This window comes from Neolamprologus multifasciatus, chromosome 18 (genome assembly GCF_963576455.1).
Source record: "Neolamprologus multifasciatus chromosome 18, fNeoMul1.2, whole genome shotgun sequence".
NCBI classification, from domain to species: domain Eukaryota; kingdom Metazoa; phylum Chordata; class Actinopteri; order Cichliformes; family Cichlidae; genus Neolamprologus; species Neolamprologus multifasciatus.
In genome coordinates this window covers 34,914,761-35,156,751 of record NC_140456.1, presented here as the reverse complement: position 1 = coordinate 35,156,751, position 241,991 = coordinate 34,914,761, and the positions used below count along the sequence as shown (strand labels likewise).

The following is a 241,991-nucleotide window of genomic DNA, read 5'->3' as shown; positions in this document are numbered from 1 at the left end:
CTTTTGTCTTCATTTGGGTCACAAAATAAAATCTATTAATTCATGTCTGAAAAGACTCCACTATAATAGAGGTGGTGACGATGAGTCGAGGCTTTAATTATCCAGTCTGTTCTGTCATCATTACACATTAGGATTAAAAAAGTACTTTGAAGAAGGACGATTACATGAACCTCAACAGGGTAAAAGAACGAGGCGGTGTACAGGGTGCATTTAGGTCATTATGCCAATATTTCATGGACATACTGGCCTCAAATGTTTCATTTTTTACTAAACTGATGTGTTTTTAGTGGAGCTTCTTGATTTATCGGGCAACTTCTATGGAAATACCCTCCTGCTATAAACCATCAACGCATCGACTCCTGATTAGTGCAAATATCCAGTTAATTATATGGCAGCATGGCAGGAACTGCGAGCATTTAGACATGCAGGCATGAAGGAGAAGGGTGACTTTGAACCCTGCACCAACTGCTCATATATTAGGATTTTCCTAACAACCATGTAGCTGTAACAACTTATAGGGAAAGGTCAGAAAAAAAGAGAAAATATGTAGTGAGCTATATTTCTGTGGCCAAAAATACCTTGCTAAGAAATCAGATGAAAAAGGACCAGATAAGCAGATCAATGAGGTTACCAAAGCTTCTGTAACTAAATAAGGTTTTTTTGAGCTGTCATGTGGCGAAATGAAATAAACATGTCATTGTTATTGCCTGACTGCTTTGAGGTGATAGGAAGGCAACAGCAAGCCAAATAACTTCACTTCAGTAGCAGCCTTAGCAACAGAAGATCCCTCCGAGCGTTACCACTCACAGCTAAGACCAGGAAACTGAGGCTCAACAAACCTGGGAAACATACGATTGGAAAGACGCTTCTGGTCTAATGAGTTTTGATTTCTGCTGCAACTTTCAGATGTTCTGATCAGAATTTGGTGTGAACAACATGAAAGCATGAATCCATCCTGTCTCGTGTCAACAGCTCAGGCTGCTGGTTGTGGTGGTATAATGGGTTGGTGGACATTATCTTCTCACACTTCGGTCCCCAGCTGACTGTTCATCATGTAAACACCGAGGCCTGCTGAGTGCTGCTGACCACAGTAATGGCTGCTTCCAGCAGGGTACCATGGCACCAAGCTCAGATCACCTGTTGGTTTTTTACAGTTTTTCTCAGATCAAAATGAAAATTCTCAAAACCATTAGTGCAACCACCACAGATTTTTCACTTAATACAAGATATTTTGACTTGAAACAAGTGAAAATTATCTAGTTTTTCTGTAGCTTACTGGAACGCTGCTTTGTAGCTGCTTTTGTCTTATTTTAAGTGTAATGAGATATTCGACTAGAAATAAGAGAAATATATTTGGTAAGATTTTGAGTTTTTGCAGTGAACCGTGCCACTATCGAGAGCGTGCACGCCATCCCTGTGTGGTACCCTGGTTGCACAACAGATTAAAGTCAGAATTCTGACTTTCTGACTCCAACAGTCATTCTGTGACCCACACAAACATGTGGTCACAACTATAATTCAGTGTTGTTACATATGGAGGTAATTGCGCATGTTTCACTTTGCTGCTGTAATGAGGTTCACAAAGTTTTGTGTCGCAAGGGAGTGCCATATCACTTTGGACAGTAGAGGGCAGCAGAGTGCTTTGGGACAGAGTTGTGTGCACAGCTGAACACTGTGATGTTTACTCTTTCATAATTTAAGATGTTTATGATGTGAAGTGTATTACACTGTATTTACATGAGCTATTCCAGCTCTGCCAAACTCAATCGCTATGCTACATGCCTGAGTAATGGTGGATGCTCTTGTCTTTTAGCAATAACACCCGCCTCCACATGAAGCTCTGATCCAGTTGTGTTTACAGTTCCTGTACACTTGTGTAACTTTGTCTTCATTGCAAGTGTTTTTTTTTGGGTAGCATGTGTGTAAAATGTTCCGAGGTTACATCGTTCATGACGCATAATTTGAAATTATTTATCTTTATTAAAGCAATCAGGGGAAAACTTTTTCTTTTTCTTCGTTTACTTCAAGATGTGGTGTGTGTATTTTTTATGGGGTTAACCTTCTTCTAAAATCGGTTGTTATTTCAATATATCTGTCCAACTATTTCACGTTGTGTTTGAGCACAACTCGTTGGAAATACCGTTTACTCCTTTTGTTTTATTTTAATTTGTAGGAAACTAGCACAACTTCCGCTTTGTTCCGCGTACGCACAGATGGGCCTTGATGAAGCACAATTTCACCTCAGCGCTTCCTTATTGGGAAAATCTGCACAAGGGCTCCCACTACAGCAAGTCTGCCCTGCTATAGAGTCTCTGCCCTGATGTGGGAAAATGAGAACTTGAGCACAGAGATAAGGCTGTTGAAACACAACACCATCACCGTCCCTAAAACACACTGTTCTCTTTCATTTTAACGATCTGTTTAACAGAATAAAACAACCATTTCTGATGGTAAATAAAAGTCACAAAACATCGTAATTTCAACTGGGCAAAGTTGAGTGTTATAGGTTGGTTAATTCGCCCTTATTTCCACTGAAAAGGTCCCCAGCAGTTTGTTCTGAGGGAAGAATTAAGTTCAAATAAATGGAAGATATTTAATAGGGTGGAGGAGCTGTGTGTCCATATGAAATAAACTGAAAGACCAGAAAACTGGACAAAGGTATGTAATACAATACAAAATATACAAGTGATGTACTAAAACTAGATCCAAACTGTATGACTGACATGTAAAAATAAATAACTAATTATGTGTGTGTGTGTGTGTGTGTGTGTGTCTGTGTGTGTGTGTGTGTCTGTGTGTGGGCAGGGGGTTATCCTGAGAACTGAGTATTAAAACTGCCAAACATCTGACTGTGAAAGGAAGACTGTAAAGTCCTCAGGTGGCCGTTCGCTGCAGGAAGGAGCGCTTTTGCAAATCATTCATCAGAACAGCAGTTAGACTCTAAAACTCCTCAATCACTGTGTCATGAGTTACTGGACATTGTGGACATCCATGGTCACACTTCATGCATAATCCACCTTTTATATGTATGGACGTGTGCAGGTATATGTGCATGTATATGTATACATATGCAGTGTTGGGGAGTAACGGAATACATGTACCGCCGTTACGTATTTAAAATACAAAATAAGAGTAACTGTATTCCGTTACAGTTACAGTTTAAAAAGGTGGTAATCAAAATAATTCAATTCAATTCAATTCAATTTTATTTATATAGCGCCAAATCACAACAAATGTCGCCTCAAGGCGCTTCATAGATACAGAGAAAAGCCCAACAATCATATGACCCCCTATGAGCAGCACTTTGGCGACAGTGGAAAGGAAAAACTCCCTTTTAACAGGAAGAAACCTCCGGCAGAACCAGGCTCAGGGAGGGGCGGGGCCATCTGCTGTGATTGGTTGGGGTGAGAGAAGGAAGACAGGATAAAGACATGCTGTGGAAGAGAGACAGAGATTAATAACAGATATGATTCAATGCAGAGAGGTCTGTTAATACATAGTGAGTGAGAAAGGTGACTGGAAAGGAAAAACTCAATGCATCATGGGAATCCCCGGCAGCCTACATCTATTGCAGCACAACTAAGGGAGGATTCAGGGTCACCAGGGTCAAAATACAGTTACTTTGTTGAAATGAAGGGATTACACAGCGGTCTTTTTTCTTTTCATATGTTAGACTGTGCTCTCTCTATGTTTGGTAATTCCACGTCGGAACAAAACAGGCATTAAGAGGCTCTAAGTCCTGTGTCTCAATCTCGCGGCCCGTGTCACCTCTACTTGCAGCCTGCATAATGATGTGACAAAATAGTTTTCAGAATTATTGTTTGAAAAATTATTTAATAAGAAGGCAATAGGCAGAGTGTTACAGGCATCGCCCTAAAGAATGTAGCCTCGTGGGCAGTGTAGCCCAGCTGTAAGTAAGCTATTAAGACTCGACTGTACACCGTGTTCGTGTTTTCCTCCGAAACAATAAGTTCTGTTGGAGCAGCCTTTCAACGCCTCTCTCTGTCTCTCACTAGCAAAGTTGACCCAGACAACAAAGTAAAGCTAGTTTTCAGCTACGAGCCCAACACAGAACCCACCGTATTAGTCAGAGGTCCCTTTACTACGGTTCGGAGCCGCAGACCTGTTTTATATACGCGCGGAATAGTTTTCTATACGAGATCGCTGCAAAAAGTGCCGCCTTACCTAATGTCCACCTACTGTTACTCATTTATATTAAGATTTTAACATCTAGTTGGTGTTGGTGTGGAGAGTAACCTTCAGTAACAGTAATAAATCACAGCAATAGTACATTCATGTAGTTGTAAACAGCATGATAATATATAAAGTAATCCAAAGTATTCAGAATATGTTACTCTTATTGAGTAATGTAACGAAATACATTACAAAATACATTTTGGGGCATGTAATCTGTAATCTGTAGTGGAATACACTTTAAAAGTAACCTTCCCAACACTGCCAACCACCTACAGTGAAGTTGGGAGAGGACTCAAATGACTTGGGGGGTTAAACGCCATCCAGTCCTGGTGTTTACATCAGAATCTACCACTCATCTCTGGAGACTGCGTTTTTCCAAATGATCAGCGCTGGTATTTGCTGCTGCTGTTGCTTCAAATAGTGAATATTGTGTTTTCACCAGAGTTATCAAAAGGTATCACTATTTTCTTGAAACACCTGATCGCCGAACACCACAGGTTTGTTTCCACACAAGCAGCTGCTACCAAAGCATCACTTCATGGTGCATTATCCTACATGTATACTCAAAACAGGACCATGTTTGCATAGCTGATTCATGCGCTATGAAGCGAAACACAACTTCTTTAAGAAACAATTGAAAAGTTTAAAAAATGTAACTAAAACTATAAAACAATCAATAAAACATCAAAGTGATTTTGCTTTCAGGTGGAGACATTTGACCCCAGGAGACTGACCACTGGACCAGGTAACATGCTTTCTTGAAATACATTGGCCTGGGGCTGTGAGATAGCAGAGACTCTTCAGCCAATCAACACCAAGGTGTTAAACATCAGATGGGCAAAACACCATAGAAATATTTATCTTGCAGATTGAGTTGTTTGTATAAAAGTCCGATGCCAGTTTTTCACACGTTCAACCATGCTGTTGTGAAGGATGGGAAGTTATTTATGATTACTTTTGCACTGCAAACAGCACGTCTCAATGAGCATTTCAGTGCTTTTCTGAAAGTTTAACTCTGCTCTACGAGTAAATTTAACTCCATTTAAACTGGGTCCAAATACTGTCTTTTTTAGAGTAACATTTTATTCAGGTTAAGTAAAATTTACTCAGTGAATTTTACTGTGTACTGATTTAAAAAAAAAACCCACAAACACACATATTGTGGAGGTCAACACGAGAGCTTATACATTTTACTCGAACTTCAAATCTTGAAGGAGCCTTTACTCAAAATCTCAGCTTCACTCAGCTTTCACATCTCTTAGAACCCAGAAACATGACTCCTCCCACTTCCCCTGGTGGTCGCCACAATATATATACATATCCTTTTAACTGTAATGCTAATTGCCTTTATTTATGTAATTCATATTTTTTTTAGAGTTCCTGTGATTGCTCTGTATGACTTTAACTTGTTGGAAATTTTGCGTCCACCTTTGGGAACAAACTACTTTTGGATATGTATTTTAATTTCCCCTTTAAATTTGTATTGGTTCAGTCCAGAGCCTATTTGGGTTCTGGTTCAACCAGTCATCCAGTACTGTTTATGTGTGAACGTGTGATTGGTTCATTTGAATTGTTTTCTGCACAATACTTTTGTATTTAAACACAAACTTTTTGATATTTGTTAATGATCTTGATGAAGGCCACGAGCTGAAATGGGCTGCTCTGCTAACAAAGTTGTTCCCAAGTGTTGCTGAGTCTTCACCTCACCTGGATTTAAGGCAGCTGGAAAGCTGTACAAGCTGAGAGTGAAGAAGCACTGTCAATAAACATTCACCTGTCTTGCAACACAGTGTGCGTCGAGACTTTCAGTCACAATACTCAATACAGGACTTAAACCAAAAATACAGCTTTATCTGCTGGATGAAGGTGATACAAAAAATGCAAAACTAAGCTGGAAAATTGTATTACTAACTCATTCGGGGAAACAGGGAGTGACACACAGCCATGAGGAAGGACAAAGGACTGAGGGAGACGCTGACCTGAATACACAGAGGGATAACAAGGAAGTGAGAACACACGAGGAACACAGCTGACACGAACTACCATAACGAGACAGGGAAAGCTAGACTGAAACGAATGAACATGGAAACATGGGACCTTCACAACAAAACAGGAAACATGATACACGAGTGGAGGAGAGGCAGACGAGAGGGAGCGAGGGGACGCGAGGAGAGAGAGCACCAAAACTCAAAACACTGGGTCACAGTCCCAGGACCATGATGGTCATGAGATGGTCACATATCGTTTTAGTCATCATGCGTTTCACATCTTGGATGGACATGAAGAACCGATCACGGTAAACATTTGTATTAGGATGCAGCGTTTGAGACAGATGATCAATGACCAAGCCCCACAAACCCAGATCTCTTGGTTCTTCAGCCTGCTGAAGGAGTGCAGGTGCCCCTTGATCAATGCCCAGCACAATACCATCTGCTGCTGTGCAAACAAAGTTTCTTATGCCAACTGGGTTTGGCTTCATTGGCAGACATTGTCAACACGGACAAGCTCCTGTGAATTTAATCATCTGCCCATCAATAGAAACGCATTCTGGGTGAGCCTGAGATTTGCAGCCTTTCAGAAAAGGCCTCAGAATTGATCACACTCTCTCTGATCCTCTGGAGCATCATCATCAATGAGCACTTTGACTGGTTGCTTCAGTCTGAAGAATCTGTCACGTGAACTTTTCAGTGATGGCAAGGAATCTCAAGGCTTTGGACCAGTACATCCTGATTGGAGGATACATCAAAATACAGGCACCAAAAAATGATAAATTTCATCAGTTGAAGTGTTGCGTGGGTTCCCACTTCTAGCCAGTGATGTAGCATTAGAGCAATCTGCAATTATTTTCATCAAATCTTTATCAATATACTGCTCTATATTGAGCAGTATATTGATAAAGGGGTCCAGCCCTCTCTGTCCTGCACAGTTTCTTCCTCCTGCTTAAACTGGGCTTGATTTGGTGTTAGCGGAAAAGCCTTCGATCACATCCCATAAACTTTCTTGGACTGTTCTTGATGGCTTGGTCCTGGGGTTGCCTGAGACATCAGCCTCATCCTGTTGTGTTCAAGAGTGATGCCTGGGAGTGTGTGATCTGGCAATTTCACAATCTGAACAATGTCCTTCATATTAATCACGGAGACGTTTACGTCCCCTGATAAGCTGAGAGGGCAGTGGAATGGGGTCCTCACACCCACTACTGTCCTCCTCACTGCTGATTAGCTCATGTCATGGACAGGGGCGGATCTAGAGAAATCTTCTTAGGGTGGCATGAGGGGGACAAAGAAATCAAATGGGGTGGCAAAACCAAAGCCTTTTTTTCCAAACACATACGCAGGTGGTTACATGTGGTTAAAATGATTCAAATGCAGTAAGTATACACAAATTTCATATAAATATAGTCTATAGCTTGATTATTGTCTGTAGCCCACATGATTAAACACTTTAGTTACATAAAACATGTGAGTTTTGATGTTATGTACTGTATATATATATATATATATATATATATATATATATATATATACACTCGGTGGGCAGCGTGAACAACTCAAGAACAAAGTGACCTAGAGATTAAACAAACAAAAGAGAATCAACGCAGAACATTCAAATAGACCCTAGAAATGTCATGTAATAAAAGTTATTGACACGAAGGAGATTTATTGGTTTGATCATCTTCCTTTGAGATTTGGAAGTAGGCTGGAATCACATCCAGCACAGTCGACATTCCCAGTTTCAGCAGTGAAGTGTAGGTGTGCACCAAATACAGATCTTTGCTTTTTTTTAATGAAAGGAAATATAAAACATTTGATCACCTTGGTACATTCATGGTTTGAAAAAAGTCTGCTATGTCAGCGCTCTCTGTTCACTTTGGCACTCCGTTTTTTTGTACAAGGATGATCTTGTTAGCTCTTTTGCTGCTTTTAGTGTTTCTACCCTTAAATGAACCTTGAAAGATCCCCCAGGAGACAACTGGGCACAGATGGATGTGGTGGAAGCCTGCTGCTTCCTCCTTACCCGATAAACAAGACATTTTGATTGTTTAGACCAAGAGAAGTTGTATTGCTATCATCACTGGTGTCTGACAACAGAGCCATTCATAGTTTTCAATAGCACGGCCTCTTGGAAATATTGCTTTCATCAGATTTGTGGGTTTTTTTAAAAAAAGTTTTTTTTCTGTGAACACTGACCAAGTGTCATGGAAAGCTTCTGCTGACACCGATTTCCTCTGGTTTGTGCCCTTATTCAAGGTTCAAGGTTCAAGGTTCTTTATATGTCACATGCATAGTTATACAAGTATAACACACAGTGAAATGTAACCTGACACGCTCCTCAACATGTGCAAAAATTGGGGGGGGGGGGGGGGGGGGGGGTAGAGGAAGAACATTATATATATATAGTATATACGTTGGGTGAATGTGCAGTAGTAGCAGCAAGCAGGTGAATTCTGTACATTAATATGAATAGACATCTATTTTACAGAATAGACAATATAAACATATTTAAAATTAAAGGAATTTGGAATGTACATTGTGCTGATGGGTTTAGAGTGTGTGGAAGAGAGTCCTGTCTCAGTCAATTATAGATGATGTGAGAGGGCGGGTGAGTGTGTTTAGGGCCCGGATGGCTTGGGGATAGAAGCTCCTTCCCAGTGTATTTATCAGTCCAAATATCAAAGAAAATGAAAGATCAAATATAAAGTATGAAAATGGTCCAAGTACCACATTTAGACATTTTTTCTATTAGTTTATTCGACTCATACTGGTACATGTAGGACAACTGTGGCTACACAAGCAAAGTGGACGCAGCAACAGCTTGTTTTTTTTATTAGATTCTGTCAAGGCTGACTGAACGGACTCAAGCACAGACTCTGGGATTAAATTAAACCGTCCTTTATTTACAACACAAAGGGAGCTATATACAAAGTGAGGGGAATGGTCAGGGGCTCCAGGGATCCACGGGCAGGAAGGGGAATGGTGCTCCACACTCACTTGCTGATCCACATGCCACTCGTTCCAGTCTCTGCACACACGCTCTGCTCTTGTGATCCAGTTCGCTCCACACTCCACTCCATGCTCCACTCCACACTGCAACACTCACTCTCAGCAATCAGGGAAAAGGGTTACAGGAAGGGTCCAGGAAATCTATGGAGAAAAAAACGAAGGATGATCAGAACCAGGAAACCACTAGGAAAAACATGAGGCATGATGAGGGCCGGGTTACACCAATGTGTGAAAAACAACAGTTCAGCGACGAGAAGCTTTGAGCCACTGCTTTGGCCAGGGAAGGCAGGATAATGAGCCACGGGTGCAGCCCGGCCCAGTGAGGCTATGAAGTTCAGAATGAAGTACGTGGTCAAAAGTTACTTAATTTATTTAAAAACTGTCAATGCATAAATGAGATGAAAGACAAGCAATGCAATTTAAAACAGGTTAAAACTGTTAAAAGAGTTAATAACTTTGTTCAAGAATGACTCTGACTACAACCTGTTTGAAATGTAATCAATGATCTACAGGGTGGGCCATTTCTATGGATACACCGTAATAACATGGGAATGGTTGGTGATATTAAAGTCCTGTTTGTGGCACATTAGTATATGTGAGGGGGCAAACTCCTCAAGATGGGTGGTGACCATGGTGGCCATTTAGAAGTCGGCCATCTTGGATACAACTTTTTTCATTAGGAAGAGGGTCATGTGACACATCAAACTTATTGGTAATGTCACAAGAAAAACAATGGTGTGCTTGGTTTCTACGTAACTTTATTCTTTCATGAGTTATTTACAAATTTCTCTTTGTTCACAGCCATTGACATGTCGAAGAGGTTAACACGTGAGGAGCGGATCGAAATTGTGTTGATATCTGGTGAACACAGTAACCGGGTCATTACGGCAGATTTCAATGCAAGACACCCTACGAGACCACCCATCTCCCATGCTACAGTTAGCAAACTGCTTGCTAAGTTTCGTGAAACTGGTTCAGTGTTGGATTTGCCAAAATGTGGACGCAAGAAAACTGTCACTAATGAAGAAACATCAGTGGCTGTCCTAGCTTCATTCAGCAAGAGCCCACAGTGTAGCACTCGCCGCATGTCACTGGAGAGTGGCATTAGTCGAGCATCCCTTCGGCGGATATTAGCTACTCACAAATGGCACCCTTACAAACTCCAGCTACTGCAGCATCTCAACGAGGATGACCCAGATCGGCACAGAATTTGCAGAATGGGCAAAACAAAAATTGGAACAGGACCCTCAGTTCATGCAGAAGATTTTGTTCAGTGATGAGGCAAACTTTTATGTGAATGGTGTTAACAAACAAAACCACCGCTATTGGTCTGACACTAACCCACATTGGATGGATCCCTCCAAGACTGTTGGACCAACAAAAGTGATGGTTTGGTGTGGTATATGGGGTACAACGATAGTGGGTCCATTCTTCATCAATGGAAACCTCAAGGCCACTGGATATTTGAAATTGCTACATGATGATGTGTTTCCCTCTTTATGCACTGAAGCTGGCACGTTCCCTGAGTTTTTCCAGCAAGATGGTGCACCACCACATTGTGGGTGCCAGGTCCGAGCATTCCTAGATGAACAGTTTCCTGGAAAGTGGATTGGTCGTCGTGGGCCAGTTGAATGGCCCCCAAGGTCTCCCGATCTGACCCCCTTAGACTTTTATCTTTGGGGTCATCTGAAGGCAATTGTCTATGGTGTGAAGATACGAGATGTGCAGCACCTGAAACTATGGATACTGGATGCCTGTGCTGGCATTTCTCCTGCGGTGTTGCTATCAGTGTGTGAAGAGTGGGAGAAGAGGGTTGCATTGACAATCCAACACAATGGGCAGCACATTGAACACATTTTATAAGTGGTCAGAAACTTGTAAATAACTCATGAAAGAATAAAGTTACGTTGAAACCAAGCACACCATTGTTTTTCTTGTGGCATTACCAATAAGTTTGGGCTCTGGTCATGATTTCAGCAGGTTCATCATTCGCGATGAACCTGCTGAAAGAGAAGCATCATGGCTGAGCATCTTTGATGATTTATCCCCTTTTTAGGACTTTTTAGGACACAAGGACAGCATCCTCTGTATGCTGGAAACTTTGGTATGCTTAAAATGAGTTATGGTAGATAAGTTTGTAAAAATCTTCATGTTTGAAACTGATGAGACCAATGTGATGTTAGAGTGAGAAATCTCATAGCTTTGAAGCTGAACTGAGTCTGAAAGGTATTCCCCATCACACAAACTCCTCTGGTGAGGTGATTTTGATGCACTTTCAATTTTTTTGCTATATGTTCCTCAAGGCGTTTCCTTTAAGCTCAGTCTCTAAGTGAAAGAATAAATAATCTCATCTGACTTTCATTACACAGAATCAGGTTTCACCAAAGTTGAAGTATTTTTTAACTTCTCATCATACAGAGTAAATTTGCATTATTTCATATCTTTGCATATATAAAATGTGCTCATGCTCCCCAAAACACAACGTTATGCTTTCCACATATTAACCATCAGTTTAATTGCTGATATATCAGCATATGTATCACTATATAAATAGTGTACAATCACACAATTAAAAAATAAATAAATAATTTTACATGTCAAACCATCTTGTCTTATTCCACGTTTGTCTGTGTGAGAAATGATAGCCGTTGTCGTTTCTAGCAAATAAGCTTGACAACAATAGACGATTGTTGCAGTTGTGCTTTAGTGAGTATTTGTGTATTTGTAGTAAACAGCAGGTTTGTTTACAACAAAGGAACATGGCTTGTTTTGAAGGAATAACATCACGTCTCAATATACACAAAATACAGAGTATTAAGAAACATGTAATGTAGCATCGCATCCTATCAGCTACACAAATATACACAAATATATGATAGACACCACTCCTAGCTGTCATTTAATAGGACTCTGCTATTTGACTGTTATTGTCCACATTTTGACACTCATGGCAGAAAGCATCACTGCAACTCGCTCAACACTGGTGAGCTGAGAACAAGTACGAATAGATAGCCACACACACTCAATACACACACACACACACACACACACACACACACACACACACACACACACACACACACACACACACACAGTCAGACTGAGTGTCAGAGGGAAACTGAAAAACAGAATCAGGTGGGGATTTGGGGATTATCGGGGATTGAACTCTTTTAGGAGGAATGGAAAACTCTAAATGTGTGACCCCTGCACACACTAGAAACGAGTAAAGCATACCTCGAGATTCAGCGTGATTGGCAGGAGTTCCCACGATAGCTACAGAACAGTAATTGTTGAGGGGGCGTGTGTCTATGTTTGACTGACTGTGATATTAACTGACAGTGTGCTGTGTGTAGTCATTATGAAACTCCACTGTGACCTTAATCCACCATTGCTAAAGGCACTTTGAAGCTTTTAGACGAACATTTGGCCCTCTCTGCTTACTCTGTTAAGGTTTCTGTCTCCCTCTCTTCCCGTCCATCTGTTGCCCACTTTTCAGTGGGCAGTTTCATGGCCTGCTCAGCAATTCAGAGGCTTTAAACAACTGTATTGTAACTTTGAAAGCTAGATTTAGACACAAAGCAAAAAAGAAAGTAAGGGGGAGCAAGAACAGTTGAAAGTGTATGAGAGACGGAGTGAGACACATCATCCGCATAATGCTTAATCACTATTATGGGGGGAAAAAAGCCTCTACAGCTTTCCAGGGTATTAAAATGACACAAAATGACACAAAATGAAACAGATTAAGATAAAGGAAAATGCTTTAAACTTTTAAATGACATACTCAGATGGAGAAAACAAGTGAAATGGCAGAAAGATCAGCCATTCTGCAAATTAAAATCTCTCCAGGTGGGATTAAATTTTGAAGTGCCTTGTTTTGTTAATGCATTGCTGCCTGGACTGCCATGTAGGACGATGTCACTAATTCCACAAGCCTGCTTTGTCTTTCTCAGTAGAACTTGGAGAACTATGCAGTTTAATGCCAATCCAATGCATTTCATCTGTCTTCACAGAGGGACACCAAAATATCTGGAGCTTTGCCCATAAACTTGAGAGTTCAACAGTATATAAACTACAATGCAAACCAAATGTATTTGTAACCTGGAAGACACACCAGTGATTCATGTGGGATATGGGGGAAAATTCCCTCTCATCAATCCAAAAACCCTAATCACCTCTTCCATGAGCAAAGGAAAGTAACACTGCTGTAGGATAGTGAGTCCAAACCCACCTCAGAGAAACTTGAATAACTCCTTGGGTTCCCTCTTATTTATCTGTTTATATGTGTTAAAGCCACAACCAATACAGCCTTCATTCTCACAATATCAACAACTGATTGTCCCAAATATCAGAACAGAATTAGGGAAAAGTCTTTTAAATAGCCCCTGCTTCCTGGAATAATTAAATTAAATTAAATTTTATTTATATACTTCCAAATCACAACAAGAGTCGCCTCAAGGTGCTTTAATATATAATCTACAGAAGAACTGAAATGATCTGAACTGGTTACCTGGGGGGAGTTTAAGTCCATCTTAAAGGAACGAGGGAAAAACTCTTTTACTCAGTGTGATTGTTTTTATTGTCTCTCTTAATTAGGGATGGGTATCTGACATAAACGGTAGTAACCAGACCGAAAAGCAGCGCACATTTCGGTGCTTTATTTCAGTGCTTTTTCTTGCTGAGATGTCACACACTTTGGATTCTAGCCAATCATTTTACCTTTCCAAGGATAGACGTTCTTTTAGAGCAGAGCTACAGATTAAAAATGCCCAAGGCGAAGCGGTCAAAAGTCTGGCTGTACTTCACAGCAAAAGATGCAAACTCAGCAGCTGCAACAAGTGCTTTAAGCTGATACTGTGATACTGTCAAAGGAGGTAACACCGCGAATCCAATGAAACACCTGGCAATGTATAGCGTTTTGTTAAAAGCCGAGAAATACGCCGTATTTGATAGCTTGCTGCGAGACCTCACACCGGGCACATCTACTGCGGGTGTGGTGCCTGTTATCGGACCCGGAGTTAGCAACATCCCCCAAGAACCCGAAGAGGAGAGTCCTGGCCCCTAGCCCTGCCAGTGTAGCAGAAATGATGACGGATGATGATGCAGCAGCAGCCGTTCTTCTCTGCGTGAGTAGCTTAATGTTGTTCGTGTGTAATTTACGTTGAGTAGGCTAACCACGTTATTACATTAATGTATGTAAGGTGAACTAGCAAACACCGTCGTAGCTACATGCGGCTGTCTTCTTGTTTGATGACAGATACTCCCTTCACCCTGGCCAAAAAGGCTAAAATGACCAAAGAAAAAGTGGAAAACAGCTAAACATGAGAGGTTTTTGTGTTTTTTCCATTGTTTAAGCTGCTTCCAGCCAAGAGTGATGCCATAAATCCCCCATAGCTGCAGAAAAGGCTAACATTGTTATCTTTTTACAAAAAAAACAGCTGAACATGAGAGGTTTTTGGACCAATTTTGTGTTCTCCATTCTTTAAGCACCGGTTCGAGCACTGGTTTGAGCACCGTTTAAGCACCGGCACAGTTTCAAAAGTACCGGTTTGGTACTGGTATCGGATAAAACCTAAACGATACCCATCCCTACTCTTAATGATCTGTTGTTGTATTTCTTTTTTTAAAATGTTATATACTTATGTGGTACATCTATTTTTGACATTTGTTGCCATGTTTCTCTTGAAAATGAGATTTTTAATCTCAATTAGATTTTTACCTGGATAAATAAAGGACACACAGCCTTGCTGGTTCTCCTTTGATTCACAGAAAACAGAAAAACACAGAAAAAATTTGTGAAATTTTGTGAAATATTTATTTCAACAATAACAGATTATCATTTTTAAAATGCTTTCATATGTTCCACAGTTTGATCATTTTTGATTTTTTCATTCTGTGGACAACAATGTGCATAAATGCAGATTCATTGCTAAATAAATCAACTTTTGTAAAGTTAATTTATTGAATACACAAATCCTTTGCAGTGTCTGAGGCAGCATCCCATGTTTTTTGGAATTAGCTTTAGCCCTTCGACACACTGGTGACCTGTCCAGGTTCCAGGTTGTACCCCGTCTCTTGGCCTGTGGCAGCTGGGATACGCTCCAGCTCCCTCTGACCCTGATTAGGATGGATGGGTCTTTGTCATGGTCTGGGTGAACTACCTGTGTTTTTCCACTGCCTCCCTGTGCATCTTTCCCTGGGCGGAGTCCACATCAGTTCACCTGCTCTACTCACCTGATCGAGATCCAGGACAATCAGCAAGGCAGTATTTAAGACCAGCGTCGATATCCCGTCTTCGCCAGTCCATCTGTTAAGCTCTTGTTAGTAACAAGCAGTGTTGGTCAAGTTACATGAAAAAAGTAATCAGTAGCTAATTACTGATTACGTCCCCAAGAAAGTAATCCCGTTACTTTACTGATTACTTATCTTCAAAGGTAATTAATTACTTAATTCCTTAGTTACTTTTTAAAAACACGATTTACAACCTGAATAGGTGATAAAGTGATAGATCTTTCAGCCCAATTCTACTTTTTCTACATAATCATCATACAAAATGTAATCAAATGGAAAAGTCTCTTTTTAAAACTTGTTTTATTAGTTTTAATCTTTTAACTTTAACTTAACTGACCCCACCAAAGAGAAAACTGCACCCACCCCATCATCCACTCATCTTCCAAACTACACAAGACAATAGACGCCCAGGCTGAGATCTTCCTCCACCTCTCCTGTATCTCCCCCTCCTGCAGAGTGAGTTCCTGAAGAGAGGAGAGCTCCTGCAAGATGTAACACCCCCCCCCCCCCCCCAACAGTTGAAGAGCCCCCCAGGTGGCTCGATGCACTGGCGGAACCCTGCGCCAGGGCTGGGCCCCCATACACCCGCCAACACACCGACCAGGACCCAAGCCTCCAAGGCCCAGCCAGGGCCCCAGCCCAGAGACGGAGCACCCACAGAACCTCACGCCCGTCCCGGACCCACCCAGGGGCAGCCAGGCTACCAGGTCAGTAACCCACGTCCATCAGCACAGACCCTCCCCTAGCCCCACTGCACGCAGCCACAAGGAAACCATCACCTAAGAGCCAACAGAGCCCCTAATAGGCCATGACCGCTATCCCGAGTTGAGCCCTCCAAGGAAGATGCTCCTGGGGAACCCCCCGACGCCCTAAGCCTGTCCCTACCCCCACACCAATCACAACAGCGAAGGTGGTACTAAACAAAAGGAATTACTAATGTAAAAAAAAAAAAGTGATTTTATTTATATATGTTTATATATAAATATATGCGGTGGCTCCTAGAGACAAAACACGTACAAACTCCAAAAAGCACATACAAACTCCAAAATTCAATTCAATTCAATTCAATTCAATTTTATTTATATAGCGCCAAATCACAACAAATGTCGCCTCAAGGCGCTTCATAGATACAGAGAAAAACCCAACAATCATATGACCCCCTATGAGCAGCACTTTGGCGACAGTGGGAAGGAAAAACTCCCTTTTAACAGGAAGAAACCTCCGGCAGAACCAGGCTCAGGGAGGGGCGGCCATCTGCTGCGACCGGTTGGGGTGAGAGAAGGAAGACAGGATAAAGACATGCTGTGGAAGAGAGACAGAGATTAATAACAGATATGATTCAATGCAGAGAGGTCTGTTAATACATAGTGAGTGAGAAAGGTGACTGGAAAGGAAAAACTCAATGCATCATGGGAATCCCCCGGCAGCCTACATCTATTGCAGCATAACTAAGGGAGGATTCAGGGTCACCTGGTCCAGCCCTAACTATATGCTTTAGCAAAAAGGAAGGTTTTAAGCCTAATCTTAAAAAAAACACATTTCTAGTATGAACTGAACTTCCAAAACAGAGCTACCTAGATCACTTAAATTACACAATTAAAAGCATGAAAGCATATGTGTATTGTTTGTGTATTTATACACAAGCATTCATGTATAGTCAAATAATAAAAAAGAAAAATATGTTCATTTACCTGTTATTACCACACGCCAAATCCGGTCATTGGTACTTGCTGGCTTGTGTAGCCACGAGGTAACAAAAGTTCAACACTTCCCCCTAGCATCCTGGAGCACTTCTGTTGTGTTTTGTACATGTTTTGAGTTTTTATGTGCTTCTGAGTTTTTACGTGTTTTGGAGTTTTCACGTGTTTTGGAGTTTGTACATGTTTTGGAGTTTGTACGTGCTTCAGGGTTCGTACGTGATTTGAATTTTGTATGTGCTTTGTCTGTAGGGGCCACTGTAAATATACTTTTATTTATTCACTCCACATAAAATGTAATAAATAAATCATATAATACCAAAATCAACTATTCACATTTCAACTTTTAACTATTTAAATTTTCAGCTTTTTCCTTTTACAAATTTAAAGTGAAACAACACAAAACACTGCAAACCACAACACAATTAAATATAAATTATAATATAAAACAAAAAGAAGATGCATATTCTCTGTCATATGGACCTGCATGAATAAACTTTCTCTTTTCTCTCTACTTTGATAAATAATGTGTTCCCGAGGAATCTCTCCGAGGCCATTGTGACATGCTTCCTCTTGTCTCAGTCTCTTGTCTCAGTCCTCTGTTGTTCCTCTGGTGTTAATTATATGTGCATTTGGGTCCTCCACATCAGCGGTCCCCAACCTTTTTTGCGCCACGGTCACAGTACCAGCCCGTGGCACGGGGGTTGGGGACCGCTGCTCTAAATTACAATTGGTGTGCTCATCTCACAGACCTTGATAGGTTATAGATTTTCAGCCTAAGCTAAGGAAAGCCAATGAAAAAAACCCACAAAGACTACCAGAGGTACAGAAAAACCAAGAGACCTTGAAAGGGTTAAGGCCATTGTAATACTGTCACTGAGTGTACAATAGATTCAAAGGTGTGTGTGTGTGTGTGTGTGTGTTCACAAATGAGAAAATCTGTTCCACAGTAAATCTGTTATCCCCACAGATGGTTCCTGATGAGCTACAGACAACAGCCAAAAAAAGCCAAGGACGGTACACATCACTCTGAACTTCATGACACACACACACACAAACACACACACACACATTGTTTTTATTAGCATTATTAGAGCTGTAACACTGTTAAATGTGACAAATGTTTAACTTAAATTATTAGTTTATGTTTATTTTGACAATATTTGGGCCAGAGAATTGCAGAAAATATACACTCAACATCATCCTAGAAAGGATCAGAGTTACATGGTTCAAAAAACTGTCCATCACCACTGACGACACTGCTGTTGTACACCCTGGAGACAACCCTTGACAGCTGATGTTATTAGTAGTTTTCTATTGAAAGATTTCTCAATTCTTCTTGGGTGTCAGCCAGCTACTCTACTGCAAATCTCTCCTCTCTGGAGTCTCACTGCCTACTACTTTAAGGTTAGTCCAGACTTCTGGTGTTTGTCCAGTCACCTGGTATCATGAAATTTTCCATTAAAGGCATGACAGTTTATTTGTTTGAACATAGAAGAACAAAGTTTTTGCATGGCATTTTGCACCCTGAACAATGCCCTAACCTCTACCTTCACCTTATCCTTAACCTAAGGAGCTTGCATTTGAAATATGTAGTGGTAAGTGGTAAAATACAATGAGGGTTTCTACAGACAAAAAGATGGCTGTGCTATGGGCTCCCCAGTCTCAGCAATTGTAGCCAACCTTTACATGGAGGAAGTGGAAAGAAAGGCTCTTGGCTCTTTTAAAGGGAGAGTACCCAGCCACTGGTACAGATATGTGGACGACACCTGGGTCAAAACTAAAACACAAGAAGTGGAATCCTTCACTGTTCACATTAATGCTGTGGATAAAAACATCAAGTTCACCAGGAAAGACACAAAGGATAACAGTTTGCCTTTCCTGGACTGCGCTGTGCACATCGAAGAGAATGGAAACCTCAACATTGAAGTTTACTGGAAGCCCACACACACAGACCAGTACCTCCTGTTTGACTCCCATCACCCTCTGGAACACAAACTTGGAGTAATCATGTTCTACAACACCGGGCAGAACATGTTCACTCTAAGCCTGAAGGGGAAAAGAAGAAACACACACATGTAAAGGAAGCACTCAAAATATGCAGTTATCCTAATTGGGCATTTATATAGTCAGCAAAGATGCACAGAAAAGGAGATCAGACACCAGCGAGGGAGAATAAGAAAGACAAACGCAACAACATTGTCATCCCCTATGTAGCCGGTGTATCAGAGAAACTCAGGAGAGTTTTCTCTAAGCACGACATCCCGGTGTACTTCAGACCCAGCAACACACTCAGACAAAAACTGGTTCACCCGAAAGACAAAACTCCAAAACACAAACTTAACAATGTAGTGTATGCTGTACAGTGTAGCGAGGAATGCCCGGACCTTGCTGCACGTCTTGATTTGCGGCTGCTTTACAACAGTCGACTGTGGTAGTACACTCTAGTGGGAGGGGCTACGAGCTCACATGGCTTGTAGCTGTGCCGGAGAGCAATCTCAGGTGAGCTATTTACATTTGCAGTAGCCTTAAAGGACTATTGTTTGTTCTCCTGCCAGTGGACTACTTTTCTTCCGGTTGCAGAAGAACTCACACGCGTCCGCATTCAGTGCCATACACTTTCTTTATTTTGCTGGCCAGCTATCACGATTGTTTTCTCCCAGAATTCCTAGCGCGGCCCAGCCAATTCCAGTTTCCAACAATGGTGGCTGGTTTTTAATAACACTCTTATTGCTCTTTCTTTCTTTCTTTCTGGGTCACAAAATAAACTTTTAACATATTTTCGGTCGAGAATGTATCTGTGTAAACCTCAAATATCTGCACGGTTTATCAAGACATCACATATCTGTAAGAGTTCTCCGACGTTGTCGGAGATGACTGTTACCCACCGGCTCGATAGCTGCTCTGAAGCTCGAGGGTCACTAGAGCCGCAGAGAAAAGCAAACTCCCGGTACATAATTTTTTAGATGACTACGGTCTTTCGCTACTCAGGTTAAATATATAAATACTCAGCTAATATATAAGTCACTTACATAACCTAAAAATGTTGCTGATTGGCTTTTTCTATGTTTTATTTGTTCCTGAGTAAATCAGTTTGGCTGAGATTAGAATAGATTAGATAGATAAAGTAAAACTTTATTAAGCATAGGCTTCCTGTGGCTCGTTGGTCTAGGCGTATGATTCTCGCTTATGGTGCGAGAGGTCCTGGCTTCAAATCCCGGACGAGCCCCCTTCACATCTCAAGCTCTTAGCTTCATGAAATTCTTTGGCAAGTCACATTGCTTCTGGGGCATTGTAAATGTGTTGTGTGCCAAACCTTTCAATGTGATCTGTGACACCAATTTGTCTTTCTAAAGTAACGTTTTTGATTTTGTGAAGGAGTCACTCTCATGACTCATTGAGTGATGCCATTGACTGCCCAGTCACTGCCACGCAATCTGTATATGTCACATTTTGAGATTGCCTTGGAAACCTTACTGGGCAGGTACTAAAATATACCTGTTACCAGGTACTAAAAAATACCTGTTACCAGGTACTATCACCTAATGGAAACTCTAAAGATCGAACTGAGTCAAGTTAAGCCAAGCTAGGTAGGTGCAAGTGGAAAAGGGCTATTAGAGATCACAAAGTCTGATCGAAATTGAGGCCATTCAATTTCGGTGTAAAGACATTAAACTACATATGTCAAGGTCTCATAATGGTTTCACCCGAAACCTCTGCTGATAATTACCCACGCCTTTTTTCACATCTTGGCTCATGTGATGTGTTTCATAGTTGGTCAACGACCCTGGTAAAAACAACCCCCTCTGGGGTTTAAATACCTGGGACTCTCCAACATTTAGTTTTAGATCTAACGAATGTTCTCAGAGGAGAGGTGAAAGGTCTTCAAGGAACTTAAAGAATTCCAGCTGCTTTCTTTCAAAGCTCATCAGACTACCATGACCTGGATGACTGGGAACCCTTTTTTTCTCATTCACTGTGTGCAGTCCCTCTGGAGTCCTCCCTGTTGGAGCTTGTCAGTAGCAAAGGCCTGAAAGTACAAAAATGAATACTGAAGAGGGCTTAAAAACATTCCTTCTTGAATTTGAAGGGCGATTTAAGTATATCATTTCAGAGTTCCAGACTTAAGCGCAGGCTTCCTGTGGCTCGTTGGTCTAGGCGTATGATTCTCGCTTTGGGTGCGAGAAGTCCCGCGTTCAAATCCCGGACGAGCCCCCTTCACATCTCAAGCTCTTAGCTTCATGAAGTTCTTTGGCAAGTCACATTGCTTCTGGGGCATTGTAAATGTGTTGTGTGCCAAAGCTTTCAATGTGATCTGTGACACCAATTTGTCTTTCTAAATTAATGTTTTTGATTTTTTGAAGGAGTCACTCTCATGACTCATTGAGTGATGCCATTGACTGCACAGTCCCTGCCAATCAAACTGTATATGTCACATTTTGAGATTGCCTTGGAAACCTTACTGGGCAGGTACTAAAAAATACCTGTTACCAGGTACTATCACCTAATGGAAACTCTAAAGATCGAACTGAGTCAAGTTAAGCCAAGCTAGGTAGGTGCAAGTAGAAAAGGGCTATTAGAGATCACAAAGTCTGATCGAAATTGAGGCCATTCAATTTCGGTGTAAAGACATTAAACTACATATGTCAAGGTCTCATAATGGTTTCACCCGAAACCTCTGCTGATAATTACCCACGCCTTTTTTCACATCTTGGCTCATGTGATGTGTTTCATAGTTGGTCAACGACCCTGGTAAAGACAACCCTCTCTGGGGTTTAAATACCTGGGACTCTCCAACATTTAGTTTTAGATCTAACGAAGGTTCTCAGAGGAGAGGTGAAAGGTCTTCAAGGAACTTAAAGAATTCCAGCTGCTTTCTTTCAAAGCTCATCAGACTACCATGACCTGGATGACTGGGAACCCTTTTTTCTCATTCACTGTGTGCAGTCCCTCTGGAGTCCTCCCTGTTGGAGCTTGTCAATAGCAAAGGCCTGAAAGTACAAAAATGAATACTGAAGAGGGCTTAAAAACATTCCTGCTTGAATTTGAAGGCAGATTTAAGTCTATCATTTCAGAGTTCCAGACTTAAGCGCAGGCTTCCTGTGGCTCGTTGGTCTAGGCGTATGATTCTCGCTTTGGGTGCGAGAGGTCCCGGGTTCAAATCCCGGACGAGCCCCCTTCCCATCTCAAGCCCTTAGCTTCATGGAATTCTTTGGCAAGTCACATTGCTTCTGGGGCTTTGTAAATGTGTTGTGTGCCAAACCTTTCAATGTAATCTGTGACACCAATTTGTCTTTCTAAATTAACGTTTTTGATTTTTTGAAGGAGTCACTCTCATGACTCATTGAGTGATGCCATTGACTGCACAGTCCCTTTCATGCAATCTGTATATGTCACATTTTGAGATTGCCTTGGAAACCTTACTGGGCAGGTACTAAAATATACCTGTTACCAGGTACTAAAAAATACCTGTTACCAGGTACTATCACCTAATGGAAACTCTAAAGATCGAACTGAGTCAAGTTAAGCCAAGCTAGGCGGTGCAAGTGGAAAAGGGCTATTAGAGATCACAAAGTCTGATCGAAATTGAGGCCATTCAATTTCGGTGTAAAGACATTAAACTACATATGTCAAGGTCTCATAATGGTTTCACCCGAAACCTCTGCTGATAATTACCCACGCCTTTTTTCACATCTTGGCTCATGTGATGTGTTTCATAGTTGGTCAACCACCCTGGTAAAGACAACCCCCTCTGGGGTTTAAATACCTGGGACTCTCCAACATTTAGTTTTAGATCTAACGAAGGTTCTCAGAGGAGAGGTGAAAGGTCTTCAAGGAACTTAAAGAATTCCAGCTGCTTTCTTTCAAAGCTCATCAGACTACCATGACCTGGATGACTGGGAACCCTTTTTTCTCATTCACTGTGTGCAGTCCCTCTGGAGTCCTCCCTGTTGGAGCTTGTCAGTAGCAAAGGCCTGAAAGTACAAAAATGAATACTGAAGAGAGCTTAAAAACATTCCTGCTTGAATTTGAAGGCAGATTTAAGTCTATAATTTCAGAGTTCCAGATTTAAGCCCAGGCTTCCTGTGGCTCGTTGGTCTAGGCGTATGATTCTCGCTTTGGGTGCGAGAGGTCCTGGGTTCAAATCCCGGACGAGCCCCATTCACATCCCAAGCTCTTAGCTTCATGAAATTCTTTGGCAAGTCACATTGCTTCTGGGGCATTGTAAATGTGTTGTGTGTCAAACCTTTCAATGTGATCTGTAACACGAATTTGTCTTTCTAAAATGTTTTTGATTTGGTGAAGGAGTCACTCTCATGACTCATTGAGTGATGCCATTGACTGCACAGTCCCTTTCATGCAATCTGTATATGTCACATTTTGAGATTGCCTTGGAAACCTTACTGGGCAGGTACTAAAAAATACCTGTTACCAGGTACTATCACCTAATGGAAACTCTAAAGATCGAACTGAGTCAAGTTAAGCCAAGCTAGGTAGGTGCAAGTGGAAAAGGGCTATTAGAGATCACAAAGTCTGATCGAAATTGAGGCCATTCAATTTCGGTGTAAAGACATTAAACTACATATGTCAAGGTCTCATAATGGTTTCACCCGAAACCTCTGCTGATAATTACCCACGCCTTTTTTCACATCTTGGCTCATGTGATGTGTTTCATAGTTGGTCAACCACCCTGGTAAAGACAACCCCCTCTGGGGTTTAAATACCTGGGACTCTCCAACATTTAGTTTTAGATCTAACGAAGGTTCTCAGAGGAGAGGTGAAAGGTCTTCAAGGAACTTAAAGAATTCCAGCTGCTTTCTTTCAAAGCTCATCAGACTACCATGACCTGGATGACTGGGAACCCTTTTTTCTCATTCACTGTGTGCAGTCCCTCTGGAGTCCTCCCTGTTGGAGCTTGTCAATAGCAAAGGCCTGAAAGTACAAAAATGAATACTGAAGAGGGCTTAAAAACATTCCTGCTTGAATTTGAAGGCAGATTTAAGTCTATCATTTCAGAGTTCCAGACTTAAGCACAGGCTTCCTGTGGCTCGTTGGTCTAGGCGTATGATTCTCGCTTTGGGTGCGAGAGGTCCCGGGTTCAAATCCCGGACGAGCCCCCTTCCCATCTCAAGCCCTTAGCTTCATGGAATTCTTTGGCAAGTCACATTGCTTCTGGGGCTTTGTAAATGTGTTGTGTGCCAAACCTTTCAATGTAATCTGTGACACCAATTTGTCTTTCTAAATTAACGTTTTTGATTTTTTGAAGGAGTCACTCTCATGACTCATTGAGTGATGCCATTGACTGCACAGTCCCTTTCATGCAATCTGTATATGTCACATTTTGAGATTGCCTTGGAAACCTTACTGGGCAGGTACTAAAATATACCTGTTACCAGGTACTAAAAAATACCTGTTACCAGGTACTATCACCTAATGGAAACTCTAAAGATCGAACTGAGTCAAGTTAAGCCAAGCTAGGTAGGTGCAAGTGGAAAAGGGATATTAGAGATCACAAAGTCTGATCGAAATTGAGGCCATTCAATTTCGGTGTAAAGACATTAAACTACATATGTCAAGGTCTCATAATGGTTTCACCCGAAACCTCTGCTGATAATTATCCACGCCTTTTTTTACATCTTGGCTCATGTGATGTGTTTCATAGTTGGTCAACGACCCTGGTAAAAACAACCCCCTCTGGGGTTTAAATACCTGGGACTCTCCAACATTTAGTTTTAGATCTAACGAATGTTCTCAGAGGAGAGGTGAAAGGTCTTCAAGGAACTTAAAGAATTCCAGCTGCTTTCTTTCGAAGCTCATCAGACTACCATGACCTGGATGACTGGGAACCCTTTTTTTGTCATTCACTGTGTGCAGTCCCTCTGTAGTCCTCCCTGTTGGAGCTTGTCAGTAGCAAAGGCCTGAAAATACAAAAATGAATACTGAAGAGAGCTTAAAAACATTCCTGCTTGAATTTGAAGGGCGATTTAAGTATATCATTTCAGAGTTCCAGACTTAAGCGCAGGCTTCCTGTGGCTCGTTGGTCTAGGCGTATGATTCTCACTTTGGGTGCGAGAGGTCCCGGGTTCAAATCCCGGACGAGCCCCATTCACATCTCAAGCTCTTAGCTTCATGAAATTCTTTGGCAAGTCACATTTCTTCTGGGGCATTGTAAATGTGTTGTGTGCCAAAGCTTACAATGTGATCTGTGACACCAATTTGTCTTTCTAAATTAACGTTTTTGATTTTTTGAAGGAGTCACTCTCATGACTCATTGAGTGATGCCATTGACTGCACAGTCCCTGCCAATCAAACTGTATATGTCACATTTTGAGATTGCCTTGGAAACCTTACTGGGCAGGTACTAAAAAATACCTGTTACCAGGTACTATCACCTAATGGAAACTCTAAAGATCGAACTGAGTCAAGTTAAGCCAAGCTAGGTAGGTGCAAGTGGAAAAGGGCTATTAGAGATCACAAAGTCTGATCGAAATTGAGGCCATTCAATTTCGGTGTAAAGACATTAAACCACATATGTCAAGGTCTCATAATGGTTTCACCCGAAACCTCTGCTGATAATTACCCACGCCTTTTTTCACATCTTGGCTCATGTGATGTGTTTCATAGTTGGTCAACGACCCTGGTAAAGACAACCCCCTCTGGGGTTTAAATACCTGGGACTCTCCAACATTTAGTTTTAGATCTAACGAATGTTCTCAGAGGAGAGGTGAAAGGTCTTCAAGGAACTTAAAGAATTCCAGCTGCTTTCTTTCAAAGCTCATCAGACTACCATGACCTGGATGACTGGGAACCCTTTTTTCTCATTCACTGTGTGCAGTCCCTCTGGAGTCCTCCCTGTTGGAGCTTGTCAGTAGCAAAGGCCTGAAAGTACAAAAATGAATACTGAAGAGGGCTTAAAAACATTCCTGCTTGAATTTGAAGGCAGATTTAAGTCTATCATTTCAGAGTTCCAGACTTAAGCACAGGCTTCCTGTGGCTCGTTGGTCTAGGCGTATGATTCTCGCTTTGGGTGCGAGAGGTCCCGGGTTCAAATCCCGGACGAGCCCCCTTCGCATCTCAAGCTCTTAGCTTCATGAAATTCTTTGGCAAGTCACATTGCTTCTAGGGCATTGTAAATGTGTTGTGTGCCAAACCTTTTAATGTGATCTGTGACACGAATTTGTCTTTCTAAAATTTTTTTGATTTTGTGAAGGAGTCACTCTCATGACTCATTGAGTGATACCATTGACTGCACAGTCCCTGCCACGCAATCTGTATATGTCACATTTTGAGATTGCCCTGGAAACCTTACTGGGCAGGTACTAAAATATACCTGTTACCAGGTACTAAAAAATACCTGTTACCAGGTACTATCACCTAATGGAAACTCTAAAGATCGAACTGAGTCAAGTTAAGCCAAGCTAGGTAGGTGCAAGTGGAAAAGGGCTATTAGAGATCACAAAGTCTGATCGAAATTGAGGCCATTCAATTTCGGTGTAAAGACATTAAACTACATATGTCAAGGTCTCATAATGGTTTCACCCGAAACCTCTGCTGATAATTACTCACGCCTTTTTTCACATCTTGGCTCATGTGATGTGTTTCATAGTTGGTCAACCACCCTGGTAAAGACAACCCCCTCTGGGGTTTAAATACCTGGGACTCTCCAACATTTAGTTTTAGATCTAACGAAGGTTCTCAGAGGAGAGGTGAAAGGTCTTCAAGGAACTTAAAGAATTCCAGCTGCTTTCTTTCAAAGCTCATCAGACTACCATGACCTGGATGACTGGGAACCCTTTTTTCTCATTCACTGTGTGCAGTCCCTCTGGAGTCCTCCCTGTTGGAGCTTGTCAGTAGCAAAGGCCTGAAAGTACAAAAATGAATACTGAAGAGGGCTTAAAAACATTCCTGCTTGAATTTGAAGGCAGATTTAAGTCTATCATTTCAGAGTTCCAGGCACAGAAGCGCAGGCTTCCTGTGGCTCATTGGTCTAGGCGTATGATTCTCGCTTTGTGTGCGAGAGGTCCCGGGTTCAAATCCCGGACGAGCCCCATTCACATCTCAAGCTCTTAACTTCATGAAATTCTTTGGGAAGTCACATTGCTTTTGGGGCATTGTAAATGTGTTGTGTGCCAAACCTTTCAATGTGATCTGTGACACCCATTTGTCTTTCTAAATTAATGTTTTTGATTTTGTGAAGGAGTCACTCTCATGACTCATTGTGTTCTGCCTTTTATAAATTAAATGGGATATTAGAGTTGTAAACTGCCCTAGAGCTCCCTCTAGTGGCTGCTTTGTGATATGGGTTCGGTTACTTTGGGAAAGGAAAAATGAGAACGTGAAGAAGAAATAAAAGATGGCGGAAAGTGATACCGTAAGGTTATTGTTTTAAGCTAATACGGACCTTAAAATGTTGTTGCCTTGGACAAGATATGTCTGTAAGTATGAGTGTCGATAAAATAATTATTATCTTTTGTTTTGTGTAAAAATGGTTCGATAATTTGTACATTTGAAAGTTTTATCTTGTTAGCTTGTTGTAAGAGTGTAACAAGCTAGTTTTCAATGTTAGTTAGCTAATACAGTATTTTGTACTTTCAGTTTTATGATGGTCAAAGAGAAGGCAATGGTCAGAGGCCATTCTTCAATAAATCAGCGCAAAAAGGAAATAAGTCTGGTTATTGGAGCATCGTTATCTCGCTGTCTAGCTGGTGAAACTAAGAGACTCAGGGCGAGGACAGCATAGTAAAAAGACATTAGCGCAGCGGGCACAACCACGAGGAGCTATTTTCAGCACATCAGTTATGAGTCTACGGTCAGGAAAGCAATATCAACTGGATCTTCCAGAAGAGGAAGAAACAGCAGACCAAAGAGAAACAGAACAAGTGCGCAACGCAGAGAATATGGAGAACAAGGATAATGCTAGCAACGCAGACACACAGGGGGAGTCTAGACGCTCGCGTACATCCAAGCGTTCATCCACAAGTTCTGCAGCACTTAAAGCACGAGCAAAAGCAGAGGCTGCACGTGCACAGCTGGCGTATTCAGAAAGAGAAGCAGCTATAATGAAACAAAAAACTGAACTTGAGGCTAATTTACATGTTTTGAGTTGTCAAAAGGCTGTTGCAGTTGCAGAAGCAGAGGTTGCAGTTTATGAAGAAGAAGAGGAGGGACTCTCAAAAAGTGAACTGCGCTATCCATTGGTGGGACCACCCGCCAGTCCAAAACAACGCACAGCAGAGTATGTACAAAAACACTCAGATATTTGCCTTGAAGGATTCAAATTAAAAGTAGGTCCACTTGCCTGTCACAAAGCTGCACGTGAACAATGCGAAATGGCTATGAATGCAGATATAGACAATGACGGCTCACACAGTGCTCAAAAGGCTAATGTTAAAGTGGAACTCCAAACACAACAGAGAGAGAGACTGGATTCCCCCAAACCTTATCCGTTCAACACTCTTCAAACATCAACAGAGACACAGGGTGTCCAGGATATTACAAGGTACCTGACACGGAGGGAAATGTTAAGTACTGGACTTTTGCAGTTTGATGACCACCCAGAAAACTACTGGGCGTGGAAGGCGTCATTTCAAAGTGCTATTAAAGACTTGCATGTTACAGCTCAAGAGGAGCTAGATTTAATGGTCAAATGGCTTGGAGTTGAGTCTGGTCACCAGGCCAAAAGAATTCGATCAGTCCATGTCTTTAATCCAGCTGCAGCTCTCAACCTTGTGTGGCAAAGACTCGAGGAATGTTATGGATCTCCAGAAGTGGTAGAAAATGCACTGTTAAAAAAGATTGAACAGTTTCCCAAACTAAACAACAGAGACAACACAAAGTTAAGAGAGCTGGGTGACGTTCTGCAGGAAATAGAATGTGCAAAAGATGGAGGATACCTACCAGGCCTCTCATATTTGGACACAGCTCGCGGAGTCAACCCCATTGTGGAAAAGTTACCATATGGACTGCAGGAAAAATGGATTGCAACAGGAGCAAAGTACAAAGAAGAACATAAAGTTGTTTTCCCCCCTTTCAGTGTCTTTTCAAAGTTTGTAAGACAACAAGCCAAAATAAGAAATGACCCAAGCTTTGTCATCACACCTCCTGCCGACACAAGCTTCAAGAAGGAGAAAAGCTTCAGAGGCAGTAACAGGCAAGTGATTAGTGTACACAAAACGGACATTCCTACAGACACTAGTTCACCTCAAAATAGTTACAGCAAGCCTATAGAAAGCCCTGACAAGGTATGCCCAATACATAAGAAGCCTCACCCTCTTAAAAGGTGCAAGAGTTTTAGAGCAAAGCCCATAGATGAGCGCAAGTCATTTTTAAAAGAGAACAGAATCTGTTTTAAATGCTGTGGCTCTACTCAACATCTAGCAAGGGACTGCAGGGCTCAAATAAAATGCATGGACTGTGATAGCGACAGGCATTTAGCAGTGCTACATCCAGGTCCACCCCCTGCTCCAGCTGAGAGCTCTGGAGCTGATAAAGATGATGGCGGGGAGACACAGGATAGTGCAAATGCCTCAGTTGTTTCCAAATGCACAGAAGTCTGTGGTGATGAAGATAGCCCACATTCATGCTCAAAAATAAGTCCTGTGTTAGTCTATCCAGAAGGCGAAAAAGAACAGGCTAGAAAGATGTATGCAGTGCTTGATGAGCAAAGTAACAAGTCACTAGCTAAGTCTCAGTTTTTTGAGTTCTTTAATATTAAGACACGCTCAGAGACTTACAAGCTCAGAACATGCTCAGGACTGTCAGATAATGTCGGCAGAACAGCAGTAAACTTCATGATTGAGTCAATGGATGGTAAAGTAAAGCTCCCACTCCCAAACCTGATTGAATGTGACATGATTCCAGACGACAGGAGAGAGATTCCCTCTCCACAAGTGGCCATGAAGTTCCCACACTTACAGAAGATAGCTGAAAAAGTACCTCCTGTAGAAGAACAAGTACCTATTCTGTTGCTTTTGGGAAGAGACATTATACAGGTACACAAAGTCAGAGAGAGAATCAATGGGCCACACAATACACCTTATGCGCAGCGTTTGGATTTAGGCTGGGTTATAGTTGGGGAAGCCTGCATGGGGAAGACGCATAAGCCCCCTAGTGTGAGTGTTCTCAAAACACATATTCTTCAGAATGGCCGTGCTTCTTACCTCTGCCCATGTCCTAACACGTTTCAAATCAAAGACCAGTTAAACACCACACACAACCCCAAAAAGGACAGGGGAAACGCAAACACCAATCAACTGGGAGAAACTGTTTTTGACAGGACAAAAGATGATGACAAACCAGCACTGTCAGTAGAGGACAAAGACTTCATTGACATCATGGAGAAGGAGGTGTATCAAAATGAATGTAACAGCTGGGTGGCGCCTTTGCCATTCCGCTCTCCAAGACCAGAGCTTCCGAGTAACAGAGAGCAAGCATTCAAGCGCCTCCAATCTCTCAGAAAGACACTGGACCGGAACCCTGAAATGAAAAGACAATATATCGAATTCATTCAAAACATGCTGGACAATGACCATGCAGAAGTCGCTCCACCTTTGGACTCAAACCAAGAACACTGGTACTTGCCATCCTTCGGTGTGTACCACCCACAAAAACCTAATCAGCTGAGAGTAGTCTTTGACTCAAGTGCAGAATTTGAAGGACAGTCCCTTAACAAAGTCTTATTAAGTGGACCCGACCTAAATAACACACTACTGGGTGTCCTTATGCGTTTTAGGAAAGAACCTGTAGCATTTTCAGCTGATGTGCAACAAATGTTTTATTGTTTTGAAGTGAGAGAGGATCATAGGGATTATCTGAGATTCCTTTGGTATGAAGATAATGATCCCGACCAAGGTATTTGTGACTATAGAATGAGGGTTCATGTTTTTGGGAATAGCCCTTCCCCAGCTGTGGCTATTTATTGTATGAGGCGTGCCGCAGTCAAGGGAGAAGAAGAGCACGGACATGATGCAAAGCAGTTTGTAATGAGACATTTTTATGTTGATGATGGTCTCGCATCCACAGCAACAGTGGAAGAAGCTGTTGAGACACTCACAAGCGCTCAAAAGATGCTGGCACAGTCAAACTTAAGGTTACATAAAATAGCCTCTAATGACCACAAAGTAGTGGAAGCGTTTCCTGCTGCCGAGAGAGCCAAGGATCTAAAAGACTTGGATTTAGAGTTGGACGACATACCCCTGCAAAGGAGCTTGGGGGTACTGTGGAATCTTAAGAAGGACTGTTTTACCTTTCACGTCACCACTGAACAAAAGCCGTTCACCAGGAGAGGTGTCTTAGCCACTGTTAACAGTCTGTATGACCCGCTGGGTTTCGTGTCACCCATCACAATGCAGGGAAAAGCTCTTCTCCGTGAATTGACCTCAGAGCAAAAGGACTGGGATGAATCACTTCCTGCAGAAAGAGAAGATGAATGGAGCAGATGGAGAAGCTCATTGAAGGATCTTGAGCGGCTACAGGTACCGAGGTGCTACTTCCCGTTCTCCCAGGCCATTGCTTTGAAAAAAGAACTGTGCATATTTTCAGATGCCTCCACCATGGCTATAGGAGCAGTGGCATATCTGAGAGCTATTGATAGTGAAGGTCAGTGGCACACAGGTTTCATCATGGGCAAGTCCAAAGTAGCCCCAAGACCCGCCCACACTGTTCCTAGATTGGAGTTATGTGCAGCAGTGTTAGCTGTAGAGATGTACGAACTCATTAGAGATGAGATTGACATTGAAGTAGACACTGTCAGATTTTTCACAGACAGTAAAATCGTTCTTGGTTACATACACAACAACACAAAGAGGTTCTACACTTACGTGGCTAACCGAGTGATTAGAATCAGAAAGACTACACATCCAGCACAGTGGTTTTACATAGCCACTAGTGACAATCCAGCAGACACAGCCACTAGACCGATTGCAGCTTCTGCATTGGCTTCTACAAGCTGGTTTAGTGGTCCTTCCTTTTTGACACAACACGACATAGAGAAGTCTCACTGTGATAGTTTCACACTGATCGATCCTGACACAGATGCAGAGATCAGACCTGATATAACAAGTTTTGTTACCAAAGCCTCAGTAACACAGCTAGAGCCATGCCGTTTTGAAAGATTCTCTCATTGGATGAGATTGTGTCGCACTATTGCATCACTGAAGTGTGTGGCAGCATCATTCAAGAAAACAAACACAGAAGGTAAAGGCTGGAAGTGTTTCAGTGAAACTAACACCGCAGATGAAGCGTCTAAAGCAGCAAAGTTCATAATTCACACAGTACAAAGTGAAATGTTCAAAGAAGAGTACAGATGCATAAAAGAAAATCAGCCACTTCCAAAACAAAGCTGTCTTCAAAGATTAAATCCAGTTATTGATGAAGATGGGCTCCTCAGACTAGGAGGTCGATTGGCACCTGCTAACCTAACAAAAGAGGAGAAACATCCACTCATAATCCCAAATGCTCATCATATAGCCATCCTTCTTATTAGATACTATCATGAGAAGGTAGCACATCAGGGGCGTCACCTAACAGACGGAGCGCTCAGAGGTGCTGGATTTTGGATTATTGGCAGTAAACGGCTCGTCTCTTCTGTTATTTACAAGTGTGTTCTTTGTCGAAAGCTTCGAGGACGACTTCAGACCCAAAAAATGGCAGATTTACCCGTGGACAGGCTGACACCAATGCCACCGTTCACTAGTGTAGGACTGGATGTCTTTGGACCCTGGACGGTCACCACACGTCGCACCAGAGGAGGGAGTGCAGACAGTAAACGCTGGGCTGTGCTTTTCACCTGCATGTCCACGAGAGCTGTGCACATTGAGCTCATTGAAACAATGTCAACATCCAGCTTCATCAATGCGCTGAGGAGATTTTTCTGCATCCGTGGACCTGCTCAAATACTCAGATCTGATAGAGGTACAAATTTTGTTGGAGCATGCAATGAGTTGCAAATTGATCACAAGGACACAGAACTAAACTCATACCTGCAAGAGAAAGGATGCACATGGCTGTTTAATCCCCCACACTCGTCACACATGGGTGGATCGTGGGAGAGACTTATTGGAGTAGCAAGACGCATCCTAGATGGTATTCTGTTGAAAGCCGTACATGTCCAACTAACGCATGAAGTGTTAAGTACATTCATGGCAGAAGTAATGGCAATAATGAATGCAAGACCACTTGTACCAGTCACAACAGATCCAGACAAACCAAACCTTCTCACTCCAGCAATGCTTCTTACACAAAAGGTCAATGCATTATCTGCACCAACAGGAAGCTTTGGACCGCCAGACCTCTACTCAAAGCAATGGAAGCAAGTACAGTGTTTGGCAGACTCTTTTTGGAAACAGTGGAAAAGTGAATATCTTTCAACACTACAGCAAAGGAGAAAATGGACTGATGATAAAACAAACATAAAAGTTGGTGATGTTGTGTTATTGAAAGATGCTCTCGCACACAGAAATGACTGGTCCATGGGAAAAGTTGTAAGAACATTTGAGAGCAAGGACAATAAGGTTCGAAAAGCAGAAATAAAGACTGTGAAGGATGGAAATGAAAAAGTGTTTTTGAGACCCATCGCTGATATGGTTTTGCTTTTATCAAGTGATAAATAAGTGTTTGAAATAGCCCTAAACTGTTCAAAAGGTTTATTAGAAAAGTTTGTTGTAGTGGCACAATTATATTGTACCAGGCGGGGAGTGTTCTGCCTTTTATAACTTAAATGGGATATTAGAGTTGTAAACTGCCCTAGAGCTCCCTCTAGTGGCTGCTTTGTGATATGGGTTCGGTTACTTTGGGAAAGGAAAAATGAGAACGTGAAGAAGAAATAAAAGATGGCGGAAAGTGATACCGTAAGGTTATTGTTTTAAGCTAATACGGACCTTAAAATGTTGTTGCCTTGGACAAGATATGTCTGTAAGTATGAGTGTCGATAAAATAATTATTATCTTTTGTTTTGTGTAAAAATGGTTCGATAATTTGTACATTTGAAAGTTTTATCTTGTTAGCTTGTTGTAAGAGTGTAACAAGCTAGTTTTCAATGTTAGTTAGCTAATACAGTATTTTGTACTTTCAGTTTTATGATGGTCAAAGAGAAGGCAATGGTCAGAGGCCATTCTTCAATAAATCAGCGCAAAAAGGAAATAAGTCTGGTTATTGGAGCATCGTTATCTCGCTGTCTAGCTGGTGAAACTAAGAGACTCAGGGCGAGGACAGCATACATTGAGTGATGCCATTGACTGCACAGTCCCTGCCACGCAATCTGTATATGTCACATTTTGAGATTGCCTTGGAAACCTTACTCCCTCTGGAGTCCTCCCTGTTGGAGCTTGTCAGTAGCAAAGGCCTGAAAGTACAAAAATGAATACTGAAGAGAGCTTAAAAACATTCCTGCTTGAATTTGAAGGGCGATTTAAGTCTATCATTTCAGAGTTCCAGACTTAAGCGCAGGTTTTCTGTGGCTCGTTGGTCTAGGCGTATGATTCTCGCTTCGGGTGCGAGAGGTCCCGGGTTCAAATCCCGGACGAGCCCCCTTCACATCTCAAGCTCTTAGCTTCATGGAATTCTTTGGCAAGTCACATTGCTTCTGGGTCATTGTAAATGTGTTGTGTGCCAAACCTTTCAATGTGATCTGTGACACGAATTTGTCTTTGTAAAATGTTTTTGATTTTGTGAAGGAGTCACTCTCATGACTCATTGAGTGATGCCATTGACTGCACAGTCCCTGCCACGCAATCTGTATATGTCACATTTTGAGATTGCCTTGGAAACCTTACTGGGCAGGTACTAAAATATACCTGTTACCAGGTACTAAAAAATACCTGTTACCAGGTACTATCACCTAATGGAAACTCTAAAGATCGAACTGAGGCAAGTTAAGCCAAGCTAGGTAGGTGCAAGTGGAAAAGGGCTATTAGAGATCACAAAGTCTGATCGAAATTGAGGCCATTCAATTTCGGTGTAAAGACATTAAACCACATATGTCAAGGTCTCATAATGGTTTCACCCAAAACCTCTGCTGATAATTACCCACGCCTTTTTTCACATCTTGGCTCATGTGATGTGTTTCATAGTTGGTCAACCACCCTGGTAAAGACAACCCCCTCTGGGGTTTAAATACCTGGGACTCTCCAACATTTAGTTTTAGATCTAACGAAGGTTCTCAGAGGAGAGGTGAAAGGTCTTCAAGGAACTTAAAGAATTCCAGCTGCTTTCTTTCAAAGCTCATCAGACTACCATGACCTGGATGACTGGGAACCCTTTTTTCTCATTCACTGTGTGCAGTCCCTCTGGAGTCCTCCCTGTTGGAGCTTGTCAGTGGCAAAGGCCTGAAAGTACAAAAATGAATACTGAAGAGAGCTTAAAAACATTCCTGCTTGAATTTGAAGGCAGATTTAAGTCTATCATTTCAGAGTTCCAGATTTAAGCACAGGCTTCCTGTGGCTCGTTGGTCTAGGCGTATGATTCTCGCTTTGGGTGCTAGAGGTCCCGGGTTCAAATCCCGGACCAGCCCCCTTCACATCTCAAGCTCTTAGCTTCATGAAATTCTTTGGCAAGTCACATTGCTTCTGGGTCATTGTAAATGTGTTGTGTGCCAAACCTTTCAATGTGATCTGTGACACCAATTTGTCTTTCTAAAATGTTTTTGATTTTGTGAAGGAGTCACTCTCATGACTCATTGAGTGATGCCATTGACTGCACAGTCCCTGCCACGCAATCTGTATATGTCACATTTTGAGATTGCCTTGGAAACCTTACTGGGCAGGTATTAAAATATACCTGTTACCAGGTACTAAAAAATACCTGTTACCAGGTACTATCACCTAATGGAAACTCTAAAGATCGAACTGAGTCAAGTTAAGCCAAGCTAGGTAGGTGCAAGTGGAAAAGGGCTATTAGAGATCACAAAGTCTGATCGAAATTGAGGCCATTCAATTTCGGTGTAAAGACATTAAACTACATATGTCAAGGTCTCATAATGGTTTCACCCGAAACCTCTGCTGATAATTACCCACGCCTTTTTTCACATCTTGGCTCATGTGATGTGTTTCATAGTTGGTCAACCACCCTGGTAAAGACAACCCCCTCTGGGGTTTAAATACCTGGGACTCTCCAACATTTAGTTTTAGATCTAACGAAGGTTCTCAGAGGAGAGGTGAAAGGTCTTCAAGGAACTTAAAGAATTCCAGCTGCTTTCTTTCAAAGCTCATCAGACTACCATGACCTGGATGACTGGGAACCCTTTTTTCTCATTCACTGTATGCAGTCCCTCTGGAGTCCTCCCTGTTGGAGCTTGTCAGTAGCAAAGGCCTGAAAGTACAAAAATGAATACTGAAGAGAGCTTAAAAACATTCCTGCTTGAATTTGAAGGGCGATTTAAGTATATCATTTCAGAGTTCCATACTTAAGCACAGGCTTCCTGTGGCTCGTTGGTCTAGGCGTATGATTCTCGCTTTGGGTGCGAGATGTCCCGAGTTCAAATCCCGGACGAGCCCCCTTCACATCTCAAGCCCTTAGCTTCATGAAGTTCTTTGGCAAATCACATTGCTTCTGGGGCGTTGTAAATGTGTTGTGTGCCAAACCTTTCAATGTGATCTGTGACACCAATTTGTCTTTCTAAATTAACGTTTTTGATTTTTTGAAGGAGTCACTCTCATGACTCATTGAGTGATGCCATTGACTGCACAGTCCCTGCCAATCAAACTGTATATGTCACATTTTGAGATTGCCTTGGAAACCTTACTGGGCAGGTACTAAAAAATACCTGTTACCAGGTACTATCACCTAATGGAAACTCTAAAGATCGAACTGAGTCAAGTTAAGCCAAGCTAGGTAGGTGCAAGTGGAAAAGGGCTATTAGAGATCACAAAGTCTGATCGAAATTGAGGCCATTCAATTTCGGTGTAAAGACATTAAACCACATATGTCAAGGTCTCATAATGGTTTCACCCGAAACCTCTGCTGATAATTACCCACGCCTTTTTTCACATCTTGGCTCATGTGATGTGTTTCATAGTTGGTCAACCACCCTGGTAAAGACAACCCCCTCTGGGGTTTAAATACCTGGGACTCTCCAACATTTAGTTTTAGATCTAACGAAGGTTCTCAGAGGAGAGGTGAAAGGTCTTCAAGGAACTTAAAGAATTCCAGCTGCTTTCTTTCAAAGCTCATCAGACTACCATGACCTGGATGACTGGGAACCCTTTTTTCTCATTCACTGTGTGCAGTCCCTCTGGAGTCCTCCCTGTTGGAGCTTGTCAATTCAATTCAATTCAATTCAATTCAATTCAATTTTATTTATATAGCGCCAAATCACAACAAATGTCGCCTTAAGGCGCTTCATAGATACAGAGAAAAGCCCAACAATCATATGACCCCCTATGAGCAAGCACTTTGGCGACAGTGGGAAGGAAAAACTCCCTTTTAACAGAAAGAAACCTCCGGCAGAACCAGGCTCAGGGAGGGGCGGCCATCTGCTGCGACCGGTTGGGGTGAGAGAAGGAAGACAGGATAAAGACATGCTGTGGAAGAGAGACAGAGATTAATAACAGATACGATTCAATACAGAGAGGTCTGTTAATACATAGTGAGTGAGAAAGGTGACTGGAAAGGAAAAACTCAATGCATCATGGGAATCCCCCGGCAGCCTACATCTATTGCAGCATAACTAAGGGAGGATTCAGGGTCACCTGGTCCAGCCCTAACTATATGCTTTAGCAAAAAGGAAGGTTTTAAGCCTAATCTTAAAAGTAGAGATAGTGTCTCTCTCCTGAATCCAAACTGGAAGCTGGTTCCACAGAAGAGGGGCCTGAAAACTGAAGGCTCTCCCTCCCATTCTACTTTTAAATACTCTAGGAACAACAAGTAGGCCTGCAGAGCGAGAGCGAAGTGCTCTAATAGGGTGATATGGTACTACAAGGTCATTAAGATAAGATGGGGCCTGATTATTTAAGACCTTGTATGTGAGGAGCAGGATTTTGAATTCAATTCTGGATTTAACAGGAAGCCAATGAAGGGAAGCCAAAACAGGAGAAATATGCTCTCTCTTTCTAGTCCCTGTCAGTACTCTTGCTGCAGCATTTTGGATCAACTGAAGGCTTTTCAGTGAGTTTTTTGGACATCCTGATAATAATGAATTGCAGTAGTCTAGCCTGGAAGTAATAAATGCATGAACTAGTTTTTCAGCGTCACTCTGAGACAGGATATTTCTAATTTTAGAGATGTTGCACAAATGGAAGAACGCAGTCTTACATATTTGTTTAATATGTGCGTTGAAGGACATATCCTGGTCAAAAATGACTCCAAGGTTCCTCACAGTGTTACTGGAGGCCAAGGTAACGCCATCCAGAGTAAGAATCTGGTTAGATACCATATTTCTAAGCTTTTCAGCGCCGAGTACAATGACCTCAGTTTTATCTGAGTTAAGAAGCAGAAAGTTAGTGGCCATCCAAGTCTTTATGTCTTTAAGACATTCCTGCAGTTTAACTAATTGGTGTGTGTTATCTGGCTTCATGGACAGATAGAGCTGGGTGTCATCTGCATAGCAGTGAAAATGTATGCTATGTCTTCTAATGATGCTGCCTAGGGGAAGCATGTATAATGTAAACAGAATTGGTCCTAGCACCGAACCCTGTGGAACTCCATAATTAACCTCAGTGTGTGAAGAGGACTCTCCATTTACATGCACAAATTGGAGTCTATTAGATAGATATGATACAAACCACTGCAGTGCAATACCTGTAATACCTACAGCATGTTCTAATCGCTCTAATAGAATATTATGGTCAACAGTATCGAATGCTGCACTAAGGTCAAGAAGGACAAGCACAGAGATGAGTCCACTGTCAGAGGCCATAAGAAGATCATTTGTAACCTTCAATAAAGCTGTTTCTGTGCTGTGATGAACTCTGAAACCTGACTGAAACTCTTCAAATAAACCATTCCTCTGCAGATGATCTGTTAGCTGTTTGACAACTACTCTTTCAAGGATTTTTGATATGAAAGGAAGGTTGGAGATTGGCCTATAATTAGCTAAGACTGCTGGGTCTAGAGATGGCTTTTTGAGTAAAGGTTTAACTGCAGCCACCTTGAAGGCCTGTGGTACATAGCCGATTATTAGAGATAGGTTGATCATATATAAGATCGAAGAATTAATCAATGGCAGGACTTCTTTGAGCAGTTTTGTAGGAATGGGGTCTAAAAGACACGTTGATGGTTTGGAGGAAGTAATTATTGAAGTTAACTCAGAAAGATCGATTGGAGAAAAAGAGTCTAACTTAACATCAATGGTACTAAGAGTAGCTGTAGATAATATTACATCTGTGGGATGATTATTGGTAATTTTTTCTCTAATGATAAAAATTTTATTTGTGAAGAAGTTCATGAAGTCATCACTAGTTAACGTTAAAGGGATGGTTGGCTCAACAGAGCTCTGACTTTTTGTCAGCCTGGCTACAGTGCTGAAGAGAAACCTGGGGTTGTTCTTATTTTCTTCAATCAGTGATGAGTAGTAAGCTGTTCTGGCTTTGCGGAGGGCTTTCTTATAAAGCAACAAACTATTTCTCCAGGCTAAATGATGATCCTCTAAATTTGTGACACGCCATTTCCTCTCCAGATTACGAGTCATCTGCTTTAGGGTACGTGTTTGAGAATTATACCACGGGGTCAGGTACTTCTGATTAGAGACCTTAGTTTTCACTGGAGCTACAGTATCCAGAGTCGTACGTAGTGAGGAGGTGAAATTATTAACAAGATAATCGACCTCTGTTGGGGTAGCGTTCAGATAGCTGCTCTGCTCTGTGTTGGTACAGGGCATTGACGATGATAACAGTGGCTGGATTATATTCTTAAACTTAGTTACAGCGCTTTCAGAAAGACATCTACTTTGATAAAGTCCACTCTCCACTGCTGCGTAATCAATTATTGTAAATGTAAATGTTATCAAGAAATGATCAGACAGGAGAGGGTTTTCAGGAAACACTGTTAAATGTTCAGTTTCTATGCCATATGTTAAAACAAGATCTAGAGTGTGATTAAAGTGGTGGGTGGGTTCTTTTACATTTTGAGAGAAACCAATTGAGTCTAATAACAGATTAAATGCCATGTTGAGGCTGTCATTTTTAGCATCTACATTTATGTTAAAATCACCCACAATAATTATTTTATCTGAGCTCAGAACTAAATCAGATATAAAGTCTGAGAAATCAGACAGAAACTCTGTGTAAGGCCCAGGTGGACGATAGATGATAACAAGTAAGACTGGTTTCTGAGTTTCACAGCTGGGGTGGACAATGTTAAGCATCAGGCTTTCAAATGAATTAAAAGTCTGTCTTGGTCTTTCATTAATTAATAGACTGGTGTGAAAAATTGCTGCCACACCGCCCCCTCGACCTGTGCTTCGAGATTTCTGGTAGTTAGAATGACTCGGGGGTGTTGATTCATTTAAACTAACATAATCATCCTGCTGCAACCAGGTTTCTGTAAGGCAGAGTAAATCAATTTGTTGATCAATTATTAAGTCATGTACTAACAGAGACTTGGAGGAGAGAGACCTAATATTTAATAATCCACATTTCACTGTTTTACTCTTTGGTTCAGATGTGGATACTGTATTGTTCTTTCTTTGTGATTGTTTAAGTTGTTTGTTGCTGGTTTTTAGTTTGTTTTTTGTCTTTTTGGAAGCAGACACAGTCTCTATGGAGATGGGTTTTTGGGGGGGTAGCAGGAGGAGAGAAGCTGCAGAGAGGCGTGTAAGACTGCAACTCTGCTTCCTGGTCCCAACTCTGGATAGTCATGTTTTGAGGGGTTTAATAAATTTGTCGATATTTCTAGAAATGAGAGCTGCTCCATCCAAAGTGGGATGGATGCCATCTCTCCTAACAAGACCAGGTTTCCTCCAGAAGGTTTGCCAATTATCTATGAAGCCCACATCGTTTCTGGGACACCACTCAGACAGACAGCAATTTAAGGAGAACATGCGGCTAAACATGTCACTCCTGGTCTGATTGGGGAGGGGACCAGAGAAAACTACAGAGTCCGACATTGTTTTGGCAAAGTTACACACCGATTCAATATTGATTTTAGTGACCTCCGATTGGCGTAACCGGGTGTCATTACTGCCGACGTGAATTATGATTTTATTGAATTTACGTTTACCCTTAGCCAGCAGTTTTAAATTTCCTTCAATGTCGCCTGCTCTGGTCCCTGGAAGACAATTGACTATGGTTGCCGGTGTCTCTAGCTTCACATGTCTGAGAACAGAATCACCAATTACCAGAGTTTGACCCCCGGCGGGTGTGTCACCGAGTGGGGAAAAACGGTTAGACACATGAACGGGTTGGTGGTGTACCTTGGGCTTCTGTTTAGGACTACGCTTCCTCCTCACCGTTACCCAGCCTTTCCCCACCTGCTTGGGGTCTGCCGGGGAACAGCTAGCGGGGCCTACGCTATCTTCGGCTGCACCAGCTACAGGGGCCTGGCTAGCTAAGGGTGAGAGCAGGGTGCAAAGCCGAGTCTCCAATTCAGTAATCCTGGCCTCCAGAGCTGCAAATATGCTACATTTGTTATAGATATCATTACTGCTAAAGGAGGCCGAGGAGTAACTAAACATCTGACACAATGAGCAAGAAAGTGCAGAAGGGACAGGTGAAGTAGCCATGGTGCTAACGGGTCGGCTACGAGCTAAGCTAGCGAAACAGTACAGAGACAGTGAGTGAATACTATAAATTAGGTAGTGAGTACACAGAAAGTGTGCTTCGGATGAAGCACGTGAAGATTATACTGTGAAAAAAGAATGTATTTAAAAGTTGTTAATTAAACTGCTAAGCAAATAAGCTACTCAGAAACACCACTGTGTTTGAGCAGGAACAGGAAGCAATACTATACCACAGAGCGAGCGAGCGAACACCAAGTGACAGCGCCACCGACAGGAGACAGGAGATGCGATGAAAGAGATGCGATGCAAACAGTGGAACCAACTTTCAGGCCTTTGCTACTTGTCAGTAGCAAAGGCCTGAAAGTACAAAAATGAATACTGAAGAGAGCTTAAAAACATTCCTGCTTGAATTTGAAGGGCGATTTAAGTCTATAATTTCAGAGTTCCAGATTTAAGCGCAGGTTTCTTGTGGCTCGTTGGTCTAGGTGTATGATTCTCGCTTAGGGTGTGAGAGGTCCCGGGTTCAAATCCCGGACGAGCCCCCTTCACACTTCAAGCTCTTAGCTTCATGGAATCCTTTGGCAAGTCACATTGCTTCTGCGGCATTGTAAATGTGTTGTGTGCTAAACCTTTCAATGTGATCTGCGACACCAATTTCTCTTTCTAAAATCATGTTTTTGATTTTGTGAAAGAGTCACTCTCATGACTCATTGAGTGATGCCATTGACTGCACAGTCCCTGCCACGCAATCTGTATATGTCACATTTTGAGATTGCCTTGGAAACCTTACTGGGCAGGTACTAAAAAATACCTGTTACCAGGTACTATCACCTAATGGAAACTCTAAAGATCGAACTGAGTCAAGTTAAGCCAAGCTAGGTAGGTGCAAGTGGAAAAGGGCTATTAGAGATCACAAAGTCTGATCGAAATTGAGGCCATTCAATTTCGGTGTAAAGACATTAAACTACATATGTCAAGGTCTCATAATGGTTTCACCCGAAACCTCTGCTGATAATTACCCACGCCTTTTTTCACATCTTGGCTCATGTGATGTGTTTCATAGTTGGTCAACGACCCTGGTAAAGACAACCCCCTCTGGGGTTTAAATACCTGGGACTCTCCAACATTTAGTTTGAGATCTAACGAAGGTTCTCAGAGGAGAGGTGAAAGGTCTTCAAGGAACTTAAAGAATTCCAGCTGCTTTCTTTCAAAGCTCATCAGACTACCATGACCTGGATGACTGGGAACCCTTTTGTTAGGTTTTGTAATGTTGATTGTCATTTATGCTTAGAAATATTTAAACATATATGCTTAGAGGTGTATAATTAATCGTGTAGTGATAGGATGTGTGATCTTTAGCAGGCTGCAAAGGCTTGGTGTGCATTCAGAGTGTTCTGGAATCCACACCTACATCCTGGGAGCATGGGAAGAGGTCGTACCTTGTTTTATTGTTTTATGGTAGGATAAACGTGGCTATATCTGTTTTAGGCTAAGTGCCTTTTGTTTAGATGAACTGCTGGACTTTCCAGACCAGTAGGTTTAGGGAAGTCATTTATGGGGTCATACTCTGACCACACACACACACACACACACACACACACACACACACACACACACACACACACACACACACACACACACACACACACACACACACCGCACAGGCAAGGTACTCTTTGTTTGTATGTAGACGTCGTATGTTAATGAACCTATGCATATTCATGTAACCTCAATAAAAGAGCAGTGTTACGGGGGAGCGGACGAGAGCAACTGGGGTCAAGCGAAGGAACGGCGTTTGTCCGGTTCTCTCCCGTGCACGAGAAACATGAAGAACTTTGCCTACTCGTGTCTTGTTTGGCTGTGTAGTAAATTGTCCTTAACGTTCCAGCGAATAGGTTTACGCTACAAACCTATCACCTTTTTTCTCATTCACCGTGTGCAGTCCCTCTGGAGTCCTCCCTGTTGGAGCTTGTCAGTAGCAAAGGCCTGAAAGTACAAAAATGAATACTGAAGAGGGCTTAAAAACATTCCTGCTTGAATTTGAAGGCAGATTTAAGTCTATCATTTCAGAGTTCCAGATTTAAGACCAGGCTTCCTGTGGCTCGTTGGTCTAGGCGTATGATTCTCGCTTAGGGTGTGAGAGGTCCCGGGTTCAAATCCCGGACGAGCCCCCTTCACATCTCAAGCTCTTAGCTTCATGAAATTCTTTGACAAGTCACATTGCTTCTGGGGCATTGTAAATGTGTTGTGTGCCAAACCTTTCAATGTGATCTGTGACACCAATTTATCTTTCAAAAATGTTTTTGATTTTGTGAAGGAGTCACTCTCATGACTCATTGAGTGATGCCATTGACTGCACAGTCCCTGCCACGCAATCTGTATATGTCACATTTTGAGATTGCCTTGGAAACCTTACTGGGCAGGTACTAAAAAATTCAATTCAATTCAATTCAATTCAATCTTTATTGGCAGACTTTATGTCCATAAAAACAAGACAGAAACACAACCCCCCCCCCCCCCCCCCCAACACAAGGTATAGACCATTAAATATATATAAGTATATAAATAAGTATATAAAACATTTGTAAAAAATATAAAACCATAATATACATAAAACACAATTACTTAATATAAATCAATAAATACACAAACACTTTAACCAGTGCTTTCTCAGACTGGATGAGTAACGGGAACCACTCACTGTCGGATCTGTAAGTGCTAAAATTATACTGTTTCTCGAACCATCCAGTCGTTCTCTAAAATTGACCATTAACTTTCTTAAAAGTGCTTTAAAAGTCCAAACACCCACAGCTACAAACATCTGGCTGGCACTACCACTTCTAGGTATCCTGCAAAGGATTCTCATTGCATCATTATATGCAACATGCAGCTTCAGCATGCTACACTGTTTGTAGGATGACCACAAGGGGGCAGTATATAGCGGTGTGCAATACGCTTTACAGTTTTTTCTGATTGCTTAAGCACATTTTTTGTAACTATTGGCTATTTTTGCAAAACTCTACACACAAATAAGAAAACCTGTCACCCAATTATCAAAACATTGTAGTTCTCTTGCAAAAGCGAACACAACTAGATTAACTCTTCACACCTTCGTAAAAATGTTGTTTTCGTATCAAACAGTACACACAAGCCATCATCTACTAAGCACACAATGCGCCAACTGCACACTGATGGTATGAATACAAAACACATCTGGCTTTTGCTTTCTCTGTGTACAGATGTCAATTGAACATTCTGCCTCTGCCCCCAACATCTGGACGTCTAGCAATTCTGTAAAGTAACAATTTCAGTATTTTTGCATGTATGGTACTGTTGTGTTTCTCATTAGAGTATGGCAGTGCTACAAAGTACTTACCGATTCTCATTTCGAAATGTCCTAATGATGCTTGCCACAGTGTAGCGGCTCAGTTTAGGCTGAACCCGTTGGCCAGCTTCCCTCAGGGTCATCCCATGGTTGATGACATGGTCCACTATTGTAGCCCTGATGTCATCAGTTATTCTGTTTCTTACTCTTCTTACCCTTCCTCTTTCCCCTCCTCGTCCTCTTCTTGCTCCTCTTTGTCCTCTTCCTCTAACTTCCTCTAACCCTCTTGCTTCTTCACCTCCACATCCTCTTCCTCCAACTTCTTCACCTCCACGTCCTCTTCCTCCAACTTCTTCACCTCCACGTCCTCTCCCTCGGCCTCCTCTGATTCTCACTCTTCTCACTCTTACTGCTCCTTCCATTGTACTCCACATAGACAGCTTACCTGTGGCCTGTTTATAGTGCTTAGGCTGATTGCAAAGTGGACTAATTATCTAAAACAGTTTTCACATCTGAAAGTGTGCCAGACAGTTGGCAAAATAGTGTTAATGATAGCCATACATGTGTATAATTTTGCTAGGAGTGTGTTGGAAATTTGGTAATTGAGTGTAAGCAGTGAGTTGTGCCTACAGTTTTGCAAAGTGTGTGTTACAAAATTGCAAACTGAGTGCAAAGCAGTGTTTGTGCTTTTAGTTTTGCAAACTCAGTGAGTGGTTTTGCTATAAGTGTTAATAGTTTTAGGAATTGTGCTATAAGAATCACAGTTAGGGTTTAAGCATTCAGAAAAAACTGTAAACAAAGCCACTTTACAGTTTTTTCTGATTGCTTACAGTTTTTTCTGATTGCTTAAGCACATTTTTTGTAACCATTGGCTATTTTTGCAAAACTCTACACACAAATAAGAAAACCTGTCACCCAATTATCAAAACATTGTAGTTCTCTTGCAAAAGCGAACACAGCTAGATTAACTCTTCACACCTTCGTAAAAATGGTGTTTTCATATCAAACAGTACACACAAGCCATCATCTACTAAGCACACAATGCGCCAACTGCACACTGATGGTATGAATACAAAACACATCTGGCTTTTGCTTTCTCTGTGTACAGATGTCAATTGAACATTCTGCCTCTGCCCCCAACATCTGGACGTCTAGCAATTCTGTAAAGTAACAATTTCAGTATTTTTGCATGTATGGTACTGTTGTGTTTCTCATTAGAGTATGGCAGTGCTACAAAGTACTTACCGATTCTCATTTCGAAATGCCCTAATGATGCTTGCCACAGTGTAGCGGCTCAGTTTAGGCTGAACCCGTTGGCCAGCTTCCCTCAGGGTCATCCCATGGTTGATGACATGGTCCACTATTGTAGCCCTGATGTCATCAGTTATTCTGTTTCTTACTCTTCTTACCCTTCCTCTTTCCCCTCCTCGTCCTCTTCTTGCTCCTCTTTGTCCTCTTCCTCTAACTTCCTCTAACCCTCTTGCTTCTTCACCTCCACGTCCTCTTCCTCCAACTTCTTCACCTCCACGTCCTCTTCCTCCAACTTCTTCACCTCCACGTCCTCTCCCTCGGCCTCCTCTGATTCTCACTCTTCTCACTCTTACTGCTCCTTCCATTGTACTCCACATAGACAGCTTACCTGTGGCCTGTTTATAGTGCTTAGGCTGATTGCAAAGTGGACTAATTATCTAAAACAGTTTTCACAAGTGAAAGTGTGCCAGACAGTTGACAAAATAGTGTTAATGATAGCCATACATGTGTATAATTTTGCTAGGAGTGTGTTGGAAATTTGGTAATTGAGTGTAAGCAGTGAGTTGTGCCTACAGTTTTGCAAAGTGTGTGTTACAAAATTGCAAACTGAGTGCAAAGCAGTGTTTGTGCTTTTAGTTTTGCAAACTCAGTGAGTGATTTTGCCATAAGTGTTAATAGTTTTAGGAATTGTGCTGTAAGAATCACAGTTAGGGTTTAAGCATTCAGAAAAAACTGTAAGCACATTTTTTGTAACTATTGGCTATTTTTGCAAAACTCTACACACAAATAAGAAAACCTGTCAATCAATTATCAAAACATTGTAGTTCTCTTGCAAAAGCGAACACAGCTAGATTAACTCTTCACACCTTCGTAAAAATGGTGTTTTCGTATCAAACAGTACACACAAGCCATCATCTACTAAGCACACAATGCGCCAACTGCACACTGATGGTATGAATACAAAACACATCTGGCTTTTGCTTTCTCTGTGCACAAGCTAGGCCATGTCAGTTTGAGCTCATACTTTTGTCATAGGTCTGTAAACATGGAGGGATCCAAACTTCAAGTACTGGTGTTTATTTACACACATCAAAACAAACACAAGTGTTTATTTCCAAGAATAGGATTATTTGCAATCGCCATATTGACTATATGGGTTTCTTGGTCTGCAGTGAACAGGGTTCCTCTGCCCCCAGCATCTGGTCATCTAGCAATTCTGTAAAGTAACAATTTCAGTATTTTTACATCTATGGTATTGCTGTGTTTCTCATTAGCATACGGCAGTGCTACAAATCTTAGTGCAAAGTGACTGTACTAACCGATTCTCATTTCAAAATGTCCTTATGATGCTTGCTACAGTGTAGCGGCTCGAGTTAGGCTGAACCCGTCGGCCAGCTTCCCTCAGGGTCATTCCACGGTTGATTACATGGTCCACTATTGTAGCTCTGATGTCATCAGCAATTCTATTTCTTACTCTTCTTACCCTTCTTCTGCCCCCTCCTCGTCCTCCCCTTGTTCCTCCTTGTCCTTGTCGTCCTCTTCATCCTACTTCTTCACCTCCACGTCCTCTTCCTCGGCCTCCTCTACTTCTCACTCTTCCTGCTCCCTCCATTGTACTCCACACACAGAGCTTACCTGTATTACAGTTTTTTCTGATTGCTTAAGCACATTTTTTGTAACTATTGGCTATTTTTGCAAAACTCTACACACAAATAAGAAAACCTGTCACCCAATTATCAAAACATTGTAGTTCTCTTGCAAAAGCGAACACAGCTAGATTAACTCTTCACACCTTCGTAAAAATGGTGTTTTCGTATCAAACAGTACACACAAGCCATCATCTACTAAGCACACAATGCGCCAACTGCACACTGATGGTATGAATACAAAACACATCTGGCTTTTGCTTTCTCTGTGTACAGATGTCAATTGAACATTCTGCCTCTGCCCCCAACATCTGGACGTCTAGCAATTCTGTAAAGTAACAATTTCAGTATTTTTGCATGTATGGTACTGTTGTGTTTCTCATTAGAGTATGGCAGTGCTACAAAGTACTTACCGATTCTCATTTCAAAATGTCCTAATGATGCTTGCCACAGTGTAGCGGCTCAGTTTAGGCTGAACCCGTTGGCCAGCTTCCCTCAGGGTCATCCCATGGTTGATGACATGGTCCACTATTGTAGCCCTGATGTCATCAGTTATTCTGTTTCTTACTCTTCTTACCCTTCTTCTTTCCCCTCCTCGTCCTCTTCTTGCTCCTCTTTGTCCTCTTCCTCTAACTTCCTCTAACCCTCTTGCTTCTTCACCTCCACGTCCTCTTCCTCCAACTTCTTCACCTCCACGTCCTCTCCCTCGGCCTCCTCTGATTCTCACTCTTCTCACTCTTACTGCTCCTTCCATTGTACTCCACATAGACAGCTTACCTGTGGCCTGTTTATAGTGCTTAGGCTGATTGCAAAGTGGACTAATTATCTAAAACAGTTTTCACATGTGAAAGTGTGCCAGACAGTTGACAAAATAGTGTTAATGATAGCCATACATGTGTATAATTTTGCTAGGAGTGTGTTGGAAATTTGGTAATTGAGTGTAAGCAGTGAGTTGTGCCTACAGTTTTGCAAAGTGTGTGTTACAAAATTGCAAACTGAGTGCAAAGCAGTGTTTGTGCTTTTAGTTTTGCAAACTCAGTGAGTGGTTTTGCTATAAGTGTTAATAGTTTTAGGAATTGTGCTGTAAGAATCACAGTTAGGGTTTAAGCATTCAGAAAAAACTGTATAGTGCTTGGGCTGATTGCAAAGTGAACTAATTATCTAAAAAAGTTTTTACATGTGACAGTGTGCCAGACAGTTGGCAAAATAGTGTAAATAATAGCCATAAATGTGTATAGTTTTGCTAGGAGTGTGTTGATCATTTGGAAATTGAGTGTAAAGCAGTGAGTTGTGTTTACAGTTCTGCAAAAGGAGTGCTGTGCAGTGGATTGTAGCTACAGGTTTGCAAAGTGTGTGTTACAAAATGGCAAACTGAGTGCAAAGCAGTGTTTGTGCTTTTAGTTTTGCAAACTCAGAGAGTGGTTTTGCTATAAGTATTAATAGTTTTAGAAATTGTGCTATAAGAATCACAGTTAGGGTTTAAGCATTCAGAAAAAACTGTAAACAAAGGGAAATTTAGCTGTTTATCCTGCTTGGTTCTACATATCAAAACAGCACTTTTAGCAGCATTGTACTCAATGTCATATTGCACACCATATTCAGTACAGACATTAAGAAGATCCTGTAATCCAGCACTGCTTGGACTAAAAACAACCAGGTCATCTGCATACATAAGATGATTTATCAATGTTTTACCTAATATACACCCAGTGTTACAGGCTCTCAGCTGTATGGACAAATCATCAACATATAAATTAAATAAAATTGGAGACAAAATCCCACCCTGTCTGACACCATTGCTGACACCAAAGGGGGCAGAAATACTGCTTCCCCATTTAACCTGCATATTCTGATGAGCGTACCAGTAAGAGAGAATCCTCACGATGTATTGAGGAACCCCCCGTGTCTTCAATTTATCATAAAGTTTTTTGTGGTTCACTCGATCAAAAGCCTTAGAGGCATCAATGAAACACATGAGGACAGATGAATTTTTAGCCCTATACAAACTGACTATTTCCTTGAGTGCATATATGCACATGTCAGTGCCGTGCTTTGGTTTGAAGCCAAACTGATTATCCAGAGAAGAGATGAACACACTAACTCTGTCAAACAAGATTCTTTCTAACACCTTAGATAAAATACTGGCTAGTGCAATTGGCCTGTAATTATCCAAACAGCTCACTTTTGCAGCTTTGTCCTTCATAACTGGTACCAGTAAAATACACAGCATTGAGTCTGGTAATATGCCATGAATCATAAACCCAGTGAAACAGAGTGCTAAAAGAGGAGCTAGCCTTAAACTAGCATGTTTTAAATGTTCTGCAGTGATGTGATCCAAACCAGAAGCTTTATTATCAGACAACCTATGAATGGCTTCATATACTTCATGTGTCCCTACATTTATTGTGTCATTACTCATGTCAAGATTGTCCTCATATGGATCACTTTTTATACAGTTAAACAACGCACTGTAATGCTGTCTCCATAACGCTGCAATGTTATCTGCCCCAGAAACACCTTCAACAGTTGATGGTAGAGATGGTTTACAGTTATTAAGAGCTTTCACCTCTTTCCAAAAATCTGCCATATTATTACACAGCATTTTCCTGGCCAAAGAATCTGCTCTCAGCATTTGCTCATTTTTAGTTATAAAGCGAACAGCGTACTTATATCTGGCATTCGCACATTTTTTCTGTTCAAATTCTGGGTCTTGTTTAGGTCTTCCAGCCATGGCCCAACATTTATAAGCTATGCGAGCTTCATCATGATACATGGATACATGTTCTTTCCAGCCAGGTCTGATGTTAAGTTTCTTATGCTTATATTGTTTATCAAGCAGTGTGCCACTTTCATACAGAGCAGTCACTATATCATCATACATTGAGCAGAGTAAATGTTTATGCACAGTATTCTTACAGTTTACATCCTTGCACAAAAGAGCTTCTTTGGGCAAAGAAATATTGTTCAGATGTATATCGGTATTACTATGATAAGCTAAGAAATCATCTTCACTACATGCTGACCAGTCTAATTTTACACTGGTAGCAATATTAGTAATATTATTCCCAGTTGTTGCTGGCATTTGTTCCACATTCACAGTAAAACCAAAAGGTATATGATCTGACACAGTTACCTCATACCTAATAATCATGTTTGCTAAAGCTGCATGCCCATCAGCTGTACAGATACAGTGGTCCAGCCATGAGGTACTATGCCAGGCTTCACTTATGTATGTATAGCTATCTGCAGGCAGTAACACTTTGGTAGACAAGATAAGATTATTAACTTGACAAAAGTGAGTTAAGTGGTTAGCAAACCGAGAACTGCTGTCTGTGAGATCGGCATTAAAATCACCCAAAACATATATGCTGTAAGTATCGTTGTCTTGAATAAATGCATTAATAAAAGCCAGCCTACTGAGGTATTCTTGCTCATTTTGACAAGATTCATAGGGAGTATAAATATTAAGAATGATAAAACTACTATTGTTCTGTGTATATTGTATACCAATACACCAGTCTACATCCAGTCTAATGGGCTTTATCACAGGGTCTATTTTTTTATCCCAGAGCACAGCAACCCCTCCAGGTATTCTGCCTCTGACTATAGCTGTGCTGAGATCAGTTGTTGATTCCCCCACTCCCAAAAAACTTGCATTTAGACAGTTAAGTTTTCCCAGGTCCTGTTTGGACAACCATGTCTCCTGCAAGCATAAAATGTCACATTCTGCAAGCAGACTGTCCACAACAATCCGTCGAGCTTTGTCCCCTGCACTCTGTCCCAAACGTAGACCACGACAAATGTAAGATAATATCCTAATAGACATCATCATGTTGATACATTGGTACCAAAAGGCGCAGTTATCTCCCCTGCTGGATCCCCTGAGCTTGGCACCACCGTATCGGTCTTACGAGGTTCATAAAAACGCCGGACCAGAGCCCCTTCAGGCCAGAGTTCAGGATTGTACATTTCACCCACATCATTACATTCAGCAGTAACCTTGAAAGAGCCGAACCTGCTACGTTTACCAGCAATTTTTTGACAGGTCACATCTCTTTTGAGTTTCTCTCTCAAATACAGAGCAAGAGTTTCTGCATCTACATCCAGGGCAAATTTAGTGGCAAACACGCTCACCAATTTAGTTTTCACAGTTCTGATTGTACTCACAGCTCCAGTGCCAATAATCGATACAGGTCCAGGCCTCTTATTGTGTCCAGTGGTAACAGCATGCATTCCTGAACCCGAATTAACCTTCTCCAGCTTGTGACGAGGCTTGCCATTTTTCACAACTTTACTCCATTGTGGGGAGCATGTAGAAAGCACTGTCTCAACGGGATCCTCCGTCGTTGCAGTAGTTTCCATATTACGACCTGAGGCTGTCGTCGGAGCCCGATCTTGACCACTTAGCAACATCTCCGGACAAAACGCTGACACTGTGCTTGTCCCAGACCTTGAAGCAGCCAAAGCTCCGGCTTCCTGCCTTCCTTTACTTCGACTCCCCCACCGCTCCTCTGCGTGTTTCCCCAGGGGAAAGTGGGAAGCGGTCCCCGACCCCTGAGCATTCAGCGTAACAGGCTCAGCCGGTACCTCAGGCCGACACTCAAGAGCAGTCACATGGTGGTCGACCTCCACAGCATTGGTCATGACTTGCTTGCAGACATCCGCCTGTAGTTTAACTACATGTTTTAAAGCACCCACCTCAGCACACAGCTGGTCCATTCGCCGTAGTAGACAACACACATCCATGCTGGAGTATGTAACAGGCGGCAAATCATCCAGGTGATGAGATACAAATCTTGGGATATTCTCCCCACACTCATTCAGCACTTTAAGACAGAGTTTAATATTGTTGGCGTCTTTATGCTGTCCTTTATATCCGACGCACCGCTGTGAGGTAGTGGGGCAGAGTTCAAACAAAACTTTCTTGGAGGCTTCAATCCCCTCGGATTCAAATGTGTTCGTGGCCAACAACACAATTTCATCCTGACTTAAAGTTTTGATTTTTAAAGCAAGGAAATTAAGTAGTTCATCCTCTACAATTACCCTTCCATCAGTTGTTTTATATATCTCTGGTTTTAATCTTGACCGTTTGAAAGTCGGAGCTACGTCTGCACCACCACCTGCTACATCCGCCATATTTACCAGGTGATAGTACCTGGTAAATACCTGTTACCAGGTACTATCACCTAATGGAAACTCTAAAGATCGAACTGAGTCAAGTTAAGCCAAGCTAGGTAGGTGCAAGTGGAAAAGGGCTATTAGAGATCACAAAGTCTGATCGAAATTGAGGCCATTCAATTTCAGTGTAAAGACATTAAACTACATATGTCAAGGTCTCATAATGGTTTCACCCGAAACCTCTGCTGATAATTACCCACGCCTTTTTTCACATCTTGGCTCATGTGATGTGTTTCATAGTTGGTCAACGACCCTGGTAAAGACAACCCCCTCTGGGGTTTAAATACCTGGGACTCTCCAACATTTAGTTTTAGATCTAACGAAGGTTCTCAGAGGAGAGGTGAAAGGTCTTCAAGGAACTTAAAGAATTCCAGCTGCTTTCTTTCAAAGCTCATCAGACTACCATGACCTGGATGACTGGGAACCCTTTTTTCTCATTCACTGTGTGCAGTCCCTCTGGAGTCCTCCCTGTTGGAGCTTGTCAGTAGCAAAGGCCTGAAAGTACAAAAATGAATACTGAAGAGAGCTTAAAAACATTCCTGCTTGAATTTGAAGGCAGATTTAAGTCTATAATTTCAGAGTTCCAGTTTTAAGCACAGGCTTCCTGTGGCTCGTTGGTCTAGGCGTATGATTGTCGCTTAGGGTGCGAGAGGTCCCGGGTTCAAATCCCGGACGAGCCCCCTTCACATCTCAAGCCCTTAGCTTCATGGAATTCTTTGGCAAGTCACATTGCTTCTGGGGCATTGTAAATGTGTTGTGTGCCAAACCTTTCAATGTGATCTGTGACACCAATTTGTCTTTCTAAATTAATGTTTTTGATTTTTTGAAGGAGTCACTCTCATGACTCATTGAGTGATGCCATTGACTGCACAGTCCCTGCCAATCAAACTGTATATGTCACATTTTGAGATTGCCTTGGAAACCTTACTGGGCAGGTACTAAAAAATACCTGTTACCAGGTACTATCACCTAATGGAAACTCTAAAGATCGAACTGAGTCAAGTTAAGCCAAGCTAGGTAGGTGCAAGTGGAAAAGGGCTATTAGAGATCACAAAGTCTGATCGAAATTGAGGCCATTCAATTTCGGTGTGAAGACATTAAACTACATATGTCAAGGTCTCATAATGGTTTCACCCGAAACCTCTGCTGATAATTACCCACGCCTTTTTTCACATCTTGGCTCATGTGATGTGTTTCATAGTTGGTCAACCACCCTGGTAAAGACAACCCCCTCTGGGGTTTAAATACCTGGGACTCTCCAACATTTAGTTTTAGATCTAACGAAGGTTCTCAGAGGAGAGGTGAAAGGTCTTCAAGGAACTTAAAGAATTCCAGCTGCTTTCTTTCAAAGCTCATCAGACTACCATGACCTGGATGACTGGGAACCCTTTTTTCTCATTCACTGTGTGCAGTCCCTCTGGAGTCCTCCCTGTTGGAGCTTGTCAGTAGCAAAGGCCTGAAAGTACAAAAATGAATACTGAAGAGAGCTTAAAAACATTCCTGCTTGAATTTGAAGGGCGGTTTAAGTCTATAATTTCAGAGTTCCAGATTTAAGCACAGGCTTCCTGTGGCTCGTTGGTCTAGGCGTATGATTCTCGCTTTGGGTGCGAGAGGTCCCAGGTTCAAATCCCGGACGAGCCCCCTTCACATCTCAAGCCCTTAGCTTCAAGGAATTCTTTGGCAAGTCACATTGCTTCTGGGGCATTGTAAATGTGTTGTGTGCCAAACCTTTCAATGTGATCTGTGACACCAATTTGTCTTTCTAAATTAATGTTTTTGATTTTGTGAAGGAGTCACTCTCATGACTCATTGAGTGATGCCATTGACTGCACAGTCCCTGCCACGCAATCTGTATATGTCACATTTTGAGATTGCCTTGGAAACCTTACTGGGCAGGTACTAAAAAATACCTGTTACCAGGTACTATCACCTAATGGAAACTCTAAAGATCGAACTGAGTCAAGTTAAGCCAAGCTAGGTATGTGCAAGTGGAAAAGGGCTATTAGAGATCACAAAGTCTGATCGAAATTGAGGCCATTCAATTTCGGTGTAAAGACATTAAACTACATATGTCAAGGTCTCATAATGGTTTCACCCGAAACCTCTGCTGATAATTACCCACGCCTTTTTTCACAACTTGGCTCATGTGATGTGTTTCATAGTTGGTCAACGACCCTAGTAAAGACAACCCCCTCTGGGGTTTAAATACCTGGGACTCTCCAACATTTAGTTTTAGATCTAACGAAGGTTCTCAGAGGAGAGGTGAAAGGTCTTCAAGGAACTTAAAGAATTCCAGCTGCTTTCTTTCAAAGCTCATCAGACTACCATGACCTGGATGACTGGGAACCCTTTTGTTAGGTTTTGTAATGTTGATTGTCATTTATGCTTAGAAATATTTAAACATATATGCTTAGAGGTGTATAATTAATCGTGTAGTGATAGGATGTGTGATCTTTAGCAGGCTGCAAAGATTTGGTGTGCATTCAGAGTGTTCTGGAATCCACACCTACATCCTGGGAGCATGGGAAGAGGTCGTACCTTGTTTTATTGTTTAATGGTAGGATAAACGTGGCTATATCTGTTTTAGGCTAAGTGCCTTTTGTTTAGATGAACTGCTGGACTTTCCAGACCAGTAGGTTTAGGGAAGTCATTTATGGGGTCATACTCTGACCACACACACACACACACACACCGCACAGGCAAGGTACTCTTTGTTTGTATGTAGACGTCGTATGTTAATGAACCTATGCATATTCATGTAACCTCAATAAAAGAGCAGTGTTACGGGGGAGCGGACGAGAGCAACTGGGGTCAAGCGAAGGAACGGCGTTTGTCCGGTTCTCTCCCGTGCACGAGAAACATGAAGAACTTTGCCTACTCGTGTCTTGTTTGGCTGTGTAGTAAATTGTCCTTAACGTTCCAGCGAATAGGTTTACGCTACAAACCTATCATTAATTGGTCCTTCGAGAGCCGGAGCCCTGGATTCGACATTCACCGAGGGGAGAAGAGACACGCTGAAAGACTGACGTCAGCCAGGAAGTTCTTGTAGTAAAGTCCCGAGACGTGAGAATTTGTCATCGGCAGGTGGATTAGCTGTCTGTCTTTTCTCCTCGATGAATGACGATCGGCGGGATTCGAGGCTATATTACATGCTAAGCAACGCCGAGTAAGTTGAGAGAGCGACTCTATAACCGCAGAACTGGGTTAGGGTCCCGAAAAAAGAGGTTTTGGTAAAATCGCCCAAGGGTCCAAGCGTCCGGTGAGTGTCCGGTTTTGAAATCGCCCTGGGTTTGTGTCCCGAGCGTCCCTTCATTGGGTTTTGTCACGCGACTGGGTTAGTGTCCCACAACTGGGTTAGGGTCCCGAAAGACTGGGTTAGTGTCCCGAGCGGTCCAGTGCGAGTCCGGAGTAGGCCTATTTTGTGTTGTTGTTGTTGTGTTTGAGTGTGTTTGTGTGAGTGAGTGTGGAGCAGAACACGTGGTCTGTGACACCGGCTGTTGTTGTTATCATGGGTTCCTAAGCAACCAAGAGTGCGTCAGAGGGTGACAGACGTTTATGCTGGACTTTGGCAGCGCAAAGTATTTAAATAAAAGAGAGCGACAGCTCCTTAGCTGCGCGGGTTCACGCGAGCACGGTCGCGCGGGTTTCACGCGGACCTGAGCCGTGCGGTTAATCGCAGGCTTATAAATGGAAGAGATTCAAATGTTAGAAGTTTTCAGAAAACATACCAGCCTTGAAGAGCGTGTGGAGAAGGCCAGCCCACATCAGCAGCACTTAAGATATGCTCTGGTGAATGGCTTTCCCCCACCCCTTGCTGACACAAAATGTTTATTCTTTAGCTTGCCCTGATCGACAACAGCCTGTGCTCCAGACCATAGATTTAATTAAGGTGGATAATTGTTAAAAGAATCTGCATTAAGGTTAGGGTTGTTCAAATTAAGTACAATGACATATGAGATGAAGTGATATAGGCAAATATTTTAACTAATGACGTGCATAGAGGCACTTGACCTGTTTGGTAAAACTGTCATCTTAATATGAGCCATTGTTGAGATATAGAGCACACCTGTGAAAACAACTAATATGCTGAACCCTGTATGAAGCAGCTGAAAACTACATGATGGAGAAGCTGAATTGAATATGAAAGTGCAAGTCTTTGCCACTGTGGGGCAAAGCACGCAACCACTGTGTGAGGTTGCGTTGTGGTCTCTTCTGAGCTGATGAGCAAGCTACACATTATCAGATCAGGAGCTGGCTGAGAACTCTTCAAAGAGAGGGAAACAGAACTATGATAACTGTGATAACTGGAGTGTGCAGCGTTTCCGTGAGCAGTTTTCCTGCATCTTGACTCATGTGTGTAGAGAGTTCATAGCATCAGCATTATGTTTTTGTTTATTTGTTTTGTTGGGTTGAAAATAATTAAATAAACTTGTGATCTTATTTATGGATCACCATGGCACATGCCATTGGTCAAATGATTTATTTACACAGATGAAAAAAGTGAGTGTGAATGTGTCTGACGTCACAGTGTCTTTGTGCGCTGTGTAAAAGTAATTGCCTCTGATTGTGAGAGCGGTGATTCTGCAGGTCACCAGCTATTGTAAAGAAGAAAAAAAAAAAAGAGTACAAAAGAGACAAAATTTACATTGTAGATGAAAAATAATCATAGAAAAAAGGTTTTGTGTTGATCAGCCAAGAACAACTATAATCTCATTTTCTGCTTTTAAGAAAGGACAGTTCACAAAAACAGAGAGAGAGAGAGAGAGAGAGAGAGAGAGAGAGATGTGTGTTGATTAAGCAGTGATAATAATAATGAAAATGTCTTAGTTTGTCACTTTTAGGTGACAAGCAGACCTGAATCAATTTTCCACATGCAGCGGTCGGAAGAAAGTTATAGTTTAACATCATTAGAAACATTCAGGCCAAGTTACTGGCTGACTTATTTACAGCACCATGTGTCTCTCAAACTCACAAGCGAGCTCTCACTCCTCCCTGAAGACGAGGAATGCAGCTCCAAAGAGCAATAACATGGCAGATAAAGAGACAGCAGCAAAGTCCTGGGCAAAGATTCCCAGCAAGCAGCAGCAGTGTGGACAAACAGCATCAGAGAAGAAGAGCAAACCCATCATCCTGCCTGATTGGATGAATGGCACTGTGTTTCCAACAAGCTGCAAATTCACTGTGCATGTGAAAAGAACTTTTGAGGAGAACTGAGGAGACTGTTGGAGTTTGACATTTGCCACCTTTGGAGAAAATGGCAAGAAGAGACAGTGAAACACAGGACAAAGCTGAAAGAGAACTGCCTGCTATTGGACTGTTGAAGTGGGAGAGGACAACAGAGTGAGAGGAGTGGTGAGAACACATAGGAATTTTGTTTTTAATATGGGAAATCAAAATTGGGGTTAGCAAACCTGGGGAAAAGAAAACTGACTGCTTAAGTTGGAAAATTGAGAAGGAGTCTAAAACACTGCAAAAAAGAAACATACAAAATCACACACACAAGCAGAACATGCATTAACCCTACTAACACAAAAACAAGAGAGCTCATGAAGATTAGACAACATCTTAAGCATGTGAGTTTGTTTATCATCTTGTCCAAGTCACTTAGTGTGACGAGAAGTGATGCAAAGATCAATGGACTCATAGCACATTAGTTAAGAAATGATTAAATAATAGCAGAGAAATGTGTAGGAAAGGCAGCTTTAAGAACATGCCCTGCTGGAGATGCAGCTCCACAGACATTGATTAAACCTGCCTAATAACACAAACACACATGCAATGAAAGTCAGCTTGTTATCTTTCATCAGTGTTAAAATAGTGTTAATTTAACAGACACTTGTTATCCAATGCTGACAACTAACTCTCTAGGTTGCAGGACAACAGTTTAACTTTTGTGGGAAAAAAAGATTCTGGTTTGACCACCCAGTGATCAGACAATAAATTTAGTTGTTAATACAGTAAATTGGGAGATGCTTCCTGCTTGATTGATGCAGCACAAGTAATTTACTGTATGAGGGAAATTCTATTTTTGTGATAACATTTTGAACATGAATTTCTGTTGTCCTGTCATCTTAGTGGGTTAATAGCTGATATGCAAATTAGTTGATCGTTCTTAGATTAAGGAAAGGTGACTGAATTCTAGCACGAGTGAATGAGATGTGTTGGAGCTTGTTGTGTGTTGAGTGGAGACTCTAAAACACTGAGTTTCCTGTTTTGATGTGCGAGTGAATCCTGTACCTAAATACACAATTCTGAATACGTCAGAACAAACTTCTTTTGTGAAGTGCATGACAACATGTCACATGTTTTATGATGAAGGGAAAAAGGAAAACTGAATAAAATGGGTGTGTGGCCTAAATGAGTGAGAAGCATAGACCTGGGGATTAAACTCATAGCTAATAAGACATTAGGGTTATGTTGTGTGTTGTGCAGCTGATGGTTGGTTCGGAGTGAATCTAGCTGATGATTTTTCTTTTGTTGTGAAGTTGAGCCTGCCAATTAGTATGATGGTATGATAAACCATGCTAATGGTATGATTTACCCTCCTGAGATGAGGAGCTTGTGTCATGACTTAACAAGGCCTTTTTATTTTGATACTTTCACAGCGCACTGAAAGTTTTGTTCGATAATCTCTGTTGAGCAGATCTGCACGATTAGAACAGTGCACTGATTTCTTTTTGTGAATTTCTTTTCTTTAAGCAGATCTGCACGTCGGGAATTAAAAGTGCTACACGTCGTCGAGAAAATTGTTACAAGTGAGTTTCTCCACATTAAAATGGGCTCAGGAGAAAGTCACTTATCTGGGACAATTAGAGAGTAAGTTCCTGCCCAAAAAGGATTCAGCGATGTAATCCGATCTAAAGTTCTTCTTTTTCTTTTTGAAATGACGTCATTTTGCTGAGAGTGGAAACTAAATGCGACGATAGGTTCCACTATCAGCAAAGAAAGAATGAATGAATGAGTGAAAGAGGAAAAAAAAAACTGACTGACTGGTAAAAGCTGACAAAAGCTGACAAGGCTTGACCACTACTCAAGGTTAACCTCCACCTAGACAGGACAAAGGGGTGGATGAATCTATGTGTGTTTCTTTTTACAGGAGCAGAAAGATGCCAGCAACATTCGAGGTTGCGTGATGATTTAACCTTTTAGGTGCCACTTTCTGTGTCTGTGCATCTACCAGGGGTGTTATTCACTACCTTGTGTTGCTCACAGAGGAAACTGTGAGAAAGAGTGTATACATCTGCGCAGCGCTAACATTTGCATTTTCTTTTCTACAGCATTACAGTTCTTCATGTGAATTGATCATGTGATTTATACCAGGACAGCTGGTTGATGCTTTTCTACTACAGGATTTCTGGGTTCATGTATGAAGAAAACTGTGTTTACAGGTTATGAGTGGTGATGCTGTTACACTGTGTTTTGGGGAAAATGTGAAGGTTACTTTGATGATGTGAATAACATTCTTTCCACAGCTATGGATGGCTAACTTTATGGTCTTTTTATAGCACCTCTGGAACCTGTCGACCTGCGCCTGGTCACCATCTATGTGTGTTGCTAATGTTTGTTTTTCTAAGAGTACATGTAGAGGATTCGGCAGAAGCGGACAAGTGACATGAGAAAAACAAATAAGAGATGCAGTGTTTATGGAATAGTTGAATATGGGGCTCATTAGCTGGCCACTTTTGAACTCCTAGTGATACATGAGTGGAGTGACTTTGCTTAAGGGAAGTCACCGATTACATTAATGTTAACTGAGCACATGGGATGATCCATGTCTGAGGCGAATTATGGAAATAATTGTAGTTTACTGATTTGAGAAAACCTGCACATGACACTTGTCTTGCTGATGTTGAATGCTTTATTACTCTTATGATACAATTATTTATAGGTGTGAAGTTTGATTTCACTTCCAGATCTTGTTTTCCAGGCCATGATGGTGTGTATGCAGGCTCCTGGCGGAGCCAGTTTTTAAGCAAACTTAATATGCAAAACACACTAACATCTTTTATTGCAGGGTTACGGAGCTACTCCGGAGGAGACACCCTGATGTTGCCTGGGACATGATCTAGCTAACCTTTTTTCTTTAAGACAGGAATCTAGGTTTGATGAGTTGACTCATGGGAGTGTCCATGCGTCAAGAGGAGGGGTCCAGGATTAACATGAAACAATGTTTTTTATGATTGTTGCAGTGATTTGTGTGATTAACAGTTCATTTATGGGTATTAAACCTATGCAAGTGGTGCATCCATGCTCAGATGAGGCTTTGATGGCCTATAAGTGAAGTTCACTGAACTAAAGAATGTGGTTTGATGATTGTTGACATGCTCTCCAAATAGAAGTTTTTCCTCCTAGCAAGGAAATACAGGTGCAGCAGTCAGAATATTGCTGAAAGGAATCTCCTGAGAAATCTTCAGAGGCCCGGTGAGAAGCAAGAACCATTCCAGGCATAGCTGACAGCCCAGGCAGTGGTTGAGGTCAAAGGTCGAGCTGTTTGGGCCCATCATGAGATCAGACTTTGAAGCCACAGCAAGGAACTGAAGCTGCGTTGGAATGAGAGCTGTGCCAAGGGGGCTTTCCAGAGGCCAACAGAGGAGATTGTGGACAACAGACGGGCACCTGAAGGATGAGGGGAGCGTGCCAAGCTCCATCGACAGCGCAGAGGGAGTCTAAGGATGACATCATGATTCTGTGAAAAGCACATGAACCAGAAGCTATGGTGGTGATGGCAGCAGTTTCCTATGAACATCACCTAATGCTGTTCCACTGTACTGTGCATACGATGACACTCTGAAGACTGCTGGGATCATAACAGCAGTAAGATAACTGGACCCAGCACCCTTTCCACAGAGGGGTTTTTCTGCAGAGGATGGACAATGGAGGAGTCATAAGTATCCCCCTCGCAGGACGAAGGCCTGAAGTGAGGTGATGGGGGTTGAAAGAGGCCATAAAACTGGAGTGCTGACAAGGCCTGCAGCTTTCAAGATAACTGAGACCCATGTTGACAAACAACAAAACCAACTGGTATGTTTGAATGTCTATTCTACATACATTTGGACTCTGGTCCTATGGACAGTGATGGAAACAACTGGAAGAGACATTCATGACGCCCTGCCGAACTAAAACCACTCTGCACCGATGATGGGTGATCACCGCAGAGCTGGGATGTTTTTGAAAATGTTAATTTCTCTTTTGACCATTAACAATTCATTTGTTTGCTCGTAGGATGCAGTTTACCATTGAATGAGAAATATGATAACTGCTAATACATTTGTTAAACTGTGTGTGTTTACAGTAATTTAGGGTGATTGACATATGCTGAGTATGAAAATGTTTGCATTGAAACTGTCAGACATGAGGTGATCATAACTGGGAACTTTTCTAGCATAAAGGTCAAAAAGGGGGGAATGTTAGGTTTTGTAATGTTGATTGTCATTTATGCTTAGAAATATTTAAACATATATGCTTAGAGGTGTATAATTAATCGTGTAGTGATAGGATGTGTGATCTTTAGCAGGCTGCAAAGGCTTGGTGTGCATTCAGAGTGTTCTGGAATCCACACCTACATCCTGGGAGCATGGGAAGAGGTCGTACCTTGTTTTATTGTTTTATGGTAGGATAAACGTGGCTATATCTGTTTTAGGCTAAGTGCCTTTTGTTTAGATGAACTGCTGGACTTTCCAGACCAGTAGGTTTAGGGAAGTCATTTATGGGGTCATACTCTGACCACACACACACACACACCGCACAGGCAAGGTACTCTTTGTTTGTATGTAGACGTCGTATGTTAATGAACCTATGCATATTCATGTAACCTCAATAAAAGAGCAGTGTTACGGGGGAGCGGACGAGAGCAACTGGGGTCAAGCGAAGGAACGGCTGTTGGGTCTAAATCAGACCCCGCTGATCCCAGAACTTATTCCCATGAAAGAAAGACAAGGCAACAGCGATCGATCTTTTTACTTGCAAGGGGGGCCTTGTCCGTACCTCAGCACATCACAAAATGACCTCCCCAACTGCCCCCTCTCGCTCCCTTTTATTGGCAACGTTCACACAATAAACAATAGTTTACAACACGTACCTTCCCCACGTAACCCCCTTGGTTACAAATGACAAGGCACTGTGTGTGTGTTATGTGAGAGTGTGTGTGTGTGTGTGTGTGTGGCACGCTGCTGATCAAAGGGTCATATAACATAAAAGCACAGGAACATCCTTGGTCATGAAGAGGGCAATCTCCCCTCACCCTAGATAACACAATGAAGCCCTACAAAGGGGAGGAAGTTTACCACATCAAACAGACCTTCACAGAGGGTGTTCTTGTGATCAGAAACACTACTGCCCCCCTCCCAGAATCTTAAGGATCTGGGGAGGGGAGGACAGAAAGGATTCTTTAAACCTATGTACAAATGGCAAACATAAAAATGACAATATTTAACAATTCACCCTGACATAACCCTCCTGTTTGTCATTTTATGCCTCAAATTATTCCTATGTAGTACATTCCAGCCATGCACCTCATGCTTGACATTTTCAGCACAGGCATCATTTATACACAGGCTTCTGTCATGTCAGTAATTTCAGTCATGTCATATTGTTGCAAAAGTACATAATTAACAAATGTATTGGAAATCATCTTAGTCAGCATTGATCTTATACAAGGTAAAATGCATCCTATACATAAGCAAATCAGCATCAACAATACATAAACAGGAATTAATTTTTTCAAAAGAGGATGCCACCAAGGACCAGACATTAACCAACCTATCCAGCCTTATGGTGCATCTACTCCTGTCGTGCGATTCATTATGTATTTCTGCAAGTAAACAACTGAATGTCAAAAGTCAAACAAGAAGAATCATCATTCTCAAAAATCATATGTCACTACAATCCAACTGTATACAGACATATGCATTCAAACACATCAGTTGACTTCATTGTTTGTCCATGTGGCTCTCAGCTAACTTCAAAGCTGTAGCCTGGTCAACACTCCTTTTTATGACTCCTATCAACCCCCCAAATCTCACTGTAGGCATCCTGTGGGGGTTAGAGTCAACTGGTGAGTTATCTGCATTTACAACTCTTCTCCTGTCCTGTTGTCACCACAGAAAAAAGCTTTGTAAAGGAAATTGGATCAAGCTGTTTTGATCTTCTTGGCTCAAAACCTCAAGTGTTCATGATGTAGATGTAGACAAAAGGCTTCTCTGTTTACATCCTTCTTGCAGAAGACAAAAGAATAGGTGATGTTGCACAAATTCCATGGTAAATCTTCAACTTGGACTAATCCATTGTCCTTTATGCACATAGGCAATCGGCCTGTTCCCAGTTCGTTTAGCTGTTCAATGTCCTGCAACGAGTCATATTCTTTGAGTCAGACTAGCAGGTCTGTCGTACCAGAGCAGTTCACCTTCCCAGCTACTGGTGAATCAGCCGTCCATTCAGGTTCAGAGCAGTTGAAAAGTTGGCAGTGTTCCAAGTACGTTTACTCCTGGATGTGTTGCTAAGGCAACCAAACAAACTGTCTCGCTCTCAGTGATGCTATATGGCCACAGTCCAGAAGAATGTGTAGCCAGTGGCATCACAAGCATAACCATTGGTCTCGTTCTTTATGTGAGCGGTTGTGTTCTTAAACTGCCACCAGTAGTTGTTGAAAACCCATGTGGGTACTGGTTTTGGTTTGCTCTGTCCCAGTGCGCTCCCTGTCATCCCACTCTGGGTCCACAGGCTCAAGAAGACGAACAGCACAGTCCCAGCCATCCTAAGTTGGGTTCAGGATCCGTTGGTTTCTTCACCAGGATTGAGACGAGAGGTCCTAGAGATATACTCCCCCCTTTGTACCGCTGGTCTTTTCACCATCACCCAGTGTCGGCTAGGAAGTGTGTCACCTTCTTGCAGTGCGCTTGATGTATCCAAGTGTTTCTCTCAGCAATCTTCACTGCTGTGGTCGTTGTCAGCAGCACCCGATAGAAACCTTCCACCGTGGACTGGACCAGCACTTCCTCTCCATGGCCTTATCAACATCCAATCTCCAGACTTCAGACTCTGCTCCTGCGGAGAAACAGAATCATCTGGCAGATCATTTGTTCTCATGACTACTTTACTTTTAAACATTTCAAGCATCTAATCTGCTAATATGCTCTCTCTTCTGTTTTTCTATCATCACTACAGAAGACTAGAACTCTAAATGCTCTAACATATATAATCTCAAAGAGTCAGACCATTCTCTGTTGGAGGAATCCTCATGTATATCTTAACTAATTCTATACAGTCTAACCCATGTCCTGCCTGTCTTCCTAAGTCTTAACTTTACTGTTCTATTAGTTCTCTCTGCCTGCAAATGCAATTTTTTTTAAAGTATTTAATAATCCTAGAGTGAGTATAACCTACTGCTGCCATTATCCCCCCTGTGGAGACATTGCAAAGCCCATGGCTCAAAATAGCAGCAGTCTTGTACAACTTATTAGGCAGTATTGGTTTATCACACAGATGATAAACACCAACCTGCAAACTCTTCTGTAAGTCACAACTGTTTTCCTGCTGTAGGTGAGTGGCCCTACGTGTCTACTGATGTTGTACTGCTAAAATGTTAACACCATGTTCTACTAAAGCTGCCTCTTTTACGATGTTATCTGCAAAAACTTTCCCTAATGCAACTGGATCTTTCCCTCACATGTGTGCTGCACATTTACAAACGGCAATTCCACTGGTTAATAACACTGCCTCCAGCAGATTTTGCAAGAGTTTGGTATGTTCTACAGGTTTCCCTGTAGAGGTTGTCACACCTCGTCTCACTCACTGCACTACAAGGAAATGTAATGTAGCAAATGCACACTGGCTATCAGGGTATATTGTCTCTCTGCAGCTTTACACGTTTCCGTTAAAGCTAGCGTCTCTGCTGCTCGAGCAAATATGAAACATGCTAGTTGTCCTGCATAGATAACTTTCTCACTGTCTACTACAGTAAAACCTGTTCTAGCCTGTCCCTCTGCTGTTGTAAAACTCAAACCATCAACAAACCAAACCTTTCCCTCAACAAGTGGCACAGCTATTAAGTCATCCCTCGGCTTACACTTCTTCTCCACGTGCTCTCTACACTCATGAGAAGTGCCCTCTTCTTTCGTTGGCAAAAAGGGTTTGACAAATTCAGAATTGTGCACCACTTTATGGTTATGTGTGGTATTGAGAGTAATAGTAACATTAAAGGCAAGTGTCTTGTAGGTGACAGAAATGTAAGTTTAGTCTGCAGTAGTAGACATCTACCTCGTGTGGAACTAACAATGTCAAAAGGTGAAATAAACTATTTCCTGAAACATTGTACAGCTTAAGCTGCTGCACATACTGATCTCACGCATGGAGGTAAGGCACAAGCAACTAGAGCTAATCTTTTAGGATAGTAAGTTACTGGCTTCACTTGTGGAACAAGTGCTGTTAGTTATTTTACAGTCACCTGGCATTCGTGCTGTTCACAGAACCACAAGTCCATCGCTGGACCTCCTCTGCGCTGTCACTCTTTGGAGCTTGGCACGCTCCCTCAGGTTCTCATGTTCCAACGCTCCTGGAAGCCCAGTAGCACAGCTCTCTGCGCGATGCTGCTGTGCTGAAGGTGATCTCTGATCCTCCTGAAGACTCTCTCCAGGCCTCAGCTTCCATCTTGTGGGCGATCCTCTCAATCACTCCTTCTCGTTATGGCACCTCACGACATCTACAAATTAAAAAATGACACTCCTCTCTCCACACGGCTTTTGCCATGTGTCAACTCCCCAATGAGACATGTACAAGAATGTTGCACAGTCTCCCTAAAACAATCTCCAGGGTTTGTCCCTTGGAGCAGCTTCACTCCAAGCTGTAACCCTGTGTAAAAACATTAGTCAGCAATTAAATGTTTTGCTTGTTTAACTCCCAGCTTCAACCTGTATCCTAGAAGACAAAGTTTTAAAGTTAAAACAACCTCACATTTGCAACCAACTATAGATCATAAGAGTAATAAAGTATTCAGCATCACAGAGACAAGTATCATTGCAGGTTTATTCTAAACTCATTAAACTCCTACTTTTTCCCATAATTTGTCCCAAATCATTGAACATCTCAATGTCATTCCACATTGTAATCAGTGACTTCCCTTAAGTTTGTCACTCACCATGAGCCCAATAGTGGTCAGATAATGAGCCCCATGTAACTATTCTGTAACCATTGCCCATCTGTTCAATTGTCACTTGTCTGTCTGCTGAATCCTTTAAAAACACTCTTAAGGAAAAACAAACATTAGCCAAACACACGGTTCATCCTGGTCAGGTGTCGGCCATCCAGATTCCAGAGGAGCTGTGAAAAGTCATAAAGTTAACACTCGCTGTGGAAAAGTAACAATGGTCTCATCACAGTATGTCTCAAACTGTATTAATTTCTCCCCTGTAATTTTCACATTTTCTCCAACATTCTCTCAACAACACAGTGTAATTCCATCATCAACATATAGCCTGTAACTACAGTTTCCTTCACACAAAATCTCAGTAATCCTGTGGTAGAAAAACATCATTGAGTTGTGTCCTGCTATAAATCACATGATCAAATCACATGATTAACCATCTGCTGTAAAAAGAAATGTAAATGTTAGCGCTGCGCAGGTGTATACACTCTTTCTCACAGTAATCTCTGTGAGCAACATAAGGTAGTGAACAACACTCCCATGGTAAATTCACAGACACAAGAAATTTTAAACTAAAAAGGTTAAATTTGCAGAGTTCACATAGTCATGTGACCCAAGTTTCCTCCTCTGGTCTCCTTCTGCTCCTGCAACAGAGACACACACAGAGATACATCCACACCTTTGTCAGGTGGGGGTTAACTTCACACAATGGTGTTAAGTCAGTCAGTCTTGTCAGCTTCCCCATTTATTTTAAAATTCTCACTCAGTGATTCTTTGCAGATTGTGGAAATTATCGTCGCATTCGTTTCCACACTCAGCAAATTGACGTCATTTCAAAAAGAAAAATAATTTAGACTGGATTTCCTCGTTGAATCCTTTTGGACAGGAACTTGTTTCCTAATTGTCCCAAATAAGTGGCTTTCTCCTGAGCCCATTTTAATTTTGGAGAAGCTCACTTTGCAACAGTTTTCTCGACGACGAGTCGTATAGCGCTTCTGTTCTAATCGTGCAGATCTGCTCAAACAGAGATCATCAAACAAAACTTCAGTGCACCATGAAAGTAACAAAATAAAAGGAAATAAAGAAAATAAAGGAAAGGAAAGGAAAGAAAGGCCTTGTTTAAGTCATGACCCGTGTTCTTCATGCCAGGGGGATAAATCGTAACAACCCAATTGGCAGGCTCAGCTTAGTAACAAAAGACAAATCAACAGCCAGTTTAATCTCAAACATTCATCCAATCAGCCATACACACAACATACAGCATAACCCTGTTGTCTTAGCACATAAGTTTCTTCTCATGTAACTAAATGTGTGCCATGTTAAAACTTCTTCACACACCAGAAACTCACAATCAGCTCACTCATCTAAAACCTCTCATCAGCATTCTGTTTTTCTCCTCTATGATGTAACCATCTGTCCTCCTATAATATTCAGTCCACTAGTCTATGTATCACTTTCATCTTACTAGTGACTTGGACAAGATGACAAACAGAATCTCATGCTTAAGGTGCTGTCTAGTCTTCATGAGTTTCATTTATGTGTATATGTATGTAGGGTTAGTATAGTTAATGCATTTTCTGTATGTTTTCGTGTTCCTCTCTCATCACACTTTCATTAATCTCATCACTGCTTAAAACATCACACATCTCTCTCTGTTTTTTTTTTTTGTTTTTTTTTGTTTTTTAAACTGTACTTTTCTCCGAACAGAAAATAGCATTACAGCTGTTTCAGACTGAGAAACACCAAACACTCTTCATGCTGTCATTCATCCACACAACTATTTTATTTCTTTTTGTCCACTGGGCAGGTGATCTGCAGAATCATGTCTGCCCCAGCTGGATACCTTTTCACACACACCGTGACGTCAAACACTCACTTCTGCTTAGATCACAATTATACTTCATTAATTTCGACAACGAGATCTGCATCTCCATAGGGCAGGGTGTTATCACCTGGCCCTTTACCTGTGTATTGTGTCAGGGATGGATATGTGGTTGTAACGTTTGTGTTCACTAACTTTACTTTCTGTTTCCTGCCCTGCCTAGTCTGTCTTAGACTCGATGCTGCTCCTAATGCCTCTCCATACTCAGCCTTTAATTTCTCCTCCTCTGCCTCTGCTCTCTCACACTCTTCTCTGCCTTTCTTTCTGCTAACATTCTTGCTTCTCTTCTCTTTTGAGCCTGCTCCAGCCACAACTTAGCAACTGCTAACTGCAATTCCTTCCTCTGCTTCACTTTCCCTGTTTTATCTGCTAACTATTCTTTCTACAAGCACTTTACACTTAACTTCCACTAATGTCCCTTCAAATCCATATTTTTTCCGCCAACAATCTACATACTGCGTGCTGCCCGGTAAAAATTTCTCCATAAATTTTACATCCCCTTCTAAGGCAGACTTACACATTTTATTCCCCATTATGACAATTCTTTTAAGTTTGCGGCAGGTAACACCTTACCTTAAAAATCCAGGCTATGTGTACACAACAGGTCACAAAATTACGTTAACACCGCTTTAGGTTTCCTTCTGTGTGGCTGCGTACACCTACTGGCAATCACACACGCATATGTTCATTCACACACTTTTTAAGGCCTATAATCCTAAACTCTATATACCGCGGCGAGCTCTTTCCTCCTTATATATTGGTGGAGAAACCATACACTCAACGCACTTATCTGCGGAGTCCCTTTTATTTTATAGAGCTCTTTCCTCCTTATATATTGGTGGAGAAACCGTACACTCGACGCGCTTATCTGCGGAGTCCTTTTTATAGAGCTCTATCCTCCTTTCGGCGGAGAAACCAGGCAGCTTGCGTCTACACGCACAGCTCTCATGGACCTGCGTCCGAAACGCACAGTCCAACGCACTCCCGTGCCCGCGTGAAACCGCGCAGCTACGGAGCCGTTTATTTCTTTAATAGCCTGCGACCTTCTCGCACGGCTGGCGCACTCACGTACCGGTCACGTAGCCGCTCTCTATTGTTTTAGGTTCGCGTGAAACCGCGCAACCAGCGCTCCCCTGGACTCGCGTGAAACCCGCGCAGTCTCAGTGACGCATTCCTATCTAAAATTCCACATTCATTCACACGGTTACAGAGACGCTCTCTGTTTGCTTACTGTTGTGTTGCGTTTCGTTCACGGGAGAGTCCAGGATCCCGTCAGTCGCCGTCCACGAGGGGAGTTAAAACGCTATCTCGCCGGCCTGGTCGCGACTTTAACACTTCAGGCTTTATCAGGCGTCCTACGGCCTGGCTGTCGACAGTCTGCGGCGTGTCCTCTCTCTCCTCAGTGAACGGCAAAAATTCTTGGGCTCCGGCTCCGAAGGACCAAATAATGTTGGGTCTAAATCAGACCCCGCTGATCCCAGAACTTATTCCCATGAAAGAAAGACAAGGCAACAGCGATCGATCTTTTTACTTGCAAGGGGGGCCTTGTCCGTACCTCAGCACATCACAAAATGACCTCCCCGACTGGTCCCTCTCGCTCCCTTTTATTGGCAACGTTCACACAATAAACAATAGTTTACAACACGTACCTTCCCCACGTAACCCCCTTGGTTACAAATGACAAGGCACTGTGTGTGTGTTATGTGAGAGTGTGTGTGTGTGTGTGTGTGTGGCACGCTGCTGATCAAAGGGTCATATAACATAAAAGCACAGGAACATCCTTGGTCATGAAGAGGGCAATCTCCCCTCACCCTAGATAACACAATGAAGCCCTACAAAGGGGAGGAAGTTTACCACATCAAACAGACCTTCACAGAGGGTGTTCTTGTGATCAGAAACACTACTGCCCCCCTCCCAGAATCTTAAGGATCTGGGGAGGGGAGGACAGAAAGGATTCTTTAAACCTATGTACAAATGGCAAACATAAGAATGACAATATTTAACAATTCACCCTGACAACGGCGTTTGTCCGGTTCTCTCCCGTGCACGAGAAACATGAAGAACTTTGCCTACTCGTGTCTTGTTTGGCTGTGTAGTAAATTGTCCTTAACGTTCCAGCGAATAGGTTTACGCTACAAACCTATCACCTTTTTTCTCATTCACTGTGTGCAGTCCCTCTGGAGTCCTCCCTGTTGGAGCTTGTCAGTAGCAAAGGCCTGAAAGTACAAAAATGAATACTGAAGAGAGCTTAAAAACATTCCTGCTTGAATTTGAAGGCAGATTTAAGTCTATCATTTCAGAGTTCCAGACTTAAGCACAGGCTCCGTGTGGCTCGTTGGTCTAGGCGTATGATTCTCGCTTTGGGTGCGAGAGGTCCCGGGTTCAAATCCCGGACGAGCCCCCTTCGGATCTCAAACTCTTAGCTTCATGGAATTCTTTGGCAAGTCACATTGCTTCTGGGGCATTGTAAATGTGTTGTGTGCCAAACCTTTCAATGTGATTTGTGACACGAATTTGTCTTTCTAAAATCTTTTTGATTTTGTGAAGGAGTCACTCTCATGACTCATTGAGTGATGCCATTGACTGCACAGTCCCTGCCACGCAATCTGTATATGTCACATTTTGAGATTGCCTTGGAAACCTTACTGGGCACGTACTAAAAAATTCAATTCAATTCAATTCAATTCAATCTTTATTGGCAGACTTTATGTCCATAAAAACAAGACAGAAACACAACCCCCCCCCCCCCCCCAACACAAGGTATAGACCATTAAATATATATAAGTATATAAATAAGTATATAAAACATTTGTAAAAAATATAAAACCATAATATACATAAAACACAATTACTTAAAATAAATCAATAAATACACAAACACTTTAACCAGTGCTTTCTCAGACTGGATGAGTAACGGGAACCACTCACTGTCGGATTTGTAAGTGCTAAAATTATACTGTTTCTCGAACCATCCAGTCGTTCTCTAAAATTGAACATTAACTTTCTTAAAAGTGCTTTAAAAGTCCAAACACCCACAGCTACAAACATCTGGCTGGCACTACCACTTCTAGGTATCCTGCAAAGGATTCTCATTGCATCATTATATGCAACATGCAGCTTCAGCATGCTACACTGTTTGTAGGATGACCACAAGGGGGCAGTATATAGCGGTGTGCAATACGCTTTAAACAAAGCCACTTTAACTGGAAGTGAACAAAAGCTGAATTTGCGTGCAATCGTATTTGCCTGCACATAGAGCTTGCATCGTTGTCTGTACATGTCATCATCATCATTCATTTGCTCAGTAATAAAGTGACCAAGGTATTTCACCTTTTTATGAACTTCAAGAGTTTTTTATGCCAGTTTAAACAAAGGGAAATTTAGCTGTTTATCCTGCTTGGTTCTACATATCAAAACAGCACTTTTAGCAGCATTGTACTCAATGTCATATTGCACACCATATTCAGTACAGACATTAAGAAGATCCTGTAATCCAGCACTGCTTGGACTAAAAACAACCAGGTCATCTGCATACATAAGATGATTTATCAATGTTTTACCTAATATACACCCAGTGTTACAGGCTCTCAGCTGTATGGACAAATCATCAACATATAAATTAAATAAAATTGGAGACAAAATCCCACCCTGTCTGACACCATTGCTGACACCAAAGGGGGCAGAAATACTGCTTCCCCATTTAACCTGCATGTTCTGATGAACGTACCAGTAAGAGAGAATCCTCACGATGTATTGAGGAACCCCCCGTGTCTTCAATTTATCAAAAAGTTTTCTGTGGTTCACTCGATCAAAAGCCTTAGAGGCATCAATGAAACACATGAGGACAGATGAATTTTTAGCCCTATACAAACTGACTATTTCCTTGAGTGCATATATGCACATGTCAGTGCCGTGCTTTGGTTTGAAGCCAAACTGATTATCCAGAGAAGAGATGAACACACTAACTCTGTCAAACAAGATTCTTTCTAACACCTTAGATAAAATACTGGCTAGTGCAATTGGCCTGTAATTATCCAAACAGCTCACTTTTGCAGCTTTGTCCTTCATAACTGGTACCAGTAAAATACACAGCATTGAGTCTGGTAATATGCCATGAATCATAAACCCAGTGAAACAGAGTGCTAAAAGAGGAGCTAGCCTTAAACTAGCATGTTTTAAATGTTCTGCAGTGATGTGATCCAAACCAGAAGCTTTATTATCAGACAACCTATGAATGGCTTCATATACTTCATGTGTCCTTACACTTATTGTGTCATTACTCATGTCAAGATTGTCCTCATATGGATCACTTTTTATACAGTTAAACAACGCACTGTAATGCTGTCTCCATAACGCTGCAATGTTATCTGCCCCAGAAACACCTTCAACAGTTGATGGTAGAGATGGTTTACAGTTATTAAGAGCTTTCACCTCTTTCCAAAAATCTGCCATATTATTACACAGCATTTTCCTGGCCAAAGAATCTGCTCTCAGCATTTGCTCATTTTTAGTTATAAAGCGAACAGCGTACTTATATCTGGCATTCGCACATTTTTTCTGTTCAAATTCTGGGCCTTGTTTAGGTCTTCCAGCCATGGCCCAACATTTATAAGCTATGCGAGCTTCATCATGATACATGGATACATGTTCTTTCCAGCCAGGTCTGATGTTAAGTTTCTTATGCTTATATTGTTTATCAAGCAGTGTGCCACTTTCATACAGAGCAGTCACTATATCATCATACATTGAGCAGAGTAAATGTTTATGCACAGTATTCTTACAGTTGACATCCTTGCACAAAAGAGCTTCTTTGGGCAAAGAAATATTGTTCAGATGTATATCGGTATTACTATGATAAGCTAAGAAATCATCTTCACTACATGCTGACCAGTCTAATTTTACACTGGTAGCAATATTAGCAATATTATTTACAGTTGTTGCTGGCATTAGTTCCACATTCACAGTAAAACCAAAAGGTATATGATCTGACACAGTTACCTCATACCTAATAGTCATGTTTGCTAAAGCTGCATGCCCATCAGCTGTACAGATACAGTGGTCCAGCCATGAGGTACTATGCCAGGCTTCACTTATGTATGTATAGCTATCTGCAGGCAGTAACACTTTGGTAGACAAGATAAGATTATTAACTTGACAAAAGTGAGTTAAGTGGTTAGCAAACCGAGAACTGCTGTCTGTGAGATCGGCATTAAAATCACCCAAAACATATATGCTGTAAGTATCGTTGTCTTGAATAAATGCATTAATAAAAGCCAGCCTACTGAGGTATTCTTGCTCATTTTGACAAGATTCATAGGGAGTATAAATATTAAGAATGATAAAACTACTATTGTTCTGTGTATATTGTATACCAATACACCAGTCTACATCCAGTCTAATGGGCTTTATCACAGGGTCTATTTTTTTTATCCCAGAGCACAGCAACCCCTCCAGGTATTCTGCCTCTGACTATAGCTGTGCTGAGATCAGTTGTTGATTCCCCCACTCCCAAAAAACTTGCATTTAGACAGTTAAGTTTTCCCAGGTCCTGTTTGGACAACCATGTCTCCTGCAAGCATAAAATGTCACATTCTGCAAGCAGACTGTCCACAACAATCCGTCGAGCTTTGTCCCCTGCACTCTGTCCCAAACGTAGACCACGACAGTTGTAAGATAATATCCTAATAGACATCATCATGTTGATACATTGGTACCAAAAGGCGCAGTTATCTCCCCTGCTGGATCCCCTGAGCTTGGCACCACCGTACCGGTCTTACGAGGTTCATAAAAACGCCGGACCAGAGCCCCTTCAGGCCAGAGTTCAGGATTGTACATTTCACCCACATCATTACATTCAGCAGTAACCTTGAAAGAGCCGAACCTGCTACGTTTACCAGCAATTTTTTGACAGGTCACATCTCTTTTGAGTTTCTCTCTCAAATACAGAGCAAGAGTTTCTGCATCTACATCCAGGGCAAATTTAGTGGCAAACACGCTCACCAATTTAGTTTTCACAGTTCTGATTGTACTCACAGCTCCAGTGCCAATAATCGATACAGGTCCAGGCCTCTTATTGTGTCCAGTGGTAACAGCATGCATTCCTGAACCCGAATTAACCTTCTCCAGCTTGTGACGAGGCTTGCCATTTTTCACAACTTTACTCCATTGTGGGGAGCATGTAGAAAGCACTGTCTCAACGGGATCCTCCGTCGTTGCAGTAGTTTCCATATTACGACCTGAGGCTGTCGTCGGAGCCCGATCTTGACCACTTAGCAACATCTCCGGACAAAACGCTGACACTGTGCTTGTCCCAGTCCTTGAAGCAGCCAAAGCTCCGGCTTCCTGCCTTCCGCGCGGGCCGCCTTTACTTCGACTCCCCAACCGCTCCTCTGCGTGTTTCCCCAGGGGAAAGTGGGAAGCGGTCTCCGACCCCTGAGCATTCAGCGTAACAGGCTCAGCCGGTACCTCAGGCCGACACTCAAGAGCAGTCACACGGTGGTCGACCTCCACAGCATTGGTCATGACTTGCTCGCAGACATCCGCCTGTAGTTTAACTACATGTTTTAAAGCACCCACCTCAGCACACAGCTGGTCCATTCGCAGTAGTAGACAACACACATCCATGCTGGAGTATGTAACAGGCGGCAAATCATCCAGGTGATGAGATACAAATCTTGGGATATTCTCCCCACACTCATTCAGCACTTTAAGACAGAGTTTAATATTGTTGGCGTCTTTATGCTGTCCTTTATATCCGACGCACCGCTGTGAGGTAGTGGGGCAGAGTTCAAACAAAACTTTCTTGGAGGCTTCAATCCCCTCGGATTCAAATGTGTTCGTGGCCAACAACACAATTTCATCCTGACTTAAAGTTTTGATTTTTACAGCAAGGAAATTAAGTAGTTCATCCTCTACAATTACCCTTCCATCAGTTGTTTTATATATCTCTGGTTTTAATCGTGACCGTTTGAAAGTCGGAGCTACGTCTGCACCACCACCTGCTACATCCGCCATATTTACCAGGTGATAGTACCTGGTAAATACCTGTTACCAGGTACTATCACCTAATGGAAACTCTAAAGATCGAACTGAGTCAAGTTAAGCCAAGCTAGGTAGGTGCAAGTGGAAAAGGGCTATTAGAGATCACAAAGTCTGATCGAAATTGAGGCCATTCAATTTCGGTGTAAAGACATTAAACTACATATGTCAAGGTCTCATAATGGTTTCACCCGAAACCTCTGCTGATAATTACCCACGCCTTTTTTCACATCTTGGCTCATGTGATGTGTTTCATAGTTGGTCAACCACCCTGGTAAAGACAACCCCCTCTGGGGTTTAAATACCTGGGACTCTCCAACATTTAGTTTTAGATCTAACGAAGGTTCTCAGAGGAGAGGTGAAAGGTCTTCAAGGAACTTAAAGAATTCCAGCTGCTTTCTTTCAAAGCTCATCAGACTACCATGACCTGGATGACTGGGAACCCTTTTTTCTCATTCACTGTGTGCAGTCCCTCTGGAGTCCTCCCTGTTGGAGCTTGTCAGTAGCAAAGGCCTGAAAGTACAAAAATGAATACTGAAGAGAGCTTAAAAACATTCCTGCTTGAATTTGAAGGCAGATTTAAGTCTATAATTTCAGAGTTCCAGATTTAAGCACAGGCTTCCTGTGGCTCGTTGGTCTAGGCGTATGATTCTCGCTTAGGGTGCGAGAGGTCCCGGGTTCAAATCCCGGACGAGCCCCCTTCACATCTCAAGCTCTTAGCTTCATGAAATTCTTTGGCAAGTCACATTGCTTCTGGGGCATTGTAAATGTGTTGTGTGCCAGACCTTTCAATGTGATCTGTGACACCAATTTGTCTTTCTAAAATGTTTTTGATTTTGTGAAGGAGTCACTCTCATGACTCATTGAGTGATGCCATTGACTGCACAGTCCCTGCCACGCAATCTGTATATGTCACATTTTGAGATTGTCTTGGAAATCTTACTGGGCAGGTACTAAAAAATACCTGTTACCAGGTACTATCACCTAATGGAAACTCTAAAGATCGAACTGAGTCAAGTTAAGCCAAGCTAGGTAGGTGCAAGTGGAAAAGGGCTATTAGAGATCACAAAGTCTGATCGAAATTGAGGCCATTCAATTTCGGTGTAAAGACATTAAACTACATATGTCAAGGTCTCATAATGGTTTCACCCGAAACCTCTGCTGATAATTACCCACGCCTTTTTCACATCTTGGCTCATGTGATGTGTTTCATAGTTGGTCAACGACCCTGGTAAAGACAACCCCCTCTGGGGTTTAAATACCTGGGACTCTCCAACATTTAGTTTTAGATCTAACGAAGGTTCTCAGAGGAGAGGTGAAAGGTCTTCAAGGAACTTAAAGAATTCCAGCTGCTTTCTTTCAAAGCTCATCAGACTACCATGACCTGGATGACTGGGAACCCTTTTTTCTCATTCACTGTGTGCAGTCCCTCTGGAGTCCTCCCTGTTGGAGCTTGTCAGTAGCAAAGGCCTGAAAGTACAAAAATGAATACTGAAGAGAGCTTAAAAACATTCCTGCTTGAATTTGAAGGCAGATTTAAGTCTATAATTTCAGAGTTCCAGATTTAAGCACAGGCTTCCTGTGGCTCGTTGGTCTAGGCGTATGATTCTCGCTTTGGGTGCGAGAGGTCCCGGGTTCAAATCCCGGACGAGCCCCCTTCACATCTCAAGCTCTTAGCTTCATGAAATTCTTTGGCAAGTCACATTGCTTCTGGGACATTGTAAATGTGTTGTGTGCCAAACCTTTCAATGTGATCTGTGACACCAATTTGTCTTTCTAAATTACGTTTTTGATTTTTTGAAGGAGTCACTCTCATGACTCATTGAGTGATGCCATTGACTGCACAGTCCCTGCCAATCAAATCTGTATATGTCACATTTTGAGATTGCCTTGGAAACCTTACTGGGCAGGTACTAAAAAATACCTGTTACCAGGTACTATCACCTAATGGAAACTCTAAAGATCGAACTGAGTCAAGTTAAGCCAAGCTAGGTAGGTGCAAGTGGAAAAGGGCTATTAGAGATCACAAAGTCTGATCGAAATTGAGGCCATTCAATTTCGGTGTAAAGACATTAAACTACATATGTCAAGGTCTCATAATGGTTTCACCCGAAACCTCTGCTGATAATGACCCACGCCCTTTTTCACATCTTGGCTCATGTGATGTGTTTCATAGTTGGTCAACCACCCTGGTAAAGACAACCCCCTCTGGGGTTTAAATACCTGGGACTCTCCAACATTTAGTTTTAGATCTAACGAAGGTTCTCAGAGGAGAGGTGAAAGGTCTTCAAGGAACTTAAAGAATTCCAGCTGCTTTCTTTCAAAGCTCATCAGACTACCATGACCTGGATGACTGGGAACCCTTTTTTCTCATTCACTGTGTGCAGTCCCTCTGGAGTCCTCCCTGTTGGAGCTTGTCAGTAGCAAAGGCCTGAAAGTACAAAAATGAATACTGAAGAGAGCTTAAAAACATTCCTGCTTGAATTTGAAGGCAGATTTAAGTCTATAATTTCAGAGTTCCAGATTTAAGCGCAGGCTTCCTGTGGCTCGTTGGTCTAGGCATATGATTCTCGCTTTGGGTGCGAGAGGTCCCGGGTTCAAATCCCGGACGAGCCCCCTTCACATCTCAAGCTCTTAGCTTCATGAAATTCTTTGGCAAGTCACATTGCTTCTGGGGCATTGTAAATGTGTTGTGTGCCAAACCTTTCAATGTGATCTGTGACACCAATTTGTCTTTCTAAATAACGTTTTTGATTTTGTGAAGGAGTCACTCTCATGACTCATTGAGTGATGCCATTGACTGCACAGTCCCTGCCACGCAATCTGTATATGTCACATTTTGAGATTGCCTTGGAAACCTTACTGGGCAGGTACTAAAAAATACCTGTTACCAGGTACTATCACCTAATGGAAACTCTAAAGATCGAACTGAGTCAAGTTAAGCCAAGCTAGGTAGGTGCAAGTGGAAAAGGGCTATTAGAGATCACAAAGTCTGATCGAAATTGAGGCCATTCAATTTCGGTGTAAAGACATTAAACTACATATGTCAAGGTCTCATAATGGTTTCACCCGAAACCTCTGCTGATAATTACCCACGCCCTTTTTCACATCTTGGCTCATGTGATGTGTTTCATAGTTGGTCAACCACCCTGGTAAAGACAACCCCCTCTGGGGTTTAAATACCTGGGACTCTCCAACATTTAGTTTTAGATCTAACGAAGGTTCTCAGAGGAGAGGTGAAAGGTCTTCAAGGAACTTAAAGAATTCCAGCTGCTTTCTTTCAAAGCTCATCAGACTACCATGACCTGGATGACTGGGAACCCTTTTTTCTCATTCACTGTGTGCAGTCCCTCTGGAGTCCTCCCTGTTGGAGCTTGTCAGTAGCAAAGGCCTGAAAGTACAAAAATGAATACTGAAGAGAGCTTAAAAACATTCCTGCTTGAATTTGAAGGCAGATTTAAGTCTATAATTTCAGAGTTCCAGATTTAAGCACAGGCTTCCTGTGGCTCGTTGGTCTAGGCGTATGATTCTCGCTTTGGGTGCGAGAGGTCCCGGGTTCAAATCCCGGACGAGCCCCCTTCACATCTCAAGCTCTTAGCTTCATGAAATTCTTTGGCAAGTCACATTGCTTCTGGGGCATTGTAAATGTGTTGTGTGCCAAACCTTTCAATGTGATCTGTGACACCAATTTGTCTTTCTAAAATGTTTTTGATTTTGTGAAGGAGTCACTCTCATGACTCATTGAGTGATGCCATTGACTGCACAGTCCCTGCCAATCAAACTGTATATGTCACATTTTGAGATTGCCTTGGAAACCTTACTGGGCAGGTACTAAAAAATACCTGTTACCAGGTACTATCACCTAATGGAAACTCTAAAGATCGAACTGAGTCAAGTTAAGCCAAGCTAGGTAGGTGCAAGTGGAAAAGGGCTATTAGAGATCACAAAGTCTGATCGAAATTGAGGCCATTCAATTTCGGTGTAAAGACATTAAACTACATATGTCAAGGTCTCATAATGGTTTCACCCGAAACCTCTGCTGATAATTACCCACGCCTTTTTTCACATCTTGGCTCATGTGATGTGTTTCATAGTTGGTCAACCACCCTGGTAAAGACAACCCCCTCTGGGGTTTAAATACCTGGGACTCTCCAACATTTAGTTTTAGATCTAACGAAGGTTCTCAGAGGAGAGGTGAAAGGTCTTCAAGGAACTTAAAGAATTCCAGCTGCTTTCTTTCAAAGCTCATCAGACTACCATGACCTGGATGACTGGGAACCCTTTTTTCTCATTCACTGTGTGCAGTCCCTCTGGAGTCCTCCCTGTTGGAGCTTGTCAGTAGCAAAGGCCTGAAAGTACAAAAATGAATACTGAAGAGAGCTTAAAAACATTCCTGCTTGAATTTGAAGGGCGATTTAAGTCTATCATTTCAGAGTTCCAGACTTAAGCACAGGCTTCCTGTGGCTCGTTGGTCTAGGCGTATGATTCTCGCTTTGGGTGCGAGAGGTCCCGGGTTCAAATCCCGGACGAGCCCCCTTCACATCTCAAGCTCTTAGCTTCATGAAATTCTTTGGCAAGTCACATTGCTTCTGGGGCATTGTAAATGTGTTGTGTGCCAAACCTTTCAATGTGATCTGTGACACCAATTTGTCTTTCTAAATTAACGTTTTTGATTTTGTGAAGGAGTCACTCTCATGACTCATTGAGTGATGCCATTGACTGCACAGTCCCTGCCAATCAAACTGTATATGTCACATTTTGAGATTGCCTTGGAAACCTTACTGGGCAGGTACTAAAATATACCTGTTACCAGGTACTAAAAAATACCTGTTACCAGGTACTATCACCTAATGGAAACTCTAAAGATCGAACTGAGTCAAGTTAAGCCAAGCTAGGTAGGTGCAAGTGGAAAAGGGCTATTAGAGATCACAAAGTCTGATCGAAATTGAGGCCATTCAATTTCGGTGTAAAGACATTAAACTACATATGTCAAGGTCTCATAATGGTTTCACCCGAAACCTCTGCTGATAATTACCCACGCCTTTTTTCACATCTTGGCTCATGTGATGTGTTTCATAGTTGGTCAACCACCCTGGTAAAGACAACCCCCTCTGGGGTTTAAATACCTGGGACTCTCCAACATTTAGTTTTAGATCGAACGAAGGTTCTCAGAGGAGAGGTGAAAGGTCTTCAAGGAACTTAAAGAATTCCAGCTGCTTTCTTTCAAAGCTCATCAGACTACCATGACCTGGATGACTGGGAACCCTTTTTTCTCATTCACTGTGTGCAGTCCCTCTGGAGTCCTCCCTGTTGGAGCTTGTCAGTAGCAAAGGCCTGAAAGTACAAAAATGAATACTGAAGAGAGCTTAAAAACATTCCTGCTTGAATTTGAAGGCAGATTTAAGTCTATCATTTCAGAGTTCCAGATTTAAGCGCAGGCTTCCTGTGGCTCGTTGGTCTAGGCGTATGATTCTCGCTTTGGGTGCGAGAGGTCCCGGGTTCAAATCCCGGACGAGCCCCCTTCGCATCTCAAGCTCTTAGCTTCATGAAATTCTTTGGCAAGTCACATTGCTTCTGGGGCATTGTAAATGTGTTGTGTGCCAAACCTTTCAATGTGATCTGTGACACCAATTTGTCTTTCTAAAATGATTTTGTGAAGGAGTCACTCTCATGACTCATTGAGTGATGCCATTGACTGCACAGTCCCTGCCAATCAAACTGTATATGTCACATTTTGAGATTGCCTTGGAAACCTTACTGGGCAGGTACTAAAAAATACCTGTTACCAGGTACTATCACCTAATGGAAACTCTAAAGATCGAACTGAGTCAAGTTAAGCCAAGCTAGGTAGGTGCAAGTGGAAAAGGGCTATTAGAGATCACAAAGTCTGATCGAAATTGAGGCCATTCAATTTCGGTGTAAAGACATTAAACTACATATGTCAAGGTCTCATAATGGTTTCACCCGAAACCTCTGCTGATAATTACCCACGCCCTTTTTCACATCTTGGCTCATGTGATGTGTTTCATAGTTGGTCAACCACCCTGGTAAAGACAACCCCCTCTGGGGTTTAAATACCTGGGACTCTCCAACATTTAGTTTTAGATCTAACGAAGGTTCTCAGAGGAGAGGTGAAAGGTCTTCAAGGAACTTAAAGAATTCCAGCTGCTTTCTTTCAAAGCTCATCAGACTACCATGACCTGGATGACTGGGAACCCTTTTTTCTCATTCACTGTGTGCAGTCCCTCTGGAGTCCTCCCTGTTGGAGCTTGTCAGTAGCAAAGGCCTGAAAGTACAAAAATGAATACTGAAGAGAGCTTAAAAACATTCCTGCTTGAATTTGAAGGCAGATTTAAGTCTATAATTTCAGAGTTCCAGATTTAAGCGCAGGCTTCCTGTGGCTCGTTGGTCTAGGCGTATGATTCTCGCTTTGGGTGCGAGAGGTCCCGGGTTCAAATCCCGGACGAGCCCCCTTCCCATCTCAAGCTCTTAGCTTCATGAAATTCTTTGGCAAGTCACATTGCTTCTGGGGCATTGTAAATGTGTTGTGTGCCAAACCTTTCAATGTGATCTGTGACACCTATTTGTCTTTCTAAAATGTTTTTGATTTTGTGAAGGAGTCACTCTCATGACTCATTGAGTGATGCCATTGACTGCACAGTCCCTGCCACGCAATCTGTATATGTCACATTTTGAGATTGCCTTGGAAACCTTACTGGGCAGGTACTAAAAAATACCTGTTACCAGGTACTATCACCTAATGGAAACTCTAAAGATCGAACTGAGTCAAGTTAAGCCAAGCTAGGTAGGTGCAAGTGGAAAAGGGCTATTAGAGATCACAAAGTCTGATCGAAATTGAGGCCATTCAATTTCGGTGTAAAGACATTAAACTACATATGTCAAGGTCTCATAATGGTTTCACCCGAAACCTCTGCTGATAATGACCCACGCCCTTTTTCACATCTTGGCTCATGTGATGTGTTTCATAGTTGGTCAACCACCCTGGTAAAGACAACCCCCTCTGGGGTTTAAATACCTGGGACTCTCCAACATTTAGTTTTAGATCTAACGAAGGTTCTCAGAGGAGAGGTGAAAGGTCTTCAAGGAACTTAAAGAATTCCAGCTGCTTTCTTTCAAAGCTCATCAGACTACCATGACCTGGATGACTGGGAACCCTTTTTTCTCATTCACTGTGTGCAGTCCCTCTGGAGTCCTCCCTGTTGGAGCTTGTCAGTAGCAAAGGCCTGAAAGTACAAAAATGAATACTGAAGAGAGCTTAAAAACATTCCTGCTTGAATTTGAAGGCAGATTTAAGTCTATAATTTCAGAGTTCCAGATTTAAGCGTAGGCTTCCTGTGGCTCGTTGGTCTAGGCGTATGATTCTCGCTTTGGGTGCGAGAGGTCCCGGCTTCAAATCCCGGACGAGCCCCCTTCACATCTCAAGCTCTTAGCTTCATGAAATTCTTTGGCAAGTCACATTGCTTCTGGGACGTTGTAAATGTGTTGTGTGCCAAACCTTTCAATGTGATCTGTGACACCAATTTGTCTTTCTAAATTAACGTTTTTGATTTTTTGAAGGAGTCACTCTCATGACTCATTGAGTGATGCCATTGACTGCACAGTCCCTGCCAATCAAACTGTATATGTCACATTTTGAGATTGCCTTGGAAACCTTACTGGGCAGGTACTAAAAAATACCTGTTACCAGGTACTATCACCTAATGGAAACTCTAAAGATCGAACTGAGTCAAGTTAAGCCAAGCTAGGTAGGTGCAAGTGGAAAAGGGCTATTAGAGATCACAAAGTCTGATCGAAATTGAGGCCATTCAATTTCGGTGTAAAGACATTAAACTACATATGTCAAGGTCTCATAATGGTTTCACCCGAAACCTCTGCTGATAATTACCCACGCCCTTTTTCACATCTTGGCTCATGTGATGTGTTTCATAGTTGGTCAACCACCCTGGTAAAGACAACCCCCTCTGGGGTTTAAATACCTGGGACTCTCCAACATTTAGTTTTAGATCTAACGAAGGTTCTCAGAGGAGAGGTGAAAGGTCTTCAAGGAACTTAAAGAATTCCAGCTGCTTTCTTTCAAAGCTCATCAGACTACCATGACCTGGATGACTGGGAACCCTTTTTTCTCATTCACTGTGTGCAGTCCCTCTGGAGTCCTCCCTGTTGGAGCTTGTCAGTAGCAAAGGCCTGAAAGTACAAAAATGAATACTGAAGAGAGCTTAAAAACATTCCTGCTTGAATTTGAAGGCAGATTTAAGTCTATAATTTCAGAGTTCCAGATTTAAGCGCAGGCTTCCTGTGGCTTGTTGGTCTAGGCGTATGATTCTCGCTTTGGGTGCGAGAGGTCCCGGGTTCAAATCCCGGACGAGCCCCCTTCCCATCTCAAGCTCTTAGCTTCATGAAATTCTTTGGCAAGTCACATTACTTCTGGGGCATTGTAAATGTGTTGTGTGCCAAACCTTTCAATGTGATCTGTGACACCTATTTGTCTTTCTAAAATGTTTTTGATTTTGTGAAGGAGTCACTCTCATGACTCATTGAGTGATGCCATTGACTGCACAGTCCCTGCCACGCAATCTGTATATGTCACATTTTGAGATTGCCTTGGAAACCTTACTGGGCAGGTACTAAAATATACCTGTTACCAGGTACTAAAAAATACCTGTTACCAGGTACTATCACCTAATGGAAACTCTAAAGATCGAACTGAGTCAAGTTAAGCCAAGCTAGGTAGGTGCAAGTGGAAAAGGGCTATTAGAGATCACAAAGTCTGATCGAAATTGAGGCCATTCAATTTCGGTGTAAAGACATTAAACCACATATGTCAAGGTCTCATAATGGTTTCACCCGAAACCTCTGCTGATAATTACCCACGCCTTTTTTCACATCTTGGCTCATGTGATGTGTTTCATAGTTGGTCAACGACCCTGGTAAAGACAACCCCCTCTGGGGTTTAAATACCTGGGACTCTCCAACATTTAGTTTTAGATCTAACGAAGGTTCTCAGAGGAGAGGTGAAAGGTCTTCAAGGAACTTAAAGAATTCCAGCTGCTTTCTTTCAAAGCTCATCAGACTACCATGACCTGGATGACTGGGAACCCTTTTTTCTCATTCACTGTGTGCAGTCCCTCTGGAGTCCTCCCTGTTGGAGCTTGTCAGTAGCAAAGGCCTGAAAGTACAAAAATGAATACTGAAGAGAGCTTAAAAACATTCCTGCTTGAATTTGAAGGCAGATTTAAGTCTATCATTTCAGAGTTCCAGACTTAAGCACAGGCTTCCTGTGGCTCGTTGGTCTAGGCGTATGATTCTCGCTTTGGGTGCGAGAGGTCCCGGGTTCAAATCCCGGACGAGCCCCCTTCACATCTCAAGCTCTTAGCTTCATGAAATTCTTTGGCAAGTCACATTGCTTCTGGGGCATTGTAAATGTGTTGTGTGCCAAACCTTTCAATGTGATCTGTGACACCAATTTGTCTTTCTAAAATAATGTTTTTGATTTTGTGAAGGAGTCACTCTCATGACTCATTGAGTGATGCCATTGACTGCACAGTCCCTGCCACGCAATCTGTATATGTCACATTTTGAGATTGCCTTGGAAACCTTACTGGGCAGGTACTAAAAAATACCTGTTACCAGGTACTATCACCTAATGGAAACTCTAAAGATCGAACTGAGTCAAGTTAAGCCAAGCTAGGTAGGTGCAAGTGGAAAAGGGCTATTAGAGATCACAAAGTCTGATCGAAATTGAGGCCATTCAATTTCGGTGTAAAGACATTAAACTACATATGTCAAGGTCTCATAATGGTTTCACCCGAAACCTCTGCTGATAATTACCCACGCCTTTTTTCACATCTTGGCTCATGTGATGTGTTTCATAGTTGGTCAACCACCCTGGTAAAGACAACCCCCTCTGGGGTTTAAATACCTGGGACTCTCCAACATTTAGTTTTAGATCTAACGAAGGTTCTCAGAGGAGAGGTGAAAGGTCTTCAAGGAACTTAAAGAATTCCAGCTGCTTTCTTTCAAAGCTCATCAGACTAGCATGACCTGGATGACTGGGAACCCTTTTTTCTCATTCACTGTGTGCAGTCCCTCTGGAGTCCTCCCTGTTGGAGCTTGTCAGTAGCAAAGGCCTGAAAGTACAAAAATGAATACTGAAGAGAGCTTAAAAACATTCCTGCTTGAATTTGAAGGCAGATTTAAGTCTATAATTTCAGAGTTCCAGATTTAAGCACAGGCTTCCTGTGGCTCGTTGGTCTAGGCGTATGATTCTCGCTTTGGGTGCGAGAGGTCCCGGGTTCAAATCCCGGACGAGCCCCCTTCACATCTCAAGCTCTTAGCTTCATGAAATTCTTTGGCAAGTCACATTACTTCTGGGGCATTGTAAATGTGTTGTGTGCCAAACCTTTCAATGTGATCTGTGACACCAATTTGTCTTTCTAAATAACTGTTTTGATTTTGTGAAGGAGTCACTCTCATGACTCATTGAGTGATGCCATTGACTGCACAGTCCCTGCCACGCAATCTGTATATGTCACATTTTGAGATTGCCTTGGAAACCTTACTGGGCAGGTACTAAAATATACCTGTTACCAGGTACTAAAAATACCTGTTACCAGGTACTATCACCTAATGGAAACTCTAAAGATCGAACTGAGTCAAGTTAAGCCAAGCTAGGTAGGTGCAAGTGGAAAAGGGCTATTAGAGATCACAAAGTCTGATCGAAATTGAGGCCATTCAATTTCGGTGTAAAGACATTAAACTACATATGTCAAGGTCTCATAATGGTTTCACCCGAAACCTCTGCTGATAATTACCCACGCCTTTTTTCACATCTTGGCTCATGTGATGTGTTTCATAGTTGGTCAACCACCCTGGTAAAGACAACCCCCTCTGGGGTTTAAATACCTGGGACTCTCCAACATTTAGTTTTAGATCTAACGAAGGTTCTCAGAGGAGAGGTGAAAGGTCTTCAAGGAACTTAAAGAATTCCAGCTGCTTTCTTTCAAAGCTCATCAGACTACCATGACCTGGATGACTGGGAACCCTTTTTTCTCATTCACTGTGTGCAGTCCCTCTGGAGTCCTCCCTGTTGGAGCTTGTCAGTAGCAAAGGCCTGAAAGTACAAAAATGAATACTGAAGAGAGCTTAAAAACATTCCTGCTTGAATTTGAAGGGTGATTTAAGTCTATCATTTCAGAGTTCCAGATTTAAGCACAGCCGTCCTGTGGCTCGTTGGTCTAGGCGTATGATTCTCGCTTAGGGTGCGAGAGGTCCCGGGTTCAAATCCCGGACGAGCCCTCTTCACATTTCAAGCTCTTAGCTTCATGAAATTTGTTGGCAAGTCACATTGCTTATGGGGCATTGTAAATGTGTTGTGTGCCAAGCCTTTCAATGTGATCTGTGACACCAATTTGTCTTTCTAAAATAACTTTTTTGATTTTTTGAAGGAGTCACTCTCATGACTCATTGAGTGATGCCACTGACTGCACAGTCCCTGCCAATCAAACTGTATATGTCACATTTTGAGATTGCCTTGGAAACCTTACTGGGCAGGTACTAAAAAAATACCTGTTACCAGGTACTATCACCTAATGGAAACTCTAAAGATCGAACTGAGTCAAGTTAAGCCAAGCTAGGTAGGTGCAAGTGGAAAAGGGCTATTAGAGATCACAAAGTCTGATCGAAATTGAGGCCATTCAATTTCGGTGTAAAGACATTGAAATACATATGTCAAGGTCTCATAATGGTTTCACCCGAAACCTCTGCTGATAATGACCCACGCCCTTTTTCACATCTTGGCTCATGTGATGTGTTTCATAGTTGGTCAACCACCCTGGTAAAGACAACCCCCTCTGGGGTTTAAATACCTGGGACTCTCCAACATTTAGTTTTATATCGAACGAAGGTTCTCAGAGGAGAGGTGAAAGGTCTTCAAGGAACTTAAAGAATTCCAGCTGCTTTCTTTCAAAGCTCATCAGACTACCATGACCTGGATGACTGGGAACCCTTCTTTTCTCATTCACTGTGTGCAGTCCCTCTGGAGTCCTCCCTGTTGGAGCTTGTCAGTAGCAAAGGCCTGAAAGTACAAAAATGAATACTGAAGAGAGCTTAAAAACATTCCTGCTTGAATTTGAAGGGCGATTTAAGTCTATAATTTCAGAGTTCCAGATTTAAGCGCAGGCTTCCTGTGGCTCGTTGGTCTAGGCGTATGATTCTCGCTTCGGGTGCGAGAGGTCCCGGGTTCAAATCCCGGACGAGCCCCCTTCGCATCTCAAGCTCTAAGCTTCATGAAATTCTTTGGCAAGTCACATTGCTTCTGGGGCATTGTAAATGTGTTGTGTGCCAAACCTTTCAATGTGATCTGTGACACCAATTTGTCTTTCTAAATTAATGTTTTTGATTTTGTGAAGGAGTCACTCTCATGACTCATTGAGTGATGCCATTGACTGCACAGTCCCTGCCAATCAAACTGTATATGTCACATTTTGAGATTGCCTTGGAAACCTTACTGGGCAGGTACTAAAAAATACCTGTTACCAGGTACTATCACCTAATGGAAACTCTAAAGATCGAACTGAGTCAAGTTAAGCCAAGCTAGGTAGGTGCAAGTGGAAAAGGGCTATTAGAGATCACAAAGTCTGATCGAAATTGAGGCCATTCAATTTCGGTGTAAAGACATTAAACTACATATGTCAAGGTCTCATAATGGTTTCACCCGAAACCTCTGCTGATAATTACCCACGCCTTTTTTCACATCTTGGCTCATGTTATGTGTTTCATAGTTGGTCAACGACCCTGGTAAAGACAACCCCCTCTGGGGTTTAAATACCTGGGACTCTCCAACATTTAGTTTTAGATCGAACGAAGGTTCTCAGAGGAGAGGTGAAAGGTCTTCAAGGAACTTAAAGAATTCCAGCTGCTTTCTTTCAAAGCTCATCAGACTACCATGACCTGGATGACTGGGAACCCTTTTTTCTCATTCACTGTGTGCAGTCCCTCTGGAGTCCTCCCTGTTGGAGCTTGTCAGTAGCAAAGGCCTGAAAGTACAAAAATGAATACTGAAGAGAGCTTAAAAACATTCCTGCTTGAATTTGAAGGGCAGATTTAAGTCTATAATTTCAGAGTTCCAGATTTAAGCGCAGGCTTCCTGTGGCTCGTTGGTCTAGGCGTATGATTCTCGCTTTGGGTGCGAGAGGTCCCGGGTTCAAATCCCGGACGAGCCCCCTTCACATCTCAAGCTCTTAGCTTCATGAAATTCTTTGGCAAGTCACATTGCTTCTGGGGCGTTGTAAATGTGTTGTGTGCCAAACCTTTCAATGTGATCTGTGACACCAATTTGTCTTTCTAAATTAACATTTTTGATTTTTTGAAGGAGTCACTCTCATGACTCATTGAGTGATGCCATTGACTGCACAGTCCCTGCCAATCAAACTGTATATGTCACATTTTGAGATTGCCTTGGAAACCTTACTGGGCAGGTACTAAAATATACCTGTTACCAGGTACTAAAAAATACCTGTTACCAGGTACTATCACCTAATGGAAACTCTAAAGATCGAACTGAGTCAAGTTAAGCCAAGCTAGGTAGGTGCAAGTGGAAAAGGGCTATGAGAGATCACAAAGTCTGATCGAAATTGAGGCCATTCAATTTCGGTGTAAAGACATTAAACTACATATGTCAAGGTCTCATAATGGTTTCACCCGAAACCTCTGCTGATAATTACCCACGCCTTTTTTCACATCTTGGCTCATGTGATGTGTTTCATAGTTGGTCAACGACCCTGGTAAAGACAACCCCCTCTGGGGTTTAAATACCTGGGACTCTCCAACATTTAGTTTTAGATCGAACGAAGGTTCTCAGAGGAGAGGTGAAAGGTCTTCAAGGAACTTAAAGAATTCCAGCTGCTTTCTTTCAAAGCTCATCAGACTACCATTACCTGGATGACTGGGAACCCTTTTGTTAGGTTTTGTAATGTTGATTGTCATTTATGCTTAGAAATATTTAAACATATATGCTTAGAGGTGTATAATTAATCGTGTAGTGATAGGATGTGTGATCTTTAGCAGGCTGCAAAGGCTTGGTGTGCATTCAGAGTGTTCTGGAATCCACACCTACATCCTGGGAGCATGGGAAGAGGTCGTACCTTGTTTTATTGTTTTATGGTAGGATAAACGTGGCTATATCTGTTTTAGGCTAAGTGCCTTTTGTTTAGATGAACTGCTGGACTTTCCAGACCAGTAGGTTTAGGGAAGTCATTTATGGGGTCATACTCTGACCACACACACACACACACACACACACACACACACACACACACACACACACACACACACACACACACACACACACCGCACAGGCAAGGTACTCTTTGTTTGTATGTAGACGTCGTATGTTAATGAACCTATGCATATTCATGTAACCTCAATACATGAAACATGAAGAACTTTGCCTACTCGTGTCTTGTTTGGCTGTGTAGTAAATTGTCCTTAACGTTCCAGCGAATAGGTTTACGCTACAAACCTATCATTAATTGGTCCTTCGAGAGCCGGAGCCCTGGATTCGACATTCACCGAGGGGAGAAGAGACACGCTGAAAGACTGACGTCAGCCAGGAAGTTCTTGTAGTAAAGTCCCGAGATGTGAGAATTTGTCATCGGGCAGGTGGATTAGCTGTCTGTCTTTTCTCCTCGATGAATGACGATCGGCGGGATTCGAGGCTATATTACACGCTAAGCAACGCCGAGTAAGTTGAGAGAGCGACTCTATAACCGCAGAACTGGGTTAGGGTCCCGAAAAAAGAGGTTTTGGTAAAATCGCCCAAGGGCCCAAGCGTCCGGTGAGTGTCCGGTTTTGAAATCGCCCTGGGTTTGTGTCCCGAGCGTCCCTTCATTGGGTTTTGTCGCGCAACTGGGTTAGTGTCCCACAACTGGGTTAGGGTCCCGAAAGACTGGGTTAGTGTCCCGAGCGGTCCGGTGCGAGTCCGGAGTAGGCCTATTTTGTGTTGTTGTTGTTGTGTTTGAGTGTGTTTGTGTGAGTGAGTGTGGAGCAGAACACGTGGTCTGTGACACTGGCCGTTGTTGTTATCATGGGTTCCTAAGCAACCAAGAGTGCGTCAGAGGGTGACAGACGTTTATGCTGGACTTTGCTCCTGGCAGCGCAAAGTATTTAAATAAAAGAGAGCGACAGGCTCCTTAGCTGCGCGGGTTCACGCGAGCACGGTCGCGCGGGTTTCACGCGGACCTGAGCCGTGCGGTTAATCGCAGGCTTATAAATGGAAGAGATTCAAATGTTAGAAGTTTTCAGAAAACACACCAGCCTTGAAGAGCGTGTGGAGAAGGCCAGCCCACATCAGCAGCACTTAAGATATGCTCTGGTGAATGGCTTTCCCCCACCCCTTGCTGACACAAAATGTTTATTCTTTAGCTTGCCCTGATCGACAACAGCCTGTGCTCCAGACCATAGATTTAATTAAGGTGGATAATTGTTAAAAGAATCTGCATTAAGGTTAGGGTTGTTCAAATTCAGTACAATGACATATGAGATGAAGTGATATAGGCAAATATTTTAACTAATGACGTGCATAGAGGCACTTGACCTGTTTGGTAAAACTGTCATCTTAATATGAGCCATTGTTGAGATATAGAGCACACCTGTGAAAACAACTAATATGCTGAACCCTGTATGAAGCAGCTGAAAACTACATGATGGAGAAGCTGAATTGAATATGAAAGTGCAAGTCTTTGCCACTGTGGGGCAAAGCACGCAACCACTGTGTGAGGTTGCGTTGTGGTCTCTTCTGAGCTGATGAGCAAGCTACACATTATCAGATCAGGAGCTGGCTGAGAACTCTTCAAAGAGAGGGAAACAGAACTATGATAACTGTGATAACTGGAGTGTGCAGCGTTTCCGTGAGCAGTTTTCCTGCATCTTGACTCATGTGTGTAGAGAGTTCATAGCATCAGCATCATGTTTTTGTTTATTTGTTTTGTTGGGTTGAAAATAATTAAATAAACTTGTGATCATATTTATGGATCACCATGGCACATGCCATTGGCCAAATGATTTATTTACGCAGATGAAAAAAGTGAGTGTGAATGTGTCTGACGTCACAGTGTCTTTGTGCGCTGTGTAAAAGTAATTGCCTCTGATTGTGAGAGCGGTGATTCTGCAGGTCACCAGCTATTGTAAAGAAGAAAAAAAAAAAAGAGTACAAAAGAGACAAAATTTACATTGTAGATGAAAAATAATCATAGAAAAAAGGTTTTGTGTTGATCAGCCAAGAGCAACTACAATCTCATTTTCTGCTTTTAAGAAAGGACAGTTCACAAAAACAGAGAGAGAGAGAGAGAGAGAGAGATGTGTGTTGATTAAGCAGTGATAATAATAATGAAAATGTCTTAGTTTGTCACTTTTAGGTGACAAGCAGACCTGAATCAATTTTCCACATGCAGCGGTCGGAAGAAAGTTATAGTTTAACATCATTAGAAACATTCAGGCCAAGTTACTGGCTGACTTATTTACAGCACCATGTGTCTCTCAAACTCACAAGCGAGCTCTCACTCCTCCCTGAAGACGAGGAATGCAGCTCCAAAGAGCAATAACATGGCAGATAAAGAGACAGCAGCAAAGTCCTGGGCAAAGATTCCCAGCAAGCAGCAGCAGTGTGGACAAACAGCATCAGAGAAGAAGAGCAAACCCATCATCCTGCCTGATTGGATGAATGGCACTGTGTTTCCAACAAGCTGCAAATTCACTGTGCATGTGAAAAGAACTTTTGAGGAGAACTGAGGAGACTGTTGGAGTTTGACATTTGCCACCTTTGGAGAAAATGGCAAGAAGAGACAGTGAAACACAGGACAAAGCTGAAAGAGAACTGCCTGCTATTGGACTGTTGAAGTGGGAGAGGACAACAGAGTGAGAGGAGTGGTGAGAACACATAGGAATTTTGTTTTTAATATGGGAAATCAAAATTGGGGTTAGCAAACCTGGGGAAAAGAAAACTGACTGCTTAAGTTGGAAAATTGAGAAGGAGTCTAAAACACTGCAAAAAAGAAACATACAAAATCACACACACAAGCAAAACATGCATTAACCCTACTAACACAAACACAAGAGAGCTCATGAAGATTAGACAACATCTTAAGCATGTGAGTCTGTTTATCATCTTGTCCAAGTCACTTAGTGTGATGAGAAGTGATGCAAAGATCAATGGACTCATAGCACATTAGTTACAAATGATTAAATAATAGCAGAGAAATGTGTAGGAAAGGCAGCTTTAAGAACATGCCCTGCTGGATATGCAGCTCCACAGACATTGATTAAACCTGCCTAATAACACAAACACACATGCAATGAAGATCAGCTTGTTATCTCTCATCAGTGTTAAAATAGTGTTAATTTAACAGACACTTGTTATCCAATGCTGACAACTAACTCTCTAGGTTGCAGGACAACAGTTTAACTTTTGTGGGAAAAAAAGATTCTGGTTTGACCACCCAGTGATCAGACAATAAATTTAGTTGTTAATATAGTAAATTGGGAGATGCTTCCTGCTTGATTGATGCAGCACAAGTAATTTACTGTATGAGGGAAATTCTATTTTTGTGATAACATTTTGGACATGAATTTCTGTTGTCCTGTCATCTTAGTGGGTTAATAGCTGATATGCAAATTAGTTGATCGTTCTTAGATTAAGGAAAGGTGACTGAATTCTAGCACGAGTGAATGGGATGTGTTGGAGTTTGTTGTGTGTTGAGTGGAGACTCTAAAACACTAAGTTTCCTGTTTTGATGTGCGAGTGAATCCTGTACCTAAATACACAATTCTGAATACGTCAGAACAAACTTCTTTTGTGAAGTACATGACAACATGTCACATGTTTTATGATGAAGGGAAAAAGGAAAACTGAATAAAATGGGTGTGTGTGGCCTAAATGAGTGAGAAGCATAGACCTGGGGATTAAACTCATAGCTAATAAGACATTAGGGTTATGTTGTGTGTTGTGCAGCTGATGGTTGGTTTGGAGTGAATCTAGCTGATGATTTTTCTTTTGTTGTGAAGTTGAGCCTGCCAATTAGTATGATGGTATGATAAACCATGCTAATGGTATGATTTACCCTCCTGAGATGAGGAGCTTGTGTCATGACTTAACAAGGCCTTTTTATTTTGATACTTTCACAGTGCACTGAAAGTTTTGTTCGATAATCTCTGTTGAGCAGATCTGCACGATTAGAACAGTGCACTGATTTCTGTTTGTGAATTTCTTTTCTTTAAGCAGATCTGCACGTCGGGAATTAAAAGTGCTACACGTCGTCGAGAAAATTGTTACAAGTGAGTTTCTCCACATTAAAATGGGCTCAGGAGAAAGTCACTTATCTGGGACAATTAGAGAGTAAGTTCCTGCCCAAAAAGGATTCAGCGATGTAATCCGATCTAAAGTTCTTCTTTTTCTTTTTGAAATAACGTCATTTTGCTGAGAGTGGAAACTAAATGCGACGATAGGTTCCACTATCAGCAAAGAAAGAATGAATGAATGAGTGAAAGAGGAAAAAAAAAACTGACTGACTGGTAAAAGCTGACAAAAGCTGACAAGGCTTGACCACTACTCAAGGTTAACCTCCACCTAGACAGGACAAAGGGGTGGATGAATCTATGTGTGTTTCTTTTTACAGGAGCAGAAAGATGCCAGCAACATTCGAGGTTGCGTGATGATTTAACCTTTTAGGTGCCACTTTCTGTGTCTGTGCATCTACCAGGGGTGTTATTCACTACCTTGTGTTGCTCACAGAGGAAACTGTGAGAAAGAGTGTATACATCTGCGCAGCGCTAACATTTGCATTTTCTTTTCTACAGCATTACAGTTCTTCATGTGAATTGATCATGTGATTTATACCAGGACAGCTGGTTGATGCTTTTCTACTACAGGATTTCTGGGTTCATGTATGAAGAAAACTGTGTTTACAGGTTATGAGTGGTGATGCTGTTACACTGTGTTTTGGGGAAAATGTGAAGGTTACTTTGATGATGTGAATAACATTCTTTCCACAGCTATGGATGGCTAACTTTATGGTCTTTTTATAGCACCTCTGGAACCTGTCGACCTGCGCCTGGTCACCATATATGTGTGTTGCTAATGTTTGTTTTTCTAAGAGTACATGTAGAGGATTCGGCAGAAGCGGACAAGTGACATGAGAAAAACAAATAAGAGATGCAGTGTTTATGGAATAGCTGAATATGGGGCTCATTAGCTGGCCACTTTTGAACTCCTAGTGATACATGAGTGGAGTGACTTTGCTTAAGGGAAGTCACCGATTACATTAATGTTAACTGAGCACATGGGATGATCCATGTCTGAGGCGAATTATGGAAATAATTGTAGTTTACTGATTTGAGAAAACCTGCACATGACACTTGTCTTGCTGATGTTGAATGCTTTATTTCTCTTATGATACAATTATTTATAGGTGTGAAGTTTGATTTCACTTCCAGATCTTGTTTTCCAGGCCATGATGGTGTGTATGCAGGCTCCTGGCGGAGCCAGTTTTTAAGCAAACTTAATATGCAAAACACACTAACATCTTTTATTGCAGGGTTACGGAGCTACTCCGGAGGAGACACCCTGATGTTGCCTGGGACATGATCTAGCTAACCTTTTTTCTTTAAGACAGGAATCTAGGTTTGATGAGTTGACTCATGGGAGTGTCCATGCGTCAAGAGGAGGGGTCCAGGATTAACATGAAACAATGTTTTTTATGATTGTTGCAGTGATTTGTGTGATTAACAGTTCATTTATGGGTATTAAACCTATGCAAGAGGTGCATCCATGTTCAGATGAGGCTTTGATGGCCTATAAGTGAAGTTCACTGAACTAAAGAATGTGGTTTGATGATTGTTGACATGCTCTCCAAATAGAAGCTTTTCCTCCTAGCAAGGAAATATAGGTGCAGCAGTCAGAATGTTGCTGAAAGGAATCTCCTGAGAAATCTTCAGAGGCCCAGTGAGAAGCAAGAACCATTCCAGGCATAGCTGACAGCCCAGGCAGTGGTTGAGGTCAAAGGTCGAGCTGTTTGGGCCCATCATGAGATCAGACTTTGAAGCCACAGCAAGGAACTGAAGCTACGTTGGAATGAGAGCTGTGCCAAGGGGGATTTCCAGAGGCCAACAGAGGAGATTGTGGACAACAGACGGGCACCTGAAGGATGAGGGGAGCGTGCCAAGCTCCATCGACAGCGCAGAGGGAGTCTAAGGATGGCATCATGATTCTGTGAAAAGCACATGAACCAGAAGCTATGGTGGTGATGACAGCAGTTTCCTATGAACATCACCTAATGCTGTTCCACTGTACTGTGCATACGATGACACTCTGAAGACTGCTGGGATCATAACAGCAGTAAGATAACTGGACCCAGCACCCTTTCTACAGAGGGGTTTTTCTGCAGAGGATGGACAGTAGAAGAGTCATAAGTATCCCCCTCGCAGGACGAAGGCCTGAAGTGAGGTGATGGGGGTTGGTAGAGGCCATAAAACTAGAGTGCTGACAAGGTCTGCAGCTTTCAAGATAACTGAGACCCATGTTGACAAACAACAAAACCAACTGGTATGTTTGAATGTCTATTCTACATACATTTGGACTCTGGTCCTATGGACAGTGATGGAAACAACTGGAAGAGACATTCATGACGCCCTGCCGAACTAAAACCACTCTGCACCGATGATGGGTGATCACCGCAGAGCTGGGATGTTTTTGAAAATGTTAATTTCTCTTTTGACCATTAACAATTCATTTGTTTGCTCGTAGGATGCAGTTTACCATTGAATGAGAAATATGATAACTGCTAATACATTTGTTAAACTGTGTGTGTTTACAGTAATTTAGGGTGATTGACATATGCTGAGTATGAAAATGTTTGCATTGAAACTGTCAGACATGAGGTGATCATAACTGGGAACTTTTCTAGCATAAAGGTCAAAAAGGGGGGAATGTTAGGTTTTGTAATGTTGATTGTCATTTATGCTTAGAAATATTTAAACATATATGCTTAGAGGTGTATAATTAATCGTGTAGTGATAGGATGTGTGATCTTTAGCAGGCTGCAAAGGCTTGGTGTGCATTCAGAGTGTTCTGGAATCCACACCTACATCCTGGGAGCATGGGAAGAGGTCGTACCTTGTTTTATTGTTTTATGGTAGGATAAACGTGGCTATATCTGTTTTAGGCTAAGTGCCTTTTGTTTGGATGAACTGCTGGACTTTCCAGACCAGTAGGTTTAGGGAAGTCATTTATGGGGTCATACTCTGACCACACACACACACACACACACACACACCGCACAGGCAAGGTACTCTTTGTTTGTATGTAGACGTCGTATGTTAATGAACCTATGCATATTCATGTAACCTCAATAAAAGAGCAGTGTTACGGGGGAGCGGACGAGAGCAACTGGGGTCAAGCGAAGGAACGGCGTTTGTCCGGTTCTCTCCCGTGCACGAGAAACATGAAGAACTTTGCCTACTCGTGTCTTGTTTGGCTGTGTAGTAAATTGTCCTTAACGTTCCAGTGAATAGGTTTACGCTACAAACCTATCACCTTTTTTCTCATTGACTGTGTGCAGTCCCTCTGGAGTCCTCCCTGTTGGAGCTTGTCAGTGGCAAAGGCCTGAAAGTACAAAAATGAATACTGAAGAGAGCTTAAAAACATTCCTGCTTGAATTTGAAGGCAGATTTAAGTCTATAATTTCAGAGTTCCAGACTTAAGCGCAGGATTCCTGTGGCTCGTTGGTATAGGCGTATGATTCTTGCTTCGGGTGCGAGAGGTCCCGGGTTCAAATCCCAGACGAGCCCCTTTTGCATCTCAAGCTCTTAGCTTCATGAAATTCTTTGGCAAGTCACATTGCTTCTGGGGCATTGTAAATGTGTTGTGTGCCAAACCTTTCAATGTGATCTGTGACACGAATTTGTCTTTCTAAATTAATGTTTTTGATTTTGTGAAGGAGTCACTCTCATGACTCATTGAGTGATGCCATTGACTGCACAGTCCCTGCCACGCAATCTGTATATGTCACATTTTGAGATTGCCTTGGAAACCTTACTGGGCACGTACTAAAAAATACCTGTTACCAGGTACTATCACCTAATGGAAACTCTAAAGATCGAACTGAGTCAAGTTAAGCCAAGCTAGGTAGGTGCAAGTGGAAAAGGGCTATTAGAGATCACAAAGTCTGATTGAAATTGAGGCCATTCAATTTCGGTGTAAAGACATTAAACTACATATGTCAAGGTCTCATAATGGTTTCACCCGAAACCTCTGCTGATAATTACCCATGCCTTTTTTCACATCTTGGCTCATGTGATGTGTTTCATAGTTGGCCAACGACCCTGGTAAAGATAACCCCCTCTGGGGTTTAAATACCTGGGACTCTCCAACATTTAGTTTTAGATCCAACGAAGGTTCTCAGAGGAGAGGTGAAAGGTCTTCAAGGAACTTAAAGAATTCCAGCTGCTTTCTTTCAAAGCTCATCAGACTACCATGACCTGGATGACTGGGAACCCTTTTTTCTCATTCACTGTGTGCAGTCCCTCTGGAGTCCTCCCTGTTGGAGCTTGTCAGTAGCAAAGGCCTGAAAGTACCAAAATGAATACTGAAGAGAGCTTAAAAACATTCCTGCTTGAATTTGAAGGCAGATTTAAGTCTATAATTTCAGAGTTCCAGATTTAAGCACAGGCTTCCTGTGGCTCGTTGGTCTAGGCGTATGATTCTCGCTTAGGGTGCGAGAGGTCCCGGGTTCAAATCCCGGATGAGCCCCCTTCACATCTCAAGCTGTTAGCTTCATGAAATTCTTTGGCAAGTCACATTGCTTCTGGGGCATTGTAAATGTGTTGTGTGCCAGACCTTTCAATGTGATCTGTGACACCAATTTGTCTTTCTAAAATGTTTTTGATTTTGTGAAGGAGTCACTCTCATGACTCATTGAGTGATGCCATTGACTGCACAGTCCCTGCCACGCAATCTGTATATGTCACATTTTGAGATTGCATTGGAAACCTTACTGGGCAGGTACTAAAATATACTTGTTACCAGGTACTAAAAAACACCTGTTACCAGGTACTATCACCTAATGGAAATTCTAAAGATCGAACTGAGTCAAGTTAAGCCAAGCTAGGTAGTTGCAAGTAGAAAAGGGCTATTAGAGATCACAAAGTCTGATCGAAATTGAGGCCATTCAATTTCGGTGTAAAGACATTAAACTACATATGTCAAGGTCTCATAATGGTTTCACCCGAAACCTCTGCTGATAATTACCCACGCCTTTTTTCACATCTTGGCTCATGTGATGTGTTTCATAGTTGGTCAACGACCCTGGTAAAGACAACCCCCTCTGGGGTTTAAGTACCTGGGACTCTCCAACATTTAGTTTTAGATCTAACGAAGGTTCTCAGAGGAGAGGTGAAAGGTCTTCAAGGAACTTAAAGAATTCCAGCTGCTTTCTTTCAAAGCTCATCAGACTACCATGACCTGGATGACTGGGAACCCTTTTTTCTCATTCACTGTGTGCAGTCCCTCTGGAGTCCTCCCTGTTGGAGCTTGTCAGTAGCAAAGGCCTGAAAGTACCAAAATGAATACTGAAGAGGGCTTAAAAACATTCCTGCTTGAATTTGAAGGCAGATTTAAGTATATCATTTCAGAGTTCCAGACTTAAGCACAGGCTTGCTGTGGCTCGTTGGTCTAGGCGTATGATTCTCGCTTTGGGTGCGAGAGGTCCCGGGTTCAAATCCCGGACGAGCCCCCTTCACATCTCAAGCTCTTAGCTTCCTGGAATTCCTTGGCAAGTCACATTGCTTCTGGGGCATTGTAAATGTGTTGTGTGCCAAACCTTTCAATATGATCTGTGAAACCAATTTGTCTTTCTAAATTAACGTTTTTGATTTTTTGAAGGAGTCACTCTCATGACTCATTGAGTGATGCCATTGACTGCACAGTCCCTGCAATGCATTCTGTATATGTCACATTTTGAGATTGCCTTGGAAACCTTACTGGGCAGGTACTAAAAAATACCTGTTACCAGGTACTATCACCTAATGGAAACTCTAAAGATCGAACTGAGTCAAGTTAAGCCAAGCTAGGTAGGTGCAAGTGGAAAAGGGCTATTAGAGATCACAAAGTCTGATCGAAATTGAGGCCATTCAATTTCGGTGTAAAGACATTAAACCACATATGTCAAGGTCTCATAATGGTTTCACCCGAAACCTCTGCTGATAATTACCCACGCCCTTTTTCACATCTTGGCTCATGTGATGTGTTTCATAGTTGGTCAACCGACCCTGGTAAAGACAACCCCCTCTGGGGTTTAAATACCTGGGACTCTCCAACATTTAGTTTTAGATCTAACGAAGGTTCTCAGAGGAGAGGTGAAAGGTCTTCAAGGAACTTAAAGAATTCCAGCTGCTTTCTTTCAAAGCTCATCAGACTACCATGACCTGGATGACTGGGAACCCTTTTTTCTCATTCACTGTGTGCAGTCCCTCTGGAGTGCTCCCTGTTGGAGCTTGTCAATTCAATTCAATTCAATTCAATTCAATTCAATTCAATTTTTTTTATATAGCGCCAAATCACAACAAATGTCGCCTCAAGGCGCTTCATAGATAAAGAGAAAAGCCCAACAATCATATGACCCCCTATGAGCAAGCACTTTGGCGACAGTGGGAAGGAAAAACTCCCTTTTAACAGAAAGAAACCTCCGGCAGAACCAGGCTCAGGGAGGGGCGGCCATCTGCTGCGACCGGTTGGGGTGAGAGAAGGAAGACAGGATAAAGACATGCTGTGGAAGAGAGACAGAGGTTAATAACAGATACGATTCAATACAGAGAGGTCTGTTAATACATAGTGAGTGAGAAAGGTGACTGGAAAGGAAAAACTCAATGCATCATGGGAATCCCCCGGCAGCCTACATCTATTGCAGCATAACTAAGGGAGGATTCAGGGTCACCTGGTCCAGCCCTAACTATATGCTTTAGCAAAAAGGAAGGTTTTAAGCCTAATCTTAAAAGTAGAGATAGTGTCTGTCTCCTGAATCCAAACTGGAAGCTGGTTCCACAGAAGAGGGGCCTGAAAACTGAAGGCTCTCCCTCCCATTCTACTTTTAAATACTCTAGGAACAACAAGTAGGCCTGCAGAGCGAGAGCGAAGTGCTCTAATAGGGTGATATGGTACTACAAGGTCATTAAGATAAGATGGGGCCTGATTATTTAAGACCTTGTATGTGAGGAGCAGGATTTTGAATTCAATTCTGGATTTAACAGGAAGCCAATGAAGGGAAGCCAAAACAGGAGAAATATGCTCTCTCTTTCTAGTCCCTGTCAGTACTCTTGCTGCAGCATTTTGGATTAACTGAAGGCTTTTCAGTGAGTTTTTTGGACATCCTGATAATAATGAATTGCAGTAGTCTAGCCTGGAAGTAATAAATGCATGAACTAGTTTTTCAGCGTCACTCTGAGACAGGATATTTCTAATTTTAGAGATGTTGCACAAATGGAAGAACGCAGTCTTACATATTTGTTTAATATGTGCGTTGAAGGACATATCCTGGTCAAAAATGACTCCAAGGTTCCTCACAGTGTTACTGGAGGCCAAGGTAACGCCATCCAGAGTAAGAATCTGGTTAGATACCATATTTCTAAGCTTTTCAGCGCCGAGTACAATGACCTCAGTTTTATCTGAGTTAAGAAGCAGAAAGTTAGTGGCCATCCAAGTCTTTATGTCTTTAAGACATTCCTGCAGTTTAACTAATTGGTGTGTGTTATCTGGCTTCATGGACAGATAGAGCTGGGTGTCATCTGCATAGCAGTGAAAATGTATGCTATGTCTTCTAATGATGCTGCCTAGGGGAAGCATGTATAATGTAAACAGAATTGGTCCTAGCACCGAACCCTGTGGAACTCCATAATTAACCTCAGTGTGTGAAGAGGACTCTCCATTTACATGCACAAATTGGAGTCTATTAGATAGATATGATACAAACCACTGCAGTGCAATACCTGTAATACCTACAGCATGTTCTAATCGCTCTAATAGAATGTTATGGTCAACAGTATCGAATGCTGCACTAAGGTCAAGAAGGACAAGCACAGAGATGAGTCCACTGTCAGAGGCCATAAGAAGATCATTTGTAACCTTCAATAAAGCTGTTTCTGTGCTGTGATGAACTCTGAAACCTGACTGAAACTCTTCAAATAAACCATTCCTCTGCAGATGATCTGTTAGCTGTTTGACAACTACTCTTTCAAGGATTTTTGATATGAAAGGAAGGTTGGAGATTGGCCTATAATTAGCTAAGACTGCTGGGTCTAGAGATGGCTTTTTGAGTAAAGGTTTAACTGCAGCCACCTTGAAGGCCTGTGGTACATAGCCGATTATTAGAGATAGGTTGATCATATATAAGATCGAAGAATTAATCAATGGCAGGACTTCTTTGAGCAGTTTTGTAGGAATGGGGTCTAAAAGACACGTTGATGGTTTGGAGGAAGTAATTATTGAAGTTAACTCAGAAAGATCGATTGGAAAAAAAGAGTCTAACTTAACATTAATGGAACTAAGAGTAGCTGTAGATAATATTACATCTGTGGGATGATTATTGGTAATTTTTTCTCTAATGATAAAAATTTTATTTGTGAAGAAGTTCATGAAGTCATCACTAGTTAACGTTAAAGGGATGGTTGGCTCAACAGAGCTCTGACTTTTTGTCAGCCTGGCTACAGTGCTGAAGAGAAACCTGGGGTTGTTCTTATTTTCTTCAATCAGTGATGAGTAGTAAGCTGTTCTGGCTTTGCGGAGGGCTTTCTTATAAAGCAACAAACTATTTCTCCAGGCTAAATGATGATCCTCTAAATTTGTGACACGCCATTTCCTCTCCAGATTACGAGTCATCTGCTTTAGGGTACGTGTTTGAGAATTATACCACGGGGTCAGGTACTTCTGATTAGAGACCTTAGTTTTCACTGGAGCTACAGTATCCAGAGTCGTACGTAGTGAGGAGGTGAAATTATTAACAAGATAATCGACCTCTGTTGGGGTAGCGTTCAGATAGCTTCTCTGCTCTGTGTTGGTACAGGGCATTGACGATGATAACAGTGGCTGGATTATATTCTTAAACTTAGTTACAGCGCTTTCAGAAAGACATCTACTTTGATAAAGTCCACTCTCCACTGCTGTGTAATCAATTATTGTAAATGTAAATGTTATCAAGAAATGATCAGACAGGAGAGGGTTTTCAGGAAACACTGTTAAATGTTCAGTTTCTATGCCATATGTTAAAACAAGATCTAGAGTGTGATTAAAGTGGTGGGTGGGTTCTTTTACATTTTGAGAGAAACCAATTGAGTCTAACAACAGATTAAATGCCATGTTGAGGCTGTCATTTTTAGCATCTACATTTATGTTTAAATCACCCACAATAATTATTTTATCTGAGCTCAGAACTAAATTAGATATAAAGTCTGAGAAATCAGACAGAAACTCTGTGTAAGGCCCAGGTGGACGATAGATGATAACAAGTAAGACTGGTTTCTGAGTTTCACAGCTGGGGTGGACAATGTTAAGCATCAGGCTTTCAAATGAATTAAAAGTCTGTCTTGGTCTTTCATTAATTAATAGACTGGTGTGAAAAATTGCTGCCACACCGCCCCCTCGACCTGTGCTTCGAGATTTCTGGTAGTTAGAATGACTCGGGGGTGTTGATTCATTTAAACTAACATAATCATCCTGCTGCAACCAGGTTTCTGTAAGGCAGAGTAAATCAATTTGTTGATCAATTATTAAGTCATGTACTAACAGAGACTTGGAGGAGAGAGACCTAATATTTAATAATCCACATTTCACTGTTTTACTCTTTGGTTCAGATGTGGATACTGTATTGTTCTTTCTTTGTGATTGTTTAAGTTGTTTGTTGCTGGTTTTTAGTTTGTTTTTTGTCTTTTTGGAAGCAGACACAGTCTCTATGGAGATGGGTTTTTGGGGGGGTAGCAGGAGGAGAGAAGCTGCAGAGAGGCGTGTAAGACTGCAACTCTGCTTCCTGGTCCCAACTCTGGATAGTCATGTTTTGAGGGGTTTAATAAATTTGTCGATATTTCTAGAAATGAGAGCTGCTCCATCCAAAGTGGGATGGATGCCGTCTCTCCTAACAAGACCAGGTTTCCTCCAGAAGGTTTGCCAATTATCTATGAAGCCCACATCGTTTCTGGGACACCACTCAGACAGCCAGCAATTTAAGGAGAACATGCGGCTAAACATGTCACTCCTGGTCTGATTGGGGAGGGGACCAGAGAAAACTACAGAGTCCGACATTGTTTTGGCAAAGTTACACACCGATTCAATATTGATTTTAGTGACCTCCGATTGGCGTAACCGGGTGTCATTACTGCCGACGTGAATTATGATTTTATTGAATTTACGTTTACCCTTAGCCAGCAGTTTTAAATTTCCTTCAATGTCGCCTGCTCTGGTCCCTGGAAGACAATTGACTATGGTTGCCGGTGTCTCTAGCTTCACATGTCTGAGAACAGAATCACCAATTACCAGAGTTTGACCCCCGGCGGGTGTGTCACCGAGTGGGGAAAAACGGTTAGACACATGAACGGGTTGGTGGTGTACCTGGGGCTTCTGTTTAGGACTACGCTTCCTCCTCACCGTTACCCAGCCTTTCCCCAGCTGCTTGGGGTCTGCCGGGGAACAGCTAGCGGGGCCTACGCTATCTTCGGCTGCACCAGCTACAGGGGCCTGGCTAGCTAAGGGTGAGAGCAGGGTGCAAAGCCGAGTCTCCAATTCAGTAATCCTGGCCTCCAGAGCTGCAAATATGCTACATTTGTTACAGATATCATTACTGCTAAAGGAGGCCGAGGAGTAACTAAACATCTGACACAATGAGCAAGAAAGTGCAGAAGGGACAGGTGAAGTAGCCATGGTGCTAACGGGTCGGCTACGAGCTAAGCTAGCGAAACAGTACAGAGACAGTGAGTGAATACTATAAATTAGGTAGTGAGTACACAGAAAGTGTGCTTCGGATGAAGCACGTGAAGATTATACTGTGAAAAAGAATGTATTTAAAAGTTGTTAATTAAACTGCTAAGCAAATAAGCTACTCAGAAACACCACTGTGTTTGAGCAGGAACAGGAAGCGATACTATTCCACAGAGCGAGCGAGCGAACACCAAGTGACAGCGCCACCGACAGGAGACAGGAGATGCGATGAAAGAGATGCGATGCAAATAGTGGAACCAACTTTCAGGCCTTTGCTACTTGTCAGTAGCAAAGGCCTGAAAGTACAAAAATGAATACTGAAGAGAGCTTAAAAACATTCCTGCTTGAATTTGAAGGGCGATTTAAGTCTATCATTTCAGATTTCCAGATTTAAGCACAGGCTTCCTGTGGCTCGTTGGTCTAGGCGTATGATTCTCGCTTCGCGTGCGAGAGGTCCCGGGTTCAAATCCCGGACCAGCCCCCTTCGCATCTCAAGCTCTTAGCTTCATGAAATTCTTTGGCAAGTCACATTGCTTCTGGGGCATTGTAAATGTGTTGTGTGCCAAACCTTTCAATGTGATCTGTGACACCAATTTGTCTTTCTAAAATGTTTTTGATTTTGTGAAGGAGTCACTCTCATGACTCATTGAGTGATGCCATTGACTGCACAGTCCCTGCCACGCAATCTGTATATGTCACATTTTGAGATTGCCTTGGAAACCTTACTGGGCAGGTACTAAAAAATTCAATTCAATTCAATTCAATTCAATCTTTATTGGCAGACTTTATGTCCATAAAAACAAGACAGAAACACAACCCCCCCCCCCCCCAACACAAGGTATAGACCATTAAATATATATAAGTATATAAATAAGTATATAAAATATTTGTAAAAAATATAAAACCATAATATACATAAAACACAATTACTTAAAATAAATCAATAAATACACAAACACTTTAACCAGTGCTTTCTCAGACTGGATGAGTAACGGGAACCACTCACTGTCGGATCTGTAAGTGCTAAAATTATACTGTTTCTCGAACCATCCAGTCGTTCTCTAAAATTGAACATTAACTTTCTTAAAAGTGCTTTAAAAGTCCAAACACCCACAGCTACAAACATCTGGCTGGCACTACCACTTCTAGGTATCCTGCAAAGGATTCTCATTGCATCATTATATGCAACATGCAGCTTCAGCATGCTACACTGTTTGTAGGATGACCACAAGGGGGCAGTATATAGCGGTGTGCAATACGCTTTAAACAAAGCCACTTTAACTGGAAGTGAACAAAAGCTGAATTTGCGTGCAATCGTATTTGCCTGCACATAGAGCTTGCATCGTTGTCTGTACATGTCATCATCATCATTCATTTGCTCAGTAATAAAGTGACCAAGGTATTTCACCTTTTTATGAACTTCAAGAGTTTTTTGTGCCAGTTTAAACAAAGGGAAATTTAGCTGTTTATCCTGCTTGGTTCTACATATCAAAACAGCACTTTTAGCAGCATTGTACTCAATGTCATATTGCACACCATATTCAGTACAGACATTAAGAAGATCCTGTAATCCAGCACTGCTTGGACTAAAAACAACCAGGTCATCTGCATACATAAGATGATTTAGAGATGATAGATGATTGAGACTTGGTGTTCGCTCCCTCGCTCTGTGGTATAGTATCGCTTCCTGTTCCTGCTCAAACACAGTGGTGTTTCTGAGTAGCTTATTTGCTTAGCAGTTTAATTAACAACTTTTAAATACATTCTTTTTTCACAGTATAATCTTCACGTGCTTCATCCGAAGCACACTTTCTGTGTACTCACTACCTAATTTATAGTATTCACTCACTGTCTCTGTACTGTTTCGCTAGCTTAGCTCGTAGCCGACCCGTTAGCACCATGGCTACTTCACCTGTCCCTTCTGCACTTTCTTGCTCATTGTGTCAGATGTTTAGTTACTCCTCGGCCTCCTTTAGCAGTAATGATATCTGTAACAAATGTAGCATATTTGCAGCTCTGGAGGCCAGGATTACTGAATTGGAGACTCGGCTTTGCACCCTGCTCTCACCCTTAGCTAGCCAGGCCCCTGTAGCTGGTGCAGCCGAAGATAGCGTAGGCCCCGCTAGCTGTTCCCCGGCAGACCCCAAGCAGCTGGGGAAATGCTGGGTAACGGTGAGGAGGAAGCGTAGTCCTAAACAGAAGCCCCAGGTACACCACCAACCCGTTCATGTGTCTAACCGTTTTTCCCCACTCGGTGACACACCCGCCGGGGGTCAAACTCTGGTAATTGGTGATTCTGTTCTCAGACATGTGAAGCTAGAGACACCGGCAACCATAGTCAATTGTCTTCCAGGGGCCAGAGCAGGCGACATTGAAGGAAATTTAAAACTGCTGGCTAAGGGTAAACGTAAATTCAATAAAATCATAATTCACGTCGGCAGTAATGACACCCGGTTACGCCAATCGGAGGTCACTAAAATCAATATTGAATCGGTGTGTAACTTTGCCAAAACAATGTCGGACTCTGTAGTTTTCTCTGGTCCCCTCCCCAATCAGACCAGGAGTGACATGTTTAGCCGCATGTTCTCCTTAAATTGCTGGCTGTCTGAGTGGTGTCCCAGAAACGATGTGGGCTTCATAGATAATTGGCAAACCTTCTGGAGGAAACCTGGTCTTGTTAGGAGAGATGGCATCCATCCCACTTTGGATGGAGCAGCTCTCATTTCTAGAAATATCGACAAATTTATTAAACCCCTCAAAACATGACTATCCAGAGTTGGGACCAGGAAGCAGAGTTGCAGTCTTACACGCCTCTCTGCAGCTTCTCTCCTCCTGCTACCCCCCCAAAAACCCATCTCCATAGAGACTGTGTCTGCTTCCAAAAAGACAAAAAACAAACTAAAAACCAGCAACAAACAACTTAAACAATCACAAAGAAAGAACAATACAGTATCCACATCTGAACCAAAGAGTAAAACAGTGAAATGTGGATTATTAAATATTAGGTCTCTCTCCTCCAAGTCTCTGTTAGTACATGACTTAATAATTGATCAACAAATTGATTTACTCTGCCTTACAGAAACCTGGTTGCAGCAGGATGATTATGTTAGTTTAAATGAATCAACACCCCCGAGTCATTCTAACTACCAGAAATCTCGAAGCACAGGTCGAGGGGGCGGTGTGGCAGCAATTTTTCACACCAGTCTATTAATTAATGAAAGACCAAGACAGACTTTTAATTCATTTGAAAGCCTGATGCTTAACATTGTCCACCCCAGCTGTGAAACTCAGAAACCAGTCTTACTTGTTATCATCTATCGTCCACCTGGGCCTTACACAGAGTTTCTGTCTGATTTCTCAGACTTTATATCTAATTTAGTTCTGAGCTCAGATAAAATAATTATTGTGGGTGATTTTAACATCCATGTAGATGCTAAAAATGACAGCCTCAACATGGCATTTAATCTGTTGTTAGACTCAATTGGTTTCTCTCAAAATGTAAAAGAACCCACCCACCACTTTAATCACACTCTAGATCTTGTTTTAACATATGGCATAGAAACTGAACATTTACAGTGTTTCCTGAAAACCCTCTCCTGTCTGATCATTTCTTGATAACATTTACATTTACAATAATTGATTACGCAGCAGTGGAGAGTGGACTTTATCAAAGTAGATGTCTTTCTGAAAGCGCTGTAACTAAGTTTAAGAATATAATCCAGCCACTGTTATCATCGTCAATGCCCTGTACCAACAAAGAGCAGAGCAGCTATCTGAACGCTACCCCAACAGAGGTCGATTATCTTGTTAATAATTTCACCTCCTCACTACGTACGACTCTGGATACTGTAGCTCCAGTGAAAACTAAGGTCTCTAATCAGAAGTACCTGACCCCGTGGTATAATTCTCAAACACGTACCCTAAAGCAGATGACTCGTAATCTGGAGAGGAAATGGCGTGTCACAAATTTAGAGGATCATCATTTAGCCTGGAGAAATAGTTTGTTGCTTTATAAGAAAGCCCTCCGCAAAGCCAGAACAGCTTACTACTCATCACTGATTGAAGAAAATAAGAACAACCCCAGGTTTCTCTTCAGCACTGTAGCCAGGCTGACAAAAAGTCAGAGCTCTGTTGAGCCAACCATCCCTTTAACGTTAACTAGTGATGACTTCATGAACTTCTTCACAAATAAAATTTTTATCATTAGAGAAAAAATTACCAATAATCATCCCACAGATCTAATATTATCTACAGCTACTCTTAGTTCCATTGATGTTAAGTTAGACTCTTTTTTTCCAATCGATCTTTCTGAGTTAACTTCAATAATTACTTCCTCCAAACCATCAACGTGTCTTTTAGACCCCATTCCTACAAAACTGCTCAAAGAAGTCCTGCCATTGATTAATTCTTCGATCTTATATATGATCAACCTATCTCTAATAATCGGCTATGTACCACAGGCCTTCAAGGTGGCTGCAGTTAAACCTTTACTCAAAAAGCCATCTCTAGACCCAGCAGTCTTAGCTAATTATAGGCCAATCTCCAACCTTCCTTTCATATCAAAAATCCTTGAAAGAGTAGTTGTCAAACAGCTAACAGATCATCTGCAGAGGAATGGTTTATTTGAAGAGTTTCAGTCAGGTTTCAGAGTTCATCACAGCACAGAAACAGCTTTATTGAAGGTTACAAATGATCTTCTTATGGCCTCTGACAGTGGACTCATCTCTGTGCTTGTCCTTCTTGACCTTAGTGCAGCATTCGATACTGTTGACCATAATATTCTATTAGAGCGATTAGAACATGCTGTAGGTATTACAGGTATTGCACTGCAGTGGTTTGTATCATATCTATCTAATAGACTCCAATTTGTGCATGTAAATGGAGAGTCCTCTTCACACACTGAGGTTAATTATGGAGTTCCACAGGGTTCAGTGCTAGGACCAATTCTGTTTACATTATACATGCTTCCCCTAGGCAGCATCATTAGAAGACATAGCATACAGTTTCACTGCTATGCAGATGACACCCAGCTCTATCTGTCCATGAAGCCAGATAACACACACCAATTAGTTAAACTGCAGGAATGTCTTAAAGACATAAAGACTTGGATGGCCACTAACCTTCTGCTTCTTAACTCAGATAAAACTGAGGTCATTGTACTCGGCGCTGAAAAGCTTAGAAATATGGTATCTAACCAGATTCTTACTCTGGATGGCATTACCTTGGCCTCCAGTAACACTGTGAGGAACCTTGGAGTCATTTTTGACCAGGATATGTCCTTCAACGCACATATTAAACAAATATGTAAGACTGCGTTCTTCCATTTGCGCAACATCTCTAAAATTAGAAATATCCTGTCTCAGAGTGACGCTGAAAAACTAGTTCATGCATTTATTACTTCCAGGCTAGACTACTGCAATTCATTATTATCAGGATGTCCAAAAAACTCACTGAAAAGCCTTCAGTTAATCCAAAATGCTGCAGCAAGAGTACTGACAGGGACTAGAAAGAGAGAGCATATTTCTCCTGTTTTGGCTTCCCTTCATTGGCTTCCTGTTAAATCCAGAATTGAATTCAAAATCCTGCTCCTCACATACAAGGTCTTAAATAATCAGGCCCCATCTTATCTTAATGACCTTGTAGTACCATATTACCCTATTAGAGCACTTCGCTCTCGCTCTGCAGGCCTACTTGTTGTTCCTAGAGTATTTAAAAGTAGAATGGGAGGGAGAGCCTTCAGTTTTCAGGCCCCTCTTCTGTGGAACCAGCTTCCAGTTTGGATTCAGGAGACAGACACTATCTCTACTTTTAAGATTAGGCTTAAAACCTTCCTTTTTGCTAAAGCATATAGTTAGGGCTGGACCAGGTGACCCTGAATCCTCCCTTAGTTATGCTGCAATAGATGTAGGCTGCCGGGGGATTCCCATGATGCATTGAGTTTTTCCTTTCCAGTCACCTTTCTCACTCACTATGTATTAACAGACCTCTCTGTATTGAATCGTATCTGTTATTAACCTCTGTCTCTCTTCCACAGCATGTCTTTATCCTGTCTTCCTTCTCTCACCCCAACCGGTCGCAGCAGATGGCCGCCCCTCCCTGAGCCTGGTTCTGCCGGAGGTTTCTTCCTGTTAAAAGGGAGTTTTTCCTTCCCACTGTCGCCAAAGTGCTTGCTCATAGGGGGTCATATGATTGTTGGGCTTTTCTCTGTATCTATGAAGCGCCTTGAGGCGACATTTGTTGTGATTTGGCGCTATATAAATAAAATTGAATTGAATTGAATTGAATTTATCAATGTTTTACCTAATATACACCCAGTGTTACAGGCTCTCAGCTGTATGGACAAATCATCAACATATAAATTAAATAAAATTGGAGACAAAATCCCACCCTGTCTGACACCATTGCTGACACCAAAGGGTTCAGAAATACTGCTTCCCCATTTAACCTGCATGTTCTGATGAGCGTACCAGTAAGAGAGAATCCTCACGATGTATTGAGGAACCCCCCGTGTCTTCAATTTATCAAAAAGTTTTCTGTGGTTCACTCGATCAAAAGCCTTAGAGGCATCAATGAAACACATGAGGACAGATGAATTTTTAGCCCTATACAAACTGACTATTTCCTTGAGTGCATATATGCACATGTCAGTGCCGTGCTTTGGTTTGAAGCCAAACTGATTATCCAGAGAAGAGATGAACACACTAACTCTGTCAAACAAGATTCTTTCTAACACCTTAGATAAAATACTGGCTAGTGCAATTGGCCTGTAATTATCCAAACAGCTCACTTTTGCAGCTTTGTCCTTCATAACTGGTACCAGTAAAATACACAGCATTGAGTCTGGTAATATGCCATGAATCATAAACCCAGTGAAACAGAGTGCTAAAAGAGGAGCTAGCCTTAAACTAGCATGTTTTAAATGTTCTGCAGTGATGTGATCCAAACCAGAAGCTTTATTATCAGACAACCTATGAATGGCTTCATATACTTCATGTGTCCCTACATTTATTGTGTCATTACTCATGTCAAGATTGTCCTCATATGGATCACTTTTTATACAGTTAAACAACGCACTGTAATGCTGTCTCCATAACGCTGCAATGTTATCTGCCCCAGAAACACCTTCAACAGTTGATGGTAGAGATGGTTTACAGTTATTAAGAGCTTTCACCTCTTTCCAAAAATCTGCCATATTATTACACAGCATTTTCCTGGCCAAAGAATCTGCTCTCAGCATTTGCTCATTTTTAGTTATAAAGCGAACAGCGTACTTGTATCTGGCATTCGCACATTTTTTCTGTTCAAATTCTGGGCCTTGTTTAGGTCTTCCAGCCATGGCCCAACATTTATAAGCTATGCGAGCTTCATCATGATACATGGATACATGTTCTTTCCAGCCAGGTCTGATGTTAAGTTTCTTATGCTTATATTGTTTATCAAGCAGTGTGCCACTTTCATACAGAGCAGTCACTATATCATCATACATTGAGCAGAGTAAATGTTTATGCACAGTATTCTTACAGTTGACATCCTTGCACAAAAGAGCTTCTTTGGGCAAAGAAATATTGTTCAGATGTATATCGGTATTACTATGATAAGCTAAGAAATCATCTTCACTACATGCTGACCAGTCTAATTTTACACTGGTAGCAATATTAGTAATATTATTCCCAGTTGTTGCTGGCATTTGTTCCACATTCACAGTAAAACCAAAAGGTATATGATCTGACACAGTTACCTCATACCTAATAGTCATGTTTGCTAAAGCTGCATGCCCATCAGCTGTACAGATACAGTGGTCCAGCCATGATGTACTATGCCAGGCTTCACTTATGCATGTATAGCTATCTGCAGGCAGTAACACTTTGGTAGACAAGATAAGATTATTAACTTGACAAAAGTGAGTTAAGTGGTTAGCAAACCGAGAACTGCTGTCTGTGAGATCAGCATTAAAATCACCCAAAACATATATGCTGTAAGTATCGTTGTCTTGAATAAATGCATTAATAAAAGCCAGCCTACTGAGGTATTCTTGCTCATTTTGACAAGATTCATAGGGAGTATAAATATTAAGAATGATAAAACTACTATTGTTCTGTGTATATTGTATACCAATACACCAGTCTACATCCAGTCTAATGGGCTTTATCACAGGGTCTATTTTTTTATCCCAGAGCACAGCAACCCCTCCAGGTATTCTGCCTCTGACTATAGCTGTGCTGAGATCAGTTGTTGATTCCCCCACTCCCAAAAAACTTGCATTTAGACAGTTAAGTTTTCCCAGGTCCTGTTTGGACAACCATGTCTCCTGCAAGCATAAAATGTCACATTCTGCAAGCAGACTGTCCACAACAATCCGTCGAGCTTTGTCCCCTGCACTCTGTCCCAAACGTAGACCACGACAGTTGTAAGATAATATCCTAATAGACATCATCATGTTGATACATTGGTACCAAAAGGCACAGTTATCTCCCCTGCTGGATCCCCTGAGCTTGGCACCACCGTACCGGTCTTACGAGGTTCATAAAAACGCCGGACCAGAGCCCCTTCAGGCCAGAGTTCAGGATTGTACATTTCACCCACATCATTACATTCAGCAGTAACCTTGAAAGAGCCGAACCTGCTACGTTTACCAGCAACTTTTTGACAGGTCACATCTCTTTTGAGTTTCTCTCTCAAATACAGAGCAAGAGTTTCTGCATCTACATCCAGAGCAAATTTAGTGGCAAACACGCTCACCAATTTAGTTTTCACAGTTCTGATTGTACTCACAGCTCCAGTGCCAATAATCGATACAGGTCCAGGCCTCTTATTGTGTCCAGTGGTAACAGCATGCATTCCTGAACCCGAATTAACCTTCTCCAGCTTGTGACGAGGCTTGCCATTTTTCACAACTTTACTCCATTGTGGGGAGCATGTAGAAAGCACTGTCTCAACGGGATCCTCCGTCGTTGCAGTAGTTTCCATATTACGACCTGAGGCTGTCGTCGGAGCCCGATCTTGACCACTTAGCAACATCTCCGGACAAAACGCTGACACTGTGCTTGTCCCAGACCTTGAAGCAGCCAAAGCTCCGGCTTCCTGCCTTCCGCGCGGGCCGCCTTTACTTCGACTCCCCCACCGCTCCTCTGCGTGTTTCCCCAGGGGAAAGTGGGAAGCGGTCCCAGACCCCTGAGCATTCAGCGCAACAGGCTCAGCCGGTACCTCAGGCCGACACTCAAGAGCAGTCACACGGTGGTCGACCTCCACAGCATTGGTCATGACTTGCTCGCAGACATCCGCCTGTAGTTTAACTACATGTTTTAAAGCACCCACCTCAGCACACAGCTGGTCCATTCGCCGTAGTAGACAACACACATCCATGCTGGAGTATGTAACAGGCGGCAAATCATCCAGGTGATGAGATACAAATCTTGGGATATTCTCCCCACACTCATTCAGCACTTTAAGACAGAGTTTAATATTGTTGGCGTCTTTATGCTGTCCTTTATATCCGACGCACCGCTGTGAGGTAGTGGGGCAGAGTTCAAACAAAACTTTCTTGGAGGCTTCAATCCCCTCGGATTCAAATGTGTTCGTGGCCAACAACACAATTTCATCCTGACTTAAAGTTTTGATTTTTACAGCAAGGAAATTAAGTAGTTCATCCTCTACAATTACCCTTCCATCAGTTGTTTTATATATCTCTGGTTTTAATCGTGACCGTTTGAAAGTCGGAGCTACGTCTGCACCACCACCTGCTACATCCGCCATATTTACCAGGTGATAGTACCTGATAAATACCTGTTACCAGGTACTATCACCTAATGGAAACTCTAAAGATCGAACTGAGTCAAGTTAAGCCAAGCTAGGTAGGTGCAAGTGGAAAAGGGCTATTAGAGATCACAAAGTCTGATCGAAATTGAGGCCATTCAATTTCAGTGTAAAGACATTAAACTACATATGTCAAGGTCTCATAATGGTTTCACCCGAAACCTCTGCTGATAATTACCCACGCCTTTTTTCACATCTTGGCTCATGTGATGTGTTTCATAGTTGGTCAACGACCCTGGTAAAGACAACCCTCTCTGGGGTTTAAATACCTGGGACTCTCCAACATTTAGTTTTAGATCTAACGAAGGTTCTCAGAGGAGAGGTGAAAGGTCTTCAAGGAACTTAAAGAATTCCAGCTGCTTTCTTTCAAAGCTCATCAGACTACCATGACCTGGATGACTGGGAACCCTTTTTTCTCATTCACTGTGTGCAGTCCCTCTGGAGTCCTCCCTGTTGGAGCTTGTCAGTAGCAAAGGCCTGAAAGTACAAAAATGAATACTGAAGAGAGCTTAAAAACATTCCTGCTTGAATTTGAAGGCAGATTTAAGTCTATAATTTCAGAGTTCCAGATTTAAGCACAGGCTTCCTGTGGCTCGTTGGTCTAGGCGTATGATTCTCGCTTAGGGTGCGAGAGGTCCCGGGTTCAAATCCCGGACGAGCCCCCTTCACATCTCAAGCCCTTAGCTTCATGGAATTCTTTGGCAAGTCACATTGCTTCTGGGGCATTGTAAATGTGTTGTGTGCCAAAGCTTTCAATGTGATCTGTGACACCAATTTGTCTTTCTAAATTAACATTTTTGATTTTTTGAAGGAGTCACTCTCATGACTCATTGAGTGATGCCATTGACTGCACAGTCCCTGCCAATCAAAGTGTATATGTCACATTTTGAGATTGCCTTGGAAACCTTACTGGGCAGGTACTAAAAAATACCTGTTACCAGGTACTATCACCTAATGGAAACTCTAAAGATCGAACTGAGTCAAGTTAAGCCAAGCTAGGTAGGTGCAAGTGGAAAAGGGCTATTAGAGATCACAAAGTCTGATCGAAATTGAGGCCATTCAATTTCGGTGTAAAGACATTAAACTACATATGTCAAGGTCTCATAATGGTTTCACCCGAAACCTCTGCTGATAATTACCCACGCCTTTTTTCACATCTTGGCTCATGTGATGTGTTTCATAGTTGGTCAACGACCCTGGTAAAGACAACCCCCTCTGGGGTTTAAATACCTGGGACTCTCCAACATTTAGTTTTAGATCTAACGAAGGTTCTCAGAGGAGAGGTGAAAGGTCTTCAAGGAACTTAAAGAATTCCAGCTGCTTTCTTTCAAAGCTCATCAGACTACCATGACCTGGATGACTGGGAACCCTTTTGTTAGGTTTTGTAATGTTGATTGTCATTTATGCTTAGAAATATTTAAACATATATGCTTAGAGGTGTATAATTAATCGTGTAGTGATAGGATGTGTGATCTTTAGCAGGCTGCAAAGGCTTGGTGTGCATTCAGAGTGTTCTGGAATCCACACCTACATCCTGGGAGCATGGGAAGAGGTCGTACCTTGTTTTATTGTTTTATGGTAGGATAAACGTGGCTATATCTGTTTTAGGCTAAGTGCCTTTTGTTTAGATGAACTGCTGGACTTTCCAGACCAGTAGGTTTAGGGAAGTCATTTATGGGGTCATACTCTGACCACACACACACACACACACCGCACAGGCAAGGTACTCTTTGTTTGTATGTAGACGTCGTATGTTAATGAACCTATGCATATTCATGTAACCTCAATAAAAGAGCAGTGTTACGGGGGAGCGGACGAGAGAAACTGGGGTCAAGCGAAGGAACGGCGTTTGTCCGGTTCTCTCCCGTGCACGAGAAACATGAAGAACTTTGCCTACTCGTGTCTTGTTTGGCTGTGTAGTAAATTGTCCTTAATGTTCCAGCGAATAGGTTTACGCTACAAACCTATCAACTTTTTTCTCATTGACTGTGTGCAGTCCCTCTGGAGTCCTCCCTGTTGGAGCTTGTCAGTGGCAAAGGCCTGAAAGTACAAAAATGAATACTGAAGAGAGCTTAAAAACATTCCTGCTTGAATTTGAAGGCAGATTTAAGTCTATAATTTCAGAGTTCCAGACTTAAGCACAGGCTTGCTGTGGCTCGTTGGTCTAGGCGTATGATTCTCGCTTTGGGTGCGAGAGGTCCCGGGTTCAAATCCCGGACAAGCCCCCTTCACATCTCAAGCTCTTAGCTTCATGAAATTCTTTGGCAAGTCACATTGCTTCTGGGGCATTGTAAATGTGTTGTGTACCAAACCTTTCAATGTGATCTGTGACACCAATTTGTCTTTCTAAAATGTTTTTGATTTTGTGAAGGAGTCACTCTCATGACTCATTGAGTGATGCCATTGACTGCACAGTCCCTGCCACGCAATCTGTATATGTCACATTTTGAGATTGCCTTGGAAACCTTACTGGGCAGGTACTAAAAAATACCTGTTACCAGGTACTATCACCTAATGGAAACTCTAAAGATCGAACTGAGTCAAGTTAAGCCAAGCTAGGTAGGTGCAAGTGGAAAAGGGCTATTAGAGATCACAAAGTCTGATCGAAATTGAGGCCATTCAATTTCGGTGTAAAGACATTAAACTACATATGTCAAGGTCTCATAATGGTTTCACCCGAAACCTCTGCTGATAATTACCCACGCCTTTTTTCACATCTTGGCTCATGTGATGTGTTTCATAGTTGGTCAACGACCCTGGTAAAGACAACCCCCTCTGGGGTTTAAATACCTGGGACTCTCCAACATTTAGTTTTAGATCTAACGAAGGTTCTCAGAGGAGAGGTGAAAGGTCTTCAAGGAACTTAAAGAATTCCAGCTGCTTTCTTTCAAAGCTCATCAGACTACCATGACCTGGATGACTGGGAACCCTTTTTTCTCATTCACTGTGTGCAGTCCCTCTGGAGTCCTCCCTGTTGGAGCTTGTCAGTAGCAAAGGCCTGAAAGTACCAAAATGAATACTGAAGAGGGCTTAAAAACATTCCTGCTTGAATTTGAAGGCAGATTTAAGTCTATAATTTCAGAGTTCCAGACTTAAGCACAGGCTTGCTGTGGCTCGTTGGTCTAGGCGTATGATTCTCGCTTAGGGTGCGAGAGGTCCCGGGTTCAAATCCCGGACGAGCCCCCTTCACATCTCAAGCTCTTAGCTTCATGAAATTCGTTGGCAAGTCACATTGCTTCTGGGGCATTGTAAATGTGTTGTGTGCCAAACCTTTCAATATGATCTGTAACACCAATTTGTCTTTCTAAATTAATGTTTTTGATTTTGTGAAGGAGTCACTCTCATGACTCATTGAGTGATGCCATTGACTGCACAGTCCCTGCAATGCAATCTGTATATGTCACATTTTGAGATTGCCTTGGAAACCTTACTGGGCAGGTACTAAAAAATACCTGTTACCAGGTACTATCACCTAATGGAAACTCTAAAGATCGAACTGAGTCAAGTTAAGCCAAGCTAGGTAGGTGCAAGTGGAAAAGGGCTATTAGAGATCACAAAGTCTGATCGAAATTGAGGCCATTCAATTTCGGTGTAAAGACATTAAACTACATATGTCAAGGTCTCATAATGGTTTCACCCGAAACCTCTGCTGATAATTACCCACTGCCTTTTTTCACATCTTGGCTCATGTGATGTGTTTCATAGTTGGTCAACGACCCTGGTAAAGACAACCCCCTCTGGGGTTTAAATACCTGGGACTCTCCAACATTTAGTTTTAGATCTAACGAAGGTTCTCAGAGGAGAGGTGAAAGGTCTTCAAGGAACTTAAAGAATTCCAGCTGCTTTCTTTCAAAGCTCATCAGACTACCATGACCTGGATGACTGGGAACCCTTTTTTCTCATTCACTGTGTGCAGTCCCTCTGGAGTCCTCCCTGTTGGAGCTTGTCAGTAGCAAAGGCCTGAAAGTACAAAAATGAATACTGAAGAGAGCTTAAAAACATTCCTGCTTGAATTTGAAGGCAGATTTAAGTCTATAATTTCAGAGTTCCAGATTTAAGCACAGGCTTCCTGTGGCTCGTTGGTCTAGGCGTATGATTCTCGCTTCGGGTGCGAGAGGTCCCGGGTTCAAATCCCGGACGAGCCCCCTTCACATCTCAAGCTGTTAGCTTCATGAAATTCTTTGGCAAGTCACATTGCTTCTGGGGCATTGTAAATGTGTTGTGTGCCAGACCTTTCAATGTGATCTGTGACACCAATTTGTCTTTCTAAAATGTTTTTGATTTTGTGAAGGAGTCACTCTCATGACTCATTGAGTGATGCCATTGACTGCACAGTCCCTGCCACGCAATCTGTATATGTCACATTTTGAGATTGCATTGGAAACCTTACTGGGCAGGTACTAAAATATACCTGTTACCAGGTACTAAAAAATACCTGTTACCAGGTACTATCACCTAATGGAAATTCTAAAGATCGAACTGAGTCAAGTTAAGCCAAGCTAGGTAGGTGCAAGTAGAAAAGGGCTATTAGAGATCACAAAGTCTGATCGAAATTGAGGCCATTCAATTTCGGTGTAAAGACATTAAACTACATATGTCAAGGTCTCATAATGGTTTCACCCGAAACCTCTGCTGATAATTACCCACGCCTTTTTTCACATCTTGGCTCATGTGATGTGTTTCATAGTTGGTCAACGACCCTGGTAAAGACAACCCCCTCTGGGGTTTAAATACCTGGGACTCTCCAACATTTAGTTTTAGATCTAACGAAGGTTCTCAGAGGAGAGGTGAAAGGTCTTCAAGGAACTTAAAGAATTCCAGCTGCTTTCTTTCAAAGCTCATCAGACTACCATGACCTGGATGACTGGGAACCCTTTTTTCTCATTCACTGTGTGCAGTCCCTCTGGAGTCCTCCCTGTTGGAGCTTGTCAGTAGCAAAGGCCTGAAAGTACAAAAATGAATACTGAAGAGAGCTTAAAAACATTCCTGCTTGAATTTGAAGGCAGATTTAAGTCTATAATTTCAGAGTTCCAGATTTAAGCACAGGCTTCCTGTGGCTCGTTGGTCTAGGCGTATGATTCTCGCTTAGGGTGCGAGAGGTCCCGGGTTCAAATCCCGGACGAGCCCCCTTCACATTTCAAGCTCTTAGCTTCATGAAATTTGTTGGCAAGTCACATTGCTTATGGGGCATTGTAAATGTGTTGTGTGCCAAGCCTTTCAATGTGATCTGTGACACCAATTTGTCTTTCTAAAATAACTTTTTTGATTTTTTGAAGGAGTCACTCTCATGACTCATTGAGTGATGCCATTGCTCAAACACAGTGGTGTTTCTGAGTAGCTTATTTGCTTAGCAGTTTAATTAACAACTTTTAAATACATTCTTTTTTCACAGTATAATCTTCACGTGCTTCATCCGAAGCACACTTTCTCTGTACTCACTACCTAATTTATAGCCAAAGTATTCACTCACTGTCTCTGTACTGTTTCGCTAGCTTAGCTCGTAGCCGACCCGTTAGCACCATGGCTACTTCACCTGTCCCTTCTGCACTTTCTTGCTCATTGTGTCAGATGTTTAGTTACTCCTCGGCCTCCTTTAGCAGTAATGATATCTGTAACAAATGTAGCATATTTGCAGCTCTGGAGGCCAGGATTACTGATCTGGAGACTCGGCTTTGCACCCTGCTCTCACCCTTAGCTAGCCAGGCCCCTGTAGCTGGTGCAGCCGAAGATAGCGTAGGCCCCGCTAGCTGTTCCCCGGCAGACCCCAAGCAGCTGGGGAAAGATGGCTGGGTAACGGTGAGGAGGAAGCATAGTCCTAAACAGAAGCCCCAGGTACACCACCAACCCATTCATGTGTCTAACCGTTTTTCCCCACTCGGTGACACACCCGCTGGGGGTCAAACTCTGGTAATTGGTGATTCTGTTCTCAGACATGTGAAGCTAGAGACACCGGCAACCATAGTCAATTGTCTTCCAGGGGCCAGAGCAGGCGACATTGAAGGAAATTTAAAACTGCTGGCTAAGGGTAAACGTAAATTCAATAAAATCATAATTCACGTCGGCAGTAATGACACCCGGTTACGCCAATCGGAGGTCACTAAAATCAATATTGAATCGGTGTGCAACTTTGCCAAAACAATGTCGGACTCTGTAGTTTTCTCTGGTCCCCTCCCCAATCAGACCAGGAGTGACATGTTTAGCCGCATGTTCTCCTTAAATTGCTGGCTGTCTGAGTGGTGTCCCAGAAATGATGTGGGCTTCATAGATAATTGGCAAATCTTCTGGAGGAAACCTGGTCTTGTTAGGAGAGACGGCATCCATCCCACTTTGGATGGAGCAGCTCTCATTTCTAGAAATATGGACAAATTTATTAAACCCCTCAAAACATGACTATCCAGAGTTGGGACCAGGAAGCAGAGTTGCAGTCTTACACGCCTCTCTGCAGCTTCTCTCCTCCTGCTACCCCCCCAAAAACCCATCTCCATAGAGACTGTGTCTGCTTCCAAAAAGACAAAAAACAAACTAAAAACCAGCAACAAACAACTTAAACATTTACAAAGAAAGAACAATACAGTATCCACATCTGAACCAAAGAGTAAAACAGTGAAATGTGGATTATTAAATATTAGGTCTCTCTCCTCCAAGTCTCTGTTAGTACATGACTTAATAATTGATCAACAAATTGATTTACTCTGCCTTACAGAAACCTGGTTGCAGCAGGATGATTATGTTAGTTTAAATGAATCAACACCCCCGAGTCATTCTAACTACCAGAAATCTCGAAGCACAGGTCGAGGGGGCGGTGTGGCAGCAATTTTTCACACCAGTCTATTAATTAATGAAAGACCAAGACAGACTTTTAATTCATTTGAAAGCCTGATGCTTAGCCTCGTCCACCCCAGCTGTGAAACTCAGAAACCAGTCTTACTTGTTATCATCTATCGTCCACCTGGGCCTTACACAGAGTTTCTGTCTGATTTCTCAGACTTTATATCTAATTTAGTTCTGAGCTCAGATAAAATAATTATTGTGGGTGATTTTAACATCCATGTAGATGCTAAAAATGACAGCCTCAACATGGCATTTAATCTGTTGTTAGACTCAATTGGTTTCTCTCAAAATGTAAAAGAACCCACCCACCACTTTAATCACACTCTAGATCTTGTTTTAACATATGGCATAGAAACTGAACATTTAACAGTGTTTCCTGAAAACCCTCTCCTGTCTGATCATTTCTTGATAACATTTACATTTACAATAATTGATTACACAGCAGTGGAGAGTAGACTTTATCAAAGTAGATGTCTTTCTGAAAGCGCTGTAACTAAGTTTAAGAATATAATCCAGCCACTGTTATCATCGTCAATGCCCTGTACCAACACAGAGCAGAGCAGCTATCTGAACGCTACCCCAACAGAGGTCGATTATCTTGTTAATAATTTCACCTCCTCACTACGTACGACTCTGGATACTGTAGCTCCTGTGAAAACTAAGGTCTCTAATCAGAAGTACCTGACCCCGTGGTATAATTCTCAAACACGTACCCTAAAGCAGATGACTCGTAATCTGGAGAGGAAATGGCGTGTCACAAATTTAGAGGATCATCATTTAGCCTGGAGAAATAGTTTGTTGCTTTATAAGAAAGCCCTCCGCAAAGCCAGAACAGCTTACTACTCATCACTGATTGAAGAAAATAAGAACAACCCCAGGTTTCTCTTCAGCACTGTAGCCAGGCTGACAAAAAGTCAGAGCTCTTTTGAGCCAACCATCCCTTTAACGTTAACTAGTGATGACTTCATGAACTTCTTCACAAATAAAATTTTTATCATTAGAGAAAAAATTACCAATAATCATCCCACAGATGTAATATTATCTACAGCTACTCTTAGTTTCATTGATGTTAAGTTAGACTCTTTTTCTCCAATTGATCTTTCTGAGTTAACTTCAATAATTACTTCCTCCAAACCATCAACGTGTCTTTTAGACCCCATTCCTACAAAACTGCTCAAAGAAGTCCTGCCATTGATTAATTCTTCGATCTTATATATGATCAACCTATCTCTAATAATCGGCTATGTACCACAGGCCTTCAAGGTGGCTGCAGTTAAACCTTTACTCAAAAAGTCATCTCTAGACCCAGCAGTCTTAGCTAATTATAGGCCAATCTCCAACCTTCCTTTCATATCAAAAATCCTTGAAAGAGTAGTTGTCAAACAGCTAACAGATCATCTGCAGAGGAATGGTTTATTTGAAGAGTTTCAGTCAGGTTTCAGAGTTCATCACAGCACAGAAACAGCTTTAGTGAAGGTTACAAATGATCTTCTTATGGCCTCTGACAGTGGACTCATCTCTGTGCTTGTCCTTCTTGACCTTAGTGCAGCATTCGATACTGTTGACCATAATATCCTATTAGAGCGATTAGAACATGCTGTAGGTATTACAGGTATTGCACTGCAGTGGTTTGTATCATATCTATCTAATAGACTCCAATTTGTGCATGTAAATGGAGAGTCCTCTTCACACACTGAGGTTAATTATGGAGTTCCACAGGGTTCAGTGCTAGGACCAATTCTGTTTACATTATACATGCTTCCCCTAGGCAGCATCATTAGAAGACATAGCATACATTTTCACTGCTATGCAGATGACACCCAGCTCTATCTGTCCATGAAGCCAGATAACACACACCAATTAGTTAAACTGCAGGAATGTCTTAAAGACATAAAGACTTGGATGGCCACTAACTTTCTGCTTCTTAACTCAGATAAAACTGAGGTCATTGTACTCGGCGCTGAAAAGCTTAGAAATATGGTATCTAACCAGATTCTTACTCTGGATGGCATTACCTTGGCCTCCAGTAACACTGTGAGGAACCTTGGAGTCATTTTTGACCAGGATATGTCCTTCAACGCACATATTAAACAAATATGTAAGACTGCGTTCTTCCATTTGCGCAACATCTCTAAAATTAGAAATATCCTGTCTCAGAGTGACGCTGAAAAACTAGTTCATGCATTTATTACTTCCAGGCTGGACTACTGCAATTCATTATTATCAGGATGTCCAAAAAACTCACTGAAAAGCCTTCAGTTAATCCAAAATGCTGCAGCAAGAGTACTGACAGGGACTAGAAAGAGAGAGCATATTTCTCCTGTTTTGGCTTCCCTTCATTGGCTTCCTGTTAAATCCAGAATTGAATTCAAAATCCTGCTCCTCACATACAAGGTCTTAAATAATCAGGCCCCATCTTATCTTAATGACCTTGTAGTACCATATTACCCTATTAGAGCACTTCGCTCTCGCTCTGCAGGCCTACTTGTTGTTCCTAGAGTATTTAAAAGTAGAATGGGAGGGAGAGCCTTCAGTTTTCAGGCCCCTCTTCTGTGGAACCAGCTTCCAGTTTGGATTCAGGAGACAGACACTATCTCTACTTTTAAGATTAGGCTTAAAACTTTCCTTTTTGCTAAAGCATATAGTTAGGGCTGGACCAGGTGACCCTGAATCCTCCCTTAGTTATGCTGCAATAGATGTAGGCTGCCGGGGGATTCCCATGATGCATTGAGTTTTTCCTTTCCAGTCACCTTTCTCACTCACTATGTGTTAACAGACCTCTCTGTATTGAATCGTATCTGTTATTAATCTCTGTCTCTCTTCCACAGCATGTCTTTTATCCTGTCTTCCTTCTCTCACCCCAACCGGTCGCAGCAGATGGCCGCCCCTCCCTGAGCCTGGTTCTGCCGGAGGTTTCTTCCTGTTAAAAGGGAGTTTTTCCTTCCCACTGTCGCCAAAGTGCTTGCTCATAGGGGGTCATATGATTGTTGGGCTTTTCTCTGTATCTATGAAGCGCCTTGAGGCGACATTTGTTGTGATTTGGCGCTATATAAATAAAATTGAATTGAATTGAATTGAATTGAATTGACTGCACAGTCCCTGCCAATCAAACTGTATATGTCACATTTTGAGATTGCCTTGGAAACCTTACTGGGCAGGTACTAAAAAATACCTGTTACCAGGTACTATCACCTAATGGAAACTCTAAAGATCGAACTGAGTCAAGTTAAGCCAAGCTAGGTAGGTGCAAGTGGAAAAGGGCTATTAGAGATCACAAAGTCTGATCGAAATTGAGGCCATTCAATTTCGGTGTAAAGACATTAAACTACATATGTCAAGGTCTCATAATGGTTTCACCCGAAACCTCTGCTGATAATGACCCACGCCTTTTTCACATCTTGGCTCATGTGATGTGTTTCATAGTTGGTCAACCACCCTGGTAAAGACAACCCCCTCTGGGGTTTAAATACCTGGGACTCTCCAACATTTAGTTTTAGATCTAACGAAGGTTCTCAGAGGAGAGGTGAAAGGTCTTCAAGGAACTTAAAGAATTCCAGCTGCTTTCTTTCAAAGCTCATCAGACTACCATGACCTGGATGACTGGGAACCCTTTTTTCTCATTCACTGTGTGCAGTCCCTCTGGAGTCCTCCCTGTTGGAGCTTGTCAGTAGCAAAGGCCTGAAAGTACAAAAATGAATACTGAAGAGAGCTTAAAAACATTCCTGCTTGAATTTGAAGGGCGATTTAAGTCTATAATTTCAGAGTTCCAGATTTAAGCACAGGCTTCCTGTGGCTCGTTGGTCTAGGCGTATGATTCTCGCTTTGGGTGCGAGAGGTCCCGGGTTCAAATCCCGGACGAGCCCCCTTCACATCTCAAGCTCTTAGCTTCATGAAATTCTTTGGCAAGTCACATTGCTTCTGGGGCATTGTAAATGTGTTGTGTGTCAAACCTTTCAATGTGATCTGTGACACCAATTTGTCTTTCTAAAATGATTTTGTGAAGGAGTCACTCTCATGACTCATTGAGTGATGCCATTGACTGCACAGTCCCTGCCAATCAAATCTGTATATGTCACATTTTGAGATTGCCTTGGAAACCTTACTGGGCAGGTACTAAAAAAAAAAATACCTGTTACCAGGTACTATCACCTAATGGAAACTCTAAAGATCGAACTGAGTCAAGTTAAGCCAAGCTAGGTAGGTGCAAGTGGAAAAGGGCTATTAGAGATCACAAAGTCTGATCGAAATTGAGGCCATTCAATTTCGGTGTAAAGACATTAAACTACATATGTCAAGGTCTCATAATGGTTTCACCCGAAACCTCTGCTGATAATTACCCACGCCTTTTTTCACATCTTGGCTCATGTGATGTGTTTCATAGTTGGTCAACCACCCTGGTAAAGACAACCCCCTCTGGGGTTTAAATACCTGGGACTCTCCAACATTTAGTTTTAGATCTAACGAAGGTTCTCAGAGGAGAGGTGAAAGGTCTTCAAGGAACTTAAAGAATTCCAGCTGCTTTCTTTCAAAGCTCATCAGACTACCATGACCTGGATGACTGGGAACCCTTTTTTCTCATTCACTGTGTGCAGTCCCTCTGGAGTCCTCCCTGTTGGAGCTTGTCAGTAGCAAAGGCCTGAAAGTACAAAAATGAATACTGAAGAGAGCTTAAAAACATTCCTGCTTGAATTTGAAGGCAGATTTAAGTCTATCATTTCAGAGTTCCAGACTTAAGCACAGGCTTCCTGTGGCTCGTTGGTCTAGGCGTATGATTCTCGCTTTGGGTGCGAGAGGTCCCGGGTTCAAATCCCGGACGAGCCCCCTTCACATCTCAAGCCCTTAGCTTCATGAAATTCTTTGGCAAGTCACATTGCTTCTGGGGCATTGTAAATGTGTTGTGTGCCAAACCTTTCAATGTGATCTGTGACACCAATTTGTCTTTCTAAATTAACGTTTTTGATTTTTGAAGGAGTCACTCTCATGACTCATTGAGTGATGCCATTGACTGCACAGTCCCTGCCAATGCAATCTGTATATGTCACATTTTGAGATTGCCTTGGAAACCTTACTGGGCAGGTACTAAAAAATACCTGTTACCAGGTACTATCACCTAATGGAAACTCTAAAGATCGAACTGAGTCAAGTTAAGCCAAGCTAGGTAGGTGCAAGTGGAAAAGGGCTATTAGAGATCACAAAGTCTGATCGAAATTGAGGCCATTCAATTTCGGTGTAAAGACATTAAACTACATATGTCAAGGTCTCATAATGGTTTCACCCGAAACCTCTGCTGATAATTACCCACGCCTTTTTTCACATCTTGGCTCATGTGATGTGTTTCATAGTTGGTCAACCACCCTGGTAAAGACAACCCCCTCTGGGGTTTAAATACCTGGGACTCTCCAACATTTAGTTTTAGATCTAACGAAGGTTCTCAGAGGAGAGGTGAAAGGTCTTCAAGGAACTTAAAGAATTCCAGCTGCTTTCTTTCAAAGCTCATCAGACTACCATGACCTGGATGACTGGGAACCCTTTTTTCTCATTCACTGTGTGCAGTCCCTCTGGAGTCCTCCCTGTTGGAGCTTGTCAGTAGCAAAGGCCTGAAAGTACAAAAATGAATACTGAAGAGGGCTTAAAAACATTCCTGCTTGAATTTGAAGGCAGATTTAAGTCTATCATTTCAGAGTTCCAGACTTAAGCACAGGCTTCCTGTGGCTCGTTGGTCTAGGCGTATGATTCTCGCTTTGGGTGCGAGAGGTCCCGGGTTCAAATCCCGGACGAGCCCCCTTCACATCTCAAGCCCTTAGCTTCATGAAATTCTTTGGCAAGTCACATTGCTTCTGGGGCATTGTAAATGTGTTGTGTGCCAAAGCTTTCAATGTGATCTGTGACACCAATTTGTCTTTCTAAATAAATGTTTTTGATTTTGTGAAGGAGTCACTCTCATGACTCACTGAGTGATGCCATTGACTGCACAGTCCCTGCCACGCAATCTGTATATGTCACATTTTGAGATTGCCTTGGAAACCTTACTGGGCAGGTACAAAAAATACCTGTTACCAGGTACTATCACCTAATGGAAACTCTAAAGATCGAACTGAGTCAAGTTAAGCCAAGCTAGGTAGGTGCAAGTGGAAAAGGGCTATTAGAGATCACAAAGTCTGATCGAAATTGAGGCCATTCAATTTCGGTGTAAAGACATTAAACTACATATGTCAAGGTCTCATAATGGTTTCACCCGAAACCTCTGCTGATAATTACCCACGCCTTTTTTCAAATCTTGGCTCATGTGATGTGTTTCATAGTTGGTCAACCACCCTGGTAATGACAACCCCCTCTGGGGTTTAAATACCTGGGACTCTCCAACATTTAGTTTTAGATCTAACGAAGGTTCTCAGAGGAGAGGTGAAAGGTCTTCAAGGAACTTAAAGAATTCCAGCTGCTTTCTTTCAAAGCTCATCAGACTACCATGACCTGGATGACTGGGAACCCTTTTTTCTCATTCACTGTGTGCAGTCCCTCTGGAGTCCTCCCTGTTGGAGCTTGTCAGTAGCAAAGGCCTGAAAGTACAAAAATGAATACTGAAGAGAGCTTAAAAACATTCCTGCTTGAATTTGAAGGGCGATTTAAGTCTATAATTTCAGAGTTCCAGACTTAAGCACAGGCTTCCTGTGGCTCGTTGGTCTAGGCGTATGATTCTCGCTTTGGGTGCGAGAGGTCCCGGGTTCAAATCCTGGACGAGCCCCATTCACATCTCAAGCTCTTAGCTTCATGAAATTCTTTGGCAAGTCACATTGCTTCTGGGGCATTGTAAATGTGTTGTGTGCCAAAGCTTTCAATGTGATCTGTGACACCAATTTGTCTTTCTAAATTAACGTTTTTGATTTTGTGAAGGAGTCACTCTCATGACTCATTGAGTGATGCCATTGACTGCACAGTCCCTGCCACGCAATCTGTATATGTCACATTTTGAGATTGCCTTGGAAACCTTACTGGGCAGGTACTAAAAAATACCTGTTACCAGGTACTATCACCTAATGGAAACTCTAAAGATCGAACTGAGTCAAGTTAAGCCAAGCTAGGTAGGTGCAAGTGGAAAAGGGCTATTAGAGATCACAAAGTCTGATCGAAATTGAGGCCATTCAATTTCGGTGTAAAGACATTAAACTACATATGTCAAGGTCTCATAATGGTTTCACCCGAAACCTCTGCTGATAATTACCCACGCCTTTTTTCACATCTTGGCTCATGTGATGTGTTTCATAGTTGGTCAACCACCCTGGTAAAGACAACCCCCTCTGGGGTTTAAATACCTGGGACTCTCCAACATTTAGTTTTAGATCTAACGAAGGTTCTCAGAGGAGAGGTGAAAGGTCTTCAAGGAACTTAAAGAATTCCAGCTGCTTTCTTTCAAAGCTCATCAGACTACCATGACCTGGATGACTGGGAACCCTTTTTTCTCATTCACTGTGTGCAGTCCCTCTGGAGTCCTCCCTGTTGGAGCTTGTCAGTAGCAAAGGCCTGAAAGTACAAAAATGAATACTGAAGAGAGCTTAAAAACATTCCTGCTTGAATTTGAAGGGCAGATTTAAGTCTATAATTTCAGAGTTCCAGACTTTAAGCACAGGCTTCCTGTGGCTCGTTGGTCTAGGCGTATGATTCTCGCTTTGGGTGCGAGAGGTCCCGGGTTCAAATCCCGGACGAGCCCCCTTCACATCTCAAGCTCTTAGCTTCATGAAATTCTTTGGCAAGTCACATTGCTTCTGGGGCATTGTAAATGTGTTGTGTGCCAGACCTTTCAATGTGATCTGTGACACCAAATTGTCTTTCTAAAATAATGTTTTTGATTTTGTGAAGGAGTCACTCTCATGACTCATTGAGTGATGCCATTGACTGCACAGTCCCTGCCACGCAATCTGTATATGTCACATTTTGAGATTGCCTTGGAAACCTTACTGGGCAGGTACTAAAAAATTCAATTCAATTCAATTCAATTCAATCTTTATTGGCAGACTTTATGTCCATAAAAACAAGACAGAAACACAACCCCCCCCCCCCCCCCCAACACAAGGTATAGACCATTAAATATATATAAGTATATAAATAAGTATATAAAACATTTGTAAAAAATATAAAACCATAATATACATAAAACACAATTACTTAAAATAAATCAATAAATACACAAACACTTTAACCAGTGCTTTCTCAGACTGGATGAGTAACGGGAACCACTCACTGTCGGATCTGTAAGTGCTAAAATTATACTGTTTCTCGAACCATCCAGTCGTTCTCTAAAATTGAACATTAACTTTCTTAAAAGTGCTTAAAAGTCCAAACACCCACAGCTACAAACATCTGGCTGGCACTACCACTTCTAGGTATCCTGCAAAGGATTCTCATTGCATCATTATATGCAACATGCAGCTTCAGCATGCTACACTGTTTGTAGGATGACCACAAGGGGGCAGTATATAGCGGTGTGCAATACGCTTTACAGTTTTTTCTGATTGCTTACAGTTTTTTCTGATTGCTTAAGCACATTTTTTGTAACTATTGGCTATTTTTGCAAAACTCTACACACAAATAAGAAAACCTGTCACCCAATTATCAAAACATTGTAGTTCTCTTCCAAAAGCGAACACAGCTAGATTAACTCTTCACACCTTCGTAAAAATGGTGTTTTCGTATCAAACAGTACACACAAGCCATCATCTACTAAGCACACAATGCGCCAACTGCACACTGATGGTATGAATACAAAACACATCTGGCTTTTGCTTTCTCTGTGTACAGATGTCAATTGAACATTCTGCCTCTGCCCCCAACATCTGGACGTCTAGCAATTCTGTAAAGTAACAATTTCAGTATTTTTGCATGTATGGTACTGTTGTGTTTCTCATTAGAGTATGGCAGTGCTACAAAGTACTTACCGATTCTCATTTCGAAATGTCCTAATGATGCTTGCCACAGTGTAGCGGCTCAGTTTAGGCTGAACCCGTTGGCCAGCTTCCCTCAGGGTCATCCCATGGTTGATGACATGGTCCACTATTGTAGCCCTGATGTCATCAGTTATTCTGTTTCTTACTCTTCTTACCCTTCCTCTTTCCCCTCCTCGTCCTCTTCTTGCTCCTCTTTGTCCTCATCCTCTAACTTCCTCTAACCCTCTTGCTTCTTCACCTCCACGTCCTCTTCCTCCAACTTCTTCACCTCCACGTCCTCTCCCTCGGCCTCCTCTGATTCTCACTCTTCTCACTCTTACTGCTCCTTCCATTGTACTCCACATAGACAGCTTACCTGTGGCCTGTTTATAGTGCTTAGGCTGATTGCAAAGTGGACTAATTATCTAAAACAGTTTTCACATCTGAAAGTGTGCCAGACAGTTGGCAAAATAGTGTTAACGATAGCCATACATGTGTATAATTTTGCTAGGAGTGTGTTGGAAATTTGGTAATTGAGTGTAAGCAGTGAGTTGTGCCTACAGTTTTGCAAAGTGTGTGTTACAAAATTGCAAACTGAGTGCAAAGCAGTGTTTGTGCTTTTAGTTTTGCAAACTCAGTGAGTGGTTTTGCTATAAGTGTTAATAGTTTTAGGAATTGTGCTATAAGAATCACAGTTAGGGTTTAAGCATTCAGAAAAAACTGTAAGAAGATCCTGTAATCCAGCACTGCTTGGACTAAAAACAACCAGGTCATCTGCATACATAAGATGATTTATCAATGTTTTACCTAATATACACCCAGTGTTACAGGCTCTCAGCTGTATGGACAAATCATCAACATATAAATTAAATAAAATTGGAGACAAAATCCCACCCTGTCTGACACCATTGCTGACACCAAAGGGGGCAGAAATACTGCTTCCCCATTTAACCTGCATGTTCTGATGAGCGTACCAGTAAGAGAGAATCCTCACGATGTATTGAGGAACCCCCCGTGTCTTCAATTTATCAAAAAGTTTTCTGTGGTTCACTCGATCAAAAGCCTTAGAGGCATCAATGAAACACATGAGGACAGATGAATTTTTAGCCCTATACAAACTGACTATTTCCTTGAGTGCATATATGCACATGTCAGTGCCGTGCTTTGGTTTGAAGCCAAACTGATTATCCAGAGAAGAGATGAACACACTAACTCTGTCAAACAAGATTCTTTCTAACACCTTAGATAAAATACTGGCTAGTGCAATTGGCCTGTAATTATCCAAACAGCTCACTTTTGCAGCTTTGTCCTTCATAACTGGTACCAGTAAAATACACAGCATTGAGTCTGGTAATATGCCATGAATCATAAACCCAGTGAAACAGAGTGCTAAAAGAGGAGCTAGCCTTAAACTAGCATGTTTTAAATGTTCTGCAGTGATGTGATCCAAACCAGAAGCTTTATTATCAGACAACCTATGAATGGCTTCATATACTTCATGTGTCCCTACATTTATTGTGTCATTACTCATGTCAAGATTGTCCTCATATGGATCACTTTTTATACAGTTAAACAACGCACTGTAATGCTGTCTCCATAACGCTGCAATGTTATCTGCCCCAGAAACACCTTCAACAGTTGATGGTAGAGATGGTTTACAGTTATTAAGAGCTTTCACCTCTTTCCAAAAATCTGCCATATTATTACACAGCATTTTCCTGGCCAAAGAATCTGCTCTCAGCATTTGCTCATTTTTAGTTATAAAGCGAACAGCGTACTTATATCTGGCATTCGCACATTTTTTCTGTTCAAATTCTGGGTCTTGTTTAGGTCTTCCAGCCATGGCCCAACATTTATAAGCTATGCGAGCTTCATCATGATACATGGATACATGTTCTTTCCAGCCAGGTCTGATGTTAGGTTTCTTATGCTTATATTGTTTATCAAGCAGTGTGCCACTTTCATACAGAGCAGTCACTATATCATCATACATTGAGCAGAGTAAATGTTTATGCACAGTATTCTTACAGTTGACATCCTTGCACAAAAGAGCTTCTTTGGGCAAAGAAATATTGTTCAGATGTATATCGGTATTACTATGATAAGCTAAGAAATCATCTTCACTACATGCTGACCAGTCTAATTTTACACTGGTAGCAATATTAGTAATATTATTCCCAGTTGTTGCTGGCATTTGTTCCACATTCACAGTAAAACCAAAAGGTATATGATCTGACACAGTTACCTCATACCTAATAGTCATGTTTGCTAAAGCTGCATGCCCATCAGCTGTACAGATACAGTGGTCCAGCCATGATGTACTATGCCAGGCTTCACTTATGTATGTATAGCTATCTGCAGGCAGTAACACTTTGGTAGACAAGATAAGATTATTAACTTGACAAAAGTGAGTTAAGTGGTTAGCAAACCGAGAACTGCTGTCTGTGAGATCAGCATTAAAATCACCCAAAACATATATGCTGTAAGTATCGTTGTCTTGAATAAATGCATTAATAAAAGCCAGCCTACTGAGGTATTCTTGCTCATTTTGACAAGATTCATAGGGAGTATAAATATTAAGAATGATAAAACCACTATTGTTCTGTGTATATTGTATACCAATACACCAGTCTACATCCAGTCTAATGGGCTTTATCACAGGGTCTATTTTTTTATCCCAGAGCACAGCAACCCCTCCAGGTATTCTGCCTCTGACTATAGCTGTGCTGAGATCAGTTGTTGATTCCCCCACTCCCAAAAAACTTGCATTTAGACAGTTAAGTTTTCCCAGGTCCTGTTTGGACAACCATGTCTCCTGCAAGCATAAAATGTCACATTCTGCAAGCAGACTGTCCACAACAATCCGTCGAGCTTTGTCCCCTGCACTCTGTCCCAAACGTAGACCACGACAGTTGTAAGATAATATCCTAATAGACATCATCATGTTGATACATTGGTACCAAAAGGCGCAGTTATCTCCCCTGCTGGATCCCCTGAGCTTGGCACCACCGTACCGGTCTTACGAGGTTCATAAAAACGCCGGACCAGAGCCCCTTCAGGCCAGAGTTCAGGATTGTACATTTCACCCACATCATTACATTCAGCAGTAACCTTGAAAGAGCCGAACCTGCTACGTTTACCAGCAACTTTTTGACAGGTCACATCTCTTTTGAGTTTCTCTCTCAAATACAGAGCAAGAGTTTCTGCATCTACATCCAGGGCAAATTTAGTGGCAAACACGCTCAGCAATTTAGTTTTCACAGTTCTGATTGTACTCACAGCTCCAGTGCCAATAATCGATACAGGTCCAGGCCTCTTATTGTGTCCAGTGGTAACAGCATGCATTCCTGAACCCGAATTAACCTTCTCCAGCTTGTGACGAGGCTTGCCATTTTTCACAACTTTACTCCATTGTGGGGAGCATGTAGAAAGCACTGTCTCAACGGGATCCTCCGTCGTTGCAGTAGTTTCCATATTACGACCTGAGGCTGTCGTCGGAGCCCGATCTTGACCACTTAGCAACATCTCCGGACAAAACGCTGACACTGTGCTTGTCCCAGACCTTGAAGCAGCCAAAGCTCCGGCTTCCTGCCTTCCGCGCGGGCCGCCTTTACTTCGACTCCCCCACCGCTCCTCTGCGTGTTTCCCCAGGGGAAAGTGGGAAGCGGTCCCCGACCCCTGAGCATTCAGCGTAACAGGCTCAGCCGGTACCTCAGGCCGACACTCAAGAGCAGTCACACGGTGGTCGACCTCCACAGCATTGGTCATGACTTGCTCGCAGACATCCGCCTGTAGTTTAACTACATGTTTTAAAGCACCCACCTCAGCAAACAGCTGGTCCATTCGCCGTAGTAGACAACACACATCCATGCTGGAGTATGTAACAGGCGGCAAATCATCCAGGTGATGAGATACAAATCTTGGGATATTCTCCCCACACTCATTCAGCACTTTAAGACAGAGTTTAATATTGTTGGCGTCTTTATGCTGTCCTTTATATCCGACGCACCGCTGTGAGGTAGTGGGGCAGAGTTCAAACAAAACTTTCTTGGAGGCTTCAATCCCCTCGGATTCAAATGTGTTCGTGGCCAAAAACACAATTTCATCCTGACTTAAAGTTTTGATTTTTACAGCAAGGAAATTAAGTAGTTCATCCTCTACAATTACCCTTCCATCAGTTGTTTTATATATCTCTGGTTTTAATCGTGACCGTTTGAAAGTCGGAGCTACGTCTGCACCACCACCTGCTACATCCGCCATATTTACCAGGTGATAGTACCTGATAAATACCTGTTACCAGGTACTATCACCTAATGGAAACTCTAAAGATCGAACTGAGTCAAGTTAAGCCAAGCTAGGTAGGTGCAAGTGGAAAAGGGCTATTAGAGATCACAAAGTCTGATCGAAATTGAGGCCATTCAATTTCGGTGTAAAGACATTAAACTACATATGTCAAGGTCTCATAATGGTTTCACCCGAAACCTCTGCTGATAATTACCCATGCCTTTTTTCACATCTTGGCTCATGTGATGTGTTTCATAGTTGGCCAACGACCCTGGTAAAGATAACCCCCTCTGGGGTTTAAATACCTAGGACTCTCCAACATTTAGTTTTAGATCTAACGAAGGTAATCAGAGGAGAGGTGAAAGGTCTTCAAGGAACTTAAAGAATTCCAGCTGCTTTCTTTCAAAGCTCATCAGACTACCATGACCTGGATGACTGGGAACCCTTTTTTCTCATTCACTGTGTGCAGTCCCTCTGGAGTCCTCCCTGTTGGAGCTTGTCAGTAGCAAAGGCCTGAAAGTACCAAAATGAATACTGAAGAGGGCTTAAAAACATTCCTGCTTGAATTTGAAGGCAGATTTAAGTCTATCATTTCAGAGTTCCAGACTTAAGCACAGGCTTGCTGTGGCTCGTTGGTCTAGGCGTATGATTCTCGCTTTGGGTGCGAGAGGTCCCGGGTTCAAATCCCGGACGAGCCCCCTTCACATCTCAAGCCCTTAGCTTCATGGAATTCTTTGGCAAGTCACATTGCTTCTGGGGCATTGTAAATGTGTTGTGTGCCAAACCTTTCAATGTGATCTGTGAAACCAATTTGTCTTTCTAAATTAACGTTTTTGATTTTTTGAAGGAGTCACTCTCATGACTCATTGAGTGATGCCATTGACTGCACAGTCCCTGCAATGCAATCTGTATATGTCACATTTTGAGATTGCCTTGGAAACCTTACTGGGCAGGTACTAAAAAATACCTGTCACCAGGTACTATCACCTAATGGAAACTCTAAAGATCGAACTGAGTCAAGTTAAGCCAAGCTAGGTAGGTGCAAGTGGAAAAGGGCTATTAGAGATCACAAAGTCTGATCGAAATTGAGGCCATTCAATTTCGGTGTAAAGACATTAAACTACATATGTCAAGGTCTCATAATGGTTTCACCCGAAACCTCTGCTGATAATTACCCACGCCTTTTTTCACATCTTGGCTCATGTGATGTGTTTCATAGTTGGTCAACGACCCTGGTAAAGACAACCCCCTCTGGGGTTTAAATACCTGGGACTCTCCAACATTTAGTTTTAGATCTAACGAATGTTCTCAGAGGAGGGGTGAAAGGTCTTCAAGGAACTTAAAGAATTCCAGCTGCTTTCTTTCAAAGCTCATCAGACTACCATGACCTGGATGACTGGGAACCCTTTTTTCTCATTCACTGTGTGCAGTCCCTCTGGAGTCCTCCCTGTTGGAGCTTGTCAGTAGCAAAGGCCTGAAAGTACAAAAATGAATACTGAAGAGAGCTTAAAAACATTCCTGCTTGAATTTGAAGGCAGATTTAAGTCTATAATTTCAGAGTTCCAGATTTAAGCACAGGCTTCCTGTGGCTCGTTGGTCTAGGCGTATGATTCTCGCTTCGGGTGCGAGAGGTCCCGGGTTCAAATCCCGGACGAGCCCCCTTCACATCTCAAGCTGTTAGCTTCATGAAATTCTTTGGCAAGTCACATTGCTTCTGGGGCATTGTAAATGTGTTGTGTGCCAGACCTTTCAATGTGATCTGTGACACCAATTTGTCTTTCTAAAATGTTTTTGATTTTTTGAAGGAGTCACTCTCATGACTCATTGAGTGATGCCATTGACTGCACAGTCCCTGCAATGCAATCTGTATATGTCACATTTTGAGATTGCCTTGGAAACCTTACTGGGCAGGTACTAAAAAAATACCTGTTACCAGGTACTATCACCTAATGGAAACTCTAAAGATCGAACTGAGTCAAGTTAAGCCAAGCTAGGTAGGTGCAAGTGGAAAAGGGCTATTAGAGATCACAAAGTCTGATCGAAATTGAGGCCATTCAATTTCGGTGTAAAGACATTAAACTACATATGTCAAGGTCTCATAATGGTTTCACCCGAAACCTCTGCTGATAATTACCCACGCCTTTTTTCACATCTTGGCTCATGTGATGTGTTTCATAGTTGGTCAACGACCCTGGTAAAGACAACCCCCTCTGGGGTTTAAATACCTGGGACTCTCCAACATTTAGTTTTAGATCTAACGAAGGTTCTCAGAGGAGAGGTGAAAGGTCTTCAAGGAACTTAAAGAATTCCAGCTGCTTTCTTTCAAAGCTCATCAGACTACCATGACCTGGATGACTGGGAACCCTTTTTTCTCATTCACTGTGTGCAGTCCCTCTGGAGTCCTCCCTGTTGGAGCTTGTCAGTAGCAAAGGCCTGAAAGTACAAAAATGAATACTGAAGAGAGCTTAAGAACATTTCTGCTTGAATTTGAAGGACGATTTAAGTCTATCATTTCAGAGTTCCAGACTTAAGCGCAGGATTCCTGTGGCTCGTTGGTATAGGCGTATGATTCTTGCTTCGGGTGCGAGAGGTCCGGGGTTCAAATCCCAGACGAGCCCCTTTTGCATCTCAAGCTCTTAGCTTCATGAAATTCGTTGGCAAGTCACATTGCTTCTGGGGCATTGTAAATGTGTTGTGTGCCAAACCTTTCAATATGATTTGTAACACCAATTTGTCTTTCTAAATTAATGTTTTTGATTTTGTGAAGGAGTCACTCTCATGACTCATTGAGTGATGCCATTGACTGCACAGTCCCTGCCACGCAATCTGTATATGTCACATTTTGAGATTGCCTTGGAAACCTTACTGGGCAGGTACTAAAAAATACCTGTTACCAGGTACTATCACCTAATGGAAACTCTAAAGATCGAACTGAGTCAAGTTAAGCCAAGCTAGGTAGGTGCAAGTGGAAAAGGGCTATTAGAGATCACAAAGTCTGATCGAAATTGAGGCCATTCAATTTCGGTGTAAAGACATTAAACTACATATGTCAAGGTCTCATAATGGTTTCACCCGAAACCTCTGCTGATAATTACCCATGCCTTTTTTCACATCTTGGCTCATGTGATGTGTTTCATAGTTGGTCAACCACCCTGGTAAAGACAACCCCCTCTGGGGTTTAAATACCTGGGACTCTCCAACATTTAGTTTTAGATCTAACGAAGGTTCTCAGAGGAGAGGTGAAAGGTCTTCAAGGAACTTAAAGAATTCCAGCTGCTTTCTTTCAAAGCTCATCAGACTACCATGACCTGGATGACTGGGAACCCTTTTTTCTCATTCACTGTGTGCAGTCCCTCTGGAGTCCTCCCTGTTGGAGCTTGTCAGTAGCAAAGGCCTGAAAGTACAAAAATGAATACTGAAGAGAGCTTAAAAACATTCCTGCTTGAATTTGAAGGCAGATTTAAGTCTATAATTTCAGAGTTCCAGATTTAAGCACAGGCTTCCTGTGGCTCGTTGGTCTAGGCGTATGATTCTCGCTTCGGGTGCGAGAGGTCCCGGGTTCAAATCCCGGACGAGCCCCCTTCACATCTCAAGCTGTTAGCTTCATGAAGTTCTTTGGCAAGTCACATTGCTTCTGGGGCATTATAAATGTGTTGTGTGCCAGACCTTTCAATGTGATCTGTGACACCAATTTGTCTTTCTAAAATGTTTTTGATTTTGTGAAGGAGTCACTCTCATGACTCATTGAGTGATGCCATTGACTGCACAGTCCCTGCCACGCAATCTGTATATGTCACATTTTGAGATTGCCTTGGAAACCTTACTGGGCAGGTACTAAAATATACCTGTTACCAGGTACTAAAAAATACCTGTTACCAGGTACTATCACCTAATGGAAATTCTAAAGATCGAACTGAGTCAAGTTAAGCCAAGCTAGGTAGGTGCAAGTAGAAAAGGGCTATTAGAGATCACAAAGTCTGATCGAAATTGAGGCCATTCAATTTCGGTGTAAAGACATTAAACTACATATGTCAAGGTCTCATAATGGTTTCACCCGAAACCTCTGCTGATAATTACCCACGCCCTTTTTCACATCTTGGCTCATGTGATGTGTTTCATAGTTGGTCAACGACCCTGGTAAAGACAACCCCCTCTGGGGTTTAAGTACCTGGGACTCTCCAACATTTAGTTTTAGATCTAACGAAGGTTCTCAGAGGAGAGGTGAAAGGTCTTCAAGGAACTTAAAGAATTCCAGCTGCTTTCTTTCAAAGCTCATCAGACTACCATGACCTGGATGACTGGGAACCCTTTTTTCTCATTCACTGTGTGCAGTCCCTCTGGAGTCCTCCCTGTTGGAGCTTGTCAGTAGCAAAGGCCTGAAAGTACCAAAATGAATATTGAAGAGGGCTTAAAAACATTCCTGCTTGAATTTGAAGGCAGATTTAAGTCTATCATTTCAGAGTTCCAGACTTAAGCACAGGGTTGCTGTGGCTCGTTGGTCTAGGCGTATGATTCTCGCTTTGGGTGCGAGAGGTCCCGGGTTCAAATCCCGGACGAGCCCCCTTCACATCTCAAGCCCTTAGCTTCATGAAATTCTTTGGCAAATCACATTTCTTCTGGGACGTTGTAAATGTGTTGTGTGCCAAACCTTTCAATGTGATCTGTGACACCAATTTGTCTTTCTAAATTAACGTTTTTGATTTTTTGAAGGAGTCACTCTCATGACTCATTGAGTGATGCCATTGACTGCACAGTCCCTGCCAATCAAACTGTATATGTCACATTTTGAGATTGCCTTGGAAACCTTACTGGGCAGGTACTAAAAAATACCTGTTACCAGGTACTATCACCTAATGGAAACTCTAAAGATCGAACTGAGTCAAGTTAAGCCAAGCTAGGTAGGTGCAAGTGGAAAAGGGCTATTAGAGATCACAAAGTCTGATCGAAATTGAGGCCATTCAATTTCGGTGTAAAGACATTAAACTACATATGTCAAGGTCTCATAATGGTTTCACCCGAAACCTCTGCTGATAATGACCCACGCCCTTTTTCACATCTTGGCTCATGTGATGTGTTTCATAGTTGGTCAACCACCCTGGTAAAGACAACCCCCTCTGGGGTTTAAATACCTGGGACTCTCCAACATTTAGTTTTAGATCTAACGAAGGTTCTCAGAGGAGAGGTGAAAGGTCTTCAAGGAACTTAAAGAATTCCAGCTGCTTTCTTTCAAAGCTCATCAGACTACCATGACCTGGATGACTGGGAACCCTTTTTTTCTCATTCACTGTGTGCAGTCCCTCTGGAGTCCTCCCTGTTGGAGCTTGTCAGTAGCAAAGGCCTGAAAGTACAAAAATGAATACTGAAGAGAGCTTAAAAACATTCCTGCTTGAATTTGAAGGGTGATTTAAGTCTATAATTTCAGAGTTCCAGATTTAAGCACAGGCTTCCTGTGGCTCGTTGGTCTAGGCGTATGATTCTCGCTTTGGGTGCGAGCGGTCCCGAGTTCAAATCCCGGACGAGCCCCCTTGACATCTCAAGCTCTTAGCTTCATGAATTTCTTTGGCAAGTCACATTGCTTCTGGAGCATTGTAAATGTGTTGTGTGTCAAACCTTTCAATGTGATCTGTGACACCAATTTGTCTTTCTAAAATGTTTTTGATTTTGTGAAGGAGTCACTCTCATGACTCATTGAGTGATGCCATTGACTGCACAGTCCCTGCCAATCAAACTGTATATATTACATTTTGAGATTGCCTTGGAAACCTTACTGGGCAGGTACTAAAATATACCTGTTACCAGGTACTAAAAAATACCTGTTACCAGGTACTATCACCTAATGGAAACTCTAAAGATCGAACTGAGTCAAGTTAAGCCAAGCTAGGTAGGTGCAAGTGGAAAAGGGCTATTAGAGATCACAAAGTCTGATCGAAATTGAGGCCATTCAATTTTGGTGTAAAGACATTAAACTACATATGTCAAGGTCTCATAATGGTTTCACCCGAAACCTCTGCTGATAATTACCCACGCCTTTTTTCACATCTTGGCTCATGTGATGTGTTTCATAGTTGGTCAACCACCCTGGTAAAGACAACCCCCTCTGGGGTTTAAATACCTGGGACTCTCCAACATTTAGTTTTAGATCTAACGAAGGTTCTCAGAGGAGAGGTGAAAGGTCTTCAAGGAACTTAAAGAATTCCAGCTGCTTTCTTTCAAAGCTCATCAGACTACCATGACCTGGATGACTGGGAACCCTTTTTTTCTCATTCACTGTGTGCAGTCCCTCTGGAGTCCTCCCTGTTGGAGCTTGTCAGTAGCAAAGGCCTGAAAGTACAAAAATGAATACTGAAGAGAGCTTAAAAACATTCCTGCTTGAATTTGAAGGGTGATTTAAGTCTATAATTTCAGAGTTCCAGATTTAAGCACAGGCTTCCTGTGGCTCGTTGGTCTAGGCGTATGATTCTCGCTTTGGGTGCGAGCGGTCCCGGGTTCAAATCCCGGACGAGCCCCCTTGACATCTCAAGCTCTTAGCTTCATGAATTTCTTTGGCAAGTCACATTGCTTCTGGAGCATTGTAAATGTGTTGTGTGTCAAACCTTTCAATGTGATCTGTGACACCAATTTGTCTTTCTAAAATGTTTTTGATTTTGTGAAGGAGTCACTCTCATGACTCATTGAGTGATGCCATTGACTGCACAGTCCCTGCCAATCAAACTGTATATATTACATTTTGAGATTGCCTTGGAAACCTTACTGGGCAGGTACTAAAATATACCTGTTACCAGGTACTAAAAAATACCTGTTACCAGGTACTATCACCTAATGGAAACTCTAAAGATCGAACTGAGTCAAGTTAAGCCAAGCTAGGTAGGTGCAAGTGGAAAAGGGCTATTAGAGATCACAAAGTCTGATCGAAATTGAGGCCATTCAATTTTGGTGTAAAGACATTAAACTACATATGTCAAGGTCTCATAATGGTTTCACCCGAAACCTCTGCTGATAATGACCCACGCCCTTTTTCACATCTTGGCTCATGTGATGTGTTTCATAGTTGGTCAACCACCCTGGTAAAGACAACCCCCTCTGGGGTTTAAATACCTGGGACTCTCCAACATTTAGTTTTAGATCTAACGAAGGTTCTCAGAGGAGAGGTGAAAGGTCTTCAAGGAACTTAAAGAATTCCAGCTGCTTTCTTTCAAAGCTCATCAGACTAGCATGACCTGGATGACTGGGAACCCTTTTTTCTCATTCACTGTGTGCAGTCCCTCTGGAGTCCTCCCTGTTGGAGCTTGTCAGTAGCAAAGGCCTGAAAGTACAAAAATGAATACTGAAGAGAGCTTAAAAACATTCCTGCTTGAATTTGAAGGGCGATTTAAGTATATCATTTCAGAGTTCCAGACTTTAGCGTAGGCTTCCTGTGGCTCGTTGGTCTAGGCGTATGATTCTCGCTTTGGGTGCGAGAGGTCCCGGGTTCAAATCCCGGACGAGCCCCCTTCACATCTCAAGCCCTTAGCTTCATGAAATTCTTTGGCAAATCACATTTCTTCTGGGACGTTGTAAATGTGTTGTGTGCCAAACCTTTCAATGTGATCTGTGACACCAATTTGTCTTTCTAAATTAACGTTTTTGATTTTTTGAAGGAGTCACTCTCATGACTCATTGAGTGATGCCATTGACTGCACAGTCCCTGCCAATCAAACTGTATATGTCACATTTTGAGATTGCCTTGGAAACCTTACTGGGCAGGTACTAAAAAATACCTGTTACCAGGTACTATCACCTAATGGAAACTCTAAAGATCGAACTGAGTCAAGTTAAGCCAAGCTAGGTAGGTGCAAGTGGAAAAGGGCTATTAGAGATCACAAAGTCTGATCGAAATTGAGGCCATTCAATTTCGGTGTAAAGACATTAAACTACATATGTCAAGGTCTCATAATGGTTTCACCCGAAACCTCTGCTGATAATGACCCACGCCTTTTTTCACATCTTGGCTCATGTGATGTGTTTCATAGTTGGTCAACCACCCTGGTAAAGACAACCCCCTCTGGGGTTTAAATACCTGGGACTCTCCAACATTTAGTTTTAGATCTAACGAAGGTTCTCAGAGGAGAGGTGAAAGGTCTTCAAGGAACTTAAAGAATTCCAGCTGCTTTCTTTCAAAGCTCATCAGACTACCATGACCTGGATGACTGGGAACCCTTTTTTCTCATTCACTGTGTGCAGTCCCTCTGGAGTCCTCCCTGTTGGAGCTTGTCAGTAGCAAAGGCCTGAAAGTACAAAAATGAATACTGAAGAGAGCTTAAAAACATTCCTGCTTGAATTTGAAGGCAGATTTAAGTCTATAATTTCAGAGTTCCAGATTTAAGCGCTTGCTTCCTGTGGCTCGTTGGTCTAGGCGTATGATTCTCGCTTTGGGTGCGAGAGGTCCCGGGTTCAAATCCCGGACGAGCCCCCTTCGCATCTCAAGCTCTTAGCTTCATGAAATTCTTTGGCAAGTCACATTGCTTCTGGGGCATTGTAAATGTGTTGTGTGCCAAACCTTTCAAGGTGATCTGAGACACCAATTTGTCTTTCTAAAATGATTTTGTGAAGGAGTCACTCTCATGACTCATTGAGTGATGCCATTGACTGCACAGTCCCTGCCACGCAATCTGTATATGTCACATTTTGAGATTGCCTTGGAAACCTTACTGGGCAGGTACTAAAAAATACCTGTTACCAGGTACTATCACCTAATGGAAACTCTAAAGATCGAACTGAGTCAAGTTAAGCCAAGCTAGGTAGGTGCAAGTGGAAAAGGGCTATTAGAGATCACAAAGTCTGATCGAAATTGAGGCCATTCAATTTCGGTGTAAAGACATTAAACTACATATGTCAAGGTCTCATAATGGTTTCACCCAAAACCTCTGCTGATAATTACCCACGCCTTTTTTCACATCTTGGCTCATGTGATGTGTTTCATAGTTGGTCAACCACCCTGGTAATGACAACCCCCTCTGGGGTTTAAATACCTGGGACTCTCCAACATTTAGTTTTAGATCTAACGAAGGTTCTCAGAGGAGAGGTGAAAGGTCTTCAAGGAACTTAAAGAATTCCAGCTGCTTTCTTTCAAAGCTCATCAGACTACCATGACCTGGATGACTGGGAACCCCTTTTTCTCATTCACTGTGTGCAGTCCCTCTGGAGTCCTCCCTGTTGGAGCTTGTAAGTAGCAAAGGCCTGAAAGTACAAAAATGAATACTGAAGAGAGTTTAAAAACATTCCTGCTTGAATTTGAAGGCAGATTTAAGTCTATCATTTCAGAGTTCCATACTTAAGCACAGGCTTCCTGTGGCTCGTTGGTCTAGGCGTATGATTCTCGCTTTGGGTGCGAGAGGTCCCGGGTTCAAATCCCGGACGAGCCCCCTTCACATCTCAAGCCCTTAGCTTCATGAAATTCTTTGGCAAGTCACATTGCTTCTGGGACGTTGTAAATGTGTTGTGTGCCAAACCTTTCAATGTGATCTGTGACACCAATTTGTCTTTCTAAATTAACGTTTTTGATTTTTTGAAGGAGTCACTCTCATGACTCATTGAGTGATGCCATTGACTGCACAGTCCCTGCCAATCAATCTGTATATGTCACATTTTGAGATTGCCTTGGAAACCTTACTGGGCAGGTACTAAAAAATACCTGTTACCAGGTACTATCACCTAATGGAAACTCTAAAGATCGAACTGAGTCAAGTTAAGCCAAGCTAGGTAGGTGCAAGTGGAAAAGGGCTATTAGAGATCACAAAGTCTGATCGAAATTGAGGCCATTCAATTTCGGTGTAAAGACATTAAACTACATATGTCAAGGTCTCATAATGGTTTCACCCGAAACCTCTGCTGATAATTACCCACGCCTTTTTTCACATCTTGGCTCATGTGATGTGTTTCATAGTTGGTCAACCACCCTGGTAAAGACAACCCCCTCTGGGGTTTAAATACCTGGGACTCTCCAACATTTAGTTTTAGATCTAACGAATGTTCTCAGAGGAGAGGTGAAAGGTCTTCAAGGAACTTAAAGAATTCCAGCTGCTTTCTTTCAAAGCTCATCAGACTACCATGACCTGGATGACTGGGAACCCTTTTTTCTCATTCACTGTGTGCAGTCCCTCTGGAGTCCTCCCTGTTGGAGCTTGTCAGTAGCAAAGGCTTGAAACTACAAAAATGAACGTTTTTGATTTTGTGAAGGAGTCACTCTCATGATCATTGAGTAATGCCATTGACTGCACAGTCCCTGCCACGCAATCTGTATATGTCACATTTTGAGATTGCCTTGGAAACCTTCATGGGCAGGTAAAAGAACATACCTGGGACCTTCCACCGTTTAGTTTTAGAACCAACAAAGGTTCTCAGATGAGAGGTGAAATGTGTTATGCTGGGCATACACAGTGCAATTTTTGGCTCATTTCGGGCTGATTTTTCAGTCTGTGGCCGTTTTGGTGATCGGCCCCAGTTTCTCACAAGTGCATATTCTAACATACACATGCATTCATAGTCCGATGTATAGATCAGAGAGTTACTTGGGGTTGATGACGTTCCCAATGATGTTTGGCATGCAGACTGGAGCAGCCAGGGAGAAACCACTGACCTCCCGATGTAGATAGGACCTGCTCCACCATTGTTGTTGTTATTATTATTATCGCTACACAGTTGTTTTAGACAAACAGCTACAAGATAAAGTTTTTAACTCTTAATGATGGATATGTTGACTTGCAATTGAACTTGGTGTTGCCCAAGTAATCCCATCCAACACACACAGCAGTGAGAGCCAATGAACAAACAGGACAGAGGGTGAACATTTGCTGATTTTAAGGAACTCTAATCTTTTGGTTTGTTTCTTCTTCTCCACTTATTCTTTTGCTCAATTTATTTCAGTCATGTAAACAATGGTTGAAATAAAAGAAGGTCATTTCAGAAAAGAAAAAAGAAATACCATGCAGAATGAGGATATTAATGTTATCATCCATGCTGTTGTCATCTTTCAGCTGAGCATCACATGGACACAATGCCAAACCACTGTTTTCTGATTCAATCAGATTACTTTGGTTAGGTGATGTATGACCACGGTCTCAGTATGATTTGCTTTAACACAATTACCTGTTGGTGGTATTTACTTGGTGCTTAGAGGAGGGACCGAAAAAATGACCTAATTCCAGTGCACATGATGCTTCTTTGTACAAACACAGTGCATGCTGAGGAAGGATGAGTAACAGGGTGTTGTTATAAAGACAGACAGGATGTGACCTGCAGGAAGAGGAAGTGGTCAAGGTGACTGGGGATAGAGGCTCATCCAGATGTTTCTGAACTGATAGGAGAGCTTCATTATGATACAAATAAGCAGTCGCGCAACTGCAAGTAACTGTACAAGTGTAAATACATCTAACAACAAATTAGACCAAATAGCCGAGGTGGGATTTGTACTGGCTGCTGAGTGTCTTAGAGATCATGTCACCATCCTGGAAGTCACTACTTCTAACTAAGAAATACTATGGCATATTATTTAGTTCTGGTATGATGAATATTTTTTAAATATTTTCATTTGTTTAGTTCTAATGCAAATCCAATGCTTTTGGCCAACTGCTTTTTTTGTTTTGTTTTCTGCGCTCAAGCCTTACATTACTTTAAATACTTTTAGCAATACTTCACTCCTGCTAATACTTTAATACTTAACCTCTTAAGCCCCAACGCCCCCTGATACGGGGGCAAAAAGCAGGAGATCAGGTAGGCTTGGGGCTTAAGAGGTTAAAGCACCAAGCCTCACTGAACTGGTATAACCTTGTGTCAACAGAGAAAGTTGTATATGATAATATAGCATAATTACAGGAAAAGATTAGAGTTGGTTATGAGAGGGGAACTTACATAAGATGTTTCATAAGCTATGGATATAAAAATCAAATGAATGCTCAGGTGCATGGACAGTGTTGAGTCTTTGGTTAGATTTAGAATGATTCATATGTTGTCTCTGTGACCAGAAGAATATGTTTCTAATATATCTGACTCCAGCTTAATTGTAACTTCTATATCACAAAGCTTAAAAACAGAGTTAGGAAAAGCAGTCAGCCAATTGTCCTTCAGGTGCTGTTAGTGTGGTAACTTTGGCCACACGTCTGTCTCTCTGTGTCTGTTGTCTGTCATGCTGCAGATGTTTATATGAGTACACATAATACAGCTAGTAATAATAATAATAAGAAAAGTAGGATTATTATTATTATTATTATTATTATTATTATTATTATATATAGTAAAAATCACAAATTTTTCTACTTAGTTAAGGAAATGTTTGTTTACTTGTTTCTACTATGTAAACATGGTTACACAGCACAATCACATTGCTTTGTGTTGAGTTTTAGGAGCTTAATAAAAAGGCATTACTCTGGAAATGGCCAGGCCCAAGGACTGGACTGAACATGAGTTAAAAAACATCAAACATCTAAGGAAGAGTTTAGAGAGCCAGTAGAACTATTGTCCAAGACTGCTTTAAAAGAATACAAGAAAGTCTGGTTCAAGTCTAAGGGCTGTCTCAAAACCTTTGCACAGTTCTGTACACAGTCCAAAATAAGGCTGAATGATAAGTTTCAAGTTTATCAGCATGGCAACCACCAATCCAGGGGCACCAACAAAGGCCTGTCAACTAGGACAGCCCTACAAATGCCAGTGCCTTAAGAAACTCAGGGTAGATTTCATCCACCCCAGGGCCCATGAGAAGTTGCTTAACCACCTTAGTGACCTTGGCATGGTGATGGGCGAGTCATCCTCCTTATCCTCCACAGAGGACTTGTCCATGAGATTGAGGAAGTCCTCGAAAAATTCCTCCTGGCAATAGCTCCCCCCCCACCCCCCACCCACACTGGACTGAACAGCAAGTGGATCCCTTCTCAGATGAAATAATGTAAGATGCTTTATATCCTGAGTCTGAAGATACAGACACAAAGTTAAAATTTGGGGTACAGGTCAAACACAATGACTACAGATCACTACTGTTCACCCATGTGTTTAAATAAAAGGACGAGGGTTTCTGTTATGTTTCAGTTAGTACATCGAAACATGCAGCTACATCTGGTTCTGCCCAATTTGCCAGTTTAATAGGTGAGACCAATTTCTCAAAGTCAGTTTAAAATAGGAATTTTTTAACCTTAGAAACATATTTCTAAGTGCATCACGGATATCATAATGGATTCCTGACTTGCTCGCTTTATTTCAGAGACAGAGATGATAAATATGAACACGTTTCTGTGTCTTTATGGACCAACAACAAACATTTCTGTATTCAGTAATCAATGCAAATTATTAGTTTATAAACAGAACCAAACTGGACAAAGAGAAGAGCCGAGGAGGACCTGCTGCAACATCTCCATGACAGCTGACATTCACAGCTACATGACTCACACGACATGATTACAATCATACGCACAGTTTGTCAGAACACCACAAAAAGGACAAGCTGTACTTTACTAGACAGTATAGTTTTAACAAGCAACACTTTTATAGACTGATGCATTGTGTGGTTTTAATTCCATTTTTCCATCGTATTCTGCCCGTCATCGGGGGGCTGGAGCCGATCCCATCTACCATACCAGTCTGTTGCAGGACTAACACAGAGAGACAGACCATTCACATAATTTAGACTCACTAGTGAACCTAACCCTACTAACTGCCTTTGTCCCACAGTCCAAAGACATGCAGTACCCAGAGAGAGCAGACACTAAAAGCAAACTTTACAGAGAAAGGCCCCGACCAGATGGTGGAGTCGAATTCAGGAGCTAGTTGTTAGCAGTGCCCCGCCATGGGTATAAAAGCAAAATCTAAACAATTAAAACAGCCATGACTAAACTGACTCTAGCGAAGCCTGTCGGGTAAATAACAAGATTAAATGTGAAACAGTTAAACTGAAATAGAACTCCAGGTTTAGACCTACAGTTTTACAGCCACAGCGTCTCCAGTGCCTACATGAGCTGTGGCCTGAGCTGCCAGTCATTTCACAACATCCTGTTCAGTCTTGACTCTGTTCAGTCCACAGCACCAAGTCTTTAAGAATCCTAATTTAGTGACAGAGTCCAAGATGAGTTCTTTACAACAGCATCAGTCAAGACTTTTTGACTGCCATTTCAACGTGAACTTTAATGATGAAAGAGAGACGAACTCTACAAACTGCAGCTTCTCCTTTATATAGTAACAAAAATCTGCATTATATATTGTCTTTGATAACTTGCTGGCCACATATTCATTGTTAATGCAATCAGGCATGCCCGTAACCTTCAAATCGCCTACAAATAACATGGTAGCTGCTAGCTGCTGCTGACAAACAGGTTGGGAGTGGGAGGGATACTTCCTGTTTCTCATGAAAATGTGAAAAAATGTGAACCCTTGGGAGGAAGAGAAGACCAGACATATGGACACATTTCACGTGCTTTTACTCCACACGGTTTACAAACTTTTACAGTCATAAGATTATCGCAGACTAACCGTAAAGTCGATTCAGCTGACTAAAATATAGTCGAGTAAAACTAAAATAATGCCTAAATTATGATAAAAACTAAATGATCTTTAGTCAAAAGCTGAGGCTGAAACTAATCATAATGTGCTGTCCACTGGCACCTATTGTCTCAGTGATTACTCCTTATCTGTTTAGCTGTTATCTGTATCAGTTTGGGGCAAGCATGAGGCTCTCTTTAAGGTGTGTGTGTTGTTTTTCCAACTACTACTGCAATGAAGTATCAGGGTTTTTAATACAAGGTAAATGAGCAGGCAGATTCACAATGAATTCAAATGCTAAATTTATAAACTGGAAAAGATGCTTCAGTCTTAATCAAATTATTTTCTTCACCCTTTTCCAAATTCTAACAGTTGTGCCACATCGTTTGCTGCACTGCTCCTACAGAGACAGTTTTACTAAGGAGGGTGAATACATCAGAAAATAGCAATCCATGCATACTAAAGGGTTCTTAAATCTCAGTTTAGTTTTTAAGAAGATTTACTGAGACTACACCATCATGCTGTGGAAAATGAAAATGAAACCCAAATGAAAAGTTAATTTTCTTTCTTTATCCTTGTTTAGTCAGAACTCCAGATTTTCATCTTGACTTGGCAGCCAGAGGCAGTCAGAGTGGTGTGACTGATTTAAGGGGGATCTAAGCCTGAGAGAATCCTTGAATTAGAGAAACAACAGGACTTTGGTGTAAAACGTTTGTGCCCTGTGAAAAGTCTCAAGAACATGGTTTGAAGATAAACATCATAAATTGTGTTTCTCAGGCCTGAAGTGGTTGTTTTGGTTGTCAGTTACTATATGGACCAACGGATATGGAAGAGTTCCTTACTTCGTTCCTTATTAGTTTACAACTCATAGACGTTTTTCACGTGGTGACTCTGAAAGCACAATACTGCCGTGCCTCTTGATTTTGGTAGTAAAAAAAAAAAAGTGGGGCTGAAAGATAAAAGCTGAAACAAAAAAACAAACACTGGGATTTTCTGATACATTTTATTAATGCTAGTTTTAATGTTTACATGTTTTCCCATTTACAGACTGGTCTGTTATTGCTTCTGTGGATCCTTCTGTAGAATTTGTATATTTTGCATTGCGCTCTCAGCATCATTCTATCCGTCTGTCTGTTTTTCTCCTTATCTGGGGCCAAGTCACAAATAAGGAGAAAGGCCCAGACCCCATTCTCCCAAACTACCTCCTGAAATGTATTTGGAGGAACAAACTCCTCCCTGTGGGGCAGCAGCTTGTTGGCTGCCTCCTGACGAAGCCAACAAAAGCACTTCCGAGATTCTCAGCGTACAGATGAGATTCTGAGGGCACCAGTTTGCCACCTAAATACGATATGCCTAGAAATTCTGGCCCTGAAAACTATGAACAGACTTTATTAATAAGGACAGCCCTGGCAGAGAACAACACCCACCAAGAATGAGTCCGACTTCTTGCTGAGCAAAGCAGAGCAAACTCCCATGCAGCCTCAAATATTCCTTATATTCCTGACGGAGCCAGGTACAGCACCGTGGAAAACGAGTGGCTGGCCTTCCAGATGTCAGACTCCCTTAGCTATTACCTCCTGGGCCTCCCCTTCACCCTCTGTTCGGACCACGGCCCGCTGCAGTGGCTCCAGCGCATGAAGGATGCCAACGCCCGGATCACACCGTGGTATTTGGCTTTACAGCCTTTTAAGTTCAGAGTGGTCCATGGGCCGGGGGCGCAGACGGCTGTGGATGATTTCCTCTCGCCTCCTCTCTGACACCTTCATTACTATATGCAGTATTGTCTGCTTTTTATACTTATTGGGCTACATGCTTATTATAGGCTTAAATATATATAGGCTGTACAGAACATAAGATTAAAATTTACATTTTTTATGTCATTGAAATGTTTTATTATTTGAGTTAAAGCCAATAAGAAGGTTGCAGATAATGTTTACATGAAACGTGTGTATACTTTATTTATTTTATACTTTATTTAACCAGGCATCATTACACATGTTGAAATCTTCAGACTAATATAGATTATGCATTTCTATTTTATTATTTTTTTTGTAATTTTACCAATTTTGTTAATTACCACAGTCATACCTTTTAACTTAATACTTGCAGATGTGATATAATTATAAAAACGTCTATAATTACACAAAATATCCATTAACTAATGGAAAAACCCAATTACAGAAACTTATTTTACTGTCATTTTTGTGTGATTTTACACCCAGTGTATCAATTTTATGTATGTATAGCATAAAACTAGAAGTTAACAGTTTTATCTTTTAAATAAAAATAGCTGTAAAATTATGTTAATCTTGCAACCATCATTTTTAGTCCTTTTTGTATAAAAAATAAATACATTTTACATAAAAATGTAAAAATCATGTTTATTCACAGGTACCGTTTTCGCGATTTTTTAATTACTTTTTATAATTTTATTTTACTTAGAAAAACTCTGTACATTTATATGAGATATTCTCTTAAATTACAGTTGTTGGGGTTTTTTACAGTGTAGATTTGGGGCCCAATAACATCGTTTAAACCAGCAGATGTATCACAGCTCAGTAAACTCAGTAATGATCCTTCAGGCTGTCGGTGTTGGCTGTGAGTTGTTATTAACACCGATTTGACAGATTTGTTGTAACCATGCGGTAAACCGGGCCGTGAAATCGCGGCTGGCTGAAATTCTTTTCTGCTGCTCGGTTAACTCATGTTCACGTGCACGTGAGCGTACACACGCGGGACTGTAATGACCAATCAGCAGATAAACCCTCAGTTTGCTGAGCTGATGAGTGGGGTTGGTAGAGCGAGACTCCACGCAGAGAGACGCTGCACACGCGGGGAACAGCTCTCCGTTTCCGTTCCAGTCGCTGTCCTGAACGCTGCGCACACAGCGGTAAGTGCCGCCGCGTCTCTTTACAACAGCTTGAGACAACACGGGAAGCTGAGGTGTTCGTGTCTATTTGAACACTTTGAGTTTGGTGTTTTTTCCACAGCAGACTGAGCGTGGACCCTTTACAAGCTGGCAGAAGATGCGCGATTTAATTTGGGCTTCACCCGCGAGCAGCAGGCACGCGCGCGCTCCGTTTGGCTGTTTGGTAACAGTGACGATAAATTACGACCATAAACATCAGCAGCTTTTATTTCGTCTGTTTGAATAAACACCAACAAAACGCGTTTGTTTCATATCCGCTTTATTCCTGCGGACTCTGTCGACGCGAGATCACAGATTTCATATCGAATTTAAAAAAACCTTTAAAAATAAATAAATCTTGACTTGTTAGAGTAATTGGATTAAACAGGTCACAGACCAGCTCAGCGGTAAACCCGACAGGTACAGTGAAATAAAAGAAGATGTTCTGACATTGTTCTTTATGGTTCTGGAAGTTTGTTTAAGAATTTCTGTTTCTTCATCTATAGGATATGTTATCATCTGTTAATGTGTGCTGAACTTTATGTTTAGTGACTGTGAACTTAGAAGTATAATATGTATATTATATATTATTCTATATATAATCTCTGAAAGACTCGTTAATGATGTAGTGTTAGTCCTTGTTTCGGTCATTGTGGTTCCTCAGGGCAGAAACTCCCACACAGACTGTAGCAGAGTCACTACTTCCTCTGATAAAGTTCGGATCTAATTACAGTCGTTGGATTATCCCGCTCACTGAATACAATATTATTCCTTTGCTAATTTGCTGTGGATGTTTGTGTTACCGACCTCTCAGATGCATCCATCAGAGCACAGATCAAAAATCCTCTTGATCACCTTTTTGATATAGAGCGCATGTTTCTATGCTCACTGTTCAAGCTGATTCACTGACTCAGCGTCTTCAGTGTGAATGTGTTTGTTGTACAAGAACAGTCAGCTCCAGATAACTGTGGAACAGCAGCGTCTAACACGCTGCAGAGAGCATTCACATCAGAACAGTTTTACAGGTTTTCAGCTGCATCTGTCAGGACGAGAGCTGCTAAACTGTTGTTTGAAGACAACATCAGCTTTCTTCTTGGCCTGCTTGACAGCTCCTCCAATTACAGCTGCTGCGTTTGCAAATACTGCTGCTCATCAAAGCCAGATTAGAGAGAATAAAAAAGGATGCTGCTCTCTGTCCTTTACAGATGTGAAAATAGGATTTGAATCAGGTACAGCTCCTCAGTGAAATTCTGTGTTGTTCTGTCATTTTGCACAACCTCCTGAATATAACAGCAGAATACCACAACAAGAGAAGCTTGTCCTCTTGACCTCTGGTTTGGCATCTTGGGGAGATGTGAGCAAGCTGTTCAGCCTACCTCTGTCATATCATGTCGTAATAATGTTAGCAACAGTTCACCGGGAAGAACCTTGAATAAACCTTCAACGATAAAAAAACAGGTTTCACTTCAGCTCTTTCTGTTATAACCTTGCTCTTCTCTGCAGCTGGCACAAGCCGTGGCCACGGACTGGTTGTACCTCATACTTTCTGCATTGCCACATAGCTCTCTGCAGCAAACACCTCTGCTGGACCATAAATCCCACGTTGGCACCAGGAGAGACTTGAAATTTATGGTTTTCGGGTTTTTATCGTTAACTCGGTTTCCCATGTTGTAGTTGTGCGTCTTATTTTGAAAGAAATATTTATGCGTTACCATAGCGACCAGAGGGCATTAAGGGGCAGAGAGGAGGATGTTACTGTCAATGTTGTTGGTGCATTTCAGGAGGACGCTGCGCATAAAGTTACACAATTACACAGTGAATTCATGTTTATTATTATATTTACAAAATACCACAGGTTTTGTCTCAGTCGTTTCATATTATTTTGTTGTGTTTATCCGCCACACCTTAAAGGCCGGTCCGTGAAAATAATGTCTGACGTTAAACCGATCTGATAACCGTAACTATAGCCCTAACTATATGCTTTAGCAAAAAGGAAAGTTTGAAGCCTAATCTTAAAAGTAGAGATAGTGTCTGTCTCCTGAATCCAAACTGGAAGCTGGTTCCACAGAAGAGGGGCCTGAAAACTGGGGCAGTGACCCCAGTACTGGGTGAGTGGCTCCAGCAGATCCCAGGAACAACATCGGAGATATTAGATTAGATAAAACTTTATTAATCCCTCGGGTGGGTTCCTCTGGGAAATTTGTTTTCCAAAAAGCACAGCACCGACAGAAGTTACAGAGTTAAGAATATTATATATATATATATTTATACACACATATATAAATACAAAGACATATATAGATAAAATACACAAAGGGGATAAATAGAATAAATAGGAATAAAAATAAAAATAAAAATACAAGTGAATTGCACATTTCAAGTATGGAGTCTATTGCACCGCTGATTATTAACAAAAAGTATTGCACAGTGAAGTGAAGAGGCACTACAGCTTAGTTGTTCCCCCCTCCTTTGTCCTCCTGTTTCCCCTCCCTCTCCCCTCCAGAGAGGAGTTAAACAGTTTGATGGCGTGTGGGACAAAGGAGTTTTTAAGTCTGTTGGTTCTTGACTTTGGGAGAAGCAACCTGTCACTGAACAGACTCCTCTGGTTGTTTATGGCCGTGTGCAGAGGATGCCCAGCATCGTCCATAATGTCCAGCAGTTTCTTTAGTGTCCTTTTCTCTGCCACTGACACCAGAGTGTCCAGCTTCATGCCGACCACAGAGCCAGCCTTCCTGATCAGTTTTTCCAGCCTGGATGAGTCCTTCTTTGCTGTGCTGCTCCCCCAGCACACCACAGCATAGAAAAGTACTCCTGCAACCACCGACTGGTAAAACATCCTCAGGAGCTTCCTGCAGATGTTAAAAGACCTCAGCCTCCTGAGGAAGTACAGTCGGCTTTGGGCTTTTTTGTACAGGTGCTCTGTGTTGCATGACCAGTCCAGTTTGTTGTCCACCCACAGCCCGAGGTACTTGTATGTGTTGTCCACCTCCACCTCCTCCCCCTCTATCTGAACCGGCAGTGGACCTGCTCTGGACCTCCCGAAGTCCACAACCAGTTCCTTAGTGTTTGAGGTGTTGAGTTGCAGGTGGTTTGTGTGACTCCATGCGACAAAGTTCCTCACCACACTTCTATACTCCTCTTCCTGGTCATCCCAGATACACCCCATGATGGCTGTGTCGTCTGCAAACTTCTGAATGTGGCATAATTCAGAGTTGTAGCAGAAGTCAGAGGTGTACAGGGTGAAGAGAAGAGGGGACAGCACAGTTCCCTGTGGTGCTCCTGTGCTGCTGACCACAGTGTCAGACGTGATGTCCTTCAGCCTGACGTACTGTGGTCTGTCAGTGAGGTAGTCGGAGATCCAAGCCACCAGGCAGGGGTCCACCTCCATCCTGTTCAGTTTCTCCTGAAGCAGACAGGGCCGGATGGTATTAAAGGCACTGGAAAAGTCAAGAAACAGGATCCTGACCGTGCCTTTTCCCCCATCCAGGTGTGAGTGGGCTCTATGCAGGAGGTACAGGATGGCATCCTCCACTCCGACACCCGCCTTGTAGGCGAACTGTAGTTGGTCCTGGGCATGTTGTACCTGTGGTCGGAGAAGGTTGAGGAAGAGCCGCTCTAGAGTCTTCATAAGATGTGAAGATATCTGTCCAGAAGAGTGCAGACCTAGGAACAATACTGCGCAGGACCCTCTTATATACTCTATAAATTCGTACTGTGTGTTTGTTTTGTGCTCTGTGCGTTTATTATATTTTCTCCCCCATCCCCCCCCCTGCCTGTCAGCTCAGACATAGTCATGCAACACATATAATGTTATAACTGAAATAACACAAATAGAAATAAATAAACAGAAACACATGAAGAAGAGGAGCCTGCAGAGAATTTATAGACTCATCCTGGAGAAGCAAACAGTCATAACTCTGATTGCAAAAGCTTCCAGACAGGACAGATCCTGTAATGTAGTGCAGCTGTTACTGCAGGTCTGTTATTGTACTAGTAATATATGCTGCCAGTTATCATCTGTAGAAAGAATTAAGCAAAAATTGTTATTGGGGAGTAACAAAAAAATTCCCGTTGGTGCTTCTCTAATTAAAAAAGTGTTTCTTTGAAGTCTGCTTTTAGGAGGATGTTGGTTGTTTCTGCAGTGTGTGAGTAATAGTGGGCAGGAAGGCTGCACTAGCTTCTCTTGTAATCTGAATGCAATTTCTTTATTATTCTTCTCCTTTTATAGCACTCACTTTCTGCACTGGCATTTGTGTATGAGCCCTGTGACATGATGTTTCTCCAGCACTAACATGTCTGTTTCAAAGCTCCTCTGGATGAAAGAGGAAGCACATCAGAGTCTGGAAACGTCCCAGTGTAACTTTGATCATCACACACAGTTAAGCTGCTATTCACTAACAGTTACTTTAATCACTTAGATGCAGGCGTCTTCATCATCTCTTGATTTGGAACAACCAGATTGAGATGAGATTATGTGTGAAGCTGTGAATTTGTAACTTTTCTCTTTTAGTCAAGAAGCAATGAAGAAGAATAAAGTTATAGATGGTTGTTGGTTAGTTTGACTTCGATGTTTGCACGTGCGCCGTACCCCTCGGTGACCGATACACACTCCTACATACACTAGAATACTTAGACAATGGGCAAATCCATTTGAGCGGTAAAACCTGAGAGCTCCAGGTTTCTTCACTGTGTAATAATGGCTGATGTCCAGTCAGAATCAATGAGTCTGTGTGTTCTCCACCAGGAGGACGTTAGAGAGAGGGGGACAATGACCAGGACATTTAAAAGTTAATGACTTAATGCTGAATTTGTTCAGTTCAGCCGTGTCGTCTCAAAGCATTTTCAGGAAAGGAAAACATTTGTACCTGACACGACTCTGTTGGCTTCCAAACACTGATTACTGTATCAACACTGACTTATTACAATAGCTGATAACTAGTCTCGCTTGTCAGGGCTGCACTCTAGTGCTGAACACAAGAACTGATGTGGTTACATTATCATTCAAATTAAGCTCTGCAAGGCCAACGCACAACACCAGTGATTCATTGATTAGTCCGATCGGTCTGATGGGGCCTGATAAAAAAAGCACGGTTCCTGTCAGTGGACTATTTGCTGTGTAAGCGTTCCTTCTAGATCCTTCAACATGAGTGCGCGCGGCTTTATCAAATAGGACAGTTTTTAAGTGTACAAAATACTGCAGCCCTGTCAAAAGTGAAGTAAAATATACTATTTATATTAAAACATATATGAGTGTGCATATTCAGTATGTTTTTCAGCATCAGGCCAACAGTTGCAGATTGCTTACATAGATCCACGTCAGTGTATTTGCTGTGTATACGAGCAGCTCTGTGTCTGCTGCAGAGTCTTTGCTCCAAGGAAAGAAGGAACTTATTATGTAACCAAAAACATGGTCGTTTGAACAGGAGTTTGTCTGTTTGGATCATTCACTTTGTTTTCAAATATTTAGATCAGGTATCAAAACTACTCAGATTTGGGGGAAAAACATGGGATTAACATATTTCACTAAGAATTCCTTCCACCTCGTGACATCCTCAGGTGAAGTCAGCAGCGCTCCACACACACACAGTGTGGGTCGAGCACCACCTTCCCCTCTTAAGTTGCTTGACACTTTTCCAGAATCCCTTCGAGGCGGTTTGAAAGGGGTTTTCCATGGCCTCTCCAAACTCCTCCCACACCCGAGTTTCTAATTCAGCCGCTGGCCAAGACACTTTCTGCTTGGCCTGCCCGTACCTATTGGCTGCTTCCAAAATCCCACGGGCTAAGCCCAAGAGGACTCCTCCTTCAGCCTGATGGCTCCTTGTAACCACGGTGCCTGCCATGGTGGTAACCCCACCACCAACCAACCACCTTTCTTTACCTGGAGAGGGCACTTTACCGTTAACTGACCAAGAACAATGGCCTCGGCGACTTTTTGATCACCCCAGTGAAAGCTCGACGCTATTGTAGTTTTGGTAGCTTCATCAGACATGATGAGAGGATTTTGGCTGTACAAATAATGAACAGAGTTGGTGAAATAGGAAAACCACACCTACCAACAATGACTTTGACCAAGCTCCTTTAACGGTTGTACAAGGAGCAGTGAGCTAAATATCCCACACTCCCAAAGCAAACCCAATGCTGTAAAATTCAGTTAAATGGGCTGATTTTCGATTGATTCGTTCCAATTTCAGATAAAGTGTTGTGCAAAGGTCTTGAGCCATAAAATCTTTTTATTGGAAAATGGGAAAGAGGTGTAGTGATTTATGGAAATGTGCAAACACACATAGAAACACAGTACACAAGACAAGAGTTTCTCCAGTTCTACTGAACTCAGCACAGCCTTAACTGTGAAGAGGTCAGAGGTCCAAAGTAATATTATAATTAGAGTCCTCATATATCATCCACTATAGACATGTTTTCAGTACAATGGCAGAAAGAAACAGACCTTTAAATATGTATGTATGTAGCATTATTATTGTTTTGATGTTCAGTCTGTCAGAGGTCAAATGTAAGGATAGCTTATAAGGCTTTTTGTCCATTTAAACCAATAATTAGACTAAAAACGGTGTTTTTGCTCTAACTGAGGCTTACGGGTGCACAGGCACTGAGCAGAGTACCGTGTGACCTCAGCATTTTCCCTGCGTCGTGAATGAGAGTGCAGTGCATGCTGGAATAACAGGAACTCTGCTTTCACGCCTATGTTTGAAAATGTTAGCTGCAGACAGCGTTTGTTTCTGTTGTTTCTGCTCGTCCTGCACTCCCACATCAGGCCGTAAAGTGCCAAGAAGTTGATGAGCTGCCCTCAGGATGAATGTTATTAAATGCAGAATTGACATTTTTTTGTATTTACTTGTTTTACAGATCCTTTCCACTGTCAGTCAAAACTGGAAGGACTATGACAGATAGACCCATCTGCCCGTTTGGAGAGAGCCAGCTGGGAAGATAGAACATTTGTGACTTCTACATCTCCATCACAAAGATGAGGAATATTATCCTGGGCATTGTTTGTCTCTGTATTTGCCTGACCCTTGATGATGCACTGGCTTTAAATGGACGGAGGACACACACAGCAGATGGAGAGGGAATAGAAGCAGCCATCAGAGGAGAGAAGCTGCTGAAACGAGTGAGGCGAGGCTGGATGTGGAACCAGTTTTTCCTGCAGGAGGAGTATACAGGCTCTGACTACCAGTATATTGGCAAGGTAAGATCTGTGCTTCCGTTAAGGTACACTCAGGATGACATATGCCCAAATTAAATGAAATTCTCTTAATTAGCAGAAAGCATAATGATTTACCACAGCTGACCACAGTGTTGTTTCTTATTGTTGTTCTGGGTCAATAATGACACTGTTACTTGAAGAGAAGGTATTTTATCAAACTGTAGTTCACATGTGTCACCTCGCCTCTGTCAGTGCGCCCCAGGGCAGCTGTGGCTACAGTGTAGCTGCCATCACCAGTGTGTGGATGTGAGTGTGAATGACTGAATGTAGTGTAAAGTGCTTTGGGGTCCATAGGGACAAAGTAAAGCGCTGTACAAAAACAGGCCATTTACATGTAAACAAACTTCCGCCATCACAGTCCGCTCAGAGGTAACTCCCTCTAGCTCTCTAGCTCCCCCTATAGTCTGGGTGTATTAACAAGATAAAACTTGGATTTGCTGTTATCATTACGTCTTCCTCTTTTTAAAACAATGAAATTAAATAACATAGCTACTTTCACAAACCTAAACAGTCTCTTGTTTTTCTTACTTGTTAAACCAGGATTTGTCAATTTAACCCTTTAAGACCTACCATAGAACCAAGTCCGCCAGAGCTTATATTATATGTTTACATGCTGTGGAGCCATTTTTGGGAGCATTTCAAGTTCCAATACATCAATACAACCATTACAGCCTAAATTTTAATAATATGTCTGCATTAAGTGCATAGTAATTACATAAATTGCAAAAAAGTGCAATAAACTACAATCTATCGTTTTTGTTTTTTAACATATATTTCTAGTTTAAATTTAAGAGGCTTATCCCTCAAAACTGTAAATACAAAAAAGTTGCACAAAATAGTTTCCCACCACAGGAAATTTATTTTGAGTGTCTTCATAGTTTTATTTTTGAAATACACCAATTTTTATATACTGCAGGAAAAATGAAAATAAATATTATAATGCAAATTTGCAAAAAAGCAGCATATGCATCAAAATAAACTATTTCCAGCAGTGCAATATGAGTCCTAAGCATCCCAGAAACCACACAGAAAGTCATAAAGTCAAACATAACTTTTAAAAACACCAGTATAGGCTCATGAGGCCCTGATGGTAAAAAACTACATTTCTGCAAAATGACATCACTTCCTGTTTCGGGCAGGTAATGGCAGACATGCAAAAGTTCGCGCTGACCTCTTTTCCAACGTAGGAAGTGTTACAAACAGCTGATCGGATCGGCAAAGTGTGTTTCTGGAATATTATGTTTTTGTTGCTGCAAGTGCTTTTTATGCAGTTTTTGCAAAGTTATATGTGGAAGGAAACTGTGACCGAGGACAAGCTGATGGCATAAGATGTAAGTACAACTCCTCCGGTTTCATATGCAAAAAAAATGATTGCGCTAGCTCACGTGGTTGCAGAGCTACCGGGATTTAAAAATAGTTACACAAAACAGAGCGTGCCCGCTCCGACCGGTTTTAAAGGGTTAATGTTAACAGCACAACTAGTTTTCCACAATCATGGTCAGTTCAACACTAGTAACCAAACATAGATACTATGACATCATCTTCCAAACAACATGTCAACACATTACATCTGTTCGATCATAGGTGGCCTCACTTGTCTTGCAGATCTTCTCAGTGTTTGTTCTCGTGTATGTGGAGGTGTTTCAGGTGATAGTGTCTCATGTGTGTGTTGGGGTTGTTCAGCAGCCTCCAACCTCTGCTCCACTACTACTGGTCCCTTAAGAAGATCTCTGCGATTTCTTCTCAGCATAGCTCCATCTTCTGTCTGAATGATGTATGATCGTGGTTAATCTTCCTTTAGAACAGTCGCTTTCTGTGCCCATGTGTTGTTTTTGTCTTTGAATCTCACTTGATCCCCAGCATGCTGTTCAGGTAAGTTCTTAGTTCGTCTGTCATAATAGAACTTCTGCTTTGCTTTCTGTTGCTCCTTGAACTTCTTCACGCTGTTTCCCTCCTTTGTTTTAAGCAGATTATCCTGAATGGGCAGGTTTGGTCTCAGGCGTCGTCCCATAAGAAGCTGTTCTGGTGACATACCACACTGCAGTGGTGTTGTGTGGTATACTAGCAGGCTTTTGTCTGTGAACACTTCACTTGACACACCGTGTCGTACAGCTTTCATAGAGGTGATTACAGCCTCTGCTGTTGTCGTTTGCAGTCTACATACTTCCGGATACAAAGAGTTGCAGTCTGTGACCACAATATAGTCCTTTCCTCCAGACACAAAGAGGTCAGCCCCCACTCTCTGATATGGTCGGTCTGGCACTGGGTGTGGCTTTAGTGGCTCGGCAGGATTGCTTGCTTGATATGTCAGACATGTTGAACAGGTCGACACTTCATTTGTCACATCCTGATTAATCCTTGTCCAGTACATCACCTCTCGTGCTCTCCTTTTACATTTTTCCATGCCTAGATGCCCTGCGTGGATCTTTTTGAGCATCTCTCCTCGCAGGCTCTTTGGGATGACAATTTCCCTTCCCTTGAACACCACATCATCCACTACAGACAGTTCTGCTCTGCAGTTCCAATACTCTTGAATAACAGGTGAGCAATTTTGCTTACAGCTGGGCCATCCATCTATGATGGTTTTGCACAGTGTTTGTAATGATCCATCTTTGCTTGTCTCCGTTCTTATGAGCTCCATCTTCCCTTCTGCAACAGGAAGTGCACTTGTGACCATGCTCACATAAGCTCTTACATCATCCATCTTGGTGTTTGCTGGCTCATTCGGATCAACAGCTCTGGATAATGTGTCGGCTGTGTACACGTGTAAAGTTGCAGCCGGATCATCGTTCTTTGGATTCTCAGCGGACAGTCATTTAGTGGTTTTTGGAACAATGCTATCAGTGGCTTGTGGTCAGTTTCAACACTGATGGGCTGCCCGGACACAAACTGGTGAAATCTCTCACAGGCGTATGTTGTGCTGAGCAGTTCTTTTTCAATCTGTGCATATCTCGTCTCTGCGTCTGTCATGGATCGCGATGCATATGCAACAGGCTGCCACTCATCATACTTCTGCAGAAGAACAGCTCCAAGCCCACTCTGTGATGCATCTGATGAGATCTTAATCGGTCTCATTGGATCATAAAACTTCAGAACTGGTTCCTTTGTAAGCAGATCTTTCAAGTCACGCCATGCTTTCTCATGTTCATGATTCCACTCCCATTCGATTCTCTTTTCAGTTAGCTGTCTCAGTGGCGCCATTTTTTCAGAGAGATTGGGTATGAATTTTCCCATGTAGTTTATCATGCCATTAAATCTCTGCACATCTTTCTTGCATTGCGGCCTCTGCATGTTTTCAATTGCAGACACCTTTTGAGGATCAGGTCTGATGCCTTCACTGCTCAGGATATCGCCAACGAATGTCAGTTCCTTCGCCCCAAGCTGACATTTCTCTTTGTTCAGCTTCAGATTGGCTTTTCTGGTTGCTTCAAGAACATTTCTCAGTCTCATGTCACGTTCAGCTTTTGTGCTTCCCCACACAATGATGTCATCCATCGACGTGTCGACTCCTTCTAGGTGCTCATAGATCATGTGTATTGTCTTGTGATACACCTCAGGTGCTGAAGCAATGCCAAATGGGCTGTTGAACGTGCAGTTTTGAACTTGCTTCGTCCAGCTTCAGTTGCCAAAATCCTGATGAAGCGTCTAGCTTGCTAAAGGACTTCGCTTTTGCAAACTGTGACATTATTTCTTCTCTTGTAGGTAGTTTGAAATGTTCTCTCTTTATTGCTCTATTCAGATCTGTAGGATCCATGCAAACTCTGAGCTTTCCAGTCTTTTTCTCCACAATAACAAGAGAACTCACCCACTCCGTTGGTTCATCGACCTTTTCAATCACTTCCAGGTTTTCCATCCTGTCCAACTCGGCTTTCAGTGGCTTTTGTAGAGCAAATGGTACTTTGCGGCATGGATGAATGACTGGTGTTACACTTTCATCGAGTCTGATTGTGTGTTCTCCAGCAAGGCAACAAGTCCCTGAAATCGGTCACCATATTCCTTCATCAACTCATTATAGTCCATGTCATCGTCAGTTTCCACAACGAGCACTCTTTTCACTAGGTTCAGACTCTCACAGGCATGTAACCCTAGTATAGGCTGCACGTTCTTCGGCACCAAAATGAATGTTAGCGTGTGCTCCTTGTCTTTGTGTGTCACTTTAACCATGCATTTTCCTTTCACAGGTATTTCTGCACCTGAGTATCCACTCACTTTCACCTTCGTTGCATGGATTTTAGGTCTCGGTCTGATTTTCTTGAACTCTGCTTCTGATATGACATTCACAGCTCCAGTATCCAGCTTGACTTTCATGAGTGTGTCATTCACCTTGAGTGTCATTATCCTTTTCACCTGTCTTATTGTCTGTCGCTGCAGCTACATAGAGTTCCTCTGTGTCTTCTTCATCCACAGTATGGACTGTACTTTGTTTCGGGGTTTGAGCTTTGCAGCACCTAGCATTATGGTTATTTTTGTTACAGTTATTGCATCTTTTCCCATATGCTGGACATTTTTTAGGAGGATGTTGCATTCCACAGCGACCACAAGTCTTTTCTCTTCTGTCCCTGTTTGCTGGCTTCAATTGCATTTTTATTTCAGCAGCAGCGCTCTCCTTATTGACTCTGTGTGTGTTCTTATTCACAGCATTCACTCTGCAGCTGTCACTAAGCAGTTCTTTAGCCCTCACTGTTTCAGCTGCTCTGCACAGTGTTAATGCTTTTTCCAGGTCAAGATTTTCCTCTCTCAGACCGTTGTCTGGAATCCCGCACACAAGTCTGTCTTTTATCAAAGAGTCTGTCAGTCCTCCAAATTCGCACGTTTTACTCTTGTTCTGCAGCTCTGTGACATACTGATCTATTGTCTCCCCTGTCTTCTGTACACATGTGCCTCTCAATTGTCACATTTCGAGCAGATCCCTCAGTACTGCTATATTTTAGTCCGCTACCTTTCTTCAAGTCCATCTTCTGACACCATGTCTTGTTTCTTTATGTTGTTGTGGGTTCTCAATAATGACACCGTTACTTGAAGAGAAGGTATTTTATCGAACTGCAGTTCACATATAAAGAAACTACCGCCATCACAGTCCGCTCAGAGGTAACTCACTCTAGCTCTTTAGCTCCCCCTATAGGCTGGGTGTATTATCAACATAAAACCTGATACTAAGCAAATATGGATTTGCTGTTATCATTACACCAACAGCTTTCATTTAAAATGTACTCACAGACTGACGATTATTGGGCTCAGTTTCCAACTACATGGAATCTGTGCAAGGAATATTTCAAATCAGCATTGTAAGTTTTAGTGAAGAGGAAATTCATTTTGCATGGGTAAAACGCGCATGCGCAGTGCCTTTGTTTTCATACGCACATGGAAGGAAAAAGTATGGCGGCGACGCAGAATGAGAAGGGCAAAAGCGGATCGTTGAATGAAACAGATGAAGCAGAACTGGTTTGTTAAAATGCTGCAACTTCAGTGGTGGAACTGGTTTAGCTTTCGTCCGTCAGATACACAACAAAGCACTATTTTTGGTAGCGCATGCTAGCGGGCCGTCGTTATTACCGTGTTGTTTGGAAAATACGGCGCACTTAAAATCATCCTTTGATTTTTCTGAAAGTCGACAGAGCCCCTTATAATCCCGTGTGCCTTATGTATGAACTCTGGTTGTGTTTACTGACCTCGAAACGATTTTATGTGCACGGCGCTCGAAAATCTGTCAAATATTTCTACGTCGGCCAGTTTCCACTGGAAACGCCTTTTGGTTAAACTGTCAGTGAGGAATTTGCATTTTTATATAACTTTAATGGATGGACTGGTTCTTATATAGCGCTTTTCTACTCTGTCCGAGCACTCAAAGCGCTTTATACAGCTAATTCATTCACCCAATCACACCTATTCACACAAGCACTTCTAAGTTTAAGTGCTGAGTATCTAACATTCGTACACATTCACACTCCGATGGATGCATCGGAGAGCAACATGGGGTTAGTATCTTGCCCAAGGATATTTGGCATGCAGACTGGAGCAGCCGGGGATCGAACCACCGACCTTCTGGTTAGTGGCTGATCCGCTCTGCCACCTGAGCTACAGCCACCCCAATGCACATAAAAAACAGCTGCTTGTTTAAGTGAAAATACATTGATGGTTTTTTGCACTAATAAAGTTGTGGAGTTGTAAAGTATTTTGTTTAGTGTCAATTATATCGTTAGTTATATCGTTATCGCAAATTTTCAAATGTATATCGTGATAAATATTTTTGGTCTTATCGCCCTGCTCTACTTTACAATACTTTATATGTTGACATGCAAAGTCAAAGTAAACTTTATTGTCATCTCTGCTATATCCAGTGCAGCATACAGAGAGATGAGACACGAGGCTAATTATTATTATTATTATTATTATTATAAAATAATAAAAAGGAGAAAAAATAAATAAATGCTTAAGTCTTAGGGGATCAAGAGAAGTTGCAATTAGAATTTACAATTTACAGTTTGGAGTGGTTTAAAGTGACCAGCTTGTAAACCCGGAGTAGAAAAATTGTCCATAGAGCAGTTTCAGATAATCAAACAAATTGAAATATTAAACAAAGATAACACGAGTAAACACAAAATAACGTGTGCAAAAGTGATTACCCCCTAAGCCTAAAACTGGTTGGGCCACCCTTAGCAGCAACAACACTAGTCAAGCCGCAAAGAGTCTTTTACTGTGGAGGAATTTTGGCCCACTCACCTTTGCAGAACTGTTGTAATTTGGCCACATTCGAGGGTTTTCAAGCACAAACCGCCTTTTTAAGGTCATGCCACAGCATCTCAATTGGATTCATGTCAGGACACTAACTAGGCCGCTCCAAAGTCTTCATTTTGTTTTTCTTAAGCCACCAGACCATCACACTACCATCACCATACTTTACTGTTGGTATGATGTTCCTTTTCTGAAATGCTGTGTTACTTTCACACCACATGTAATGGGACACACACCCTTCAAAAAGTAAAACTTTTGTCTAATCGGTCCACAGACTGACGTTTCCAGACAGAGAGCTCTCAGTTACTTTGTTTCTAATTTGTTCCTGAGTTTTCTTGGATTGCAGTCTGAGCATGTGATTTGTTGACCATTGTATCTCTTTGTTGACAATACATACCACACTACAGTCATAGTTATAAGCAGGGCTGCACATAAGTGGTCCGCAGGTGCGCATTCGCTGTCAAAATAAAAGACCAGATAAGAAGTTGCAACGCGCGTTTGCGTCCATATAAAAGGCTGTTTTTGTCCGCTAGAGTGGGATTTTCACAGCATATTCTGCACCACATCTCTGTGCGTTCATCATTTGTTTGAAGCCAGCTCACTTCCTGTAACCACTTTTTCGAGAATACGCGCTTCTTCTGCAGTTCGGACTCCTGCTGACATTTCTTTGGAGGTGGAGGTTTTGAGTCTTCATCTTCATCACGACTCTGGTCCCCCAGCCTAATGTTCGACACCATCTCTTCATTTAAAAGTAGCCTCGGTGACACTGTGCTTGGGAAATGGACCACAGCACTTTCACAGTTCACTTAGCGTGTACATAGACAGTAGGATTATATGGGGATTTGCCATCTAACTGGCTGCTCTGCTTAACAAATACAACTTGTAGGCCTTTCAGTGAGGGTAACTCACAGTGCATGATGACAGCTGGAGCTTTGCTGTTTGATCAGTAGCTCGTAGCCTGCAGGTATTGTGGTGCTCTGTATGAAGCTTGCTGCTGTCTGACAGCACAAAACCAAAATACGTTTGGAAATAAACAAGAGCAAGGACCAAGGCAGCGTCAGTAGACTTTGGTTATGGTTTGGTTATACTATGGTTCAAATACAGATGAACAGGGAGGAGGGTCAAACAGCCAAAATATGGTTATGCAGAAATTCATGTTTTGTATCTCTGATGTCAAAGAGTGCTGACATTTATTTATTTATTTATTTATTTATTTGTTTGTTTGTTTGTTTGTTTGTTTGTTTATTTGTTTATTTATTTATTTTAATATGAAGTTACACAGTAGTGGGTTTACCTACAGATGTACTCTGATTATGTTTTCACCATCCTGGTCCATGTAAAACAGCAAACAGCACTTGGCTGCCTTCATCCTATTCTAATCCAGTTCCATGTCCGGAAGCCAAATTCCAATATTCCCCCACTATTCGAACACCTGGTGCTTTGCACTTGTGAGTGCTCCATTCATCCAGAGACATCCATGAACCCAAACATATAATTAAGAGAGACATTCAATAGAGAAATACTGTTAGAAATAACAGTAAGCAGAAAATGTTTTGTGACATCTAATGAATATGGTAGCATCGTCACAGCGACGATGATTGTGAAGAAACATGAAAGACTGCAGCATCTTTCATGTCTGTGGAACACCACAGAGTCCATAACACATACTCTGCTCTGGAAATGTGCTGTGCTGAAATGTCTGCAGGCTTTATCGGCTTGTGAAAGTAAGGCGGTGTTGCAGCCCTGCAGACTGACAGATGGAATCAGACTGAACACTGCTGGACAGAAAAGGTAGCAAGGATCAAAAGGAGAGAGGGAACGACTGGAGGACATACAGCGAGGAAAGAACAGAAGGAACTGAGGAGATGTGTATTGTGTGGTGTGAAGAGTGAACAATTAAGGGCAGGAGGACAGGTAGAACAAAAGAACCAAGGCAAAGAAACAAGAGAACAAAGGTGAGGAGCAGCACAAAGAACACAGGCAGAGAGTGAAGGGGTGATACACTGTAACCTGATTCAAGGGAGAAAAGTTAGGGCAGGAAAAGTTGCAGGTTAAGGTATCAAATGGGTTTCATTTGACTCAAACTCAAACAGCACATGTCCAGTTTCGTTCAGGTTCATTCTTTTGTCCCTAAAACTGCAGTTTAATGTGCTGATTTCAATTTTTTAAATCATTTTAAGTGAAATAAATCTGACCAATATTTTATATATGTGTGTGTGTGTGTGTGTGTGTGTGTGTGTATATGTATATGCTCAACTCTGGTAGATTGCTACAGTAATTTTAGGGGCAAAAACCCACCTTTTACAGACAAGGGAGTCCAGAGGCTCCAGTCATCACAGCCCTGTCTCTCTTCCACAGAATAGTGATGTGATCAATACTGAAATATCGATTCTTCCGATACCAATCATTTATGTTCTAGAATCGATTCTCACATTAAAATATCGATATTTTAGTAATTTAGGGTAAATGTGTAGTTTATCATTAACAGGAACACAGTGGAAAGAAACTATAACATTCTGATCGTCTACATTGGAAGGAACTACTTCCTCTTCCGCCTTTTTATAGTCATGTGTGAAACACAGCTGTATAAATGTGTGGCAGCCCCTGGCGTGCACACTCACAACAATAGCTGAGCAAAAACGGAGTCATGTGCGGACGTATTTTACCTCCACAAACAGCAAAGACGTGGTTTGCGATACATGTGGCAAGACAGTGAGGTGCTGTGGCAACACCACTAACCTCATCAAGCACCTCAGAGTAAATCAGATCAATGAAACATTAAGTACAAAGCATCGGTATCGGATCAGTATCGTTGATACCACCCTGGATTTTACTTGTATCGGATCAGAAAGGAAATCAGTGGTATCGCACATCACTAGAACAACATGTCTTTATCCTGTCTTCCTTCTCTCTCCCCAACCAGTTGTAGCAGATGGCCCCGCCCCTCCCTGAGCCTGGTTCTGCTGGAGGTTTCTTCCTGTTAAAAGGGAGTTTTTCCTTCCCACTGTCACCAATGTGCTTACTCATAGGGGGTCATATGACTGTTGGGTTTTTCTCTGTATGTATTATTGTAGGGTCTGCCTGTCATGACTGGCGTGGCAGGCTGGGTGAAGGTGAAGACCCAAGTGCAGGCAGAGGTTGGTATGAGGAGTGAGTTTATTTAAGTGGAGATGGCGAGGACAGGAACTAAGAAATAACTAAACTGCGAAAACCTAAACACCTGAAACTGAAGCCAAAACTCACAGGACAACATGCAGAGGAACACAGGGAGACTCGGAGAGACATCACAGACGAACCAGCAACCAGCAGGAGAAAACACAGGGCTTATATAATCACAGGTGCAATCAGGTAACAGGAGAGAAACACTGCTGGGAGAAAGCAGAACTGACAAGACAAGGAAGCAAAGCAGAATACACTAACATGAGACACAGACCTTCAAAGTAAAACAGGAAGTACACAGAGACAGCCTGGAGGGAGAAAGAGAACACGGAGAAGCACATGACGGGATGAGGAAACCTCAGAACACAAGGCACCAGAACTAACACCACAATATAAGCACAAACACACAGAGGGACACACAGAGGTCAGCTATACGACAGGAAGTTACTAAATACACGGGAACTAAACAGAATACAGCACAGGTGTTGAACTCCAGGCCTGGAGGGCCGGTGTCCTGCAGGTTTTAGACGTGTCCTTGATCCAACACAGATGATTTAAATGGCTAAATGACCTCCTCAACATGTCTTGAAGTTCTCCAGAGGACTGGGAATGAACTAATCATGTGATTCAAAGCCTCGAGGCCTGGAGTTGGACACCCCTGGAATACAGGAAACCTAAACTAGAACACAATAAACTAAGATAAAAACATAATAAACATAATGCAAAGGACACAAGGAACTCAAAACGCTGGGTCAAGAGACCAGGATCCAGACACTATCTTACAGTATAAAGCACCTTGAGGCGACTCCTGCTGTGATTTGGTGCTATATAAATAAAACTGAATTGAATTGTAGCACGTCACCATTGGCAGGACCATAAGTTCCGCTTTAGTAAATCCCATTGATGTGTTTTGTCCTTTAATGAAATAATCACAGAATAGTTTGTTTATTAGATTAGATGGAAATAGATGAATGAAAATATTTTTACTGGGAAACATTTTGGTGATCTGCAAATGTAAACTTCTATTTATGTATTTTAAATTTTCAAAATTTAACTTTTGCCAATTTTGCCATTTCCATTGGCCACTTAGATCTGCCGGGGGCCTTAGTTATATCTCTGCTTTCAGTACAATCATTCCTGAAATTCTTATTAGCGCTCTGCACACCCAGATTTTCCCGAGAGCTTTTTTAACATATCAAGGAATGTTAAATATATCATTTTAAGCATATCAGTGTTCTTTAGAAAGCATCTGTATTTAATAACCAGGGTCAATATTATTATCCCCCTGAAAATGTACGTTTTTATTGAGCCAAAGCACAAACCAGTGTTGTACGATGATGTGCTTTAACTTGATGGATATACAAAGTTATCATAGTGTTTCCATCTCAGTGACAAGTATCATCAAGACATTTAAAGAGAGCCACACAGTACAAACCAAGCCTGACAGATCCCAAAGACTGGAAAGAAAACTACTGAGAAATGACACTAAGCTAAGTCAGGAATTGTATTTTCCACAAAATAATCATGAATCCTGCACGGGAATGGACTAGGAGGTTGAGTACCAACAAAAAAATTCCCAGTTCTGCAGAAAAGCATTTAGTAAGTTAAGGACAACCTGGAGAAGGTTTATGCGTACTGGAAGTGCATCGTATGGTCAGATGAGATGAAACTAGAGCTCATTGGTCCTACAGATGTTTGGAGAAGGAACCCTAAGAACACACACACTGAAACGATGGGAGTGCTGTGGGGATTCTTCAGTGTGTCCTGAACTGGGAATCTTGTCAGTGGAAGGATTCATGAAGAAAGAATGATATGTGAAAACAAAGTAAATCACTTTGTCTTCCAGCATGACAACAACACAAAACATACATCTCTCCTGGTTAAGAACTTCCTCCAGAACACCAAGCTGAGCGTCACTGAGCCCTGAAGTCTGTGGGGGAACTGTAGACCGAGGTGAAGGTCAAAGACTCGGAGAACCTTAAAGAAAATTCACCGGTGGGTGAATGCTTTAAGAAGTAACTTCTCACCACATACAGAATCATAATCCATCATTTAGCAGGTGGTTAAACCTCACATAAATATCACCACGGTCTCTATGATCACAGCTGCCTCTCTCTAACACACACTCCCACAGTCATATACTCTTAATCAAAGGCTTCACCCAAACACATGGCCTGAGGCAGTAAAGCAGGAATGGGGGGATGAAAGGTGGACAGCGAGCCCCTTCAGCTCAAGAGCTACAAATAAAGATGAGAGAGGAAAGAAAGGGGAGATGGGTTATTGCTGTGGGTAAGAGTGCAAAGGTACTCCTTCAGGCACAACACACTCTTATTTTCAGCTGACCGTCTGCCTTCAGAAGATTCTTGTTGTGCTTCTCGGGGTCGAGTTCACTCTCGACTTTCTGCTTTTGCTCTGTCACTGTCACTGTTACCACCAGAGCTGTCTATCTTCTTATTCCTTCATCTGCAGAAATGTTTTTAGAGACAGGATTATGAAAGACAGTATGTTGAAAAGCTTATATTACGAAAAAATAAGCAATAAAAGATTGTAAAAAGCTTTTTCTCAAGGAATCATCTTTGCTTTTGGAGAACTGTTTTAAGTTGAGGGTTTCTTCAGATACCATGTCTCTCTCTTACAATCTCTCCAGTCTCAGTGCTGGTCACGTGGTGTGGGCTATTGTCTCACTCTCTGATAGGGTGAGAAACTCTAAACTGCTCACAGGTGACAGCTTGACATCCCACCTCAACCCCTGCTTACTTTACCTGCTTAAGGTAAGCAGCTTTCTACCTGTGGGCATAGGTAGCCTGGCCTTTGTCCAGCTGTTACTAAATGTATTAAATGATCTTAATAAAGAAAAAAATCCCTCAAAATAAAATGTGCTTTCATTATTTTCATTGTTTTGTAGATTGGGAATGGAACCTCAGTGAAGTGGAAAGAGTTGAGCTGTATGAGCAGCTAGAATCTGTCTGGTATGTTAATAACTCAACCATCAGTTGACGACTTCTTCACATGTCCACCTGCAGCTCCAGTCAGACCAGGACCATGGCGATGGCTCAGTAAAGTACGTTCTTTCTGGCGAGGGGGCTGGCACCATCTTTGTCATCGATGAGAATAACGGCGATCTGCACGCCACGCGCCGCCTTGATCGAGAGGAGAAGGCCTTTTATGTCCTCAAAGCCACAGTGGTCAACAAGTGGACGGGTCAAAAACTGGAGCCAGAGACCGAGTTCATCATCAAACTCCACGACATCAATGACAACGAACCAAAGTTCAGCAAAGAGGTGTACACTGCCAGCGTTCCTGAGAGGTCTGATATTGGTAAGCACCTCGCTCACTGCACGTTTCTGCTTTTTGTTTTGGTAACATCTCTCAGTAACAGTCGTGGTAATGCAACTCTTTCAGGTACATCGGTCACCCAGGTGACAGCTACAGATGCTGATGACACAATGTATGGGAACAGTGCCAAACTGGTCTACAGCATCAGTCAAGGACACCCATACTTCTCTGTGGAGCCAAACACTGGTATGTTTGACAGACATCGAGTGCTTGATGATACCGGTCATAACTTTTTGTAAAACGTGTCTTTAGAGAACAAATGATTACATCATATAGTCAGATTCTCAAAACCTTTGGCTGCTTCGTCATGAATCAGAATGATGACTGTGTATCAAGAATTGACTCAAACTGGAAACGTTGTTGCTGCCTTTACCTTTTTATAGAGCTGACCATTGCAATTGTTGTCTGGTCCATTCACTGGACCTGCTGCTGCCATAGCCTGCAGCTTGAAACCCATTAACATTGGCTGCTCTGCACATCCAGCAATCAGCCTAGTTTCATGATACATTCCTCACCTATGAGTAGGGATGGGTATCGTTTAGGTTTTATCCGATACCGGTGCCAAACCGGTACTTTTGAAACGGTGCCGGTGCTTAAACGGTGCTCAAACCGGTGCTTAAAGAATGGAGAACACAAAATTGGTCCAAAAACCTCTCATGTTCAGCTGTTTCCAGAATCTCGACGAAAAGTCGTTTTCCACTTTTTCTTTGGTCATTTTAGCCTTTTTGTCCAGGGTGAAGGGAGTATCTGCCATCAAACAAGAAGACAGCCGCATGTAGCTATGATGATGTTTGCTAGTTCACCTTACATGCATTAATGTAATAACGTGGTTAGCCTACTCAACGTAAATTACACACGAACAACATTAAGCTACTCACGCAGAGAAGAACGGCTGCTGCTGCATCATCATCCTCATCATTTCTGCTACACTGGCAGGGCTAGGGGCCAGGACTCTCCTCTTCGGGTTTTTGGGGGATGTTGCTAACTCCGGGTCGATAACAGGCACCACACCCGCAGTAGATGTGCTCGGTGTGAGGTCTCGCAGCAAGCTATCAAATACGGCGCATTTCTCGGCTTTTAAAAAAAATGCTATGCGTCGCCAGGTGTTTCATCAGATTTGAGGTGTTACCTCCTTTGACAGTATCACAGTATCAGCTTAAAGCACTTGTTGCAGCTGCTGAGTTTGCATCTTTTGCTGTGAAGTACAGCCAGACTTTCACCGCTTCGCCTTGGGCGTTTTTAATCTGTAGCTCTGCTCTAAAAGAACGTACGTACCTGGACCCGCCTACTATCCTCGGAAACGTAAAATGATTGGCTAGAATCTAAAGTCATCACAGCTCAGGAAAATAAAGCACCGAAATGTGCGCTGCTTTTCGGTCTGGTTACTACCGTTTATGTCTGGTTACTGCCATGATGGCACCGGTATCCGGTGCCATCATGGCACCGGATACCGGTACCCATCCCTACCTATGAGACTTGAAACTTAAAGAAGTCCAGTCGCTCCCTGGACTAACATGACCTGGATGACTGAGGCCCTACACAGACATGGAAGGATCATTATCAACTACCTGTAGCTCCCCTCGTCTCCAGATTGGTGTGAACTACTCGTACAAAGTTAGAACTAAAAGTGCGTAAATGGGTCGTTTAAATGGAAAGTAGTAGGAGGAAGTTTGAATTGAAGCAGGGCGACTTTTCATAAAATGTCCGTGTGTACCTTTAAGATTTAATGCTAAACTAAACTAGGCTAATTGTAGCACATGAAACTGATCTCACGCCTGTGACACGTGAGGGACACATCCCAAAATGTCACACTGGACTAATTTCACTGGATTTCACTCTTACATGCACATTTTAATGAGGTTCTTGCACGACACTGTAAAGTTTGGTCTGATACAAAGATACAAAATATACACTTGTTGTGCAAAGATTACTGAGAGGAAAGGCAGATCAGATCGACCTGCTAATTCTTAAAAGGCTCAGAAAGAAATATTTGCAGTGAGCCTGCAGGTTAAGAACTTCTTAATTAGAAACATTTGTGGTGTATTTCATAATGGGATCAGTAACTTTCACCTGTCTGTAAGTAAGAACTGATAAATGTGAGAAAGCTGATCAATTTGCAGGTTTTTACTTTTCAAAGGTGTAAAGTGCAGTGAGGTGACTGTTGTGATTCAGAGAGATATAAATAGACTATGTGAGTCCTGTCATACTTGCCCCGACTGTCAGATGTGGACTGGCCATTAAAACATTTGGGAATTTGTCTTCTGGGCCTTTTTCACGAGCTCTGACATTATATAAGCTTCACACAGACGTGCCACATGTCATCTTAGCTGTGGACACGAGCTGTGTAGAAAGAGCTGCCATCACAATTAAGATGAGTGAGTGGGTGGGTGTCATGTCCAAATACTGATACTTTATATCCTCATAAAATCAACATAATGGTTCAAAATCAGTCTTAAGTTACAGAATGTGGGGAATGAAAATGTGCTAAATGTGAAAATAATGAGCAACATGTTTACAGAAGAGTCATTAGAAACGTTTTAGTAGAATTATTGGAGCATCAAACCCAAACAACAGGTGCACAGATTAATATTTATGGACAGGTTTGAGCGTTTGAGGGCGGAGTCAAGGAGGCCATTTACGTGAAAAAGGAAAGACCATCTCTGAATTGAGGAGGGGGCCTAAGGGTCCATCTGTCACCATCTTACAATGCTGTGTTTGCAGCCATTCTCCAACTCTCTGTGAATGGGACTCATGGTTATTGATCAGTGGGTTTTGGTCAGTGGTCATGAGAATTTGCATATATATGATGAAGGAACTGACCTCCCAGCCCATTGTTCCTTCACTGGGCTGGTTTCAGTCATTATGCAAATGTCCTGTTTATAAGATTGAAACCTGCAGTCAGCTGAGACTGAAGACGTCACCTGATGATGACGAAACGTTTCTCCCAGAAAACGCTACGTCAGGATGAACAGAATCAGCTTTTGGAGATTTATGGACAGACTTAGATTTTAGGAACAATGACATATTACATTACTTATTTGACCACAATAACAAATCATTTGTGTAAAGTGTTCAGATATAAATGAGTGAAATAACATTTAAACCTGATCTAAGCTGATCAATTGTCTTCTCTGGTTTCCTAATCATTATTTTTCATATCATAATATAAACATGTGCTAACACTCAATAACAGGAATAAAATGTGCTCAGGTGATTCTTTCTGTACGCACAAACGTGGACAGCTGCAGATAACACAAACAATCCAAACAAACACATTGTGTGTTTTGTTAAATGAATCATCAGAAATCATAGTCTGGATGTGGTCGTTATTTTCTTCTCTAGGATGTTCTTCACAGTGGGAATTAAAAGGTTCTCAGGGAGCTAATGATGAGCGTGTTTGTAGCAGCTTCATATCATCATTTTAGACAATACATCTTTTTTTGGGCAGCACGGTGGCACGGTGGTTAGCACTGTTGCTGCACAGCAAGAAGGTCCTGAGTTCAATTCCACCATCAGGTCTTTCTGTGTGGAGTTTGCATGTTCTCCCCGTGTTTGCGTGGGTTCCCTCCGGGTACTCTGGCTTCCTCCCACCGTCCAAAGACATGCAGCTTGTGGGGATAGGTTAATTGGATAATCCAAATTGTCACTAGGTGTGAATGTGAGTGCGAATGGTTGTCTGTCTCTGTGTGTTGGCCCTGCGACAGACTGGTGACCTGTCCAGGGTGTACCCCGCCTCTCGCCCTATGACAGCTGGGATAGGCAACTACCATTGAAAACTTAGTGCAACTTCTCTTTGCACGTTTTTGTGCCTCCCACATCTGATAAAGAAAACAGTTACATATACATATATGATTTTATCCTTTCCATTTAAAGATGGAAAACGTGCACTGGAACACTGCAGTACCAGTTTAGCTCTAATGAATATGCTGGCAAGCTTACAGTGTGACATATTCAGGTAAGAAACTTTAACCAAAGAGGAAGATTCGTTTCAGTATTAGTCTAATAAGGTGGTGTTCACAGCTTTAACTTTAACCATCAAACACACTCACTGTACTAGTACAACACTGAGAGCCAAAAACCTGATGAAAAATCAAAAGATCAAGTTTCAAAGTGCCACAGATTCATTTAAAAGGTGAACTTTGTCACTATCACATCACCTTAGTGCCAGTTTAAAGTCTTGAAGCCGACCATTGAAGCTTTCTGTAGGCAAACATAAAAAATGTGATGATATGACTATAAAACCGAGGAATACACCGACATGGTCCCACAGTCAAGCGTACCCTAATGCACATGTGGATGCAGCCACAGGAGCCCCCTGCTGGTCATTACAAAGAATTGAGGCTAAATGTCTCACTTTTCCCCACATATAGAACTGGAGACATTTATCTTAAACTTTGTAGATCTCCAGTAAACAACTTCCTGTTTCGACCCGTGTACACTGAAACAGAACCGTGTCTGTAATGTTTCTGTAGATCCAGATCTTAAAAGATTGAAAGCTGGGTTTAGAGAACTTGTCAGATAATAGGTCCTGTAATATGATTGATTTCAGCTCTAACTAATTGTCTATTGACTTAAAAAAAGGTGTCAGGTTTCACAGTGTGGCAGGCAGGGTGAGACCCAAACACACAAACATAAACTTAAATATAACTTTATTACTGAACTTAAGGAATCAATATGCATAAGACAAAATAGCTTAGGCGAGACTGAAAACCGTTAACTCATAGACGAGGCTCTAACACGTGACCACAGAACACACAATGCACACGGGAAGACCGAGACAATAAATACACAGGAGAGTGAAGTGGACACAACTGTGAACACAGCGGGGACAAATCAGGAGTAACAAGACAGAAGAAGCAAAACTGAACATAAAGCACACAGGGAGAGGAAGTATCAAAATAAAACAGGAAATAAACACTGAAATCAAGACTGAGACACATAAACTTCACACCACTTAACAGGGACAATGCTGGGAAGACAGAGAGGTAAATAAAGACAGAGACAAGACTGAGACGTTAAAAACTAGATACAGAGATATAACTAAATGGTCTGGTTCTTATATAGCACTTTTCTACTCTCCCAGAGTACTCAAAGCACTCTTTCCAACATGTCACATTCTCTTCCTTCTATGCTTTAAGTGCTACCATATATATAGCAATATATATATTGCTATATATATGGTCGTGGCTCAAGAGTTGAGAGTTTGTCTTGTAATCGGAAGGTTGCTGGTTCAAGCCCCGGCTTGGACAGTCTCGTTCGTTGTGTCCTTGGGCAAGACACTTTCCGTTTCCTACTGGTGGTGGTCAGAGGGCCCGGTGGCGCCAGTGTCCGGCAGCCTCGCCTCTGTCAGTGCGCCCCAGGGTGGCTGTGGCTACAATGTAGCTGCCATCACCAGTGTGTGAATGGGTGTGTAAAGTGCTATACAAATACAGGCCGTTTACCATATATTGCCCAAGGATATTTGGCGTGCAGAATAGGGAGAGCCAGGGATCAAACTACCAACCTTCCCATCAGTAGATGACGTGCTCTACCTCCTGAGCTACAACTAGGACATGAAAAGAAAAGTCTGTCTTGAAGCAGGTAAGTAAATCCCCAAAAGTTGATTCTGTTCATCTGGACATTTTCAGTGGGAAACGTTTTGTCACTCATCAGGTGACTTCTTCAGTCTCAGCTGACTGCAGGTCTCAACCTTACAAACAGTACAATGACTGAAACCAACCCACTGAATGACACTACATCCAGATGAACAGCATCCACTTTTTGGGATAAACAGAAGCTTGTGGAGCTCAAACGTGTGACCCATAGAACAGGGAACATAGAACTATAATAGAAAATCAATCAAAAAAAACCCAAATATCCTAAAAACTCAGATCATGACCAAAGGAAAACTGTTGTGCCACAGATGGTTGGTTTGTTTCTCCTCCACCCAAAACAGGAATAAAAATAAAGCCATATTACATCTGAAGACGTGCACATTAATTCACACCAGCAACACGGCAGCACGAGGATGAAAAACAAAATGACTGAACATGAATTTAGATTACAGTTTTGTTTTTTGTTCAGGTGTGATCCGGACAGCCCTGGGTCCTGGTGACATGGACCGTGAGCAGAGGGAGCACTACCAGGTGGTGATTGAAGCCAAGGACATGGGTGGACAGAGAGGAGGCCTCACTGGGAGCACTGTGGTGAAAATCACTCTCACCGACGTCAACGACAACCCTCCCCACTTCACTCAGAGTAAGACAGCAGCACAGACGGAGCACAGTGTGTATATGAGTGATGAAACACATACCCCTATTAATTATACTCAGTTTTATTTCTAATCAGCAACAACAGCTGCCTCAAGGCTCTTTATATTGTAAAGTAAAGTAAAATAATACAAGGAAACAATACAAAAAAAATAGAGAAAACCCCAACAATCATATGACATCCTTTGAGCACTTTGGTGACAGCGGGATCGAAATAAACGTCCTTTAAACAGGAAGAAACCTCCAGCAGAACCAGAATCAGGGAGGGGCCGTCATTGGTTGGGGTGAGGGGAGGATGGACACGCTGTGGAGAGATCCAGAGATTAATAATAACTAATAATTAAATGCAGAGTTGTGTATGAACACATAGGCTGTATCCCAATTCAGGGTCTGCAGCCTTAAAGGCCGCATTTTAAGGCCGATTACGTCACAGCGACGCGACGAAGGCTGTCCCAATTCGAAGGCTGCTCGAAATGCGGCCCTCAAATGCATCCTTCATTTCCCTGAATTTTAAGGACGTGGCGGTGTAGACTTCGTGGCCCAACATATCCCAGAATGCATAGCGCGGCGGTGGGTGTGGATAATTTTGCCGAAAAAACGGCGGATGTGGGGCGCCGAAGAGTAAACTTTAAGTAAGTACTGAATATTACGTCACTTATTTATGTGCAAATGTTTAATAACGAAGAACATTAAAACATTCCTGTTGGCCACATGTCGGCAAAGTCATGTGACATTAGTGACGTTTGTACTAACTTGGTTTTAAAGCCTTTACTTTAAAATATACGCCGTTCAATAGCTGAGCTTAATCAGAGAATGATCAAAGCTCATGTAGAAACAAACAAATGAACAAAAGATTTTCTCCTTCATTTCTGTCAAACAAAGCTGTATGAAACGTTTCCAGCTGTTAGTATCATGGTTGCTAGGCAACCTGGGCAGCGCAACGGAGGCTAGACCGTCCCATTTCACAAGCCTCGCACTTCCGGCCTTAGCGGTCTTTAAGTACGCGGCCCTTGAGGATCGTTGAGGCTGCTTACTTTAAGGCTGCAGACCCTGAATTGGGACACAGCCATAGTGAGTGAAAAAGTCGATTGAAAAAGAAACACCCAGTGCATCATGGGAATCCCCAGCAGCCTACACCTATTGCAGCGTAACTAAGGGCGGATTCAGGGTCACCTGGTCCAGCCCTAACTATATGCTTTAGCATGCATTCAGGTTTTTCCTTAATGTTGTCAGCTGTCTGTATCTTTTTTAAAGCCTTTTAAGAATCCTGTAAATCCCTTTAACAGATCAGGGTTTCGTACTCTATCGCCCCCTGTGACATGTTTTTGTCCTGCACAATTGAGAGAATTATTCTGCAGCCATAATTCTGTCCAAAAACATTCATCAATTGACAAATTGAATAGAATTGTGAGTTAAAACAAAAACTAGAAATCCCCAGACACCTCCGTACCAGAGTGAGTCCCACCGATGTGATGGCGCTGACTGTTTCCAGGTATATACCAGTTCAGAGTTCCTGAATCATCCACGTCCGGCTCTGTCGTTGGGAGAATTCAGGCCACTGATAAAGACATCGGAAAGAACGCTGAGATGGACTTCACAATCATCAGCGGTGACGGGATGGAAATGTTTGACATTTCCACTGACAAAGAAACACAAGAAGGACTCGTCACTGTCAGAAAGGTGAGAGCAACTAAACAGTAAACATTACAAACTGGACTTGAAGCGTTGGGGGTCAAATGATGTTATAATAGAGACCAAAAGAGTCGCTGTGTACTGAAAAGGCAAAGCATGAGTCAAACTATCCATAGCTTTGGCCACCTTCAGATAATACTGGCTTCTTATTTTATATTGATATGTTTCTCACATCACTGGTTGGCTTGAAATTAATTGATCAGAGCTCACACTTTCAACTCATAAGGATCCTGCTAACTAACTAGGGATGGGTATCGTTTAGGTTTTATCCGATACCCGTACCAAACCGGTACTTTTGAAACGGTGCCGGTGCTTAAAGAATGGAGAACACAAAGTTTGTCCAAAAACCTCTCATGTTCAGCTGTTTTTTTGTAAAAAGATAACAATGTTAGCCTTTTCTGCAGCTATGGGGCATATATGGTATCACTCTTGGCTGGAAGCAGCTTAAACAATGGAAAAAACACAAACTTTGTCCAAAAACCTCTCATGTTTAACTGTTTTCCACTTTTTCTTTGGTCATTTTAGCCTTTTTGTCCAGGGTGAAGGGAGTATCTGCCATCAAACAAGAAGACAGCCGCATGTAGCTATGATGGTGTTTGCTAGTTCACCTTACATGCATTAATGTAATAACGTGGTTAGCCTACTCAACGTAAATTACACACGAACAACATTAAGCTACTCACGCAGAGAAGAACGGCTGCTGCTGCATCATCATCCTCATCATTTCTGCTACACTGGCAGGGCTAGGGGCCAGGACTCTCCTCTTCGGGTTTTTGGGGATGTTGCTAACTCCGGGTCAGATAACAGGCACCACACCCGCAGTAGATGTGCTCGGTGTGAGGTCATATACGGAGCATTTCTCGGCTTTTAAAAAAACGCTATGCGTCGCCAGGTGTTTCATCAGATTTGAGGTGTTACCTCCTTTGACAGTATCACAGTATCAGCTTAAAGCACTTGTTGCATCAGTCAAGGACACCCATACTTCTCTGTGGAGCCAAACACTGGTATGTTTGACAGACATCGAGTGCTTGATGATACCGGTCATAACTTTTTGTAAAACGTGTCTTTAGAGAACAAATTATTACATCATATAGTCAGATTCTCAAAACCTTTGGCTGCTTCGTCATGAATCAGAATGATGACTGTGTATCAAGAATTGACTCAAACTGGAAAAGTCGTTGCTGCCTTTGCCTTTTTATAGAGCTGACCATTGCAATTGTTGTCTGGTCCATTCACTGGACCTGCTGCTACCATAGCCTGCAGCTTGAAACCCATTAACATTGGCTGCTCTGCACACCCAGCAATCAGCCTAGTTTCATGATACATTCCTCACCTATGAGTAGGGATGGGTATCGTTTAGGTTTTATCCGATACCGGTGCCAAACCGGTACTTTTGAAACGGTGCCGGTGCTTAAATGGTGCTCAAACCGGTGCTTAAAGAATGGAGAACACAAACTTTGTCCAAAAACCTCTCATGTTTAACTGTTTTCCACTTTTTCTTTGGTCATTTTAGCCTTTTTGTCCAGGGTGAAGGGAGTATCTGCCATCAAACAAGAAGACAGCCGCATGTAGCTATGATGATGTTTGCTAGTTCACCTTACATGCATTAATGTAATAACGTGGTTAGCCTACTCAACGTAAATTACACACGAACAACATTAAGCTACTCACGCAGAGAAGAACGGCTGCTGCTGCCTCATCATCCTCATCATTTCTGTTACACTGGCAGGGCTAGGGGCCAGGACTCTCCTCTTCGGGATTTTGGGGGATGTTGCTAACTCCGGGTCGATAACAGGCACCACACCCGCAGTAGATGTGCTCGGTGTGAGGTCTCGCAGCAAGCTATCAAATACGGCGCATTTCTCGGCTTTTAAAAAAAACGCTATGCGTCGCCAGGTGTTTCATCAGATTTGAGGTGTTACCTCCTTTGACAGTATCACAGTATCAGCTTAAAGCACTTGTTGCAGCTGCTGAGTTTGCATCTTTTGCTGTGAAGTACAGCCAGACTTTGACCGCTTCGCCTTGGGCATTTTTAATCTGTAGCTCTGCTCTAAAAGAACGTACGTACCTGGACCCGCCTACTATCCTCGGAAACGTAAAATGATTGGCTAGAATCTAAAGTGTATGACAGCTCAGGAAAATAAAGCACCGAAATGTGCGCTGCTTTTCAGTCTGGTTACTACCGTTTATGTCAGAACCGGTGCCATCATGGCACCGGATACCGGTACCCATCCCTATAACTAAGTCTGTTTTACATATGCTGTTAAATACAAAGCCCATGCCGTGTTGTAGAAATGTGTGTGTTCCTATGTGTCCTCACAGAGTGTGTCAACATTGATACAAACTGTTTTAGTGACAAACCTCTGACCCACTATCACCACAGCAACCTGACAGCACCAGCTGCTCTTACAGATAGTTTATATGACCATGCCACACTTGTATACACTATATCTCTCGGCTAGCTGTTGTCTCATTTATCTGTCTACATGCATTTGTTGGCCTCAGTAGACATTGATGATTGCCGACGAATGTTCAGGCTGGCTGTATGTTTCCACAGACATCTTTACTGAAAGCAGTCGTTCTCTCTTTGCCTTTGCAGCCTTTGGATTATGAGAAGAAGCCATCATACACGATAGAGATCCAGGTCCAGAACAGCCAGGAATATGTTCGCTTCGTGTCCTCGGGCCCAAAAGACGTGGCTACGGTTCGGCTGGCCGTGGATGATGTGGATGAGCCGCCTGTGTTTAAAAAAACCAGCTACCTGTATGAGGTGAAAGAAGATGTTGCGGTGGGCACAGTAGTGGGCTCAGTCAGCGCCATGGACCCCGACAGAGCTCGCAGCGTTGTCAAGTAAGGCAAAATGTCTTTTTCTGCTCCAACCACACGAACTAAAAAAAGGAAATTATATGATGGCAGTTTTGAATTTCAGATTGTAAAGTCTCACTGGTCTCGACTCCAGCTTGTGTCTTTATACAGACTACAATCGTTTTTTTCTTGTGGGCTTTAATGTTTTAAGTTCATGAGTTGCTGAGTTTACCACACGCTATGTTTTGTGTTATAGACAAAGATGCTACTTAACGTCAGAGCCTTAGTACTTTTGTTCTCGTATTTAGACAGAAGTCATATATGATATCTATGATTGCAAAGCTCAGGCAGAGATGTTGGAACCACGAGAGGAAAAATGTATATTCCACAACATTTGAGAGAAGCTTGGGGTTAGTATCAAAGATATTTGGCATGCAGACTGGAAGAGCCACCAACCTTCCAATCAGCAGATGACCTGCTCTACCTCTTGAGCTACAGCCACCCCAGACCCAATGCAAGTCGCATTTATGGTAAAATTAGCATAAAGTTTAGGTTTCGGATAAGAGTTTGAAACCTGCTGTGATGATTAAATTTAAAGAAGCTTGAAAATGCATGAACATTTCTCACAAAGATAATCAAATCATTCAATCAAAAGGTTTATTGTCATTTTGTATGTTATTTCAAAAAATACTCAGACTGAAACGAAATACTGTTTCTCACCAGCCTCTACAGTAATCAATACAATTTTTTTTAAGTCAATGATAAATTGCAGTGATAATAAGGATAAAAAACATCGATTCATAATCTAAATTCTAAAACGAGCTCAGCAGTCTGCCACAAGGTGGCAGCAGTCCTTTCATAGAAGAGGATCATTAGATCAAATGGTGTGTGTATCTGAGGAGTATATTGTGTGTGAATAGCTGAGTGGGTGGGGAGGGGTGCTCTTGTACCTCTTGCCAGACAGCAGGAGGGAGAACAGGCCATGAGGGGTGGTGGGGGTCTCTGATGATGGAGGTAGCTCTGCGTATGCAGCCCTGTTTGTAGATCTCCTCCAGAGACGAGAGAGGGGCACCAACAATCCTCCTGGCAGTCTCAACCATCCAAAGCAAGATGTCAAACTTTGTGTCAGGATGTTTTCAAACATGTGTGTGGGTGCGTGTGTCCTTCGCCCTACAGCAGGGTCGGCAACCTTTCTGATGATGAGTGCATCTAAAATTCCCTCAGAAGTCAGTGTGCCGTATGATTGCATTAGCAATAAATTTAATAACGCTCTATATGAACAGTTACAAACTATATAAAACCACTTTATAGAATTATATTTGTTCACAGATGTTTGCAGCTGTCAGCGAATAGTTATCAGCTATTTAGAAACAAAAAAGACTTTTTATCCATAACAGCAAATGAACTGAACAACAGAAAATACAAATGCTATTTATGGTCTCCTCACAGCAATGATAAGAAAAATAAACTGGGCCAATATGGCATGTTTGTTAATACAGGGATACACATGTTAATGTGATCTCTGGTCTCCCACTCAGAGACACAGGTCTCCCAGTGTCCAGCATTCAGACCTGAGGACTCATGTGAGAGAAAGTCTGCTCACACAGACATGTAGAGCCAAACACTGTCAATAAGGCCTCTGCAATGTTCTGAAGACAGTTAAACTTGTCAGGTAGTGACGTCCAGCAGGTGAAAATGCAGCTCCATGAACACGCACAGCTGTGGATTCCAGCTGCGTTCGTAGTTCTGCAAACTTTGACCCCACAGAGTGTAAATTCTGTCTCGAGTCTACGGATGTATCCGTGTATTTCCGTGGTGCTGATGCTGCGCTGAGCCGACAGCTGCTGAAGCTTTTGAAGTGTCAGAGTGTGGAAATTTCAACATCGCTTGAAAAAACTGCCAGCTAGCAACGTCCCTCTCACCGGTAGACAAAGTTATTTTTAGCCAATTACAAGTTGAATCTGGTAGTTGGGGTTGCTAAGATACCGTCATTAAGAAGCGGCACAACTAATGTGTCTATGTGAGCTGATTTGCGATGAGCACCACTGGCCCGGCCTTTTATTTTTTAATGCACCCTCTCAGATTAACTCACTGTGTGTCGTGCCCAGGGCTGGACTGGGACAAAAAAGTCGTCCCGGGCATTTTGACGAGAGACCGGCCCCCCAGGTATTAAAGCCATAAAGCCTTTGAATGAAAACGCTGTTGTGACAGTGATGTACAGTCTTGTTGGTATATGTGTGATTTCTATACATTTTACATCAGAGAAAAACTTTGATTGTAAGATTCAGATAATTAATTAAAGTGAGACATTTTAAATGAGAATAAGAAAGAAAAGTATTTCTTTGTGCCCCCCTCTCCCTGTTAATGCCCTACCTGCCCCCCTGGCAACACTTTGCTAGACCCGCCCCTGCACAGTTACCAGCTGTCAGCTACTTAGAAAAGGATCCTGGTGTTATTTGTCTCTCAGAAACAGTTCATAACTTCAACTCATTCATGTCACCTAAAAGGTAAACCTGTTTCTCCATCACCTGTTCAGCTCTGATGGTTCAGTAAGGACATCTCCTGGTTTCATCTTCATGTTTCCCTCTCACCACATATCCAAACCATCATGACCAGCAGCTTTACAGCTGTGGCTCCAGCAAACATCAGCTGATACTAGAAATTAATATTAAATAAATTCTAAAAACAGCTGATCAAGCTTAAACGTGCTGCTGTTGTTTAGCGCGACATCTGCTGGTTTCCTGTTTCTGGCGCAAAGTGATAAACAAACAAGAGAGACGATCAGCTGATCATTGATCAGTTTCATGATTGAAGTAGAAACAGGAGAGAATGAGAGAAGAAGAGGCAGCTGTGCAGCAAAGACAGAATAAATCCAGCTTTGTGTCTTTTTCATTGTAGCTGAATTACGGGACAAACTGTTCCTTTTCAGCTCAATATGAAACGCGTAATATTTTCTCTGAATACGAGACGATTCCGTTTTTTACAGAACATTTGGCAACTCTACTAACTCACCTTATGAATAAAATAAAGTTCACCATCAGTAACATCATAGCACCACCCAGCTGTATAGAAACTCCGTCATGCTAGCTATTAGCAGTACGAGTTATTTTAACTGACTGTAAAAAGTCAGCACAACGAAAATAAACTCCACCTAAACTTGGTTTATATCTGACCCAGATAAACTGCAGCTCATAACTTCTTACCTGAAGTTCAGTTCACCTGACACTCAGACCGGCGGCCGCCTCGGGTCTCTGCTCCTCCTGCCTCCCCTTTCTCTCATCCACCTGCTGGCCTCAGTGGAAGCTCCAAATAACGGAGTTATTTTTACACATCTGCCAGCATCTGGCCAATTCACCATCCCAGTATGCCCGATGGCCAGCTGTGGCACATGTGCCCAGGGTTGCCGACCCCTGAACTGCAGAGAGTGGAGCAGGCAGCAGTCTCTGTAGATCGGCTAGAACAGAAAATCCAGTCCAAGTTATTTCGACACTAGAAGACAGGTGAAGCACTACCTACAAATGATAACAATTTATTACTTTAAGATGAAGAACTAAACCATGTTCCGGCTGTGTGAAGTGCGACTAAACTACTGCATCTATGCAAGCACCTGCTATCTAAGCAAAGTCAAATTCAGTCAATTACATTTCTAAATATAAACTTTCTGTAATACCTTTATATATTCCTGGCAAAACAGTCGTACAAACTATACAAAGTCCATAAGCTTGTCTTCAGTAAATGTATGTGATATGTGTTTATGAGGAGCCTGATTTATTTGTTTTGGAGATTATGTATCAGAATTTCAGGAGCAGGACCACGCCTCCAAACACGCTCCTTCCTGTTGTCATCTATATACGTTCCCCCAGTTCTGCAAGCTGTTCATTCTCGTTTACGTGCCCCTCCCTCCTTGTTCTTAATTCTTTAACTTCTTCACTCCTATTTAGTCCATGAGGATCTGCCAGGCCCGGGAGCCATCGCCAGTCCTCTTCGAGGCCTTCCCCAAACTGCAGCTCAATTCATGTCAAAGCTTCACTTTTACCTACTAAAATGCTGTCAAACCTCAAACGAGGACGTGGGCCCAGCGAGTGAATTTAGAGATCCCACTCCTCCCTTTCATATACGCTGCACAGCTACCAGAACTTAAACACTTAAACAACCACCCAGAACGTTTTACGACGTTAGAAAGTTATCTTTTTGACACACACACAAAATACAACTGACTCCCACAATGCCTCCTGCAAGCAGTGGTCTACAGGAGGGCTCATGTTGCTCCTTCTGTAGGCTCCTGGCATTAAGACCCAGCTACCAGACATTCTCCCTCTCCAGCTTCCTCCTCCAGGGTGGGGTAACCCTATCCCAGGGTAGGGTACACTGGTCCCTTGGTCTTATTTTATCTACAGGGTTTGGGTGGCAGCCAGTGCTGCCCGATTTCCATCTATCAATGCTGGGTAGTGTCTGAGTTCGAGAGATAATGGCTAGATATAGTCGGACACACCTCAACACACACCTTGGTCTCTGGAACCAGACTCTGTTCCAGTATGAAGTTGCCCACAGTGAGAGGCGACAGACAAGAGTGGGCAAACCACAGTGTGTACAAACCGACAGCATGTTCGAACATAAAGATGCAAAAGAATACAGATCAATGATCACATTTATAATCATATCATCAGATCTGGGGCCATGTGTTATGGACAGCTGAGTAAAGAGAGTGCCTGAGCTGTCAACTGATCACCACTTGGTGGTGAGTTGGATCAGGTGAAGGGGGAGATGCTGGACAGACCCGGCACACGCAAACATAAAGTGAGGCTGTGCTGGGAAAGTCTGGCAGGCCTTTGACAGCACCTGAGGGAGGCTGAGGAGTCTGAATGGGGACTGTGCCTGCCATGGTGGTAATCCCCAAGCCAGACATCACAGGACAACAGAGGTGAAGAGAGCCATCAAGCTGAAGGAGGAGTCGTTGGGCTTGGTTAGCTTGTGGGACTTTGGAGGCAGCTGATAGGTACCTACAGGTCAAGTGGGCGTACCCGAAACAAAAACCCAGGTGTGGGAAGAGTTCAGTCAGACTGTGGAACAAGGATTTTAGATAGCCTTGAAATATTTTTAGCAAATCATCAGGAGACTGATGAGTGGAAAGCAGTGCTCCAGTGACACAGTGGAAGTGGAAGTGGGCTGCTGGTGACTTCAGCTGAGGATATAGTCAGGCAGTGACACTGACACGCCTTCTGGGAAGCAGAGTCTGGGGACTAGAGGGAAGACTCGCCCATCAAGGGGGCGAGGCCACTGAGGTAGTTAAGCCCCGGTCAGTGGGGGGGTCCTTGAGTTCCTGAAGGTTCTGGATGTTGTAGAACTGTCTGGGGTTCTCTGTCACAACCATTACATGGAAATCTGGCCTCATTCAAGTGATGAACATTGCTGCATTAAAAAAAAAAATGGCGTCCTTCCTGTTGTCCCTGTTTGTTTGTTAGTGTAAGATTATTTATGTCTTTTAAACTCACATGAAGGCATTTTATCACAGTGTGGAATGTTCACTGTAAAGTTAGTCTGAAGAAGCATAATTGTTGTTGTTTTTGTTTGTTTTAAGATGTGTGTGTGTGGAGGGCGGGTTAGATGACCCAGTTAATATTTCTAAGTGTAATGTGTCCAGCTTTGGAGAACACAAAGGTTAATTAAGGTTTTGTTTCTATGGCAACCAGTATTTGTTATCGTCAGAAGTTCACAGGCTGCCGGAGAAACATGTGTAAGTAATGCAGCGTATAAACAGCACGCTCGGGCGACTGGTACAGCAGCATATTAACACTGCTGTGGGAGCAAAATAAGCTTTTGCAGCAGTTCAGGCACAGACTAATGCAATGTTTATTGTACCTTTAATTGCTTTAAGATTTTGAATTTTAGCACATCTCCACAGTGTGACACTTTTTACCTGCTTCCCTCCGTCACAGATTGATCCATTATTACTGCGCTGGCGTCTTGACAGGGCGGCACAGATAGGAGGAGGCTATCGGTCATCCCACCGCCTGACTCAACGTTTTCTCACCTTCTCTCTGTCTCACTTGTTAGTTACTCCATTGACCGCCGCACTGACAGGGGCCACCTCTTCAACGTCTATCCAATGAATGGATCTGTGTTCCTGCTCAAACGCCTGGACAGAGAGACGACTGCATGGCATAACATTTCAGTTGTTGCCACAGAGCTGAGTAAGTCCAGTAGGGTCTGGGACTGTCTGCACTGCTCGTGTGATATATTGATAAAGAGTAAAACTGTTAGAGGAGAGGCAGCACAGTCTGTCATGGTTCAACAACAAGAATCAGACCGGAGTGTAGGACACTGAATGGGCTGATTGAAGGTAAAACCACAAAGTCTGCACATTTACAAATAAATGAACATGTTGCTCTCATTTTAATGGAGAGAGATGATATCCAGAAAAAACATATTACACATTACCAAACACTGAACGATGAATTGCATGTCATTGGGTGAAATAAATAGCAAGTATGACTTAGTACCTGGTGGAGAAACCGCTGCTGAAAAGCACAGCGGTGAGATATTTTATGTAGTTGGCCTGCACACATATCAGGAGGCGTTTTGGCTCACTGCACTTTACAGAAACGCTCTTAATACTTGATGTTGTTTGGCTGCTCCTCAGCATTTTCCATAAGATTGAGGTTTGGAGACTGGCCAGGCCCCCCATAACCTTAATGTCAGCCACTCATTTGTCTTGGTTCTGTATTTTGAGCCATTGTCATGCTGGAAGACCCATCCATGACCTGTCTTCAGCTTTGTGGCTGAGGGAAGGAGGTTCTCATTGCAGATTTTATGGTACCTGGGACCGTCCGTTGGTCCCTCTATCCATTAGTAGAAGAGCAACACAACACTTATTCCTAAACCTCTGAATCATTTAGATGTTCAATGGCAAGTTTAATACAAGCTCTGTTTTCTTAAATCTATCTGCAAATTGGACAGATTTTATGAAAAAACATTGACAACATCAGCTTTAGTCCAATCAGCAGTTGCTACATGATTATCTTTATTGGAGTGATGTGAGGGTCTGAGTATTTAAAGGTTGTTCTGTTATTCAAGATGTTTTCAATGTCAAAATGTAGCTTTTTCACTGGTCCCCCCCAAATATTTTTAAAACACTGGGTCTCTTTTCTATTCCAACTGTAAGAAAGCTTTACATTCAACAGCCTGCCTTTTGCACGGTCAAACAGTTGTCAACAAATCTTTTCGTACCCAAAGCGTTCTCCGTTTTAGAACTCAAAGAAATGCGATGCCCTTGCCCGAACCAGTCCATTTACCAGTTCCCTGCCTGTATATGTGACATCTTGAACAGGGGGACCTTGCGGGTACTATTATAACCCATTATAACATAGTGTGTTACCAGTTCTTAGTGACTGTAGTCCCAACTGTGAGATTGTTTTAAGTGTATTCTCTCTGAAGACACAAGTATAGAAATATTGCCCACCTGCCCCATTCAGTGTCTGTTATAGATGATGTCTCATTACTTCTAATCATGGGAGGTCTTTTAAAATCCTCTTCATATGTTTTTCTTTAGTTTTGATCAAATGTTCACCTTCTCTCTATATGCTGCACTGGATACAGCAGAGAGGACAATAAAGTTGACTTTGAATATAAGCTTGGTGAAGCTTCAGTGGAAGCTGTTACAGACGGTTGTGAAGGTACCTGGAAAAGTTTCAAAAGCCCAAAGTGACAGATGTTTTTGTGCTTTCTGTGCCTCCAGATAATCCCCGTCAGAGCAGCAGCGTCAGTGTCTACATCCGTCTGCTGGACATCAATGACAATGCTCCCATGTTTGCCTCTGTGTATGAAACCTTTGTCTGTGAGAAAACCAAGGCTGGCCAGGTACTCACACACTTCCTGTGTTAGCTCACTGTGTGCACTTCAAAAGCTGATCAGACCAGAGCAGTCCCAGAGCTGTATAAAGACCAGTGAGTGAGCATCCACAATGACACCTTACAGCTCTGCCTACTTTTATATAAAACAGATGTTGCTATAATGATGGCACCCATCGGTTAGTGAAGTCCCAGGTGTGTTTTAATCTGTGAAACAAAGAACGGCTACAAACCTGAGACTAGTGACTGTGACTACGGGACTGAACGGACTCGTGCACAGGCTCTGAGAACAAGAATCTTTATTCACGGCAGCACCAGGTGATCTATTTACAAAGTGGGGGAAGGACGGGCTCCGGGGATCCACACACGAACGGGGGGAAAGACGCTGGGAGTCCACACACACTCCGTCCATGCTCCACGCCACGGTTGGTCCAGGGAATCTGTTCACAGAAACACGAAGGGATTACTATAGGAATATCTCTGGGAAAACACAGGAGTAAACTGGGGCTACGTCCACACGTACACGGGTATTTTTGAAAACAGAGATTTAGGCCCAGTTCATGCTGCCAGTTAACGTGAGGCAGCGGATCCTTAGCGTGCCCTTGGATGGAAACAGAAATGTGATGAGTGTTTACGCCGTCCAGATTGATCAGCTGTTTATGAAAAATGTCCTGTAGGATGCTGGTAAACACATAACCACGAGTGCAATACACAGACGTGCTGAAATGTTGCTCAATCCTCATGACAGGCATGTTGTATGACACTAGTTCAGTGTGGCCTCCCAAACCTCTCAGAGGTTGAGCTAGTCTGCCCAGAGCAGGTGGCGCTGCACTCATGTGTAGTCATGTGCTTTTATGAGCAGATTGTAGGACATGAAAAGGTCCAGAAAGGCTAGACTGAGCACATAATCCCCTTTTAGCATAAAACAGAAGAGCACTGTGCACGAAGTCAGCCTTTATTATGACAGCAACATTTAACTGGGTTTGATCAGTAAACATAATTATAAGTAATAACCTGTTTGGAAGCACTGGTGTCCCAACCACCACACTAACTTTAGCTTTTAGACTTATTATGTTTTCTCAATAAAACAATGAAATTGAATGTTTTATGCAGCACTAGATGTAACTGTACTACACTCAATATGATTTATCACACAGTGTGTATCAAATGTATTAGTGATTAAAGTGTGATAGCTTAAAAGTGCACGTAAGGCGTGTGCACATCTCTGCAGCTGGAAACTGAGCACTGGGATTCTTCTGTAAGCTGATGTGATATTGTACATCTAACATCACACAAGAGTTAACAGGGTCACACATCTGTATGTGCCCACACACACACACACACACACACACACACACACATTAGCTATAACACAACAAATCTATTTCCAAGTCTCCCACAAAGTTGATTCTGCTCATCTGGACGTTTTTAGTGGAAGAAATGTTTTGTGACTCATTGAAGTGACGTCTTCAGTCTCAGCTGGCTGCAGGTTTCCAACCTTATAACCAGGACATTTGTATAATGACTGAAACTTGCACCACTAAGGAACAATGGGCTGGGAGGTCATTTTAACGCACTTTGGTAAAGATTGCCTAACGCTGGTACGTGAGTACAAGCAAACAGCTTGGCTGGCTACAGGAGCCACCGGAGATTCAGCCTCACATGCAGAAAATGCAGGATTTAGTCCTACAAGTCTGCAAAGGAGCTCATCAGTTAAGAGCCTCCGAGCAACTAAAATCCTCCAGATTTTGCTGCCACTGGTCCTCTTACAACTCTGGATTCTGCCACACTCTCTGCCTTTAATCTCTCTGCCTATTCATCTGTCCATCAGTGTTAATCACTGATTTTTGTTCCACACAGATCCTCCAGTGCTTCCCTCAGACTCTTTGTTTGCTGTATTTGTTGCACTTGTGCATGTTTGCAGTACTGCCACTAATCTGTATTAAACCCTTTAATCTCTCAGCTCGTAATTCTCATTCAATAAAACAAGACTAGTTTAACAAAATACCTACATGCAGTCACAATAACTAACTGCACCTGTGGATCAACAGCAGTTACCCAGGACCAACACATATGGGTACACACATGTGTGTATAGCTTTGTGCAATAAGACTACACGCCTTTGGAGTGGGAGTCGTGGGTTCGAGTCCCCACCAGGGCGTCTGTAAGCCCAAGTCCCAAGTGTGATGGAAGAAGGATCGTCGGTGTCAGCGGAGCTGACCTGAAAGATAGTCTTGGTGACTGGAGGATCCATGTTTCAAGCTTGGCCATGATCCTAAGTGAAGCACCCTCTGAGAATCTACTAGATGATGTGAATGCAGCACCGAGACTAACCAGCTCATCTAACAAGTGAAAGAGACGTCGATTCACTGATCTACAGCAAGGACATTGGAATGTCATTTAGATTGGAGAAGTCTAGTCAGATGGTAACGAGGAGAGGGAAGGTAGTCAGACCTGAGGGATCGAACTACCAAAGGCAACAGTGCAGACATCGAGGACAGCTGCAAGTACCTGGGAATCCCACAGTCAAATGGGAACCATGAAGAGGTCGCTAGGAAAGCTGCAGCCATCAAGTACAACCATTAATCTGTATTAAAGCCTTTAATCTCTCTGTTAGTATTTCTCATTTAATAAAATAAGACTAGTTAAAGAAAAATACACACATAAATACACACATCTCTCAGCTGACTCCTCAGGATCTGCCTGACCTGCAGAGGGTCAGGCAGGTCCTGAGGAGTCAGCTGAATGGTAAGAACAAGATCCGGGCTATCAACACCTACGCCCTGCCCGTGATCAGGTACCCAGCTGGGATAATAAGCTGGCCAAAGGAGGAGATAGAAGCCACTGACATCAAGATGAGGAAGATCCTGACCATACATGGAGGGTTTCACCCCAAGTCCAGCACCCTGAGGCTGTACGCTAAGCGGAAGGAAGGAGGCCGGGGACTGGTGAGTGTCAGCACCACAGTCCAGGATGAGAAAACAAACATCCACGAATACAACAGGAAGATGGCCCCAACCAACCGTGTGCTCAGTGAATACCTCAGGCAGCAGAAACCCAAGAAGGAGGAGGCACCATCATGGAAGGACAGGCCCCTGCACGGTATGTACCACTGGCAGATAGAGGAGGTGGCTGACATCCAGAAATCCTACCAGTGGCTGGACAAAGCTGGACTGAAAGACAGCACAGAGGCACTAATCATGGCAGCACAGGAACAAGCTCTGAGTACAAGATCCATAGAGGCTGGGGTCTATCACACCAGGCAAGACCCCAGGTGCAGGCTGTGTAAAGATGCCCCTGAGACAATCCAGCACATAACAGCAGGGTGCAAGATGCTAGCAGGCAAGGCATACATGGAACGCAATAACCAAGTGGCCGGCATAGTGTACAGGAACATCTGTGCTGAGTATAACCTGGAAGTCCCGAGGTCAAAATGGGAGACGCCCCCAAGGGTGGTGGAGAATGACCGAGCTAAGATCCTGTGGGACTTCCAGATACAGACGGACAAAATGGTGGTGGCTAACCAACCGGACATAGTGGTGGTAGACAAACAGAAGAAGACGACTGTAGTGATCGATGTAGCGGTTCCCAATGACAGCAATATCAGGAAGAAGGAACACGAGGAGCTGGAGAAATACCAAGGGCTCAGAGAAGAGCTGGAGAGGATGTGGAGGGTGAAGGTGACGGTGGTCCCAGTGGCAATCAGTGCACTCTGTGCAGTGACTCCCAAGCTAGGCGAGTGGCTCCAGCAGATCCCGGGAACAACATCTGTCCAGAAGAGCGCAGTCCTGGGAACAGCTAAGATACTGCAGGACCCTCAAGCTCCCAGGCCTCTGGTAGAGGACCCGAGCTTGAAGGATAAACCGCCCACAGCATGGAGAGGGGAATTTTTAAAAATGCATTTGTATATATTGGTCTTGTTTTGTTTGATCCATACAAGCCACTGATACAATAGCACTTAGTTTAAAGAGCAGGCAGTTCACACACTCATTAAAGGTTACTTGACAGAATTATTATTACATGCTCAGCATTTTTATCCCACATTATAAGACCATATGATTCTAAGCTTGTAACAGTTACAAGCTTAGAATCATTATAGAAACAAATTATCTGCTCTGCTAGAACATTGTATATCTGGAAGTTCAAGACAATATGGACCCTTCAATTCAGTGAGCTCTCCTTTTCACACAGAAGTAACAGAACTCTCTATTTCACTATTAGTTTATTAACATGTTATGTGTTCATTCAGTGTGTTAACAGCACTCATACTTTTTGAATTGGTTTCAGCCTGAAATTCATCGAAACTGTATGAAGCTGTGTCGGCTTCATGCCTTACACTGATTCTCCACCAAAATCTATCTTTGGAGTATGAAACTCTCCGACCTGCAGACTTGAAAGGTAGCTGTGGGACGTTGGTGTCGTGCTGCTACACAGTGAACAGCAGCTGTTCTCAGATTGATTTCAGCTACAATGGATGTCAACAGTGGCAAGTGTTGGATAAAACACATCAAAACAACCAAGAAACGTCTCAGATTACAGCTGTAGAATAATCTACTCCTCTCTTCATTGAAATTCTCCACATGAAATTTCCCACTCGTGGGACTAATAAAGGTATCTTATCTTATCTTAAACTCAGTGTGATCCTACATTTGTTGTTTTCCTAACATAAAGTTAAAGACTCTGCTTTTGTGTCCTGCTGTTACATCAAAGCAGGAAGCAGGTATGTAGTTACATTTGAATAGAAATTGGTGAGTAAAGACATTAGAACACCAAAAAGAAAACAGCTTACTTCCAAAGAAGGAAAGGTTCATTAGTGCTGCTGTTAAAGTGTAAAGCAGCAGCTTTAGTCTTAATGGAGGTATCAAGTATTTGTTTTATTTGTTGCGTGTGATTTGGTAAGCTAACCACTGTTTCCTGTTCTTTTTCAAAGCGCTGTTTAATCGACTGCTGTTGCTGAGATATTGATGGTGTTTGTAGCACAGGCAGCAATGAGCCTGATCATATCTAAGCTGCTCACTTTGGCAGCTTTACAGACTCCACCGTGATGCTCGTGTTGATCAATGTTGATGTCTCTGGCAGCGGATCCAGACAGTGAGTGCTGTTGATGCTGACGAGCCGTCATCAGGACACAAGTTTGCCTTCAGTCTGGCTCCAGAGGAGACCCACCACAGAAATTTCAGCGTCAGAGACAATGGAGGTAGGTGATCTGACACAATTATTCAAACTTGATTCTTAGGTATTATTTACTTAAATTGCATGAAACAAAAACTAAACCAAAATATTTTAGTAATGTAGGAAAAAATGCATAAAACCAATTTAAACGAATATGATGATATTTTTGCCGTAACTTGTTACTGATGAAGCATTTCATTTTCTTAGCTGAAACTGAGAGACATACAGTGTAGGGCTCCTTGGGTTAGCCGCTCAGTCTACACCAAGGACCAAATCATATTTGTTCTGATTACTGTTGAATCCACATTGCAGTTATGTGAGTGCACCAAAGAGCTTGACTTGCCCACATCTGCCTCGGCCTGAGATTGATGGTAGCTGGGTGAGCATCTATCAATGCAGCACAGGTTGATTGACGTTAATCGTAGATATACATTTGCACAATAGATGCTGCTCTTCATTGCATGAACACAGCCACCACCAGGGGAGCCAACTCAGATAATACATCTGTTGAAGCAGAGGTCTATACTGACTTCATCATAACTTACTGCATTTTAAACCAGTGTTTAAATGGTTTGACTTATAACCCTTTACTCGAAACCATAATTCAGTCAGGCAGCTCATACTTGAATTGTTTTTGGCAGAACACAATTAAAGTTTGGCACATATCATTCACAGCATTTGCAATACACATACAAATTGTGAATAATTAAATACCCCCATGAGGGTGGAGGTAGATATTAATGTGATGGAGAGGCCAGCACTGCAGGGAGAGATGGGTACAGCTTAGATCAATGTGAAGTTTTTCTATCATGTTCTGATCAGAACCGGTGTTGTTTGAACTCTGGTGTCTGGTTTTGTACAATGAAACTTTTGACAGCCATCTTTTTCGCAGCTGCATATAGAATAAATGAAATAAACAGAAGAGAAAGGACCAGTGAGGTTGAAAACTGGCCATTGGTAAGTTGTTCGAGTTGGAAAGTGTAATTAAGAATAAATAAATAATAAAAATTAACAAAAGTTACGAGAGTGCAAAACTGAGGTGCAAGACAAACCAAATGTGACCATGCCAAGGTAAAGCTTATCGAAATGAATGACCAATAAATGTAACGTGCTGTAGAGTTCAGGCTTCGAAACGCTGTTTTATCATGTGACCTATATACAGGTCCAGTGAGTACAGAGTATTTACAGTGAATAAAGGTGACAAACATGCTACTGCTCAAAGAGCTCTGAGCATAGTATGGTCCAGTCCAACGTCAGCTCACCACTTGCTGTCTCGTGGAATCAGAAACCTGCACACAGGGACAAACAGGTGAATACACTCCCAAAAATCCAGATAATGACAAGTTTGAGAGGAGCTCGACTGACTGTGGTTAGAACAACAATCCAGTAAAGACTGATTCTGTGCAGCTTCCTGATAAGACTGCCCAACAAGCTCATCATCACAGGTGCGTGATTACCATCAGGTGTTTGCATCAGAAGGGGAAAAACTCCTCCGGTCCCGACCGTATGTGTGAACCACTGCATTCACACAAAGCACCAACTGGTCTGGACCAGCTTTAACTGGGAGACATTAAAAACATGAATTTTTGATGTTAGTATGCAGTTTTAAATGAACAGTTACAGAATCAGTCATGAAAGCAGGGCCCTGATGAAGCTGGGAGGTCGTTTTTTAAAACTCTGTCCGAAGAAGAATGAGACGAGAGCCACACCTCTTTGCCAACCCGGTAGGGTGGGAGCAGCATCTGGCAGCGATCAGCCAACTGTTTATTTTGTTACTTGGGTCGGAGCGGGGCGGCACTCGTGGCTTTCCAAAGATGGCAGAAACTCCGAAAGTGATGCTAGACGAATGGGACCAACTGCTTACCCTCTGTGGATGGTGGGAGAGGAGGCTGGTAGCTGAGTGAGGTTTCGAAGGCCAGAGGCCAGTGGCTTCTGAGGTCAGCAGGTTGTGGGCGTGTTCGACCCACGCCAACTGGGAGCTCCAGGGCTCCAGGATTGGGGGATGATGGTCGTAGCAGGTGGGGATTGTAGCCTCTTTCAGTGACCTACTTACGCAGTGAACACCTGGGATCCCATCCCCACCAGTTCACTTCTTGATGTCGATGTTAAGCAGGTTCCACTTAACCCATTAAACCAGTGGCAGCACCTGGCGCAGGGGGCCTCTTGTGCATCGGCCTAACCGGGGGGCTCTTCAACTGGCAGGGAGGTTGTTCCATCTTTGCAGGAGTCCACTCTGCAGGTGGGGGAGAGACATAGGAGAGGTGGAGAATAAACTTAACCTGGGTGTCTGTGTCTTGTGTAGTCTGGGAGATGATTGAATGTTGGGGTGGGTACAGTTTCCTCTGCGGTGGGGTGGAGTGGGCTGCCCCAGGTCCTGTGGGGCTTGGCGGTGCTGCTGCCGTAGGCCCCGGTCTGGATGGGCCTGGGCTCCCTTGCCTTGGTGGATACCAGAGGACGGGGGTGCCTATTGGGGTCAGCGGGGGAGCTGGCCCTAGGGAGGGACACCCTCCCCTCCCTTCTTTTCCTCCCCATCCCCGGCTGCCTCCCTCTTCCCGCTCCACCACACCCACCCACACAGGTAGGGCTTTGGGGTGCGGGTGTGTCACCAGGGTGCAGGGGAGACATTCCCGCCCCCTCTGTCCTCTTCTGGCCACCTGTGCCTCAATTTTATCTCACAACTTAGACATCCACATTACTTACACTCTCATAACACACACACACATATATATATATATATAGGGCCTTGAGGCTGGGCACGTTAACGGCGTCCAGTAGACGGTCTGTGTATTCAAACCTGCCTCTGGCGCCGGTGCCCACCTCTCAATTTTAAATCCATGTAGACATTGAGGGTTCTCGGGAGGGGCCGTGCTAACACCTGCTGCTCTCTGGCAGCAGCACCATGCTCTCCCTTGTTTTAAACACACTTTAGAGCAACACGCAGCAACACTACACTTGAGCGGGAGGAGGGAGGTATGGGGTCTTAACACACCCCCGTTCTCTGCTAGCCATCGGGGCGGGGGGGCTGGGAAGAGATGCTGGCTGTCCGATTGGCCTCCCTGCTGCTGCGGAGCCTGGGGCGGTCTGCTTGCCTCCACCACGGAGGGAAGGGTAACATCTCTTGGGTCTGGGTGCCGTTTCCATCTCTGGGGGTGAGGATACCTGGACCCGGGGTATAGAGTATGTTTGGGGAGTGTGATTGTGTGTACATGTCCATTTACGTTTATTCCTACGTTGGGTGAGTGCTGAGTGTTTGTATATGTGTGCATGAGGGTGGGAATGCATGTCTGTGTCTGTGTGTGCCTGTTTGTCTGTGTCTATATGTCAGGTCGGGTCTTAGACTCCACCTCTCTGGGAACTCCAAGGCCCTCCAAAGTGTGGAGGCCTATCTCCCCTCACCACACTCCCTGCCGGTGACTGATGCCCTCAGGGGTCGGTGCATTGTTGGTTCTTGGTGTCCGGGGCTGGGCGCTCAGGTCATGTGCCAGCTCACTCCCGGTGGCTACTTGGCGGGGCCTGGCGCCTGCTGCTCAGTCGGGCCTCTTCCGGGGCGCGGAGGGCCCTCGGGCCTCCGGCCTCTGTGCCTGTGGCTCGGTTCACTCTGGCACAGCTGGCTGCCGGCGGAGCCGGCGGGCACGCCGGTGCAGCCCCCTCTAGCTCCTGCCCGGTGGCTACTGGGTGACCCCTCGTCTGGGGATCCTCAGCCCTTCCCATGAAGGTGGCACGGATGCCCCTCCGGTGGTCCTCCTTGGGCTCTTGCACTTTCTCCCTTTCCTATCCCTCAACTGAAAATAAAATAAAATAAATAATAAAAACAAAGGTCGATCAAATGGACCAATACGGCAATGCTGATGATCCATTTGGCAAAATAAATCCATTGGGTATCCTTGTTGGTCTTCAGACAACAATTCTGACGGCTAAAGAACCAAATGGGACAGGCAAAAAAAAAAAAAAAAAAAAAAAAACCAGTGGCAGCACCTGTCAGATTTACTGGTAGGAGTGTGAGCGATAACGGATTCGTTGTTCAGTTTGCATTTCATATTTTCTTGTGGCAGCAGTAATCCCTCCGCTCTGCAGCTTTTCTACAATGTCATCTTCTTTTTGAATGTTGTCATGTGGTCAGAGATTTAAAAAAGTATTAAACACTTTTCTAAAAACAATAAAGTTATCTTATCTTAAAACAGTTCATCAGAGATATTTATTTAATTGCAAACGTTTTGCACTATGATTATCTGTTCATCTGTCCCTACTTTGGCCGAAGTTGTAAAAGAGATTCCTGTCCATGCTTTAACAGTGAGGGAGAACCTGTTAGTAATGCCTTGTTGCACCCACATTCTCCTTGCACCCTGGTATTAGTGTTTTTCAACCCTCTATTGTGAGAGCACAGTGTCACGCTGCCATGCTGATCTTCTAACAGAACCTTCTCTAACTCAGATAACACTGCTGGCATCCTGACTGGCCGAGCCACCTATAGCCGCCTTCACAAGAGCGTCTACCTGGTTCCCGTGGTGATCACCGACGATGACTACCCCATGCAGAGCAGCACTGGCACACTTACTGTGAGGGTTTGTACCTGTGACCATGAAGGCAACATGGAGCTGTGTAAACCCGAAGCTCTGAGCAGCTCGCCTGGACTCAGCACAGGAGCCCTCATCGCCATCCTCCTCTGTGCCATCATCCTCCTCTGTAAGTATGACTGGACATGCAAACAGATGTGTATCCTGTATTTATATATCATAGTTGTACCATATCATACCATCTTAGTCCTTCCCCAAAGTGGAGGGCTGAGGAATCTTCAGTGACTTTGTTTACAGGAACACTCTGTGATTTCATCCAATCAGAACACTGAGATTGAGAGCAGGGCAAACAAAAACACTTACAGTTTTGGTGCAGACACAATTCTTTTCCCCGGAGACACCGTTCACTGTCCTTAAAGGGAAACTCATAATGATCAGACGTTGTTGCTGTAAAGTTAATATAGTTCAAAGACAGACCACAAGGGGGCGATATCTGTGTCTAGATGAAGATGTGAGCTACAGTGTAGAAGAAGAAGCAGATATACAGGTATGAGAGCTAGAAAGTGGTGTATACAGTTGTTCTTCCTGCGGGCTAAGAATAAATAAGGACGCCATGTAGCAGACCATAAAATGACTCATTCTTCATAATTAAGGAGACAAACAAAAAAAATGTGTTTGTTGCTGTAGCTCAGGAGACAGCGCAGGTCAAGTTTGGCGATTTGATCCGTGGCTGTCCAATCTACATGCCAAAATATCCTTGGGCAAAATACCAACTCCAACCTCATCAACTCCCATCAGAGTTTGAATGTTAGATGAAAAGCACAGAGAAAAACATAAAAGTATGTGTATGAATGTGGGCATAGTGAGAATAACACACAGTGGGCACTAGGGCTGATTTCTAGATTTAATTCGATTTAATTCGATTTGAATCTGGGAAATTTTGACAGTCAGAAATATTATAATTCAGATCAGTAAATTTACATATTTTTGTATCTATAAAAAGGAAGCTGACACACGCAAGACTTTATCAAAGGTGTGAGCATCACAGCAGAGGCCTTTGTGTCAAAGTAGCTGAAGATAAAACACAGAAAAACATGAAGGTGATTTTCCTGTTCTGGGATTTTATAAAAATATTCTGCAGTACATCAAAAACGAAAGAAAACCATTAATCAACACATGAACATTACCTCTGAAGTTACAGCGGTTTTATTACAGACAGCGTTTTGCATTTTGCATAATTTTAAAAAGTTTAAATTTGTTCAGTATTGAACGGCAGAAATTAGGTTTTCTTTTCGGAAGTATATAAACAGGAAAAAAAACAGCGACCCACAGCGCTGTAAACAACGGTAGACTTGTGCGGAGCAAGCAAGCGAATAATGAAGAAAACAGATTTTTAGACGGGAAACTGTTGTTGAAGAGAGAGAGAGAGAGAGAGAGAGAGAGAGAGAGAGAGAGAGAGAGAGGGAGAGAGAGAGAGAGAGGGAGAGAGAGAGAGAGAGAGGGAGAGAGCTGTGCATCGTGGTGGAAGCAAAACAGTAAAAGTCAGAGTGAATACATGACGATGTTTATGTGAAGCGTAGTTTGGATCTTCTTTTGCTGCTGGTTCGGTCAATATTGTTTGGAGAAACTAACAGCTTTAGAATCAGCGCATTAGGGGCGTGAACACAATGCGCGGAGCCGCCGACAGATCAGAATCAGCGAGCTGTCGGCTTTCAGCCCCGACTGTGAGAAAGGCGACATCTCACTGATTCTGATCCGCGGGTCGCGCTGTGTGTTTACGTCTTTGTGCAGAATCCGTGTTCCTGCTCTCATTTACTGTCTTAGCTGTTTGGTTGTTGAGATTTTGTGAGATTTCACCAGAGATTCTGGCATTTCGGGCAAAATAAATTTATATTAAAAAAATCGATTCAGGATTTTAATGAATCGATTTTACGTTATCCAAGCCAGAATCGATTTTAATCGATAAATCGATTATAAAAACCCACCCCTACTGGGCACACTAAGGAGCATACACAAATATCAAGGCTTGCTTCTATCCAAACTTCTACCCCACCACACATATAGTCGGTTTTTGTTGTCAGTCCGTTTGCAGCACCTAGGCCCACTATAAAAATCTTTCACGTTAAAACATGTTTATTTTAAAAATCGCCACCATTACAAGTGCACATAAAGTGATGATGGGCTGAAAATCAAGAAGTTCAATTCTTTGGAATTGTTGGTCTGCTTGCTTGATCTCACTATTGGTTCCATTTGCACTTGTGCTACAATCAGCTGATTTCAGTTCATGTGTAGGGTGAGGAAAACAGGACATTGTCATTTGGTGCAATAAAAATAAAAGTGCAGTCACAACAACAACATGCTACACAACTCTGGCTTTTTGCAAGCACCTGCAGAGATAGCATGCTAAGGCTAAGCTAACCAAGAATCTAGAGCAGGGGTCGGCAACCTGCGGCTCTTTAGTCCTTATACTGCGGCTCCGCGTGGTTTGGGAAAATAAATTAGAAGTATTTAGCTGAAGTGTATTTTATTTATGTTAGTTCTTTTTTAACTTGTAGTTCTAGAAATATAAAAATAAAATTATATTATATTATTTTTTCATTGCTCAAAATAAGCGTCACACTCACGGAAGCCGATATACCCGCCGAAACGGCGTGCATTTATCGAGACTTTCAACCCCAGGTAGGACAATTCTGGATGTTCGGATCCACATTATGTCAGCAGCTCCACCGTGAACTATGTTAAAACAAACACGCTCACGCCTCACAGACGACAGCTTACAGTCCTGTAAAGATGAAAGTGACTTCGTACAGCCTGATCTGCAGACACTGTGCGCAGAGGTTCAGGAGCAGAAGTCTTATTGTAAACATATCACAGCAGACCCGACGATGTTTGCATGAACACGCTTTTCAGCATCTCTTTATTGACCACTTTTCACACACGGTTGCTGTACGCATACAGCCGGCGCTGCAGACCACGCCCCGCCACACACATTAACCAGGTAAAATACATATTTAGGCAGAATTTTGCAAATATCTATTTTTCATCTTTCAGCAGCATCGAGCTTTTTTTCAATTACTTTTTAAAAGTCAGGTCAAGGCTCCAAAAGCCCAAAGGAGATATAAGGGGGGCGACTCACAACAGTTTTTGTTTGCTGGATCATTTTAGTTCAGCTTTCCTTTTGTTATATTTCTTTAAGAGTTCAAAATGTGTGACCATCTCACAAACCCGATCAGCAATCGTATTTCTGCTCAGGCTCACATTTGCCAAAATTTGCGTTTTGTCTGGACACGACGCAGCTCTTCAGAGTGGTACCGGGCTGAATTGGCTCCTCTGCTACAATAAAACTTGCTTTCACAACAGCTTCACTTTGTGGTTTTGCTCTGGTGAAAAAGTCTGCTGAAATGTCAGATTCTACTTTCTGTAGTTTCTGCGTTTTGGTTTTTCAGCTTATCCTGACGTTTTGTCTCGTAGTGCCGTCTTAAACTAAATTCCTTAATTACAGCCACATTAGCTCCACTAATAAGACACACGGGTTTACCAGCATGTCTGTTCAGTCACCCACTGGCGCTGAAAGGCTCTGCTTTCAGAATCAACTTTTCTCTCCACCATTGTGAGCGGCTAGCTTCACAATCCGGTCGTTAAGCGATGACGTGACGAATCCTACTTCCGGGCCTAAAGTAGTCTGCGTTTAATATGGCTTTTGTGTTGTTAACATGTTTAATGTTTTGTATTTTCTTCTATTTAATCTCAAAAAGCTCCTAAAACAGTCAGTGATCACTGTTGACCTCCCTCGGCTTTTATCACCGCTAATCATTTATTTAAGCTCAGTTTTTAAAACCTTAGGATGTAACTACAGCCCAGCCCATGCAGCAGTATATGAATGACTAACCTCGTATTGTGGATGGATTATCTCAGTTGTTCTCCTGGCTGAAGTTTGGTCCTTTTACAGCATCCTGCCATGCAATTACATTTGTTCCTGACCACCGAGAACACTCACGTTAACTTTTATCCAGTGGAAAAAAAGTTAGCTTGTTTATGCTATGCTAACATAGCTGTGTCGCTAGCAGTCACGTAGCACATCATTATATACCAGCTAGCCAAACTTCAGTAACCCTACAAACGTCACTGCTGTTTAGTTTTCTGTCTTCATTTATGTTGGAAGTGATAACAGAGCTGTACGTTTGAATTTGTTTCCAAAACCCTGCAGTCAGGACATGCTATGTTGTATTTAGATAGAAGCTAGCGAGCTAACTTCCTGCTAACTTCTAACTCTGTTAAATGTCATAAATTCCGTTTTCATGGATGCCTGGATGTTAAACTCAACTGTTACACCTGGTAGAGCAGAACGCTGATCATTTTATTAAAGATGAAAGACTTTAGACAGTTTTTCAACTCTCAGTAATGCCATAGTGATCGTTTGATATATGGACCTGCAGCGGAGTTTAGGCCCAGACACGGCTAGTGACGACACACTTAACGACCGGATAACGGAAGTTTGACTTGATTGATGCAGGAATGTTCCCAGTTAGCCTAGCGGTCAGCAAGGAGGCTGCAGCACTGCATTATGGGATCTGTAGTTTGTATATTATTAGCGCCTCATATTGCCGGGCCATGCATAACAATAATAGTACATCTATATAAAATGATCTCGCGGGCCGGATATAAATGTACGCCGGGCTGGATGTGGCCCGCGGGCCTTGACTTTGACACGTGTTCTAGCCCATTTTAACTCTGTGTGAATGATGACAGGTATATCCTGTTTAACTGCTCACTTCCTTGTTTAAATCACACCCAACTGCTTTAGGACTGTGAGAGGCAACAGGGTGCCTACCACATAACAGAGTCTGATTTTACCAGTAGATAAAGGGCTTCATTTCTTCCCAGATCTCAGCAACTATTGTGAACAATGTTCATCATAGGGCATAACAAAGAAACACAAAGTGACCAAAAATGAGATCATTTAATTAAGCAGCAGTGGTCCTTATATCTGTTATCTATGGTGGCTGGTTGTTTAAATTCATGCTCCACTGGGACATGATTATAATCTAATCCTGCATCGTTGTTCTCTTTTCTACAGTGGTTGTGGTTCTATTCACAGCATTGAGACACCAAAGGAAGCAGGAACCTCTTATTATCTCCAAAGAAGATGTCAGGGACAACGTGGTTAGCTACAATGATGAGGGTGGTGGCGAGGAGGACACCCAGGCTTTTGATATTGGCGCCCTGAGACACCCAGCTGCTGCAGCTGCCTCTGATGAGGGTGCTAACCAGAGGCGTGACATCATCCCTACTGATACGCTGCTGTATCCAACAACTCGCCACCCTGCCCCAGCTCCCTCCAGCCTGCTTATGCCTCCAATACGCATGGCTGCACGTGATAATGGGGATGTATGCGAGTTCATCAACCAGAGAGTGATGGAGAATGACTGTAGCCCCACAGCGCCACCGTACGACTCACTGGCCACGTATGCCTATGAAGGAGCGGGGTCAGTGGCCGAGTCGCTCAGTTCACTGGGCTCGGCTTCATCCGAGGCTGAACAGGACTACAACTACCTGAGTGACTGGGGGCCCCGTTTCAGGAAACTAGCTGACCTGTACGAGGCTGAGGACAGTGACTTCTAACAGTTAGATGAGTTCAGGTGACATTTAGACCATTGCAGATCTGAGGATAGCAACATCCAAGCTACTAAACTGAGAGAGTTGCCTCTTAAAATTGCTTTAAGCAAATGTGAGCACTTCAGCACACATAGACTTCATATAGAACCCAACAGATGTGCTGGTTGGTGCGAATGCCTATAAATAAAATTTGAGATCACCAGCTAACCTTTGATCCTCACTGCACACCCGTCCAGAAACGGTTTACCAAGTCATTTTCAAAGGGGATAAAAGTCTTAAATCTTATGTAGAAATGTTAATCAACTATCACAATGGTGAAGCCCAAATATCTTCAGCTCCAATCATAGGAAACTTTCAAAGTGCCCTTCTGCTGCCCTGCAAACAGAACAGTGGATGCCTGTTGGCTGGCTGAGAATGGAGGGCTCGACTTACTCCTACATGATTGTTTGTCTTTCTTGTTCTGGTGGCAGAACTGTGGTTGAACTCATGATACTGGAACTATAATCAGTTGCATCTTTAATTTCTCCAGAGTCTTTTCCTATTACAAAATACAAGTTTCAACACGTTAACGAGCTAACTGCGCTAACGCACTAGTTCCCACCCATGTAATTGAGCATTGCTGGCACATCCAACATACTGTTTTACTTTAGTCCATGACGCGCTTACCTTCAGGGTCATACGTCACATGAAAACCAAAATAGTTCCAAAGGCCAGATCTGAATGAGGGTGGGGGAGGTTCAATTTGCCATGTTGCAACGAGCTTAGCTTCTGTCTCGCTAGCTTGCGCTGCGCTCAGTGGATCTGCGCTCGACAGTGCAGCCTAGGCGGAGTAGTCGAACGCAGATCCACTGAGCGCTCAACACAGACAGCATCGTCAGAAGGAAAGTTGATAAAATAAATTACAAATTTGTATTGTTCGATACATATGCGTACCGAACCAAAAGCACTGTATCGAACAGTTCAATATCGATATGAGTATCGTTGCACCCCTAGTAATTAAGTAAAACTGGGACAGTGAATTTGTCATTAGCTTTAGTCACACTAATTAATGAAGCTGAAGGTGAAATCACAACCGCCAACCTGTGTGATACAGTGATACATGTCATGATTTTATATCAGGAGTTTTGTATTGTGTGTCTCACTAAAAGTATCAGTTTGTTCCAGCTGTGTTTCGTGACCCTGCTCTGCTCTGAAGGCTTAAAATGAAAATGTCCACTTGTTTTTCCTTTGGCTCCGTATATTTACAGGACACGATGATGATATTCTGAGAAGGGAAAAACCTCAAACGCCACCCAGACTGTGGGCAGTCTACTCTCTATATACGATGATGTGTTACTGCTTTTTTAATTTGATGAAAATAAACTTTTGTATTGAAGCTTTGGTCTCTGTCTTACACTCCAGTAATTTCGATGCATGATTACTACAGTCGTTTTACTAAACACTGCTCTAATGCAACAGGAAAGTCCTGCTGCAGACATTTCTTCCAACACATTTCTTCTGGAGTAGTGATGTGCGATACCACTGATTTCTTTTCCAATCCGATACAAGTAATATTCAGGGTGGTATCGACGATACTGATCCGATACTTTGTACAAAAACTTATTTTATTTGTATCTCAAATTATAGCTTCATAATGATTACAGGACATCAGATTACTTGTTCTTATCACTTAATAATGCAGAATAATCATATAGAAATAAAAACCTGAAGTTGTGCGTTATTTGAACACGTTGCCTGCAGCACTAAAGGACTCCCTGAGAGACGTCTGTCTCGCCCTAGCAGCACCTGTCCCTGTCCTCCTCTTCAGTTCACCTCAACATACGCTCGTCATGTTCTGTGATATGATTTACTCTGAGGTGTTTGACGAGGTTAGTGATGTTGCCACAACCATACATGCCAACCCTCCTGATTTTTCCGGGGGAATCCCGAATTTCAGTGCCCCTCCCGAAAATCTCCCGGAGCCACCATTCTCCCGAATTTCTCCAGATTTTCCAGGACGACAAAATTGAAAAATCATATCGCAGAATTCATAGAGGGCCCAGCCAATTCCAGTTTCCAACAATGGCGGCAGCGACTTAGTTTTAATATTACTCTTATTTCTCTTTCTGGGTCGCAAAAAAACTTTTAACATGTTTTCAGGTGAGAATGTAGCTGTGTAACCTTCAAATATCTGAGCCGACACATCGTCTTCAAACCCCCGCGGTCTTTCACTACTCGGGTTAAACATGATATATAAGTCACTTTGATAACTTAAAAATGTTATTGTTTGGCTTTTTCAGTGTTTTATTTGTTCGTGAGTAAATCGGTTTGGCTGAGATTAAAGTTATTAGATTAAATAAAATCTAACTTTATTAATCCCTCGGGAGGGTTCCTCCGGGGTTTTCACACAGCTGAATAAACGTCAAACAGAAAACTGATTAAACAGAAGTGTGAGACGGTCGAGAGCTTACGTCAGCGCCCGGTTATATGTTAGATAGCAAGGAGCAGACGGCAGTTTCACTCCACAGAGAGAGCTCGTGACGTACTACCCGGCTTTCTTTAGACCGCGAAGGCCGGGTCCTCAGGTGGAAGCAGCCTCTGAATTTGGACACCCCAGCTGTTTCTGGACCGGCCAATAATAACGGTGACATTTAACGTATTTTATCCGATAAATAAACACTGTAAAATGTATTTATCCCCCACCCAGCCCTTTTGAATGTCAAGGTTGGCAAGTATGCCCACAACACCTCACTTTTTTGCCACATGTGTGCAAACCACGTCTCAGCTATTTGTGGAGGTAAAATACGTCCGCACAATTACGCTCAGCCATTCTTGTGAGTGCGCTAGTGATGGGTCGTTCGCGAACGAAATGGCTCTTAGAGCCGGTTCTTTGACGTGAACGACGGGAGCCGGCTCCTTATTGCGAGCCGTCACATGGGGTTTTTTTTTTCTTTCTTTCTCTCACCCTCTCTCTCGCACTTTTTTTCCCGCTTCACTCCGCACGTGAGCCTTGTGCTTTACGCTGGGCAGAGGGGGGAGGGGTGGTAGTTACACTCAGTAGCACAGGAACAGAGTGAGAGAAAGAGAGCCAGGGACAACAAGTCACATTAGAAAGGTATAGTAATCATTCACAACTATTTTCAGTTGCAGATGATAAAGGATTCAGAAAGTTTATTCATGCAGGTCCATATGACAGAGAATATGCATCTTCTTTTTGTTTTCATATTTTAATTTATATTTAATTGTGTTGTGGTTTGCAGTGTTTTGTGTTGTTTCACTTTAAATTTGTAAAAGGAAAAAGCTGAAAATTTAAATAGTTAAAATTTGAAATGTGAATAGTTGATTTTTGTATTATATGATTTATTTATTACATTTTATGTGGAGTGAATAAATAAAAGTATATTTACAGCCCCTAGAGACAAAGCACATACAAACTCCAAAACATGTAAAAACACATACAAACTCCGAAGCACTTACAAACTTCGAAGCACGTAAAAACGTAAAAACTCAGGAGCAAGTAAAAACTCAAAACACGTACAAAAGACAACAGAAGTGCTCCAGGATGCTAAGGGGCAGTGTTGAGCTTTTGTTACCTAGTGGCTACACAAGTCAGCAAGTACCAACGACCGGATTTGGTGTGTGGTAGTAACAGGTAAATGAACTTTTTTTAAAATTATTTGAATATATATGAGTGCCTGTGTATAAATACACAAACAATACACACATGCTTTCAATTGTGTAATTTAACTGATCTAGTAGCTCTGCTTTGGAAGTTCAGTTCATGCTAGAAATGTGTTTTGGAGTTTGTACGTGCTTTGTCTCTAGGGGCCACCGCATATATTTATATATAAACATATATAAATAAAACCACTTTTTTTTTACATTAGTAATTCCTTTTGTGCATAATTTTATATTATTGTTAATAATAAATTAATTAAAGCAACAAAACAACCTGAAGACCCGGTTCGGAGCCGAAAGAGCCGGCTCTTTTTAGTGAGACGAACCGAAAGAGCCCGTTCTCTAAAAAGAGCCGGAAATCCCATCACTAGAGCGCGCACGCCAAGGGGCTGCGAGACATTTATACAGCCGTATTTCGCACATAAGTATGAAAGGCGGAAGAGGAAGTAGTTCCTTTGAATGCAGACAATTATAGTTTCTTTCCACTGTGTTCCTGTTAATGATAAACTACAAATCTACCCTAAATTACTAAAATATCGATATTTTAATATGAGAATCGATTCTACAACATAAATGATTGGTATCGGAGGAATCGATATTGCAGGATCGATCACATCACTATTCTGGAAAGCAGGACAGCCGCTGTAAGCAGAGAGTCACACTTCAGTGTTTGGACAATTATGACATTTTTGTATTGAGACTTTGAATAAAAGTGTAACTCCTGAACAGTTTATGCAATACTTTTGTTAGACTTCCTAAATTTAAGCTGAAAGTCTGCACTTTATATATTCTTTAAAATCCACTGAGGTTATCATCAACTTATGGACGGACTCTGCAATGTTTATAAAAAGTGATTCTAATGAGCATGGATATCAGGAAAGTGATCAGACTCGGATGTAGAGTCTCGATGGGAGATTTGCTACAGTTTGATGATGCACAGAGCGCTGTTTCAGTGTTCAACAGAGTGGCTTTATTTTAAGCTCTGAGCTGATGAACTCTGAGGACAGCTGGGCTCTGTACGATGAGGCAAGTTCAACCCACCCAGGTTATCTGTTATCTGTTTCCACAGGAAAATGAGGCATGGAAACTTTAGGATGTTTCTGGAACTTTTAATTAATTTTTTTACAATAATTAAATAGATTTAGTATCTTCACTTGGCTATGATAGTAAAAAGACACTGATGTAGTTTACTGGATCTTCTGGACTGTGTTCAGCACAATATTAATTAGTTATTGTCAATTGTTGATTTGTCCTGTTCTCATTGTATGACAAATTATGATGGCAGTTTGTTAGCCGTTTGCATACTATGCATACTCTCTCTCCATATATATGTGTACCGGTGGCGGGGGCGCCAGAGGGAGTGTTTCCCCGACGGGCGCCAAACAGGCTAGGACCTCCACTGGCAAAGTGCCTTTGTGACATTCATTAGTGCCCTCACTGACACACAAAACAAAACAACAACTACACAACAGGCTAACTGTACACTCCACGCCAAACGTCACTAATCTCCCACATCTAAAAACTCTCTCTCACTCGTTCTGTCTCGCTGCCCCTCTTCCTAAACAACCAAACGTGTTGACTTTTTTAAAAAATTGGTTGACATGGTCCACTTTTCCACCGATGGAAGACAGGTGGCATTTTTTCTTTCTTTACTGTTGTCGAGCTGTCCTTAGAAAACGCTTAAAAAAAATCAAAAGTATTTAAAAAAAAAAAAGCGTGGCTTATATATATATATATATATATATATATATATATATATATATATATATATATATATATATATATTTCAACACAGGCTGAAAGACTCAGCGTGGCTGCAGCTTGTTGCTGTGTCAGCTTAAATCAATCATGTGATTTGGAGGTGCAGCGTGTCCGTGGACCTCAGAGGGTTAATAACACTCACCTTCCTTCCATTTCCAGAGTGCAACAACCTACCACCTGTGTGAAATCTGAAATTCCTATGGTGTTGGCATGCTTGCTACTGAAAACAAGAAAAAAGCCGGTCCTGCTATGGGCTGAACCATTTGTTAATGGCAGAGGGGGGAACGTCTATGTAATATATTTCAATGATGAAATGCTGGTTTGGTAGCGCTCCAGATGCTGAACTAGACCACCGACAGGCACTCCACAGCCACTCTATCACGTGATGCATACTGCTCCGACGTGCTACGGTCATGGCCAGCTTTTGTGATATTTAATGGATCGGATTACATTTTTTTAATCAGAAAATGATGGTTTTGTTTAGAGCTCTGTCTAAACTTTGGTGCATGCAGTTTGAAGCCAAGCACAATTTATTTTAAAGACACATTCAGTTTGTCACTTAAAAAAAGTGTCAAAATTATGAGCTTTTAAATAAAAGTTTCAAAGTGACACTAAGGACATGCTCAGTCCTCCACTCTTGTTAGTGTGGGGTCATTGAAAAGCAGATGTCCTGCAGGACAACTTGAGGTTAACCTTTGAACATGACTTTCACTCATCCCACTTCTGTGTCTCACAGTGTGGATGTGTGTGTCCAGACTTTGCTACGTTTGTAAGGAAAAGTCACAGTATTTCTTTGAAAGTCGTGTACTTTGATTACCATTTTTATGCCTAAGCAATATAAAAAAACAGCAAAATAATATAAACTGATTACACTCTTCTGTTTTTATGACAAGCTTTGACACTAGTGAGCTGTATTTGAGCCCACGGTACAACAACGTGGATGATGTCAGTTAACTGTAAGGCAGGCTTTTTGTGAACTGATGTGAATCGATGACGTGTGAAAGCTGAAAATCTGAGATTTTTGTGAACTGATCCTCTTGCGTTTGTGTTTCTGGGAGTTCCTTTTCAATAAAACCAAACTTTGAATGTTTTCTCCTCCGTTCGTCGCTGAATTTCTATAAGCCGACTGGAACCGTTGCTCTATTGACTTGTTTCTACACGGACATATAAACAGTGCTGGTATGAGTTCCGCTGGTTCTGAGTCATAACTTGTTACTCGGTGGGAATTTCATACATTTCAAACCAACGTTTTCGGACTATGTGCTGGAAACTAACGCAGTGCTAGCGACCTCCAATGAACCTACATACCGAGGGTTCAGACGTGAGCTCCCCGCGGCCAGAATGAGCTCTGTGCCGCTGAAGAGGACCTACAAGCGGCTGCCTGTTTGTGTTGTGGAGGACCACCACGACGTAAGCCTTCTCCGTGTGAACACAGCAGCGAAACACAACCACATAGTTCTGCTAAAGCTAACGGTTCGTTAGCTTTAGCAGAACTATGTGGTTGTATTTCGTTAGCGTTAGCCGGCGTCTCGTTCTTATAACAGTGGACCTCCGTTCGTATATGAACGAGATAAATCCTCCCATTGGTCAGAAACAGAACTAATGTTGATTATTATTGTTACAAAGCAGACAAATGGTGAGCTGATAAACTCAGTGATAGATTTGTGTTTCTTATCAGACTTTTAGTCCACGTGACACTCATGACGTCACTGGAGTAAAAACTGAAGTTGTTATAGAGAATTTCTATTATTGTTACAGATGCATTATTGTGTATTTTATAACTTTACCCAAGTTTATCTAGTTTACTTTATCTTAATTGCTAAAACACTGAATACCATTCTATGAACGAAATACTGATTTGTCCTTTTATTGAGCTGGTTACTCCTTTAAACCTTAAATATATTTTTTGGAGTTGAGCACAGTCTCATCTGCTCTTGTAGCAAACGTCCGAGCTCTCTCACTCAGATCTACAGGAAATAAGATTGTTCAACGTAACAGGTTACTGCAAACATCACACCATCTGCAGACGCAGGTTTCTCACCGAAGCTCGATCAGGAGTCGTAACAGCATGTCTCCACATTGCTTTTCATCACTTCTAGTATGAAGGAATCCACTCAGTGACATAATCTGAGACATGAATGTCTAAACCAAAACAAAGAAATAAGGACTGTTTTTGGTAGTTGTTGGTTGTATGTTGTGTTCTGGTCCTTCACACAGACACACACTGGGTTCTCCTCTCCTTAACAGACTAACAGTGAACATGGATGGTATATCCTTGGTTTTAACAAGCCATAGCAACAACAGCTTGACACCTCCTCCTCACACTGTTCAGTCAGTGTCGTCTAAATCTGCTGCCCAGGTTTATATTTTGTACTCCTTGTTGAAAAACACACGATTTGAAACTGTAACGTACAGCTGAGTGAGACGAACACTGTTTCACTGATCTCACACTAGAATGTTTTTACAGTTGGTATATTGGCATCGTCATCATCATTGACAACAACAATCTCGTGACTGCTTGTAGACAAAGCTAAGCAGAGTGCGTGTGGCAGTTTCTTGCATATTCAGTCAGCTTTGAAATGATCACAGTGGTTCTTACTGACTCGCACTGCGCCAAGAATGAGAAGCAGGCGTGCAGTGAGTCAGGTTTCTCCAATGGCTGGCATCAGCGAGGGCTCGAACAGAAAAGGAAACATCCTGTAATCTAGCCTGTAATAATCCTACGTTACTTATTTGGCTACATGTTCATCTCATTGTGCTTGAAGCAGGAGAAGTTCAGCTACAGCCGGACTGACCCATCATCATTTTGAGGGGTTGCAAAGTTAAACGTGTAAATGAGTCCATGCTTTGCTGATGTTTCTCATGTTCAGCAGTGTAATCTGATCCTGGTAACGTGGAAATGTTCATGAATGATGTCATGTTGAAAGATTTTGTGCTTTTAATGATAATATTAAAATTATCGTTCACATTAGCTTCACATCGCTAATCTTACTGTTTCTCCACCAGGTGGTGTGTCACATCTACCGGGCCATAGCTTCGAGGCATCTCCCAATGAAGGACATAAAAATGATTCATTTGGACTCCCACCCTGACCTCCTCATCCCCGTCAACATGTCTGCTGACACAGTGTTTGACAAGGAGAAGCTGTTTGGGTACGTTATGGGTCAGACTGCTTGTGTTGGTCAAAGCTCCTCGTCTTTTATCCTGTCTTCCATCTCTCACCCCAACCAATCACAGCAGATGGCCCCGCCCCTCCCTGAGCCTGGTTCTGCTGGAGGTTTCTTCCTGTTAAAAGGGAGTTTTTCCTTCCCACTGTCGCCAAAGTGCTTGCTCATAGGGGGTCATATGATTGTTGGGTTTTTCTCTGTATCTATGAAGCGCCTTGAGGCGACTTTTGTTGTGATTTGGCGCTATATAAATAAAATTGAATTGAATTGAAATCGTAGGTGAGAGCTGGAAGAAAGGATGAGACGTAAACATTAACTCAGTGAAATGTGTTTATAGTAACTGTTACGACGTGCTTCAGGTGATATTAGTCTCTGCACATGTTTACAACAAGATGTGAAGGAAGGCGACGTCTAAAAGAGGCGCAGTCGTGTTCGAGCACTTGACTAATGTTGGCTGTGACTCAGTGACGGCTACGATCTACCTGCAGTTTCCTCCCACAAGGAGTCCAAAGTCCCTCAGATGGGGACTGAAAATGCTCCAAACGGAAACAAACCAACGCGACCACAGAAGGCGCCACAATCTGCTCGTTCTTTCAGGTCAGCATTGTTAACGTGCTCAGGGTCCAGGATTAGACTGATGCAGATATATAAACACATGCAGCCTTTCAGTAGGAAGTCCATCTGTGTGAGTCGGGCCATGTTTATATGTATAAAGCACAAAGTCTTGGTTAATTTGTAGCAGTTTGATCCACATGCTGAGCTCCAACAGCCAATGAAAGGTGCCTGTTAGTTGGTGTGGAGGAGTGTTTGCCTCCTCCTCTCCTCTGCTGGTGACAATAGTCACACTTAGCATTGTGAGCTATGTCATTACTGCCAACAGCTCCTGGAAAAGGATGGAAAATACCAATAACAAGACGCTTCCTCTGGTCACCAGTCTGTCACTGGGACAACCACCAGTCACCAGTGACCTTAGTCTTTGACTGTGGGACAGAAGCTCCACAGCACGAGTCACAGCGAGGACCTGCAGTGAGGCAGTAGAGCGAACCACTGCACCTGTTGGTGGGAGCTCTTCAAACAACACGTCACACGTCGTCTTGGTGAATGAATGAGCCTGATATGCATGTAAAATCATTTAATTAATAAATGAGTCAATCATAATGAATAATCTTCTTTATTGTTCTGTTAAAACAAAATGAAACAGACGTTTTGCCTGATATAAGACTCGCTTCCACAGACAGTGAAAAGCTTACAAATGCTCACGTTACAGATGTGCTGATGTGCAGATTCATTGTTAGGAAATAGAAGCTACAGACGGATGAGCTGTAGCCATGAGACACGGGAAAGATGTTTGGAAGCCCGGTTAGGAAGAGGAGAGACGACCAGTCTGCAGCAGTAGAGGTGTAGAGGAGGTCTTCTTTGGATGAACAGTAAACGTATCATATGGTGCCAAGAGAGGAGCCGCTGTGCTGTAGGAGGTAGTCAGGAGGGAGGGCGTGTACGAGGACAGCCTCCCTGCAGCTGCTGCGAGGTGTGAAGGATGATCTGTGACAGGGAAGCTTCACAACACGCTATGATGCTATGTGATGGAGGAGGACGTTGGGTGTAGAGCAGGGGTGGGCAACTCCAGGCCTCGAGGGCCGGTGTCCTGCAGGTTTTAGATCGCACGCTGGGTCAGCACACCTGAATCACATGATTAGTTCATTACCAGGCCTCTGCTGAGGAGTCATGTAGCCCTTTAAATCAGCTGTGATGGATCAAGGACACATCTAAACCTCCAGGACACCGGCACTCGAGGCCTGGAGTTGCCCACCCCTGGTATAGAGGATGAGCTACAGCGACACCTGCAGGGAGCAGCTGAGAGACGTGAGCTTCACTGCAGCCGTGGACCGTGTGGGTGGATGTGGGTGAACTGATATTTGTCACCCCAATCTTGCATATTTCCCTTCTTTCAGTGAACTGAGTATAGAAAACTGGATCATGCCGATGGTGTACGCCGGTCATGTGTCCTCTGTGGTGTGGCTGCATCCATACTGGGCCCAGCAGATCAGAGAGGGAGAACACAGCATGACTGTGGGCAGAGACTCGTCCACCACCACCATCAGGTAGGACGGGAAGAAGAGCGGTGCAGCGAGAGACATCTCTGTCCCTCGTTGATCTCCTGTCTTTGTCCTCTCCCGTCTCTGCAGAGTGACCAGCACAGACAACTACTTCCTCAGTGATGGTCTTTACGTGTGCGAGGAGCAGCTGGAGAACCCGAAGCATTTCAGCCTGAGCGTGATCCGAGTCGACCCTGTCAGACCAGGTCACGGCTCGCTGACAGGTACAGTGTGATGGCAGCAACACATCGCAAAAAAGCTGCAACAGAGGCAGCAAAAGGCTGGAAAATGAGGTAGTACTGAAACGAGGCTGTGATCTTTGGGCCTTCAGGCACCTCTGCATTAAACCAGGCCTGACTCAGAAATGTCTCCTCTGGGCTGCTGCTCATTTATAACGGGTTGAGGTGGAAAATTGATGTGATCAGACAAATCAAACTGTGTCATTCTGACTGGAAAACATGACCCTGCATTCCTTAAACTAAAGATTAAAGAGACCGTCTGAGCTCGTGTTTGGATATGTTTGCTGTGTTAACAGCAGAGGGCGCTGCTATTGTCCATTTGAACCTTTCTTCTACTGTTTGATCTGACATTTATTTCAGAGCAGAGAGCAGAAAAGGACACAGAGGGATGTTCAGTCAAAAGAGCGAGAGCAGAGCGCAGGAAGTCTGGAGAGTCCAGCAGCTCACAGCCTCCGTCAGCAAACACTGACTCACTGCAACCAGCAGAGGGCAGCAGAGCCGAGGACGGAGCTGACAGCAGTGGCACAGGAGGAGGTGGTGCTGACGATGAAGGATCAACCGGCTACGTCGTGAGGAGAATATCTTCATCTGTCAGTGAGACGGAGCCGTACGTTCTGGACGTCGATCTGGATTTCTTCTCCTGTAAGAACCCCTTCAAAGAACTGTACACACAGGTGTGTTTCCTGCTTCCTCAGTGACGACAATAGCATATATGAAACAAGCTCATGGGTTAAGGTTGTAAACAACAACAACAACAATAATTCAATTCAATTCAATTCAATTTTATTTATATAGCGCCAAATCACAACAAATGTCGCCTCAAGGCGCTTCATAGATACAGAGAAAAGCCCAACAATCATATGACCCCCTATGAGCAAGCACTTTGGCGACAGTGGGAAGGAAAAACTCCCTTTTATAATGATAATAAAAGATTATATGGGGGGAAAAGGTCTGGCCTCCAGTTTGGATACCAGTAAGATTAGACTATGTGGGACAGATGAGAGTGTGCCGGGCGTCTATGAAGCATGTTTGTGTCTGAGTGGATTAAACTACAGTGGAACCCGACTTACGAAATAAATTCGTTCCAGAGGGTCTTTCATAAGTCGAAGCACCTTTTTCCATCGCCCTCTGAGTGAGGCGATGCTGGCTGAAGACGGAGTTCTTGGTGCAGGAGGACCTCGCTCATATTGATCAATAATTTCTCTTTGTTTCCATCGAGAGCACTTTACGCTTCTTCTTTTCACTCGAATCACTTACATGAAGTTTTTTCGGCCCCATTCTGAATGAACGACAGGCTAATTGCAAACGTAAAGCACACGATAGCGCTGCAACAACAATACGTCTTTCACGTGGCACAGCGAAACGCAAGTACGAAAGCCACGGGGTTATCACGTGATTCGGACGGCATCGTGGGCGTTCTGGGCTCAGCCAGCGGAGTTTGTTACGCGGGCATTTTGCTGTAGAAATAGACGTTTGTCCGGCTTTAGAATCACTGTCATTACTGTCGATTAGCCTTCTGCTTGATCGCTGTCAGTCTGTTCTCCAGAGCACCTGGAGCCAGAAGAAGCAGCAGAAAAGAGTTCATTAATTAACCAATAACAATGAACGTGTGGTACAAACCCTGTTAATGAGTTAAGCAGCCTCCTGCAGCACAGTCCACATACACTGGATCCATGCTGTCATGTAATGTGTTACACTGGCTGGGTGGCTGTAGCTCAGGAGGTGGAGCCCACCTACTAATCAGAAGGTTGGTGGTTCGATCGGCTCCTCCAGTCTGCATGTCAAATATCCTTGAGTAAGATACTAACCCCAAGTTGCTCTCTGATGCGTCCATCGGAGTGTGAATGTGTGAGAAAGTGCTTGTGTGATGGGTGTGATGGGTGAGTGTATGTATAAGAAATATGTGTTGATCTTCATTACACAGTCACCTCAGCTACATGCTGTCTGTTTGTCCAGGAGGAGTACGCCATCCTCCAGGAGCTCTACAGCTTCAGAGGGCCTCGCCGGGATGCTGATGAGGTGAAAAATCCTTTGAGTCACAACATTTCTCCACCAAGCATCCACACAGTCCATAGATGTTTGTGAGTGACACAGAAGAGAGTGAAACACAGACTTTAATTATTAATAATTAATAATGGTGTTAAAGAGGAATGAAAGTTAGTGCAGGCAAAGCAGAATCCACGTGTGAATGAGGAAAACACCAGAGCTGTGTATTTGTCAGCTGTTTACTGTGGAGGAGTGTGATGCTCCACACATGCACAAATACACTTAACCGCCTCATCAACGACAGCGCCGCAACGAATCCTGCTGCAGCTGATGCACGGCCGTAATGATGTCCCCCACCTGAGACACGACGATGCAACCACGAGTAAAAAGGTCCCTCAGAGACACTTAGGAGATGCAGTAGCAATGTGTGTTGTGTCCAGCAGGGGGAGCAGCGTGGAGGAGCACTCATTTACATCGCTACATTGTATAGTTCTAATTACAGGGATTCTGTAATTCTGACAGATATTGGTGCAGATGTGTTGGCAGCAAATAAAACACAGTGTGCGCTGAAAGTGATGCTCATGTCCTCTGATTATTGCTGACTCGTGTTTGAAACGATTCAGCTTCGTCACTTTCTAATGATTGAAGAGTCTCGCACAGACAAGCTTTAATAAAATGAATCACAAAAGATTTTTGTGTTACTGTTAAAATCCCATTTTTAAAGAATGCAGTAGAAACACTGGTTATCACAGTTTCAGTGCAAACAGTCGGTATTTGCAGTGTTGGCCCCGCCTCAATCTGCCTGTCGATCAGCTCCTGACTGAGGTGATCCATCCTTTCATCGAGGCTTGCAGTTTGTCACAGTTAGTGGGTCTTCGTTTGTCTCCCTGCCTCTGGAGGACTGACCAGAAGTTTTCATTTGGATCTGGTCTGGGGAGTTTCCTGGACCTGCAGGACATGCAGTGTTTTACTCCCCGAGACACTTGGTCATCACGCTGGCCTCGTGGCACCGCCATGTTTAAACAGGCTGTGTGTTCTTCAGCAGACTGTTCGTGGACGGCTGGAAGAAGTTGCTGTGGGAGGATGTTTTGGTCCCATTCTTTATTCATGTTTTTTGGCAAAATTGTGAGCGAGCCCACACATGAGTGGTCTCAGGATGCTTTACTGTTGGCATGAGACAGGACTGATGGTAGCGCTCACCTTCTCTTCTCCAGACAATCCTTTTTCCAGATGCCCCAAACAATCAGAAAGCAAAAGGTCTGTAGCCCGGTCCTCAGCAGCCCACTCGCTGGACCTTTTGCAGACTATCAGTCTGTCCCTGATGGGCTTTTGGAGAGAAGTGGCTTCTTTGCTGCCTTCTTTGACACCAGGCGTCCTCCAAACGTCTTCGCCTCACTGTGCGTTCAGATGCACTCACACCTGCCTGCTGCCATTGCTGAGCCATCGCTGCACTGGTGGCGCTCTCACCCCATCTTTAGGAGACGTCCTGGCCTCTTTTTATGCAACACAGTGATGGCTGCACATGTTTATTTGCAGGTAACCATGGTTACCAGGAAGAACAATGATTTTGAGCATCACCCTCACTTTAGTGATAGCAGTCAGCATGACATGAGGATCTCCAGCCTCGTTAACATTCTCACCCGAGTTAACGAGCAGATCATTAAATAGTCTCAGCAGGTCCGTGTATGCAGTGCAGTGGAGATGGCAAAGACAGACTTTGTGTTTATCGGACCTCTTCATCTCATTCTGCAGGATCTGCAAACTGCATCATAAAGACTGAAGCAGCAAACGTTCTGAAAACTCATTTTTGCGTCATTCTCAAAACTTCTGACCACGACTGTCGTGGAGACTCGTTTTTAGTTTTTTTAATCTTCTAATGTCCCGTTTTCCTGAAGGCACCACGAGGTTGCTGTTTGCTCACATGTCCAAACACCCAGCCTGCCCACGTAAAACACAGTGCACGTCTATCAAGCTAACACTGCTGAAAGAAGTTTACCTCTGAGGTTCGAGGACACGACTGAAGGATTTAAAAAGCAGTCGGTGTCCGTAGGACGACTGTGAGAGGCCTTCATGAAGCACAGACAGCACTTAGAAAATACAATAGGTCAAAGTTTGTATGCAAAACACAGAATTATGGGTCGCTGAAGACTTTTGCACAGTAAAATCTAAAGAATGATGAAGGATGTTTATAATTCAACGACCCAGCAAACATCTAACATGAAAATTAAAGTCTCAGAAATAACTTCCACATCTGGTTTGGCATCTACGAGGAATATTATCGTTATGTTTTTGATTTTCTTTTAAAGTGTTTCCTGTAAATAGTTTTGGTGATTTGAGGAGTAAATGTCTAAACATTTACTGACAGTAAAGTTTGATCCATTTATTTCACATAAAACTTAACTTGAAGTTTTGATGGGCGACGAGACATCCGGATGCTTCACCTCGTTGTAGAAATACAGAGTAGAAGGAGAAACTTACCTGAACACTGACCAGCACAGGTGCTTTTAGTAAAGTCTCTGTGTTGTTGTTGAACAGAAATCTTAAAGCTGTGCTTTCATAAAAGGCAAAACAAATAAACACTGAATGTGTGTCTGTGTGCTTGTTAAGGAGGAGCTCGGTGAGTGTGTGGATCATCGTATTCGCCAGTTAGAAGACCTGGAAGCAGCCTTTGCTGATCTCCTGGATGATGATGGAGAGGAGACGGTCACACGCTGGGCCACCAACCCTGGGTAAAGCTCTGCTCTGACTTCAGCTTTCACTGTTTCTCCATAACATCAGTCGTCTGTAACAGACACTTGAAGGTTAGAGACGTAACGAAGGAGGAATGGAAGTTTTAAACTTCATGCGTTGGTCAAACACTGAGCTGTTTGAAGGTGAAGCTGATTTTTATAATGTCTCCGTCCCAGCTGACTGTCCCTGTGCTTCATGCTCATGAGAGTAAGAAGCACTTTTGTTCCAGCAGGTGAAATGTTCATGAAACACTGATCTAATAATCTGACAGACGTCTCTGTGCCAGCAGAGTCGTGTTAAAGGTTTTCTGTCTGTGAGACGAGGCTGAAACAGTCAGAGAAGCTGCTGCTCGTGTCCGCGGTACAAACAGAGGAACATACGTGTCCTCAGAACCACAGATCAGCCTGATCACTTATTTCATCTGTTGGTGTCGTGAGTTTCATGGCTGCTCCAGACCACTCTCACCTGTGCTGACATGATCCTGCTGCAGACACTGAAGGAGCTCACGCTCCCTCATAAACAGCTTTTTTTGTTTGTTTGTTGTTGAGGAACATGTTCATCCATGTTCATCCATGTTCATCCATGTTCATCCATGTTCTCCAAAAACAGCTTCAAATTTAGATTAATGTGACCACAGAGCAGTCTTCTAGTTTGCTGCAGACCATCTGACCTTTTTTCCACATATGATGGCATTTGTAGTTCACATGTGGCCTTTTCTTTGCATGATAACCTGTATGTGTATGTGACACAGTGAACTCTGTGCACAGGCACTAAGTATTAGCACGCAATGATAATAGAGTCAGACCTGTGTTCGTTTAGGCTTTTTGCCACTTTGGAGAGCAGAAAAAATCACCATGAAACAGAATCAGTCTGTTTCCCATTAAATATCATTTTTACTGTCTACACCAGGCAGCCTGCAGCTCTTTAGTCCTTATACTGCGGCTCTGCGTGGTTTGGGAAAATAAATTAGAAGTATTTACCTGAAGTGTATTTTATTTATGTTAGTTCTTTTTTAACTTGTAGTTCTAAATTGGAAGGTTATTGTGATATTGAAATATAAAAATAAAATTATATTCTATTATTTTTTCATCGCTCAAAATAAGCGTCACACTCGCGGAAGCCGGCGTACCCGCTGAAACGCCGCATTTATCGAGACTTTCAACCCCAGGTAGCCAGTTATGGATCTTCTGATCCACATTATGTCAGCAGCTCCACCGTGAACTATGTTAAAACAAACACGCTCACGCCTCACAGACGACAGCTGACAGTCCTGTAAAGATGAAAGTGACGTCGTACAGCCTGATCTGCAGACGCTGTGTGCAGAGGTTCAGGAGCAGAAGTCTCATTGTAAACACATCACAGCAGACCCGACGATGTTTCCATGAACACACTTTTCAGCTTCTCTTTATTGACCACTTTTCACACACGGTTGCTGTACGCACACAGCCGGCTGTAGCTTTGCAGCTCACAGCCCGACACACACCAACAACAACACAACAGCAGAGACGTTAAGGCGGCGAGGTGTGATTGCGGTCCCGCTCAGGTGCGTCCGTCTCCCCTGCAGCGGCGCTGCAGACCACGCCCCGCCACACACATTAACCAGGTAAAATACATATTTAGGCAGAATTTTGCAAATATCTATTTTTCATCTTTCAGCAGCATCGAGCTTTTTTTTTATTATTTTTTAAAAGTCAGGTCAAGGCTCCAACAGCCCAAAGGCGATGTGAGGGTGGCGGCTCACAGCAGTTTTTGTTTGCTGGATCATTTTAGTTCAGCTTTCCTTTTGTTATATTTCTTTAAGAGTTCAAAATGTGTTAATTACATAAATAAAATGTAATTTTCTCTGTTGCACTTCATGGATTTAAGCAACACACCTTAGTTGTTCACACAGAGCATAAAGGTAAAAAACAATATTTACAGTGTTATCTTCTGGCTCCAAACGGCTCTTTGGTGTTAAAGGTTGTGACCCCTGACCTACACAGATTAAATCAGACACAATAATGTTTGATTTAAGCTGAACACTGAGTCGGATACAAAGTCTGAGAAATTAGTTAGAAACTGTGTGAGGAGTAAAGAGATGATAGATGACAAAGTGAAGTTTTGCAGCTGTGATGGACGCGGCGTGAGGCGGGAGCAGACACGGCCTCTACGGGGGGTTTGGGGGTGCAGAGAGGCGTGGAAATGACTGCACCCCTCTCCCGAACAGATCTGGTCTGTGTGTTTGTGCCAACATTTCCACACACTGTGTACTGACATTCGCTCTGAAGCTCATCCTCTCACAAACGAACGAATCTTCAGAGGAGCGCGGCTCTGTCCTGATTACTGTCATCACGAGCTGCGGTCATCACAGCCCCGCCTGTGTCACCCAGTCGAATGTATCGTCTCACTGTTTCTGTGTTTTTCAGCATGGAGTCACTTCCTCAACTGGTTTCCAGTCTAAAGGCAAGAAATTCATGCCCTGACTATGAAATGGTAATAATGATGTTATATAATAATCATAACTAATAGCAATAAAGTTATATTTAGTGAATGGGAACATAAATAAATATGAATAAAGTCCGTTCCCGCCTCATCACTCCTCCCTCAGGTTCATCAGGCAGGGTTAACCTGCGACACAGTCGAGCTTCCTCATCACATCAGCTCCGATGAAGAGATCGGCAGACTGATCTCAGCTGTGCAGCTCTTCCTGAAGGTCCTCCCCAAACCCACACTGGTGACGTTGTCCAGGTAAATCAGCTCCTTCAGCAGTGTAGTGATACAGAAAGAGGTCTAACTATCTTCATGTGTGTTGTCAGGTCCAGTTTGGATGAATACTGCCCAGTGGAGCAGGTGGATTCGATCCAGAGGAGAGTACTGGCTATGCTGGAGGGCCTGTATGGAGCACTGGACGTACACAGAGACTACAACAACAGCAGCACAGAGACCGAGCAGCTGCCACAAGGATCCTAACAGATACACAAAACCACATCTCTCATTGGGATGATTTCATCAAGATAAACACAGCAGATAAAAACTAACACGTCAGCATGTTAGTTTTGGAGTTTCACTTGGAAACAGGACAAATGGTTTGGAGATTTCCTCCCACGTTGTGTATAAGTAGGGTCTGGATCCTTTGTGCAGGACAGTGCAGGAGAGCCTTGTTGTGACTGAATCCCTTCTTGCAAGAATAAACTCAAATATAACTCTAACAGTGTGACTTCTTTTATTTCATGCACTGAATTTCCACAACAGTTTGGTGCCAGGAAGTAAGAGTGAGCAGCAGATCACAGTAGTGTGAATGTGTGATCATTACAGAGGCTGATTCTGGCCTCAGGCCTCGATAAAAGCCCGAGAGAAACGGGGATCGACCGCGCTGTCCTGAGCCGTCGCTGTGCGACTGTTGCTCATCTTCAGCATCACTTGTCTGAAGACTGATACGGCTTATCATGACCGTCCAACTTTCTGAATACAAGTGATTCTTACACCCAGGTTGTGTGCATGGACGCGACTCATTTTCTTGGCAGATTAGTGAAAGATGAGAAATGTGTCACCAACTCAACATTATACATGATTCTGAATAATAGTGATGTTACTAAACGCTCAGAAAGAAAAAGGTTTTCTTTGTACTTGAATAAGGGATTACAGGTATGTTACAATGAAGGTTCGTGTGAAAATGTGCTAAAGACAAACTGAAAGAAAGAAACATGTTTCCTACATTAGGGATAACAAGGAAAACGCAGTGAAGTGATTTTAAAGTTTCGACTTGTGTTGAATCATGTCAGTCAGATGGAGATGGGTAAGGTGAGGGTGGACAGTGGACGATAAGACAACTTGTGCAGACGGGACGTCCAGTGAAAGAAGTGCTGAGCAGGTACAAAGCGAGGTGAAGAACAGACTCGGTTCTTCCCTTTTGTCTTCTTCGAGATGAGCAGTCCAGAAGATTTGATCCAAGACGTTCACAGTTAAAAACTGCAGCTGTGACTGTGCAAACTGGTTTGGTAATTTTCATCTGCTCATGTTAGAGGCTTCATTCAGAAGGATTTCCATCGTACTTCCACTGAATGTGGCGCAGAGATAAGTGCATCTTCATATTTGGTCGTGCCGTCCTTTCTCCAACATCACCAAAGATGGAAACACAGTCAGCATCAGGTCAGCATCAGGTCAGAGGGATTTAAGTAATGTTTTCAGATTATTTGATTCACTCTTTGTTTTAATAAAATTTCCTGAAATAAAGTCTAAATGATGGACATTCACTTTTCAAACAGTATCGGTAAAAGTCTGATATTATTCTTTATTAGTGCAAACAACTCTTACAGTCACCCTAGTAACAGTCCCTCTGAGCGGACAGTCTCTAAAACCATCCAGGTTAACCAATGCCCATCGAGAGATAAGATAAGATACCTTTATTAGTGCCACAACGGGAAATTTAAGGAAATGTTAAGGCTGCCAACCTATTGCACGCAATGGCGGCGCCATCTTACCCTCCGACCATACATATGTAACGGAGTGATTATAGCACAAGTGTTACTAAAGGAGGGAAACCCTCAAAAACGGACGGAGCAGTGGAGCAGCCAAGGGAATGCACTGAGTTATAAACTGTATGACTAAAATATAATTTATTATATTTAAACAGTTAAAAATGTAAGATGAATTAAAACAACCCTGGCCAGGGGACAACACAACATTAATAAAACACAACATTAAAAACCCAGTGGCGTCCGCCACGGTATAAAAGTCACTACAAATTAAAAATCCAGGCAAGCGGTGTAGAAGGGGGAAACCCGGCGGCGTCCTCGCCTTCCTGTCCGTGTTCTCCTCATCTCTTTAAACTTGCTTTTGGTTGATTTTGATTTTTAGGTTTTAGCTTCTGTGAAGCACTTTATCTTGAGAGGTGCTGTATAAATAAAGTTTTACTTTACTTTACTCACCGCGGAAGGTAGAGCACCGTCTCGCAGGCGCCGCCGCCTGACACCATTCACTCTGCCACTGCTGTCTGTCTCTCAGGCCCCCCCTCAAGCCTCCTTCTCTGTGGTCTGCCAGGCCCTCTTATTGGCCTCTGGGACCTCCCAGGTGTGATCAGGTTCATAATCAGGTAGGGGCGGAGTCTTTCCAGGACAAGTCACCAATAAATACCATAAAACATGCAATAAAACTCATAAAAATAAAACAGAGTACAATATTAAAATATTAAAAAAGTAAAACACAGCAAAACATGCACAATAAAACCCCAAGGTAACTTGTCCCTTTCCACCACATGACACATACATTATGTGGAGAGGGTGTGCTCCAACTACACAGGGACTCCTCAGCCTCAAAGTCTATGCCAGGATGCTGGGGAGTCCATCCATTAGTCAAACCTCGGATACAGGAGGAACAATGCGGTTTTTGTCTTGTTGTGGAACACTGGACCAGCTCTTTACCCTCTCAAGGATACTTGAGGGTGCATGGGAGTTTGCCCAACGTGTTTCGTGGACTTGGAGAAGGTATTCGACCGTGTCCCTCAAAGTGTTCTGTGGGAGGTGTTTCAGGAGTACGGGGTCAGTTACTACGAGCCACAGCTGTTGCAAGAGCTTGGCCCACCTAGCAGGCAATAAGTTGGACTCTGCCTTTCATCACTGATTCTATTCATGACTTTTATGAACAGAGTCTCCAGACACAGTTAGGTGGCAGAAGGCTTCGACTGAGGTGGTCCCAGGATCTCTCAATGATGTGGTTCTGTTGGCTTCATCAGGTGGTAACCTCCAGCTCGATACGGAGGTGAAGCAGCAGGAATGAGAATCAGCACCGCCATGGTCCTCACCCAGAAAGGGGGAGGAGTGCCCAGTCTGGGTCGGGGACGAGTTCCTGCCCCAAGTGGAGGAGTTTAAGTATCTCAGGTTCATGCGCCTTAACATTGGTTGCCAACCAAGAAGAGGAAGAAGCTGTGAGCCAGGAGGGAGGGGGTGAGTAGCTCAAATGTGCTGTTAGCATGTTAGCAGAGCGATGCTACTGTGAACTGAGGAGCTATTGTCTTCCAGTTCAGAGCAGAAATGCTTTTGTTAAGAAACTGGCTGTTGTTTCCCCCCCATAATTTTAATTATAAAATTATTATAATTATAAATTATTTCTACTAATGGAATTAGTTTGCTAACAGCAACAGGGATGAGTCAGTGAGTCAGTTGTGCTTGTGAATCATGATTCACGAGTCAGTAAAGTGATTCTCGAGTATTGAACGATTCGTTCACGAATCGAACATCACTAATGTAGTGAGTAGAAGAGGTTCTAGTGATAACACGAGCAGCTGAATTCTGGACAGGAGAGGCAGACAGTATCTAGCGATGCTAACGAGCTCTAGATTTATTTTTGCAATACTTATATATAAAATTATGTTAGTTTGTCCAATTAATTTTAATCCTCTGAAAATATAAGACTAGGTAATAAGAAAGGTGTAATTCTTAAACAGTTAATGCAGTGGTCTTGTTTAACCCTTTGATTACACCTGCACACATGGACCTGACAGTACAGAGCACATACTGGAGAGTAAACCAGTACAATATGATAGAAGACCCAAACTTGAAGGCCATTAAATGTTATGCATTTGTATATTGATGTTCTGTCCCAGTCCTGTTCTAGGACACACAGCTTGATCCCAGCAGACACAGAGGACGGCCCCCAGGTAAAGGCTGAGAGAACGAGAAACTGTTCTCAACCAAACATGATGAAAGAAACAAAAACTAATGTGACAACGTTCAAACAATCAAACTGGTTGTAGAAACAAACGGAAATTAAGCGTGAGCTAACATGATGATAGCTGTGGACATAAGTCTGCTCTCAGCCTGGATCAGAGCATCCAGCTCTGTGACTTTACTCTTGATAACTGACATCATTGCTCACATTTAAAGACTGCAGAAAGTAACAGCTTCAGAAAGGCAACACACACAAGTCAGGATAATAAAGATAGAACTTTATTTTATTAACACTTAATTACCATTACCATAGTGAAGACAAGCGTGGGAGCATTTTGTCCGTGGATGTTTGTCTCACAGTCTGAGCTGTGCACTCAGGTTTCTTCTTTAAGTCTCAGCTCTTGTCAGGTTGCTCCATGTCATCTGCTCTGAAACTGAACGGTTTGTCGTAGCCCATCAGATGGTTGTAGTCGTGCGGGACGGAGAAAATGTCCGGGTTGACCAGGAACCCCACCTGCCCGGCGTAGAAAGTCGTGAACATCTTACTGACAGCCGGGATCCTCACCTGGCTCTGGTGGAACACGCTCCTTTTCTCGGTGAGCAACACGCTGTAGGTGACTGCTGTGTACACGTCTTTGTCTGGGTTGTGGTACAGGCGGATTATGTAACCCTTGGTGATGATGTGAAGCAGGATGGGGGTAAGGAAGGTAAAAAAGCCAATGACTCCACAGAAAGCTGCCTGCAAGGCAAAACTCTGGACTCCGAGTCCAGTTTTCAGGAGTATTTGTGGCACGAGGAAGAGACTGGCTGCACTAGTGCTGTACGAGAACATCTTCACCCCTGCCGAAAAACAAGAGTCACACAACCCGTGTTACTTCCAACAACAGTCCACACGTCCACACGTCCATGTCTAGGTAAAGCATGCTTCACTATCAGAGCCAAAATATAATTCTACATGTCACTAAGGCTACGTTCACTCTGCAGGTCTTGATGCTCAATTCAGATTTTTTGATCAAATCCGATTTTTTTGTCTGCTCGTTCACACTACAAATAAAATGTGACAGCAAACGCGCTCTAGTGTGAACGCTCAAAGCGGCGCAAAAGAAGACGTCACACACAACGCGCTCTGTTTAGACCCAGAGCAACAGTATTGTTTGACTGATGGTCTTAATATAAAGACTTCAGACTTCACGTTTCCCAATTTTTGCTTTAAGTTATTTTGTTATTTACATAATAATGTAAATAACCTAATAATGATCCTTATTGCTGTTTTAGAGGAGCGCTGCTTCAAAGGATAGTTGCAGATTTCTGTCAGAATCTGCAGATTATACAGAACAAATAAAATGTTCACGTTTCTCCAACGTTGTCTTCCCAACAGTTTCACTGGATGGACAGGAAGCGTTCGCGATGTCTTCTCCGGAGCTGATAATTGGCGTCTGTCTTGTGTCAGTGACGTAAAGACGGATTTAATGCGACTTGACCATCAAACAGCAGCTTTCTGAAACATCAGATATGTATCGGATTCAGCACCACATACGAAAGTGACCCAGATCGGATTTGAAAATATCGGATTTGTGCTGTTCACACTGTCACACCATGATCGGATAGATGGTCGCATAGGGTCAAAAAAATCGGATTTGATGCGCTTTCGCCTGCAGTGTGAACGTAGCCTGGGTTACTTTCACAATTCAGTTTTATTAGTGTGCTACTATTGTGAATTACTGTAAAGACCCTACAGAAGACAGACAACCCAAACAAGCGTTCAGATACAGCGAGCAGAAAGAACTCCCTGATAGGAGTCTTCTTCAATGCGTCCCCTCTTCGTCAGCATCTGTGCCAACATTTCCAACACAACAAACAATAGTGTGTATGCACTGTGTATAGAATCAAGGCGTGATCAGCAAAGGTCCTGTAGGAGCTGACCAATCAGAGCAGAGTGGACTTGGTGTCCACCTGGCTGTTTTCTTTTTTTAAATGTTGAATGGATTAAGATTTTAAAATAAATCTCAACAGCTCTTCACCAACAAACTCATCCAGTTACTAACCAAAGTGTTTCAACAGCTTATATAAGTCGATGTAGGGCTGCTCGATTATGGCAAAAATGATAATCACGATTATTTTCACTGAGATCTCGATTATTTGACGATATTCATTTAACAATAACAATGTGTTGAATAATGACTTTAAAGATTGTCAAAAATAATATAAAATAGTGCAAATACTGATAACAGTGCAAATGTTTGCAATATAAAAATAAATGTAAACATCTATGTTTAGTGAAGTTTGCAGTGTTGCTCTGTGGTGCAGCTACGACACTGTAGCAAAGTTTACACACTGTGTCTACTTGATCCACGTCTGACTCATGAACCCATAATGTTTCCACACCACTGAAGTTTTTTTACCTCTTCAACCAACAGCAGTCACTCTCCTCTCCAAATAACTTCTGCTGAGCTTTCCGAGCTTCCCTCGGCTCCTCTTAATCAGCGGTCCCCAACCCCCGGGCCTCGGACCGGTACCGGTCCGTGAGTCATTTGGTACCGGGCCGCGAGAGTTGAGGCTCAGGTGTGAAATGTATAGTTTTCAGGGTTTTTATCGGTTTTCAGCGTTATTTTGTTATCGTTTTTATCGTTTACTCGGTTTTCCTGGGTCTTTTCACGTGTGTTATGAATAAATCTTCTTTTTTTCGGTACTAGTTTTATTTTGTTGTATTTATCCGCGACACCTTAAAGGCCGGTCCATGAAAATATTGTCGGGCATAAACCAGTCCGTGGCGCAAAAAAGGTTGGAGACCTCTGCTCTTAATTGTTGTGACACGTGTTCAAAATGCAGAGGTGCGCTCGATTTGTCACACGGAGCAGCGCGAGAGTAAAGCACGAGGGAGGGGCTAATAATCGGCTCAGTCATTTTTAATGATCGTTGAAAGCCCAGATCATAATCGAGATTAAAATTCAATTAATCGAGCAGCCCTAACTCGATGTCATCGTTTCCTGGAGTAAATGAGGAAATCCTTTCTGACATTAGTCACAATGATGAAACATCCACACCAACTCAAACTTTGCCTAATGAGGGCTTGAAGACGAACACTTTGGAACAAGAGTTTAACTGTGTTTGTTTTTGTCTGCAGGCTTACAGTTATTGGACGCACTGTCACTGAGACCTGTGCTGAACAACAGCTGTTGTTGTTATGATATTTCACAACAAGATGCAAGTGACTGACCCCGAACAGCTAAACCCAGGCTGCCAGTATAAATGAGGTTTCCGTGCTCGGAGGGCGGCGCCGTGGAGATGACACGGGCGGACGGAGCGTGGGACTGCATCTGGTCAAAAACAACAAAAGGAACAAAAAGTGTTTGGCACTGGAGACGATTTTACAACTGCAATTCCTCCAAAAATGGGACGTCGTACAAGATGTAAACCAGAATGCAATGTTTTGCAAAACTCAGAGCCACATATTACATCCAACATAGTACATTTGTGCAATTTCCACAATTTTTTAAAATATATTAATATATATATTAATATATATATATTAATATATATATATATTAATATATATTAATATATATATATATGTATGTATACACACTGCCAGTCAAATGGTTGGACACACCTTCTCATTTAATGTTTTTCTTTATTTTTACAACTTTCTACATTGTAGATACAAACTGAGGACTAAAACATATTTAGAGTTACTTACCATTGTTTTCTTTGCTCCATATATACTTACTTACTTCATATATTTGATGATTCCACCCTTTGCTTTGTTGACAGCGCTGCAAACCGTCGGCCTTCTCTCAGTGAGCTTCCTCACATAGTCACCTGAAATGGTTTCACCTCACAGGTGAGCCTGTCAGGGTTCATCTGTGGACCCCAAACACACCTCCAGGCTGTGTCAGGGCTGACTGACCAAGAAGGAGAGTGATGCAGTGCTGCGCCTCCACAGTCACCTGACATAAACCCAGTGGAGATGGTTTGGGATGAGATGGAGCGCAGAGTGAAGGCAAAGGACCAACAAGTGCTCAGCATCTCTGAACTCCTTCAAGACTGTTGGAAACCGTTTCAGGAGACGACCTCATGAAGCTCATGGAGAGAACGCATATATATACACACATGAAAATATACATAATATATGTTGCTTGATATATTTGATGTCTTCAGGTTGTATCTACAATGTACAAAGTAGTGAAAATAAAGAAAAACCATTAAATAGGAAGGTGTGTCCAAACTTTTGACTGATCGTGTGCACACACACACACACTCTCCATTTAAACATCTGATATATTTGTTGTACTGTCAATAAAACATTTATGACGTATAGAAACCGCCACTTGTCTTTCTGTCCATTTTTTTATTCGAACCTGGATTACAGTTGTGTGTAAATGTTTGGACTTCATTAAAAAGAGCCAAAACACATCAAAGTATTTTCTACAGGCGATGGTCAAATATTTCTAAGAACATAACATAAATCTGTCTGCATTTATTGATGAATGTAGTATCCATGTGCTTTTGTCTGTTATGACCTCTGTAAATGTTCACGTCAGCACAATCTGTCACATGCTGTTACCATCCAGCTGACATTACCCTCCCTGCACCGCCCACGTCACTTTACGGCTCAGCTGACACATTTACGTCACTCCCTCAAAGTGACGCTTAGACTTTCAGAGCAGCGGTGAGCATGTTACTGTAGAAACGCCGGTTAGCTGTTAGCTGTAGCAGCATTGTTACTCATGACATCATCAGCGTAGCTTAAACGTATGCAGTAAAGCGTCACGATGCTGATGCAGCGCTCATGTGACGTATCTATCCGTGAACCTGACGGTTAAATACCTCGTTGAGAGCCAGGAGCCTGGGAGCTAGCTGCTTCCTCCTCACTGCGCGCACACAGCACACGGAGAATGGCGCGGGATGCTGCGCGAAATTAAACCGACTGTTACTGAAAATCCGGGGAAGAGCTCGAGAGCGTAACCGCAGGAAACGCACAGACAGCATCTTTGACTTTTTCTTTACTTTCTTTTCTATTACTGCTAAAAGCGGCTCTGACTCTCTGACCTACGGACTTCACACACGCTGCAAATCTCGCCTCCGTTTCTTCTTCTTCTGTGAGGCTTAATGTGTCTACTGCTGCAGTAGCGCCATCCTGTGGACTGATCTTTGAGTATGTCTCCTTCTTTGTGGTTATCACATCGATGTATTTCCTTTCATAAATTGGTTTGTTGTTCAAATACAGATTTACTAACAAACTGAAGCAGCTTCATGTGTGTTAACACAACACTTCATCACATTCACAGCTTGTTGTCTAACATTCTCAAACGTTTCTCACAGATGCTCTCAGATGTTATTAGCAGTTCTCAATATGCTGATTTGGGTTCAACTGGTCCCCTTTCTTATACGTTTGATACTAATTACTAACTTGATGTTGTTACCACGATCGTGACAGCTTTGACTGGCAGCTGCAGATACAGTACAGCCACCATCCTCTCGCTATCTATCACAGTATCAGGATTTAAAACAGTGTTTACTTTGTTGTTCTTAATTCCGAAAATCCCAGTTCAACATGCAGGCTCTACATTTTCATTTTTTGTCTTCATTTTGTGCACAAGACTGTTCATTTCGGATGATCTGATATCGTCGTGTTGGTGTTGTTCCCAGATCATCATGAAAATGTTGTTCCAGGTTCAACATTGCAAGTGACCAATCACATTATTGTGACGTTATTCTTTTGCGCACCAACCCATTCGTGCATTTATGAAATTCCAATGTTGCAAGAACAATATCAATTCTGCTTAGCGTTTATTAAAGGGTCAGGGTTAGGGTCCGTTGATCGGCGGACAAAGGCGGTTTCTCGCAGCTTAAGTACAGTTTTTCGTTTTACGCCGGTTTTTCCCGAAGTCGCAAAAGTATGACATCACAACATTCTGATTGGTCACTTGCAATGTTGATCCTGGAACAACATTTAGTATGATGATCTGGGAACAACACCAACACGAGGATATCAGATCGTGCGTTCATTTCAGCTTAATCCCTTTTAATCCAGTTATATAGAATTATTTCTCTTTAAAACTGTTTGTTAAGCACAGTTTACTCAATAATATCTCCTTTTTACTAAGTCATACACTTTAAAGTCAGACATTCAGAGATCAGAGTGTCCTGTGTGTCGACTCATTCCTCACACACACACACACACCACGTTTGCGGCGTTTGTGAGGTGGAGACTGCACTACCGCTGAATCGTTGGATGGCCGACAAAACGGCTCTTCCAATGTTTTCAGCTAAATCGCTGGACATGCTGGTAGGGAATCGGTGAAACAGCTCATGGCAGTGAAACGTGACCATGAGAGGAGCGCAGACACACAACCTGACCACGACCGGCGCACTTTAGCGCGGGAGGTTTTCTTGAAGCTTTTATTTTGGTATTTCCGTTGACCCGTACAATAAATTTGCATATTAGCGAAATATTTAGTTTCCCGTAACATTTAGATTTAACATTTAAATTTAAAATTTAAATATAATATTTAGATTTAACATTTAAATTTAAAATTTAAAATTTAAAATTTAAAATTTAAAATTTAAAATTTAAAATTTAGATTTAGCATTTAGCATTTAGCATTTAGAGTTTAGATTTAACATTTAACATTTAGCATTTAGATTTAACATTTAAAATTGTGTTTTAAATATAAAAAGTTACAAATATTTTACTAAATGTTGTAAAAAAATGACTCAAAAAAACATGTTTTTGTAAGATTTTGAGCTAAATGTGGAAAAATGTTGCCGTTAATTTCGGCATGTTTCAGTTTACAAACGGCACCCCATACAAGGCTGTGTGCTCAGTGCACTGTTGTACACCCTCTTCACCTATGACTGTGCCCCTAAAGCAACACCTCCATCATTAAGTTCGCTGTTCAATTCAATTTCAATTCAATTTTATTTATATAGCGCCAAATCACAACAAATGTCGCCTCAAGGCGCTTCATAGATACAGAGAAAAGCCCAACAATCATATGACCCCCTATGAGCAAGCACTTTGGCGACAGTGGGAAGGAAAAACTCCCTTTTAACAGGAAGAAACCTCCGGCAGAACCAGGCTCAGGGAGGGGCGGCCATCTGCTGCGACCGGTTGGGGTGAGAGAAGGAAGACAGGATAAAGACATGCTGTGGAAGAGAGACAGAGATTAATAACAGATACGATTCAATACAGAGAGGTCTGTTAATACATAGTGAGTGAGAAAGGTGACTGGAAAGGAAAAACTCAATGCATCATGGGAATCCCCCGGCAGCCTACATCTATTGCAGCATAACTAAGGGAGGATTCAGGGTCACCTGGTCCAGCCCTAACTATATGCTTTAGCAAAAAGGAAGGTTTTAAGCCTAATCTTAAAAGTAGAGATAGTGTCTGTCTCCTGAATCCAAACTGGAAGCTGGTTCCACAGAAGAGGGGCCTGAAAACTGAAGGCTCTGCCTCCCATTCTACTTTTAAATACTCTAGGAACAACAAGTAGGCCTGCAGAGCGGGAGCGAAGTGCTCTAATAGGGTGATATGGTACTACAAGGTCATTAAGATAAGATGGGGCCTGATTATTTAAGACCTTGTATGTGAGGAGCAGGATTTTGAATTCAATTCTGGATTTAACAGGAAGCCAATGAAGGGAAGCCAAAACAGGAGAAATATGCTCTCTCCTTCTAGTCCCTGTCAGTACTCTTGCTGCAGCATTTTGGATTAACTGAAGGCTTTTCAGTGAGTTTTTTGGACATCCTGATAATAATGAATTGCAGTAGTCCAGCCTGGAAGTAATAAATGCATGAACTAGTTTTTCAGCGTCACTCTGAGACAGGATATTTCTAATTTTAGAGATGTTGCGCAAATGGAAGAACGCAGTCTTACATATTTGTTTAATATGTGCGTTGAAGGACATATCCTGGTCAAAAATGACTCCAAGGTTCCTCACAGTGTTACTGGAGGCCAAGGTAATGCCATCCAGAGTAAGAATCTGGTTAGATACCATATTTCTAAGCTTTTCAGCGCCGAGTACAATGACCTCAGTTTTATCTGAGTTAAGAAGCAGAAAGTTAGTGGCCATCCAAGTCTTTATGTCTTTAAGACATTCCTGCAGTTTAACTAATTGGTGTGTGTTATCTGGCTTCATGGACAGATAGAGCTGGGTGTCATCTGCATAGCAGTGAAAATGTATGCTATGTCTTCTAATGATGCTGCCTAGGGGAAGCATGTATAATGTAAACAGAATTGGTCCTAGCACTGAACCCTGTGGAACTCCATAATTAACCTCAGTGTGTGAAGAGGACTCTCCATTTACATGCACAAATTGGAGTCTATTAGATAGATATGATACAAACCACTGCAGTGCAATACCTGTAATACCTACAGCATGTTCTAATCGCTCTAATAGAATATTATGGTCAACAGTATCGAATGCTGCACTAAGGTCAAGAAGGACAAGCACAGAGATGAGTCCACTGTCAGAGGCCATAAGAAGATCATTTGTAACCTTCAATAAAGCTGTTTCTGTGCTGTGATGAACTCTGAAACCTGACTGAAACTCTTCAAATAAACCATTCCTCTGCAGATGATCTGTTAGCTGTTTGACAACTACTCTTTCAAGGATTTTTGATATGAAAGGAAGGTTGGAGATTGGCCTATAATTAGCTAAGACTGCTGGGTCTAGAGATGGCTTTTTGAGTAAAGGTTTAACTGCAGCCACCTTGAAGGCCTGTGGTACATAGCCGATTATTAGAGATAGGTTGATCATATATAAGATCGAAGAATTAATCAATGGCAGGACTTCTTTGAGCAGTTTTGTAGGAATGGGGTCTAAAAGACACGTTGATGGTTTGGAGGAAGTAATTATTGAAGTTAACTCAGAAAGATCGATTGGAAAAAAAGAGTCTAACTTAACATCAATGGAACTAAGAGTAGCTGTAGATAATATTACATCTGTGGGATGATTATTGGTAATTTTTTCTCTAATGATAAAAATTTTATTTGTGAAGAAGTTCATGAAGTCATCACTAGTTAACGTTAAAGGGATGGTTGGCTCAACAGAGCTCTGACTTTTTGTCAGCCTGGCTACAGTGCTGAAGAGAAACCTGGGGTTGTTCTTATTTTCTTCAATCAGTGATGAGTAGTAAGCTGTTCTGGCTTTGCGGAGGGCTTTCTTATAAAGCAACAAACTATTTCTCCAGGCTAAATGATGATCCTCTAAATTTGTGACACGCCATTTCCTCTCCAGATTACGAGTCATCTGCTTTAGGGTACGTGTTTGAGAATTATACCACGAGGTCAGGTACTTCTGATTAGAGACCTTAGTTTTCACTGGAGCTACAGTATCCAGAGTCGTACGTAGTGAGGAGGTGAAATTATTAACAAGATAATCGACCTCTGTTGGGGTAGCGTTCAGATAGCTGCTCTGCTCTGTGTTGGTACAGGGCATTGACGATGATAACAGTGGCTGGATTATATTCTTAAACTTAGTTACAGCGCTTTCAGAAAGACATCTACTTTGATAAAGTCCACTCTCCACTGCTGCGTAATCAATTATTGTAAATGTAAATGTTATCAAGAAATGATCAGACAGGAGAGGGTTTTCAGGAAACACTGTTAAATGTTCAGTTTCTATGCCATATGTTAAAACAAGATCTAGAGTGTGATTAAAGTGGTGGGTGGGTTCTTTTACATTTTGAGAGAAACCAATTGAGTCTAACAACAGATTAAATGCCATGTTGAGGCTGTCATTTTTAGCATCTACATGGATGTTAAAATCACCCACAATAATTATTTTATCTGAGCTCAGAACTAAATTAGATATAAAGTCTGAGAAATCAGACAGAAACTCTGTGTAAGGCCCAGGTGGACGATAGATGATAACAAGTAAGACTGGTTTCTGAGTTTCACAGCTGGGGTGGACAATGCTAAGCATCAGGCTTTCAAATGAATTAAAAGTCTGTCTTGGTCTTTCATTAATTAATAGACTGGTGTGAAAAATTGCTGCCACACCACCCCCTCGACCTGTGCTTCGAGATTTCTGGTAGTTAGAATGACTCGGGGGTGTTGATTCATTTAAACTAACATAATCATCCTGCTGCAACCAGGTTTCTGTAAGGCAGAGTAAATCAATTTGTTGATCAATTATTAAGTCATGTACTAACAGAGACTTGGAGGAGAGAGACCTAATATTTAATAATCCACATTTCACTGTTTTACTCTTTGGTTCAGATGTGGATACTGTATTGTTCTTTCTTTGTGATTGTTTAAGTTGTTTGTTGCTGGTTTTTAGTTTGTTTTTTGTCTTTTTGGAAGCTGACACAGTCTCTATGGAGATGGGTTTTTGGGGGGGTAGCAGGAGGAGAGAAGCTGCAGAGAGGCGTGTAAGACTGCAACTCTGGAAGCAACCCAGGAAGCAACTCTGCTTCCTGGTCCCAACTCTGGATAGTCATGTTTTGAGGGGTTTAATAAATTTGTCGATATTTCTAGAAATGAGAGCTGCTCCATCCAAAGTGGGATGGATGCCATCTCTCCTAACAAGACCAGGTTTCCTCCAGAAGGTTTGCCAATTATCTATGAAGCCCACATCGTTTCTGGGACACCACTCAGACAGCCAGCAATTTAAGGAGAACATGCGGCTAAACATGTCACTCCTGGTCTGATTGGGGAGGGGACCAGAGAAAACTACAGAGTCCGACATTGTTTTGGCAAAGTTACACACCGATTCAATATTGATTTTAGTGACCTCCGATTGGCGTAACCGGGTGTCATTACTGCCGACGTGAATTATGATTTTATTGAATTTACGTTTACCCTTAGCCAGCAGTTTTAAATTTCCTTCAATGTCGCCTGCTCTGGCCCCTGGAAGACAATTGACTATGGTTGCCGGTGTCTCTAGCTTCACATGTCTGAGAACAGAGTCACCAATTACCAGAGTTTGACCCCCGGCGGGTGTGTCACCGAGTGGGGAAAAACGGTTAGACACATGAACGGGTTGGTGGTGTACCTGGGGCTTCTGTTTAGGACTACGCTTCCTTCTCACCGTTACCCAGCCTTTCCCCAGCTGCTTGGGGTCTGCCGGGGAACAGCTAGCGGGGCCTACGCTATCTTCGGCTGCACCAGCTACAGGGGCCTGGCTAGCTAAGGGTGAGAGCAGGGTGCAAAGCCGAGTCTCCAATTCAGTAATCCTGGCCTCCAGAGCTGCAAATATGCTACATTTGTTACAGATATCATTACTGCTAAAGGAGGCCGAGGAGTAACTAAACATCTGACACAATGAGCAAGAAAGTGCAGAAGGGACAGGTGAAGTAGCCATGGTGCTAACGGGTCGGCTACGAGCTAAGCTAGCGAAACAGTACAGAGACAGTGAGTGAATACTATAAATTAGGTAGTGAGTACACAGAAAGTGTGCTTCGGATGAAGCACGTGAAGATTATACTGTGAAAAAAGAATGTATTTAAAAGTTGTTAATTAAACTGCTAAGCAAATAAGCTACTCAGAAACACCACTGTGTTTGAGCAGGAACAGGAAGCGATACTATACCACAGAGCGAGCGAGCGAACACCAAGTGACAGCGCCACCGACAGGAAAACGCAAGGAAACACAGCCATGAGGGAGGAGGAGCTGTTGTAATAGTAATTTTACAATGTATGTTGAAGGGATATTACTGCCCTCTGTTGGTGTGTCTGTGCATTACATGCAATAAAAGGTGTTCGTTAAAAACATCAAACGCAACCATCGTTGGCCTGATCACTGCTGGAGAGGAGACGGCTTACAGGGAAGAGATGGCTCAGCTGGTGTCCTGGAGCCTGGAAAATAGTCTCTCCTTAAATGCTGAGAGGACTAAGGAGATGATTACTGACACAAGAATGAGGAAAGACCAGCACGCCCCACTATGCATTAACAGGACTCAGGTGGGTGAAGACATTCAAACTCCTCGGCACCCACATCAGTGAGTATCTCACCTGGACTCATAACACACGGTAGATCATCAAATAGGCTCAACAACGACTCTTCTTCCTAAGGAAGCTGAGAAAATGTGGACTCACCTCAAAACTTCTCAGTAACGTTTACAGATGCACAGTGGAGAGTATCCTGACAAACTCCATCATAGTGTGGTACAGGAACAGCACCACTCAGGACAGGAAGGCTCTCCAGCGTGTCGGCACAACTCATCTGTGGAGTACCACTCCCACCACTACAGGACACTTACAACACTCCTACCATCTAGCAGACGCTACAGGAGTGTGAAAGCAAGGACACCCAGACTAAAAAACAGTTTCTATCCACAGGTCATCAGGCTACTGAATCACTGACTATGTCGAACTGTTTATCCATAACTGTAAATTTGCACTTTTGCACACTTATACACAACATAATACAACATAATACAACTGTAATTACCCCTAACCTGTAAATTTGCAATTCTGTACATATCTCTACATATACACTGTTGGGATTAAGTAATTTGCAGTGCCTCAATAATGCTATACTTTTTATTAATAAGTGTTATAACGTTATATAGTGTAGTATTAAGTGGACACAGCCCTGAAAAATAAAGGCATGAGACCATGTGTCCTTGTCCTGTAGACTCTCGCTCACACTTTCCTGGGAAAATGTACATAAGAAGGGACCATCTATAGTGGAAAGTTACTGAGACACTGTTGTTCAGACTAGAATGAGAGAGCTTCTGGAATAAAACTGTTAAGCGTGCGTCACCATTTTGAGATCCGCGGCAACGTGTCATGCAGGACGCATCTCCCTTCTAGAAGTGAAAGAGAAATAAAGTGTTAAATGGTCTACTGAGCAGT

General features: G+C 42.5%; 5 protein-coding genes and 39 non-coding genes across 48 annotated transcripts; 41 read left to right on the top strand and 3 right to left on the bottom strand.

The window, feature by feature from the left end:
- The first annotated feature begins 22,286 nt into the window (after nt 1–22,286).
- trnap-ugg (transfer RNA proline (anticodon UGG)) lies at nt 22,287–22,358 on the top strand. Its single transcript has one exon. It is a non-coding gene; the product is annotated as a tRNA-Pro (tRNA).
- A 912-nt stretch (nt 22,359–23,270) lies between these two features.
- Nucleotides 23,271–23,342, top strand: trnap-ugg (transfer RNA proline (anticodon UGG)). The gene has a single exon. It is a non-coding gene; the product is annotated as a tRNA-Pro (tRNA).
- Nucleotides 23,343–24,228: 886 nt separating this feature from the next.
- trnap-ugg (transfer RNA proline (anticodon UGG)) lies at nt 24,229–24,300 on the top strand. Its single transcript has one exon. It is a non-coding gene; the product is annotated as a tRNA-Pro (tRNA).
- A 1,875-nt stretch (nt 24,301–26,175) lies between these two features.
- On the top strand, nt 26,176–26,247 carry trnap-ugg (transfer RNA proline (anticodon UGG)). The gene has a single exon. It is a non-coding gene; the product is annotated as a tRNA-Pro (tRNA).
- An 8,389-nt stretch (nt 26,248–34,636) lies between these two features.
- On the top strand, nt 34,637–34,708 carry trnap-cgg (transfer RNA proline (anticodon CGG)). Its single transcript has one exon. It is a non-coding gene; the product is annotated as a tRNA-Pro (tRNA).
- Nucleotides 34,709–42,301: 7,593 nt separating this feature from the next.
- trnap-agg (transfer RNA proline (anticodon AGG)) lies at nt 42,302–42,373 on the top strand. Its single transcript has one exon. It is a non-coding gene; the product is annotated as a tRNA-Pro (tRNA).
- A 1,557-nt stretch (nt 42,374–43,930) lies between these two features.
- On the top strand, nt 43,931–44,002 carry trnap-agg (transfer RNA proline (anticodon AGG)). Its single transcript has one exon. It is a non-coding gene; the product is annotated as a tRNA-Pro (tRNA).
- Nucleotides 44,003–49,159: 5,157 nt separating this feature from the next.
- On the bottom strand, nt 49,160–51,882 carry LOC146498506 (uncharacterized). The gene has a single exon (XM_085139162.1). It carries the CDS (start codon nt 51,880–51,882, stop codon nt 49,465–49,467), a length of 2,418 nt encoding a protein of 805 aa, XP_084995288.1. The 3' UTR covers nt 49,160–49,464.
- A 19,697-nt stretch (nt 51,883–71,579) lies between these two features.
- On the top strand, nt 71,580–71,651 carry trnap-ugg (transfer RNA proline (anticodon UGG)). Its single transcript has one exon. It is a non-coding gene; the product is annotated as a tRNA-Pro (tRNA).
- A 5,263-nt stretch (nt 71,652–76,914) lies between these two features.
- On the top strand, nt 76,915–76,986 carry trnap-agg (transfer RNA proline (anticodon AGG)). The gene has a single exon. It is a non-coding gene; the product is annotated as a tRNA-Pro (tRNA).
- An 885-nt stretch (nt 76,987–77,871) lies between these two features.
- trnap-ugg (transfer RNA proline (anticodon UGG)) lies at nt 77,872–77,943 on the top strand. Its single transcript has one exon. It is a non-coding gene; the product is annotated as a tRNA-Pro (tRNA).
- Nucleotides 77,944–78,832: 889 nt separating this feature from the next.
- trnap-ugg (transfer RNA proline (anticodon UGG)) lies at nt 78,833–78,904 on the top strand. Its single transcript has one exon. It is a non-coding gene; the product is annotated as a tRNA-Pro (tRNA).
- An 888-nt stretch (nt 78,905–79,792) lies between these two features.
- Nucleotides 79,793–79,864, top strand: trnap-ugg (transfer RNA proline (anticodon UGG)). The gene has a single exon. It is a non-coding gene; the product is annotated as a tRNA-Pro (tRNA).
- Nucleotides 79,865–80,750: 886 nt separating this feature from the next.
- On the top strand, nt 80,751–80,822 carry trnap-ugg (transfer RNA proline (anticodon UGG)). Its single transcript has one exon. It is a non-coding gene; the product is annotated as a tRNA-Pro (tRNA).
- A 913-nt stretch (nt 80,823–81,735) lies between these two features.
- trnap-ugg (transfer RNA proline (anticodon UGG)) lies at nt 81,736–81,807 on the top strand. Its single transcript has one exon. It is a non-coding gene; the product is annotated as a tRNA-Pro (tRNA).
- An 880-nt stretch (nt 81,808–82,687) lies between these two features.
- On the top strand, nt 82,688–82,759 carry trnap-ugg (transfer RNA proline (anticodon UGG)). The gene has a single exon. It is a non-coding gene; the product is annotated as a tRNA-Pro (tRNA).
- Nucleotides 82,760–84,606: 1,847 nt separating this feature from the next.
- On the top strand, nt 84,607–84,678 carry trnap-ugg (transfer RNA proline (anticodon UGG)). The gene has a single exon. It is a non-coding gene; the product is annotated as a tRNA-Pro (tRNA).
- Nucleotides 84,679–85,588: 910 nt separating this feature from the next.
- trnap-ugg (transfer RNA proline (anticodon UGG)) lies at nt 85,589–85,660 on the top strand. Its single transcript has one exon. It is a non-coding gene; the product is annotated as a tRNA-Pro (tRNA).
- Nucleotides 85,661–86,549: 889 nt separating this feature from the next.
- On the top strand, nt 86,550–86,621 carry trnap-ugg (transfer RNA proline (anticodon UGG)). Its single transcript has one exon. It is a non-coding gene; the product is annotated as a tRNA-Pro (tRNA).
- A 911-nt stretch (nt 86,622–87,532) lies between these two features.
- On the top strand, nt 87,533–87,604 carry trnap-agg (transfer RNA proline (anticodon AGG)). The gene has a single exon. It is a non-coding gene; the product is annotated as a tRNA-Pro (tRNA).
- Nucleotides 87,605–88,495: 891 nt separating this feature from the next.
- trnap-cgg (transfer RNA proline (anticodon CGG)) lies at nt 88,496–88,567 on the top strand. The gene has a single exon. It is a non-coding gene; the product is annotated as a tRNA-Pro (tRNA).
- Nucleotides 88,568–89,457: 890 nt separating this feature from the next.
- Nucleotides 89,458–89,529, top strand: trnap-ugg (transfer RNA proline (anticodon UGG)). Its single transcript has one exon. It is a non-coding gene; the product is annotated as a tRNA-Pro (tRNA).
- Nucleotides 89,530–99,035: 9,506 nt separating this feature from the next.
- On the top strand, nt 99,036–99,107 carry trnap-agg (transfer RNA proline (anticodon AGG)). Its single transcript has one exon. It is a non-coding gene; the product is annotated as a tRNA-Pro (tRNA).
- A 910-nt stretch (nt 99,108–100,017) lies between these two features.
- On the top strand, nt 100,018–100,089 carry trnap-ugg (transfer RNA proline (anticodon UGG)). Its single transcript has one exon. It is a non-coding gene; the product is annotated as a tRNA-Pro (tRNA).
- Nucleotides 100,090–111,564: 11,475 nt separating this feature from the next.
- On the bottom strand, nt 111,565–113,779 carry LOC146498489 (uncharacterized). Its single transcript, XM_085140535.1, has one exon. The coding sequence runs from the start codon at nt 113,749–113,751 to the stop codon at nt 111,565–111,567; it is 2,187 nt and encodes a 728-aa protein (XP_084996661.1). The 5' UTR covers nt 113,752–113,779.
- Nucleotides 113,780–115,717: 1,938 nt separating this feature from the next.
- Nucleotides 115,718–115,789, top strand: trnap-agg (transfer RNA proline (anticodon AGG)). Its single transcript has one exon. It is a non-coding gene; the product is annotated as a tRNA-Pro (tRNA).
- A 2,449-nt stretch (nt 115,790–118,238) lies between these two features.
- Nucleotides 118,239–118,310, top strand: trnap-agg (transfer RNA proline (anticodon AGG)). Its single transcript has one exon. It is a non-coding gene; the product is annotated as a tRNA-Pro (tRNA).
- Nucleotides 118,311–119,200: 890 nt separating this feature from the next.
- trnap-cgg (transfer RNA proline (anticodon CGG)) lies at nt 119,201–119,272 on the top strand. Its single transcript has one exon. It is a non-coding gene; the product is annotated as a tRNA-Pro (tRNA).
- Nucleotides 119,273–120,182: 910 nt separating this feature from the next.
- trnap-agg (transfer RNA proline (anticodon AGG)) lies at nt 120,183–120,254 on the top strand. Its single transcript has one exon. It is a non-coding gene; the product is annotated as a tRNA-Pro (tRNA).
- A 5,495-nt stretch (nt 120,255–125,749) lies between these two features.
- trnap-ugg (transfer RNA proline (anticodon UGG)) lies at nt 125,750–125,821 on the top strand. Its single transcript has one exon. It is a non-coding gene; the product is annotated as a tRNA-Pro (tRNA).
- Nucleotides 125,822–126,707: 886 nt separating this feature from the next.
- Nucleotides 126,708–126,779, top strand: trnap-ugg (transfer RNA proline (anticodon UGG)). Its single transcript has one exon. It is a non-coding gene; the product is annotated as a tRNA-Pro (tRNA).
- Nucleotides 126,780–127,668: 889 nt separating this feature from the next.
- Nucleotides 127,669–127,740, top strand: trnap-ugg (transfer RNA proline (anticodon UGG)). Its single transcript has one exon. It is a non-coding gene; the product is annotated as a tRNA-Pro (tRNA).
- Nucleotides 127,741–129,591: 1,851 nt separating this feature from the next.
- Nucleotides 129,592–129,663, top strand: trnap-ugg (transfer RNA proline (anticodon UGG)). The gene has a single exon. It is a non-coding gene; the product is annotated as a tRNA-Pro (tRNA).
- A 6,123-nt stretch (nt 129,664–135,786) lies between these two features.
- On the top strand, nt 135,787–135,858 carry trnap-ugg (transfer RNA proline (anticodon UGG)). The gene has a single exon. It is a non-coding gene; the product is annotated as a tRNA-Pro (tRNA).
- An 889-nt stretch (nt 135,859–136,747) lies between these two features.
- Nucleotides 136,748–136,819, top strand: trnap-cgg (transfer RNA proline (anticodon CGG)). Its single transcript has one exon. It is a non-coding gene; the product is annotated as a tRNA-Pro (tRNA).
- A 1,848-nt stretch (nt 136,820–138,667) lies between these two features.
- trnap-cgg (transfer RNA proline (anticodon CGG)) lies at nt 138,668–138,739 on the top strand. Its single transcript has one exon. It is a non-coding gene; the product is annotated as a tRNA-Pro (tRNA).
- A 910-nt stretch (nt 138,740–139,649) lies between these two features.
- On the top strand, nt 139,650–139,721 carry trnap-ugg (transfer RNA proline (anticodon UGG)). Its single transcript has one exon. It is a non-coding gene; the product is annotated as a tRNA-Pro (tRNA).
- Nucleotides 139,722–141,594: 1,873 nt separating this feature from the next.
- On the top strand, nt 141,595–141,666 carry trnap-ugg (transfer RNA proline (anticodon UGG)). Its single transcript has one exon. It is a non-coding gene; the product is annotated as a tRNA-Pro (tRNA).
- A 910-nt stretch (nt 141,667–142,576) lies between these two features.
- On the top strand, nt 142,577–142,648 carry trnap-ugg (transfer RNA proline (anticodon UGG)). The gene has a single exon. It is a non-coding gene; the product is annotated as a tRNA-Pro (tRNA).
- Nucleotides 142,649–143,537: 889 nt separating this feature from the next.
- On the top strand, nt 143,538–143,609 carry trnap-ugg (transfer RNA proline (anticodon UGG)). Its single transcript has one exon. It is a non-coding gene; the product is annotated as a tRNA-Pro (tRNA).
- An 880-nt stretch (nt 143,610–144,489) lies between these two features.
- trnap-ugg (transfer RNA proline (anticodon UGG)) lies at nt 144,490–144,561 on the top strand. The gene has a single exon. It is a non-coding gene; the product is annotated as a tRNA-Pro (tRNA).
- Nucleotides 144,562–152,192: 7,631 nt separating this feature from the next.
- cdh6 (cadherin 6) lies at nt 152,193–208,431 on the top strand. Of its 3 annotated transcripts, XM_085139393.1 has the most exons (12): nt 152,193–152,549; nt 159,429–159,768; nt 172,701–172,995; nt 173,080–173,199; nt 179,077–179,250; nt 180,754–180,941; nt 183,553–183,803; nt 189,813–189,949; nt 191,494–191,615; nt 196,685–196,802; nt 201,209–201,460; nt 206,369–208,430. In XM_085139393.1, exons 2-12 carry the CDS (start codon nt 159,547–159,549, stop codon nt 206,911–206,913), a joined length of 2,424 nt encoding a protein of 807 aa, XP_084995519.1. In that variant the 5' UTR covers nt 152,193–152,549; nt 159,429–159,546; the 3' UTR covers nt 206,914–208,430. The 3 variants fall into 3 exon arrangements, with proteins under 3 accessions (XP_084995519.1, XP_084995520.1, XP_084995521.1); XM_085139394.1 differs by lacking the exon at nt 206,369–208,430 and having other exon boundaries at nt 152,194–152,549; nt 201,209–202,800; XM_085139395.1 differs by lacking the exon at nt 152,193–152,549 and having other exon boundaries at nt 159,517–159,768; nt 206,369–208,431.
- A 5,043-nt stretch (nt 208,432–213,474) lies between these two features.
- On the top strand, nt 213,475–225,731 carry c18h5orf22 (chromosome 18 C5orf22 homolog). Of its 3 annotated transcripts, none has more exons than XM_085141510.1 (10): nt 213,475–213,735; nt 215,332–215,477; nt 217,445–217,594; nt 217,679–217,812; nt 218,188–218,501; nt 219,784–219,846; nt 222,421–222,542; nt 224,949–225,015; nt 225,131–225,270; nt 225,339–225,731. In XM_085141510.1, exons 1-10 carry the CDS (start codon nt 213,667–213,669, stop codon nt 225,490–225,492), a joined length of 1,359 nt encoding a protein of 452 aa, XP_084997636.1. In that variant the 5' UTR covers nt 213,475–213,666; the 3' UTR covers nt 225,493–225,731. The 3 variants fall into 3 exon arrangements, with proteins under 3 accessions (XP_084997636.1, XP_084997637.1, XP_084997638.1); XM_085141511.1 differs by lacking the exon at nt 213,475–213,735 and adding an exon at nt 215,885–216,089 and having other exon boundaries at nt 215,367–215,477; XM_085141512.1 differs by lacking the exon at nt 213,475–213,735 and adding an exon at nt 215,981–216,089 and having other exon boundaries at nt 215,369–215,477.
- A 3,713-nt stretch (nt 225,732–229,444) lies between these two features.
- On the bottom strand, nt 229,445–234,324 carry tmem70 (transmembrane protein 70). The gene is made up of 3 exons (XM_085141513.1): nt 234,015–234,324; nt 232,405–232,504; nt 229,445–230,027 (listed from the first exon to the last, which is right to left on the bottom strand). The coding sequence occupies exons 1-3, from the start codon at nt 234,174–234,176 to the stop codon at nt 229,582–229,584; spliced, it is 708 nt and encodes a 235-aa protein (XP_084997639.1). The 5' UTR covers nt 234,177–234,324; the 3' UTR covers nt 229,445–229,581.
- Nucleotides 234,325–241,991: the final 7,667 nt, after the last annotated feature.

Coding starts and splice junctions, on each gene's coding strand:
- tmem70 (XM_085141513.1), bottom strand. CDS start 234,176: ATGCTGTCTGTGCGTTTCCTGCGGTTACGCTCTCGAGCTCTTCCCCGG. Junction 232,505..234,014: donor GGCTCCTGGCTCTCAACGAG/GTATTTAACCGT, acceptor GTTTTTGACCAG/ATGCAGTCCCACGCTCCGTC. Junction 230,028..232,404: donor CCTGGGTTTAGCTGTTCGGG/GTCAGTCACTTG, acceptor GTTTTTCGGCAG/GGGTGAAGATGTTCTCGTAC.
- LOC146498506 (XM_085139162.1), bottom strand. CDS start 51,882: ATGATGTCTATTAGGATATTATCTTACATTTGTCGTGGTCTACGTTTG.
- LOC146498489 (XM_085140535.1), bottom strand. CDS start 113,751: ATGATGATGTCTATTAGGATATTATCTTACAACTGTCGTGGTCTACGT.
- c18h5orf22 (XM_085141510.1), top strand. CDS start 213,667: ATGAGCTCTGTGCCGCTGAAGAGGACCTACAAGCGGCTGCCTGTTTGT. Junction 218,502..219,783: donor TCAAAGAACTGTACACACAG/GTGTGTTTCCTG, acceptor CTGTTTGTCCAG/GAGGAGTACGCCATCCTCCA. Junction 222,543..224,948: donor CGCTGGGCCACCAACCCTGG/GTAAAGCTCTGC, acceptor TGTGTTTTTCAG/CATGGAGTCACTTCCTCAAC.
- cdh6 (XM_085139395.1), top strand. CDS start 159,547: ATGAGGAATATTATCCTGGGCATTGTTTGTCTCTGTATTTGCCTGACC. Junction 179,251..180,753: donor CCCTCCCCACTTCACTCAGA/GTAAGACAGCAG, acceptor GACTGTTTCCAG/GTATATACCAGTTCAGAGTT. Junction 201,461..206,368: donor CTGTGCCATCATCCTCCTCT/GTAAGTATGACT, acceptor TCTTTTCTACAG/TGGTTGTGGTTCTATTCACA.